Source organism: Siphateles boraxobius, unplaced genomic scaffold (genome assembly GCF_051911475.1).
Source record: "Siphateles boraxobius isolate OS27281-9 unplaced genomic scaffold, OSU_SipBor_1 12, whole genome shotgun sequence".
NCBI classification, from domain to species: Eukaryota; Metazoa; Chordata; class Actinopteri; order Cypriniformes; family Leuciscidae; genus Siphateles; species Siphateles boraxobius.
The window spans coordinates 26,073,367-26,320,738 of NW_027508722.1; the positions used below are offsets into that span (position 1 = coordinate 26,073,367).

Genomic DNA, 247,372 nt, shown 5'->3' on the forward strand with positions numbered 1-247,372 from the left:
AATGGCTTATAGTCCACAAAAAGGTGCACTTATATGTTAAATGTGGCACAAAGGCAGGATGAATGCATTTACAAAATAATCTTATGAAATTATTTTTAAAATAATATAATGAATATAGAAACATTTAATTAAAAAGTATATATGCTCCGTCATGACAATGACAAAGAACCTTTTTAAAAAAAAAAAAAAAATTTATGTGACATTGCGTCTTCACACAATTTGAAGCAGGCACAGAGCCACCTTAGAGCCTAGCCTGTGTAAAGATGCCTTAAAGCATGTGGGAATTGCTATTTTCAACTTTACTTCTGTAATGTGACATATTTCCAAGTGTAACTTGTGAGAATTTATTAGTCAGAGATGGTCCACTCATACATTTATGAAAGGTAGAACTCGCAAGGGGAAATGCCTGTTTATTTACTCTAGGACACGAGTTAGCTGGACCAGCTTAAAATATATTTTTTATTATTAAAATGAAATGCATGATTTTGGCTTAAGAGGTGCAGTTTTCTATTGTTCAGATTTTATGGATGTTGGTGGGATTTGGATGTGAGAAAAGTCGGTGTTATATATCAGAATGAAGCCAGACCGATTGAAGGTTTGCTAAAACAATGCCTAAATTGCTAATTGGTAAATATCATCCAATAGCTGATGTGGCCTTCATGACATCGGAAGACATTACCCTGGTTTCACAGACAAAGCTTAAAGGGATAGTTCACCCAAGACCATCGTTCATCTTCGGAACACGAATTAAGATATTTTTGATGAAATCTGAGAGCTGGATCACTCCTCCATACTAGTCCATAGGCTTCTTGAGGGATTGAAACTTGCCGGCCTCGAAAAGTTATTAAAGACATTGTTAAAATAGTCCAAGTGACTACAGTGGCTCAATATGAAGTTAATCAAGCGACGAGAATACTTTTTGTGCGCAAAAACAAACATAAATAACGACTTTATTTCAACTATTCATTTCCTTCTCTTTGGGCCTCTAGTCAGTTAAACTAGTGTAATTGCGTAGAGCCACGTCACACGTAGGCTCACTATTGGCCGACGCTGGTCATGTGGGTGATGCGTGTGACATACAACAACAGATCATACACTAGTGTTAAACTAGTAACCTGACTCGAGGCCCAGAGAGAAGGAAATGAATAGTTGAAATAAAGTCGTTATTTTGGGGTTTTTTTGCGTACAAAAAGTGTTATCGTCGTTTGATAAACTTAAGATTGAGCCACTGTAGTCACTTGGACTATTTTAACGATGTCTTTAACTTTTCTAGGCAGGCAAGTTCAATCCCTCAAGAAGCCTATGGACTAGTATGGAGGAATGATCCACCTCTCAGATTTCATCAAAAATATCGTGTTCCGAAGATGAACAAAGGTCTTACGGAGTTGGAACAACATGAGGGTGAGTAAATACTGACAAAATTTTCATTTTTGGGTGAACTATCCCTTTAAGCTACTATAGTCTTAGACTAAAATGCATGTTTGAGCTGTTTTAACTGAAGGCATCTTCCTCTGACATATCTTAAAATATTACAGCGCAATTGTTTTGTCTCATGATTCATATAGTGTTTTTTTTGGGGGGGGGGGGGGGGGGGGTTCAATAATTGAACTCAGGCCTAATCTTAGTTTAGTCTAAGCCCTGTCTGTGAAACTGGGCCATTATATTTTGACTTTTTTTGTTTGAAATTATATGTGCGATTCATCGTTCACATTAAGACCATAAATGTATTTTTAAGAAGGTAAACAGGGTCCATTTTGATTTCATATTGACTTTAACTTATGGAAATATGTAGGGGGGGGGGGGGGCTTATTGATATGTGATATGATAACTTTGCAGGAGAAATGACACCCCTACCTCATTAAGGTACTATAATTAAGCCTAATTAGTGCCAATTACCTATCAAGCAGTTCTAGGTTAATTTCCTTAAATGAAGTGTAGTAAATCGACAATTAAGTAAGCAGTAATTTACATAATGAATAAATACCCTTATCTCGACATCTTTCATCCTTACCATTTCCTTTGATTTCCTTTCCTTTCCTCACCTTCCCTTTTTTCCATGAAGAATAAGGAAAATCACGCCCCTTCTCACCCTCGAGTGGTCGTGCGTCCCTCGCTCACCCCTCCGTGAAGATTTGTGTCCGTACAGACTGCAAAAGAGTGCAAGTCGTCTTGACAGAGGAGCGGGAGAGGGGCAGAAAGAAAAGGGGGTGGGGAAGAATCAAACGTACGCATCAATTTGTACAGTCTTCAGCTGCACCCCGTTTTCTGCGCCGATTTCAGGGGGAGCGGCTGGGAAAACACTGCGTTATTTGCGAAGCCGCAACAATGTAAATCTTTCCGTGCATCGAGTTGCCTGTATGTTTGAACGCGTGTCGGTCAATGTACAGTACGAACGGCAGCAGGAGAGTGAAAGAAAGGGAGATACGCATCGCTGGATATTATAGGTAAGAAGGGGGAGAAAATGGATGCTTATATTTGACTCGTTCTCCTTTGGACATGTTCAGATGGTTCCCTTTTCCTCGCAATCCCGTCGTTGTGCTTTACGAATGTGCATATATTGGGCTAAAATCATATTGCATATCGGGGTGCGTAACCACTCAGGTCTCGAGTGCTCACATTCCACGAAGCTCGACAAGAATGCCATTCGCCATTCTGATCCCAAATCTTCCCCATATGAGAAGGAAAAGGCTGGAAGGGGGGGAGTTGCGACCCTCTCTCCTCGTTTTGTCAGGATCGAATGTGCAGTGTGCATTGTCTGAGAACTGTAATCCAGAGGTCGTCCAGTTAGTACAGTAGTGCACTGCCTCTGCATGCGTATCAATAACAAGCAGCAGAAGAATGGAAGAAAGGAACGTTGCGGTGCGTGGCCGAGAGATGATGCACGTTCTGGTGTCTAACTCACCCCACCTCTTGGCATTGTGCATTTGCGTGCTAAAGAATTCGAAATCAAAGCTAATTATATTTTTGCCAATGTGCATGTGAAGGGGACAGAGTGTATGATTTGGTGTGTGTGTGGCAAGCCATTATAACATTTATTCCTTAAAACTAACTAGTTGCCTATCTGTTTGTTTTTTATCACTAGTAGGCCTACTTTTTGTATTAAGTAATCCAATATTGTGATCCAATATTTTCAGTTTTGGTAGTACTACATGCAATATTAATTATCTATTACTTGTATTTATCTTAGCAGTGACAAGTAACTATTTCATTATTACTGCTAACACTTTTTTCCATGGTTTCTGTGGAGAACTGCAGTGATTCTGTGCTTATCTATTCTCTTGTATCTATGTATTCCATTTGTTGCTGGTACCCATTTCAGGTTTACTAGTAGCTATTGATTAGGTAGGCTACTAGTTAGTATGTATTTCAATAATTTCATTATTTTTCTAGTACTATACCTGAATAGATACTAGTAGCCTACCTATTTATTATATAGGCCTAGATTTGTTCTAAAAAAAATTTAATTGCACTGTAAAGGGACAATTCCTACTAGTCATTACTGACAAATAAAAACAATTGTAACTAGAACAAAAATTGGACTAGATTCTAATATCTTATAAACATGTACTAGAAAAACTGAAACAAAGTAAATATTCAAATCTATGTAGTACTAACAGACACAACTGGAATACATACTAGTAAGGACTCAGAAGTGAATAGTTGATATCTAAACTACTGTTCCGTATAAAATTCGGTGACCAAAAAAAATGTTTATTATCAGAGATGGCAGTAAAATTGGTTCAGTAACTTTATAATGGGGTTTGTGGCTAGTAGCAAAAGAAGAGTAATGAATATGTACTAGTGACTAATTTATTAGTCAATATTGTAATGAGTGCTAGTATCTAATGAATAGTTACTAAACTGAAAAGATACTATTCACTAATGATTATTACTAAGTACTAGTAACATAGAATAGGTACTATTTATGCCAACAGAATAATTGTTCAAACTGCTTGCCATATGGTGTGTGACTATGTATATTCTGTAAGTGATGGTATTGCTGATTCCTTAGATGCATGTGTTTGCAGTCGGAGAGTGGAAGGCTTTTGGTATGCATGGAGCCTGGCCAAGATTTGGGTAATGGACTCCTGATGAATGAAGTTTCACCTGTAGACAGAGTGCTGGTAGCCTTTATTGTTTGTCATTTGGATATATTACCTTGTGTACACCGTAATTGGATTACAAATATGCTGATTTTACATTTATGGGATATGCGCAAGGTGTAGTCTTTGCATGTTTGGCACTACTATTAATTTTTGTTTTACAAATGAGTATTTGTTAATTGTGGTCATTATAGCCTGATTATTCAATGTGTTGGTTGTCAGTAGCCTGTACATCTGTTTATTTATGTAATATTTATCAGCACTGTGGTTTTCTCGTGTTTAGGGGTTTAGGTGTAAATGTACATTTTGCAGTTTTGAAGGGGGCGCTAAATACACTCACTGTCTTCACTCAGCCTGTTAGTGTGCTATATATAGTCTCATTCACAATAAATGAAGTGTGTGTAAGAGAGAGAGAGAGAGAGAGAGAGAGAGAGAGAGAAAGAAAGAGTAGAGGCTGACTTGAAATACTGTGACTTAGTTATAACCACTTAACTACACCATGGCTGGTAAAGGAGTTGTCTTTTTTTAAACTAATTATTTCATCTTTCTCTCTCTCAAGCAAGTTATAGTGTGTCAGTTGGTCTTCGTCATGAAAAAAAATAGTTTCTCATGGTTTAGTTTTGAAAATGTTATAAAAAGGCCAACATATGCTTCATAATCAGAAAAAATTGATTCACTTCAACTGTGATGAGGTTAATTATCGATGTTATTGTATATCAGTGGATTAATGTATCACTGCTAAGCGATTGTGTTTGAATTATCCCAATATTCTCAGACTATAATTGAAACAGAAAAATAGGCCTCAACATTAAAAATACATTGCTGTCAGTGAGGCTAGAAACAAGAGAAGGAAATCATAAGCAGAAAAGAGATAAAAAGATGGCAAAAAAAATAACTAAATGTGTGCTGTAAAGAACCTTCCAGTCAAAATATCCTCTCTGACAGTGGTAAGAATTCTGCACAGAGAAAATTAAGATTATTTCTATGACATTAAAGGGGTGTTTGAATTAACGTTCAACACCTGAAATGTGAATGAAACTTTTTGTGTGACTATTTTTTACATATAAAATATTCATGACTGCTGATCTTGAAAGCAGTGGTTCTCCCTATGTTGGCTGCAGTAGATGATTCTTTGCAGAGCTCCATTCAACATTGATGACTAAAGCTCAGCTTCAGAGTACCACAAACCCTCTGAAGTACAATGCAGTCAACATAAAAATAAAAATATATTTTTTTATTCAGTACAGCAATACTGTTCCCAACTGCAAATAGTAGAATTGTTTGTTTATAAAACAATAAAATCATTATAATTACAGATCGTTTAATCACAGATCTTTTTATCATTAATTATGATAGATTTATCAGAGAACATTAGATTATAATTTTGCTCTTAGCCAGTTTAATGCAGAACAGTGGACCAATCTCATTACCCTTTCATATTACTCCAAAAGGGAATAAAATTAACAGTTTACTTTTTCCCGGCAAGATAAAGATATTAATAACTTTACTGTTTAAATATCTGATAACAAATACATGTATTAAATATATTAATGCTATAGTAAAGTTTATTTTGACTTTAGTGGTATTCACTCTGTTTCTCCCAGGTTTCAAAGATTCAGTGCTATGATAGGCAGCCTGTAGGCCAACCATCCCATTTGTGGTCACGCTCCCGCTTTCTGTAATGGCTGAGTGGAAGGAATGGACCACATAGAGAGCTAGTCATGAAGACCCGAACCCACAAAGAATCGGTGAGGGCATTACTTGAGATCAGCCTCAAATGTGGACTATATGTAGATTTAAGTCTTCACTGATTTTTGCCTTAGAATAAGTCAGTCAGAAGTTCAGAACCATTTAATTCAAGTGCACTTTTATGTGTTATTACAAAGTATTTGGATATACGTAGTAAATTTCCCCTTCTTTAAAATGGTATTTTACTACTCAAAATATGCTTTTAGTTCTTACTCCTTTTCTGTCTTTGTCTTGTGCTATCATTTTATCATATCATGCTGTCTTATCTTCTCTCTCTTTCTTCTTGTCTTTGCCCTCCCTCGGTCATGCCGGGCATTGCCACAGATGCCCGCTCGCAGTGGACGCAGGAGGGGGGGCAGCGAGGAAAGGAGGGGTAGACGTCCGCACCCCAGCCCCTCTCGAGCAGAGCGCAACGAAAGGCAAACAGTAAGAATTCTTGTATTTTCCCTCTTTATTTCTTATGTATTTATTTTTGTGATCTTCTCCATTGTCGTAGTTTTTTCATCTTTCATAATGTCATACTTGGTATACCTCATCTCGTTTTTACCATCTCTGTCAATGAATTCTTTTATGTCTCCTCTTTTAAGTTTAGATTATCTTATTCTGAATGTTCATGACCAGCCATTTTTCACTCTGTTGTATGATAAGAGGTTCGGTTGGCTATTTTTGCTTTCTCTTGTAGGGAAATGTTGTTCTTTTGTTATTTTTTTTATACTATATAGAAAAATGCAACTGCCTCACATCATGATTAAAATTATACTATTAAGCAGAGAACCGCTGGAGAGGAATTGGCTGCTGGACGTTTCAACCGACGATCTCAAGGTCATGATTCATCAGAAAGTGAAGGGGAGGAGCATGTGCTTCCGCCCAAAAGACAGAAAGTCCAGGTACTGGTAACATTTTAGAAACTATGAATACAATTGCATTAGATAAAAAAAAATATATATAAATTGATATTTGATTTTGCCATCAGGACTCCTCCTCTAATCCCCCAGCCCCACCCCTTTCAACTAACACTCCGACTTCTGCTCCACCTCCAACGTCAAGCAACAGTCAATCAAGAGAAAGTGACAATGAGGATGGCCAATCACAAGGCAGTCGGAGCTCAGTTGGAGGCAGCTTAGCCAATAGTAGCAGCAGCATAAGCAGTGGTCGGGACATTGACCAGGACAATCGATCCTCCTCTCCGAGTCTCTCTGCTTCCCCCTTGGCAAGTTTAGATTCTGAATCTGACTCTCCAGATTCTCCAAAGCAGGGTGATAAAAACAAAGATGGAGGGGTATCAAAATGTGTAGCAGAAGACCGGAGAGGCACAGGGAGGGGGGAGGATGGCAGACCAGAGGACCAGAGGGACAGTGAGGTAGGAATTGAGGGAGATTTGACTTCCTTGAAGTCCTCTTCATCCCTCTATACATCTCATTGTGGAAGGGTGGAGAATGCAAGTGATACAAGTAGCAACAGGAAGTCGTATTTCCCCGTAGATTCCAAACTTGCAAGCAAAATTGAGTATACAGGTCCTGGTGGTCCAGAGACACTACACACCTGCAGTCGCATCCCTTCAAAAGCAGGCCCTCAATGTGGGAAACCTGGGGTGGGAGGAACTGAGTATTCCCATGGGAATTCAAATGTGAGCCATGCACCGACTCTCCCACCTCCACCTGCCCTGAAACCTCTAGAGGTGGGGCAGAATACTCCAGGTGGGGAAAATAAAGTAGATAAACCAGAGAAAGGTGATAAGTCTGTTCCACCCTCATTGCTTCCACAAACTAGTACCGTTACTCAACAACCTCCTCCGCCCAACACTCACCATTACACCCCTACCAGCTGGTCAGGGGGACCTCCCTCTAGTTGTCCTGGCAATTGGGGATATGTACGTTACCAAGGTAACCACCATGCACATCCAAGCCAGCAGCCCCCAGTGCAGCAACAGCTGCCCTCTGTGTACAATACTCCTTCGTCTACCCGACACTCCTCCCACCCACCTTACCTATCTCACCCTCATCCCCACCCACACAAAGAGTATTTGCCTAGGTATGGCACTACGGCTGAGCGGGAGAGGGGTGGGAGAGAGTTTGGCAACAGAGACTTCCCTGCTAGTAATAGCAGTGGCAATGCAAACAGCAGCAGCGGTAGCATCTGTGGTAGCACTCCTGGTGGTGGTGGACCCAACTCTAATGTGGGCCGGGATTTTGGGAACTCTTTACCTGGACAAAGCAGAGAATATGGCTCAAACCGGGATGGACCTGCAGGACCACCAAGTGGTCGGGAATATGGACCAGGGTTTAGAGATCGTGAGCGTGGAACTGGGAGGGAGTTTCCTTTGCAGAACCAGCAGCTTCAAGCACAAGGCCGGGAGTTTGGACCTGAAAGTACTGGAGGGGGAGGATGTCATCCAAGAGACAAGGACAGTAGGTGGGGAGAATTAGCAGGCCAGGTTAGGGAGGCAGGGAGTAACAGTTATGCTGGTAATGCCAACCAACCGCCTGTAGGTGCCCCATCATCTGTTTTACCTTCAACGTCCCTGGTGACTCGTGACCCAGCCAGTTCACCACAAAACAGCACTGGTCATCCTCCTTTCTCCTCTGCCAATTCGATCCCCCCAAGTAGAGACTATCCCTCTCCTATGGATGCAAATGTACAGCAGACACTGCAAGGACATACTCCCCAAGCACCCTCCAATGCTGCAGACCTTCCTCCCCCTCCGCACTATTTAAGAGAGTACCCTCCTCCAGGGACAAAAGATCCCTATCCACCCCCTGGATCGACCGCTTCCTCTGTCACACTTTCTGGTGTACCAAGGGAGTTCCCGAGCCCACCTGGATTGGCCCCAAATATTAGTCGGGATTATCCTGGAGGACCTCCGCATCACTCTCACTATCCTGGCCAGACAGCGTTGCCTATGCAGCACAGAGAGAGGGAAAAGGACAACACTACATCTGCTCTTCATTCAAATCGCAGTCACCCTCCATCCCTTTCTCCTTCATCAAGTGGTTCTGGACATGGGCATCCCCCCTCTACTACTTATCCCCCTCCACCTCCTCCACCCTCCACTAGTTCACATGGTCAGCCCTCACCCATAACATCCCTTTCAAGCAGTCATGCTCGACAAGGCCCATATTCTTCATCCAACCAGACTCCATCAACCCCGCTCTCACCTCTTCTCAGTCCCTCAACCAATCCGATGGGAGGGTTTACTCCTTTTCCATCAACCACTGCTCCTTCTGTACCACTTCCTGCATCAGGTGTGTCCACCTCTTGTACATCAAGTTGCAGACCTACTCCTTACCATGGCACTTTAAGCAGTCATACTCCTTTCAGTAGCTCTTACCATGGCAACAGTAGCCATGGAAATGCCAGTGGCAATGCTACAAGCAACAGCAATAGCACTTCATCACTATTGCACTCCCCTCAAAACACTAAAATACAACCTCATCTCAGTAACCCCGGCCATAACAACACTGCTTCAACCCCCAGCACATCTGTTGGAGGAGATGGTCACTCTGACTCATCTTCTGGCCCAGTGCACCCCCCTGTCATCAAGGAGGAGCCAGTAGAGGAGAGGGAGGAGTTGGAAAGCCCACCTCCAGTTCTCCGAAGTCCTTCCCCAGAACCTAAACCTGTTGACATTCCAATCCATGCCAGCCAATCAGCTCGGTAAGACCAGCTCACTAAAATAAAATCTAATTAAACATCATAAAAATGTACATGCAAACACAAACAGATCAGAACTATCATGACATTGATATTAAAATCAGAGATGCACAATATAATAGTTTCATATATGTTATTCGCCGATATTAGAGATTTTTTTTTATCTGTTTAATTTTTTACATATATATTACCTTTGCCATTATTAACACATCTTGTTTTGCACAGGCTTACACTCAACAAATTTTTAGGTTAATGTACTATATGGGTTATAGTATGTAGTATAGTACTGCATGGGTTTATTAATCAATTAATTCATTCAATCATTACTATATGTCTTATCAATTGGTTACACATAACTGTGCGTAGTTTCAAGCTTACTTTGTTTCTCAATTAATGGAATTAAAGCTAATGTATAATGATTGTGTTTAGGCTGGCAAATTGAAGGCAAATCTTACAACACCACTTTTATGTCAAATGGCTATTGGTTGGGTGCAAAACGGGTTTTGACTTACCTATAACCCTGTCAGTAAAACACAAGGGATTAGGATATAACCTAATGTCCTACCTAAAATAAATTTTTAATTCAGATCAGCAATGTCTGCATAGGTTCTTGTATACCAGATTAATTGCGTTTATTAAAATACACAATTTGGTTCCACATGATAATATAAATATGTTGTGGAAAAGATAATGCATCTTTGTTTTCAGATTCCACAGGGTTCTTGATCGGGGCAGTGGGAACTCTTGTGCCCGTAGTGACGTTCTATTTGTTCCGCTTGATGGTTCTAAGCTTTGGAAGAAGAGAAATGAGGCAATAGAACGTGCTCGTAGAGAGGTCGAACAGCGAGCGAGAGACCTGCGAGAGAAAGAGCGGGAACGAGAGAGAGAAAAGGAGAGGGAGAGAGATCTGGAGAGACATCTGCAGGTAAAAAAGACAATAAAGTATGTTCGAAGCACTGCAAATAATAATTATTATTTATTTTTTTTATCTAGTTTTGTATCTAGTTTTAACATTAACATTATGCTATATTATTTACTTCATAAGCTAAATTACATATGATATTACGTGTTGTTTTCAAAGAAATCTAGCAATTTAGTGAGGTTTATGCAAAAATAATGATTTGCCAGTTGAGAAAGTTAAAAAACTTTATTCAGAGGGGGAAAGGTCCCCATCACAAAATATGGCAAAAAAAATTTATTGTCGTGGCAATAGAGTTTTCCGTGTGCTTTCCTTGTAGTTATTAGATACTTTACACATTACTTGTCAGGTGCTTTACAAATATTTTTCTCTTTTTTCTGCAGAAGGACAGTGGCGCAAGTGCAGGGTTAGGAGCTGCAGGCACACGCCAGGGATCTTCACTCTTCTTTCCTCCTTCATCCTCCATCCTTCTAGACCCTTCATCTTCTTCGTCGACTGTGAACCCTTCGCACCCAGCAGTCCATCCACAGCACCACCCTGCCCACCATGCCTCACACCCTCACTCCATTCACCCCTCTCATCATCTGCATCCATCCCTCTCTCACAGCATTCCTCATTCTCTTCTTCTCCCTTCCATGGGAGGAGGCTCTCAAGTTATCGGAGGCCATCAGGGTGCTCTTGGCATCGGGCTTGGGGGTCCATACTTGGGCCCTGATACCCCAGCCCTCAGAACCCTGAGTGAATATGCCCGTCCTCACGTCATGTCTCCGTTGGGCGCTGTCAGCCGGGCACAGGCACACCATCCCCACCTTCACCACCACCCTCACCCACATGCGCATACGCACTCTCATGCTCACGCTCATGCTCATCCCCATGTGCATCCTTCATTTTTCCTGTCCCAATTCCAAAACCCTGCCCTCACACACCCCCACCACCATCCAGCCGACGCTGCCACGGCTGCTGCCATTCTGGGCTTTTTGTATGGGGGCGGGCTGGAGGGAGGCCCTGCCCACCCAGTGCATGGTCCCGGGCCAGGGGGGTTGGCTGGGGCGGGGCTTGGAGGAATGGGATTCCCTCATGCTGTAGCAGCTCAAAGAGAGCGTGTGAAGCCAGGATTTGAGTTTAAGAGCGAGGAGCGTGTCTACACAGCTGGAGCCTTAGCCGACCCGGCAATAGCTTTGTCACATGCACATTCGCACGCACACTCACACTCCTTGCTGCTAGGGGGTGGAGCTGGAGGTGGGCCTCCTGGTAGTGAGGTTGCCCTTTATGGTACAACTCCACCTCCTGCACCACCCCCTCAAGCTTTAGCTGCAGCAGCTAGGAATCCAAATCCCGTCCCTCCACCTCTGTCAGTCCCACCCAACTCTATTCTCCCAGCCTCACTCCCCACCCACCAGGCTCCTGCCGTAGCCCCAGTGACAGCAGCAGCCCCCGCCCCTCCCCCTCAACCTCCTCCCCCACCCCCACCACCACCTCCTCCTCCTCCTCCAACAGCCTCATCTCTTAATCACCCCTCTCCACACTCTACCTTTCCAAATACACACCCTTCCTGTCAGCCCCCATCCCTCCCAACCCAAGCTCCGCCTTCGGAACGATATCCCACCCCCGTTCGCACTCCTCCCAGCACTGAACGTGCAAGGAGCGTGGAGAGAGAGAGAGCGATACCTGCCGCAGAGAGAGAGCGAGAGAGGGACAGGGAAAGGGCAGGGACAGGTGGAGGAGCAGCAGGAGGAGGCACGGCTGCTGCAGGAGGCACAGGAGGAGGAGATTCTCTCGGCCGGCTACAGATGCTGAACGTGACTCCTCATCATCACCAGCATTCACACATTCACTCTCACCTACATCTGCACCAGCAGGACACAGGTATTCACCATACAGACACTCACACTTTACACAATACTCTGTATTACAGCATAAACATTTCAGCAAATTCAAAATATTATTCTGTAACTATTAGGGATGGGTCAAGGTGGTTGACTAGAGTCCAGTGGTTCTCAAACCTGTCCTGGGGGGCAATGTATATTTTGTATGTCTCTCACCTAACACACCTGATTCAACTCATCAGCTCATTACAGACTCCAGTGCTGCATCTCAATTCGCCTACTTATACTTCACCCTAAAAGTATGTACTTCACCCTAAAAGTATGTACTCTTTTTGTGAAGAAAAAGTACATACTTTTGAGTGTGTAGCAAAAGAGTAGGCAAGCTTTGGGACATACTACTTCGTCATCTTTAACAGACAGCTCTGTCTCGTGCATCCTGTCTCTGTAAACTGCCCTGTCAATCATCTTGTCACAGTTAAAATCCTCCATTCAATCTAATTTAATTTCCTACCATTTCGGAGAGAAATGTTGTATCACGTGGGTCTTTCATGCGGAGACTCTCCTCATGTTTTTGCAATTTGAATATAATGATGCATTTAAAAGTTAATGGCTAAACATATATTTACAAAAGTTCACAATGCTGCTGCAGATGCAATATAATGTGGATAACATTGAATAAAACAAAAATTTGTCAGGTTAGATACTGATAATTAATCACTCAAACCCCTTTATCTACACCACTCTACATATCCGCCGGATTCGTGCATCCTCCATGTCTGTAGTTTTTTAACACTTTTCACTAGTGTTTGTAGTTCTAATCGAATCCACGTCCAACGCACAATGGTTTGTCGGCAATATTAGCCATTAGAGCAGGGGCGTAGCCATCATTTCAAAAGTGAGGGGGACAGAATGTCAAGTGTAATACCATTTTTTTTTTCAGGTTTTTGTTGACAGGTTAATTGGCTTAATATGCTATTTATTTTTAAAGCAAAAAAAACAGAAAGAAAGAAATGCAGATGTTCAGTACTATATATTTCCTGGCTTAAAACGAGGCGGAGGTGGTAAAATCCTGATCATGTATTTTAATTAGATAATAACATTTTAATTTTTCATAGACCATCATTTAGCCTACTGTGTTTCCCACAGTATTTTTGTAGTTGGATCTCGGTACTTGTAGGGGGGTCCGGGGAAGAAAATTTTGTACATTTTAAAGATAAATTCATTAATCTCGTGCACTTAGAGTCCCCCGAATCCACTGTTAAAAATAAATAATCCACCCGTCAACCGCCCAAACATATGATATTCTCTGATTTAGATATCTGATCATTACAATTATTCAAATTATAAGTGTTACTGAGAAGCATGATAATATGGTTAAATATCAAACTGAAGTAGGCTGATTTAAAAATAATAAATTTTAATTAAAATAAAAGTTCTTCTCTTGGCAAAATAACATTTCCTTAATAGCCTGAAGTTTGTCTTACTAAATTAAAACTTTCCAATTGAAAACCTTCAAACGTCAAGCTTTTAAAAATACTTCAAACTTTCTAGTTAGGCTTTTTCAAGAGAACTTAAAGTTTGTCTACAAACTTTTTTATCTAATTATAAAGTGTTACCGAATTATGGTAAACATCATAGTCTACACATGTTATTGCCTGATTCAAGCAGATCGTGGCTGTTAATGCATGAACATACAAATTCAGCATTAACAATCACCATGTTTACTCTAATTTGAAGGGCTTTGATAACATATCTGTGAAAATAAAAGACATTACAAATAAAAAAAGATTGAAAATAGTGCACGTTTGTGCGGGTATAGTGAATATTTTCAATTTACAACAAAACTTGTTAATTATTCAATAAGAGAAATAGGCAGAGGTATTCATCATTGTGCAACACAATTCGGATACCACATGACAACTTACTTACAGTGCTTGACTTTTTGTGAAAAAGGAGTGAAGAGTTTTTTTTGCCGTTTTGAACTCTATGAAACTGATGGATTCGGCGCGGGTGCGAGCATGGGCGTGTCGTAAGCTAATGCACGAGTGACTAATTACCATGGAAGCGTGAAAGTCACGTATGTAGCAGGGACGTGCAGTCAGGGTAGGCAGGGTAGGCAGTGCCTCACCATAGGAAATGTTGACATTACATTTATTAATTCCAAGAGCTTTATTAATTCACCACATTATTAATTGCATTTATTTTATTCCAAATATTAATTTTTGTAACACAATTTTTCAGGAATACACATATAATATACTCCTTTTGCCATTGTTTGCTCCTAAAAATCATTGTTTCATGCAGAAAATTCAAGGCCATGGCCATTGAGGCAGAGGTTAGCAGTGCCTCTTTGGTCCATAGAACGTAGTTTACGTAGATTTGCGCATGCGCAGTCAGTTCTCGTGCTGTCTTGAATTATCAACCCTGAGGCAGAGACAGATAGTTCTCGATGTAGGGCAGGCTATACACACCCGCGGAAACCTCAGCTTGTCATAGACACATTTGGCCTATGAAAAAGTGCGGGGGACGAATTTACATTTTATTAAAAGTGGGGGGGGGGGCACGTCCCCCACGTAATCTACGCCCATGCGTTAGAGTGTTCACGGATGTGCACTTCGGATTCTGACCGTAAAAAGTAGACCATCCGGGTATCTTTGGAACACTCATTTCAAAATACTGCGATTTGGGAATAAATAATTCTATTTTCGAATACTATTTAGGACGGATAGTATGCGAATTGGGACGCACCGCAAGACTTGAATTGGGTGTGTCTGATGAGAGAGACATACAAAAGGTGAAGCAGTGGGGGGTCCCCAGGACAGGTTTGAGAACCACTGGACTAGACCACCTGTTATTGTTTGCGTTCAAACAGTGTTAACTGTCGAAAGTGTTTGTTGAAATATTTTTGGATTGTCTACAAATAACAAAGACGAGCTAAATAATTTGCATCATGATAAGATAATTAACCAAATTAAAATTAAAACATACTGTTAACAAAATATGACGAAGAAAAAACAACACAATATATTAACAGTGCACAAATATTCACATCTTTTTGTTGATGCATGTTTTAATATATACAATATATTAAATATTTAGTTTAATTTTGCACATTATCATCAACTAAAATATTTTCATCGAAAATAACATACCATTTTTGTCACCTTATGAAAAATGTTACTACAACAAAGCAATTAAACTGCTTAAACAATTTCATATATGATGTTAAATGGCTACAATTACCCACTTGACAAGAGTGTTTATCTATTTTTGCTTAGTGTTAATAATGTATTTTACAGCAATTAAAGGGAATAAATTAAATTGATAGTTATTAAAAATTATCTTATTTACTCACCCTTGTCACTTTCTAGATCTACAGTATATCAAATTCTTTCTTCTGTGGTACACAAAAGAAGATTATTTTAAAAATGTCTCAAGTACTTTTTAGACCATACAATGAGGGCAGTAGGGTCCAGTGTGGTTTTGTACCCCATTAATTTTTGTGTGGACAAAACTGTTAAAAAAAGTGATCTAGATCTGGAACAACATGAAGGTGAGTAAAATAAGTTTTCATTTTTGAGTCTACTCTCCCTTTAAGATATGTAACATTTATGCTGTCAGTCAGCATCACAAAAGCAGCTCTTCTGTAACAAATTCAGCACCATCATCAACAATACAATTACTGTCGGCTGAAGGTTATAGAAATAAAATGGGTTACGAATGCCAAGAATAATGGCAGCACTGTTCTTGTACACAACAAGCATTTTTAAACTACAGTGCCATTGGGAAAATCTGCTACTCTTATTAAATTTCCCACTTTTGTTTTGTTACGTATTTGGGTGGCAGCCGCGGGAGGGGTACACCCCCTGATGGATCCGCTGGCATCAGGGTCTCCCCTGGCCCGTCTGCCGTACCCAGGGGCTGCTCTTGGGCCTCCCATTCTGGCACACTCCCTCACTGACAGCGAGGTGCTTCGACAGCAGCTCTTTGGTAAGAGGTGTAATGATGTTCTGTTGCAATGCATTTTATCTTTCTCTGTGTTACATGATTTCTGCATTTGCTTGAATGTTGTGTACAGGTGGTCCTTTCCGTGAGATGCCCCAGTCCTCGTCTCTGGGTGGGTCAATGTCTGCAGCACACCAGCTCCAGGCAATGCAGCAGGCTCAGAGTGCCGAGATTCAGTTCCAGAGGCTCGCCCTGGAACAGCAGTGGATCCACCACCACCATCATCACTCCCTTGCACAGGACGAGTACTACAGGTGAGCGCAAATATGTATACTGTACATAGATGTGAATGAACAACACTAGCAATAAGCGATACCAGTTTTTTCAACTGTATCACTAATGTTGATACCTGTGGAAATCGCATTCATTTTTTTTTTTTCATAGTGAAATTGATTTTTAACAATAATGTTTAACCCTTTAAAGACAGGCCTACAATGAGTTCTGAGATTAAACGATAGTACATGCTTCTGCCGAAGCCACAAGTCAGCGAGATTTCAGTATTTTTTTTAATATCCAAATTCCGGTGAAATAAATACTCCACCCATAATCCTAAAGAGAGATCCTTGCATTCACCTGGTAAAGATTTTTTTGTTACCATATAAAAGAGGACTGCACAAAAAATAGATCAGCAGTGAACAAATGCAATGATTTAATCGAGTCTCCCTACACTATAAAACAACTTATACATTTGCATTATTTACATATACAACTTATGCATTTGCATTAAAACTACATCATACTAAATATCAGTGACTAAGTCAACAATTTTATGTTGTACCATCATTGTTGTTTCATTAGCAATGCCTCATGGGCTGTGTAGTTAAATTTTCAGTTCATAAACTGGACAATGTAGTTCATAATATATAATAATAATAACAATAATGTCAAATACTCAAACTTGAACCTTTTGTCTTTTTTAAGTAATACTGTGTAATGTGATGTAAATGGAGCTGGATGGTTTGGTTCATGGTTTATAACTCATTATTGAGGAACTTTTTGAAATCCCTGTGGAGAAAATAAATGGGAAAAGTCAGCTGGAAAGAGTTTTATAGCAATGCCTCCATTAAAATTTTTATTTTAATACATTTATTAAATTGAGGGGAAATAATGGGTAATTATTGACATTTAACATTATATTTGAAAGCCATCATTTTTATGTATAAAATATTATTCCACATTAACACTTTAGTCCAATATTTTTGTCAGTTTTCAAATTTTAGTCAGTATCAAAATCATGAAAGCTCTAGGCCTGAGTCACCCATCCCCACGCAAAATTGCACATTTGAAAACTACATGGCAGTCTTTTCGTTCTTTCATCATTGACCTGATATAACATTTGCCTTCCTTTGCAGCCACCTAAAGAAAGAGAGTGACAAAACGCTGTGAGAAACACAGAGGACATGAAGACAAGAAAATGAAGAAGGGATGAAGTGCAAATAAAAAATAAAACAATCATTTCAAAATTTCAGCACTGAAAGACAACAAATATGGATTCAAGTTTGGATGTGACATCAGAACACATATCATTAAATCTGAACTAACCTAAATACAGCAGTAACAAACAATGTGTATATTCCAAAAAGGTGAGATGTATAACTCTGGCACACAGCCTAGATACTGTGGCACTGAATGGATATTACGAAACGTCCCGTGCGGAGGATTCCTCGCTGTGTTGTTTCATAACACCAGGCAGAGGCATTTAGGCTATGGTTCAGTCTATGTACACTACATTATGCCAGAGAGAATGTGTAAAAGTCAAGTTCACTTTTATGTCTTTGCATGTAGCTAGATACAAAAAGCCCAATGGGCTAAAATTCTTAATCTGTTTTTATTTGTTTGTTTGTTTTTGGAAAACTTTACCACTCTGAAAGAGTGTTTATGAAAGGGTGCATGAGATAAACAGCTTACCTTCATAATGTTTCTTTATCGTGTTCTTATTAAAATTATTAATGTTGTTTGTTTGTTTGTTAATAATTATATGATTATATAAACATTATTTTTTATTATTTTTTTACATTTTCATGGTACCGCTGTTTATTTTTACATTTTTTATGTTGAATTTACCTTGTGGGGGGAAAATGCAAGATAAAAAATAATGAAAAAGAAAAATCTGGAAATAAAATACCATTTCTTTATGTGTGCAGTTTGTTTCATTTTATTTGTGTCTGTGTGAGAGATTTATGTTTAACAGGGACTGTCAAAGCGACCCCAAAATTATTTAAACTTGACTTATAGGTTATTCATAATGAAAATAGGGTATTTTACCTTGTCCAAAATTAAAATTGTAACACCTGACATGAAAGTATCATTGAAAGTATAGCCTTCTCATTTAATATTGTTAAATTGTCATTTCCTTTCATTTGTCTTGACCAGTGCTGTTGTTTGGTGACGCACACCCAATGTATGGTTTCCTGTTCCTGTTTTGTACATTATGGGATGTTGTTGCAGTCTCAGCCACAGAGAGCCCCGAGACACTCTAGTAAAAGAACAGGCCTTTTCTAAACACTAAAAAATATATTGTATCCCTTAGAAAGCTGTTGTCTCTCTCTGTTCTGTTTCTCTCGCAGCATACACATAAGGAATTGCATAAGTGTGGCTAATAAGAGACACATGCAGCACAAGCGTGAGACAGACCCGTAACGCTGCGGTGAGTAGCAGTCAGTGAGTGGGAGGAATAGAACGCAAGACAGGCAGCAGAATTGGCTATAGAGAAGAAATGCTATACAGTTATTCAGCTTTAAGCCTTACTCTGACTAAAAGTGACTTCTCCCCAAAAAAGCACTGATACAAAAATGCACTGAACTCTGGACATCTTGAAAAAGTAGACCTTTGAAAGTCATTTCCAGTATTCATTTTTTCTGCAACACACATTATCCTCCTCGGATGTTCAGTTGCTCAAAATGTGTTTTTGTGTGGTTATTATAATTGTATGGAGGAAGACCAAAATAATGTTTGGGTTTTTTATTTGGAACGTTCTGAAATTCATGGGAACGTCAGCAAAATGTTCTTGGAACACATTTTTGTTATGCTGGATGAGGACTATCAAACACTTCAAAAACAAATAAAATCATCATTAATCTACTATTCAAATTAAAATTTAATTTAACCCACGGATGCATACAGTATAGGCCTGATGTAACAAATGGGATGTTCAGCTTCCAGTAAAATCGTAAAATGTTTCATTTTTTAAAATCTTCATCAATATTAAGATCATTTGAGCATACACGCATCATATATGACACTTATAAACCTCGAGATTTGTTCTGCCCTCTCTGTGAAGAGCAAACTGAAAAGTGGGTCAATCAGTTCTCAGTCACCTTGAATAAGTGTGTCAGAAAGCCATACATGTACATAGGTGTATCATTAGGAGTCTGCACCTTATTAGAAAAACAACCTTTTGTTCTGTGTTAGTGAAGAATTAACAGAAACCTCACTAAATTCACAAAGTCTTAAGAGCAAATCATGTAGACTATAGCATATCTTTGAAACCTCCATGCAATGAAATTTTTTCCCCAATACTTTCAATTGAGAGTGACTCAGTTGAGAGTGAAATTTACATGTGTACACCTACACAACTGACAGAACTGCTTGACCATGGTGAAAAACACACCCTTACAAACGTATACAACAATGACAATGTTGAGGTGATGTAGGCCTACCCCTGTACTGATCTGGATCATCCCGTGACGCTACCACTTATTGCACCACTAGATGGCATCACCATCCCATTATATAGAAGCAAAATCAACTGCACATAATTAAAGGGTTAATTCACCCAAAAATTAAAATTCTGTCATTCACCCTCATGTCGTTCCAAACCCGCAAGCCTTTTGTTCTTCTTCGGAACACAAATAATGTTTTATTAAGTTCGGGAGGAGCACGTTCAGATAATTAATACTCTGGGTTCGGGCCAAAATTCCGAGCCCGTAGTGTGAGGGTGATTCTCATTTTTGGGTTACTGACCCTTAAATATTGTTTTTAATAATAAGTCTTTATTATCATAAACTGTTCTTGGGATTATAGCTACTATTTGACATTATGAACAGACTTTGCCATTTCATAAAAGGTCAAATTATGACATTTTCAAGGCTACTTCCTATTTCTGCTTCCTGTCAATGCCACACTGATTTTGAAACTATTTTCAAGGAACTATTGTAGTGGAACATTTATATTTTCATTGATCTATAGTAGATATTGCAAAGGAATGCAACATGTTTTTCTCATTTGTAGTGTGAGGGGGAACCAGGAAGAAATATGTGAGTGGAAAATGGAAAATGGAAAATGGGGTGGGTGGGTGTCTGAAGGGCTAGCAATAAATCGATATTAGCAATGGGTCCTTTATCTATGTGGCAGAAAGGAGCCCTGCATCTAGGAAGACCTTGAAATCAGTATAAAAGGCTGCCCAGCTCTTCCTGGTGTTGTCCCACTCACAGCGTAACTTGTGTGGTAACTGGCCGGGCCTTCTTGCGAGAATAAATACCTTTTGAAATACAATTTGATTCGAGTGTCTCTTACACCGTGATGGTTTAATAATAAAAAAATTGCCACAACAATATTCAAGTAGATTTTGAAGTATCACTATTATTTCACTACCAACCTGACTCACTAGCCTAAATTTTGTGGACGATTTGTTGCAATTTGACAAAAATAAATTTAGGTTAATGAATAAAATAAACGATTGCCTTCTACAGAACGCATGTGTTACGGTTACGTGGTTGTTGGAAGGACGAGAATGAACATAAAACATGATTTATTCTAACAGAACTGGCAGAAACCACAACACACGATACGTATACTATATATACACATAGGCAAACAACGGGACATAATAAGGTAATTAACTGAACACAGGTGAATGGCATGATGACGATAAGAGAGAGGTGAAATAACTCAAGATTGGCGAGGTGCGGAAAACTGGGAACAGGACTGAACCAAATAGGGAGAAACACAGGAAAACAGACTTAGGGACAAAACATAACCTTGACAGCATGGACAATTGAACTTGAATTTAGATGTTTAATAATTCATTTCATTTTCAGGGTGTAATTGTAAACATAGCACTTAATTAAGACTTATCTGCTATTCATTATCTTTATTTAAACTATTATTTTAACCCTGCACTGTTATTCCAATTGGACTTCCTGTGGGATGTGGTCAGTATTTTTTCCGAATCCAGCTCGGTAAATAACACTGATATTTTTTATATATATATATATATTATTTATTTATTTTTTTTACAAAATAAGAGCAACTGATTAAGCAAATCATGCCAAACCAGTTGTACAGCTATTTTCTCCACTGTCTCCCAGTTGGATATCTCCATGATGAGACATGACTTAACTCAGTTGTACTACAATGACAAAGTTTAAAGGAATGTCAAATGAAGACATGGTGAGCTCAACAGTATCATCATGACTACGCTTGTAAACAAACACATACATCTGTTGCCCCTTGTAAAAAAGAATTATGCTTAACTGTATTAAATGTACACAATTAAGTTGTAAACTTTATATATTTGTAAAATGTACTTGCAGATAATATATTATTTCTGAAATTAAATTCCACTTAAAAGTAATGCACATCAAAAGTGTACGTTTTTAAAGCAGGACAAAAGATGAAAACATAATAATTTAAAATGTAGGCCTACTTTAAAGTACAACTTAAAAAAAAAAAAAAATTAAAGGCACAAAAGTGTAGCCTACTAAAGACCGTTAAGATATAGTCATGAAAGTGTACTCTCTTTAACCTTTTCTGTCCTGTTTGTATGATTTAGCCACTTGCTCTGAGTTGCAGCACACTAGTCATGTCAATTCCTGAAAGTGTTATGTGGTTAAATCCCACTTAACCTGCAGTTCAGCTATGACCATATCAGGCTCCTGGCAGCCCAGCATGTGACTGTAAATGTCGCTTTTAAAGGAAATGAATGCGTCTGAGGGAAGCCCTGTGATTATCCTGATGATTAGAGATCTGTAGCAGAGCGAGAGAAAAGTTTAAAATAACCAAAACCAATGTTATAGCATCGAGTCGACTGTCTGGCAATTAAGTGAGCTTTTTTTAAAATCTCCATGTAGTTTATTACACTTCAATGTAGGCTCTCGAATGACTGTCGACGCTAAACGCCATTTGTCTCTATCTTGCGCAATTCTCATTAGAACTTGTAGTTCAATGTTTTATCTCGCCAGCACTGATGACATCCACGTTGTTCTTGGATGTCCTCTTTTTGTAGTACCTTCTACTCTTCCGTGCAATGCCATGTTGGCAATCCTGTTTTTATCCATATGAAGTACATGACCAAGCCACTGGTGTTGTCTCTCATGTACTTTTTGCATGATGGTTTCTATCTGATTGAGGGCCTTTCTGATGTCATCGTTTCTAATCTTCTCAATGATGCGAACTCCAAGCAGTTTCTCTTCAGGACTCCTAAGTGTCCATGCTTCGCAACAGTTCAAGGCAATAGGGAGTATAAATGGGATCTGTAAAGTCACATTCTTGATGTTTTTGTTTTTCCAGTTATTGTTGCTCATCACTTTCAAATTCATGGCTGTTCTTGTTCTGTTGACGTCCGTAGAGCAGTCACAGTTTGCAGTTCCTTCCCTCTGAGCAAGAGTCCTTCTTTTTTTAAAATTTTTTATCACTGTTCGCTCAGATTTTGTACTTTTCTTATACAGATTCTCAATCAGATTGATCAGCTTGGGATGGATTCCATAGTGGTGTAGTACTTTCCAAAGGCCTTGATGCCACACTCGATCAAAGGCTTTCTAGAAATCAATAAAGATCAAGTAAAGTTTTTTTATCTTTCAGTGTGAGGTACTTCTATACTACCAATCTGAGTGAGAAAAACTGTTTGATAGTGTTGAATTAAAATATAATTCGTCTTAAATCGTATGGTACCAATTAGTACCGATCTTTGTGTTTGTCAGGGTTCTGCCCTGACAGTCTTGTCAGTCTTGTTTCTGTTCAATGTTTCTTTGTTTGTCTTGTGCATGAGCACATGGCTGTCTTTGTTTGTGTTGGCCATTTGCTCCTCTTGTCCCGCCTCCTTGTTTCCGTTACCACGCACCCTTGTTTAGTCCACCTCTAGTCCTCATTTCACTAATTGTGCTCACCTGATCCTCATGTTCTCTGGTCCAGGGCTCTCAAGTTTTATCAAAAGTTTTGAGTGAGATTTAGGGGAGGAGCCACCCAAATATTTGCAGCAGCGGTCCCTCGACCCAACCAAATTCGCTTCAATTTTTGCTAGCAGTTCAATTTTGCCTATTGTTCATAATTGACCAGCACAAATGGAAATTATAACAATTGTTAAATCTGATAAAAAGACAAATTCATCCAAATAAAATAAATAGTTATATTTAAAAAATACAAATTTATTGAAAAATAAAAATAAATTTGACCCGAAACAGGCCAACTGAACATCAGTGCTCAATGTACATAACATTGTGTCATAACAACTTATTGCCCTGAGCATGTATAACCGGTCACCTTTACAGGGGTCATCGAATGCCCATTTTCCACAAGTTGGTATGATTATTTTGGGTCTTCATGTAAAGTTTGTAACATACTTTGGTTAAAATTTCTCAATGGTTGTGTAAAACAACACCCTTTTTACCTCTTCAAAAACAGCTCTGTTCACAGTGACCCATTTCGGTGCATGTCTCTTTAAATGATAATGAAAAACAACTTTATGGCTTTTTGAGGATTAAAAAAAAGTGAATGGATTTTTTTAATTGCATGGTGATTGTGTCCACACACTGCAAAGACACATTTATTTGCAAATACCATATAAAAGTGTATTTTGCATCCCATGACCCCTTTAAAAGCAGTTGGAGAGTTTTTGAATGCATCAAATAATGTAGCACGAATTTGGCTATACTCCTCAACATCAGCTCTCACTGTCTTTGATCACAGGCAAGAGATATCGTGCAGGAATCGTAAAATCAAAATGCTAAAAAAATAAAAAAATAAATGAAGATGTCCGCAAACTGCGTGTTGTCTAGTAACGAACGTAGCCTACTTGCAGCGGGAAAACATAATTTACCCGGAAACAACTAATTCTAATTTCTGATTGGCTGGTAGCTAGCATTTAACTCTGTATCTCTCGAGACAGATGCTATGAACACGGCAGCGAACTTCCCTCCGTTTGCCTGCGTCTCGTCCATTAATTGTATTCACAACTTTCCTGCGAGTCTTATTGGGCGTCGCCATGACACACGATACTTCCTGTTGCCGGTATCTAAGTTCCGGTTTAGCCTTAGCAGGGAGACAGACGACAGCAATGAAGCTAGCAAACAAGGGACACTACTCGCGGCACAAACAAAAGGAGGAAAACTGATCACTTATAAATATTAAATGTGACAGACTACGCAATGGCTCCTTGTGGCTCAACGTGTGCCGTTGTCGGGTGCACAAACAACACGCGAAAACTGAAGGACTTTATGAACGGGATCTGTTTCCAACATAAACGGACCCGCTTGACCTGTTGCCCAGCACCCTACGCACTCCATTCAATGCCGAAGGCTACTGCATAAATTCAATATTTCGAACACAGACATTGTCCTGCACTTTACTTAGAATAAAAACTGCAGTTAAGCTGTTTTTGTAAGGGGTATTCTTTATTGTTTTCAATAATTTACAGATTTAATGTGTAGCAAGATCGCTCTAACAGCCTATACCTACCTTCCAAATGACAGCTGCTGCATGGCTACAAGATTTTCCTAGCCCTGCAATGCATGAACAGCCGACTGTTTCGATTATACCAATCGGCCTCGTCATTATCCAAGCAAGTTGTTTGGGCTTGTTGATGCTCTGACTGTGCTCGACCTCAGCCTTAAAGGAAGATGAACTCGTCGTATTTTGTACACAGTATTTTTCCAATTTTGTTGCTGTGTCGATAGTTGTAAGCCTCTGTGCTCTTATAATTTCGTAGTGTCTCACCATCAACACCCTCACTAAGCACGAAATAGTTAACGATATCCACATAGCTAACGTCTGGCCACAATTTCATATCGTCTACCCATTCCGTTAAGGTAGACGGATGGGGCACTTTAACTGTTCTATCGCCTTTCTCGTAAGATAGTCAGGTCCATGGGACCATCTGTGAGATGTGCTCATTTTGCCAGCGGCGTTGTTGTAAGAGTATAGCACTTCTACTCCTAAATACTAATAGCGTTTAGCTGATAGCAGCAGCTACAGGCTAATGTAAACAGGAAGTTTGATACCGGCTTGTTCTAAGCATTCTACGTTACCATAGCGATTCATGGAAAGGTCAAAGTTCGGGAAAGTTGTGGATAGCGGGACAAGTTCCCTTACTCCTCAGCGTGAGAAATACAAGGTGTGGCGTGTGAGCGTGTGAACGGGTTGAAATGCGTGTGAGCCCTGCTGGTCCCTTTATATTGTGCCTCTTTCCCTTATGTCTTTGCTGGTTCATTTTATGCGTTGTCTGCATTCATTGTGTGCATGCATTATTGCTTCTTGTCAGTCAATTCTAGCTTTAGTTCTAGCCTTCAGTCTTGTCTCGTGTTGGTTCCTGTCGCACATCCTGTTGCACCCTGGTCGTTGACTCTCCTGGTCTGGCAGCTAGCCTGGTGCTATGTACAGTCTCATCACCAACTGTCAAGCCTCTGATTCCCTGAGCCACTGTCTCCGTCTTTGGCCGTCAAGTCTTTGCTGTCTCATCTTCGATCTACCTGTTCTCCAGTTGTGACCTTGACCTACCTGTTCTCCAGTTGTGTGCCCTGCCCTTGGACTGTATTCTTACTTCACCTATCCTGTGCAGTTTCTTGTTGTCAATAAATAACACCCGTTGTTTATTCTGCATCTGGGTCCTCCTCAGAATTTCTGACAGCATTTTGCACATGCTCCAAAAGACATGTCACGCACAAAGTGTATTTAATCCTTCAAATATTTGTTTGTCAAGTATTCTCGGCAGACAAAAACTGTGACTAAGCAAGGATTCGCTATTCTAAAGTGGTCCCCTCATGTTAAGACCAGTGAGTCTAATGGGTAGTTTTCTGAGGTTTACAGATATAGTAGCTAATATAATAACCTAATTATGACCACAGAAAATGAAACCAAGCAAAAAGCTCATCAAAACACATTTAATTCTCAGGAGCTTCAGTTGAGCAAAATTAGACTGGATTCCTCCATCAGTAGTAGTATTACTATAGAACAGAGAAGTGTCATTAAGCCTTCACAATTTACAAAATGGTTTATTTTGCAGAAAAGATCAATAACAAGGGGACACGGACGGACAGAAAAGGGTGAGTTTATAAAATTATGAAAGCCGATACCATGAAGTGCAGAAGGTGGTTTGGTTAAAAAAAAATTAGAATGAAAAATTAGGATTAAAAAAGTTGGGCAAACAAAAATAGAATTAAACCCAGCAACAAACTGAAATTAAAGGGGTTATGCAATTGTTAGCATACATACATTTACACTATTCACTGACTATTGTATCACTATGTTTACTATTATTTGTAATGTAGAATGAGAACATGAATATCTGTACAATAAACAGGTTACAAATCGTCTTTTGTGGGTCCAAAATTGTTACAGAATGTCTCCTTTCCCCCAGGCACGCTATCTCACGACCAATTCGTACGAATTTGTACGAGTGATTAAAAAGTGGCTCATTCGTATGAATTCGTACGACCTCACTCGTACGAATTTGTACGATTTGTCTAAACCCACGTGATGGGTAGGTTTAGGGGCGGGGTCAAGGGTAGGTCATTCGTACAAATTCATACGAATTGAGCAACTCGTAAAATATGTACAATTTAGCAAAAATCGTACTAATTCGTACGAGGGAGGTCGTATGAATTCGTACGAATTAGCCACCTCGTAAAATTCGTACGAATTGCCGTGAGATCGGGCTGACACCTCAAATAACTTTCGTGCGCAGCAAGCACAAGTTGTGATGTTTGCTGTGCACATGCATATTAGTGTCCTCTTTGATCGTGGAGAATTTGAACAACGGACGCATCTCCGATCCGAAGATATTGGCAAACGTTTTTTTTTTCTAAGGCAAGACGTTCACTTCACCATGCACTCTCCACAATAAATAGCTTATTATCCTTATGTGACTGTTAAACGTAACTGGTATCATCACAAACGTTATTCTGTGCCTTAAAACTGGCATATGTCGTGGTATTGTGTCATGCAAGGTCATTGAAAAATCTTGAGAAATGTGCGAGGTGGCCAGCCGGGTGACAGCTGAGACACTGTATCAACTGTCACCGCGATAGAGTTCTATTGCGTCACACGCTGTTTAGTTGTTCAGTGTTATGATAACGTCGTAATTAGCCAACATAGGACGTAAATGAAAATACGATTTGATATTTGTGATATTTAATGTAGGCTACTGTTGCAATATCTGTTCGTTAAATATCTTGTTCCTGTTTTATACATTTTAACCAGTGCTAATTTAAATAAAATGAATTTAAATGGATGAATAAACAAACATGTTGCCCAATAGTTATTTTCTTTATTTGTCTTTATTCATTATATTTGCAATTAACGGTTAGTTACCTTTACATCATTAAAATGGGTCTCAACTGTACCACATATTGGTAGCCTAGTTGAGACAAAAAGCACCCTATTTGTATAGGCCTAATTGTGGAAAATATAAACTACTTCGGTATTATTGATTTATAATATCTTAGTCTACAAGCTAATGAAATGTCATATGGCATGTCATGTGGAAATTCACTTCTTTTCAGTATCTATTTTTGTGTGAAAAATCAACACGCAAAAAGTGTCTCAACTGTAGGCTACAGTCTACCTATAACAGTTCAATGCAACCAGGGAAACGTTTCTAAGGGAACCATTAGTTCTCGGGGGAACCACCCTGATGGCTACTTCCAAGAACTAGATCTAACCGGTTCGAAAGATGGGGAACGTTGTAAAACTGCGTTACATGTGCCCCTATTACAATTATGCTATTCTATTGCAGCCTATACTTATGCATTCTATTGAGAAACCATGAGAAAAGGGTGAATAAAGACTGAGAGTCAAAGATCACAAAATTCTAATGATTTTGAACGATGCTGTAGCTGTGTTTTGCGGTGTGTTTGTTAAATTAAATTTTTATTTTTTAATTATTGAAAAATGCCATTTGATATGCAAAAGTTAATTTTAATTTGAGTAGGCTAAATATTTTAGGGGCAAGTTGTCACATTTCACTTTCATTCTTTCGGGGTGAATCAAGAAAAAAAGTAGCCTATATAAACACCTTATTAATTAAACAAAACCACACAATCGTAGCCTACTTGACGTGTGAAGTTAATGCGGGGGGAAATAAATACTCTGATCCCTAAGTAGTAGCCTAGGTTTACAAAAACTAAGAAAGTCAAAAAACGTTAGGTTGTGGTTGTGCTCTGTAACAGTCAATTCTATATCATCCTCGCTCGATGACTCACGCTCGATGACTTGATGAGTCCACGTGATTTCCAGTTTGTGCCTGTGCACAGGAGAAGAGGTTTTATTTAGCCTATTGTGTGAATTATTTTGAAAAGGATGGATTTCACAATTTTAGTTTTGTATCACTGTCCTATCCTAATCATTTCACGCCACCCCTCGATTGGACATTTACAGGGGTCGCTTATTTTACTGGAGCGTTGTTTTCCCAGACTTTTTGGCAGGTCGATTCGACACGTCTTATGAGGCGGTTCAGTTTCTGAATTCCTTCATAGTGCTCATATACCTTGACCTACATCTTTTGTGTTCTGGATTTTTTGAGGAAGTGGTAGGCTATAGCTGTTTTCTCAGAAAAACAAGTCATAAACACTAATAGAAGCACACAGAGGATTGTGCTAAACCATTTTTAACAAAGAAACAAATGCTGTTTGGTATTTTATTTATTACTGATTAGATGCAGATAAATATTCTTATGGCATTAACATCAACCACCACCTTAACTTTGTATTTGATATACCTAATAGGCTATAAAACTTATCAAATGAAAAGTTGCAATAAGCATGCAGAGGACTCATCTTGAATGTCTCAAACTTTAATATATTTATAATGCTATAATAATATTTCTGTCAGCTACAAATTCAATAATTTTAGAAGTCTACTGTGTTGTTTAACTATTTAAATTTGATGCCAATCAAATTTAAATGTCATTAACAGTTCTGTTGTTACATCATTCAATATATCAGGGTGGGTTGTAATATTAGAAGATATATATTTACTTTTTTTATTTGCATGAAGTTAACTAAAAATATTTATTATGAAGAATTAAACAAAAAGTGCACACATCCACAATGTGCTTTTTGCCCATGAGCAAAAAGCTCAATGATGGTACTCAACAATAATAAAAATAATAAATAAATTAAAAAAAATTAACATGACAAGCTCCATAAATAGAATTTTTTTTTATTGCATTATAACAAGGTTTAATAAAAAAATTAAAAAAGCATAGCAAATGATAACCGACCCAAGACAGGAAATGAGAAACTTAAACTCAATGATAACAAACTCAATAATGACCAGCTTTGCTAATTAAATGAATATCCAAATGCTGTTTTATTTAGGCAACCAATCAGAGTCAGATGACTATGTTATGGCTGGAAAAATAGAACAAAGGAAACTGATATAAACTATTAAGTCCATGAAAGTGAAACTAACAGAACATAATTGGGACATTAATCAGTCATAAATCAACTTTTCCCCCTTTTTGTCAAAATAATCAATAGCCTATACTATCTCCCATCACGACATGTTCAATAGAAGCACAGGAAAGTGCTACATCTGCTCATATTTTAATGTAGATAAAAGGCTTCTGCTGGTGTTATATATTCAAGTAATTAAGAAAACATGCTGATTCAGATTATTCCATATAAATATAGCCTAGATAGATAGATAGATAGATAGATAGATAGATAGATAGCCTAGATAGATAGATAGATAGATGGATGGATGACAGGAATATATATAGGCCTACATACTGTCAGTTATACTAATAGTTATTTAATAGTTATAATAATAGTTAACAAGTGTGATAATATTTGTTAAAAATACTTTAATATAGGTTAATTATTATATAACAATATAGACTGAGTGGCATAAAGATATAATGGGATATAATATAATAGGCTATAATATAATATAAAACGGTTAGTTCCAGTCCTTGATTCTGATTGCTCAATCGCAGTGTACTACCACGGCTATGACCGCTTCACCCAACGGTTCTATGTACACAACATCCCTAGCAACTAGGCCTACTCTTAGCAACGCAAACATGTTCTTATATATTGTTCATTGACGCTTATAGAGTAGAGTAATTGTTGTGAGTGATTGAGTGAGCAAGTGTACCTGCATTTACAGTAGATAAAGCATTTTCCTTCAGGTCTGTCCTATATTCGCAATAAAATATCCGTTTGAATGTCCACTGCAATATCTTCTCCCGTGCCCTGACATGGTCATTTGTGACTAGCGCCTTGCTTCTCCGTGTGCACAACTTTCAGTCCTTTCTTTCCGCTTTGCGTCGTGCCTAACAAAGCTCTTCAGCCATGACTCATTCACAATACAGCACAGACTTTCGTTCCTTATTGCTTACATATAATATAATATAATATAATATAATATAATATAATATAATATAATAATCAATTAATATTATTATTATTATTATGAGCTTCCACAGCTTTTGCTATAAAAAAAAAAAACTCACTCCTACTTATGAGCAAGTGAGCAAGAATTTCATTTTTATTTTCCTTAAGTGTTATCATTAATACTTCTTGTTCTGGAGGCATCAGTGACCAAGACAGTTGGAGTTTCATTCTTTGGCAATGCTTTCCAAATGCACCTGAAAACATTCAAGATAGCAGAAATGAGGATATATAGCCTATATATATATATCTAAAAAAAATCTACATACACCTGTTAAAACAGTTTTTGTGATAACAAAGATAAATCAGATCTTTTAGAATGCAACCAAGAAGATCTTACAAGCACTGCTGAGATGGAATTAATTCAGGTAAAGATATCACACATGAGTTTGATGATTAGTTAATTCTGAACACCACCACATATCCAATTATAAAAGGATGTGCACACTTATGCTGTAGGTTTTTAAAAAAATTCTCTGAAATGTATCACTTTGGTTTTCATGGCATTGCATAGGGAATATTTTTACATTAAAGGTTCAAAAATTCTGATATGATGTATCTTTTATTTTGACATATTGTAACAGTCTATCTAAGATATTTGTAATTCTCTGCAGGGATATAAAAACACTTTTTACCTTAAAGTTTGGCACTTATTTATTTGGAGACAGATGATGATGATGATGATGATGATGATGATGACAATGGTATACATAATGCCATGATATCTGACTGTTACTTGAGTTGTGTCACTGGCTAGAAAAGATATAAATAGGGTTTAGACTAAACTTAAAACTTCCAGGTCTATGCATGCATAAGCAGGTTAAAAAAACAAAACAACACTTTATTTATAGCAAAAAGCAACAAAAAAAGTGTAAAATAAATTTTAGCTGGTGAGACTAAAATTCTTTAATAGTAAAACATATTTAATTAATATACTAAAATACTACAATTCTTTAATAGTGTGAAAAATTGGCCTAAACAATATGAGATTGGTATTGCTATTGACATTTTTAAATCTCTGCTTTCCCCTGTTAACTGTGGAAACATGCCTACTGTATACTGAAAGGTAAACAAAAGCACAAAATCTCAAAAACAATGCTTAAATTCAGACTTAGATAAGAATGTATTTCCTGAAACACTAATGTTAGAACACCAAAAAACCTTTCTCAAAAATTTTGTTCTATAAATAGCACATTCAATGTTGTAATGTAACAAGAGCCTCAAACTACTCATAAATCCATTACATGAAAAAAAAAAAATTATTTGATCTTACCTAGAGTAGTCCTTGGCACATCCAAAGCATAACAAGGATCTGGCATGCAAAACAGATTTTTATTGTTTACTCAGACAATTAATCTAATACATCAGTAAACATAAAAGCCTTAACCGCCAAGGCAAACTTCTTATCAGACCATAAATGGTAACAATCTGCATTCATTTAACAACATTCTTCAATGTTGCTGCTGGCATACTTTTTTTTTCTTCATTAATTTGTTTTTAAATATAATTATTCAGCAAAATAATTCCTGGATAGGGAGGGGCAGTTTTAGCCTGTTGGGAGATTACCAAACTTTCCCCTAAAGTAAGCAATGGTAGCATATTCAGTGCATTTCTTACAGCACCATAACAGAGCTAAAATAAATATTTTTTATAACATATATTTAATACATAAGTTAAAAAAACCAATGCATTTATAATTTAGTGCATATATTTAATAATATATGTACAATTATTGCAATATGCTCTTCTCAGGGTTTCTATAGCAAGATGACACATTGTCAAGCTGTTTTTTTGTCTAGGGTTGAAGCACTATTGGGAGAGGTGATACCTTGAATATTGTAATAAAATAGACATAATTTGAAAGCTTAGATTTTCCTTTATCAAAAATATAAAAGTGTGTGATGGTGTGTCACACATGTTTTAAAACATTGTTTGAATGTTGATTTGTTGAATGTGATCTTAAATCATGGAATAAAAAAAACATTATAACCTTTATATTAAGGCACTTGAGACCAACTTACCATGACATTCTGCAGTGTAAGCATGCTGTTGAATCAAAAGAAAGAGGAACACAGGAAATTTTGATTTAAATATGAATGTTGTTTAGTCTTCTCTCTATTTAGGCTAGGCCAGTAATGCTGATGTTTACCCCAGTGCGTGGACAGTCCTTTCGGTATGTGACCTGCTTGACCTTTTCACCAATGTTTCCTTTGAGAATCAACTTCTGGGGTTCAAGATATACTACCTTTGTCTCATCCACACTTCCATGTTCATCAACCACAACAAATTCCTAAAAAAAAAAACACACACAAGCAATGCTTAATTTTCTGTGCACTTTCAATGTTAAAATCAAATCTAGCTGAAAATTAGACCACAATTAGGCCCTACACATCCTCTGTGCTTTAATTTGGGAGCTTGCAAACTATTTTTAAACTTTAAAGAAATTTAGTTTTGTCAGCTTGCAAGGAAAATAGCTTAGTTTCATTTTCATTTTCTATTTTCTGAGGGGCTTACTTACTTTTAACAAAGGTCGTCTTTTAGACTTCTTGTTTGAGTGCACAGCCATTGTCGTGTCTATTTCAATATACAGACTATTACAAACCGAAAATGATAATTCTGTGATAATTAACTCACCGTCATGTCGTTCCGAACCCGTAAGACTCTCGGCTGGCCATCTACACAACTACCACTTTAATCCTTCTAAACATTCGAGATCGTAACAAAGAGATCGTAAAACTAATCCATATGAATTGAGCGGTTTATTCCAAATTTTCAGAAGATACTTGATTGCTTTATATGATCTTGAGCTTCTGTTTATGTTAACTGATCAACGTTTTGTATGTGAATAAAAGCCTAATATTAATCTGTTTATCATATAAAGCGATAAAGTCTCTTCAGAAAATATGGACTAAATCGTTCAATTCATATTAGTTTTACGATCTCTTTTGGTTTTTAAATGATAGTTGTGTAGCTGTTAACAGAGGGTCAGCAAGCTCAGATATGATCAAAAATATCTTCATATGGGTTTTGAAAATGAACAAAATTTATGGGTTTGGAACGATATGAGGGTGAGTAGCCTAGCCTAAATTAGGACCTTGGTTTTTTTTTTGGCAGTCTAACAGACCCTTTATTGCATGCCACAGTGCCTATAGCAAATGGTTTATTAGATTATGACTTTTTTTGTTTATTTTTTTAACTTAAGATATTGAGATACTGATCATTATTAGCCTACTCACCATTTCTGACCATGTTGGTATGCACAAGGCTCCAGGCGGCTCGCTAAGATTATAGGAAACCGAGTGGTTTCTCAAAATCTCAAAACAGCACTTCAAGCTTGAACCATATCCCTTTGAGCAATTAAAGAGAATGGAAATAAAGCCTGTTCGTGGAGAAAAGGAAAACTGATAATGTCCTTACTGACCCTCAATGTTACTAAAACATATAAAAAAATGAGTTTTATAACAGAATTATCAGAACATAAGATGGTTATTAAAATATGCATTAATGATTGCTATTATATTTATGTGATAAAACTCATAATTGGCTACCTTTAGATTTAGAGAAACATTTGACTGATTTTTTTTATGTGACAAATATATGATTAATATATATTTAAAATATTAATTTTAACTATTTGTAAGCATATATTAATATAAAGTAAACATTAAACTACTAACCTTTAGAAAAAAAATCAAAACTGTTTTTTATGTGAGAGATGTAGCCTATGCAACGATGTAAGCAAATATTCACAATTAGGAAAGGAAATGGGTTTTATTTCCAGGAATCACCAACACCAAGCTATAGAGCACTCTACAATCGCTTCTGCCAATGAGTTAAATGTTTTTATTTTTATGTTGTTCTATGTTTATATATTTTGATTTTAAAATATTGGCCTAGGCTACTAAATCTCAAACTGCAGAATATAAACAGTTTAATTATCTGCCCGGCCTTTTTATTAAGTGGCTTTAAGTAGCCTATTATGAGCGTAGCCTACTTACATTGAAAAATATGTAGGCTAGCTACAATATTGTGTTCATGTTGTATTTTAAAACACTTTTGCTGCTATTGAGGTGTAATACGGGTAATGTTAGGGGCTGGTGTGGTGGTATGTGTAGATTTAAGGGTGGGTTAAGGTGTAAGGGAAGGGGTAGGTAAAAGTTCTAATCCCCAAAAAAGCGCTGCTTATACCTGGCTCTCGTGCGGATAAACCAGCTTTGCTACGCGAGCACTCGTGCATGCACGAAGAGGGTAATGTAGCCTATCTACTACATAGTGATAGTGCAAAAAGGTTCTATTTATTATAGAGAGATTAATTGTAATAGATGTTAATAGTAATAGATTGAGTAATTTTATATTGTTATATATTAGGTCCAGATGCAAGCAGACCTCACCCTGCTCATAACCATAACAATAGGTTACTATCGTAACCCCGGTTCTCTGAAACATCGAGTGGAGAGATCCACCTATGGGAAGGGCATCCGTACCTGACCTCTGCAGAAGCATCCAATTGCACCAAGTCTGGCTAGACAGACAGAAGCGCGCAGCCAATGCCAGGTGAGGCCACACCCCCTCACCTAAGGGCATATAACATCTGGGCGCGCTGCTATTCCTCAGTAAGTATATTCGCTTCTCGTGCAGCAAGCGGGGCAAAGCTGGTGGATCTCTCCACTCGATGTTTCAGAGAACCGGGGTTACGATAGTAACCTATTGTTCTCTTTCATCATCTCGTGTTCGAGATCCACCTATGGGAGAGACATGGACAGCTCCCCGATTGCCCAATACACTCACAGTGAGGTTCTGAAAGCCAGAGAAAGACGGTCACCCCGGGGAGGCGGTGCCTGACACGTCCATTAATCATGAACCTGCAAAGGTGACGCCACACCGACTGCTGTGGACACGCAGGACATGAAGCATGCATGAGACACATACATGAAAGTACCCCCAACCCACCAAGGCACATAAACTAAACCCATAACGGGAAGTAAATGTTTGGTGGCAAGAATGAACATGACCAGCCGGGCCATTCACTCTTATTGGTTTCAACAGGGTACAGGGAAGAGCTAAGAAGACCCAACCCCTAAAACCGAATGTGCTACCGAGGTTCTGGTGACATCCAGCCGGTAGTAACGCACAAAGGTATGAGGAGAAGCCCAACTGGCAGCGGAGCAGATGTCCTGCAGTGACACTCCCCTAAACAAAGCCCAAGAGGCGGCTAAGCCCCTTGTGGAATGAGCTCTGATGCCCCTTGGGGGCTGCACTCCCTTTGCTTCATAAGCCATAGTTATAGCGCCCACAACCCAATGTGAGAGGCGTTGCTTCGATATGGGACTCCCTCTGTGCGGAGGGGCCCATGAAACAAAGAGCTGGTCGCTCTTCCGGAAAGCGCTGGTCCTGGTCATATAAGCCTGTAAAGCACGGACTGGACACAGAGCATTCAGCCTCTGATCCTCCAGAGAGGTAAAAGGTGGAGGGTGAAAAGCGGACAGCTCCAACACCTCCGAAGTGAACGCAGGGAAGCACTTCGGCATGAAGGCCGGGTTAGGCTTAAGGGAAACCTTATCTCCACTGAGGGAGAACTTAGTGCACGAGGGGTGAACCGAGAGTGCATGTAGCTCACTGACACGTTTGGCAGATGCCAAGGCCAAGAGCAAAGCTGTCTTGAAGGACAGCAGCTTAAGGGAAATACTCCCCAGGGGCTCAAAAGGATGTTGAGACAGTGCTTCCAGCACCATGGAGAGGTCCCATTCCGGAACAGTTCTCCTGATGACTGGCAACGAGCGGCGTGCACCCTTCATGAATCTGCGGATTAGAGGGTGCTGCCCGACAGTAGAGCCCTCAAAACCCACATGACAGGCTGAAATCGCAGCCAAATAGACCTTAATGGTGGAAAAAGACCTCCCTTTTTCCATGAGGTCCTGAAGGAAACACAAAATATCAGGAACTGAGCACTGATAAGATGTGAGACCGCGCCCATCGCACCACCCTTCGAACACGTGCCACTTACAGCCATATAAGGACCGTGTAGAGACGGCCCTGGCATTCTGAATAGTGGCGACCACACGCGGCGAAAGCCCAAGTGCGTTCAGGTTCGTCCTCTCACGGGCCAGGCCCAGAGAGCCACCCTGTCCGGGTGGGGGTGGTAAATCTCCCCGTTGGCTTGGGACAATAGATCCGTGCGAACGGGAAGGCGCCACGGCTCGGCGTATAACAGAGGAATTATCTCCGCCAGCCATGGTGCCTTGGGCCACCTGGGTGCTATCAGAATGAGAGACAGGCCCTGCTCTCTCACCCTGGCCAATGAGGGAATTATCAGGCACAGGGGAGGAAAAGCATACAGGAGCACTCTGGGCCATGGGTGGGCCAGTGCGTCTACCCCGAGGGGCGCGTCCATGTCCCTTAGAGAGAAGAACATAGGACAATGGTAGTTTTCGCGCGAGGCGAATAGATCTACGCTCGCCCGTCCGAATCTCATCCATAGCATTTCCACTATCTGAGGGTGAAGACGCCAATCTCCGTAGATTGGGTTTCCCCTTGATAGCAGATCCGCACCTCTGTTCAGAATGCCCGGAACGTGAGTTGCGCGTAACGACAGGAAAACCCGTCTGCTCCACACCAAAAGCTTGTAAGCTAGAGCGTGGAGTTTCGACGAGCGCATGCCGCCCTGACGGTTGATATAAGCCACAGCCGTGGTATTGTCGCACCGTACTAGAACGTGATGTCCCTGCAGGCGAGGCAGAAAATGATTCAGAGCTTTCCAAATGGTTAAAAGCTCTAAATAGTTTATGTGCGCTGAACGTAGTCTGTTTGGCCACAGACCGTTCACCGTTCTGCCCTCCTGGGTGGCACCCCAGCCTGTCAAGGACGCATCTGTCGTCACAACTTTCCGCATCGTAACCGCCCCCAGAGGGGTTCCCCGTGCGTAAAAGTTCTCGCTCTCCCAGTGGCGCAAGGTCGCCGAGCAGGCGCGTGTCACTGTTACCGAGCGGCAAAGGTCGCGAATCGGGCTGAAATGTAGTGACAAGACCCATTTCATGAACGCCCTCATCCTCAGAAGTCCCAATGGCACAACTTGGGTGGATGAAGCCATGAGACCCTGTAGCCTGAGACATGTGCGATATTGCACTTTCGCCCCTTCTCTGAACTGCGTCAGACAGTTCATCAGAGAGCGAACGCGCTCTTGAGAGAGGCGCGCTCGCATGGAGACCGAATTCAACTCCAAGCCCAAGAAAATGACATTCTGACTGGGCGTGAAATTGCTCTTGCTCACATTCACTTGAAACCCGAGCGATGTGATGTGCGCGAGCACACGGTCGGTGTCCTGCAACACCTTCTCCTTTGATTCGGCTATGATGAGCCAATCGTCTATATAAGTCAGGATTCTCAGACCTGATATTCTCAGAGGTGCTAAGCCCGCCTCCGCGCACAGACAGAAAGACCGGGGACTCAAACTGAGTCCAAACGGAAGAACTGTGAATTCGTAACATATGCCCTGGTAGGCGAAACGAAGAAACTTCCTGTGCGGAGGATAGATGCTTATGTGAAAGAAAGCATCTTTCAGATCGACTGATGTGAACCAGTCGTTCTGTTTTATGGCACGGGCGAGTGCGCCTTGTGTCAGCATTCTGAAATTGTATTTCCTCAAATGTTTGTTCAACACTCGAAGGTCCAAGATAGGGCGGAGAGAGCCGCCTTTTTTCGGGACCAGAAAATAACGGGAATAAAAACCCTGGTTCATCAGATTGGGAGGTACCACCTGAATCGCTCCCTTGTTTAAGAGAGATGAAATTTCCTCTTTCAGAATGTGAGAGGCGTTCTCTTCCGTGTGAGAAAAGAGAATGCCGTTGAAATGCGGGGGTTTTACTGCGAATTGCAATCTGTAACCCTGCATTACTGTACGCATCACCCACTCGGGAGCTGAAACGGTTCGCCAAGCCGCTTCGTGACTCGCGAGAGCTCCCGCTCGGGCCAGAGCGGAGCTGTGTGAGACCGACAGGTTTATTTGTGATGCAATGGCGCCATCTAGTGGGTACACTAGAGGCGACATGCAGGGGTTCGGAGGGATTTCCTCTCTCTGCAGTGAGATGAATTCTCTCTGCGGAGAGAGGTTTTCCCGCCGAAACGAATTCATTTGATTCGTATTTTTTTGTGTTTTGTGTGTTTTGTGTTGGGCAAACACTGGGGCCGAAGCCTTTATTGAGAGAGTGAGGGGAACAGAGTGTGGGCAGTGTGGTGTCACTGAGCTTAAACTTTCCCTTACAAAGGGCCCCCTGAACGTGGGGGGAAAACACACATCTCTCGAACACACGAGCTGGGCAGTCTCGTTTACACACGGAGAGCTGACCCATCCGCGGGACCCCCTGGGTTTTTTGGACGGGGGTCCTAGAAGAGGAGGGGAGTCCGAAGGGCTTGCGGCCCGTGAACATGGACTCGAAGCCCCCATCGGCTGAACATCAGGCAGGCCGCTTGCGTTTCGAGTCGGTGGGGTTGGAATTCGCAGGTCTCCCGGCCGCGGCCGCGGCGGGAGCGGGCTTACCCCAGTGCTTGTGTGTAGGTGCTGGGTTATGTTGCCGAGGGGGTGGTTTGTTGCGGGGCTTTTCTCTGCCCTGATGAAACTGTCGTCCCGTGGCCGGTGGGTTAGGCAAACGCACAGGGGGCGCCTGGCGTGGGACTGACTTCCTAGGAAGGCAAAGTTTGAAGGCCTCATCCTCCTTTTTCTTATCGTCACACCGTTGTTGCATCAGTGCGACGGCGGGGCCGAAGAGAGCCCGGCCGGGCTCCACCGGCGCGCCCGCGATGCGCCGTTTCTCACTGTCAGGGAGTCCCGACAGGTTCAGCCAGAGCGCGCGCTCTCCGACCACGGAAAGCGCCATGGAGCGCCCGCAAGCTTGGACGGCCTGCCGAGCGTTACGGAGGACGAGGTCGTTCACCGTTAGGATCTCCTTCCACAGGGTTTCAGAAGGATTTCCCTTTTCCAATTGTTGCCCTAACTCTTCAAGGATCTCCGCCTGGTAGGCGGAGAGGAGCGAAGAAACGTTAAGGGCCCTGACAGCCACGGCCGAGGACTTATAAGCTGCCTGGTGAACGGAGGCAGCAAAACGGTCCATCTTGTTGGGCAAGACCGGCTTGGGGGGAGCGAGCAGCCCGCCCTGAGCGGGGTTAAGGTGCCTGGCGATGGAAGGTTCGACGGTGGGAGGTTCGCCCATACCGTGCGCCGCCATGTCCTTAACCTCGAGTCCCGTGAGACCGTGTTTGAAGTCGAGCGGGTCGCTCCAATAATTTCTCATGTGCTTCGCGCACGCCGGGAGGATGGGGAAGAGTTGTTTCCTCGGGCCGGGAGGGGGTCCCAGCACTTTCCCATCATAAATATCCCTCTCCTGGTCGGTGGCGCTCTGCGGTGCCGGCCATTCGATGTTGAGACGAGCGGCCGCTCGCTCACACACTTCCAGGAGGATGGCTTGAGGCAGAACCGCGTGGGCCGTAGCCTGGGGAACACCAGAGGGCGGGATGGCCTCCTCGTCCTCTGAAACCCCAAGAATGGCCGCATCCTCCTCTTCGCCAGAACCGGGCAGGTCGTGGACGAGAGTGAGGTTGTCCCCGAAGATGTCCTCCTCGGGGAAGGCGGGATTGGGCTGGTCAGCCCAGACGAGAGACGTTGCGCCCCGGGAGGCCCCCGGTAGCGCGTCGTCATCACCGTGTCCCCCGTCCGAGTCAGAAGGGCTGAGCCCGGTGCACTGTGTCACTGCCACCTTAAGACGGCGTTTTAGCAGCTTCCTAGGCAGCAAGAGGCAGAAACTGCAATTCTCCGGGTTTTCAAGGGCTTCCCGAGCGTGCTTAAGACCCAAACAGACCACGCAAAGCTGATGAAGATCCTTAGCTGCGATGAGGGCACCACACGCGGCCGGGCAGGCCCGTGACATGCTATCCCCTGGAGAGGCTGCAGGCTTAGACAGTGACATACCAGCGAAGAAAACGGAGAAATCCGTGGCGGGCAGCCGTGAGGAGAAACGGTGAAAATAGCGAGAGCGTGGGCGGCTCCGAATGCAAAGCAGCAGTAGTTGAAAAATAAACAACTGTCACGTCCGGCGGAGGCTGATCTGGTCGATATGTCCTCCTGAAGACACGAGGTGAGCAGTGTAAAAATCCAACCGAGCTGTGAGATGCAGAGATCGCGAGAAGCGAATGTCAACTGAGGAATAGCAGCGCGCCCAGATGTTATATGCCCTTAGGTGAGGGGGTGTGGCCTCACCTGGCATTGGCTGCGCGCTTCTGTCTGTCTAGCCAGACTTGGTGCAATTGGATGCTTCTGCAGAGGTCAGGTACGGATGCCCTTCCCATAGGTGGATCTCGAACACGAGATGATGAAAGAGAACCTCGTGTTCCCATATCGAAACCATTTATTAGTGCACCATTTAAGTCACTTCGATTAAGATAAATCTAATTAGAAAGCAAATTCTTAGACAAAATGGCATTATATATAGCCTACAAAAATCACTTTCACTGATTGACAAGATCGTGTTTAATAGCCTACTGCAGTGCACGCAAATGCACGTAAAAGAATGATTAAGTTTAGCCTATTCTAATAGAATCTTAAGGTAGACTACTTACAGAGTGACGCTGACGCAAAATCCGTTGGCTTCATAGTTTGGGATTGACGTAAAGTAGACGTAAAGCAATCATAAAGATTTAATGATTTATAAGTTCCGAACACGGGTCAACTTCAGCGATTTGACAGGGATAACAAAAGTTGCTGCGAATGAGTGCGGAGACGAGATTGGTCTGTCTGCGGACTGCAAGAGAGGGACGTAACAGGAAGGGGGCGTAAATTGAATTTGTCAAAATCGGAACGAGTGACAACGGTAAGAATATTTTAGTAAATCGAAGTGTTGAAGTCATATTGCCGCTTTTTACATCTCAGCAGGGGCAGAGCAAAGCGTTTTGGAAATTTGAGCTTGTCTATCTGTCTCGCTGAGTGTCCAGATGCCAGCAACACAACACAGATTGCCCTGGAGTGGTCACTTCCCATTATTAAAATGTAAATGCATGGGCAAGATGTCACCTAATAGATGTAAATGCATAGATGTACTGCAACTGTCAGCCCATTACGTCTGTTTGCTTATAGTGGAGAGGAGAGAGAGCGATAGAGCCAATTCACTGGATGAGGATTATTAGGAGGCCATGATTGGCAAGGGCCAATGGGTGGAATGAGAAGTGCCATGGGATGTCTCATCCGAAGGACGGTGCTCTTTGACAGTATAGTGTCCCCGACATAGATATCATATAGACACAATGCTTTCCAAATGCACCTGAAAATAGATATGACGACACTGTACTGGGGCGTTAGGACCCACACAGACCACAGCGCACCCTGCTGGCCTCACTAACGCCTCTTCCAGCAGCAAGCTGGATTTCTCTTCTCAGGAGGTCTCCCATCCAGATACTAACCAGGCTCAGCCCTGCTTAGCTTCAGTGGGCAACCAGTCGTGGGCTAGAGGGTGATATGGCTGCTGGCAAATAATGGTCAAGTTACAGAAATATTTATACAGTAAAGTAATATAATCAATGGGAGTGAGCAGGTTTTGTCAAAATTCTGGTCTCTCAAAGTCATTACACTTTAAATGCTTAAGGTGCTTCTCTGGCTAACATTCTTCAAAATATCTTCTTTTGTGTTCAGCAGACGAAAGAAATTCATACAGGTTTTGAACAACTTGAGGATGAGTAAATTATGACAGCATTTTCATTGTTAAGTGAACTATTCTTTTAATGATCGTTTAAAAAAAAGTTTAAACAACATTTTTTTAAAGTGTGATGACAAAGATTGCTTCAAATAGAATATTTTAACAATATTATTGCAACATTTGTACAAATACATCACAAATATAATTTGATAATTTAGAACATTGTTTTATTTATAACAGATTTATATCCTTATAATTTTGACTAAATACCATTTGACTGACCTTTGAACGGACTTCACAATATGTACTTCCTGTTTGATCATTTTAATGGCTGCATTTATGACATTATTTCCAAAAAGTCATTTGATTTAATTTACTTGACACCCCTGCTTGTATTCAACACCAGTCATGTTCATTTTAATGTTGTTTAAGAAGAGTTAAATGCACTGAAGCTTAGGTGTCCCACATTAGACAGTGTCTCACATTACACTAATTCACCCTAGTCTGAGTGAAGCACTCTGAGGAGAGACTATGAAACACAGAGATAATTGTTGTAAACCTATCCCATTTTATGCTGCTAAACACCTTAAAAAAGGTTGCGGTGTGACCAGTGATCCGCTACATGAGAAAACTTAATCGGAGAAGGTGTTTGAAAAGTGTTATTTGCTGTTATGTTTAAAAATTATCATAATGAAATAACAAATATTCTGCTCAATGATCAGACACAAATTTTAAACGTCATTAAACTCTTTTAATGTACAATTCAGCCACAGAGTTAAAGCTTACACTTTAGTGAGTTGGGAAAAAAATATATAGCAATGACATCATTGGGTCCTATAATGGATGTGAGATAAATTAATAATCAAACTGTCTGGAAGAAAGAGAGAAAAAAGAGAAAGAAATTATTAAGTGAACTAAACTAAAGAAAATAAACTCTGCAAACAACACTAAGAGAAATGCACGGAAATCTAAAAGATAACATGTTAAATGCAGAAGCAAAGAAAGAACGGGCAGAAAGGAAGTAATGAAAAAGAAGAAAAAGAGGTGAAAAGAAAGAAGACAGGAGAAAATAAATCAGCTGTAAGAATATTAAATAAGCCTTATAAGCACAGAGAGAGTCGAAGTGAAGGAAGAGTTACATAATCAGATAATAAGATAGATCACAAAAATATGCATGAGTGAAAGCACGTGCACAACAACAATATCACCCCAGAGAAGGAATGAGAGATAGAAAAACAGTCAAATGGAAATAAGATGGCGTGACTCATGTGAGAATAAAAATGTAATATTAAAAGTGGGGACACTAACATTTAATAGTAAAAGAAAACAATCAAGCCAACCAGCCAAAGAAAGAAAGAAAGAAAGAAAGAAAGAAAGAAAGGTACAGAACAGTTCCCTAGAGAGAAAGAGAGAAAACATCTAGATAGTCTACATTCTGATTCAGCAATTTGATTTTTGAATCAGTAATTTGGAATTTAAAAATGATCTTAAGCAGACATTAATGCACTACTAAGCCTTTAAGAAAGCAGAAAGTCATTAAAAGCAGACAGTAAAGGGAAATAAAGCACAAAAGAGGATAAAATAAGCATTAAAAAAGAAGGTGAAAGTGGTAAAAGAGAAGAATAAAGACAGAATAAGAATACAAAAGTTACATGCTGAAGCAAAAACAGCATTTGACAGCAGAAAATTAACAGAGGAAAAAAATGAAGGTGAACAGACATGACGCAGCTGAACAGCATGACGTAACAGGAAATGACTGGAGAAAATCAGTAAGGAAAGCACCGCAGATTTTTTGTAAAAAGATAGATAGATAGATAGATAGATAGATAGATAGATAGATAGATAGATAGATAGATAGATAGATAGATAGATAGATAGATATAATAAAGAGATGTTTAGCTCAGAGGTAGATTACATTGTGAGAAAAATATCACCCACCCCAGTGTCATTGCTGTATCTCACAATAATGCTTGTGACAGCAGAAAAATTACACACACTCAAACACTCCAAAGAAACTCCAACAAACACACACACAGTCCTATACATACTAGACAAGTTCAGAGTTTTGTATTTCTCTCAGGGGGAAGTTCCACTAGGTATTTCTCTTTGTCTATTGTATAAAATCAGCATTCAGCAGTGCAACAGATCCAGAGGTTGTAATAAAATTACAGTGTTGGGCTGCTTGGTTAGGCCTGTCATCTACCTGTGAGGCTCTATGAGCACATGATGACTTGCATATCATGGCACTATTATGATAGTATCAGTATGTACTGTCGATAACCAAAACACAATAATAAGCTAGACACTGTGCAGTTTGATAAGTATGTATGTACTTTTCTTTTTTGATGGGATATTTTCTTAAATTAGGAATTAAATAAAAGTCCCTAATATAAATAATTATATTTTCAGGCTGGATTTGTCTTTTTTCCTCAATAAATATCAGCAGTATTTACAATCTTAAAGGTCAAATGGTTCCTCAGAAGAGAGTGGTTCATGAAGTCTCGTCATTTTCCAGCCAATATAAAAAGAGAGGGTGGGTCAGAGAGTAGTTTTCGTTCAGTACGGTGTAAAGCGGTTGTAGCCTCCACGGTACAAACTTGCCTGTAAACAAAACAGAATAAATCAGACATTCTGTCATATCAATCGGTCAAGAAAGCGTGTTTAATTACAACTGACCGTACTCGCCATGCACAGTTTTTCAGTTTGTAACTTACCATTGTTCCAACTCCATAAGTGGTGGTGGGTCCCACTGAGTGATGGTAGGGGTCTGTTGCTGTGGTATAGACTCTTCCGTATCTTAAATTTAAATAAATAAATAAGAAAAGATGGATGGATGTATGGATGGATGGATAGATAGATTGATGTTCTTACCCATCACTGTATGTGGCTGTTGCAGCTGCTGAGGCCGACTGGGCGACTCGATATGTAGCTGGATATCCTCCCTAAAGACAGGAAGTTTGAAGAATTGCATTATTCATTCAGAAAACTATTTAAACCCTGTTTGTTAGAGGGGCAGTCCTCATGGAGCACCCTGGTTTTATCAGTGAAACCTTCAATGCATCAGAAAATGCTTTGTGCTTGGATTTTAAAATTCAACATACAGTTTCCAGGTATGTTTAAATTTGTTTGTGTTAGGAGTCAGCCTTGAAAATCATATAAACTTCGATAAATCCTTTCAGTGGACATTTCACCTAGAAACTGCAGTTAATTGTAGTAGTCTATATTTAGGCTTTTGCAGGATCCTGGCAGTGCATGATGAGTCACATTCTCTACCAGCTCTTTCCCACACTCACAACCACTATTAACGCATCTTGTGACTTTCATTTTAAGTAATCACATTTCTATATAGGCCTAGATGTGTCTTTTCCTTCCTAAAGATCTTCAGCCTATGGTTGGTAAAGTACTTTATGGTTAAGACTAGATGTGACTACACCAAGTAACAGTAAACTCTCAGAAATGTGCCGGTACAAAGGTAAAAGTTGACTGGTAACGTACATAGACCTCGGCACCATACAATCCGTCCTGATACACCACTCTGCAGGAGATAGAAAGTAGGGACATTACATAACGCCAAAAATAAAATTAAATAATATAAATTACAATTAAATTCACATTTATTGTAAGTTTAATTTAATTTAATGTATATTACATAATAACATGAGTTCAATAATTCCAGTATAGTGTAAATACTAACTAAACATTTTGTAGTCATAACATGGCCACTGAGAGAGTTACTGACCCGGGATAGGCTGGTACTGCAGTTGGTGTGGCTGCGGCTGCAGCGGAGCGGATTGTATTGTAGACTGCCCGACCGCGTCCACGGAGGCCAGAGCCTCTGTAGGCCAAGGTCGGCGTGGGAACAGCATAAGGGAAGCTGGCGACTATTAAACCCAAAAAGATAATATCAGAGGGCAAAACAAAAAATCACATGTTCTAAAATCAATTTAGGACAGGAAAGTTCTGATAACTATTACGTTTTTTAATTCAAAAATGGAAAAAAGGTTAGGATTAAAAATACCCATACCTGTGTAAAGTTCGGGGGCGTACATGGCACCCATTACTTGATTGATTTTCCAGCCAGCAGCTACAGGAATAGACAAATAAGTGAGAGCTGAATTCTATCAACCCTTTAATTTTCATAGTAACAATGAGTTACAAGTTTTTTGGGGGCAGAACATTATGAAGGAAGCTCACCGTTCACTAATGGCGTCTGGGGCTTTTTTGTTACCACCCTCGCTGTGGCGTTGTTCACCTGAGGATCAGAGTCATTTAGTTGTTTAGTTGTCCCTTCTCCCTAACACAGTAACTTATCCTCATACCTCAATCTTCCTTCCCTCGACGATCGTTCCGTTGAGCTTCTCTCTCGCTCTATCTGCCTCCCCTGCACTCTCGAATGTCACAAATCCAAAACCCTAAAGAAAGGATTGAAATCAAATTGAATCAGAGTTGAAACTCAAATAAAGAAGTGACTAACTCAACACACCTGCTAGACCTACTGACCTTTGACCCTCTCTCATTAAAGATGATCTCAACATCTAGAATCTTGCCAAATTGCTGAGAGATAGAAGAAAAAAAATATATATATATATATATATTGACTAAACAGTTCCACATACTGTATGGAAATGGGTTTAGCTGAAGGGATACTTCACTCAAAAATGAGCATTCGGACATCATTTACTAACTCTCATGTTGTTCCAAACCTGTATTCATTTCTTTCTTCTGTAAAGTGCAAAAGAAGATACTTTGAAAAATATCGTAGTATTTTTTTTGTCCATACAATGAAAGTCAGGTGGTTTGAATGTTATTTTAAACCTCATTTGACTTAAATTATATATAAAAATGTTTAAACATTTCACAAAATATCTTTTTTATTGCTCTGCGGAAGAAAGTCATACAGATTTGGAATGACATGATTCTGAGTAAATGATAACTGAATGTTCATTGTTGGGCGATATTTAATTGCCAAAAAAAAAAATGAGTTATGCCTTACATTTAGGACAGACGCATATGCTCTTACCCCAAACATCTGCCTCAGGTCTGGGTCCCGAAACCTAAAGGGGATATTGGAAACATGGAGCCTTTTGGGTTGGGCCTTCCCCACTCCTTCCTCCTCACTTCCACTTCCTGTTCCACTTCCAGATGCCACAGTAAGAGACTGTGGGTCCGATGTTACAGGTGCCAAAGAATCATCCTATGAGGGTGACAGGAATGAAAGATAGGGAAGGGAGAAAATGTTGGAGCAGAAAGAGGGAACAGACGTAGAAAGAGTGAGGAGGGAGTTAAAGAGAATAATAGAAAAAAACATTAGTATGCATTTCATGACAACAAACCTTTAGTTCTTATGGTATAAGATCTCTTATAAAACTTACTGCAATCTAACATTTTATTGGGAGAAAACTGGTTTTATAAAGTGACCACAACAAAACGTAAAGGAGCATTCCTCATCCAGTGATTCCTCTCAAGCAAAAGTGAGGAAATGTGAACAAGTTTCCCATTTTAGTGAGCTGTCTAAGTACATGCCTGTTAGAAATAAAAAAACACAATTTGCATTGAAAATACAGCACAGTCCAATTTTAACTTCAGTGAAGTCAATACCAGCTTAAAGTCATTAAAGATTACTAGCATACTTAACAACGTGTAACTTTCTGAGTGCCGCAACTGAAATATTGTCATATGTAATGCATGGTTACACAGTATTTCCTATTGCACTGATTGTACATGACTGTGAATAAAATGCCCCCATGCAGATCAATACATAGGAGTGTTTTGTGCTTCAAACCCAACACATACATTATCCCACAATGCATCACGATGCCAGTCTGTATGTCTGCACAGCCTACCTCACCAAACGGCACAACTGTTACCATTAAAAAATGGATTAAGAAGTCAAAAGAAAGTGTATTAAAAATGTTCAAAAACAGAAAGAGCCAATAGCTAGAAGAAAAAGAGTAGGCGAGCATAGCGTGACAAAGTAGAGGAATGAAAGGGAAAATGGTGAAAAAGAGGAAGGGAAAATGGTGATAAAGGTCAAAAAGATTTTTAGGTAAAAAAAAGAAAATGTGTGGGCACTACGCATTTTCTGAAGTGAATCTCAAAGCAGTGGAAAAAATTGTTATGCAAATGATAGAGTCATTAGAACGAGAAAGAAGGACAGACAGATGGCCAATTCCATATCTATTTTATAACGATGGAAAAAGTTAAAGCAGAAAGGCTAAATGACCTCTGATTTAACTCATCCATTACAGAACTGCAATACTGAGATATAAAGGGTAAAGGGCAACAAAACAGCTCTAATCTGGGCAGAAAAAAGGGGGTGCATTCGGTTCATCATGTTCCCTTCCTTTGATTCTACATAAAAATGTTCTTTTTTATTTATTTATTTTAAATTTTTCAAACTATCTAACCATCATCCCTGAGGTCCCTCCTCTCAGAGGACTGATTCAGACTGTATACTTCTCAAAATCATTTTTTCTCAAATATCTTTGACCTACCATGTTGAGATGCTTCAATTTATTTAAACACTAAAACATGTTTAATTTTCTTTAAAAAAAAACTAAGTACAATGGACTTCGTGTGTGTGTGTATATAATATAATTTATATTATCTGCCATAATATCGATTGTTGCCCATAACATAAAAATATTTATTGTTTATCAGTCTCAACCAGAAATTTCAATATCAATGTTTCCCTATAGATTCAATTATGAGTAAGAAGAGTTTAATTCATCGGCCCATTCTCAGTGCATTTCACCAGAAGTTGCATAATTCCTAAATAATTCCATTTCTATAAATAAATTCCACTGTAATGACTAACCCTCCTTAGTGTTCCCTCAATTGTACAATCTCCAGAATCATCACAATAAAAAGAGCACAAAAATAGAAATGATGGGTGTTGGTGGGGCAAAAGGGGAAGGAAGGGTCTAGAACCGAGTGAACCCCAAAACGGAAAGTAAAAGACAGAAGCTCTAAACAGGGGAATTAAAGCAGCGTACGCATTTCAGCATATCATTTTACAGGTTGATTGCAAAACTGCAACATTGTGCCATTTTTGAACCAAGACAGAAGTATTAATAAGGAAAAAAGAGTAGAAGAGATTTACGCACAGACACACACACACACGCATCCACACACACAAACAGATCATGGTTATGGTTAACTCTGAGCTGGCCGGGCTGATTGCTAGCTGTAATGACTACGACAGCAGACAGTCACACAGAAAATACTGTTGAATCATCATCATCATTACATTCATCCAGAGACACAGGCCAGGGAGGGTTTTGGGAAAAGTGACAGATTGAGGGAAGGTGTGATGGGAAGGTATGTGATGATATCACGTCACGATGCAGAGTGCTTTTCTGAACTGGACCTGGTTAACATAGATGAGGGGGGAGGGGTCATCCCGTCTGACTCCCCCCCTTGACCCCTCCCTCCACGGCGGCGTCTCATAGTCCCAATATCTGGCGCTCCTTAGTGATATAAGCAATGTGGACAGAAGATGGTGTGACAGAGAAAGAGAACTCATTGCATGAACTTTTTCAGTGGAAAAAAAAAACTTTCATAGTGAAATTATTACTCTCAGTCCTTCCCACAATTCCTTTGTTAAACTTAAAATGGCCTTCTGAATTACTATACCCGATGAGGCATTAGTAATGGCCCAAAACGCATTCTAAAAAAACACATCAGTCATGTCCATGGTGAACTTAAAGAACTTTAAGAACTTAAAGTTATGGCATGGGTCCAAGAGACAATTTCAGCAATTACAGATTGTCCTTTAAAGACAATCTTTACATCTGGGCTCATGACTGGCATTTCAGTACTGGTGCCTTAAAAACATTAGTAAATGCATTTCATTGCACTGATCACACTGAAAAACTGGATGAAAAAAAAGTCACAGTCATAGTAATAATAATTTATTTGAGCTATTCAACTAAATTAATGTATCTCAGATTGATTCACTGGGGATATATTTTAGGGGTTTTCAAACTTTTTGATGCCATGAACTCAAAAATATGATTATCATCATGCTAAAATATAAACAGCTATATAATTTCATGTATTTAAAATATTAAGCGTCATTATATATTACAACATGCAGCATGTACAAAATTATATTGTCTTTGCTGAAGCCAAAGCATATTATTATTATATTATCTGGAGAATATTTACTTTGTGATAAGTTGGCTATATATATTTACTTTGTGATAAGTTGGCAATATATATATATATATATATATATATAATATATATATATATATATATATATATATATATATATATATATATATATATATATATATATTAGCATTTCGTATTGTTAGAAATTTTGACTAAAATCAAACAAATGAATACACTAAATTAACTAAATTACAATTTAATAATGTTAAAATAATCTTGTGAATTTCAACCAGGTTATTGAAAGCAAATGGAACAGTAATAATATTAAATTATACATATACATATAATAATATTAATAATTTGTTAAATTTTTATAGGTACTCAAAGCGCTTTTCATATGGAAGGGGGAATCAATAGTATTATCCATAGCGTACTAATATAGGCTATAAATGAATATATATCTTAGGTTAGCTTGTTACTTTTAAACCTAACCTAAAATACATTTTGGTTCCTGGACCCCCATTTTGAAAACCCCCATCAGTATATTAAGATATTGCTCAGAATCTAAATGAATGTAAGTCATGTTAAGAGTAAATACAGAGATTTTTCTTCCATAGTAAACTTAAATACTCTATATGGTGCCCTGAGCCAGCTGAATTGCCATACATGGACAAGGCAAAGGCAGGATGTGTAAAGGAGAGATATTTTTAGCTCAGACAGGAGATCCCAGAGGACCGAAGCATGAGATTATATATCAGCAGCCCATATATATTCCTGACATACCTTCTCTGACGCAAATACATCTGAATATACGCTGATTTTACTGTATGTATATACAGAATTCACAGCATTTGCAGTGTTGCCCACTGTAAAATAATAATTGTTTATACTCATATGGGCACTGCTTGACTGTTGCAGCATTAGATTATTTAAATAAATGTTTGTGCTTGATTTATATATTCACTTGTTTTTTTTTAAGTTACATTTTTGTTTATAATAACAAAAACATTTCCACTTTAAAGCTATTTCTATTTTTTAAGTTATTTCTCTACTTTAGATACTTCCCTGTGTTAACTGATGTTTAAGATCATATTCTTCTCTAAAACACTCTTTATCCAGTCATTTATTGATCAGGTAATCAATCTTACTGTGTTATTGGCAGGTATAGACTCCGTCCCGTCGTGCTGAGGGCCCTGGTAGACTCTCAATTGATGATGATCTGCATATTCAGGGTTTGGGTGGGCAGCAGCGAAATCGAGGGGTGGCAGTCGGGCAGCAGGTGTGGGTGGGGCTTGTCCAGGTGGAGGGTATGAAGGGGGTTGGGCATAGACCTGGGGAAGTGACGGGTCACCATTGCCTGGCCCCGCCTCTTGGGCGGCGGCACCCTATAATGAGATAGAGATGCTGTTTACTAACAGAAAAATAAGTTCTGTTCAAACTGATCATAAACTGTTCAAGAATTAGGTAAAATGAGAGAAAAGATCTGTCTGAAATTAAAGGGATAGTTCCCCCAAAAATGAAAATTGTGTCATCATTTACTCACCCTCATGTTGTTCCAAACCTGTATGAGTTCATTTCTTCTGCTGCCACAAAAGAAGATATTTTATAGAATGATGGTATAACTAGGCAATTGATGGATTCCATTGATTCCATAGTATGGGGGAATAATACAATGGAAGTCAATGGGATCCATCAATTGTCTACACTAACATTCTTTAAAATATATATTTTTTGTGTTCAGCAAAAGAAATAAACTCATGCAGGTTTGGACATGAGGTTGAGTAAAATAATGATGACTCAATTTTCATTTTTGGGGGAACTATCCCTTTAAATGCAGGATTTATTTTCATACTCTGATTTAGGCCTTCATATTTAATATAAATACTCTTATTCGTTTTTTCACAAAAATACTTTCTGGAAGACAGCGAAAATGTACTTATAAAAAATGCCAAATAAAACTGACCTGAATTTACCAACTAGAATAAAGAAGCCCGTTAAAGTCTGTTTGCAGACTGCACCTCACATATCATAAGTAGCCTACTAAACACAACTAAACCAGACATCACATACAAGTCTTAGCAAAGACACAATTTATAAAAAAAAACGTATAAATGTATTATAAATGATTTATATCTCACCCCTTCAGTGCATTCCACAGGCAGCCCAATACTCACCAACAACTGAAGCATGCTTTTAATGCAAAGCTTTCACCCGCCCACCTCACCATAAGTCCCTCGCACCCACCAATCACAGAGCACCAAACCTGTCTCAATGGGGGTCTTTACACCAGCTGTGTTCATTTGTTCATGTCAATCATCAACCCTACACTGTAGACACTCAACAGACACATGTCTGTTTGGATAAAAAAAGTTGATTCTTACAAACACCTCAGTGTTCCTGCTCTGTAAAACTCAGTTATCTTAATCATGTTCAATGCATGGAATACAATGACCTTGATCTATTTATACCAGACCAACCAGATTGTTTACTCTTTATCGCCAAGCAGATAAGGCAGAGTAAATTAAGACTTCACTGATAAACTGTGATACTAAAAGACACAGCTCTGATTAAATATCACAGCATGCACACTTAGATTCCTTCAACAGAAACAAAAATATTATGTTACATCAGTGTCTGTTTCTCATCAGAGCTGTTCAGCATTGTGGTATTATTACCATAATTACAATGTTTTCTGTAACCACTGTACAATATATACTTTCATTCTTTAACAAAAAAACCACAGGAGCAACTTGATACCCCTTAACAAGATTTACAAAATGTAACAGGTGTTGTGAGAAAACTGAAACACTACAGATTGCTGACTCAAAATGTCACTCGGTGTGCTGTTGTTGCTGGCTGTAAACCAAATCAAAGATCAAAATTAAGAAGTGCATGTCAGACTTCAAGTACCTTGATACTTTGGAAGCTTTATTCAACAAGTACTGCTTTTGTTCACAACAGAATAACTTAAATAAACAATACCAGACCATGTTCTGGCAGGGGTTATGGAGAACAATCATAAACATGATATAATTGTTCAAAAACACCATTAGTTATCTTCCGCAATCTGAACATAAACTGTTCAGTTTGTCATCCCAATTGTTACAGTAAGAGTATTTACATAATAACGGCTCTATTTAGCAGATAAAGGGTATTTCAGGCAGACTGACAGATACGAGATTTCTTCCCCCTCACACACAGTTTGGCCTCTTCAGCTGTCAGGTTCGGGGTTAAAGATCAGAGGCAGGATGCCAGGTGCCTCATCTGACAGCTGCAGGATCATTCAAACACACACACACACACACACACACACACACACACACACACACACACACACACACACACACACACACACACACACACACACACAGTCCTGATGACAAGAACTGTGTATGTAGTCTATACTCATGTATTACAAGGCTCTTTGGAATACTTGATTCTAGTTGGCCAATTGTGGGATTCTGGGGTCAGAAATATATTGACTGGTAAACAATATCAGTTTTATTATTATTAATATACTTTTACAGTATTATTTTTTAATTAGATTTTATTTGTACAAGTGTTTGCTTTTCTAATATAGTATATGTATAGCATTCCATATGAAATTATGTCATCATTTACTCACCCTCATGTTGTTCCAAACCTGTCTGAATTTCTTTCTTCTGCTGAACACAAAAGAAGATATTTAACACTTTATTTATTTATTTTCCATACTATGGAAGTCAATGGCTGCTTGGTTACCAACATTCTTTAAAATAGCCTATCTTCTTTTGTGTTCAGCAGCAGAAGAAAATCAGACAGGTTTGAAACGACTTGAGGGTGAGTAAGAATTTGCATTTTTGTTGAACTATTCCTTCAAGGTAGCAGAAGCAACTAAGGAAATGTCTGTTAATAAATGCTGCCTTCACGTGCTATCGGAAATGTCCTACTTCCCACTTCTGAAGTCGTGATTACGAGCTCATCGCATTCATTTTTTCGACGATAGCACGTGAAGGCAGCTTAAATCCTACGCTTTAGATATAATCTGTCACAGGCTATCATAGGCTGATTATGAGGCAATCTGAGACTCTACATATATTTCTATATCTCTAATCTGTGTGTTTGAGGGAATCGGCAGTGCGAGAACTATAAATACAGCGAGTGTGACAGAGATAAAGAGCAGACACACCGTTTATCAGCTGTCCTGAAATCTCTCTCTCTCTCTCTCTCTCTCTCTCTCTCTCTCTCTCTCTCTCTCTCTCACACACACACACACACACACACACACTGAACCTGTTTTCAGCTTGCCGCCTCTCAGGGACAAATATAACTAACAGAGGGACGCAGCGTCCTTCACTAACAGAGACAAAAACGCATTGCATGTCCTCACTGCAAATCCACTGGTGGACAACCGTTTACTAGTACAAAAGAAAGAAACTCTTGCTGCTCAGTGATTGGTTGATTTGTTCAACAGTTTATCAGACATGTGACAGAAACTGCACAAGGAAAGTCTCCTAAAATGCTTACAAATAAATAAACAAATAAATCAATAAATTAAAACTAAATTAAAATAAGTAGGCTAAGTAAATAAATTAATTAAAAAATATATTCTAGAGAAAGTGTGAAAGAGGAAGAGACAGAGAGAGAAAAGGACACGTTTACCTGTACAATGCTGGGGTAGCAGGAGGCTGTCTGGGGGTAAACAGGGAGTCCATAGGGCTGAAGGATCACAGTAGGGGAGGACAGCATGGTGCATAGCCAGAGAAAAGGACAGAAAAAAAGGAACTACAAGGGATGGGAGACTAGGAGGAGAGAGAGGGAAAGGAGAGCTTTCTGAATCAGGAAAGGACCAGACTGAGAAGTTTTAGAATCCAAACAGAAGAGGAAAAAGATCCAGGGGTGTGAAAAAGAAAAGGTGAAGAAGAATGGGTTTCACTGCACTAATAAAACAAATAAGCAATAAACAAAACAAGAATTAAAAAAGGCAAAAATAAGACCTTCTCCAAAAGTTAAGAGTGCCCAGTTAGTCTGTCTCACAAATGGCATCAGAGATCAGCACTGAAAGACCTCTGGGGGACACTGCGTGTGTGTGTGTGTGTGTGTGTGTGTGTGTGTGTGTGTGTGTGTGTGTGTGTGTGTGTGTGTGTGTGTGTGTGTGTGTGTGTGTGTGTGTGTGTGTGTGTGTGTGTGTGTGTGTGTGTGTGTGTGTGTGTTGATAGACAGAAACACATGCTCAGAGTTCTGTTACACTACTTATAAATAGCCCCCCCCCCTTCCTCCTTAGTTATGCTAGTATCACCAATAGAAATTAAACAACAAGCCATGCAGTAATACATAATTTAGTCCAAATTTAATAACACGCATGTTTCTCATCATGTCTTTCTGAAAAAGACACAACCAAATGCTACATAAAAAGGAAAAAATGTAAAGCCACATACATAAGTCACAGGCTATTCGGTTAGAATCATACTTGTCTGAAAAAAATTGTGCCTGGAAAAAAGGGAAACTATCTTTGAGTGTGATAAAAGTGCATTTTTACAAGCACTTAACACCAATGACAATTTAAGTATTTTACATTATTATCAGAACAAATTCTTTTTTTAAATTTTCTTTCAGCGCCATTTTTAATTGTTAAAACTTACTAACTTCTACAATTAATTATGCTCTAATGCTGGGGCCAGTCTGTTTTATCATAAAGTTTAAGAATAGGCCCACATATATCATCAATTATTTCACAAGAATACTGAACAAAGTGTCATATTCAAATCACTGGACTATTATTATCCAAACCCACTCAATATATGTTTACAATTTTATTTAAAAATAATAATAATAATTCAGGTAACACTTGAGAAATGTATTGTGTGATTGTAAAAAAAAGAATAAGCTTTGGCTACTAAATCAGTTAAATGCAAGAATTAGTCAAGAAATTTTTGTTGAAAGAATTAGTCAAGAAAAAAACTGAATTTGTCTCATTTGTTGCATGCTGCCTTTATGCTCATTGTATCTTATACTTTATTTTTATATTAGGCTACTTATTTATGGTATATAACAAAAAATATTTACAGAATGTAAATGTACAAACAGTGAAAGAAGAGTGACCAACTTTAGATTTGATGTCTAGAAGCCTTTTCGTTCATAGTGGCTAATTAATTACCAAGGTCACAACCGGCAACACTTGAATCAAGTTTCCCCATTTGTAAAATGACTTTGTTGAGTCATTCATGTACTTGGAAAACTGTTCCAATTCTACTTAAAGATCATATATTCTTCATGGGTGATTGTCTTCTCTTCGCCCAGTTCTGAATAAGGCGTTTTTAATTCCTTTGTGAATAATGGACATCAAATAATTTCTCTGTTTTTTATAGAATTGCGCATTTTGGCCACTAGGGGGAAGCAAATAATTCATAAATAGTGATTTAAACGGAAGACGCAAAGCGTTGTGGGTACTGTATTTTAAAAGCCGTATATAAATTTCCGGCAAGGCTAGGAACACGTTCTCTTTGCTCTGCGAGCCTGACACGGACAGGTAATGGCGGCCTGGTCCTCCCTATTTCTTTCATAATTTCTTACCGTTCGTGCTGTGAAGGTTTTTAATTTAACTTTAAGAAACTTGTGCATTGTAAGGAACTGATTTTCACGTCCAGTATTTTAGTTGGTTACATTATGCAGAGAAACGAGCTTTATCGCACTTTGTAGCGCAACGTGTTTCCCTAGTTCTGGCCTAGTCATGAAGTGATCTCTCATGCTCATAATGTGTTAGTTTAATTTCCGCCTAAACGGGTGACTACATCATGGGTCTTCAAGTAGAATTTGTAGCCTTGTATTGAATTTGAATTGTATACAATATTTTGATACTAAGGCTTATGCGGTCGCAGAGATAAGAGGAAACATTGTGCTGGTTAAGTGGTAAACCTTAAATGTGTTTTATTTTTAATTGATGTCAAATCAAATGTTTTTAATTCACAGGCGTCAGTAAGTCGCCATGCCGGTTGCCAGGAGTTGGGTTTGTAGTAAGACATACGTCACCCCCAGACGTCCCTTTGAGAAGTCACGTCTCGACCAGGAGTTGAAACTCATTGGTGAGAACAAAATGAAGGAAAAATTTCTTGTGATTTGTGTCCCTAATGTGGTGGTTGTATAAATAAATCCTCTTTTCCACAGGTGAGTATGGACTCAGAAACAAGAGAGAAGTCTGGCGTGTGAAGTTCACTCTAGCCAAAATCCGCAAAGCTGCCAGAGAGCTTCTCACTCTAGATGAGAAGGATGCTAGACGTCTATTCGAAGGTAGATGAAATGTGACTTGTATTTGAAACTGAGTGGCCAATGATTAAAATATTACAAGTCTGATTGTCAGTGCTGCCTAGAATTCCTCGTCAATGAGGCCATTTATTTGCTTTTAACTTTGATGTTTGGTATCTATGCCTTCTCACCATTTTATCTTATTCTACTAGGTAATGCTTTGCTTAGGCGTCTGGTCCGTATTGGAGTGCTGGATGAGGGCAAGATGAAGCTTGATTACATTCTGGGCTTGAAAGTGGAGGATTTCTTGGAGAGGAGGCTGCAGACCCAGGTCTTCAAGCTTGGCCTTGCCAAGAGCATCCACCATGCACGTGTGCTCATCCGTCAGAGGCACATCCGGTAAGATTCAGAAGTATGCTGGATGTGTAGAACCCTCTTAGTTTAGGACTTTTTTTAGATTGGAAACCATTTCCCTGAGCAATTGTGCATTGAGGTTTTCTTCCTCTTTCATTAGCTGACCATGTTTAAACTCCTCCCGTGGAGTTGGAATGAAATTCTGCAAGGTCAATTCGGTGTTTTAAACCGTATACCTTTGCTTGTAATAAAAGCCCAAAACCCAGAGCTTTCCATGACGTCTGGGGTGCATTATTGTACGAAACAGTCTACCAGGTAACGTATATGGGAACTTTAGCAGGTCTTGTACTGTAATGTTGCTACAATTCTCTTGGCCAGTGATTAAAAAAATATGTAACTTTCAGATTGTCAGTGGTGTCAAGAATTCCTCGTCAATGAGGCCTCGAGAGCAGCAACACCAGTTCTTGAAGTGAATAACCTTTAGTGCATGTGGCTACATTTTATTTTTCTGTCGTTTTGCAGGGTGCGCAAGCAGGTTGTGAACATCCCCTCCTTTGTGGTGAGGCTGGACAGCCAGAAGCACATCGACTTCTCTCTCCGCTCACCATATGGTGGTGGTCGCCCTGGCCGTGTGAAGAGAAAGAACGCCAAGAAGGCCCAGGGTGGCGGTGGAGGTGGTGATGATGAAGAGGAGGATTAAACTCTTCCCTTTCAGGGGGTTGGAGACACTCAGCAGTGCTTGCTTTTGTTTCTCCCTCAAATTTTCAATAAAAATGGTTTATTCCAAATTGTATTTACTTGTCCTTTTCAAGTGTAACATTTTAACTAATGAATTGCCCATAAATTACATTGAGCTTCATTTTCCTAATTCGGTTTACCTCAAAGGCTTCTAAATGGACCAAAGGGTTTTGTTGCAAGACTTGAAAGTTTTATTTTGTGACGAGTTAAATTAAGTGTATGACTGTGGAATATGGTCTAAGTTCTTACTGAATCCACCTAATTTTTCATCTGAATGTGAGATTTCTTGTTCATTAGCTGTTAGGTAAGTGATTAGAGTAACAAAGTGCAGTATGTGGTAAAGCTATTTGTCCTACATGTGTTTACCTAAAAATAAAACGCACTTAGCAATATAAAGCAATATGACACTTTTGTGTAACTAAAAACTGGATGTGACTGACATCTTGCACATAAGGTGTATAGCTTTGTATATTTGATGTAGAAAATAATAGGTTGGATAGAAAATACTGCTTTTTCCCCCAACCTGGGCCTGGCAGGTTGAATAATGCAGAATGTTCTAATCAGATTTATTGGGTCTCATTGCAGATCAAACAAATATTTGAAAATACACATTTAATCACAGTTGGGATAGAAAAATTGTTCAATTCCAGAAATTAAACCCACCTTCACTGGGGTACATTGGTTCTAGCTAAGCAGCCACTGAATCTACACTATGCCACTTCAAAGACATTCAAATGATGATATACATAATATGAAATCTTATATATTCATATATTTATGATTGCACTTGCAGCTAGTCATAACTTGCCTTAATACAAATTTTGAATTAAATTCAATTAATTGTGCTTTGCACTCTTTACTGGATGGTAAGCACCTATCTTGAAGTCTTGCAAATCTTTTTGGTGCTTAGTCCTGAAATAGCGACACATCCTTCATCTATAGTTCATCCTGGGGACTAGTTTGACCTCTCATTTCAGTGTATCCCACTCCGCTTGTCTGCTCGCTGTGAGTGAGGTAAAATATTAAGCTATACACAACTTGTGTGAGAATCTATAAGTTGCATTACACTTAACATCACAGGAAAATTATCAAATGTTTCATATATTTGTTCTTACCTTTCACCGTCCTTTTCCAGTGTTTTAGCAGTAAGAAAAAAAAATGAAAAGATGGTCATACTTTAGCAAAACCACAAAAATGATGATTAAATATATTATGTCACAGTTGTTATATTAGTGTATTAGTGTAGAATATTAGTGTTATTGGTATTTGCTGACCTTTGGTCGCTGCCCTGGTACACCACCTGCCTTCTTTGGTACTCCCAAGGTATCGAATGAATGGCTTCGCACTCTAATAGCTCTCTTAATATGGAAAGGGAGACATAAAATGATTCATTTGATGCTCATTATAATGTGAAACAGTAACAAGGAATATCCAGTAACAATATCAAGGCCTACTGTATATTGCTCTGAAATTATCTACCTTAAAGTTCTCAATGAATCCTCCACCACCCTCTGGAACACTCCTCCCCCCTTCAGTGAGGGGGACGCTGGGCAGTGACGGCTCTCCCAGCATGCATTGGGAACGGGAAGACAGTTCAGATCGCAGTGCTTCCAAGAGCGATGAACGTGTACGTGACTGAGATCACAAAAGGAGAGAAATAGAAGCACAAGGGTTATAAAATAAGGCTGTGATATAAGAGAATGGATAGTTCAGGTGTTTTATGTCTGGTTGGTTACCTCTAGTCGACTGAATTTCTCTGCCTTGTAACAAGAGATTTCAGCGTTTATAAGTTTGGTCAAAAGGAACTCTCTTAAAACTGAGCCCTGGAAGTAGAAATACAGAGCATTGTCAGGAACTAATTAAAAAAAGTTGTTTGTTTTTTTAACAAAATGAGGTTTGTTGATTTTATTTTTATAAACATTCAATATGGCAAAAGAAATGTAGTGGGTCTACCATGTTTTTTATTTGAGACCAAATAGTAAATAATTGTACAGATGTAAGAGAGTTGAAAGCTGCCTTGCTGAAACCTCTGAATTATTATAAGTCATGTTATCTCACCTCAGTAAAAATGGGCGGTGTAGGAAGGGGTGGGCCAAATGGAGGCACATCCTCCCTAGCAGTAATAGATACCTGTCAATCAAACAAGAGATTTTGAAGTACATGGTGATAAAGCGTTTTAACTCTGATGTTTCTGACAATAAGGTGCTAGATGATTCATTAAATTTAATTTTTATGATGGGTAAATACATTAACAAAGAAATAGATAATTTAGTGTCCTAAATGTAAACCTAACTATAACGTATTTTCTTCTGATTTACGTTTACTATCATCACTTCAAAAAACTCCACCAATAAAAATGCTAGAACTTATTTAATTATTTTTATTTGTAAATTATTATTATTTTTTTCACCTTATTCCCCACTTGTTCTTTTTGGTTCTCTAATGTTTGTATTTTTTTATTGAAATATAAATCTGCAAATAAAATAAAATAATTGAGAGTGTTGATAAAGCTATGTAGCTTTTTTTTTTAACCTGAAATGATCCTCCATCTCCACCTTCTCCCTCATTTTCTCTCTTTATTCTCCGCACTGCAATGAAACAATGCAAGAAGTGGGATCTGATCACATCCGAAATAAAGGGTGTGTGACCCTCTTGGTAAACCAGGGCAACAATATCATTCCCAATGTGTCTCTTTCTTTGCAACTGAGGAGGAAAAACAGAAAAGTGGAGTTGTAATTCAACAGAAAAGAAGACTGATTAAGTTTATTTTTACAAAGATATTCAAGCACGTGTCACTCCGCTTGTCTGTGATTGTTCCATTCTGTGTAGGCCTTAGTGGTAAGGATTTCAGGGGTTCTTTAAGCAATTTTGATACACCAGTAGGTAGCGAGAGTAGTGACTTTTTTAGTGAATCATTAATTCATGAACGAAACAGTGACTTGACAGATTCGTTCAACCATACAGATTTATTCGGGAACGAATCACCACCACTACTGTGTGTTAATGGGAGACGCAGATTGGAATTGGTTTGGGGGGAAATATTTTCATTGCCGATGCAAAAATACATTAAGCAACTATCAATGCTGCGTCTAAAATGTAAGTTACTCAATATTAACTTCAAAACAGAGTCGTGTAAAAGAGGTTCATTGATTATTTGCATTAAAACACACACACACACACACACACACACACACACACACACACACACACACACACACACACACACACACACACACACACACACACACACACACACACACACACACTCAATTTAACCTGTTGTGTATCTCCTTCTGTGAACGGCAGTTTGGTGACAACATGGAACATAATCTCGCGTCCATGGAAGGAAGTGAAAACTGCTTCATTTCCTGTCTGGCCATGAGATACATCCAGACCTCCCCTGAATCTAAGAGATGGAAAATGTTGATGTTCTTTTGGCAGGTGACAACACATTTCAAAGTAATGTTTTGTTATTGATATCGATTTACGTCCTGATTTTGCAGAGCTAGACGCGTTCCTGGGTCAACATATTTTATTGATCGAGGTCGAAAAACAATGCCCCTGTCCAAAAATGCAGCCCTAACCCCATCCCTACCCCTAAATCTAACCCTAACAATAAGTTATCCCTAACATCCGAGGGAAATAATAGGTGAATAACACTGATGTAGAAGCACCAAACCCTGAATGTAAGCCTAAACTTGACCTAAACTGTAAAAAATAAATTGAAATGTTGTTCCAGGATCATCAAAGATGTTGATCCAGAACATGCTGTACATAGTAAAATCAGGTTGTAAGATATGGCACATTGGTATCAATCAATATCAATAGGAGCGAGTCCTAACCCTCTTACCCAGTAAATCCTTGCAGTTTGACTGTCTGTCCGAGTATTGATAAAAACTCCAAAAACTCCTCACTTTCCTCATTGTTACTGAGAATATCTTCCTCTGTTAACTACATCACATACATTGAAAAAAAATAATGTTACTGTAATAAGAAATTCCAAATATCCATTTAGGCTATTTATTCGTCAAGCCCAGTCAAACTAAAAAAGCTGGCATTAGAAAACGGGTGAACATGTCAGGTGAACCAGTGAACAAGGCATCATATTTTTTGTATCTGCATACCTGTCCTTCTCTCTGGTATAAGACACCGAATTTAAAGTTTTGAGACACCCTGTGTTCATCAAACGCCATTATGACCTCTGGTGCCTTTCGATGCAGAAAGAAAAGAGATGATTTGCATTGATTGTGTCAGAAAAGTTTTTACTTTATGGAATTTATCAGTTTATAAAAGAAGAATTGCAAGTTAGCACTTCCACCAGATCATAGTGCAGACAGATTTGACAAGTGAAGATGTACCTTTAAGTAACTCACAGCCTCAAAAAATGACACGCTGACACTTGAGCACAGCATCTTAAATAAAAACAAATCAAAGCTAATTAAACTTCTATTCACTTTCATTCAAATGTGAATGAAGTAAACCCGGTTGTTTGGTTGTGAGATACCTTTGCCAGCTCCACTGCCGTGGGAAATTGTTGAAAGAGAGAAACAGAGAATGTGCCATTAATTGAGCACTCCTTCATTCTGATAAAATGGAAAAAAGAAGAAGATAAAAACTTATCAGGATGATCTGGTACAGTCGGTTATTACTGCAGTGCACACCATCATAATGAATGCCATGTAAGGTGGTTACAAAATACAAACCTCAGAATGACTCTCAGGCGATTTTCCTCTTCCTCAAGACAAACAGATAAAACTAGGGGCCCAAGAGAGGGGTCACAGGCAGTGAACGAATGATGATACTGCAGCAAAGATGAAAGAAAAGCATCAAAATAATAAAAACATTCAAACTATATTTAGAGTCGATGAAGTTTTCCAAATGAAAAAAAGGAAAGAAAAAATGATCACTGACTCTGTGGCGGAAGAATTCCTGATAGACTTTAGCTTCACTATCTCTCTCCATGATGTCATAGCTCTCCAGACCAAATCCCCCCTGTGAGAGAGTAGGGCTGGTCTCCACATGTCTATCCAGGGGAGGGTCGATCCAATAACCTCCAGATTTAGGGGGCAGGATGAGAGGTAAGCCATCTCCAATCTTTAACAGCCGTGTCTGAGTGATCGATAGTGATTATGGGAACTTGAAACTATATACACTATGGTTCAAAGGTTTGGGGTCAGTAAGATTTTTTTTTTGTTTTTTTAAGATCCCTACTAAATTAAAAAAAAAAAATTATTCCTATGGTTGCAAAGCTGAATTTTCAGCATCATTACTCCAGGTTTCAGTGTCATATGATCCTTCAGAAATCATTCTAATATGCTGATTGACTGCTCAAGAAACATTTCTTATTTTAGCAATGTTGAAAACAGTTGTGCTGCTTAATATTTTGTTGGAAACCGTAATAAATTTTTTCAGGATTTGATTAATAGAAAGTTTAAAAGAACAGCATTTATTTGAAATATAATTCTTTTGTGACATTATAAATGTCTTTATTGTCCTCTTTGATCCATTTAAAGTGTCCTTGCTGAATAAAAGTATTAATTTCTTTAAAAAAAAAAAATCTTACTGACATCAAACTTTTGAATGGTATGTTTGCATTTTATAAGTACAAGTATGGAACATGTACATGTATCAGGGTGTTTCTTCATCAACGGGCACTTCTAGCCTTAGACTATTAGAAAAAAAACTCTTTTAAATCATACTTTTTACTCTCTCACTAAAAAACTCTCATTAAAAAAAATTCCTCTAACAGTATACTGTATATGTGCATCACTAGAAGTTTCAGCTTTTTTAAACATAATTTCCACCACAGTGAAACTTCCACCACAAAGTATATACTGTGTTTAATATCATTCTGTGATGAAAATGACATTTCTAAAAATAAATATATGACATTTTAAATGTGACCTTCATTTATAAAAAAATAAAAATAAAACCCTGGTACATAAAAGTGGTTTGAAGTTGCAGAAACACCCCTTATGATTTGCTAAAATAATTATCTATAGACTGAAACTTTCACATAAACAAATAGTTTTGGGTAACCAGCACTCATTTATATTTTGTCTATGTAAAAGGATACCCCTACCTTCAGAGGTGGTGGGAACTCACAACGTTGTTCATCCAATCTGCTACCCTGCAGACAAAGACAACCACAGTGAAATCATCATCACCATTGCAACCATACTGTATTTACACTGCGTTGTTTACTCTGAATAAGAATGTGGAGAGAAAGATCATGACGTTACCTGTAGCTTTTCAATGATTGCAAACAACTCAGTGACCTGTAGAGAAATGACAAAGGAATGACAGAAACAGTGAATGTTTCAGATAATGCACCCTGCAAGGTATAATCAGAATATTATCAATATAAAATGTCATTTGTCCAGTTTCTCCTCAATGTTTCCATGATGCGTTTACTATCTCCATAGTTTAATTTTCAACATCTTCAGAATGTTTAAAACGGGAGATCTCTTACCTTCTGACTGGACGGTGCAGAAGTGAGTGGCTTAGCCTCACTGGAGGGGGAATCCAAAATATCCAGTATGCTGTGACCCACAGATTCTGCACAGCTGTAACACACAGAGGCAAGATTCATGGAAAAGTCTGTGTGCGATAACTGGGTTCAAACACCTGAGAACAGCAACAAACCCAAACTGTAAGCTGACCTGCTCTCATTTCCAGTGATGAACTTGTCAATCCTGTGCACAGAATAAAGACGGAACATGTAAAAAAAGCCTTAATTCAGACAACATTATGTTCAAATTACAGTAGTGACTGAATGCTGTTTGTCATATTCACTCACCCTCCGTAAGCTCCAAAAGTGAAACTTCTTTTTCTGGAGAACAACTTCTCGTTTCTCCCCTCCATGGTAAGTATTTATTACAGAGAGCCACAGAAATATGCTAACCAGGCATGCAGGCCATCACTCTTGATAGGGAATTAACGGCTTCTCTCTGTCTCTCTCTGTGTGTGTGTGTGTGTGTGTGTGTGTGTGTGTATGTATGTGCATCTCTCTCTCTCTCTCCCTTTTCTCTCTGCCCCCTGCCACTCTCTCATTTAATCTCTCCTTACATCCTTCCTTGTCTCCTGCTGCCTGTTGACAGACAGGAGTAACTCTTGCATGCCCATCTCCTGCCACTGACATCAGAGGTCGGTGAACTACTGCACATATACAGACCAACTAAAAGGCTTTGAATAGATACAATGGTGAATATTTGCTCGCTGAAATCGTCTTAAACTGTTTGTGTAGCGTTTATACAGCCTCTCAAAAAACCTGCCATGGGAGGAGGGAAAGATACATGAATGGGCAATGAACTGCTATAGACCTGTTACCCTTTCAGTAAGCAAGATTCATCAATTATTGAACAAACTCTCTTAGAGAGAGGAGGCAAGGCAGCAGGGGAGAGAGGGAGGGAGCAGGAAAAAGAGGAAGAGAGAGGGGGGGGGGGGGCTCAAGAGACTTTACCAACGAGAGAATAGAGAAATGAAAAAGTGATGTTGAGAGTGGGCAGACACTCAAATAAGGTATGTCTGAAAGGGATCTTTATTAGTTTGTGTTGTTAAATAGTAAAGGCATACCATTTTTTACATTAATTAATCTTACATTTTTTACATTAATCATTTATTTACATATTACTTCAAATGTACAAATTGCATTTGAAAATGCAAATGGAAATCTCATACAAAGTTATTACAATGCATTTTATATTTTGGAGCTGCAGGCGGTTCATAAGTTAATCATACAAATGTGACATTTAAAAAAATATTTTAAAATAAAATAAAATAAAATAAAACAAATGAAATATTATATTTCATTTTTGTGCCTGCAAATCATTTGATGTTAACCGACATCAGAACATACAGTCACTAACTATCATAGTCCACTGGAAGGAGTGAATGAAAACGGATGAGCGAATTCGGCTGCTGCTTTTTCGAAGGTGCTTGCTTATTAATAAAAGGTTTTTAGCCCTCTTGAACTGGGAAAATTATAACTCAATTTGTTTAGAAACATAAGTTTGGAATCCTGACCCTAAACGTCAGCAATAGTAATAATCAATTATTAGCAAAAATCTTACTTCAGAATGATATTGTCTACTTCTTCATATTCAAAACTATTAATCCTGGCCGGTATGTGAATTACTGACCAATGGGGAAATAAAACTATAACTGCTTTATATATATATATATATATAGTTCCTTATTCTAATAATATCTATTTTAGCAACATCATGCTTCGCAACATGTCACATTTCTACCCAACACGCTGTCCTTACAAGCGCATCTAATTTTGTAATTGCTTTCATGCTTTTCACAGCACTGAGACATAACTTCTAGAAGTTCTTCACTTATGTGGCTTTCTGGAATACCAGATGTAGAACAGCAAGGAAACAGGACAGAACCTCTTCTTCACAGAAAACACGCAATTCATTGATTTTCTGCTGTGTTGCTTCATTCATTCTCAGATAATTCCAGTAGAAATCTCTGGGTTCTCTACCATTCTTGTGGTAGTGTCTAAAGACCATGACGGCCCTGTCAGAGTTGTAGCCCTTTGTTTGTTTTGCTACCCTGTTTAAGATGTACATGTAGGCCTGAACTTGATAGCAGTACTCATGCGTTTCATTCAGGTCTGCAAAACGACCACCATTTTTTGGTTTAGTAAAGACTTTGCTTATCATATCTCCAGTGGTTCCTTTACACTCAATCACCATTTTTTCTCTTTTTTCCCCTTTTACTTCTGCTAAGAAGTCTAGTCTTCCAGCGATGAATCCGAACTCGACTTTGTTACCTTTGGTGTACCTCACTGTCCTGTTTGTTCGCAGCTCATGGTAGAACTTGAGGCATTCACGTTCATCTGCTGGGTTCTGGAAATATTTGCCGAAATTTTGAGGAGAGGAGGTCGTCCAGAGAGCTGATTCGTCACAATAGTCTCTGTTCTCAATGTCATGGATATTCACTTTCACACCCTCAGAAATGCTTGCAAGATTGTTTCCAACTTCTAACTGTCTCCAGCTCCTTGTCTGTGTTGTAGCGTATATAGCGGGTGTGGAGATGGCCATTGTCTTGTATTTGTCTCTGAACCTGAATCCACAGCTTGTGTTTGATTCATTCTTTCTCCACTGTGCTCTTAGATTTGCCTCAGAAACTTCTCTTTTTTCAAAGAAAATCATCACTGTGATTTCAAGAACTTTTCCATTGTCTTTCAGTGACAGTGAGTTCTTAAGTTCCCGGCAGCCAAGACGTGGAATGCTGTTAAATTGAAGCTTGAAGTTTTCCAGCTCTTTTACAATATCCTGGGCTTTCTGAATGATGGCTGCATTCTGTGATAGCCTGATGACTTTAGGATTTAAAACACCTTTGGGCAGGTTAATCCGGAGTGACTTTAGAAGTATTAGGTAGTCACTTACAGACATTCCACTGGGACTGGTGCTAGAGCTGGTCACCAATCTGGAACCAGGATGCACGTTTTCATTCAAAGAAACCCTAGACTGGAGCCCAAATCCTGGTTCCGAACTGTTCCCAACTCCGGCATCAGCCCCACTGGAAAAATGGGAACTGACATCCAGTCGTGGTCCTTTAGTGGGACTTTTTACACTAACATGTTCTTTTAGTAAGTCTTCATTCCTCCATTGTCCCTTTGCATCTTTGTTCATCTTTTCTTTAGAAGTTGTCTTTTCACTCCCAGATACCCAAACTCTTGAATGCTTAATTTGACTTTGTCCCTTTGTAGCATGTCCTGAAGCCTGATTTTGTGTCCGTCTTACATTCTTTCCACCTGTATTTTCAGTCAAGCCGACCTCCATCCTTATTTTCAATTCTAGCTCGTCAACATTACTCCATCCCTTCTGCCTATCCAACCAATTTTCCCTTTTCCATCTCCCATCTTTCCCTGCACCAGCCTCTGCTTCCGTACACCACATGCTGGATCTTGTAGGCTTCATGTTTTTTATCTTTAAAATTCTTTATATCTGGAAAAAATGAGGACTTATTGCTGATTGTTGATTGCACTTAAAAAAATAAGGCAGCAACTTGTTTACAGTGTATGAAAAAGCTGATAGAACACTGATAAAAAAGATTTCTTCAGAATAAACTATGTTTACACAACCAAAAATCCCAGTGATGCTGTGCTTTTGTGGAGATTTTTTTGTATTATATTGTCTGTTGATATGAAAGTGCACTGTATATCATAATAATAAATAGCATTTATGACAGCGTTTATAATTTGTTTTCTTTTTATATTAAACATTAAATATTACATATACGTAGGCTATGTAATGTAATGTGTATTTCCATCACAGGTTTAGTCTTAAATTTCATACAAGGTGAAAGCGTTGACATCCTGTTATAATGGAATATAAATGTCTATTTAAAAATCTGATTTAATCTTGTTATGCTAAACCAACATGGCATCTGGAAATTGCATGTGCCACAACCTGTCATGTGATCTCTATGCTTTATTAGTCTTAAAGTTTAAACTTCTTTTAAAATGTTAACACTTCACTTTTGTTAATGTTTTGTTCATGTTAAATTAATGTTAACCATTTGTGTGTTTTTGTAATTACTGGTAAATCTGAAGCATTTGTTTAGGTAGACATCTATTTTCTTACACAGTAAGTCTGACAGTATACTCATATTGCTTATATATAACATACATAATAAGTGTCTTCTCTAAAACAGTGGAGAAAATATATACTTACCATAGACTGTGGTTTAACATCTACAGAGACGCCAGAGTCAGCGGCAAACGTCAGAACGACAAGCCGAGGAAAGGCTGTTCGAGGCGGGGTACATGAGCGCCGAGCGCCCGGTGATCGACTGGATCTCAAAACCTTGATAAAATTTTCATAAATCTTTATAAATAAACCACAGATTTGAGCTTTAAACAACTACATTCTCGCCTGAAAAACTCTTTAAACTACATTTCATGATACAAAAACAGTAGTATTATTTCAATTGTATATTAAAAAATGGCGCTTGTCATTCTCCTTGGCGAAGCCTATGCTTGTTTAGCTGTCAATCAAGCTGTCAATCAAAGTTAACCACACCCTTTTTGTCATACATTTTATATCTAACGTTAAATACGATCTAACTAACGAGTTAGAAAAAAATTCACCCCCCTCACAGTTGTCAGGCACTGGGAACCTATCGAAAAATATAATAAAAGTCCACGGGACCAACCTGTAAAAACATGCTTTGAAAACGGACATTTTAACATGGGGTCTATGGACATTTGCTCCCTTTTGGGACCTAGCGGATTTTCAATGTATTGCAGTTTTTCGCACTTCCGGGTAGGCTTCATTTTTCAGATTAGAATGTTGCCGCTTGATACTTACAGAGGTTTTTATCTGGTTCAAGCAGTCAAATCATGTCAAGACTTCATACGCACATAGGCATGACTACCTGTGCTTATGTTTTCTGGTGATCTGTCAGCTGAAAAACAGGTCAGTCCAGATTGTAAATGAGCCCTTGACATGCAAACCTTTTTCAGGCACACTTTCATTTTCTAGTATGATTTCATCTGTGTTTAGATTGTGTTCTTCTTTTCGTAAATCATTAAGTACGGGTGAGTCATATAAAAATGGCTTGCATAAATCTCTTTAAATTTGGAATTTTTGTAATAAAAGTTAGAATAATTAGAAATAAATTAGAATAATTAAGAAAAAATCTTTTCAAATATAATAACATTTGAAATACATTGCCAAAGTCAATGAGGCACAACTGACTTACTGTAAATTTGACTTTTTAATTCATGACAAATGTGGTAAGAAAATTATAGTCTTGATATTCAAAAAGGCATTATATTTATAAAAAGTAATTTACCTTAAAATGTTTAAAAACATTTAAGAAATGAAAAGGAAAGGAAAAGGAAAATTCACCATTTGATATATATATATATATATATATATATATATATATATATATATATATATATATAATCAAACTGTTTGCTTTTAAATTTAAGAACTTGGCACTGGTAGTTTTCACTCATGGATTGTTATTATTATTTTAATATTTAACATGTAGCCTATTAGCCTATATATGTATTGCATGTATGTACAGCAGGCATATTTACCCATTCATTTGACAGATTAGATAGATGCATGCATGGATGGATGGATGGATATGTACAGATAGATAGAAAGATAGATGGATGGGCACACAGAAAGACAGACAAGACTTTTATTATGTAATAATAAGACACCGCTTCAGACTTCTATCTGGTACGTCATTTTTGGCGCCGGAAAAAGAATAGTAAACAGTACGGGGGGCGGGGAGGTGTTTCATCGCTTTTTTTGAGCCTCATCACAATCACCGTTGTTTGAAGAATTCCAACAATACTTAAAAAGCAAAAAAATAAACACCTACTGGAACTATATTACGTCGATTACAGGCACTGTGGACTCAACGTTTCCAGGTGGTTATTTCCATTACGAGAGGGGGAAGCAAAAACGCTGCCGATCGCAGATAGGTAAGATTATGTCTGTTTGGCACTTTAGGAGTCGCCAGTCCGCCAACATTTTTGCAGCTGCAGTTGAGATACTGGGAGTGGACATGGTGTTTATTTTCACCCTATGCATTGCTTCTGCTCATACACATATTAAAATAAATGATTGTGCATGGTGTTATTTTGTCTAGTAAGCTCTGCAACTTGCTGATACGTAAATATTGCATAGAAACCTCGATCACCCGCAGATGACAGATAACTAAAACATCTACTTATTCGTTTTTACTGTTATGCATGTTAAAACTTACTTAATTGATATCGGTGCATTATTTTAAAGATATTCTACTCATGATTTTAAAAGACTTAGGGGCTCTTACAAGTTAACAAGTGTCTGTGCGAAAGTGTTCAAACGACTTTTATTCGTTTCAATTAACATTTTATGAAGTGGATTAAGCATAAAATCCCGTTCTAAATTGTTTATTTGTGCATATTTTTCTCTGGTATTCTATTACAAAGTTTGATTGACTGGTCGTCCATCCAGTGAGCATGGAGGCAGGAGAAGACCAGACCAACTCCAGCTCAGCCAATAGCAGTGCAGCATCAGGGGGAAACTCCCGCCCCCCTCAGATAGCTCAAATGTCTCTCTATGAAAGGCAAGCTGTGCAGGTGGGTCACAAAGCAACAGCGAACTAGACTAACAGCCAAATTAATTTATTCACCTCAGTGCCTCGGCTTGACTTTGAATGTCTTGATTATTGGGAAATGTAGTTGTCTGTAGTACTCTTAAATATGTTTCCAGGCTCTGCAGGCACTACAGAGGCAGCCCAATGCAGCTCAGTACTTCCAGCAGCTGATGCTGCAGCAGCAGATCAATAACGCTCAACTGCACAACCTGGCTGCTGTGCAACAGGTATGGCTAATTCAGTCAATCATGTCATGCAAAATCCACAAAAAATCATTTTAGTTCACCAGGGAAGAAAAAATGTATTCGAGATATTTGCCCTGATGGATGGTGAAAAACAACCAAATTATGCAAATTATCTTTTAAAAAAATCCACCAGCTTGTAAAATTAGTCTGTAGGACTAAAGTCTCAGCCCTAGTGTTTCACTAGAGAATTCATCATCTTTACCTGGTTGGATAAATTAAGTTTGGTGTCAGTATTTTATTTATTTATTTATTTGAAAGAAATTAATATTTTTTTACAGCAAGGTTGCATTAAATTGATCAAAAGTAATAGTAAATAAATGTATAATGTTACAAAAGATTTCTATTAAAAAAATTGCTGTTCTTTTTAACTTTCTATTCATCAAAGAATACTGGATATATGCTGATAATAATTATTAAAAAATATATTTTTTTAACCTTTGAGTCTGGACCAATGGAGGAATATCATGGAGGAAATATGTGCAATGGAAAAAATGACCCATGACCTGAGACTGGAAGCACATAAATGTAAAATATGATGGTGGAAATGGACTTGTTATGTAACTCACTCAAATGTATGAATCAAATGGGCCTGTGTTTGTAGTACCCTACTAGTTTTTTATTTTTTTATTTTTTTATTGTGAAATTTAAGAAATGCAAAAAAAAAATTTTTTTTTTTTTTTTTGAGCACCACATCAGCATATTAGAATGATTTCTGAAGGATCATGTGACACTGAGGACTGGGGTAATGCCGCCACAGGAATAAATCACATTTCAAAATGTATTAAAAACAGAAAACTGTTAAATTGTAATAATATTTCACAATATTACGTTTTTTGCTTTTTTGAATGGAATAAATTCAACCTTGGTGACTTCTTTCAAAAGCATTAAAAAATCTTACCAACCCCAAACTTTTGAATGGTAGTATAGATAATCTTGTTTATATAAGCATTGTTTTAGCAACATATGTAATTATTTTACATGTAACATTGTAGTTGTATGATTTACCTAAATTATTGCAAAAAAACTAATAATCATTTTATTATTTATTTTCATTAATGTTATTTGATTTATGATTACCATTATTATTATTATTATTATTAACATTTCATTGAAAAAATATTCTTTCGTTTAGGTTCTTAAATGTGTTTGTAGATTGATGTAATTAATTTCAGATCTAAAAATGCACCACCCTTTAAAGATTTGATTCTACTTGTAGTGTCGTTCTGCAAATGTTGTTTAGAGGTTTCCTTTTGATATTTTCAGGCAACTCTTGCAGCCAGTCGTCAGTCCAGCTCTCCCAGTAACAGCGTCTCTCAAGCTACAAGCACAGCACAATGCACAGTGAGTCTCTGGTTTTAAATCTATTAAATAATTGTTGCAAATCAAGTCAAAACACTTTTATTTTTATAGCGCTTTATACAATATAGAAAGTTTCAAAGCAGCTTTACAGTGATCAACAAGAAAATGATTCAGTGATGCAAACGGAGTTCAATTAATCTGTAAAGCAGCTTTAAAAAGAAAATAAGTCTCATTGCTCTGCTGAAGTCAGTTTAGTGTTGATTTATTTCCGTATTGAAGATCATTAATTATTGCAAAAGACCAATAATTATTGCTCTGCAAAAATCAGTGATGTCATTATTCAGCTCAGTTCAGTTCTCATGCAATAGTGTTAGTACAGTCAGATCAATAATATTGTTGCATATTAAGTGTCCCCAACTAGGCAAGCCAGAGGTGACCGTGGCAAGGAACCCAAACTCCATGTCAACAGGTGACAAAATGGAGAAAAAACCCTTAGGAGAAACCAGGCTCAGTCAGGGTCCAAGGGCCTCATTTATAACCGTTGCGTACACACAAAACAGGCCCTGAAAGAGGCGTACGCCACAAGTTGTGATTTATAAAAACAAACTTGACGGGAAAATTTGCGCACCTGCACGCAAACTCTGACCCATGCGTACAAACGTTTTGGTAGATGGAGCAATTTGGCGACACCGATGGTGAGCTGGAGTTACATGTCTTTTTGGTCACTTTTAGACAGAAAATCTAAAAAAATTATACATATACAGAAAGATAATACAAATAAAATTTTACTCACCAAGCCTATCACATGAAGCAAACATCCATCCCTTCTTAAAAGCGCGTTGGGCCGTTTAGTGGAACTGACTCATATATAGCCTCTAACACATCTAAAACCGTAAATCTTAATTATAAGTCCTAATCATAAATACAGTTCATGTTCACAATAACAGTTTAAATAAATAATAAAATAATGAATTAAACTATGTTTTACTTCTGTTGTAAATATTTAGATTAAATATGCCATTCTGATTAATGTAGTTAAACACTTAAATTACATGAAATCATTACTGAAAAGTTACAACATTTTTATAGGCTATTCAATAAATAGAAATATTTGTTGTGGATGCAATGCTTTCGAACACTTTTCCTCTTGCATCCTGTGTTTTAATGTTTTAACTACAGAGATAATTGCTTATCATGATAATAGCAGATTGTCTGAGAAAATAGTTTCGTGCAAATAATGCACAACAAGGTCTATCTGTTTCCATTAAAAACATAAATCAATTAAAAATACTCTTTGGCCAGTGGAAGAGATTGAGAAAAACTTTCTCCGAAATGTATTTTACTCAAAAACAGGGCAAGGATAGGCTACTAAATGATCAACTAATGTGACATCACATCCGCATTTCATATTTTCCTAATTGTACTATTGTACAAGACTATTGTACCTAAACATGTTATCACGTGGATGAATAATCATATGCAAATGTTATGCAGATGAGGATATGCATAGTAAAACTAGGCGTTGTAAGCTCCATATATGGTTGTTTCGGGGAGGAGACGCATATGCGCACAATCTTCCGCTGACTGGGATTTATAAAGTGAATTCTGCCCAGGTTCCGTCGTACGCACGGTTTTATAAGTCTGAATATTTTTTTGCATTAGCCATTTTTGGCTTTCTGGCGCACGTACACTTTAAGTAAGGATCCTACGCACAGTTTTATAAATGAGGCCCCAGCTCTCCTCTGTCCAATGAATGAACATGATGTGGTTTAATCACAAGTCAGTAAGCAAATTGTGGATTGGTATCATAAATATGTATGTATGAGTATCATAACTAACTATGCTCAGTTTCTGATTCTCTGTTTGTGCTCTTAGCCCTTGTGCATCAATTAAAAAAAAGTTACACACAGGACAAAAATGTCCTGTCAAAAAACTGTCATAAAAATTTGAAGCTTGGGAGCACAGACTTAAGTTTGGCATTTTAAAGAAGACCCTTGTCAGATTATTGCTGAAGTAAAAAAATGAATAAGTAAATCCAGTTTCTGAAAAGTTAAGTTTCTGAAAATTATTTATGAACATTATTTTTTATATAAAAGATATATTTTATGTATCAAGTTGAACTCTAAAACAGCTAGAAAATCAAAGCCATAAAGCTCAATAAGTTGTGTTCCAAATTTGAGGTTGATATCTCCAAAAAATTAGCTTTGGTAAGATTTTGTTTGGGCGCAGTAACAGATTTTCTCCATTGGGTGCCAGCAAAACTCCACCGGTGCACACAGTGATTGGATTTATTATTTGCAGGTCAGTTTTTCTGTCTCAATATTACAAACACAAACATGCACACACACATATTTTTTTTATAACACACATACCAACCGCACTCAGACATCCATACCAACACACCCACACAATTATCGTTGCATAATTTACCCAATTTGCTCTATAATATGCAGAAGCCGAAAACAGGAATAAAGCAAGTTTTTGCTCTATAGGCCAAACTTGAAAAAATGGCACCAGCATCTGGTAAAAAATCGTAAAAATTAAAATTTTGAAGCCTTGCCAACAGAATGTAGGCAATGTTTATAGTTAAATGGCCCTGGGATTGAAAATTGCAGTTTTAATGGGTTTCAATGGGGACATTTTTGTCCAAAAGGCGCTGAGAGGAACTATTTTTTGTACCTAGTGCAAAATAGATTTTTTTAAAGGGAATGGGGCTGAAATAGTAAAATTCCAATAAAAATACACACCTGTGCCAACATTCATGCAGTTAGGATTAACAAAGGCAAAGTGATCCAAAAACAAAACTGAAAAGACAAAAATGTCCATAAGGATGCACAAGGGTTTATGCTTTTGTTGATCATTTTGGAATGTTTTATTAAATAAGTAAAAGCTGATCTGTGGTGTGCTTTTTTTTAGGTGAACTTAAGTACCACTTCTGGTGGAGGGACCATGTCAAACCCCCGTCCGATAGGACCTGCCACCTTGGCAACATCAACAGCCCTTAGCCAGTCAGTTTTGTTAGGTGGAAACTCTGGTGGACAGGGTCAGATGTACCTGAGAGTAAGTGCCTTGTCATAGTACTTAAATCCAGACATAACATATGTTTTTACAACTTGTCATAACTACAGTATGAAACTGTTCACCTGGTGAACTTTAATATAATACTTATCCAAGCTCGCTCTTTTCTTAAGGGTGTGATTTAACTGTTTTTTCCACCACACAGGTAAACCGCTCTCTCAAGACACCTCTCGCCCCTCAGCTCATTTTCATGCCTGGCGGTACAGCGACAGCTGCTGTAGCAACGGTTGCCCAACAGCAAACCCAGCAGCAGCAACAGGAAACGAGTCCTACATCCTCAAGTAACCAGTCAGACAATGATCAGGTGTGTATGACATTTGGCCTTCTGAGTGATTTTTGTCTCTACTCTTACACTGTCGTATAAATCCTATTTCCTAAACATCTTCACCATGCAACAAGACATTCTTTAGGTCGCTTGGTTTTTGTGTATTTCATTTGTAATCAATTTAAAACGCTATACTTTGTGTTATATTGCCTTGGCTACCTACAACGACTGAGGGAATAATGGCAAATTTGACATCTTTCTCTCTACTCACTGCTGTAGTCAATCTCTCTATATTTTCTCCCTCTTTGGAAATCACAGATTTTTTTCTTTTTCTTCAGGAGCAAAGGGAAATACAAAAATGGTATTTGCTCCTGTTAACGGCTATAGAAGTTTACCCAACTGTGGCAACATCCGCTTCTCAGAACCCCGGAAATGTGAAAAGCGTCCATTAAACCTCAAAGATATTCTTACTGGCTGTAATTCTGTTTTACAGAATTTCACTGTAAAATTTCACTGTTTTTAAAAAGACAAATTACTTGTCGGTGGAAACCTGTCATATCATGCGCGGTTGGACCTTAGTGTTGAGATCATTGTTCATTGTGATGTTGGTCCCTTTCACATTTTTCATTGTTTTGCCTCTTGCATTATTTCTTTTTTCTCTCCCATTTTTAGGTACAGAACTTGGCAATGCGCTGCGTGTCCACTCCAAGGGTGGCTACTGTGAAGACCGAGTTTGCAGACAGGAAGGAGACGAGTGGTGAGGAATAAAATTAAGATATTATAGGCCTCAACAGGTTGTTTCTGCTTGCCCAGTTGAGCCAGTAGTTCAGATTTTCGCTTGCCCTGCCCCAACGCAAAAAATATAAATGTATTCTAATTTCAAATGTTTAATCTTATCATGTATTATTTATTATTCACATATATCTATCCATGACATTTTTATTTATTCCATGACAGAATTTTTTTTTTTTTTACTGTTTTTACTGTAATTTTGATTACATAAATTCAGTCTTGATGAGCAAAACATTTCAGATTGGCTTGTAATTTTCAACCTATTCTTAATGATACTACCAAGGCTATTACAATACTTCATGTCAGCCAGCTAGATAATTTAGCTTATCTGACAGAATATTGCATAATATTTAAAGCTGCAGTCGCCAAGATTTTTTTGATCATATTCACTGAAACCGACACTATGCTCCGACAGAACAACATAAATCAGCCTGTTTTAGAAAAAAACCCGCACTTCTACCTCCACCTAGAGCCTGTTATTTGTTATGCAAAAATCCACTGCTCCCGGTTCTCCTGGTCCAATCAGCGCAGGGCTGTGTGAGATCTAACAATCACAGTTCGTGAGCATGATGGCGGAGAGAAAATCTATCAATTTCTATCTATGGGTAGATTAGCCAGGACAGCCTACCTCCAAGTACTCCATGGTGTTGATCGATGCTGAAGAGACGGGTGCGTTCACAGAAAATCTGGTGCACACGCACTGACGAGCACGAACTCTATGGGTGGGTGCTCGTGGTTGTGGGGGAGGGGCATGAGAGTTGTAAACAGTAAAAAAAATTGCTAAGTCCCCTCAATCTACCAGACTTGCCGACTGCAGCTTTAAATATGGACAATTATTGACTATTCATTTTCAAATATTGCTTATTGTTAAACATTTCCTTTTAAATTCCTAGATGTATGCGTCTGCTGTAGTCATTTCCAAATGCACTGACTATGAATTGAACTGTAGTTTCTCTATCTTTCTATGACTTTAAGGTTCATATCCACTTAACCAGCAGCCTCAGACTCAGCAGCAGTTTGGTCAGTTAGCACAGCAGATCCAAGCGCAGACTCAACCGCTCGCCAACACCAAACTGCAAAACTACTCCAACACCACCAATCCCAATATGTCTGGCCTCACTGTGAAGGGCTCTAACCAATCCGCTGTCACCCCACAGCAAGCAGGAGGTTCCTCCAACCCTCCGTCCTCCTCGTCTTCCCCCTCACTCCCTCTCTCCCAGCTCCTTCTTTCTCAATCTGGCTTGTGCCAAGCTCGTGGAGTACCAGCTGCTGCGGCCACCGTAACCCACATCCTGGTGCCCACATCCAATGTTCCCACATCTTCTCAAGGCTATCCGATGGGCACGGTGGCAACCAAATCCAACATGACTGCCCAGACGTTAGTGGTGCAGCCACTCCAGCAGACAGGGGTGAATCTGAGCTCGGAAAAACTGGGTCATGGAACAGGGCATGTGCCCATTCAACCCAAAACGGCTCAGGGGCATAGGCTGCCAGTGCAGATGCCCCCTCGTCACCCACCGCCCATTCTCCCAGCACCACCAAACAATGGCCAGGCAACGGGGGGTCATCACCCTCCCCACATCCCAGTTCAGCTGGTTGGCGCAAGGCAGAGCACACTAGGAAACTCCCAGGCATTAGCAGTGGCCCAGGCTCGGACTTGTTGCGCCCAGCAGGATGCCACAGCTGTTATACCCGTCAATAACTCCGGTAGCAATGTTGTTACTATGATGACTCCTGTGGAAACGGGTGGAGCCGGCATGTGCCTTAAAACAGCCCAAAGTGCCCTCCCAATGTCTCAGATGCAGACCAATCAGTGCGCAGCGTTGAGTCATGGCAATTCTGCATCTGTCACACACTCGATGGATGGACAGAATAACTCTGGAGACTCTGTGTTCGTTCAGTCTGGACCAGTTCAGGTTAGTAGATAATAATAGGTGAACTGTATTTCCTCATGATGTGTTTATACTGTGACACTTGTGTGATCTTCCTTCTCTCAAAGACAAAACCTGTGATTGGTCCATTAAAAAGGAAATCAGAATCTGATTTACCCAATGAGATGTCAACCGAGACCATCAATGCAAGTCTGTTAATGCAAGACTCCGCCCCTCCTCTTTCACCAGCTCCTTCACTAGATACAGGTAAGCCATAGGCAAGGGATGGTATGCCTGAGACACAGTGTTTCATACAAAATGCTGTTTTTGTAGTGCCCCAAAATGTTTTTTTTTAAAACACTTTAATTCGGGAAAAACAAATTAAATTGATTATAAGTAAAAGTAAAGCCTTTTTTTATCACAAAAGAAATTCTTCTTCAAATAAATGCTGTTATTTTGAACTTTCTATTCATCAACAAATTCTGAAAAAAATGTATCGCGTTTTCCACAAAAATAGAAGACCAGCACAACTGTTGTTGGTCACATTTTTATGGCTAAAGGATTAATTCATACTTTTATAAAATGTATTTTTAAATAGCATAAACAATTTTTTTTTTCATGTTATCAAATGCACAACCAGCCTGTCATGATTACAGATGCACATAATATCGGTTCCATATTGGTTATAATCCATTTTTTATTAATCTTAATGGACGACACTGGATATTTAATTGCTCATACTCAATCCCCCCTTGTTTTACCTTTGCCATCATTTAACAACACTCACTTAAAGTTAATCTTTGAAAATACTAATAGCTTATATATATATATATATATTACAATTTATTATCTGTATGAATAGCAGTATTTACTCTTCCCATCTGTCTTTTTATTAATATTTTTGCTTTTCTGAACTATCTGTTTCTCCCTGTCTATTTTCTGATTTAGCCCCAGAGATGGCATTCTCTTCTCCTCCTACTCTCTCTCTTTCTCTCCCTCTTCCTCGTGTTGGAGGACAGGGCGATCGAGCACCTGTCCCACAGGCTGTGGTCAAACCTCAGGTTCTCACTCACCTCATTGAGGGCTTTGTTATCCAGGAGGGAGCCGAACCTTTCCCTGTAAGTCTTTCTGCTTAATACGAATCTAGTGATTCATGCAAAGGCAAAATGTGTTTTGCCACTGTAGAAAGATAATCAAGTATTAAAACATTCATTAATTTATGGACCAATGGTCTGAGAGGAATAGAACATGCATGAAATTTTCCTGCTTATTGACAGGTGACTGGGCCAGTGAAAGAACTTCCTGTGGCTGTTCCACCCATACTACACCGAGAGAACATCCGTTCTGATAGTGAGTGGTCGTGTGTTTCAAACAAAGCTTTGTGGAAAAACGGTTTAAGTTGTTTAGACATATTATTTATATTTTCTCTCTCTGTCTCTTACACATTGTGTCTATATATTGTTTACAGAGTTAAAGTGTGAATACTGTCAAAGGTTTGCACCAGCCAACCAGTTCAGACGATCCAAGCGCTTCTGTTCCAAAACCTGTGCCAAGAGGTCAGACCAAAATCATCCCCATATCATTGATAGATTCTTAAAAAGTTTTTAATTCAACAAAATTATATAGAAAAAATGTAACTAACTATGAATAACCTGATTGAGTGTGTATTGTTTTATCACTGACTTCTGAACCTTTTGATTCAGGTACAATGTCAGCTGCAGTAACCACTACCGTGTTAGTAGGGGACTTGAGGGTGCTGAACGGCCACCAGGGAGCCCTGTAGTGCAGGATGTTATTGCTAGGCGCAGGGGTCCTCGCAGGAGCAGCTCTGAGATAGCCTGTGCTAAAATATCAGGCAGGCATCTTCCAGTAAAGGTGAGATGATAGACATTGCAGTTTCGGGTCTGTACGATGTTTTTTTTAAAGAATTTAATACTTTTATTCAGCAAGGATGCATTGAATTGACCAATAGTTACAGTAAAGACATTTAAAATGTTTCAAAAATAATAAATACTGTTCCTTTGAACTTTCTGTTCTTTAAAGAATCCTGAAAGAAAATTCAGTTTTGCTATCATGGGAATAAACTTCAATTTTAAATGTTATATATTAAAATAGAGAAGAAAAATGTAAATAATATGTCAAAATATTATTGTTTTACTGCATTTTTGATAAAGTAAATGCGTGAGAATAGAGCATGAGACTTGTTTCAATGTAAAATCCTACTGATCCCAAAGTTAACCTAAGGGCAACTGAAATTAAACATGTATGGTTTTACAGCTTCTAGGTTTTAAATAAGTTTATTTTTTGAAATTTCAAAACAAAGTAAATAAATATGCCTTTTTCTCTTTCGCAGTGTCGTTCAGAATCTAGTCGTTCTGAGGACATCTCCAGCTGTGAGGAAGAAGAAGACTTCTTCTCACTCTCTCCCAGCTCGTCCTTCTCGTGCCCGAGACCAACCCACTGTGGCCCTCAGTTGGATGACACGGCACCAAGTGGCCTCCCAGTGGACGAGAACCACTTCTTATCTGGCAACCCTGCTCGCTGGAGTGTGGATGAAGTGTGTCAGTTCATTTCTTCTCTTCAAGGTTAGTATTCTGATGCCAAACGTGAGGCCTGCTTTGTGTTTAACTGTATATTTACGAATTTTTTTAATGTACTCCTCCATTGTGACAACTCTTGTCAGGTTGTGAGGACTTGGCATCCCAGTTCCTGTCCCAGGAGATTGATGGGCAGGCGCTGTTGCTTCTCAAAGAAGAGCATCTCATGTCCACTATGAACATCAAACTCGGTCCTGCTCTCAAAATCTGCGCGTCTATCAACAGCCTGAGGGATTGAGCGAGGGTTGGAGAGAGAGATGAGTTGCAGGATTAGAGCTTTATACTTCCGTCACCAGCCTGAGAAACTGAAACTGATGGGGATGAAAAGACTTTTGATTTGACCTAAAGTTTAATCAAAACAACAGGGAAAAGAACGGGAGAGAATGTCATCTGAAGGGTAAAATAATAAGTGATGCCTTATTAAAGGGATCGTTTAACCACAAATGAAAATCTTGTCATCATTTACTCTCCCTCATGTTGTTCCAAACCTGTATGATTTTTTTGTTGTCTTTTTTAAGCACAAACCAAGATATTTTTAAAAATTGTGGGTAACCAGACAGTTACCAAGAGTTACCAGGTGGCCATTGACTTCCATAGTAATTTTTTGTTCGTACTTACTATGGAAGTTGATTACCAACTCTTTGATTACCAACATTCTTTAAAATATTTTGTGTTCAACAGAAGAAATAAACTCATACAGGTTTGGAACAACTTGAGGGTCAGTAAATGATGAAAGAATTTTCATTTTGGGGAGGCCTATCCCTTTAAAAGCAAATTATTTACCTTAGTATTTTTGTTTAGAAGTAAAAGCCTGCATTATTAATGGTATTGTTTTCAATGATGGCTAGATTGTACCTGACTAATTCTCACTTTAATTTGTCCTGTTTTCAAACACTTCGAGAAAGAATATTGGAAGTGATCCTAAAGGAAAAATAGCACAAATATGATCATGTGTAATCTTTAAATGACTAAATCGATTTGTTTGGAGATGATAAACAAAATCTCAGTCCTGGGTTTTTGGGTTTGTTTGAATGGGCATGGGAGTCTTGCGTCTGTTTTCTTGCTGTCACTGTAAATGTGTTGTCTTAAAGTCAGTATGTTTGTGTACTTTTGTGATTGTTAGTTTTTTTTATACATTTGTAATCAAAGTATGACTGATGATGACATTAGAGACAGTAATCAATGTTATTCCTATAGTGTTTTTGACTATCAGAGTCAAAGACGTGAATAAGTTGCCTTTCTAAAAATAACAGTATGTTGCCTCTTGACAGCTGCATCTTTTTCTGGGCCTCCCACCCGAGCATCATTTCACTATTTTTCTTTGGAAAATTGTTATTTTCGGTTGATCAGCACTTGACTAGGGGACTGTCGGTTGTCTTTGTGTGCTATTTTGGAAGTTAATACAAATATGATTGCTAAATAACTTGTCTATATGTGGCTCCTGCAGTCACTATGGCATCATAAATAGTCGTTTCAGCCATTAGTGATCTCATACAGCAGCTTTCTGTGTCCATGGGTCAGAGGCTGTGAGAGATGAAAAATCTGGAGCTATGTTCTTACACAGTATTACTGAATGGAAGTAGGTTTTATTTCTTTTTTTAAATAACAGACTGAAGGAGTGCTTGGATAACTGATCCTGGAACAACATATTGTTTATTTTCTCTTTTTTTTACTACAGTAGATGATTGTAGGAAATCTTTCATTTGTATTAAAAATTGCACCATTATTTTTGGTTACAGTTTACCAGCTTCATAGACAAGTATTAGTAGCTTTACCTGAGAGCCTTGCAGCACATGAGAGCAAGTGTGAGTGTGTATGAGAGAGAGAGAGAGAGAGCCTGAGAAAGCTGTGTGCTGGTGCTCTTAACATGGCTGAGTTTCTTTGAATGCATTAATATGAATAAAGAAGGTGCTGTGACATTCACATCTCAAGTCTTTATTTCCTGTTTGGCTGTTTCCCCTGTCTGTTCCAAATGTATTGACAGCTTTGTTCATGTATAATACACATTTTCTGTTTTGTTTTTAAAGTATTTTTCTAAAATTTTTAATCAATATTGTGTAAGAACAATACTTGGGTTCAATTTCTGAATTTGCTATAATTAAAGAAATATCTTTAAATGTATGTATAATGTCAATTTGTGTATATAGTGACTTTTCAATGGCTTATTTCTGCAGGTTACAATCGTTATGCCAGTAGGTGGAAACGAGTGACCAGAAGTGAGTCAAATATTGACCATTCACTCAACCGATTCGTTGAAATAACGGATTCATTCAATGCAGCAAGAACCGCCATGCGCGTCGATTCCGCATTGTCTTCGTTTGGAAGTATTTTCGTTGGCAGTATTATATCTAAAAAGTAAGTTACTCAATATTCAATTCTATTTATTGAACTGTTCTATTAAAGCAATATCACACTCTCGATGTTGGTTTGAATAAGCATGACTTATTTGGAACAATCTTGCTCGTGTGATGCTTTAAAAAATAGTCACTTTCCAGTGACTTCCAGAACTATTTATTTATTATGATACAGTAGTAAATGTGCAAATGAACTTGCCACGTGTCTTTAAACAAGGCTGCTTCATTAAACTGGCTCTGGACTGTCCTGGATCTCAATTTTGCTTGATGGATCAGACCCATAGCAGTTCTAGCTTTCCACATCATCAGCAGGTTCAAATATCTTACTGTACAATAAAATAGTCATTTGATAAATAAAATCAGAACATTTTAGCAACATTAAAGAAAGTAGGTTTTATATTTGAAAGCATTCGTTTAAATTAACATTTCATTCTTTACTTTTTTTAACGTCAGTATGGCTGGTCGACAGTCAATTCACTCTTTAGGAATCACTGGAGATGCATAGTGTTGGTTAACTTAGTGTACATCACAAACGAAATAGAGTTTCTATGCTATGTATTTGTATGTGGAGCCATCTGGAGTTTAGAAAACTGTGTAGTTGTTGGATTCTCCATATCCCGCGTCCTTCAGATACTGTTCAAGATTGATTGGCTCAGGCACACGGAGAATACTGCTGTCATTGGCACTCTTCTCTCCAGATTGGAGTTTATGCCTGACCTCAGCCAATGATGGGCGGTCCTGCTCCTTCCAATGACCGCAGGTTTTGATAATTGAGTAACTGGAGAAAAACAGTAGCAAATTTATATTTTGAATGTACACAACAAGCACTGTATGAACAGTAAATTAGAATACAATAGAAACAAATTATACAATAATTTTTATAAAACAAATGTTTCTAAAGTTGCATTTACAGTGAGTTGGAACAGTTATTTGGTTTCTTCAGTGTTTTGGCTCTCTGATGATACTGTAGAAGTTCCTTTGCAGGGATTTCAGCAAAAGGGACCTCACCTGAAAGTATGGAAAGAGTGTAAAAAATAGGATAAACAAAAATGTGAGAAAGAACTTAAAGGGAGATTTGATAATCATTCTATCAGTATATAGTTGACTTAAAGAGATAGTTCACCCAAAATAATAATTCTGGCATTAATTACTTACCCTCATGTCGTTCCAAATCCGTAAGACTTTCATTCATCTTCAGAACACAGATGAAGATATTTTTTTATGAAATTAGAGCTTTCTGTCCCTCCATTGACAGCTACGCAACTATCACTTTGACGCTTCGAAAAGTTCATGAAGAGATTGTAAAACTAATCCATATGAATTGAGTGGTTTAGTCTAAATTTTCTGAGAAGACATGATCGCTTTATATGATGAACAGATTGAATTTAGTCTTTTATTCACATATAAACATTTATCAACTCACTCATCAAGCATGTTCACTTGATGTGCGAGAACCAATGAGGTTAATTCTCGTTTGTTACGCAGCATGTTTGAGCTTCAGAAAGAACCAATGAAGTTTGTTCTCGTGCGTCAAACAGGTTCGGTTGTTAAGCTTCTGTTTATATTCGTTGATTGCTTTATGAACTTATTGAAGTGTAAAAGTCGTAGTTGCGTAGCTGCCAGTGGAGGTACAGAAAGCTCTCAGATTTTATTAAAATTATCTTCATTTGTCTTCTGAAGATGAACGAAAGTCTTACAGGTTTGAAACGACATGAGGGTGAGTAATTAATGAAAGAATAAACATTTTTGGGTGAATTTACCCTTTAAATCATCTAAAAAAAAACAGACTATAGACTCACCGAGAGTCACCATTTCATACAGCAGCAGCCCAAATGACCAACTGCGAAAAAGAAAAGAAAAAAGAAATACAGATATTTTAGTTGAAAACTTGAACGTTGCTTTTTCTCATGACATAAATTGTGCTTTTTACTTACACATCACTTTTTGGAGTGGCAGGTCTCTTGGCCAATAGCTCAGGAGCCTGCCACTTTTTTCTTCCAGGATCTTCACTGTGATTAGCACTTTCTAATGTCCTTGCATATAAATCATCCAAACCCCAGAGTTTTGCGGTACAAAGCCTGCTGACCAGTACACTACGAGCCTTTATGTTGCAGTGGAGAAGATCTTTGCTATGGAGAAAGTCCTACAGAGAAAGAAAAAAAGAGGTGAGAAGGTGTGTTGCCATGATGTCCAACCTTGAAACTGAGCAATAATATCAAATGACATAATGATTGGCCAAGATATTTTATTTGCTAGTGATTATATTGTTAATTCAAATGCCAAAATCCTTGAATCTTTCCCTGATAGTGGTGATAACAACTTTGTACTCACCAGTGCAGAGGACACATGTGAGGCCATGGTGAAGATCTTTCTCTCTGTCATCTGATGCATGCCGTCTGTTCCAACATTATCCTTTTTGAGACAGTGTTATTATTATTAAATAAAACTAAAACCATAATTACTTAAAAGAAAAGAAAATCTAAGAAACTTAAAAACTATAGTAATATATCAATGATACTGAAATTACTATGATTTGAGAAGATAGAAAATGACAATTATTTGTAACAAATTGTGTAGTCACTGATTAATGTACCAGTAGACCTGGTGAACACTATAACCAGTGGTTCTCAAATTGTTTTGCTTCAAATCCCCCATATATTGCCATCAAGCATAAACTACAGCCAAGACATGGAGTAAACAAGGTACCAAATGAATTTGCACCAAAAAAACATTAGGTTTATTTAGATGCACAATTTTTGAGGTCAACAACAGCATATTAAAATGTAAAAATAAATAACAATTTTAAAGCATTTTGAAACAAAAATCAATGAGCCAATTTATGGCACGCCACACATGACATGCAAAAAAAAGAAAGATATTGTGGCCATAATTGTCCCCATGACGTATCAATTTGTTCCCAAAATGTAATAAGTGAACAAGTTATTTTTACATGTTCATAATAACTTGGCCTTAAGATGTTATGCACCAGTTGAGAACCACTGCTATAAAGCCCAATTTATACTTCTGCGTCGAACTTACGCCGTAGCTACGTCATAGGCTGTGTGTAGCGCGCGTACCCTTCGGCGTACCCTGACGTGCACCTCTCCAAAAATGTAACGACGTGTCAATTCTACGCGGGCGCAAGCGCTGTGATTGGTCTGCTAGAACCCCTCCCTCGGGTTTCACATGCTCCCTCTGCATGTGTAATTGCGCGTCAACGCGGACAACGACGCAGAAGTATAAATGAAAACAAACGCGCTGTGTATAGTGTAGAGGCTCCGGCGTAGGTCCGACGCAGAAGTATAAATAAGCTTTAAAACATCCTGGTCCAACATCTCACCTGTCTACACCTCCACAGGAATCCGAGCAGATCTCTGTTCTCCATCTCTTCAATAACAGTAATGAGAGGAACCCGCAGGGATATTACTCCCAGAAGCTCCGGTAAGAAGGGATGAGGCCCTAACTGGGAAAGGAAGGCCGCAAAGCCCAAGAATGACTGACTTTCCTGGTTATTGGCTGAATCTGAATATGAGAATGAAAAAAAGAGAGAGTGAAACTGAAATTCAAGATCTCAGTCTGACTTTATGATCATGTCATAAAAAACCACTCGGGCACCTTTAAGTACACGCAGCACCACATTTCTGTTTTCCATACGAGCCCTATAGAGTGAGACGGAGCTGTCTGACTTCAGAGAGTATGATGCAGGGAGAGGAGACACCCCTTTGAAGTTCTCTGGCAGTCGCTGACGTGGAAGCTCCCTGGGCTTTGTGAAAGCTGAAGCTGCGGCCCCAAAAGAGCCTCCACCATCGATAAAGTCCACGTGTGCATTTAAGGAGGCAGGGTTATGCCTATAGGAGTCTCGAACTTGTGATGTAGGGTTGAACGTCATGTAAGATGTAGTGTCCAGTGCTATTGGCTCACCTTCCAAAGCATTCAGACCAATAGGAGCTACGCAAAAGGAGAAAGAAAGAGGGTGAGAGAGATTGTTTAGGTGGGGTGTGACGAATCTCAAGTATGAAAAAAGCAGACTAGGATTCTTATTAAAATATAAAGTCAAATGTCATGTATGTTTACTTAAATGAAAGCATTGAGTATCAAAACCATGCCACTTTGCAAACAATTCCACTGTGTAGAAAAGAGGTGTGCTGAAATGCACCATCAAATATTTTCCTACGCCCTTGCTACTACGCGTAAGCACAGTAGTTTGCATGCAGCAGTTACATTTAATCCCTGTATTATGTATATATACAAAAAACTTGCCATGTTGCTTCTTAAATATATAGTAGCAGTCACTCACCATCAATGCCTTGCAAATTTCTCTTAGTCCTGGTTGCTCGACTTGAGCGGGGTTGCAGTCGATCCACCTTCTCAGGACAGAACCTCAGTAGTAGCAGACACGCCAGCGTGACCAAGAAAGCCATCAAAAACAGCACCGGTACGATTATCACTTCCTGTTCATACACACGTATCTCTGAGGGAGCAGATCACATGTTCGCAAGGAATATCATCAGATGATAAAAAGCCAGAACGTTTGAAATTTCCGCTTACATCCTTGGTGAGACAGCTGTCTAATGTTGATGATGCCTGTGTTTTATCTGGCAGACATGATCTACTCACCACATAATGTATCTCCAGGTGTACATTCTGAATATGCAGAACTGGAAGAGGTCGCCATCCTGTGCAGAGACAGAATATGGATTTAAAAGGTTGGAGAGTTTTTTTTTTTTTTATTAGCTACCTACTTGTTCACCAAAATAGCACTGTGTTGCAGGTTGAGTTCCAAAATGCAGAGAAGATTGAAACAATATGCTGTGGGTTTTACAATTTAAAAAAATAAAGCCTCCTTAGGATCTCTTATAATGGCAGTATAAAACATTATGTTGAGTTCTGGGTCAGTGTAACATGATCAGTCTTTTTAATCATAAAAAGGCTTTTGGCAGTTGAGACGCATCGTTTCTCATCATCAGTGCTCTGAGAAGGGTTTTTCTAGAATAACCACAGAGAGAATGAGGAAAGAATAATAGAAAATACATTTCACATGTTAAATATTTACTGTTTACACAAGTGAAATATGTGTACATAATATGGTATCTTTAAGTATATTCTCAAACAGGCTACACTACACACTTGAGCTTTAAGTGGAATATGAGATGACCTCATTTGTGAATAAACAGTGAACACACCCAATGCATTTTTTTATGAAGTCAGTACAACAGTACATTTGCCATAGTTTGTGTGTGCTCATAGCTGTAATTGTCATCTTTGATGTGCTAAAAGGCGAATGTGTTCTTTCCTAGGCACATAAGTGTGACTAATTGTGTTTTAGGACTATGAAGTAAAAGGCAGCTGTTTTAGCTCTGTCTCTGACACATACACGGAACAGCTTTTTTATTTGGATTATGATGCTCAACCTGTTTGTCTGCATTTTTCATTCTCAAAGACTACACAACGACACCTCATATACATATAGAAAGTCACAAAAGCAAATTAGATATATTGTGCATGAATATCTTTACTGAGTAAGTGTATTTAAAAAGTGTATTTAAAAACTGTTCAATACTTTTATGCAGCAAGGATGCATTAAATTGATCTAAAATGACAATAAACACCTTTTTTTATTCATTAAAGAATCCTGAAACATTTATCACAGTTACCCCGAAAATATTTAGCAGCACGACTGTTTTCATCAATGATAATAATAAGAAATGTTCCTTGAGTACCAGCATATTAAAATGATTTCTGAAGGATCATGTGACACTGAAGACTGGAGAAATTATGCTAAAATTCAGCTGTGCCATCACATGATTAAATTACATGACACAATATAAATGTAAACATAAAAGTTATTTTAAATTGCAATATTTCACAATATTACTGTATTTTTTACTTAAAAAATGCAGCCTTGTTGAGACTTTTCAAAACCAGTTAAAAATTTGTACTGACGCCAAACTTTTAAACCGTAATGTTATACTCTCTATAGTGCCTTTTGTCCTTCTTTTACATAAATGATGTATGATTTGAATTCAATTGGCAATAAATACATTATCAAGTAATCTGACTGCTAATTCAACACATAACTTTGTAAACACAGGCACAAAGTCACGTCTTGCTAACCCATAAGCATCGTGGTCATTTTGTCTTCAGGTCTCCACTGCCCTACCTGCTGGTCACTGTGGTTGTAGCTGATCTTACTCCGTGATGTTCATTTTCAGATTCTCTCTATTCAGATAGTTTCCCATGATGAAAATAATATCCCATTGTTGAATACATCACCGCTGTATTCCCAATGTTATGCAGTGTAATCGGCCCCTCTTATTCGTCCCCTTCCTAGTTTCTAGCAAATTTCCTTATCGTGTACTGTAGTATCCTACTAAATCTGCTTGTGTTTGTCTATGTCACACCTTTGTTGGTTACTTAGCTCCACCCTCCTCACCTGTGCTACTTGCTGTTGTTGTTAACACCCTCCTTTACTGTGTGGGGTTACCAAAAACATTATTTACCCATCAAAGGGTAAATGCCCAGCCCTTTTCACATTTTACAGTGTATCATTTTCAGCTGTCAAACCCTGTGAATGATGAAATCCTCAGACCCTGCCTCTACTATTTTGTATTAACATAATCATCTATCAAGTTAAGCAAATGTGTCAGTTTCTTCTTCCTGCATTAAACCAATCTGAAACCTGATTTTCCAGCTCCTCGAGTTTCTCTAGGAGGGTTAGACATCAAGACACAACTTCTGACTGAGATAAAGAGGATCTACAGGTTTACCTTTCACTCAGTGTTTGTAATTTGGAACAAAAAAGGTTTGTTCAAGCATTGCATTCCATGTATGACAGCTGCTGGCTTCAAGTATGGTGGGTTTAGGCCCCATCACCTTCTTCCCTGGAAGAAGAAACAATGATTGGACAATGAACAATCTGTAATTTCAAAATCCAACTTAGAAATTCTTGGTTAAAAACATGTCACAGATGTTTTTTTTTTATGATTTATTGAGCTATGATGTAACGTAGTAGGAAAATACCGTTCGGTTCCATCATCAATCGGTTAATCAACAAGCCATAAATAATCGTGTGATCAAACAGACATGACAAAGGCAACAAATCTTTACTGACGGATAATTCAAAACGTTTTCCGTTTTTGCGATGGATAAATTTAATTTATTGGTTGTTGCGTTCAATCTTACCCAGATACATTAGTGCTATTTTCTGATTGGCTATTGTGTAGCTCAACGAACAACACCAGAGGAGACGCGCTTCGCTTGATACCTGCCGATTCTACAGTGAGAGCGGCGCGGCCAGAGTTTTGGGCGCTGCGGCATATTAAATATATTACAAATAGTTTTATAGCGTGAGAAATACAATGTGTGGCGGGAGAGCGTGACAGTCACTCATTTCGCTCAATGCGTGACACTTGACAACCCTGAATGTTATACGCTCCTCAAAGAAGGTCCCTTGTTGGAGGTAAAGCCTTTGTGTTCTCCCTGTTTTGCTGTGCTCAGGGTTTGTCCTACAATCCAAACATATGCAGGACAGTTGAAATTAAGATACTAAATTTCCCGTAGGTGTCAGTTTGTGTGTGAATGTGTGCAGGGTCCGCATTACACAGTGACCTTGTGGTTTTATCGTGTCTGGCTAGGACACGCTGTTCTCGTGATGGACTGGCCACCTGCCCGTGTGGTTTTCGTGCCTTAAGAACGAGACGCTAGGATTGGGCTCCTGGCTCCAGCATCCCCATGAGCCAACATAGGACAACTGGTGAGGAGAATGGACGGACAAAATGATCTTCAACATTAAGTAGCCTATTAATAAACACATCACCTGTTTTCTCCGAACTCGTCCTTGTCAGTCATCCACAAGTTAATCCATTTCCAGGTTATTAGCACTAAACACAGACTATGACTGGAAAGTATAGGCCTAAATTATTGCCAACTAACAAACAACTTAAGCATAACCTTCTGCACTTTACTTGTCTTGTGAGAGAACATTTTATACCCGTGCAGTGAGTGAAAGCGGGAAGCAAGGCCTGATGTGACACTTCATCTAGGCGATCAAAATTCACTCATCCATAAGGCCTACACGAAACACTTGGGCAGCTTATGTGTTTGTATTACTGGGGGGAAAACACATATAATGCTTACTGAAACCAATGTGAAATGCAGAATGAGACCCTGCTTCTAATGTTACTCGTGCAGAACGTTAGGCCCTACATTTATTATGTTACTCCAGAGTCTAAACGCTCACATAGGCTACATACAAACTCTTCACATACGTAGGGTAGAACAGGGGTAAAAGCGCACCGGTGTAAAAGGCGCTTTTGACTTTATTCTCTTTTAAACCATGAGATGGCACAAAAATTCTGCTTAGAACTTTTCTTAACAGCCGTTTTTGTTAATGCATGTAGAAATTCGGCTTATCCTTAAAGCGATCATGTGCAGCAACGCAAAGTTGAGTCTGCAAATTTGATCTAATATATAATGTTTTTTTAAATGTACAGATTTATGTAGCAAATGAGAATTTAAAAAAATTGTCTATATTATAATTGTAAATATCATCATAAAGTTTACTACTCTTTAGCAGATTCAAGAACCATGAGAGATATATTCACAAACTTAGAAATTGAAGGTAATAAATAAATAAGGCCTAATATTTTTTTTTTATTATAAAAATGAATTTTTGAAACCGCAAATTCTCCCTCGTAGCCTACTAACGGCTCTATCGGAATGAGTAGGCACAGCGATGATAACTTCAGAATGGCCTACACTTTGTACAAAACGAAAGAAAGGATGTTGCCATGACAAAATGGATGATTCACTCACTATTCACCTTATTCCTGAGTCCATAAGTATTCCTTATATTCCTATAAGTTAAAAATGAAAGAATCATTCATTAATGACCCATCACTAGATCATGTTAGGCAAATGTTCTACATTGTCCGCCCACGAAGAACTTGACCGGCCTTAAAACACTGTAGCTTTTTCGTGTGGTTAACATCATGTCGAGAAGATGCTGTGAAAGTATTTTATTTATTTATTTATTTTTATTTTCACTTCACATAATGTACCTCAAACTGAGTAGTGTATCACAGAGAAACATCCTGCTCAAGTCATCCTTGCGATGGAGGTACGGGTTGAAAAACTAGTTCTTCTTCTAATGTTTCAATCATCTGACTAAGACTAGTGGTAGAGAGAGAGACTAAATCATCGGACGAGTCGTTTGAGAATCAATGAAAAATGTTGTGATTTGCAATGTATATTATGAGCAGTGTTGGGGAAAGTTACTTTTAAAAGTAATGCATTACAATATTGCGTTACTCCCCAAAAAAGTAACTAAGTACGTTATTTGGTTACTTTTTATGGAACGTAATGCGTTACATTACTTTTGCGTTACTTTTTCTCACCTGCATGGGCTTGTTTGTTTGTTTTTTAATAACAGCTGAAACAATCTATTTGTGCCAATTGTTAAGGCCCTTTCACATCAAAAGTTAAATGAATAAGCCTAAGGCTGAAGGAAATGCATATTTACTACTGTACAGTAGAGGGCGCCGCTCAAACAAACCTTTCAGCTGCTGCTGTTCTTGATTAAATAACAATAGGATGCAGGAGAAGGAAGTTCAACACTCTTATTTCTAAACCTAATCTAAAGTCATTTTTGCTTATTAGTATGGTTGAATTAGATCATTGTAGGTCAGCATCAAAGACATTGGTTAATAAAGTGAGATTAAATACATAAAGTATATTTGTGTAATTTAACATAGTTAATTATAAAACTTTTGCACAAAATTCTGAGATTGCATTTGACTGTTTTTATTCATTTTGAGGAATACTGAATGTTTTTGTGCAAGTGAGATGAGTAAATGCATGTTCAATGCAAATGCACACAACACCTCACTATATGTCAGTCAATAAATGTGAAAAAGTAACTCAGATATTTTGTTGTAAATTGAAAAAGTAATGCGTTACTTTACTAGTTACTTGAAAAAGTAATCTGATTACGTAACTCAAGTTACTTGTAATAAGTTACCCCCAACACTGATTATGAGAAAATGAAATGTTTTTTGACCTTTGATACATTTAAGCCTGTTGTAGGAGATCTCCAAAACAAAATTAGGAACCTTTAAAATAGCATAATAGGGGCTGTGGGGCTTATTTTGTTTCAAAGACCCTGAACAACTTATTAGGATTCACGGTATCATAAACTCCAAGTACCAGCTGATTTTAAATCAACACCTGGCTGTCCCTGTCAGAAATCTTAAACTGTGCTGTGGTTGTATCTTCCAGCATGACATTCTGTTGTTTATCTCAAAATAAACCACATAATAGTTTACTGACCGACCACAGAATGAAGGTTTTGCCAAGCCCCTTGACCAAACCCCATAAAAAACCTGTGGGATGAGCTGAAGGAAAGAGTCCACAAGCATGGACCTCTGAATATGAAGGATCTGGAGAGATTCTGTATGGAGGAATAGTCTCAGATGTTCATCAACCAGAGCTTTTATCTTGGCAAAGGGAGGTTGCACAAAGTATTAAATGAAGGGGTGCCAATAATTGTGAAATACATATATTAAAAAAAATTCCTCCCACTATTTGACTTTTATTAAAGGTTAGATTTTTTGTGAATATTTTGTATGAAAGATTAAGATTCACAATCAAGTTTTGCTCATGTTTACTATGGGTGACGGTACAGTAAGTTAGTTGTGTAAATTAAACATTAGCCTAATTAATTTACACAACTACATTTTGCTTTATATTTTTAGACAAGCTACTCCAATTACATTATTAGGCTAGTCAAACAAATTGTTAAGATTGGGTAATCGGGTTTCCCTAGTCTACATATACTGATGCAATGAGCCATGAGCTCAAATCTGTTAGAGCCAAAGAAAAACTCAGTCTTTTCGGATTGCCAAAAAAGTCAAAAAGTAGAGCAGGGACTTGGTTCTATGCATCAGTTGTTGATTGGATGTTGAGATGTGTTTTGGCCTCAAGCAGACTAAATAATTGGAGTCCTGTATACATCATCAGAGAAGTCTGTTGTTTTCACTGGCAGGTCAAGTTATGACATTTTGATTAAACATTACAAAGTCACATTAAAAAAAATTATGCACTGATTAATTGTTCACAATAAGAACTCATATGCATAACATGCCGACTTTAAAGTATTGCTTACTTTGTGCATGTGGTCATGAGTGTCATCATTTAGGGCTTTGACTGGAATTAATTATGTGTTTGATTATTTTGTTACAAGAGTAACAGAGTTTGATAAATGGAATGAGTTTATTAAAGTGTCATGAAACACTAAACTACATTTTCTGATATGTTAACAGGAGGTGTTTGTGTTGCACATCACAATAAACAATGTTTGCATCCATTAATTTTAAGTAGAAGAAAACTGGTTGTGAGCTTTTTGCTTCCCCGCTTCGCATCCTGATCAATGATTCAGAAAATCCAGAGAAATCTCTGTACATTTAGGGCAAGGCAGGAAACCTGTTGAATGTGCATGACCTTTGAGCCCTCAGACGGCATTGCATTAGAAACCGTCATGCTCTATTAAATATAGCCACATGTTACGCAAGAAGAAATCTGTTCAATGCAGAGATAGCGCTGAGGTCTCTGGGCCCAAGCTAATCTCAGATGGTCTAAAAGACAGTGGAAATGTGTGCTGTGCTCAGATGAGCATATTTCAGCTTGTTTTTGGGAAAAAAAGACATTGAGTTCTCAGTCCCAAGGACGAAAGGGACCATCTAGACTTTCATTAGCAACAGGTGCAAAAGCAAACATTTGTCATGTTATGGGGGTGCATCAGTGCAAACGACATGGATGACTTGCGTGTGTGTAAAGGTACTACTGAGATGGAGAAGTATATTGGGATTGTATAGAGACATTAAATGACATCTGGGAAGCAAGACAATGCCAGGCTTCATTCTGCATGTGCTACATGCGAGTGGTTTCTCAGACATTCTACATCTACACCATGGATGTGCCTGACTGCCTGCAGTCCAAATCTCTCTCTTATTGAAAATATATGGCCCATCATGAAAAGGAGAATCAGACAACGACGACCATGGACTATTGAGCAACTGTCTTGTATAAGGTGAGATTGTGAAAAAAAATCCACTTGCAAAACTGCAACAATCAGTATCCTCACGTCCCAAAAGACAAAAAAAATCGAACTAAAAGGAAAGGTGATGTGACAGTGACTCTGTAACTTTTTTGGAGTGTGTTGCAGCCATTAAAATCTAAATTTGTAAGTGAAACCATTGGAAATCTTTTCTTTGCACTTTTGTCAATTTAATAGTTGAAAAAGAAATCACATTCTTGATTATTCATTTTACAAAATGCCACGACTTTTCTTGATTTGGGTTAGTAACTTACTTTACTATTTCTGTTTCTCTAGCTTATTTTTCCTTTTTTGCAGTGTGTGTGTTTGTGTGTGTGTGTTTGCTGTTGACATAAAAACAATGTGAATTTACACCACCAAATTTTTATTTAGAAGTTGTTAAATTATATAAGTATGGAGGAGTAGTGATTACATTGTGGCTGTGAGATTGGTAGGCTGAGGCCCCATTCACTTCTCCCCTGGGATAGAGGAGAGAGAGAGAGAAAACAAGAGAAAGAGAGAGCGAGAACAATGAACAGTCTATCACATAAGATTTGAATATCCTAAGGTTAGTTAGGAATTTGTTTAAAACATGACAGCACAATAAACATCCAAAAAATTGTATGGTAAATATAAAAATATAGTTTTTCTATGAATGCAGATTTTGGCAAATTCTTTGATTATCATTAATAGCATTAGCAACCGATTAGCATATTTAACTGGTTAAAATCCGACAAACACTTGTGTGTGATCAAACAAACTCAAAGGCCAATTATATGTCAACAAATCTAAAAAAAAAACTTCAAAAACACAGATGAATAATTCAAAATACTGTTCAACATTTGCAGTCAGTTTTCCCATGTCTAGGTCATTGTAGTGCTAAACAAAGCTGGAAAGTGACATGGGCATAAAATCACAGAATGAATAACATACATTGCTCATCTTGCAAGAGATAACAGCTTTTTAAATAATTGTATTGTTTGTTATTTTTTAATGACAGTATTTGGAGTAGCCTTTATAAAAATGAAAATTTAAATGTGTTATTAAAATGTGTATTTAAAAAATGGCATTAGTCAAACAAGTTGTTGGTTAATGGGTTAATCAGTTAACCATCCACATTATAGTTCTTATCCTTATAGTTACCGATGAAATAAGCCATGAGATCAAATCTGTCAGAACCAAAGAAGACCTCAGCCTTCCCATTCACATGACACACAATGAATGGAAGACCAAAGCACTGCAAAAATGGGGGAAAACTGTGTAAGGATGTTTTATCATATTTTTACCACAAAAAATATTTCGGTGTGAAAGACAAAGGGTGCAGAGATGCAAGTAAAAGCACTGACCTTAAACTCCAAGGGCCGGTTTCACAAAGATGGACTTTGACTATGGCTTAGATATAGTACGTAGTCAGACTTCAGATAGACATCTTAATCAGACCGTTGCACAAAGCACTTAAGACTCTGGCTATCTTAAGTAGGACTACACTGCAATGCATTCTGGGTAAAATTAGACACTTTTCAAAACAAAAAACATGGCGGATCGAGTAAGCGCATTCAACCGCTCGGTGCAGTTTACCCCAGCGGAAAATGTGTTTGTTGGAGGAGTATAAACAGTTACAAGGACATTTTACTTAGGAAATTTAGCGGAGAACGTAGTAACAAGAAGAAATTTTAATTTGAAAAAGATTGCTACGACAGTTAACAGCTGTGTCGAGCAGGGGGGACGTGAGAGAGCAGAGCCCGTTGTGCTCCTTTTATGCTTCCGCTCCTCCGTGAGAGATGCGAGCCCGTTGCGTCTCACAGGTGACGTTCATTATCACTCACGCCACCGGCCTCGCGCCGTTCTCTCACGTCCCTCGGCCTCGTACCTGCTCCACAACAGCGTTAATCCGACCGTTGAGCAGAGCGTTAAAGACGTACAGAAAATATACAAAAACATGATACAAGATGCCAAAAAAGAAATATTTAAGAGGATATATCCTAAAAACCCTTTCCCTTCTCATAGCTCTCTCCATAACGTCGTCAGCAATCCACAAATTATGAGCCATTTTCCCTTTTCTTTTGGCTGTTTGGTATGTAACTGTTTGTTACTGCTGGTTGCCAAGGTAACATAGAGTCTTAGTCCTAAGTTAGCCTGGGGGTAAGGTTTCTAATTTTATTGGTCGTCTAATTTTATTTGTTTTAATTAAGTCAGTCTTTATTTTTGTGAAACAGTCTAACTTGCATTAGACTAGTCTATGAGCAAATTTTAGACTTGTCTAACACTATAGACCGGTCTGAAATAGCTTTGTGAAACTGGCCCCAGTGCTTCCTTTGTGACACTCTTCAGCTTGTCTTTGATTGGTTGAGATTTGGCGAGGGTTAGAATTTCCTCCGCCTCATTGGTTGAGAGACCTGCCTTTAATCCCACCTGTGCAAAACAGAAAGACATTGGAGAACACTAAATTGACATTAATTTGCTTTATTGTCTTCGTGAGATAGAAATGACGTCTCCATCGTAGTGCTAACATATATTGTGAAATTTCCTCGCATGTATAATTGTATAGAGCAGTGGTTCTCAAACCTTTCCTGGAGTACCACCAGATTTTGTATGTCTCCCTCATCTATCACACCTGATTCAACTCACAAGCTCATTAGTAGAGACTGCACGACCTGAAATGGGTGTGTCAGATATAGGGAGACATACAAAATGTGCGGGGCTCTTGGTACTCCAGGACAGGTTTGAGAACCTTAATCTTGGGTAGGCTATATGATACCTCAATAAATGAGGCAGGCTGGGTAACATCCTGATGAGTGCACCACATTCTTTTCCACAGCTCTGATGAGTGCACCACATTCTTTTCCACAGCTCTCTAGACACCCTCTCCAACAGCACATCTCCCTTTTTTTCCTGCTCTGCTACAGCTGTCCAAGAGAAACAAACATCTGAAACAAAGAGTCTAAAATGTCAAGAGAAAAAAGGACAAAAAAGAGAGATGTGATTCACTTAGAAGCACAAGAATATCCTGTTTTATAGTGTAAAAACATTCTAATTGGGTTAGTTCACCAAAAAAATTACCCCATGATTTACTCACCCTCAAGCCATTCTAGGTGTATGTCATTCTTCTTTCAGACGAATACAATCTGAGTTATATTTATAAATGTCCTGGCTCTTGCAAGCTTTATAATGCCAGTGAATGATAGCCTAGATATCTAGACGCACCCTAGCGGCAGCAAAAATTATTTAGCAGCAAAGTGTGGTCTAGCAACTAAAGGTTCCCCCGCGTGATTTCATAGGTGATTTGAATTCCCTGCTACTTGAAAACAAAGAAGATGCTGCTGGCGAACAGCGGTCTTTCGAATCGGCTTTGGCCGCGACTCGGGTTGATTTGGAGTTAAGAGAACGTCACTTAAGTCATTCTTAAGACACTGGACTTAATGACTACAGACCTGTCGCTCTCACGTCTGTGGTCATGAAGTCGTTTGAAAGACTGGTGCTGGCCCACCTGAAGGACATCACTGGACCCCTGCTGGATCCCTTTCAGTTTGCTTACAGAGCAAACAGGTCTGTGGATGATGCAGTCAACATTGGACTGCATTATATCCTGCAACATCTCGACAGACCAGGGACTTATGCAAGGATCCTCTTTGTGGACTTCAGTTCGGCCTTCAATACCATCATGCCTGGTCTTCTCACAGCCAAACTGACCCAGCTCTCCATACCATCCTCGATCTGTCAGTGGATCACCAGCTTCCTGACGGACCGGCAGCAGCGAGTGAGACTGGGGAAACACACATCCAAGACACTCACAATCAGCACTGGTGCTCCCCAAGGGTGCGTTCTCTCCCCACTGCTCTTCTCCCTGTACACTAATGACTGCACTTCTAAAGACCCCACTGTCAAGCTCCTGAAATTTGCAGACGACACCACTGTCATCGGTCTCATCCGAAACGGTGACGAGTCTGCTTACAGACTGGAGGTTGAACAGCTGGCTGCCTGGTGCAGTTATAACAACCTTGAGCTGAACACGCTCAAAACAGTGGAGATGATCGTGGACTTCAGGAGGAACAGCTCAGCACTCCTCCCACTCACCATCATGAACAGCACTGTGGAAGCAGTGGAGTCATTCAGGTTCCTGGGCACTATCATCTCTCAGGACCTGAAGTGGGACAATCACATTGACTCCACTGTGAAAAAGGCCCAGCAGAGACTGTACTTCCTTCGCCAGCTGAGGAAGTTCAACCTGCCACAGGATCTGCTGATTCAGTTCTACTCAGCCGTCATTGAGTCTGTCTTGTGCGCTTCCATCACTGTCTGGTTTGGTTCAGCTACCAAATCAGACATCAGGAGACTACAACGGACAGTCCCGACTGCGGAGAGGATCATTGGTGCCCCCCTGCCAAACCTCCAGGACCTGTACTCTTCCAGAGTGAGGAAGAGAGCAGGTAAAATCATCACAGACTCCACTCACCCTGGACACCACCTGTTTGAACTGTTACCGTCAAGACGGAGACTCAGATCACTGGCCACAAGAACATCTCGGCACAGGAACAGTTTCTTCCCACAGGCCATTTCCCTCCTGAACAGTTAACACTCCTCCCAAGGCATATGCCTGTAAGTGCAATACTCCCACTGTTTAGTGCAATATCCCACAACTCAGGTGATACTTATATGTAGATTTATTTATTTATAATATTCAAAACACTGTAAATAGGTTCATAATCTGTAAATCTGAAAATGTCTATTCTGACTAAACCCAACTGTGATAGTTTTATTCTCATATATTTATATTTTTATTTTTTATTCTTATAATTTGTAGTATTATGTTTCATGTTGTATTTGTATATGTCCACTGGAAGCCTCAGTACCAAAACAAATTCCTTGTGTGTGCAAGCACACTTGGCAATAAAGCTCTTTCTGATTCTGATTCTGATTCTGATTAAATAAGGAAGATTTGTTCGGACTTCGGAGTTTTGACGACCGGATACGGCAAAATTTTAATATAGGCCTTTTAATATATAGCGCTCTCCTATTGCATGCAGAGGGAATTTGAAAGACTTTGAAAATTTTGAAAGACAACCGTTTATCCCGCCCCTCGGGATTGAGGAATGCCAACTATGCGGATTGTGAGTTCCCAGACCTAACATCTTGATGTAGGTCTGGCTTGCCAGGCTAAGTGAATGATTGTTTCTGTTTTGAAGTCCATTTAAGTGCATCCATCCATGATAAAAGTCCTCCACACAGCTCATGGGGGTTAATAAAGACCTTCTGAAGCGAAGCAATGCGTTCATGTAAGAAAAAAATCCATATTTAAAGCTTTATCGACTAAAATAACTAGCTTCCGGCAGACAACCGTACGCATACTGCGCAAGTCGACTTGCGCCACAAGAATAACTTATGACGCATATATGACGTATGATGTAGGAGTATCGTAAGTTTAGACGCCTCTCACGGTTCAGGGCAACAAACTCCAGCTCCTCCGATATTTCTCTTTAAAAATTGTCGTTTTAGACTTTTAATTCGTGACTGATTTAGTTAGTCCAAGTTATCCAAGTTAGTCATTACGTCATACGTCAGGTCAAGGGTCACTTCTCCAAGGTAAATCGATGCGTACGGCACAAATGCATTGCTTCAGAAGCCTTTTTTTAACCCCCGGAGCTGTGTGGAGTAAGTTTATGATGGATGCACTTTTTTTGGGATTCAAAATTTGTCCTTTAATTCACTGCCATTATAAAGCTTGGAAGAGCCAGGCCATTTAATATATCTCCGATTGTTTTCGTCTGAAAGAAGGATGGTTTGTGGGTGTGTAAATCAGGGACTAATTTTAATTTTTGGGGGAACGTTCCTGTGGAGGCTATCCTATAAGCCTCGTCGGTATGGACAGCATGCTGTTCTCAACGTGTAGCAGAAAGATCCTAAGTCCAGGCATTAGCTCTCTTTGGGTGAGGTTCCTATTTATTATAAAGGTATTTTACATAAAATGATACTTCACCCAGTGCTAATTAATAAAGTGCTGCTGTGCTGTCGGTGGAGTGGGTGCTCACGGCTACGGTAAAAATGTTCCCCGCCATCCACACCTTTCCCTAACTGATTGCCAAACCTGTAAATATAACTTACCTAACTCCCAAAGACGTGCCACACCCAGTGCAATACTCCCCTAAGTGGCTAAAATAAGTAATAGATAAATTAACCTATCTGAAAGGTGAATATAAATGGCTCCTACAGTACCCTTTAAGTTTAAATTCGCACAAAATATAGCATTAGCACTACTTGCACTAAAAATATTTTCCAGTAAAACAATAAAAAAAAATCCCTGGAAACAGCACAAAATTATTTTTTTTTTATGAGAGAAAGAAAACAAGTATGGCTTGCATGGCGCATTATAAATCTGGTCATGAGTGCCATCGTAGATAAACAGTGGATTGAATACCTTTCCCATAAAGGTTTGGAGGTTTAAATATAGGGACCCCAAAGTACTCAGACAGCAGCTTCAGATCTGAGGCCATGTACTGCATCTTATTAGGGATAAATCCAGGGGGCTGGTTACCTAGAAAAATAACAGAGTTATCAATCTATAAATAAAATACAAAGTGCACATATAGTTGACAAATATATGTTACAAGTTCTACTAAAGCGGTTAGATTATTGCTCCCAGTAGATTCACATTTATTATTATAATTTTTTAATAAAGTGATTAATTATAAAAGAGATACATTTACAGTCTGGAATATTTATTATGTAATTTCCTCATTACCTGAGCCGTGTATGACTCCTCCTAAATATGCTGGTTTCAATTTGATGTCGATGTTCCAAACATTTCTATAGCGAAACAGCACCTTAACACACAATCAACCCATCAAAACATCTTGAGCAGATTAGATTTCAATTAACTATTTTAATAAACGCATAATAAGAACATTACGCACCTCAAATGCCAGCCAGGAGTAAGGAGAGGCAACATCATAGTACAACTTGACAACTTTTCCAGAATTGAACATCTGTAATAAATAAGCCCCTTATAACAATCACAAACATTAATAGGTTAGCATGTGGATTTTTTTTATTTTCTATTTATTTAAATTTAATTTTCCCTGCAATGTAGGTGTTACGAACTGCTCTGAGACAAGGTTGAGGATCCAAATGCAATTTATTAGAGTAATCCAGAATCGTAATCAAACACAGACAAAGGGTAAAGCACAGGAAGGCAGTTCAAACAAACAAACAGGCAGGGGTCAGAGGCAAAAAGGAATCCACGAAACCATGAAAACAATGAAACCAGGGAGAATGCTCAGAAATGCAGCGCAACAACATACAAAACTTTGCAGTGAGTGAATGAGAAAACCAGGCTTATATGGGGTGAGCTAAACAAGATAATGAGACACAGGTGAATGTGATAATGGATGAAGAGTCCGGGCAGTTGTAGTTTGTGAGGGAATGACAATAGTCTGATGTGGAGTGCCCTCTGGTGGCTCTTAAGGGCACTCCAGCTGGTGACTGTTACATAGCACCCCCCCTCAAAGGAGCGGCTTCCAGATGCTACAATTCTCCAGGAGGGAGTTGGAGTGGAGGCAGACCCGGGATGGAGGGCCAAGCCCGTGGAGCGGAAGAGGGCCTGGAGACTGAGGCTGAGCAGGCTGAGTGGGGGACCAGGGTGAATCCGATGCTTCAGGGGGCCAGGGTGGATCCGACGCTTCAGGGGGCCAGGGCGGATCCAACGCTTCAGGGGGCCAGGGCGGATCAGACGCTTCAGGGGGCCAGGGCGGATCAGACGCTTCAGGGGGCCAGGGCGGATCCGACGCTTCGGTTTTATAATAATATATATATTATCCAAGTTTTATAATGGGAGTTATAGAGCCTAAGAAACATATCCATATTTATAACTTTATAACTATAATCACTGGTATTCTGGTGTCAGAGGTCGGTCTTCCACTACTACTCGACTCGTGTACTGCCGTTACCGGAAGCCAGTGATCATAGTTTATAAAGATATAAATACGGATATTTTTCCTAAAAAATATGCATCGTTCCGCTTCAGAAGGCCTTTATTAACCTAGAGCCGTATGAATTACTTTTATGATGGATGAATGCGCTTTTTGGAGCTTCAAAAACAATTTTTGCAATTTTGCAATTTTCCACTTTTTGCAAAAAAAAGAGAAAAAGTTCAGGCCTTTTATTTAGGGCCCGAGCACCGATGGTGTGAGGACCCTATTGGAATTGCTCTGTTTATTATTCTTGATTCTTTTCTCTTAGGACAATGACTTCTCTGCAGGCCATTTACAGTTCTCTTACGAGAGGTTCTCTCGTATTGCGTAAGTTGCTTACGCTACGGGTAAAGTCAATTTTTCTCAAGATATTGAAGCCAAAAATTATCCTTAATTTTGCATTTATTGTCAACGCAGTGCAGCAGCCAGCAGACCTAGAGCAGGCTATCTTGCGTGCTCATTGGCTGCCCTGCGGTAACTGCTGCAGCCTACCACTGCGCCCTCTACGTGTCACAGCTCGCCAGAATGGGGGTGGCTTAGCGTATAAAAGTTTACCACCTTCAGCCTTCCGTGCCTGCTACGCCATCCGGCGTTGAGTATCCTTTTGTGCTTTTGCCTTCTGTGAGTGTTCGCCGTCGCGACACTCACTCTCTCTTTGAAAGAGCACAAGCATTTTTATAAAAATGCCTCGCCTTTCCTGCGGCTCCTGCAGAGCCCCGCTCAGTGCCGGAGACCGCCTTGTGATTTGCGCTCTCTACCTGGGCCCAGACCACGCAGCCCTCGCCCTGGATTCGGGCGGCTGCGAGCATTGTGAAGCGCTTCCGCTGTCGACCATGCGGGCTCGACTCGAAGCCTTCACCTCGGACGCTGTCACTCCGCCCTCTGGACCGTGCAAGAAGAAGCGCCGTTCGGAGAGGATACCGGAGCCTTTGCATCCCGCCAGCCTCACTCTCTCCTACTCCGCCCCTCCCGGACGCGCAACTGCCGGCGCCTCAGGGAACGACGCTGAAGGAATGGACCCAGTTGACAGCTGCTCCATCCTGGCATCGGACAGCGAGGAGTGGTCGAGTTCTCATCACTCTGACTACTCCTCGATCCAGGAATCCAGCGGGACTCGGGCTGGCGTGGACGCTGAGCTCATGTGCCTCCTGTCGAAGGCTGTCAACCAACTCGGCCTGGATTGGTCACCGCCTAAGGGGCCCGCGCCCAATAGGCTTGTCCTCTGTGAGATGGCGCTCAAAGTCTGCCCTCCCGTCTAGAGCCTGCAGGACCACCTCAGCCCTTGTCAGCCGTGCGTTCTCTGCCGCTGGACAAGCTGCTTTCGCCCTGCACTCGAAGGCTGTGCTGCAGATCCTTCAAGCTGATCTCCTCCGCGAATGGGACGAGAAAAGCAAGGACCCAGCCGCCATCACGGATTTGAGGAGCGTGACGGATCTCTCCCTTTCATGCTATGAAATCAGCGGCTCGGGCGATTGGTAGATGCATGGCCTGGCTCACCGTCACAAAGAGGCACCTCTGGTTGACGCCTGCTGATATGAGGGAGTCCGAGCGCTCTGCGCTTCTCGACGCGCCGCTCTCCCCTACTGGTCTCTTCGGCCCAGCGGTGAACCGGGATCGTCGCCCACTTCTCCGAAGTGCAGAAGACCTTGCAGGCCATGAACCTTTTCCTGCCTCGACGCTCTAGCTCCTCTGCAAGCTGCCCACGCGAACCGCCTGCACAAAATGCTAGTCAGCGCCAGACTCCGCAACGACGACCCCCGGGGCCCCTGGCCCAGGATTGCGCTGAAGCCCGTAGCAGGCAAAGTCCTCCTAGCAGCAATAGAGAGGAAAAGACGGCTGGGTCTCGCCGCGTCCGGACCACCGTCAAAATATCTCGTCCTGTCAGTCCCCTCAGAGAAGGCTACTGCAGACGTACATTTAGCTGCCAACGAGTCGGCAACACAGCCCGCTCGCCTGCACACAACCGCTGTTTTTATGGTGACCCAGAGAAATCTCAGAAAGAGTATAAATTCTGGTTAACTCCGCTCTGTTACACGGCAACAGCGGCCAAGTTATGAATGTAAATCACGTGCCCGCTCACGAGCGCTCACGCTTACTGACAAACTCTTCACCCCAGGCTCCGCTCGCACAAAATATCGTCACAAAATGTTCCCCATTCCCAGTAATCGGGTCATCTCAAGTGATACAGACAGCCACCGCTGTCAGCGAGCCGCCGTTCCTGACATCCGAGGGCGCGCGCGCCTCGCACACACCTCCGGTTCAGTTTCCCGAGCCCACGAAATGCAGCGATCGGAACCCGGAGACCATTCTGCCCCTAGCTATACATGTAGAAGCATGGAAGGCTATTCCAGGAGTGTCAGAATGGGTGCTGAGCACAATAAGACAGGGCTATTCGCTTCAGTTCGCTCGCCATCCCCCTCGCTTTCGAGCACAGACCGAGACGAAAGTTAAAGCGGATGTAGCGCATCTACTCCGCGCAGAAATAGCCAAACTGCTGTACAAAGGGGCCATAGAACCAGTACCTCCTTCTCTGAGCGAGTCAGGCTTTTACAGCCGTTATTTTCTCATACCCAAGAAGGACGGAGCTCTAAGACCTATCTCAGATCTGAGATATTTGAACAAAGATAGTCAGAGATAGAACTGTTATCTCACAGAACAGTGCTTCTCAGTCATCTGGAAAGCCTGGGCTTCACGGTCAACTGGACCAAGAGTTCACTACTGCCCAGTCAGTCAGTTTCCTTTCTAGGAATAGAACTGGACTCTGTGGCTATGACGGCCCACCTATCGACACAGCGTGCGCGCCGTGTTCGACACCTGGCCGCGTCTTTCCAGGAGGGCAGCATCGCTTCTCTGAAAACATTCCAGAGGATGCTGGGCTGTTAGGCATCAGCTGCGGCTGTGCTTCAGCTGGGCCTGCTGCGCATGTGCTCGCTACAACGCTGGCTGAACGCCCAAGTGCCTCACCAGGCTTGGGTTTCAGGCTGCAGACGGATCAGAGTGACACAGAGCTGCGTTTTGGCTCTGCAGCCCTGGTTAGCGGCCGACTGGTACCAGAGAGGAGTTACAGTGGGGGCTGTCTCACACCGAAAGGTCATCTCGACGGACGCCTCCAACTTTGGATGGGGCGTCGTCTTCGAGGGCAGACCGGTCTTTGGCCTGTGGTCAGACCAAGAGACACGTTTCCACAAACTGTCTGGAAATGATAGCGGTCGAGAACGCGCTCAAGCGCTTCCTCCAGTTCATACAGGACCACCATGTGCTAGTCCGCTCGGACAACATGTCTGTGGTGTCCTACATAAACCATCAGGGCGGTGTCAGATCCAGAAGCCTCTGCCATCTGACAGAACGCCTTCTTGTATGGTCTCAGTACCTCCTGCGCTCTCTGAGAGCTGCGCATGAGCCAGGCCACTTGAACGACGGTCCAGACAAACTATCCAGGAACTTCGTTCCCCCAGGGGAATGGTCCCTGCACCCCCAGACAGTCCAGTTACTGTGGCACCTTTTCAGCAAAGCGAAAGTTGACCTGTTTGCGTCAAAAGACAACGCTCATTGCCCGAGGTTCTTTTCAAAGAATGACGATGCGCTGGCCTAAATCTGGCCCAGCCTCCCACTTTATGCTTTCCCTCCGGTCTCTCTGTTACCACAGGTAATCAAGAGGATCAGGGAAACGCGCCACTCGGTGCTCCTTACAGCCCCGCGCTGGGAGAATCAACTCTGGTTCCCGGAGCTGATGCGGCTGTCTCACACAGCCCCTTGGCCGATTCCGTTGAGGAGAGATCTCCTCTCTCAAGCCCGCGGCTCAATCTGGCATCCCCATCCAGAGCGCTGGTCTCTGCACGTATGGTTAATCAACGGATACCCGTTGTCCTGCCAGAAGGAGTGAGAAACACGATTACGCAATCCAGAGCTCCCTCTACTAGGCGGCTTTACGCGTCTAAATAGTCGTGATCTCCAAATGGTGTGCTGATAGAGATCTAATCCCACGAACGTATGGGGTTCCGTGGTTGCTTGGCTTCCTTCAAGAGCTGTTGGATAAGGACAGGTCCCCATCAATGCTTAAAGTATATGTGGCGGCCGTTGTAGCGTTCACTGAGTCGACGCGCGCTCAGTCAGTAAGAAACGAGCTTGTCATCCACTTCCTTAGAGGAGCCAGAAGGATGAATCCCCCGCGCCCCCTGTCGGTTCCCATATGGGATCTTTCATTGGTCCTAGAGGCCCTGAAAGCTTTCCCCTTTGAACCAATAGACTCCGTGGACCTAATGTACCTCTCGCTCAAAACCGTTTTTCTGACAGCTCTGTCGTCAGTCAAACGTGTGGGGGATTTCCACACGCTATCAGTTAGCGCTCCGTGTCTTGAGTTCAGGCCAAATTACTCTAAAGTCATCCTCAAGCCAAGACATGGTTATGTCCCTAAAGTGTTGGGCACCCCTTTCAGAGCGCAGGTCACTTCTCTTTCGGCTCTGCCAGCATCCGATAGTGAGGGTGATGTTAATCTCCTCTGCCCCGTCCGGGCGCTGAGGGCTTACATTACGCGCTCCGCCTCTTTCAGGCGTTCGGAACAGCTCTTTGTCTCGTTTGGTGGGCGCACCAAGGGTCTCGTCGCCTCGAAAACAGAGCCTGTCCAGATTAATAGTGGAAGCTATCGCATCTGCTTATAGGTCTAAAGATCTGCAATGCCCCTTGGGCATCAGGGCGCATTCCACCAGAGGCGTGGCCTCGTCATGGGCTTGGTCCAGCGGAATTTCCATTCAAGACATTTGTGAGGCGGCAGGCTGGGCCTCTCCGTCCACATTTGTTAGGTTTTATAACCTGGAAGTTCCCGCCTTGCAGGCTAGACTTCTGTCAGTCTGAGCGGTGTGTATGTCCTGCCCAGATTTAACATGCGCAGATGTAGGATTACAAATTTTATTTAAATGTTTAATTGAGCTTCCAATACAATAGTATAGAAACTGAGAACGTTTATTAGTGTGAATTTTGTATCTAAGGTAAATGATGTCACAAACCTGCCTGTTCCTGTCTGTCCAGCTCTCTATTGTAAGCAGAGCACTGAGACTATCACCTTTTGTCTTTATGCACTGCCTGGCCATTAAGATAATGTGAAGGTATCGGTGAAGAGTCTGGCTGATTGGATTAGGATACTTACATAACACTGTTATGCTGATTGGATTAGGATTGGTAACACTCTCAGTCTAGGGCACATTCCTTAACCGGTATGCCTCATTTACATGCTATTGTTTCAGAGTGCCTCCACCTTTAGGTAACTCCTCCCCCTGAAAGGGTATATGAACTAAATGTATACTGCCTTAGTTAGACGATGTTGAGATGACTACAGCGACGAAATAAAAGAACTTATACCTCAACTATCTCCTGGTCTGCAACTCTATCTTTTCTACACTTGAGAAGAAAAAGTTCACAACAGCAGACTACTCTCACGCGACTTTAGCTCTCCTGGTTGAGCTGCACTATATGGTGAATAGTTATATGGACCGGCGACGCCGCTCTGTATACCCTGTATGTGCTTATAACATGTGCTGGCCCGCATTGCTGGCCACCTGTTTCCCACTTATCTATGTTCCCCGGGAATCCCTGGGTCTCATGAGGTGGATGCTGGGCGCGCACGGCGTTGACAATGGGTTCCCGTAGCGTAAGCAACTTACGCAATACCAGAGAACCTCTCGTAAGAGAACGTACTCGGTTACATACGTAACCCCGGTTCTCTCTAGAAGAGGGAACGAGTATTGCGTAACCCGACCGTGCAGGCGCCATGAGCGATTTTCGCTTCAGCCGATGAAACCAGTGATGCAACTCCCGAGCCTGACTTTTATACGCTAACCCACCCCCATTCTGGCGGGCTGTGACGCGGAGAGGGCGCGACGTCACGCGCAAGGCTCAGTAGTAGGCTGCAGCAGTTGCCGCAGGGCAGCCAATGAGCACGCAAGATAGCCTGCTATAGGTCTGCTGGATGCTGCAATGCGTTGACAATAAATGTAAAATTAAGGATAATTTTTGGCTTCAATATCTCGAGAAAAGATGACTTTACCAGCAGCGTGAGCAACTTACGCAAAACTCATTCCCTCTTCTAGAGAGAACCAAGGTTACGTATCTAACCGAGTATGTTTTTTTCAATTGCTAAAAAGCAACAGTCAATACTGAAGACTTACAGGTATATAATACATCATACTAAATATAACATTATGCAATCTTGCAGGACAAGTATGTGGATTAACCTACAGGACTCCATCAGGAATTTACCAATAGGATTTTAATTTTGTCATGCAGAATTCCTTCATCCTCCATTTAAAGACAACTACTATCCTTCAAGATCCCTTCAAGACTTTTAAGAGAAGTATGGTCTCTGTGGGAATAAGTGATGTAGAGAAAAAGTGTGAAACTATTAAATATGTATATGTGGATTTATCTGCTTTGTGAGTCTGTATCCCCCTGTTGAAGAAAAAAAAACTATAGCTCCACTCAGCCAGATTTCATTTTATTGCCAATTAAATTATAATCAATCAACACAATTAACATCACTTACATATCAAAATTCATTTGAACAGAAATAAGAAAAATGCATCTTTTTGAGTGAACAACATTCTCTTTCTTCAACCTACAGAAATAACATTTATAGGCTATCAGTAAAAAATCTTGGGGAAAATGCTTTTACAAGGTACACCAGATGTAGCATTTCTCTGAAATGTATTTCTTACCTTGTTTGTTATAAAAAATAATTTTAAGCAATGCATATTTGATTCAATCGAAACTTGATTTAACGTACTGGGTCGGTATGTGTCTATAACTGATGCAAATTCCAGGTTGGTATGTTTCGACCCGTTCCCTTGGCTAAAATCCAAATCACATGCTAGCATGCTGCTTGTACTATTTCTGTCATGTATTTATATGCAAGAAATAGAGTACTATGCTAGTGTGTAGTTTTAAATTTAGTAAAACTGTGAAACGCAATTAAGCTTAGATGCGCTGATTCAAAGGAATATTGCAAAGAAAGAGAGCTGCTGCAGCAAAAAGCAGTTAAATACAGCTTTTTTGTTTGTGATAGTTTATTTTATTGATTTATTTTTGCAAATATATGTGGCATGATTGTCTCTACAGTTGACCTGAAAACATTGACCAATTGTAAGCATTAAGAATAAGATACTAAGCTTTAAAAAACTTGTTCACATATTAAATATTTTGCTGTGATTTCGATTGTTGCTTGATATGAAATTTGAAGTTGAGAACCATGGCTGATGTGCTGCGACTTTTTACTTTTTACCTCCTCGTCAATCGATGTTTTGCAGCTGTGGCATGATGAGTTCCCATTTGTGGCAGCAATAGCTTTCAACCTCTGTTGGCATAACTTGACAATTTGAACAAGTGCACCACCATTTGTCGTTCATCCTGAAATTTGTCGTTCAAATTTGTCGTGAAATTTGTCGTTCATCCTGGCTCTTGCTACAGCTGTGAGCCCAGCATCAACTTGGACAACTTCATCTCTGTCCTCTCGCTCTCTCTCTTCCGTTCTATCTCCATCTGTTGAAGTTCGGCATCGGTATAATCCGGTTCATAACGGTATCCCTTTGGCGTTGGGCTAAAATAACTTTCATCCTCATCTGTTCCGTCTGACATTGTGCTAAAATTGGTTTAATCATCAGAAGTTTCGCAGTCAGACATGTTGTCAGCGAGTCGCTCTATCAACAGCTGATCGGAACGTGCGCACTATTGACATTGACAGCAGCGCGGATTGATAGAATTGGAAAGAAAATAGTGCCGATTAAAACTGAGGTATGAATTTTGACCGGCGTGTTTTTTGTGTGTTAAATTAATCAAGATTTGAAACACAAATAATTTGTTCACATAAAAACGCAGTTTTGAGGCCCCGGAAACTAACCCGGAGTACTTTCTTGAAAAACTTGCAGCGGCCAGAACTCTGACCAGGGAGGTGACTACAGAGTGGGTCAGTGTGTATGCACTATAGTGCTGGTAAGGATTCCATACAACTTAAAGGGTTAGTTCACCCAAAAATGAAAATTAAGTCATTAATTACTCACCCCCATGCTGTACCAACCCCGTAAGACCTTCGTTCATCTTCGGAACACAAATGAAGATATTTTTGATTAAATCTGAGAGGTGGATCACTGCTACATAGGCTGCCAGAGGGAATGAAACTTGACGGCCCAGAAAGTCATTAAAGAAAATGTTTAAATATTCCATGTGCCTACAGTGGCTCAACTATAAGTTTATCAAGCGACGAGAATACTTTTTTCCCGAAAAAAAAAACATAATAACGACTTTATTCGACTATTCCTTTTCTTCCTTGTGGGCCTGAGACGAGAGTTCAAGAGATTTCCACGACGCATGCGCGAGAACTGAGAAGAGAACGTTCTTCTTCTAATACTTCTTGTTCAGTTCTCGCGCATGCGTCGTGGAAATCTCTTGAACTCTCGTCTCAGGCCCACAAGGAATGAAAAGGAATAGTCGAATAAAGTCGTTATTATGTTTTTTTTTTCGGGAAAAAAGTAGTCTCGTCGCTTGATAGACTTATAGTTGAGCCACTGTAGGCACATGGAATATTTAAACATGTTCTTTAATGACTTTCTGGGCCGTCAAGTTTCATTCCCTCTGGCAGCCTATGTAGCAGTGATCCACCTCTCATATTTAATCAAAAATATCTTCATTTGTGTTCCGAAGATGAACAAAGGTCTTACGGGGTTGGTACAGCATGGGGGTGAGTAATTAATGACTTAATTTTCATTTTTGGGTGAACTAACCCTTTAATGTCTTAAATGGGCGAACTAACCCTTTAACTGAAATACAGCTTTGCCATCACAGATATAAATTACATTTTAAAATATAAAACATTTATTTTAAATTGTAATAACATTTCACATTATAACTGTTTTTACTGTATTTTTGATCAAATAAATGCAGCCTTGATAAGCATATAGACATAAATCTTATTTCTGTCTCCATGGCTTTCCTTTATTCTTTTTTGTGTTTATGTTTGCTGTTGAATAAAAAAAAGTGAAATTAAATTTTTATTTAGAAGTTGTTGAAATATACAGAGAATGGAGGAGTAGTGATCACATTTTGGATGTGGGTTTCAGAGGCTGAGGCCCCATCCACTTCTCCCCTGGAACACAAAAAGAAAGAAAGTGATTGGACAATGAACAGTATATAACATAAGATTTTAATATCCCAAGACTACTTCAGAATTTATGGTTTAAAACTTGATAAAAGTGCAATAAACCAAGTAAACTGGGTATGATACATATAACCATTATCCTATCTAATAAAACAAGTAGAAATCCAAAGTTACCGATGCAATGAGCCATAAGCTCAAATCTGTCAGAGCCAAAGAAGACCTCAGCCTTTCCATTCACATGACACACAGTGCACGGAAAACCAAAGCACTACAAAAACGGAAGGGAAAATCACTGTAAGGAACAATTTAGTTAGAAAGACAAAGGGTGCAAAGACGCAAGTAAAAGGCACTGACTCTATACTCCAGTACTTCCTGTGTGGCACTCTTCAGCTTGTCTTTGATTGGCTGAGAATTGGCGAGGGTCAGAATTTCCTCCAGCTCATTGGCTGAGAGACCTGCCTTTAATCCCGCCTGTGCAAAACAGAAAGGCAAGACATTAGTGAACACACTCAAGTCAAAGTCAGTGATGAAGTAAAATGGATGATATCAAGAAATGTTTTCATGTATATAGTTTTATGAAGTAATAAAAGATTAACATGTCAATTTACTGACTGAAAACTGGCATTCAGATCTGCCTCCATTTAGTTATCAATGCCCTACTTCCTAAAATCCAATCAATTCCCAAAAGACAAAATCAAGTCCTGGCCTACATTCTGATATTCGTAACAATTGGTAAGAAAAGTCTATCGCAACTTTCGTTTCATGCTGACTTTAAAAAACGCAAATCTAGGGTATTTGATACCTCAATGAATGAGGCAGGCTGGGTAATGTCCTGATCAGTGCTCCAGATTCTTTTCCAGAGCTCTCTAGACACCCTCTCCACCAGCACGTCTCCCTCTTTCTCCTTTTCTGCTATAGCTGTCACAAAACGCATCGCATTCAAAGTGCCTACATGGAAAGATAAAAAGAGAAAATAAAAGAGACTGTGACAGAAAATGATTTACCTAAAAACACAAGATTATCCTTTTTAGATTGTAAAATAAATCCTTAAAGGAGTAGTTTACTTTTTAAAAAACTTTTGCTGATAATTTACTCACCCCCATGTCATCCAAGATGTCCATGTCTTTCTTTCTTCAGTCAAAAAAAAGAAATTAAAGTTTTGGATGAAAACATTCTAGGATTTTTCTCCATATAATGGACTTCATTGGGTACCAAACGGTCCATAGTCCAAATGACAGTTTAGGTGCAGCTTCAAATGGCTTTAAACGACACCAGACGATGCATAAGGGTCTTATCCAACGATCGGTCATTTCAAAAATAAATAAAAAGGTTTAAGTTTTATAAGCACAAATGCTCACCTTTCTCTGTTCTGTGATGCACGTTCGTGACTCTCCTGTTCGAACTCGTTCATCAAAATGAACAAATCTTTTTTCGAGTTATTTCGTTCAAACGAACGTTCGTTTAAAGCCATTTGAAGCTTCACTGAAACTGTCATTTGGACCTTGGACCGTTTGGTACCCAATGAAGTCCATTATTTGGAGAAAAATCCTAGATAGTTTTCATCCAAAACCTTAATTTCTTTTTTTTGACTGAAGAAAGAAAGACATGGACATCTTGGATGACATGGGGGTGAGTAAATTATCAGCAAAAGTTTTTTAAAAAGTGAACGCCTCCTTTGAGTAAGCAAAAAAACACTCTAGAAACAGTCCAACATCCTTTTTTCTAAGAGAGAAAGAAATCCACAAGTATGGCTTGCATTGTGCATGTGTTCATCAGTGCCATCGTAAAGAAACAGCAGTTTGATTACCTTTCTCAAACATCACCTCAACAGGATTTGAAGGTGGATTCAAAGGGACCACAAAGTACTCAGACAGCCGTTTCAGATCGATGTTCATGTAATAAAACTTATTAGGGATCATTCCAGGGGGGCGGTTACCTAGAAATAGAAGAAACTTGATAATGTATTATCTTATCATCTATAAAAGCACAATGTCACATACATCCATCAACATTCATTTAGAAAAATAGATATCATAATACGTTTTAAAGGGGACAAATCATGAGAATCTGACTTTTTCCATGTTCAAGTGCTATAATCAGGTCCCCAGTGCATCTACCAACCAAGAAAATGTGAAAAGTGACAACACAGTAACTTTGTTTTGGTAAGCCTTTCTTATGGAAGTAAAATAATATCAAAAGTTTTTGAAACATAAAGCCTGTTGAATTGTACTACTTGAAAAAAATATGCATTGCATTAACCCTGCTTGTATTTTAATGCATTGTATTTTAAGGGTTTGCATTTTTATGGGCTGAAATTTTCGGAGCATTTTATTTCGCTTTGCAAATTCACTTCCACAAATTCAGTAGTTCAAATTCGACAGTAAATTCAATGTTGACGTCCAGGAACTGCAGTAGATTACCGATCATAATCTCCATCTGCTGTTAGTCGACCTCACCAGCAGGGGGTGCAAGCGCGTGTTGTTGACGAAGCCAGAGCAACAGTTAGAGCCATTCATTCATTCATTAAAACTCATTTACAACAATGTAAGTGTATCTGTGATTATTATGTTTTATGTGAAATTCAGTGTCTTCACGATTACTTTTCTTTTGTAGCCCACATCTCTACCGTGAACGAGATTATAATGTTATTCCCCCGATGCGGATGTATAGGCCTACAGATCCAATGTTACATTTGAGTTTGACATATCTATTGGTTGTTTAGTTGCCTCAACCTTAAATTGCGGCGATTGTGCTGCATGCAGTAGGCTAGGGTTTCCCTCAATACGTCAGGATTCCCCTGCTGGACATATAAAACGCTTAACGGACTAATACAGTGATATAAAAGACCAAACTCGCAGGCAAGCAGAAGGACTCAGAATATGAAAGTTTAAAGCTGAGCGTTTCTCAGTGATACTGGCATTAGTGGCATAAGTTGGCTTGACATTGGACAGTCGCTTGATAAACTTATAGTTGAGCCACTGTAGGCACATGGAATATTTAAACATTTTCTTTAATGACTTTCTGGGTCGTCAAGTTTCATTCCCTTAGGCAGCCTATGTAGCAGTGATCCACCTCTCAGATTTAATCAAAAATATCTTCATTTGTGTTCCGAAGATGAACAAAGGTCTTATTGGGTTGGTACAGCATGGGGGTGAGTAATTAATGACTTAATTTTCATTTTAGGGTGAACTAACCCTTTAATGAATGGAACATAAAAACAGCTTTTGTGCCTTTATCATCTTTTCTGCATATATATCCTACTGACCCAGATAATCATCACAAAAAACTTAATGCATGCTCAATTGTTGTAAATGAGTTTTTATGAATGAATGGCTGGCTCTAACTGTTGCTCTGGTCTTCGTCAACAACAAGCGCTTGCACCCCCTGCTGGTGAGGTCGACTAACAGCAGATGGAGATTATGATCGGTAATCTACTGCTTTTCCTGTAGTTCCTGGATGTCAACTTTGAATTTACTGTCGAATTTGAACCACTGAATTTGTGGAAGCGAATTTGCAAAGCGAAATAAAATGGACTGAAAACCGCCTGTTGAATATTATAGGTTGTATTTTTAATCAGTTTGAATATTTTGGAAGTGAAATAAGAAGGGTGAATATGGATTATTGAAATTTTACTAATGAAAATGTATTTGGAATATTTTAAATTTAAATATTCACAGCTTAAATATTCAACCATGCTAAATTTCAGCCCATAAAAATTCAAGCCCTAAAAATACAATTCATTAAAATACAAGCAGGGTTGTCTTATGAAGATCTCAAGGAACTGTGTCAACTTTTGTAAAAAATAAACATGAATGTCTGCAAGTCGATGAGATGAATCAATGTAAATCCTCAACAACTACATAAATGTATCCACTAACCATTGAGAAACATCGAGGTGCAGTCTAAAAGTTTGCAACCTCTTCCTGGGTCTCTCGATAAGGCTGCACCCTGCTACTGGTTATTTCTGTGATTTTGGATGAGATTCAACTGTTTTTTTATTACCTGAGTATCTAAAGCTTGTGTAAAGGATCGGCGGTCTTCTGAACGGAGGCCAGGAGCAGCAGCTCATTTGTATTTAAAGGGACACACACAAAAACTGTGCTTTTTTGTTCACAACCAAAAATGGGGCAAATTTGACAAGCTATAATAAATGTTCTGGGGGGTTCTGGGGACACCATAGATTTATATTACATCGTGTGAAAAGGGACATAATGTGTCACCTTTAAAACTATATAAAAGTTTAAATGAATCTAGTTGTTTGTATTGGTTTTCAGGTTGTGAAAAATTTGCCCAAATGATCACAGGTAGGTGACGTAACGTTCTCATGACAGTATGAAGGTTAATGTGACGTGTTGTGGAAAAAGTCGTCTTCTCTTTGCAAAAAGTACCAAAGTCACGGAGTTCCAGATGCCAAAACTTTATTGGTTGAGACAACAAAGCTGAGATGCCTGCAGAACATCTGACAATCTCACTCGTAGCCCATCTTCCTTCACCTGCCCCAATTAATTTCCTATCATTCTGGCTTCTTTTTAATAGTGGCATGCCGCCAGCTGGTCTGTTTTTTTAAAAAGAAACATTAAACAAGAGAACACTGAAGGTCAAGCAAATCAAAAAAGCAGTTTATTTTCCAGGTGCAAGTTTGTAATCTGACCAGAGCCGGCGCCACAGCAGATCTACTGGAGGGGCATTGGGTCATCGGCGGGGGGGCACCGCCGTTTGAGAAATATTTTGACGCAGTGGCGACATCATAGTCCAACACAGCAGAAATGCTATAAAAACATTTAATCATAGGCGTAATTTGCGGGTGGGTCATGTCCCCACCACTTTTTGCCATGGGTCGATATTGTCCCAGCCTGGGGCTTAGCCAGAATTTTATTTTTTGGGGGATCCTGTATTTAAATGAGGGGGCTATATTTATATATTTATATATATATATATAGATATAGTCAGAATTTTATATATATGGCCCATTCTTGTGTTTGCGATGATGCGGTGGCGACTCGTGTTTGTAAGGGTGGCGCTGCCAATAAAGCACCTAAAAGCTGTCACAAAGAACCGGCAAAAGTAATGATTATGAATATGTAAAATATAGCAAGGAGATATTTTAATTGTTTATTAATAAACAAGTGTTTTCTTTGCCAGTGTCAGCTAAGATGAAGTTGACGATGCTGACTCGCGATCTTCAGTAGGCTAGTGAACGCGCCAGAGAGAAATGCACATTTCATACGGATTACAAAAGCAGAGAGCAGTCTGTAGTCTGTTTTCTTTCGTTTTGAATTATTCTGTTTAGAAGTAGACATGTCTGTAAGGCAAGTAGGCTAGGCTACCTTATACGCTGAGTTTCGGTTCATTTAGGCTATGAGACGAGCTCCAGTTCACGCGCCGGCGCCTCCGTTTCTTATCTATCGTCTGCTATATTTACTTCTTATTTATTAAATCCAGGCAATTGGTTGATGAAACATTGATTAAAATGAATACAATTAATACAAAACGAAATTAAGGTTAAAGAAAGGTTTTGTGCTTTCTGTTTGATGTCTCTGTGAAAGTTTTAAAGCATCTTTTAGTGCCGCTTTCAGAGCGCTCACGTCCGTAACATTGTTTTTTCCTCATAAATAAAATAAAATAAAATAAATATTTTATGTACTGTGGAGACTGAGAGCCAACCCTTCTTACTTTGGTTTGCGCAGTGTAATTCACATAATCACTAAAAAATATTTTGCCCCCTAAGTTATTATTATTTTATTTTTTAAGAAATCAGAAATTTGAGCTAGCCTACTTTTGAAACATCTCGCGCCACGGATGTAACAAATACTAATAAACAAATAATACAAATAAATAAAACATCTCCAGTTAACTAGCAGAGCATTCATTTCGTTCGTTTGTTAAATAAGAGGCGATCTAGCACGCTGAAATGTGTTGTTTTTGAAATCAAGTGATCAAAGTGCTCGTTGCGCTGCGATTGGTGTGGATACAGACAGTGTTCTCTTGTGGCTTGTGCGGACACTCTCTATTCGTTACGGTGATGTCACAAAGTAAAATGCACACAAACCCTGTTTGATATACAACCACTGATAAAAATAATCGGTTTTAATGAGGAAAAAAAACCATACGAGTGGATTAGAACCCAGAACCTCTGACAGGCTTGGCAAAAGTGCTACCACTGGACCGATCGATTGCTGTCCCAGCCACTTTTTAAAGCAGTTATGCCACTATTTAACATTAAAAAAATAACTAAAAGGGATATTTTATTAGGCCACGCAATGGCCTGTGGTAGGAGGGGCATCAATGACCGCTAGGGGGGGGGCACGGCCCTCGAATGCCCCACCATAGAGCAGGCCCTGAATCTGACCCACAGTTGTGGGACATAGTGACTGAGGCCAAAAGCCTCCTGGTTATACCCAGACTTTTCTACAAACATATCCTAATGTTTGATAAGATTACATGACACTATACATGTTTTATACTTTTTTATATTTGTTATTTTTAAATGCCATGTCTCATTATATTTATACATGTACTGTATATGTGTACTGAATGCTTCAATGCCAAGGTAAATTCATTGTATGTGGAAGCACACTTAGCAATAAAGCTCTTTCTGATTATGATTTTTGTGATTGTGGATATGTCATGTCTTTATTACCTGAGCCTTGCATGACTCCCCCTAAAAATGCTGGTTTAAATTTGAGGTCGATGTTCCAAACATTTCTATAGCGACACAGCACCTTAACACACACACAATCATGAAAACATATTAAGCAACATGGATTTTAAATTAACTATACTATGGGCCGAAACCATCATGTACCTCAAATGCCAGCCAGGAATACGGAGAAACGACATCATAAAACAACTCGACCACTTTTCTGGAACTGGACATCTGTAACAAATAACGTTAAGGATATTCGCTTCACCCAACATACACTAAAAAGTTTAATTTCGAACAATGTCATTTGCATGCATGGGTAGTACACATTACCCTAGGCGTCAGTCAGTTAGTCTCACTGCTGTAAGTTACGTAAGTTACTTGAAAAGAAACTGTCAAAGTTCAACACAATTAAATCGAGAAACAAATATACCCACTCTGTTTATGGCAGAATAGTGCTCATTTGCTACGACAGTCAGCACGATTGTTAAAATTCTATTAACTACAACAAATTGTATTTGTGTAAATTGTGAACGATGTTCAGCGGGTAGTGTTGGGCGATTTCGCATTTAACAGCGCGTCTGCTTCATGAAGCATCGATACATTTTTGAATCTTTTGTTTCGATTCAGTGGTTCGGAGCGTGTATCTTCTTCTTCTTCTTCTTCTTCTTACTTGCGCTTATTGGCGGCTCGCATTCTTAAAAAGAGCATTACCGCCATCTACTGTACATAATGGATCAGAGACATTATATCCCTATTTCCAGAATATTCAGGACTCATGTTTTCAATGTTGCTGCGTGTTCAGCTCCTCCATTTACAGCTCAAGTCCTTCACATTCCAGAGAAGGATAATGATACCTTTAATAATAATAAATCTATATTCTATAAATCAACTTTGTTTTATTTAAAAACTTTATTATTAAACTAGTCCCTTCTACTGAGTTTAAAAGTTTCATTATTTTCATTTGTTGGTCGACTTTCTTCTGAATTTCTTCAATTATCTTATTTCTATCCACTGAATATTTTTTACACTTAGTGAGTACATGTTCCACTGTTTCTCTGATTTCACACCAATCACACAATCCCATAGGATGTTTTCCTATTATATGCATTGTTGAATTAAGTCCTGTATGTCCCAGTCTTAGTCTTGAAATAATACAGTCTTCCTTCCTTCTCCCATTTGAATTCCTTCCTCTACCTACTAATGATTGTATTAAATGTAAATGTCTGCCCTTTTGCTCATTATCCCAATAAAATTGCCAGTTTTTGTATATTTCCCTTTTAATTATTGATTTTACTTCTAATTTGCTATACCTAATTGGCATATCTATAGTATCCTTTGCCATAGCCTGTTTTGCTAATTTGTCTGCTGCCTCATTCCCTGATACTCCAGTATGTGCCGGAACCCACAAAAACTGAACTATATTATTTGTCTGTTGCATCATGAATAATATCTCTAGGATCTCCAAAACTGTATCTTGTCTAGTTTCTGATTTTTGTTCTTCCAGACACATCAAGGCTGAACTTGAATCTGAACGTATTAAATTTTTACTAATTCCCATTTCATTTATTTTATTCAAAGCTACCATAATTGCTAGTAACTCTCATGTAAACACAGAGACATGGTCTGTTATTCTTTCCCCTCTTGTCACATTAATTCTTGGAATGATATATGCTATCCCCACCTGCCCATTATGTGGATCCTTAGATGCATCTGTGAAAACCTGTATATATTTGTCATACTTAGTCCCAATATATTCTCTTATCATCTCTCCTTCTAACACCCTCTGATCTTTATTTTGTCTTGATTCCAATAAGAATACGTCTATATTTTGTTGAGGTAAAATCCATAATGGTGTAATTGGTAATATTACTGTTGGAATAACACTAACCTCACTTAATTTCATATCCTGCACTAAATCATTAATTATCCAACCAAAACTGTTAACTTTCTTTTTCCCATGTTCCCAACATGCTTCTAGTAGCTATACCTTTTGTTGGATGGCTATCCTTCTGATCTTTAAGGTTTGCCCAATATGTCAGTATCAGTTGCTTCCTTCTCAAGTGAATTGGCGTCTCCCCCATCTCCACCTGTAACGCTGAAATTGGAGAGGAAGGATAAGCTCCACAACAAATTCTCAAAGCTTGTGATTGAATTCGTTCTATTTTTCCTAACTGTGACTTAGCTGCTGATCCATATGTTGTACAGCCATAATCTATTATTGCTCTTATCATTGTTGAATAAATCGTTCTTAATGCCATTCTATCAGCTCCGCATTCTCGTCCTGAAATACACCTCATTACATTTAAAATCTTCTTACACTTATCCTCCATCTTATTTATGTGTACATTCCATGTACCTTTTGTATCAAACCACATACCTAAAAATCGTATCACTTTAACTTGTTCTATCTCTTTATTATATAATTTCATCTTTAAATCAATACTTGACCTTTTATTTGTAAACAAAATCCACTTAGTTTTCTCGACTGAGAATTTAAAACCCCATTTGTAAGACCACCTCTCAACATTTTTTAAAACTAATTGCATTTTATTAACAATATACTCTACATTCCTACCTCTAAGCCATAGAGCTCCATCACCAGCAAACAACGATTTATTTATGCTCTCATCTATTGTTGTAAATACGTCATTAATCATAATAATAAACAACAAAGGACTTATGACACTACCCTGAGGAGTTCCATTCTCAATTATTCCTTTCCTTGATATATATTCCCCAATCTTTACTTTAATATTTCTTTCAATTAAAAACTCTTTAATCCAATTATATACTTTTCCATCTAATCCAATTTTAAATAATTTTATCAATAAACCCTCTTTCCATAACATATCATAAGCTTTCTCTATGTCAAAGAAAACTGCTACTATAATTTCTTTATTTATCAAAGCTTTCCTAATATCTGATTCTAAATTAATAATTGAATCCATCTAAACCCGTTTTGATATGGAGAGAAAAAATGTATTTTCTCCATAAGATTCATTAAACGCTCTGTAATCATTTTCTCCATTACTTTACCTAAATGTGATGTTAATGCTATCGGTCTATAGTTTAAAGGAATACTTGGATCTTTACCTGTTTTTGTAATTGGAATTATTACAGCTTCTTTCCAACTCTTAGGTAAAATCCCTTCTTCCCATACCCTGTTATAAAACTCTAAAATGATTTTAAGAGATTCATCACTTAACCTTTTAACCATTACATAACTAATTCCGTCCTGTCCTGGAGTTGACGCTTTTGTATTTTTTAATTTTGTATTCTTTAATTCTGAAATTGAAAAAGGCACATCAAGTAAAATATTTGTAACTCTCTTTTTCTCTAAAATAGATGGATGCTCTTTTAACAATTCCTCCCTCATTTCCTTACATTCCTCCATCAAATTATCCGAACTATTTATTTTTGAAAATTCTTTCCTAAACATTTCTGCTTTCTCCTCATCCCTTATTGCTATTTCTTCCCCAATACTTAACACAGGATATTCATAATCTCTGCGAATGCCACTCATCTTTTTAATCATACTCGACACTTCCCTAATTGGAGTATTTTTTCCAATTTCATCACAATATGTTCTCCAATACTCTTTCTTCACTTCCCTTATTGTTCTTCTTATTATCATGTTTTCCCAATAGTGAGTTTTCCTTAAAATTTTAAATGCTTTCCTTTTCCTTTTCACTGCTATTGTACACTTCTCATTCCACCATGGAACTACTTTCTCCACCCTCTTTCCTTTGCTTTTCGGAATGCATTCACTAGCAGCACTCTGCATCACTGATATTATTTCGGTATATATTCTTTAAATTATTATTACTTATTCATTTTGATCATTTTCAATCCTTCCTCACATATTCTTTCAAATTTTCCCCAATCTGCTTTCTCGTATTTGCACTTTCCTGTATTTCCTTGCTTTATCTTCCTTATCTCACTTTTTACAATTGAAAATGATTGAAAATCATTTTCATTGAAAATGAAAATGATCACTACCCACCATGCAATTTTTTAATACCTCCCAATTTACAATACCACCTAATACATTAGAAACAATTGTTAGATCTATTGCTGATTCCCTCCCTGAATTTACATCCATATATGTTTTGTTCCATCATTTATGCAAACCAAGTTTTCCTTTTCCATCAACTCAATGACCAAACCATTTGTATCTGTTAATAAACCACCCCATAAAGTACTATGTGCATTAAAATCCCCACACCATATTAATCTATCTCCACTTAATCCTTTAATTGCTAACAAAGTTTCTTGTGTTAATCTTTTGCACGGATTGTAAAAATTTATTATTACATAATTCTTGTTTCCAAACCATATTTCTACAACTATATACTCCATCGCTTCCCCTTTCTCCAAAACTCTATAAGACATTCCCTCTTTTAAAAAGTTAACACATCCTCCTCCTTTTCCTTCTTTCCGGTCTCTTCTCACACTAACGTATCCTTTTAAAACAAATTCTAATCTAGGATTCAACAATGATTCTTGAATACATTTTACATCCGGCTTAACTTTCATTTGGCTTATATATCCTTTAAATTCTTGACCATTGGCACAAAGGCTTCGAGCGTTCCATTGTAAAATAATAAACATAGCCATACTAGCCAGCCCCTAATTCCTGACTTGACTGAGATTCTGTAAGGTTTTTCATTATTTCTTCACATTTCAATCCCTTTATATCTAGAAATCTCTCTGCCGCCTTTACTATTATTTGTAACTTTTCTGTTCTCCTTTCTGTTTGTGCTGTACAATTGATTACCTCCACCATGAAGAGCACAACATTGATCTTACTTACTATCATTGCATCTTCTGGTACTCTACCTTCATCAATTCTTCCTGTACCTTCACTTCTTTTCCAATATCCATTCTTTCAGTCCCACTTTGCCAATTTCTCTCATTCACTACTTTCACAGCTTCGGCATAAGTTCGATTGTTTTTTGACTTTTCCTGTTGTACTTCCACTGCCTTTTTCCTAACCTCACAACCTCCATATGCCACATTGTGTCTACCTCCACAGTTGCAACACTTCAATCCTACTCCTTCTCCACACTTCCCAAATTCGTGCTCCCCTCCACAACGTGCACATCTCATCACACTGCTGCAGTATGACCATACCACTGGCAATTATAACACCTCAAAGGAGGAGATATATACTTCCTAATCGGATAGCTGATATAACCCATCTTAATCCGATCTGGCACTTCTTCTTCCAATTTTAGACGTACTAACAAGCTATCCATTCTTCTCCCTTCTCTGTTCATTTGCAAGCGGACTGCATCTATGACCTTTGCCCCCTCTATATTCTTTTTTAATTCCTCCATGTTAACTCCTAACGGAATTCCATTTACTACTCCATACGCACACGATTTCTGTCCTATGATCTTGCAGTTCATTACTAACTGTTTTCCAATTTTCTTTATTTTTAAGGCTTTATTTTTCTGCTCTTCATTCCTGCATGCTATCAATAAAGCTCTGTCTTGTAACACTTTTGCAAATGCTATCTCACCTACCTGCTTTTTCAGTTCGTATGTCAATGTCAATGGATTAACGCCTGAGACTCCTACCTCTCCTTTAAAGTTCACTAATATCCTTAGTCCACTTTTGATATTATTTTGTTCATCCCCATCTTCTTCATCGAACAACTTTCCGATCTTTCCTCCTCACCTTTTTGGATTTTTTGTATTTGCCGCCATTTACCGCCATAGATAGCATATAGAGACTAGATGCCCTATTGGCCGCTGTGGCGCAAGAAATGCGGCCGCCATCTTAAACCGGTCATACTCCTATTTGCGTTGCATAGCAGCAGTAGATGCCAGAGCACTGTGCAGCATATTCCTGCTCAAATCGGGGGACCATCACTCGGGGATTACTTTTCACGAGTAAGATTTTAACATTTAACATTACCGTACTATTGGTTGTATTTTGTGAACAAAATATTCAATGTGTCCTGTATCGTAGCTACGTGTATGACCTTTGCAGCAAAAAACCCGCGTGAAAATCAGTTCGGTATTCAGTGAGATATGATTAATTAAATGCGCTGGCGGCTCATTGCACCTGCCAAACAGATTACACTGAGCGGAGCGGGTGACCGGTTTAAGATTGCGGCTCCACGGCTCGTCCGCGCCAATCAAGGGGGTAATCCATCAGCCGGAAGCTGAAGCCTCGCGGGAGCCGCCATTGTAGCAGAACTTCACCTGCTGTTAGCATTCCATTGACTCCCATTCATTTTGGCGTCACTTTGACAGCGAATAACTTTACATCTGAGGCGTCCAAAGACTTCATTTGTCCATTATTTGTTTCTAAATAAACACGACAATGTATAAAAGGCTCCATTACTTTGTATCTTACGTTATGGCCCAGTAGAAGCCGTTTTTGTTAAAAACAGGCTAACGATTGCGTCATAACCGCGCGACTTTATGTCGCACAATAGAAACATTACCGTATAGACAGGAGGAGAAGCTCGCAGGCAATCGGGGGGACGTCCCGTCAAGGGAGAAGCCCATAGATAATGAGTCCATAAAAGCAACGGGACAAAATATTTCAACAATGTTTTTGGGGAATTGGAAATAATTCGGTATCTGGTAAGTGAATACATATGAAGTGATTAATGTTGGCAATTTCACGCACAGCTACTAGAAGATGTACGTCTGTCAGACAGGTTGCTCACGTCATCAAGCTTAGTTTGAGTCGGTTTGAGTCTGCGCGTCAGGAACGGAAGTGCTCAAAAATAGCTAAAAATGGGCTTCAACTGTCTCAACTGAGTTCCAATGAGATGGCTCTGTCCACTTCTTATACTGTCTATGGCGCCAATCCACCTTATTCTGCTCTAAACAATGGGCGCCGCCATGACGACGACTCCGGTTGCCTACTTCCGGTTCGTACTGTATTAGCAGTGAGAGAATGAGTTCAGGCTCTACATGTGCTGTTGTTGGTTGTTTTAACAATTCAAAAAAGATTTAAAAAAAACTTTTTAGAAACTGGGTGCTTTGAGCATAAGATAAAAAGGAGAGAATGCCTATGTCCGGTTCGTATCAGCTACATTCAATACCAGAGAGTAGACGTTTTTGGTTAGCTGCGCTAAAACTGAAGCATCCAACGAAAAAGGTGTAATACGTTACCAGTAGGGATGGGCATTTCAAGCAAACATAATATTCGAAGATCGCTGGGTATTATGCAATTAATATTCGAGAATCGCACCTCTCCATCACATCACGCACACATGCATGTATAGGCTACACACCAGAGCATGTGAGCAAAGCGGAGCAGTGTGACGTTTAAATATAAGTTAAACAAAAAAAAACTAAACATACTTTTTATATTTAAGTTTCACAATATAATGTTTTTTAAAAAAAAAATATTTCATCTATGTTGATTATTTGAAAAGGGAACCGCATAAGATGAGTCAGATATGATCATAAGATGCCCAATATATCGGAAAACATTTGGAATGGCTCAGACATGATTTTGACCACTTATCAAGTTTTGTTTTGTAGAAAGCCTTTCTTTAAAGTGAATTTCGCTTAGTATAAATTGTATCTTCATTTTTATCACTGTTTTATCAACAAATTGCCTGGAATAATAAATAAGAAGCACAAATAGTAGATATACAGGACACGGAGGCGCGGGCGCGTGAACTGGAGCGCGTCTTATTAATCAACGAAACTCAGCGTATAAGTTACTTGCCTCACATACATGATAAGTATATCTATAGAAAGCTTGAAATGTGTACTTTTAAACAAAATAATTAAGAACGAGCAGAAATGGGCTGCTCTCTGCTAATGTATAGGTTACTTCGTATGAAGTGTGCATTTCAGTTTATTAAATATTTATTTATTTATTAAAACACTAGTTATTAATAAACAATTCAAATGTTTAATGCATAATCATTACTTTTGCCGGGGGGTTTTTGTGGCAAGCTTATGCGTGCGTTGAGATGCAGAATAGGCAATATATTACGAAAACGCTCATTATGGTTTAGCATTCTCTCCCATATAGTATACATAACTTCCAACCCAACTTCAGTCGTGCACGGGCAGGCCCAGCCCTACTTATTTCACATATTTTCTAACCAGCACATCACTGCGGGCGTTCTGATCAAGCGGCGCTTAATCTTCATAAAGCTTCGAACCGGAAAAGGACAACCGGCTTCCGGTTCAAACCCGCTATGAATCATGGGTAAATTCGCTTTGCAGTAGCGGTCGATAGGGCGTCTATCTATATGATGTCTATGGGTGCTTCTCAATATCCCTCCTCGTCTCCTCGCTCCTCTGTCCTCCATCCTATGACCCGGAAACCAATCAAGCACAGCCATCTTGAAGGACATCTCAATTCTCTAATTGGACCGTGAGGAGTCGAGGATCGAGGAGTGAGGAGGCTTTTAGAGGAGTTATGAGCGAGGATACACAGGTGTATCCTATGCGGAAGTGTTTTATTGACTAAACGTCACGCACGTATACATTCTCCTCCCCCTTCACATCGGTGACAATAATTTGAACATGTACTTTACCCTCGCTGTTTATATAAACTACACATCTCACATATTTCAACAGGGTATCTTGCTTTATTATTATTCATTATGAATTTCTTAAATAAACAAACTTCAACAACATAAGGGCAGATCCTTTGAGCGCTGCTGATGACGCTATGAAGTGACGCTCAAGTGATCAAGTATACCAATGTATAAAAAAGCTTTCATTCGATTCCTCCGTCCTCACTTTCTTTCCTTGCGTCCTTCCCTCACAACCTACAGGGGGAGGAGCTGAGGCGCTAGGAAAGGAAACGAGGATGCACAAATAAGAAATGAGAAGCACCCTATGTTTACCGCCGCGTCGGCATTTGCCGCCTTCCGGTTCAGAGTTGGCTTCAGCTCACACTCTCACCCAGAGCGTGTATCAAACAAGGTCACGTGATTTCCATAATTTCAGGCTCTGTTTCGAAATTTAAATGATTTACCGCTGGGGGGCGATTTCTGTAAACTCATGAATCATGCGGATTCACTTAGATCGCCCCCAGGCGGCGAATCATTGAACAAGTGTCTATGGGGTTTACTCATTTTACCTGATCTCGGATCAGATTTGTTCGCGTTAAACATTAGTATAATTCAAAGCAATAATAGTACTAATTATTAGTCTCTTATTGACCTGTGATTAGCTGAGCAATCCGTGATGCAACAAACAAAACAGGACTTGAAAATTGATAAAAGAGCACATATTACATATGTAACGGGTTGTATATAGTTGTTAAATTCCTGCATAAATGGGGACAGCGCCATCTGCGGGCGTCACTTGGTATTGCGCCACTGTGCTAAAAATAGCGAATTCTGGGAAATCCACAGCAGAACTTTTGATAACTGCTGTGGTAAGTCGCATGTGAAGCGCTGCAGAGACAATTATAGCCTAAGTGCTTAAAATCTCACTACACAATGTTTTATTTCACTGTATTTTTGTTATGATGTAACTAAGAGATGAATGCTGTTTGTTTGACGTCGAGTGAGTCATTAGTTTTAGAGTTGAATGTTAAATGTAGCATATGTTGCATGGCTGCTGCTAATGCTATTCCTCCTTACCGTGTGTTGTGTAGGGCTGTTCTATTCTCTGTCTGCGATGTCATGCCATTCCTGATTCGTTTTGGTTTCCCCTTGTGCAGGTAATATATAGAATTTTTAGTTTATTTTTGTTGTGTGAAAAATGTATGTTATAAGAGCAATATTTCTGTTGAAAACAATTTGCTGTTTTATATACTGTGTTTTCATATAGCAGAAATGTTTTAGAAGCTGGAGATTTTATTTATTTTATTTTATTTTACATTTTACTGTGGAAAAGACAAAGAATTGTGAAACATGTATATTTGTACTTTTGTTTAAAAAAAGAAGAATCATTCCACTATACGATCACATTTGAACCAGTTTAATAAAAAAGAGCAGAACTTTTGATAACTGCTGTGGGCTGTTCTATTCTCTGTCTGCGATGTCATGCCATTCCTGATTCGTTTTGGTTTCCCCTTGTGCAGATGCTCCACATACACAACGAGACTGATACATAGAGGACCGTCACATTGGTGCCGTGACTGTGAGTGAGTGGACGTCTGCCTGCCATTGACGGACCGCTGTAGCTGTGGCTTCGTTCGGACATCGTGGACTGTAGTTTCCTGAAGAGGACATCTTTATGTTATCCTTTGCACATTAAAAGGACTCTAAATGCTCTGATTTTTTAAATAATTTTGGGTCAGTTTTCTCTTGTTAGTTGATCTGTTTTTTTGTTTTTTTTCCTGATCTTATTGTTTTGAAGTGTAGTCATAATGAGCGCAACAGGACTTGATTCGCCGGCTCGTACTCCAGCTTCTGTTGGTAGGGGGAGAGGTGTACTGCAGATACCTGCTTCCTTTCTTGGTAGTCCTGATGGCGGTAACGTTGCGTTAGGAGTGAATAGGGTTGACTTTTCAATTGATCCCCCTGACATTACTGATATGCGTAACCCACCTGGGGCAACCAGTCACTAGTTCAACACCACACTCTGAATATGTTGCCCCCGACTTGTTAGATCAAGTAGGCTCAATTGCTCTAATGATTGGGGAGCAGATAGCCGACAGTATTATATCTCGTCTTAATCCACCTAGCGTGGGGTCAGACACACACAGCAACCCACATACTGGCAGTACACCTCTGACTCGACCCTCCAACACTGTGGATATATCCCAGGCTCATTTGGTCACACACAGGAATGTCAAAGAGCCTCCTTCCTTCAGAGGGGACGGATCTGACTCAGTTGACATAGAGGAGTGGGAAGACCTGATGAGGGCCTTTGTTAAGAAGGGAAACATGAATACTGCTGAACATGTTGAGGAGATACTTGTTCACCTGCGGGGCAGAGCAAAAGACGTTGTCAAATTTTGGATTAGGAACAGCGAGTCTGACACCCAAACTAGCCCCAATGCTATTTACAGTCTGCTACAGAAGCATTTCAGTTGCAGTCAGTACTCACCAGTTCCCCTCTCTGACTTTTACACCACTTTGCCTAATGACAATGAGGAGCCTTACGATTACTGGTTGAGGCTAAACAAAGCAGCAGATGTAGCCTCTGAATGTCTAAAGGAGCAAGGCAAATCATTTGATAATCCAGGAACAGAGATTGCACACATGTTCATCCGCCATTGTCCCAGTAAAGATTTGGCTCTAACCTTTCGATCCAAGTCCATTGATAAGTGGTCAGCCCATGAAGTGCAAGCTGTGTTAAATGCCCATAAATCAGAGTCCAGCTTCAAACCTGCTAGTTCGACATGTTGTGTTAGGACTGATAAGGCAAATGTTTGCAAAGTTGATGTTAATGCAGCCTCTGTCGCTTGCCATGACTCTGGATTACAGCGGTGTGGATCTACAGACCAGGCTAATCTAGAGAGAGTGATTGACATGCTGGAGAAAGTTTTACTGCGCAATTCATGCGTACGACAGCCTAACTCAGGTCGACGCAATGCCAGACTCCCAAGAATTGATGCCTTAGATGCCTTACCTTGTGCTATCTGTAACGATGGAGCTCACTCTGCCCTAGCACACTGCCGTGAGCATCGCCTGTGTTTTCAGTGCCTGTCACCCGGCCATTCCCGACGCAACTGTCCTGTGTCACGGGCTACTCTACCTCCGTCTAATCAGGGAAACTAACAGATCTGCGCGAGGGGGAGGGCAGTGTAGATCTAATTAGTCAGCCTTCCATTTGTGATACTGAGGATTATGAGTCTGTATACGAGGTACAAAAAAGTATTGCCCCTTCTGACAAAACTGTTATTTTTCAATGCTTACAGCACGTTCCTATGACTGATAGTCTGTTCTATACCCCTGTGTCTGTCGAGAATGGTCCAACACTGAAAGCACTGATTGACAGCGGCTCTATGGCGTGCACCATAAGCGAAGCAGCAGAAGCTAACTTGTTGAAAGCCAATCCTAACCTGATAAAGACTCTAGCAGATAATGTCGTCGTTGTTGGATGTGGAGGTCATAGAGTTAACCCCACAGGGATATATGATGTCACAGTCTCCGTTTATGGATGTAAAATGATGATCTCTGTTCTGGTTGTGACAGGTCAGACAGAAGAACTGATTCTTGGCAGCAATGCTATCAAACCGCTGTTGACTTTACTGAGGACCACCGTCGGTTACTGGAAATTTATGACCATGCCAAGTGGAGATGGAATGGATGAATCCTTTCAGTTTTTGTCTTTACTTTCCAACACAGAGAGGTGGAAAGGAGATATTGTGCCAGACAAAGTGGGTACAGCCAAACTTAAAGGCAGTGTAACATTACAGCCACAGAGTGAATATCTAGTTTGGGGTAAACTCCCTAGCAAGGCCATGGTATCTGTGGGTAGTACTGTAGTCATAGAGCCCACCCAATCTAATTCCAGGCCTAAACAGATCTTGGTCGGCAGAGTTATCACACCACTATTTGGTGATGGCTTAGTCCCAGTTAAACTAGTTAACCCCACTAATCGCCCTGTTACACTGAGAAGGAATGCAAAAATCGCTGATGTATCCCCATGCATTGCCGTAGAGGATTTCACAGAGGTTGAAAGTGTCCAGTGTAACATCCAGTCAAGTGCCCAGTCCTCTCACATCTCCGAACAACCACTACTGTCGGAAGAGGAGTTGACCAACATTCTGAGGGACTTGGGATTGAACGATTTAGACCTAAGTGCATGTGAAGTCTCTCTCGAGTGGAAGAACAAACTCCTCAGCATCATCACAGCTCATGAGTCTATATTCTCAAGGAATAAGATGGATTGTGGTCTGGCAAAAGATTTTGTTCACAGGATCCGTCTGGTTGACGACAAACCGTTTCGTCTACCTTATAGCAGGATACCACCAAGTCACTATGAGAAGCTGCGGACAGCCCTGAATGACATGGAAGAGAGTGGCATAATAAGAAAGTCTAACAGTGAGTACGCATCACCTTTAGTACTTGTGTGGAAGAAAAATGGCGACCTCAGGATCTGTAATGATTTCAGATGGCTCAACGCCAGGACAGTAAAAGATGCTCATCCTCTCCCACACCAGTCAGATGCACTTGCTGCTCTAGGTGGAAATGCTTTCTTCTCCACTATGGACCTGACATCCGGTTTCTACAATGTGCCACTACATGAGGGAGACAAAAAGTATACAGCATTCTCATCTCCATTCGGACTCCACGAATACAATCGCATGCCCCAAGGCCTCACAAACAGCCCCGCTACATTTATGCGGATGATGATGTCGATTTTCGGTGACAAGAACTTCACCAGTCTGTTGTGTTACCTTGACGATCTTTTGGTCTTTGCTCCTACAGAGCAGCTTGCACTCGACCGGCTGGAGATGGTGTTTTCCAGGTTGAAGACTCAGAATTTGAAGCTCTCACCAAAGAAATGTAATTTTCTGAGAAGGTCTGTGAAATTCCTGGGCCACATTGTGGGTGAAGAGGGAGTCTGTACTGACCCTGAAAAAGTTCAGGCCATCACTGATGTACAGGTGTCTGATTTAATGGATTCCGATGGCGTCACTCCTTGCCCTAAGAAAATTAGATCATTTTTGGCTATGGTGTTGTATTATCAACATTTTATTGAGAGATGTTCAGCCAAAGCAAAGCCCCTCTTCAAGCTCATCTCCCAGCCGGACACGCAGTGCTTTAAAAATAAAGGGAGACATCCTAAAAAGAAAGTTGTAAATGTTAAACTCACACAATCAGACTGGACTGAAGAATGCAAATGTGCATTTGAGACTTTAAAGCATGACTTGCTTACAAGTGTAACATTAGCTCACCCTGATTTTGATGACCATTTCATATTAGCCGTGGATGCGTCTTTCGATGGGTTGGGAGCAGTACTCTCTCAGATCCCCAGAGGCAGTGACATGGCGAGGCCAGTGGCTTTTGCGAGCAAGACGCTTTCACGCTCTCAGATGAACTACCCCGCTCACAGGCTTGAGTTTTTAGCCTTAAAATGGGCAGTATGTGACAAATTCCATTACTGGTTGAAAGGTTGTCATTTTACAGCTTGGACTGACAACAACCCGCTCACATACATACTCACCAAACCAAGACTTGATGCATGTGAGCAGCGTTGGGTAGCGAAGCTGGCATCCTATAGTTTCGATCTGAAGTATGTGCCAGGAGCTAAGAACGTAGTGGCAGATGCACTCAGCAGAGAGCCTTTTGTCCAGTCGAGTGTCAGTCATCGCCTTGTGACAGAGCCATACCATGCTTTGTTAAATCAACTGAATGGTGTGATGGATGAAACAGTTCAAGATGCTTTCAGATACACAAACAACTGTCAACTTGTGAACACAGATGTTGAACCAAGCTCTGATTTCTCCCACCCACTTTCCCAGGGCAAGTTAACATCTCAGGAAATCTCCGCCCTCTTGAGTGCACACTGCTCTGGTGGGACAAGCCGTGTAATGGGGACGGCAGTCATCCCTCATTTGGAGAAGGAGGATTGTGCCACTGCTCTGCCTAAAAGCACTCTTCTGACTATGCAGGAGCAGGACAGCACCGTGAGTAGAGTGGTTTACTATGTCCGGAGACACAAGAGACCTGACAAACGTGAGCGTATAAAGGAGCCTCGTAGTGTAATCAAGCTGCTCAAGCACTGGAACAAACTCACACTGCAAGATGGAATGCTATTTAAAGTGAAAAGAGATCACAACATGAACAACAAGCTCTATCAGTTCATTGTACCAGATTGCTTAAAACAACAAGTTCTTCATGGCATACACAATGCCGCAGGTCACCAAGGACGCGCACGTACACTCTCCCTGGCCAGACACCGTTTTTTTTGGACAGGTATGGCGCATGATATTCTGCATTATGTCAGAAACTGCAAACGTTGCATTGTTGGTAAGACGCCGGAGCCTAATGCTCGTGCCCCTTTGGAGACCGTTCACACCACAGAGCCCATGGAATTGATTTGCATTGATTTCTGGTCAGCAGAGCAGGGAGATAACAAGTCTGTTGATGTTCTCGTAGCGACTGATCATTTCACCAAGATGGCTTTTGCTTTTCCTTGTAAGAACCAGTCAGCGAAACAAGTGGCTCGCCGTTTATGGGATGATATTTTTTGCATATATGGTTTCCCGAAGCGTGTGCATTCTGACCAGGGGGCTAATTTCGAGAGTAAGCTCATCAAGGAACTGTTGGATATGGATGAGATAAAGAAATCGCACACGACCCCTTACCACCCGATGGGTAACGGGATCACAGAGCGTTTCAACAGGACCTTGGGGAGCATGATCAGAGCCTTACCCCCCAAGTCCAAAGCAAAGTGGCCCCAGTCGTTAAGAGTGCTGACTTTCTGTTATAACTGCACTGTCCACGAAACAACCGGCTTTGCACCATTTTACCTCATGTTTGGGAGGATTCCCAGACTTCCAATTGATGTAATGTTTCAACATGTTCTAAGGAATGATCTTGTCATTACTCATTCAGAGTTCGTGTCCCATCTCAAAAGAGACCTGAGTGAGGCAGCACAGGTTGCTCAGAGGCACAGTTCAGCCGAACAGGCTCGTCATGCTAAGCTCTACGACCGCAAGGTAAAAGGCTCTCCATTGACTGTTGGTGACAGGGTTTTGTTGGCAAACAGAGGCGAGAGAGGAAAACGGAAAGTTGCAGACAAATGGGAGTCAATTCCTTACGAAGTGTTGTCAGTAAGATCGGCGATCAATGTCTACCGTGTGAAGGACACAGTCACTGGCAAAGAAAAAACAGTTCATCGGAACTTGCTCCTTCCTGTCAGTTTCCTGTTGAGAGACGATGAAGTTGACCTGTTGTCTGATTCCCTGTCAGTTGGAGCTGGAAGTGATCATGGTGATGCTTTGCCTCATGACCAACTTGACAGCGATGAAAAAACATTGCAGTGGATTTTGCAATCTGGAAATAATGCTGGACTAGATGAGGTTGTTGTCGAGTTACCCAGTTCATCTAACACAGTAGAGAATACTCATGTGGATGATGTTGTCGACGACAGTCATGGATGTACTGGCCGGGACAGGGATGTGAGCCAGTCCTCATTTCTAGACGATCAGTCTGCCCACAATCACCCCATACAGCCCCCCACAGACTCGCCAGCTGATGCACACTCACATATTCCCAGTAGTGTAGACTCAGAATCAGTTGAGCCAGTAATTAACCAGCCTAGGCGAGGCATGCCTATGACTAGGATTGGTAGGACCATTAAACCTCCAAAGAGATTAATTTGTGAGATGAATGACCAGGTTGTGGAAGATTCAAGATCTTCAGTTAGTTCTTTTGTTACTCTTATGAGACATGTTTTTGCAGTGTAGCCTGAGACGTTATAATGTGCCTTTTGAGTAATTCTGTTCCTGAGTGTAGACAGATACTCCATTTTCTCTGGAGTTTTTGAGCTATGTCAATTGGGAGAGGTGTAAACGGCATCTCTTGTGTCTATGTTAAGGTTTAGGTTTTGGTACCACCCTATCCTTGCATATCTCTGTAGGAGGAGTTTTGTAACTGACTATAAGGCAGTAACGCTCAATGTAATTAATTTTTTTTTCTCTTTCCCTTCTTTCTTCTGTTTTAGATGCGCTCCCCTGATTTAGCAGAAATTTAGGGGGGTGTATGTAACGGGTTGTATATAGTTGTTAAATTCCTGCATAAATGGGGACAGCGCCATCTGCGGGCGTCACTTGGTATTGCGCCACTGTGCTAAAAATAGCGAATTCTGGGTAATCCACAGCAGAACTTTTGATAACTGCTGTGGTAAGTCGCATGTTAAGCGCTGCAGAGACAATTATAGCCTAAGTGCTTAAAATCTCACTACACAATGTTTTATTTCACTGTATTTTTGTTATGATGTAACTAAGAGATGAATGCTGTTTGTTTGACGTCGAGTGAGTCATTAGTTTTAGAGTTGAATGTTAAATGTAGCATATGTTGCATGGCTGCTGCTAATGCTATTCCTCCTTACCGTGTGTTGTGTAGGGCTGTTCTATTCTCTGTCTGCGATGTCATGCCATTCCTGATTCGTTTTGGTTTCCCCTTGTGCAGGTAATATATAGAATTTTTAGTTTATTTTTGTTGTGTGAAAAATGTATGTTATAAGAGCAATATTTCTGTTGAAAACAATTTGCTGTTTTATATACTGTGTTTTCATATAGCAGAAATGTTTTAGAAGCTGGAGATTTTATTTATTTTATTTTATTTTACATTTTACTGTGGAAAAGACAAAGAATTGTGAAACATGTATATTTGTACTTTTGTTTAAAAAAAGAAGAAACATTCCACTATACGATCACATTTGAACCAGTTTAATAAAAAAGAGCAGAACTTTTGATAACTGCTGTGGGCTGTTCTATTCTCTGTCTGCGATGTCATGCCATTCCTGATTCGTTTTGGTTTCCCCTTGTGCAGATGCTCCACATACACAACGAGACTGATACATAGAGGACCGTCACACATAGACACTTGATATTTAATCTTATTAGATGATTAGTTAATTGCATTTGATAGATTTTATTTTCAATAAAACATCTGCAATGTGTTTGTAAAATGTATTTTATGCGTGTTTGGTCTGAGTTTTTGTTGCATTTCCACTGTTCTTTTTTACAGTCTATGCTTCTGACCTTCTGACCAGCAGGGTTCACATAACAGTGAATCATTTTGCGAAGCAATTGGTTCACTTGATTCAAAGCTTTAAAAAGATTCATTTCGGTTTCTCCCCCAACATCTTCCGAGATAGGCGTGAGAAGCACGTACAGTCAGAATTTATAGAACAATTTTTAGACCCGCTGAAGTAAAAAGTAAATGCAATAAAAAAATAACTGGCTTCTGACTAAAAACTAATTGCGGGCCAATTTTTTGCACGATAAACTTTCGTTTTAAAACAATTATTTTTTTATTTCTTTTTTTTAATACATTTTTATTACAATAACATGACAGTGCTGAGTTTAAACGAATGCAGTTACAATGTATGTATGTAAATGGAACAACGAATTCCAAATGTTTCCGTAGTGCCAGTGCATGAGCTCCTACACTGATGCTCCGCCCCCAGGCAGTCCTAGTGAAGGTTCCCGTCTGTTAAAGTGGTTGCCAGATTTATTTTCAGTTAGTACGTTATGTTATGTTGGATATATGGAAAAATGAATTACGTTTGGTATGGTAAACATCATAAATACCATAAGCTCAAATTAGCTCGAATGATTATAGTGGCAAACTGTGAACCTGCAGTTTTTCTGATATTCTAATATATTTTAAAATGTAGTCTCTTTTACAGTCAGAAATTTTTTAAGAATTGCAAACTACCACAATACATAAGGACTTGGATCAATTAAGACATTTTATTACAAAACATTTATAAAACTATTTTTATAAGACCCTGAATGTTCCTTACTTATTTTATTAATATGTATTAATTGACTCTTTTCACATTTCCGGGGTTCTCAGAAGCGGAATAGTTGTGTTGTTGAAATGTTACTGTTATGAACAGCACTTTTTTAAGTATAAAAAACACATACATAAAAAAATCAATATAATTAATTCATTATCCGCTGTGATGTTTTACGGTTTCTTAGACATTTATTTGCTTTTGCAGTTTTTGTGAATATCTGGCAACTCCAATGCGATACTTGCAGTGCACATATGCGGTAGTAGGAAGTGGTGAATGAGGAGAGAACAGGCTAGCGCTCGGGCGATTAAATGGGACTTTGGGAAATACAATATCCGTCAGAATAACTAGTCTTTGATAGCACACCTCCATACCTCACTGCTGTAAGTATTGCTGTGGTCATTTAAGAATTGTAGGTGGTATAAATATTATCCAGTCTCACTGTGCCAAGGCTATGCTTCTGTAAGGCCAGTCTATTAGATGCATCCCATATGATTCAAATCACTTTTCAAATGTCAGTTTTCTAAAAACTATTTTGATGTTGTTAAGAAGTGTTGAATGATTATAGTGTCAGGAAGTGACTGTATGATTTACAGACCTGCCTGCACCTGCCATGATAAGTTGGAAATGTTTGGTTCAATAAAATAATTAATTAAATCTAAGAAAATATTAAATATGCTCAGGGATGGGATAGTCAAAGACGGGATAGCTGGCTAAATGTTGGGAGTTTTCTAAACTGATTAACTCAAGCACTATTTTAATGTTGGATGGATAAGCTTGAATATGAATATAACATAATAAACAGTGACATAATTGTTATGCTTTGTTATTGGTGTAAACAGAAAGATGTCACCAGATGAATTAGTCTACCTAGGAATCCTTGGTGCATCAATACCTGTTGGATTCCTATTCCGCTACCTAAGTAAGTCTGACTATGTCTTACTTCACGTTAGAGCCCACATATTATAATGTGTTAATAATAGGGTGAATAAAGGTAAAGTGGTATAATTTGTCGTTGACATTGTTTTAAAAAACATTTAGAATGTGTGAGGGGCTGAGCCAATGTTGTTTTGTGACATAAAGTACAAAATATTAAATACTAAAACTTGAAGTCTCACTTCAAACTAGGGATGCTCCGATTGATCGGACGCCGATCATGATCGGCCGATATTGGCTAAAAATAGATTGATCGGCGAACCCCAAAAGCGCCGATCAAAGAAGCCGATCACGTGACGTAAATTACTCGCCCGACTTTTTCCCACCTGCATGCGTGGCGCACGGGCACACAACAGCAGAGTGGAGCTTGGCAGTGGCAACATGAGTTCTCCTTCACCGGAACGAATAGGGAGTCTCCCAACGGATTGAAGCGCGCGTCCGAGTGAAGACCGTGCACCGCGCGAGCCACAACAGAACACGGTATCTGCGCCACTGATCGCTGCGGCAACGAGCACTTTGATCACTTGATAAAAAAAAACATTTCAGCGCTAGATCGACTTATTTAACAAATGAACAAAATGAATGCTCTGAGTTAACTGGAGATGTTTTTATTTATTTGTATTGGTACATTCGTGCCGCGAGATGTTTCAAATGGTGGTGGTATTTTTTTTTTTTTGATCCGACGTAGTTGGTTCCTCAACTACATCAGATTCAGATTCAGATTATTTTATTTAATGCCATGTCAGCATTCAAAGCTATTTTCATGGCAAAAATTCAATTATTAAAATACAAATATCATATAAATACAATAAAACAAAACAAAACAAGAAGTCATTTTATACAACATATATTTTTAAATGAACATATGATAAAAAATCCAAAACCTTTTCAGGCATAATCTCATTAAATATCTCCTTTAATGAAGTAACTTCATAAAAGAGCATTCTGCTCAACTACATCAGACGTTTATAATAATAACAGAAAAAAACTTGCCATAGTTTTGTCCTTTTATCAGTAGCCAGTTTTTGGTGTAACAAGTTGTACATTTTGTTGCCAATTAGTAAATGTAGTGGGTGTATTAAGAGGCTACAATTTCCAAATATGCCTAAGTGTAACTTGATCCCCTCCCATTAGGCTGATCTGATGTGTGTTGATCTGCCTAACCCCTCTTTGTTTGGAATAATTTAATGTTACTCTGCCTTATTTGGGAAAGCTGGCCTACAGTAGCCTTAAGACATTTTCGAAATACAATTAAATAAACACATTTCTACAAATGGTGCAAACTCTGCTAGATTATAGATAAAAGATTCCCATTCCCCTGCCATTCTGTGATCGGCAGTAATCGGCAATCGGCAGATCATGATTTTGGTGATCGGTAATCGGTGATCGGCCCCAAAAATGCTGATCGGAGCATCTCTACTTCAAACACACGTAGATTCAATAAACATGTATAGACCCCACCTAAAACATCCCATAGATCAGTTTTTCAGGCATTACTCGCAAATTATTATTTATTATTATTATTATTGTGAATAACTCAAAATTGTAATTTTTATTTATTAATTGAATGAAATGAGAGGGGAGGGAGGGGGCCCTGGGGGTGTGTCAATACTTCTGTTTCATTATGATTTTAATAACTCTTGATCACTTTTGTGTGCATTATTTACCAGGCCCTCCAGTCAAGCAGGGGGCGGCATTGCTCTTAGGTTTAATCATCTCCATTGCTACCTGTGGGATCCACACTCTACACTCTTTCTTTACAGTGTTAGGAACATGGCTGATTATAAAGATCAGTTGGAGGTTAGTGTGAAATGTAGCTGTCTGGAATTTTACATGAGATTCGGTGGTATTTCCCTGAGCTCTTATCTTTTTGTTTATTCTTTTATTTAGAAGTGCCCCTGCTCTGTCTTTGGGCTGGACGTTTCTGTACCTCCTCTTTTTCCGTCTGGTCACCTGGTTTGGCCTCCCTCAGCCAACACCTTTTGCCAATGCCATTCAGCTTCTTTTGACATTAAAGGTAAAACGCAATTAAAATTAGACACATTTTCCATGTTTTAATCTCTTGATATAGATATTGAATGAGTTTTGTTTTGAATACACAGATGGTCAGTTTAGCTAATGAGGTTCAAAGTTATTACTTGGAGAAGAAAAAGGAAGTTAGCGCCTTCACCAAATCCCCAGTTGTGGGAGGACTTTCCCATGAGCCTTCACTCTATGAAATGATATCGTATAGCTACTGCTATGTGGGCATAATGACAGGTATTTTGGATATTGATTTGAATTTCCTGGAATGCTTTTGAGTCTGTTCAAATGTTCTGTGCTGTATGTTTTGCATGTATGCTAACTTGTCTTTCTCTGTTTCTCTCTGCTACTAGTTCAGTAATGTGTGAGTCCAATTTCTTTTTATAACTGATTGTGTTATTATTGCTCCTCTTTTACCATGATTTGTCCTCCCAAACCATACACCCATATGCTTCATTTTGTCATCCCCTGTGGTACATTGATATGGCTCATTATTGCATTTGATTCCATACCTATACTCCATTCTATCCCAATATCATGTGTCATCTTTGCCCATCTATGCCATGTCTTCATTGATAACTCTTACCATGCTCTCCTCACATTCCTTCATTTTCCATTCTTTGTCCCACCCACTCTTGCCGGTGTCCCCCAGGTCCCTTCTTTCGCTATCAGACGTATGCAGACTGGTTGCAGCAGTCCAGTCCCCTGTCGCTGCCGGGTAAAGAGCCCTGCCTGCAGAGGCTGAAGATGGTGCCCGTTTACGGAGTTCTCTTTATGGCTGTCAACTCTTTCTTTCCCTTGTCCTATGTCCGTACTGAAGAATTCCTGGAGCGCAACTATTTTTACAGGTTTGTTTTTCTGGATTAAAGGACCAATCCAGACTGAGTCTAAAAGCAAAGTCCAAAGGACATAATTATATTTGAATCACACTTTATCACAATTGTTTTTTGTTTGTTTTTTTAACCATATTGAGAATCATAGTGGTTATGTTTCAGATTTTTCTACATGGTGGCAATATTCTTTGTATTCCGGATGCGTTTCTACTCCGCATGGTGTGGGGCAGAGGCAGGTTGCATCAGCGCAGGTCTAGGCTGTTACCCTCAGGGGGCGCTGTCAAAACCTGGGGGAGGACCAATGGTGAAATATAGGTAGGGTGATTCACATTATTACCTTTTATTAGCTTTTTAATGTGCTTTTACAGTTTGACTGTAACTTGTAAATACGATGACTTGACTTGATGACTGAGGATTTTATCTAATCAGGAGGTATATCAGGGAAAACCTGGCATGTTCTATGAAAGGATATGATAGAATTTGAATTATCCAAGAATAGAAATTTACATGTTACAGTAATAGACTTGAAGCAGGATCAAGTAAAGAACAGCATCAGAGGTCAGCAGGGTTACAGTTAGGCAATATTAAACTGTACACATCAGGACAAACATGATACATTAGGATAGGATAATTTTCAGAAGCAATTAAACAATTTTTTTATCCATTACAAAAGCTTCAAATTAATCACAAATACAGTGGAGACTGCAGACATAATGTTGAAAATAACAACTGTGGCTGGAAACAGCTGATTTTTAAAGAAAGATCTACTGTTACTCAAAGGCCCATTATCAGCAACCATCAGTCCTTTTTTAATCTCATGTTATGTTTGCTAATCCAAGTTAATTTTAAAAGGCTAATTGATCATTAGAAATCCCTTTTGCACAGCTGACAACTGTTGCACTGACTAAGGAAGCAATAAAAGTGGCCTTCTTAAATTAGTTGAGTCTCTGGTGCATCATGGGTTTGATTACAGGCTCAAAATGACCAGAAACAAAGAACGTTCTTTGGAAATGCGTCAGTCTATTGTTGTGCTGAGAAATCAAGGCTATTTAATGCGAGAAATTGAACTACTTCCTCCATAGTACAGCGCAGACTGCTTCTAACCAGAATAGAAGGAGGAGTGGAAGGGCCTGGTGCACAATGTGCAAGAGGACAAATACCTTAGAGTGTCTAGTTAAAAAACAAGGCTGTTTCTAGTTTAGAAACAGACTCCTCACAGGTCCTCAAATGACAGCTTCACTAAACAGTACCTTCTAAACACCAGTGTCATCAACAGTGTAGAGGCAACTCTGGGGATTCTGGTCTTCTACGCAGAGTAGCAAACAAAAAGCTATATCTCGGGCTGACCAATAAAAAGAAAAGAATAAGATGGGCAAAAGAGCACAGACACTGGACAGAGGAAGACTGGAGAAATATGTTATGAAATATGACCGATGAGTCCAAGTTTGAGGTTTTTGGGTCAAACAGAAGAAGATTTGTGAGATGCAGAACAATGGAAAAAAAGCAAGAGGATCTGTCAAGCATGGTGGAGGCAGTGTGATGGTCTGAGGGTGCTTTGGTGGTGGTACAATGGGACATTTGTACAGTAAAGATACCATTCAGTACAGTATGATAAAACAGACCTTGAATAAGGAAGGCTATCACTATATTTTGCAACACCATGCATGCCATACCCTGTGGACAGCACTTGATTGGGGCCAATTGCGTCCTACAACAGGATAATGACTAAAAACACACCTCCAAACTATGCCAGAATTATTTAGGGAAGAAGCAGTCAGCAGGAATTCTGTCTGTAATGGAGTGGGCAGCACAGTCTCCGCCGGATCTGAACCCTATCCAGCTGTTGTAGGAAGTGTCCATCAAGCCAATCCATCTTGTGGGAGATGCTTCTGGAAGCATGGGGTTTAATCTTGTCGGATTACCTTAAAAAAATGGACAGCTAGAATGCCAAAGATCTATAAGGCTGTAAATGCTGCAAAAGGTGGCGTTTTTGATGAAAGCAGAGATCAGTAAAAAAAAAAAATCAGTAAATTACGGCATTCCCTATTCTTTTGCTATATTTCCTATTCAAACTAATTTCATGTGTTTTCATGGAAAACAAGGAAATTTCGAAGTGATCTCAAATTTTTGAACGGCAGTTGAAGCAGCACAACTGTTTTCAACTGTAAAAATATTTATTTACTTATTCCAAGTTTAAATATATTTAATATTTAAAATTGATGTTACAAATTCTGAGAATGTATAGTCATTTTCAGAATTGCTAAAGATTATATTTAACAGTGTTAATAAATTATTTGCGTTTTTAAAGATTAGCTTTAAGTGAAAATTTAATAAAGTAAATTTAATAATCTGTTAATATCAGACAGTCACTGTTAACGATATATTGTAAATCACCAGTGTAAACAGTACTCACAATAAAAAACGTCCATGTTTCTTCAGCCTGTACCTATAAAAAGCATTAAGTGAGATAATCTACAGGAAATTACAAGCTCATTTGAGGTTTAATCATGTGGTTGATAATGTTGTATGTTTCAGTCCTGATCCAGACACAGCTGTGGAGTATGACTTCAAAACTATCCAGAACATTGACTGTTATAATACAGATTTCTGCGTCAAGGTTCGGCATGGCATGCGATACTGGAACATGACGGTGCAGTGGTGGCTTCACCACTATATCTACCCCAATGCCCCTTTCAAAGCGTACGCTCTCAGGTACGAGCATGTGGATTTGACCTTTCAACTGCATCGTGGTTAAAATGCTCTGTTATTGACCATCATAATCTTCAACTTTGTTTTGTCTCTTTTCTCACATTGTGGCAGGGCTGGATGGACAATGTTAATCAGCGCTTACTGGCATGGCCTCCATGCTGGCTACTACCTCTCTTTTCTCACCATCCCACTGTGTATCGCAGCAGAATCGGCAATGGAAGCTTCCGTCAGAGCCCGCCTGGGGCCGAAGGGCCAGAACATCTTCGACTGGATCCACTGGTTCCTCAAGATGAGGGCTTACGACTGCATGTGCATGGGATTTGTTCTCCTGAAGGCCAGCGACACCATCAACTACTGGAGTTCCATATACTTCATAATTCATATCATTGCAATAGTTTGTATAGGAGTAGGACAAATCATGAAAGGAGGGAAAAAGAGAGAGAGGAGGGAAGGAACTGAAGGAGAGAAACAGGATGTGGTAAGAGAGAAGGCTGAGTGAAACAAATGTGTGATGTGATGATAACTGGAGAGTTGGTATGTTTACACACACACACACACACACATAAAAAAAACATTTCTCAACGTGCACTGTAATAGCCATCAACTGCCATTTAACAGATTTTGTTTTTTTTAAAACAACACAGAGAGAAGAGTAATAAGTGATGAACCCAAGGATATCAATCTTTATTTTATTAACAGTGAAAATAGCTTTCAATTAATTTCCATACTTTTAATGTTATCATTAATTTTTTTATTACATATATTGAAAAATGTTTATTTTTGTTGACCGAAAAACAGTGCAACCTTATAGATTCATCCTGACCAGGTCAGTATTGTATTTATATTAAGTAAATATTGGAATTGGAGTTTTTCTCCTAATCAGTGGCAAAGGAACTGGAATTCAGCTCCCACTCAGAGGACTTATAACTGAATCCATCCATCCATACACACACACACACACACACACACATACACAAAACTGATGAATGTTAGACCCCGGCCCTATCACTACAAAAGTGCAAGTGCAAGGAGATTTACACTCTGTAATAGTGTCAATGAGGTCACACAACCTTTGTGATAAAGTTGTATATATGGGATATTAAAAGTTAGTCTGCCTTGTTTTTCACCCATTCTGAGTATCCATTGATGGTTATGGAACATTATTTTTATGCTACAAAGAATGTGAAAGTATTTGGAAACTTTCTTTTTCTCACATTTTCAGAAAGTAGGAGTGAATATTTTTGCTATTTTGTTCATTTGCTCTTTAGTTTGAAGCCATATGATGAAAAGTGCAACCTAATGTTAAGTGTTGCTAAACATGTATCAACAAAGTAATATGTTAATACTAAGAGGAATTAAAGTCTGGTTGAGTCTGAATAAGTATGAAAGATGTAAGAAAATGTAATTATTATATAAAAACAATACTATTCCAGAACATTCTGAATTTTTTGTTCTCGTGCTGGTGTTTAGTTTATATATCATTTCAGATTGTATCCTTGTTCCTGTAATGTCTACCTGCTATATTTTACCTCTAATGTTTACCTTCTGGACAATATTTAACACAGGATGTACCACTCATATCCTTCCAGATTTGTTTGAAAAATCAGTGTTTTCAATAAAATAAGTGATTTTTATCCCTGCCAAACTTCTTCTCCTGATGTAATTTCTGTGTTTGGTTACAAAATACAGGATCTCACAAAAGTGAGTACAACCCACACATTTCAGCAAACATTTTAGTATATCGCCTCAAGGGACAATACTGAAAGTTGGATGTACTTTAGAGTTGTCAATGTGCTGCTTGTAGCAGTATATATTTACTGTCCTCTGAAAATAACTTGACATACAGCCATTATTGTCAAAATAGCTGGCAACAAAAGTGAGTACATCCTAAGTGATAATAGCTGTATATCGTTTAACCATGCAAAGCCATGTCCTATTCATCATGTTCATGTTTTTGTCAGCTTGACAGGACTATACAAATTTTTGTTTCTTGTATTAGAGCAGTTGAAATTTGTGCTCTCAAAATTGTGAGTACAATTCTCTCAGACTGACCACTGGATGTTCAACATGGCACATCATGGCAAAGAACTCTCTAAGGATTTGAGAATTCGAATTTTTGCTTTCCACAAAGATGGCCTAGGCTATAATAAGATTTGTAACACCCTGAAACTGAGTTACAGTGCAGGCCAGGGTCATACAGAGGTTTTTCCACTCTGAACAGGCATCGCAAGGGTCAATCAAAGAAGGTGAGTCTACACTTTGAAGCTGGCTCCAAAAAACAGACGCATGAGTGCTGCCAACATTGCTTTAGAGGTTGGAGGTTCAGATGGTGTCCAGCATGTGTGGTGACGCCTGGTGAGGAGTACCAAGAAAATTGTGTCTTGCCTACAGTCAAGCATGGTGGTGGTAGCATCATGATCTGGGGCTGCATGAGTGCTGCTGGTACTGGGGAGCTGCGCTTCATTGAGGGAAACATGGATTCCAACATGTACTGCGACATTCTGAAGCAGAATATGATGCCCTCCCTTCAGAAACTGGGCTGAACGGCATTATAACGACCCCAAACACACCGCCAAGATGACAACTGCCTTACTGAGGAAGCTGAAGGTGATGGAGTGGCCAAGTATGTCTCCAGACCTGAACCCTATTGAGCACCTGTGGGGCATCCTCAAGCGGAAGATGGAGAGGCGCCATGTGTCTAACATCCAGCAGCTCTGTGATGTCATTATGGAGCAGTGGAAGAGGATCCCAGCAACAACCTATGGAGGATTAAGGCATTGCTTACAAAGGTGTTCACACAAAATGTTGCCACTTTGGACAGTTTTGACATATTCACTTAGGGTTTAATCACTTTTGTTGCCAGCTGACAATAATGGCTGTATGTTAAGTTATTTTCAGAGGACAATAAATATATACTGCTATACAAGCAGCACATTGACAACTCTAAAATGTATCCAAGTTTAATTTCTATAGTATTGTCCCTTGAGAAGATATACTAAAATGTTTGCTGAAATGTGAGGGGTGTACTCACTTTTGTGAGAATTAAAAAGTATGATCTGATTTTTCATTATTGTCTCAAACATTTTTGTTATTCCTATTTTTTTTCTTTCGCTGTAATTGCTCACATTCTGCCTTGACTTGCACTACTTTTCAAAGGTGGGCTTGATTTTTTTAAAGTCTCTTATTATGCTCACCAAATAATTTATTTGATAAAAAAACTGTAATATTTAACTATTTAAAAATATTTTCTAATATAGGCTAATATATTTTTAAATGTGATTTATTCCTGTGATACAAAGATGAGTTTTTTTTTTAATTGTTTGTTAACATGGACAAACGGTGCATAATCTAATTAGGCCTACGTATGTGCTAATTTGCATAAATACCCAAACCGATCTAAACAGTAGGTGCCAGGTGAAAATGTCTTGTTGGGAAATTACAGTTAAAGACTTATGTTAAGGTCTGAATGTGCAACATAGAGGCAAGAAGAAGTCCACTAGCCTACTTTAGAAACCAGCCTTTATTAATTATTTTTGCAGAGATGGGGTTTGGGGCTGGGTCCGTGGGACTGTTTCTAGGGGAAGAGTCTGAGGGAAGAACAGGAGACAATTGAGTAAGGATAATGCAGAAGATAAAAGGTAGGTGAAATAAAAAGTGGCAGGATCAAAAAATCTAATTAAGTACACAATGCACCGAATGCCCAAACCACATCTCTTTTTAAAGTTTATCGCTTTTTTTCTTCCGCAGGATTTTTACTAGGCGTTGCAGGAAGAGAGCTCCGCGATTTTACCTTTTACAGAAACCTCCATAGTCGTGCTGGCCTCAACTTTCTTTTCAATAGCCTACTAGGCGACAGATCTTTCCCTTTGGGGTCTAGTTTTAGTTTGGCAGGTTTAAACAGTTTTTGTGAAGACATCGACATTAAATCAGTTGGAGTTACTCACTTCAAGCTAACTTTTGGGAACATCTATAACGAGCTTCATAAAACACGACTGCTCAACCCGGCATCATCTTCGTGCGCCTCTCCATCAGAAATCATTTTTGTGGAAACCGTGAAAATGAAATAGGCCTATTTATTTTTAGGATTCTTTGATGAAAATTCAAAAGAACAGCATTTATTTAAATTAGAAATGTTTTATAGCACTATACATGTCTATACTGTCTATTTTGATCAATTTAATGTGCCCTTTCTGGATAAAAGTATTAATTTCTTTAAAAAATGTACTGACATTAAACCTTTAAAATTTGTATAGTAGACTATACCAAATTTCGGAATTATTTTGCCCATTTTAGTGAATGTTTCATAAGCATTGAAATTTTGTATTATTTCGTTCTCGTGTTTACTGTGTAGGTTTTAGTGATACGATTCGATTAGTCTGTTACTGGCTTATGCGACAAAAAGGATATGCCCCTCGTCTCCATGACAACATTATTAACAAGCAAGAGGAATGTACGTACCAAGGGTCATAACAAGCAAGACGCATTTTTCAACAGATTTAAAACTTTAAGTCATTTAAAATAAGTCATTTAAAATTAAAAAAAATCTAAAAATTTAGTAAATCTACTATCAGTCCAAAGAGAAAGGTTTTTTTTTCCTATTGAAGACTTAGTTGTCTTTACTCATGGTAACGGGATCTGTCAAGGTTGCCTTTTGTCACAGTCTTATAGCGTGTGAATCCGGTGTTCAGCTGGCAAGTAGGCTACAAGGAAGTGTTTCCAAAGTGTATTTTCATGAGATACAAAGTCCAGACACACCTGTGTTCTTTTCCGTCAGTGGGAATTTGCCAAACTATAGCTATTAACATCTGACTAACGTTACTGCCTTTTTTGGATTGTGTTGGTTGTCTTCGTGTTTGTTTTATGTGGAATCTATGTTGATAATACCTGATTTCTGATGGAGTTGAGAGAATTCAACAATCAAGTCCACCCAACTCCAGGTAAGAGAGTAGCCTATAACTGAGAGTTAATGTGATACATAAGGATAGAGTTTATTTACGCTCCGGTTAGCTACGAGTTAACGTAGTTACCCGAGTACAAGAAAGACTTTAGTGTAAAAATAGCAGCCTATACCTAAAGTAAACACAATTTATTCCTATGTACTTTATTATAACTATGTATTAGTGGCACACTATTAATTGGTATACTTAAAGTCTGTTAAATTGGAACAACTAATTGTAAACTAAATGCATTTTAGTCCAAAAGCAGTGGAAATATTCTAAGTATACTTGAGTAGGCTACACTTTAAATATACTCTTGCATTTAATTTTTCATAATCAGAATTCACTAAGCATAAACTTAAAATATATTTAGGTAAAATTGCAATTGAATTAGCCTAAACTGTAAGAGTGCTGAACATACTTAAGTAATATAAATAATGGCACAGCTTAAGAATTTTACTGACACCATATATACACCGTATACCAGTAACTCACAAATCCGGAGAGCATCAGTGAGACAATGGGAAAAGATATATTGAATGTAGGAAACACTACGGACTGGATTTGAACCCAGGTCGCTGCCACACAAGCACACTCAGTTTACTAGTTGAGCCACCATCATTTTAATAAATTGTTTAATAATTCATAATATTTTGACAGTCCAAAGGGCTGCAGTCCATATTTCAAAGTGCAACGGGGGATTAAAGTGCCATTAATGGGAAGAGTGTATTACAGTAGGTTCATTGGAGTGTATTAAGTACACAAAAGTAGCCTAATAAAGTCTGATCAGGTACATGAATTTCTTTCACCATTTCAAACTGACTAAATGTTGTTTTCTTTAGATCTATTTGTCATAATTACATATATTTACTTTTTTAACTACTTTCTATATGTATGTAAAGCTGCTTTGCAACAATGCAAAATTGTGAAACGTGTTGTAGATACATTTGAATTGAATTAAGCAATAGCCTACCTGATATTCAAAGTGTAGGCAAATTATTGAAAATGTCATGGTCATAATAATAAAACTTACTTCCTGATTATTTTTTTGCAACTCAAAACACATTTCCTGCAAACTTTTATCTAGGCTATACTATTTTTATACTCAACAAGTAGAAATCAAATACAGTTCATTTTTTATTGTACATTTAATCATAACAGGTCAACAGAGGATTCACCAAAAATAAATTGCTGAAGTAGTACTTAAATATTTAACAAATTAGATCATGTTATTTCCAAATTGCTCATTGTTACATTTGCACTGTAGGAAAAAGTTGTGTATGGAAATTCTGCCCTTATAGCACCTGTTAGCAGAAACAAACTAGATGTTCCAGTTCGTACCTCACATTTTCTTTGGTTTGCACAAAAAGAAAGTCTCATCTAAAAAAATGACCATAGAATCATTTAAAGATAGTTTCGTCATTCTCAGATTTGAAATACATGGTGAGACTTGTGTCTTCAGCTGCAATGAATTTCTAGACTCTAAAGGTCTCCTTCTGACAAATGTGCCAAATCTGCATCACAGATTGCCAATAGTGTGCACTCTAGGCGAGTTCGGTTGTTCATTCAAAGTACAGCAAAACCGATTGTTGATGAGTTTGATGGCATTGACTCTATGGCGTGTTCCAAACAGATCAAGCATGGTCTGAAATGTCAACTTCTGGTTCAACCAATGGGAGTCAAGGTTTAGCTTCGGCAGTTACTGTGTTTTCAAGTCATGTCAGAAATGTACTATTGAGATAAAATGCAAATAAACATCAGAACAACTAGTAATTATGAGTTTTAGTAACTTTGGATTTTCTTATGAGTTTCCGAGTTTGGTGTGTGATGGTGAGAAAACATGTCAGAGGCAATGGATGCAGAGTCTGCCCTAGTGAAAAAAACCTGTGCCAAAATGTATTTAAAATAGTCCTATGCATTTATTTCATCCTAACTATACTACAAACACATTAATATATTTACTGACAAATTGCCTGAGACTTACTGACATAAATATTATAATTAAACTTTATTTTAATTTTAACTTTTATTTAAAGTTTAACTTTATTGCACAATGCATATTTTTTAATATTAAGCCTATGTGTTTAATATCACTATGAGTAACGATAGTATGATCACTGTATAATTTAAATGTTTCTGTTTCTGTTTGTTTTATTTATATAGCACTGTTAAAACACAACCCAGGTTGAACCAAAGTGCTTTACATACAGATTCCAATAAAGGATAAAAATAACGACATACCTCAACCCATTAATACATCACATATTAAATATCACATCTACTCATTATAAGCTAACGACATCAGATGTGATTTACACAAATGCTTAAAAATCGGTAGCGATTTTGCAGACCTTATAGGCAACGGCAGCTCATTCCATTGTCTCGGCCCTGTTACCGCAAATGCCCGATCCCCCTTATGAAGACGTTTTGTTCTCGGTACTATCAGTAAATCCTGATTCTCTGAGCGTAGTTTTCTGGAGGGGGTATACATAGTATACAAAATGCAAGATATTTAAAGTGTAACTTATGTATACTTGCAAAAGTTTAACTTAAGCACAATCAAGTATAATTAATGTATCTTTAGTTGGACCTCAGCACTATTTCCGGATAACTAAAGTGCATTAAGCACAAGATTACTTGTTCCAATTTAGTATACCAAAAGTACAATCGCAGGGTATTTATAATAAGTACATAAATATGTAAATTTATTGGTAGTATACTTAGCATAAAATAAATGTATTTTAAATACATATTTATTTTTCACTAGGGGAGCTATACATGTTTTCATTTACAGCTGAATAACTGGAAAATCTGATGCTATTATAAGGCATCATTTTGGATGCTGTATATATTTGACAGTTCCATTAAATTATGTAATTTCTTTACCAACTTGTTTGAGCTATTAAAATATGTCTCTTACTGTAAAATTTTCTGATAATAACAGCTACAATGTACATAAAAATAACCAAACATTTTGAGTAAAATGTAAACCAATGTAATTTGGGGAATTCCGAGAATGCCATTTCAAAATATTATTTGTGTGTGTGTGTGTGTGTGTGTGTGTGTGTGTGTGTGTGTGTGTGTGTGTGTGTGTGTGTGTGTGTGTGTGTGTCTGTGTGTGTGTGTGTGTAAATAATCATACTATTTACTAACTACTTTTTTTCAATTACTGTTTTTGGTGAGGTAACTAATCAGTTAATTAGCTTTTTACTGTTGCTTTTTTATGTTCTTTATTTATTACAATGACTTATGGTGTATGTCCTTAGTTTTAACCATTTTCAGTGTGAAGTATATGATGTAAAGTCTGTTATTTTACAAGTGTTAGGAGAACTGGCAGGGATATATGGGTCATGGCTATGTATAGAAATGTGGTGCATAGAATATTTTCAGAGCTTATGGGAAAATGCTGCTCCAGTTTGTTCTCAGTCCTATTTTTTAACACAACCATTACTGTGCCTTATACTGTAATGTCTCACAGTTCAGTAAACGTCAGTATTATAGTTGCCTTGCCATACATCATTTTAATATACCAACTTTTGTAATTGTTATTTGCACTGAAATACATCTGTTTTCTCTGAACACCAAAAGACTACCCGAGTCCTTATGGTTCCCAGCATTCATTGAGGTTACGGACAGTTCCAGCCCAAGAGACCAGTGCGGTTCAGTTTGATTGGGCCTCCCCCCCTGAAGATGCTGAAGACTCTAATGAGCCTCGAAATCTCCGCGAGCTGCCGCTGCACATGGGCCTGAAGAGAGCAGTACGGTATAAATGCATTATCTCATTACAAAAATGTACCACCAGTGTCAACTTTTACATTTTTACACTACCGAAATGCAGCTCTTAACAATCTTAACACTAGCTCCCAAAAGTTTCAGACAGAATTATCCATCGAAACTTTTAGTTTCAGAAAGTTGAATCGTAATAGGGCTTGTTTCTCTCTCACTTTATTCCAGGCAGGTGCAACAGATGAGAATTCCAGTTGTTTCTAACTCTTGGAACATCAAACAGCGACAGACATTTCGCTGTTTCTTTGAGGTTGCCAAATATGTTCTTAGCTATTTTGTTCTGTGGAAAAGGGGAATCCAAAGGATAGGAGGTGAAATAAATTTTTTTAAAAAAAAATATAAAATAGACATTCTGCTCTCATCAGCACATACAAATGTTTTTACCCTAAAAAATGATAAGTAAATCAACTGGTCATCTAAGAAGAGACACTAAGAACAAGATCATATAAAAGCCCAGTGGAAATGAAAGAAACCCCCCCCCCCCCCCCCTTTCCTTTATCCACTTGTTTTCTTGTAGGTCACTTTGGTGGAGGAGTCCAATCCTACTTCCTGTTCTTGAGATTTCTTGTGATTCTCAACTTCCTGTCCTCCTTGTTAATCGCAGCATTTGTCCTCCTTCCCAGCATTGTGTTTCGCTCTATGAACTTGAACTCCACCATCCCTACAGTCAATCTAACCGGTAGGTTTCAAATTTCCTTGCTTCAGAATGAGAACCTTCTAGCTGGTTACTGGATAACACAATCCTCTTTCTCTGGACTGAGACCCAAATATCTGGTAAAGCTGCAAGACCCTGACAACATGTTTAGCATATTAAATAAAATAATAATAAAACGGCGCTGATGTCATGTCATGTTCATAAGCAGAGGTCTTCAACTCTGCTCCTGGAGATCCACTGTTCTTCAAAGTTTATTTTCAACCTGCTTCAGCAAACCTGCCTGTGATTATCAGGCGATCCTGAAGAGCTTGATAAGCTGGTTTATCTGTGTTTAATTATAGTGCTTGAGCTAAACTCTGCAGGACAGTGGGTCCCCAGGAGTGGGGTTGAAGACATCTGTTCAAATGCATTCGTTGATTTGGTTAATAATTCATTGTAATAACTAACTCTTTAAAAGAAAAACTTAAATCACTTTAGAAACAGTTTAACTATCTTAATAGGAAAGGTTGTTTCCTGTAGTTATTAATAGTTTGCTGTCATTTTACTAACCCTCTATTCCCAATATTATTGGATTCAGGGTACACAACACTATCAGGAAATGACCTTCTTTACTGGTTTTAAATCAGTTCACTTTAAAAAAAAAATTCTGCAGTCAAATATTCATTTTATTCTGTTTGAAATAGGTTTGGATATATGTTTGCAGTATGATCCTAAACCTGATACCCTGATGGTGTTTATCACATACTTTCTGGACCTGATCTCAGGAACGGTATGGACGCACTTAATTAAAGGGTTAGTTCACCCAAAAATGAAAATTATGTCATTAATGACTCACCCTCATGTTGTTCCAAGCCCGTAAGACCTCCGTTCATCTACGGAACACAGTTTAAGATATTTTTTTGTTATTTGCCGTTTTTGTTATTTTTGGAACAAAATGTATTTTCGATACTTCAAAAAATTCTAAGTAACCCACTGAGGTCACATGGACTACTTTGATGATGTCTTTATTGCCTTTCTGGACAAGGAGAGTATACCGTACATAGATTTTCAATGGAGGGACAAAAAGCTCTCGGACTGAATCTAAAATATCTTAAACTGTGTTCCGAAGATGAACGGAGGTCTTACGGGCTTGGAACGACATGAGGGTGAGTCATTAATGACATAATTTTCATTTTTGGGTGAACTAACCCTTTAATACATTTCTAAATACATGTACCCCCGGTTTCACAGAAAAAGCTTAAAGGGGTGGTTGATTATGATTTCACTTTTCTAACTTTAGTTAGTGTGTAATGTTACTGTTTGACCATAAACAACATCTGCAAAGTTGCAATGCTCAAAGTTCAAAGTAAAGGGAGATATTTTCTTTTAAAGAAATTGCTTTTTAAGGACTACAACAAATGGCTGGTAGGGACTACACGACATTGCTCCCGGGTTAGTGACATCACAAACCCTAAAATTTACATAAACCCCACCCCCGGAACACAATTTATAGATTATCATGGCAGAATATGCTAATCAATGACTTCAAGATAACTACACATAAGCTGCATAAATTCACCAACTAACCATTCAGAAATGTTGTCTACATGTTGTCACTTCATCTTGAGTCTCTCCATCTTTCTGACCCGGTTTGAACATAAAAGGCTAAACGTTTTTGAAATTTTCAGTGCATGTAAGGACACACCTTGTTGTGGCTCCGCCCTCTGTGCCGGGAGCAGCAGCTCATTTGCATTTAAAGGGACAGACACAAAAACGGTTCGTTTTTGCTCACCCTCAAAAAGTGACAATTTTAACATGCTTATAAAAATATATATGGGGTATTTTGAGCTAAAACTTCACATACACGCTCTGGGGACATCAAAGACTTATTTTACATATTCTGAGAAGGGCATGATACCACCCCTTTAAGCTAGTCACAGACTAAAATGCACGTTTGATGACTGTTTTAACTGAAAGCAACTTGCACTGATATATCTTAAAATATGTCAGTGCCATTGTTTTGTCTTAAGATGCACATCAGTAATGTTTTTTCTAAGGCACATTTATGAAAGCTACTTATTGATCTAATCCTGGCTTAATCTAAGCCTTGACTGTGAAACCGGGCCCTAAAGTATATATTTTCTATTGTAATACATTTTAAAATAAAATTTAATTTTGTGATCGCAAAGCTGAATTTTCTACAACATTACTGCAGTCTTTAGTGTCACATGATTCTGATTTTTTTCTAATATGCTGATTTTCTGCTCAAGAAACATTACTTATTACTATCACAGTTGAAAATGGTTGAGCTGTTTTATATTTTTGTGGTAGCCGTGATACATTGTTTTTCTTTGGATTCTTTAATAAATTAAAAAAAGTTTTTTATAACAATGTAAAATTATTTTCTACCACTTTAGTTTTTCATAATGCATCCTTGCTAAATAAAAGTATTAAACTGACCCCAAACTTTTGAATAGTAAAGTATATTAATTAAATATCATATTTAACATTGTAAAAATAATTTTTAAGCAGCAGCCTTTAAATTTAAATACCCGAACAACAATGAAAAATGTAATGAATGTGTGTGTGTGTGTGTGTGTGTGCGTGCGTGTGTGCGTGCGTGTGTGTGTGTGTGTGTGTGTGTGTGTGTGGAATTATTTTGTTTGTTTTTGAGCCTGTTCTTAAATAATGTGAAACTTACTTAGAAGTCACTCTGAGTAAAAAACAAAAAGAAAATAATCCGTTATTAGTCTGTCACATCTTATTTTTTATTGTGAATATTTTCTAAATGATCTTCACTCATCACAGTCATGCCTTTTTTCAGGGATTTATGGAGTATTCATACCTGTTTTATGGCTACTATAACAATTCAATGGTTGAGAGTAATGGCTTCTCTTACAACATCCCTCTGGCGTATCTGTTGACGGCAGCCTTCTACTTCCTCTTCTGCTTCATTTGTTTGATTATTAGGTGAGTCTTGTCAGCTTTGTCAGAATTTTCTACCAGCATATTAAAAGAACATCGCTGAAGTATTAAGCCAACATCCCTGATTGACCAACAGAATGGGTGGCACAGCACGAGTTGCCGTTGTGACGGGTGGAGGAGCAACAGGGGGTTACAGTACGCTGGTGTTTACGGAATGGGATCACGGTCTCCAAGGAGACCGTACAACAAAACTTAAACAGAGCAATTTTCGCTACCAGTTACAGGTCTGTTTGGAAAACAAGTTTTAAATTAAATACCTTCAGGCATTGTGTATGAGCACGTTCCTTTTGGAGAAGAAACTGCTAGTGCAGAATTATGTTCATCATTATCTTGACAACATATATATTTTTTATCTTTCTCACCGTGTCTCTTTCCCTCAGGTGGATCTAGAAGAGGAAAGACTAAAAAAAAAGGCTGCCTCCCTGACTTTGGGCCAAACAGTCTCTCTCTACACGCTCCGTGTTTTCCTCAACACAGTTGTCTTAATTCTCATTGGTGCAACTTTCTATGGCATTGCTGAGGCAACAAAGTTCAGCCAGGTTAGCTGAAGTTAAAAAAGATCAAAAACAGTAACTAAAACTAAACAGTCACATTAAAACTTACCGGTATGTGGAGATGAATTTGTCTAGTGCTTCGTCTGAAATCAAATACTTCCCTACTGTAGAATATGCGAAAAACTGTATGCCAACAGACATAGTATGTCTGATTAAATAGTATTCGAAAAACAGTACTTGAATGAATGACCTACTACTTCCGCAGAGGTTCTGAAATGCGCATTCGACGGACACTTTACTGTCCCATGAGGCCATAGGAGAGGAGTAATGGCGGTAAAGCGGTGCAACTAACACCGTAGGTCACATGCATTGCTGGGTATAACTGATTATATATAATCCTGGATTACGTAATCAGATTCTTAAAATGAAATACTTGTAGTTGGATTATATTACATAATAACTAGGCAGCTACTGTATAATTACATGGAAAATTGAGAGGCCACACAGCATAAACAAGAAAAATATTTTTCTGTCAATTTACCATTTTTAGATTAAATTAATTATTAGCTTTTTTATCAGATTCCGAACCCCATGCAATTCCTACTCAAACGCTAGTTTGAGACAGCCTGCATATGTTTAATGCACTTCACGCTGTTGATAACAAAGAGTGGAATACCTAATCTTTCTCTTTGCTTTTTCAAATCAATATGCTACTAGATTATTCTATTCAAATTGATAAATGAGTTAGGTCAAAAGTAATCAAAAAGTAATCAGATTATATTAATAAAATGTGAAATGTACAGTAATAGATTACATTACTAAATAAAAAGTTTTCATCATGTAATTTGTATTCAGTAATGGATTACAGTTTGTAAGTAATCTATCCAGCACTGATGACATGACAGTGACAACATGGCGGATGTAGTACGTCCGAGTTTCATTCATACTACACACATTAATACTGTATAGAATGCACTTTTTTAACAGTCACAAAGTAAGTTTCAAACCAAGTGTAGGACCTACTATATGATTTCGGGCGCAGTGTAGGTCTGTTTTTTTCCTTAGAGGATGTTTAAAGATGATTTACAAGTAAGATTATAAAAATCAATGTGTTTATTATTTGGTTGAGTTTCTGATTACCTTTTTGGGTATTCAATTTTTTTGACAATGAATTTAATAAATCTCTCTTTCTTTCAGCTTAGGAAAACAACAGGCTTTAAGGGGCTGCTGTTGCAATACTTACCCTCCATGGTCATTACAGCAAGCAATTTTGTGGTGCCTTTACTGTGTGACAAGATTGCATTACTAGAAAAGTATTCTCCCAGTACCACGGTCATCCTGGCCTTGCTGCGGTTAGATCAATTCTCGCACCCACACCAAATAAAGAAATCAAAGAGAACAAAGAGCAGAAAGATGAAGAGCAGTAGCCTACTTGTTTAGCCTTGGTTATAACCTCATTGAGAGCTATTAGCCTGCAGTTTCTTTTGTTCATTTAATTGCTTTCAAAATGAATCATTTCAAATGAAGCCCCATCATTTTCGCTAAATACTCACACATTGTTTGTTCATCCACTGCTCTTTTTGATTTGATCTTTGTCATTGTTCTTTTAGAAACTTATTCTGCTTGCTCAATTTTACTCATTCTCTCCATTTGTCATTGTAGGGCAGTCTTCCTGCGTTTGGTGAGTTTGGGTGTTTTGCTGTACACTCTGTGGGAACAGATTACCTGTAAGGGAGATATCAACGAAAACAACTGTATACCCTGCCATTATTATTACAACGAATATAAGGTAAACAACTTAGGATATGCACTCATTCATAATTTGTCAGATACATTAACATTCAAAGATTTGGGGTCGGTAAGATTTTTAAATGTTTTTGAAAGAAAAAAAATAATGTAATTTATTCCTGTGATGACTAAGCTGAATTTTCAGCATCAGTCTTCAGTGTCATTTGATAATTCAAATTTTCTTATTTTGCTCAAGAAACATTTCTTATTATTATCAATGTTATAATAAACAGTTGTGCTGCCTAATATTTTTGTTTAAACGGTGATGTATCTTTCTTCAGGATTTTTGATGAATAGAAAGTTCAAAAGAACAGGATTTATTTGAAATAGAAATATTTTGTAAAAATGTAAGTCTTAAATTGCTATATAAAATTAATTGTTTAACAATCTTATTGAGACCAAACATTTCAACAGAATAGTACAAGTTCTAATCAATGTCTTACTGTTTAATCCCCAAAGAGTATACAGTAAATGCTGCTTATTTCCTTTTCTTTTTTTACTTCAAATCCCTCTTTCACAACCACTTAGTGCTGGGAGACACGAGTTGGACAAGAAATGTATAAACTGACTCTTTTTGACTTCCTGATTACCATTGCTACACTGATCCTGGTAGAATTCCCACGCAGGTCTGTTTGTGTGTGTAAGGTCATATATTTCTATATTAAAAATGTATGTCTTTAACTTATTTTTGGCATGTTCAGGATTGTGGTGGATCACTGCTCATGTAAACTAACTCAGTGGGTGGGACGGCAAGAGTTTCTGGTTGCACCAAATGTGCTTGCTCTAGTTTACAGTCAAACGGTGGTTTGGACTGGAGCTCTTTTCTGTCCATTGCTGCCATTCATCAACACCATCAAATTCATCCTCTTTTATTTCTGCAAAAAGGTACCATGGCATGACCACAATCTTCTCAGACATGTACACGCAATTGATTGAAATTGCTAATTTTGTCCATGTTTGCTTGTATCAGATAACTCTCTTCCATAACTGTCAACCAGCTACAAGAAACTTCCGGTCCACCACCTCCAACTTCTTCTTCCTGTTGGTTCTGCTCTTTGGATGGATGTTGGCCACCATGGTTCTCCTTTACAGTGTGACTAAGTGAGTGAGGCCTACCACTCTCCATGTATTGTTTTAAATGACAGAGAGAGAATATTCTTTTTCTTTTTTGGTAGGATCCATCCATCTTATGGCTGTGGGCCTTTCCGCTTTTACCCAACAATGTGGGAGGTTGTACCACTAGCTGCCGAAATGCTAAACAGCACCAGTGCAGAATTCCTGTTTTATATCGGCTCCCAGAAATTCTCTATCCCACTCTTCATCTTCTCCTGGTCAGTATAAACAGCCATGGGTCAATTCAGAATTTCTTATGGTTTCATGTAAAACTTTACTCAACATGCATTCTATCAGTTTACTAAATCATTGATTTAGATTGATAAATAATGCTATAAAGATAGGACTGCTTGTGATGTAATTGTTGATGAAAATGTGATAAAAACTTACATTTATGCATTACATGTATTTGATATTTAATACACAGTGTGCTCCTGTGCTACGTAAGCGCTTTAACATCTGTCCATGGGAAAAGTGTAGCACTCCTGAAATCTCAGTGTAAGCTGGTAAGTGCTTGGTTATTAAACCTAATCCGCAGACTAGAATGGTTATGTATATTTAAATTGTGCCATTTGTGTAATTGTATGATACAATAATATTTATTTACAATAAATTCAATTGGTATACCTTTAACCAAAAAGTGTTTGATATTTGATGATGGATATAATATAAATAACACTGAAAGCCACGATAAAATAATATAACATTTCAAAATAAGGGGTGTGATTACCTACCTAAATTAAGACTTTCTTCTTTCCAGTTTAACCTCTGACTGGAACAATTATTAATCCCTCCTTTAATCTGTATGTATCTGGGTGTAACAGGAACAGCGTGACAAGCAATTCCTGGTCCGACAAATTGAGGAGCTGAATGCCACAATTCAGAAGGAACAACGTGAACCACAGCAGCCCCAGAGAGAGACTGACACAGCAACACGGTGGAATCAACATAACAATTATGCATTTGACCGCGATGAAGATCCAAGACCATATTAAGACTTTGTTGATAAAGTGCAGTGTAGGCTGGAATTCTGACAATCGTGCACTCCATTATTTCACACAAATACATCCAGTGATACTTTTACTACCGTTAAAAAGTTTGGGGTCGGTAAGATATTTTGAAAAGAAATTAATACTTTTATTCAGCAAGAGGATGCATTAAATTGGATAAAAGTGACAGACATTAATAATGTTACAAAAGATTTATGTTCTAAATTAATGCTGTTCTTTTCAACTTTCTATTCATCAAAGAATATTAACAAAAGTATCATGGTTTCTATAAAAATATTAAGAAGCACAACCGTTTTCAATAATAATAAGAAATGATTCTTATGTACCAAATCAGCATATTAGAATGATTTCTGAAGGATCATGTGACACTGAAGACTGGAGTCAGATATGGTGTCATCACAGGAATAAATTAAATTTTAAAATATAGTAGAACAGAACGATATTTTAACTTTAACTGTAAAAGAAATAAAGTGTTTTTTTTATGAGTAATATTTCCCAATATTACTGTTTTACTATGATCAAGTTTCAAAAACATTTTATAATATTTACAACCCCATACATTTGAACAGTAGAGTATAAATGTTTATGTATACAATATATGTATGTTTATTATGAGGCAATGTAAAAAAAATTTACTTTGTGTGAAATGCCTTGAGTGTTTTGCCATTCAAAACTTTTGTGATGGATAATGTACTCTAGTGTCCTGGGCTTTGTTATGCTGTACCTCCTTAAGCATAAAATCCTAATTATTTTTTTACTCAAGTCTTTGTTAATTTGGATGAGTATTCCATTCTTTTTAAACCATGAAAACATCACACAGAAAACTGAGGACCTCTACACAAACTGCTTCTATTTTGAAACATTTTTAAAAATGTAAATACACTATCGGTAGCGTAAGCGTTACGGTGACTACAAAGATATTCCTCACATAAGAAAGTATTTTATGGACTGAGCTATGAGAATTGCATCTCTGGTAAACAAAAGGCTTTATTTGAGGTTTTTTTTAGGTGCGCCCTCGTGTGGTTCTCTATACGTACTACACTGCGTCACAAATATTTTACGTCTGACGTAGTTCATAATACGACAACTTCCGGTGTTTACTAAGCTCTTTCCATACCATTCAGTAGGTGTATTTTTCGACAGCTGTTTAAATGTGTTTTGTTGTGAATAGGCAGTATGAAAGAAACGATTCTGACATTTACCGACGAGATACACCGAAGAGTTTGAATTTCGTTGCGTTGTTAGTCGACGAGGCTGTTTATTTCGCGCCATAAACTGAGCTGTTAACGCAGTTGTTGGGTCTTGTATGTGGCCTGAAACAATCGCTACGAACCCGCAATTATATTTGTCCGTTTGACTGTTCTCTTAAGTATTTCACAATGAACATATTGCCTAAAAAGAGCTGGCATGTACGTAATAAGGACAACATTGCGCGCGTGCGCCGCGACGAGAGTCGTGCGGCAGAGGAACAACGTGAGATTCAAAGGAGAGTGGAACGTGCAGAGCAAGAGGTAACCATAGCAACCCAGCATCCCTCCACTGTTTCTAGGTTAATTTACTACATTCTCAGCCCCTCGTGAAAAAAAACAATAATATGTTTAAAAATAAAACGTGCATTTTGTCAGTCTTTGTTGGTTTTGCATGTATCATAATTATAATGCATGCTTAAAAATGCAGTTTGTATTCCATCTATGTTGCTATCTATATTTTATGGCTTGCATTTTGAGCTGAATGTCTGTCCCATAATCCCTCAGGCCAGAACCGAGTATTTGAGAAAGAAAGCTCAAGCAGGCCTGCAGCAGACAGGGGAATGGACAGAGGATGGAGAGACGGCAGAGACAAGCCGGGGAGCCAGAGAAATAGAACACCTAAATCTCTTTCCTCTAGAGGACTCGTCTGAAAAGAAAGGAAATGCAGAATACCTCAAAGAGAAGAAAGACGAGAAGGTGTGACTAAAAGATTAAAAACATCCTTTCTACATTTTTTTTATTGACAATTATTAATTTTTTATTTCTTAATTAATATTTCTGTATTTATTATAAATTATTTATCTGGGCATTTTATATTTTTAAAATTCAAATGTCCTTGTAATCTTGTATCAGAATAACTTCCCCTCCCCCTTGCAACGTCATCTTTTCTCTGATGACGTGTTTACTGGAGCGAGGGCGGGATGACCTGTCACTCACATGAGATCACAGCGATTCGTTTCATGCTGACTTTAAGATTTAGCTATATACTTTCCATACTGCCATTGTGACAGTCTACTTAAAATTGTAATTTTAAAGCTGTTTTTGTTATATTTTATTCTAGGAGAAGCAGGAACGTGCTATTGGTATTTTAGTGTCTCTAGGCCCCGCTCCTGGAACAGAAGCCACTCCCTGGTACCTGAAAGATGGAAAAGACAAAGAGGAAGATGGAAAAGACAAAGAGGAAGAGAGAGACAAAAAAGAAAAAGGCAAAAACAAGCAAAGAAGCATGACTGAAGAGGAAAGAGAAAAGAAAGACAGGAAGCTGAAAGACAGTTTGGATCCTCTTAAAGAAATGAAAAAAGCACTGGCAGTGAAAGACAGAAAGCTGAAAAAGCATAAGAAGGAGAAGAAAGACAGAGGAGAGAAGAGGAGTGGAGAGAGGTGCGAATCATTTTTCTATTTCTGTCAATACCAGTAAAGCATCTTGCCTGACTACACAACAATTTAGTCATACTTCACAAGTCAAAATGATTACTGAGCCATTGCTTGAAAGTGAAAATGTGACCATAATTCAACAATTCTTATTATTATCAATGTTGACAACAGTTGTGCTGCTTAATATTTTTGCAGGATCCTTAAATTAATGCATCAAATGAACAGCATTTATTTTAAATAGAAATCTTTTGTAACATTATAAATGTTTTCACTGTTTTGATCAATTTAACATGTCCATGCTGATTAAAAGTTTAACCTTTTCCAAAACATTTGAACAGTAGTGTATATGCATTTATAATTTGCTTTCAAATATTTTCCTGATGTCATGGATATAGAAAAAGAGATGAGGAAGTATTACATAAGTTACACTCAGTAGATGCCCACTGCAGTAGTAACATCTTGTTTTTTATCCTGACATTTATTTTACTCTCATGACAGTTCTATTGAGAGGTTACGGGCTGAACGACTGCAGAGAGAAGCAGAGGAGAGAAAAAGGACAAAGGCTTTACTGGAACAGAGGAGTGGAGGCGGGAAAGAAAAAGAGCACGAGATGGGCGATAGAGACAGACCATACAACAGCGCCTACTTTCCTGAATTGGCACGGAAAAGGCAAAGGAGAGATCGAGATCAATTTGGGTTTTATTAGCTAACAAAGGCATTAATTCACTAAGTCTAGAATATGAGGAACCGTTTTGTGATCGGACAAGAAATTAGCAGGTGCAAAGTGTGAAGACCATTTAAAATGACTGATTGCTACCTAAAAGCCATTGATCTGGCCTCTGCATCACTTTTATTGGCATCAGATGACTTGGGAAAAATGGGCAAACAGGAAAACCTCTTGTTTGCCTGTATTTGTGCTGACAGCACAAGAAGCAAATAAGCTGTTGTAAAAATGTCATCTTTTGATTTTTAAGATCTGCATCAGTTGTTTTCCTGTACAAATATGAGACATCGGCATTAAAACATGGACAAGTCATTAATGTGAGACTAAGAACATTTCTTTTCTGCTGATACTGGAGTCCATTAAATATTTTGTTCCTGTCATGTAAATACTTCATTACAACCTAGTATTGCATAACTGGACTAAACAGCAAAAGGCCTGGTCCATATTTCCGCTTATTCTGGCCACCTGCTGCCCTCTTACTGTTTGACCCTAATGTAAAGCGATTGATTTTTTGTTTTTACGTGACAGATAGGGGCAGGTATATCGGAGATTGATTAATATAATACCCCATAATAACATATTGTTATGAAAAAATGGGTAGCAGTCTATGATCAATTGTACATACAATACATGTAAATATAGTGGAAAATGTACAGTACAGAAAATAACTATGGATTATTTCACAGACGTACCTAAGTAAAAAAAGTAGAATATACAGTTGTGTGCAATATGCATCACTCAATCACATACTGAGGGAACGGCATCTGAAGCTGACACTATAGCTATAGGATTGCATACAAAAAGAAATGCTTAAATTATTTGTCTCAGTTATTTATCCTTTGCCGTTAATGATATCAAGTGCAACTAATTCATATGCACTGTTTTCACTGAGCAAATTATTTTTTTTGTGGGACACAACTCATAAAGAATATAAATGCTATAAAGTATGCTAGGAGGATGAGATTAATTCCATTTGCATTAATTGGTATGTAAAGGCATCTTTGTGCTGAAAATATTTGGGAATTTCCAGACACAGACAGAGATTTGCATGTTATTAACTTGAAGGCTATAGAGAATTTTAATGGCTCGCTCTGTGCACCTGTCTTCCCAAACGGATCATGTCACCGCTCCGTGGAGGTGGTCCGATTTAGGGGGATTTTGATGCAATGATACCCAAGGCCACGACACGGGGGCGTTGACGTTCTCTCCAGTCTCATAAACAAACGCTTTTGTTGGCCAGCAGCAGGTACCTGAGTGAAGGGCATCGCGTAATCGTTCTATTGCGAGGCAACGTCTACCAATGAAAATCGCCGCGAGGCGCGCGCAGCTCCACAGAGATTTTAATAGCGCAAACTCGGTTGCGTCTGACGTAGAGGGGCTTCTTGGAGGAAAACATAGCTGGACCAATTACATTATACTGATAAACGGTATATAGGATAGGATATAAAACCAATAGAATGACTTCACTGGTATTTTCTGCCCGTTTTCGACCTTTGGGACACGATGAGGACGGAATAGTAACAGCGCGCTGCTGAGGATGCGGATAGCGGGATTAGGCTGACACAAAAGAGCGTTCACGCCGTGTTTAATTGCGGATTAAAACAGAGCATCAGCCTTGCACAACAAGGATACGTTTCTTTATTAGCGTGGATCCAGACGCGCGGCGGGCAACGTTGACAGTATCGCTCGGATGGTGGTTCCGTGGACCGCGCGACCATGTCACTACAGTGCTGGGTGATTGTTCTGGTCGGGCTGATGTCGTACTTCAACCCGGAGAGAGCACTGGGAGCCCCGCAGAAGGAAGGTGAGCGTGTCGTTTAGATGGCTTGTTATTGATGCGCTCGAGGGGGGAGGAGGCGATGAGACACTATGAAAATAAGGGGAATTTGACAGTCTGAGGAGAGTATTTTACATTTCTGGTTGGGGGTGAGGCTCATTAAATATTATTTCATAATTCCATCATATCTGTCTCTATATATCTAAGACGTATATGTTAGAAGTTACATATTGGCACCATATGCGTCTATTTATTGAGCCCTCATCATGCAATGGTGATAATAAAGGTGTCTGGCTGTTATTCTGGTACGCATTTATGATTTTTCATTGTGGGCCTGCAAAACCGCTCTTCTCTATGTAATGTTAGCAATGGGCCTAAGGTAAATCCTATATTTTACAGAGCGCGATTTTTCTCCTGCATCATCGTCTGTCCTTGTTTTAACTAATGATCGCATAATTGCATATTTGCTAGGTGTTAGTGTTTTATTTCGCGCATTATTTTAGTAGCCTACAATGAACACAAATTTGCCAACAGCCCCGCGTGTTTGTTTGTGTGCTCTCGTATGCAGTATGTGTAACCATATGGTCTAAGAAGGGAATTGCACACACGTTCCTGTCTGTCAGCGTCTGGCCACTTTTTTTCGAACAATAAAAGGTTACCAGATGAATAATAACACCCTTCATGTATTCATACACCTACCTGCATATTAGCCTTTATATTTTCGTAGTTCAAGTGGACGAACACCGCGGGGTGACTCTAGAATACAGAACGTGTGCCTATTGTTAATTGCAAGCGTTGCATTTGTGGTATTTTTAATATGCATTTATGGGATGTTTATTTATTTTTAATTTTATATTTTAATTATTAACAACATAAGGTTCTGACACCAATTGGCTCCATAAAACATATCTGGCATTATTAAGTTATTGATTGAATACTGTAACATTACATGATTATTCTGACAAATTAATATTTATTTGTGAATAATAATAATAATAATAATAATCACAATAATTATATATTATATACTATCATACAATAATAATTCTGTTTTATCATTGAGAAAAGATGATGAAAACTAAGATTTAATGACATTTAGGTTTCTGTTCTTTTCCTGGAAAATGGCATCTATGTATAAGTGTCTAAAATGAGCACGACCTCAAATGACCTGCAGTTTTCAGACAACAGACCCTAATGACTGCTTAGTACTCGGACTCTTTTTAAACAGCTTTAAACATCCTCAGTCGAGACCTTGCTGTCAGTTCTGATGTGCCCAAAAATGTCTTTGTGGTGCCAATGCTATTTTAGGAAAACCATGGCCCACCACTTTTAAAAGTTACATTACTGTTTTCGAATGATTAAGAAATGAGAGCATTATTATCCTCACTATTTTAGGAATATTTTCAATTCAAACATATTTTATTATATGAGATAAATTATTTTGTGATTTGCTTAATTATGAGGTAAAAGGGAGATGTACAGTAAATTCTCCAGAAATGGTATGTGTGCTGACATTGATGAATAAATAATGAGGTTTCAAGTCAGTTGAATACATTATACAGAATACAGTTATTTTAGTTTAGTGGATATTAATTCTTAGCATCTGGTTAATCACAATACCAAAGGTATTTAACCTCCTTGCCCTCCTCCCCACCTTCTCTTCTCCACAGATGGCTCTCCTAAAACAAACGGCCAAATTGAGGTACAAAATCAAGTATGGCACCTTTCCTTCTGACCCAGCAACCCTCCAGATACAAGAATCTTTTTCAATGATCCAGTCCCTTTCCTAAAAAAAAAGGCCCTTCCCCCCAAACAAAACTCCAAATACCTTCCCTTCTTCTTCAATAGTGACGAGTACAAGGAATGTCTTGTATGATGACTCTCTGGTTTCTCTCCTTTGCTTCCCTTAAACCTTAACTCTCAAACCCCTCCCTAAACCCAATATGAAGGTGATCTATTCTGAGTTCCTCTGCTTTTCTCTGTACTTTCACCCTTTGTGCAATGAAAACTCTTCATTGGATTCCTGTGCTATGTTCTGAATGTAACGCTGCCCTTTTCAATTTTTCCCTGTTAGGAAAATATACAAGTTCTCTTCACTTCTATCTATCTATCTATCTATCTATCTATCTATCTATCTATCTATCTATCTATCTATCTATCTATCTATCTATCTATCTATCTATCTATCTATCTATCTATCTATCTATCTATCTATCTATCTATGGATCAGTCTCTTAGTATTTGTCAGGATGGATATTTAAAACTCTACCCCCTTTTTTTCCTCAGTCTCTGTGTCCCGGGATGACTTTCTCTCTCCACCCCCTTATGTGATTATTCTCATCTCCTGCTCTGGGCTGGTCTCTTTTGTTCTGTTGCTTCTCACCTGCCTTTGCTGCAAAAGAGGAGGCGTGGGTTTCAATGTAAGTCTCTTTAGTGTGGGGTTTATACATGTGGGTTTTACGTGAATTTTGCATAATGTGGGTGTTACTGAACCAGCATGAAACATACATTTACTTGTTCTTTTTATGTTGGTTGCCTTTCTTTTTTCTTTTTATATATATATATATATATATATATTCCCACCTCCACTTTTCTCTTTCAGGAGTTTGATAATGCAGAAGGGGAAGAATGCTCTGGGGCATCCAGCCCCGTTCCTGAGGACAGTTTGTCCTCCTGTCCATCACTACCGGAGGTCTACACTCTCCCAATGCGGGATAAGAACTGCACCATCTTACTGAATGGCACAGGTAAACCCACTAACTACAGGCAATATGTACATCTTGCTCCATAACCTGTTCCTAAGTGAAAAGGTTATGAACTCTTGTGGACACACTCCTGTTGTATCCCACAGACAACTCTCAACGTTTCCGAAGGCACACTCTCAACTACCTGCAGGAGATTGGAAATGGCTGGTTCGGGAAGGTAGACACGTTTAAATTATAATATTTTAAATGTCAGGAACAGTTTGAAATGTAACTAATAATAATGGGAAACCCATGGTGGATGTTTAACGTATCTAAGAAAACTGAAAAGTAAATTATTATGATTTTATTTGCGTAGCCCTTTCAGGTAAACATAAAACTGGAAGGAAGTAATTATTTAGTTTTTCTTATTAATTCAAGTATGGATATGCACTTGAATTAATGTTGAGGCTTCTGAATCAATGTGTAATATTCCAAATATATGTGAAGGATCAGTCTACACAAGTAATTATTATATCTCTGATTTTAAATACTTAAAATATGACATTTCAGGCCATGGTCTTATTTTCCGCTGCTCTCTTACTTGATGACCATCTATAATTACACTGACCTGAATTTGTAGTCTGTTTGACATGTAGGTCGTCCTGGTCTGTATATTCTCACTGCACACATATTTACATAACATAGGCTTTTTTTAGTCTCTTTCGCTTCTTTTCCTCTCTTTCATTTGATAATAATGTGCAGGTTTGAAGCAAATAGATTTGTTGTTGTTGTAACTGTTTGATCTGTCTCTGTTAGGTAATACTGGCTGAGGTGCTGTGTGACTGCAGCTCCTATCAGGCTGTGGTGAAGGAGCTGAGGGTCAGTGCTAGTCCTCTGGAACAGCGAAAGTTTTTGGCAGAGTCCGAGCCTTACAGGTCAGACAAACTGGGTTGCTCTGGCTGCTATTACCGTATTGTTCTGAATTTAAGACAGTGTTTCTTTCTTGGAAATACATCTGAAAAAACGGGGTTGTCTTATATTCGGGGTCTAAACTTTTACTTGTCAATAATACACCTGGAACAATAGTGAGCGCCAAATATGGGTAAAACGAATGTTCTGCCCAGGACTGATAAACGCAGCGGAGTCATCGAACAACTCTCATTAAGCTGCCAAGAAAAACAGTGTCAGAGTCTAATGTTAGAAGATGGCGAGCCGAAAAGACTGTCTTAAAGGGGTGGTAAAACACGATTTCACTTTTCTAACTTTAGTTAGTGTGTAATGTTGCTGTTTGAGCATAAACATCTGCAAAGTTACAGCACTCAAAGTTCAAAGCAAAGGAAGATATTTGCTTTTAAAGAAATCAATTTCTAAGGAAACATCACTAACTCCTAAACCCCTCCTCCGAGAATACTAAATAAGGGGGGCGAGGCCATTTTATATTGCGTTGGAGAAGAGTTGTTGTGGTGTAGTAGGCTGGCCACAATGCCGTCGAAACGCTGTTATTTTCATCCGGAATGCAGGTCCGCTTTGTTCAGCCTTCCTAGGGTCGCGGGAGTTAGGGATCAGTGGTTAATTATTACCCAAATCTCGATCTCTGTGCTGCACATTTTACGGAGGAAAGCTTCCACAATCTTCGCGAGCTCAATGCAGGATTCGCACAACGGCTTGTCCGATGGAGCAGTTCCAACATTAAGAGCAGAAGCTGTTGTTTACGGGCCACAACCTGTAAGTATGATTTATTTTTCATCAATGTGTTTTCCTGTAATAGTTCGTATTGTTCATTGTACGTTGTAGCAAGGAAGTAAACAAATGACAACTCTGTTTGGGTCTGCAAACCAGTTTGTTAAATGTTCATTCATACTTAACGTTATCCGACAAACACCTAACGTTACAAACTTTTTTTAATCTCAACAGCGAACTTGGAATTAGTGTAAATTATTGTTTGATTAGAGCTTTTATGTATTGTTTATTTGCTTGTTTATCTACAGGCATTCTAAACCTGGTTCTGTGTTTGATTTGGCTACTATAGTAAAGCCAATGTTTAGTGTTCATTTTGGGTTAATAGTTCTGGCGACAGATATTTGGCTACAATCGTTCTAAAAATACAAAAGTAGCGGTGCCATATAGTCAGTAACGATCACTATAGATCAGCAGTCTTTACTCAAAAAAAATCCCTTTGAGGACTGTAGTATAATTTGTTAGACCGATTATATGAAATTCTTGTTTATGAACCTTATTTTTTGTAATACTATAATAATTAGTACAATTAAATAACAGCGTATCTAAAAAGTAATGAGACAACAAAAAACAAACCTTTCTGAAACATCGTTTAACAGCCGTTCTTGAACAGGTTTTGCTCGATCATCTTCACTAACATTCTCTGGGTTTGATTCGGGCTCAAATTGGTATGGTTTTATTGACGCCATCGTTTATAATACACCAAAACACAAACTACCGGTAAAGGTACGGGGCGTGACGTTTCCGGAAAACGTGCACTAGGCGGTTAGCGAATCACAACACACTGGGCCAGCTAACCAATCTGAGCCCATTGCGTATTTTTGAGGGACTGGCTTCATAGAACCCGGAAACCATCAGACCGTTTTTACAAGGAGGGACAGAGCAGTGTAGAATAAAGGTAAAATATATGAAAAATAATGCAATTTTTTAAAAACGAAGCATGAACACATGTTACAGTGCACCCCACAAACACAATCAAGCCTTTGAAAAAATTTGTTTTAGCACCCCTTTAACAATGCTAACAGTCAAAGAAAAGCTCATCACGGTAAAAGGGCCACTTCGAAGAAACTGACAGGCAAGTGTGTCAGTACATAGGCGAAAAAATATATGAAAGGCTGCCCATAACCAGAGCCGTCATCCAGCTGAAGGCACTGGGTATCGCCAAAAAGCTGATCTTACCCACCATTGTGGCCCATCATCTCTTATTTCGGCTACTTACTGACACGCTTGCCTGTCAATATCCTCTAAGCGGCCGCTTTGATGCGGTGTAAGAATGATGCTGCGTAATGGATTAGCGCTTGCCGTCCGACTTCAGGGAGAAACTGCTGTCTTTTCAGCGCTATGTGATCGGCCTAAGGAAAAAACATTCATATCCCCCCTGGATTAAATTGGTAATGCTGATCAAAGACCTGTGTTTTTTTGACATGCCAACATCTGTCAATGTGCATAAAAAGGTGAGAAATAAGTCATAGTGAAATCTACTGGAAATGAGAACTTCAGGTTATTTTTATGGTATCTATGTCATAAAGTGTTTATTTCTGAATGTAATGAATGTTGGTACATTTTACCAGTTTTTACTTTAAATAAAGAATGCAAACTATAAATATGAAAAATATGCAATATAAAAATTAAATTAATTAATTAAAAATTATTTTCAAATAAAGTATTTTCTTTCAAAGACAAGATTTGGTCTTCAAAAGGCCTTGAGGGGGGGGGGGGGGGTCGTCTTATATTCAGGTTCGTCTTTAATACAGAACAATGCGGTATATTTTGGTGATTGTTCTTTTTCCTAGTTAGTCTGCTTTTTTCAATGCTATTAGTGGCAATTTTTGCTGCTTTGTATTGAGTCTATTTCCCCCCCCTTATCTAACACTTAAATTGCTCCTGTTAGCAGTGAATTACCTATTTTTGTGCCAGTATATTTGCATTATAATAGCTTATAACATAACCTTACACAATACCTCCTCTCAATATATATATAAGAAAAAAGGGGGGTAGAGTTTTAAATATCCATTCCTGACAAATACTAAGAGACTGATCCATAGATAGATAGATAGATAGATAGATAGATAGATAGATAGATAGATAGATAGATAGATAGATAGATAGATAGATAGATAGATAGATGCCGCGGAATGCTACAAAACATAACAGATCTATTTATTAGACCAAAGTTTTAGTTTAATTACATTTAAATACATTTGCGATCTCTCTTTCTCTCACCATTTACACCTTATGTTTACAAGAATATTGACAACACAAACTAACATTTATTGATTTGTTTTACACACCTTACAGAAGTCTTCAGCATCCGAGTATCCTCCAGTGTTTGGGCCAGTGCAGTGAGAGCATTCCGTATCTTCTGGTTATGGAGTTCTGTCAACTGGTGAGAAAACCCAAATCTCGGACATTGAAACCAATTTTAAAGAAAAATTAAATAACCGCCTTGGACAATTTGTTTGTCTCTTATCGGTAGTTCATGAAACACTGGTGCATTGAGTTTAACAGAACAATTTACATAAGAATGGATTTATGATGGATTGGATTAGATAGTTCATGAATTTTATTTAATTAATTCTGCACGTGTCATAAACTGTGCATTCAAAAGACTAAAATAAATTGAAATATACCAATGCGTTATGTAATCATAAATTGTCTTAGCACTTTTAATAAGACATTTTAGAGGACAAAGAATTTGATCCTATTTTCTGTATTGAAAATTTTTTATCAAATAATGATGTTCATTTTTTTTGTGTCTGTATCTACAGGGTGACCTGAAGAGGTATTTAAGAGCTCAGAGGAAGTCTGATGGGATGACACCTGACCTGTTAAACAGAGACCTCTTGAACTTACAACGAATGGCATATGAGATCACCTCAGGTCTCTTGCATCTCCATGAAAACAATTACATTCACAGGTTAGATTGATTAAATCTCTAACCCTAAAAGTGTTCAGGAACATGTGACTGACATTGACACCGCATTTGTGAAATTGGAGAAAGGTAAAACATTTTTTGACACATTTGTCTATTTGTCTGTTTTTCTCCAGTGATTTGGCACTGAGGAACTGCCTCCTCACTTCAGATCTTACTGTTCGAATAGGAGACTATGGCCTCTCACACAATCAATATAAGGTATTTAAACAATTACTAAACTGCATTGCACTTCAAAGAGACTTTATAGATCAGGCCCTCAATCAATTAATGTCTTAGGTTTTTTTTCTGTTCACAATAGAAGATGATTTGTCAGTATTCAGAAAAGTATTTTATAGTGCTTCATTTCAGCATTTAGCTGCATAATGGTTTTAGGGCAACTTAGCCTCTTTTTTGAAACTTAGGTAATGTTGCTATCCATATTTAACACAAATAGGAGGATTACTATCTAACCCCAGAAAAACTGTGGATACCTCTCCGCTGGATTGCCCCTGAACTTCTGGAGGAGTTTCGTGGGAATCTGATTGTCACCGATCAAACCAAAACCAGCAATGTGTGGTATGAAAAATTATGGACAAATGTATTTCTAATGGTATTTAAATGAAGGAATCAAATAATTGCACAAAAGAAGAAAAAATTAAATAATGGAATTACATATTTTTAATTATAAAAAAAACACAATTTTAGGGATTTTGATTATACATACAATACTATTCATGTTGACATTCTTCATTCAAATGAAAACTGACAGGTCTCTGGGTGTTGTGATATGGGAGCTGTTTGAATTTGGGGCTCAGCCACACAGACACCTGAGCGATGAAGAGGTTCTTACCTTTGTGATAAGGGAACGACAGATCACTCTGGCTCAACCTCGCCTCAAACTCGCACATGCAGACTATTGGTCAGTATTTTTAATGGCTTTAATTAGATGGAATTATATCTGCACTTAGATTTGGAATTCACCTACAAAATGTTTAATAATGTTTCATTCATGCAAAAATGACTCTTTTCCATTAAAAATGTTCAAAAGTCCTTAAAACTAATGTATCTTGAGTGTATTTTGTCTTATAGTGTTGCTGATAGTGTTGCTTCTCAAGTCAATATATCTTGTTTATCTTATTTAAGAGTCTTGTTCTTGTGACTTTCTTGTTCTTTGTCTTCTATCTTGTTCTTTTATTTTAACAATAAAATGAGACAAAAATGCTTGTTTAAAACAGGATTTGTAATCTAAAGAAAGTCGAATGTGTATTATACAATATTTGACATACTAATATATAAACTATATTTTTGCATGTTTCATTAGGTACGAGGTCATGCAGTCATGCTGGTTACCTTCATCCCAGCGGCCAACAGTCAGCGAAGTATTTCTCCTCCTCTCCTCACTCCTCGCTGCAGAACAGGGAAGCCAGAAGAGTTCTATAAGGGATGAGGACGAGGAGGATTATGAGGAAGACAGTGGACAAAGAAGGAGAGGAGAGAGTGACGAATCATTTGAAAGACGATGGGATGCGCTCCGACCCCCAGCTTTCCAGTCAGCCGCACACAAACTTCTGAGGGAGCGGGAGTACGGGAGGGAGGATGGTTGCCACAGAGGAAACGGAAACTCCTTCCCTCTTTTGGACCCTGTGGACAATATGATCACTCCTACATCTGAGCTTGACGACATCCTTACTGTAACAGAGACCAGCAAAGGCTTAAACTTTGAATACTTCTGGGAAAAGGCCCATGGCAGGAGAGGCTACAAACCCCTTCCTCCACCTCAACCAATACCAACACCCAATTCTGGCCACAGGCAAACCTTGGACACACCCACTGTCGTCCCTGTGATCAGCGCCCGCAGCCCTTCCCTGGCCAGCGAGTATTACATTCGTCTGGAAGAGCATACTCCCCAGGATAAATCCCCTAGTCTAGGAAATGGGTGCTCGTCAAGAACAAATTCAGTGTGTCCTGGAGATCTGGAGCTAGTAGAGCTTCAAACAGGGAATACTGGAAAAGACAGACCATCTTTCAGGCAGCAAGATGGCTTTACAAGAGGAACCTCTCAGACTGTCCGATCTAGTGAGGTAAAGGTTTTGGTTCCAAACACTGGCTTGGTTGAGTTTAGTAAGGAGAGCTGTAACCGAGTGACAGATTATGCTGTTATAGACATTGGAGAAACAACCCAAAAGTTCTTTGGTCCTCAAGCTCCCATTCTTCCAACTAAACCTCGTTCACTGTCCATGTCCTCTGGCAGCCATCTACACTCACGTCCCCTGCCTGCTCCTCCACTAGGATACGTGAGAACATATGGGTTAGATGTCTACCCTGGATCCTCGTACCCAACAGGCAAAATTGAGACCTCTGATTCTTTACTAATGAGTTCACTGTCGAAAGCCAACTTTGACCATTTGGGCTTAAATCGCACTCACCAGACACTGCCCCCATCTCCATCACACTCTCCTTCCATTCCACCATCTTCTGGTTGTCAGTCCCTGTTCCTCCAACCTCAAACCTGTCCTCCACCTCTTCCTCCCCACCATAGACTCCAAAAAGGTCAAAATTACTCATTGGAAATGCATTCCAGATACAATGCAATGCACTTACAAAGAGACCAACTAAGCTGTGACCATACTGACGAAAAAGAGTATGCTGACAGAGGCATGACACGATCTCAGTCTTTGTATAATTCAAGAGATGGTCCATATAAGTACATTACAGACAATGATCCCTACTCCAGAATGACTCGATCCCAATCCACAATTCCAAAAATTGAAAGAATATCATCCTGTAGTCCAGAGTCCTCAAAGGATGACGATGATGAAGACGACAATGATGAGGATGATGATGATGATTCAGCTTTCATGTCACCACACAGACCCTCCAGTGGCACAACCATTCAGCACACCAACGTGGCTGATAAACCAGACCCAGCTACAACCGAGCTTTTCTCAAGGGGGATGAAGCGAACCCAATCCCGTCTCGCCACCATCCTCCCTGCCTTATGGAGGGAAGATGCAGTCATGCAACGAGAGCGAGTTGCAGCCGCTAGGAAATCTCCCATACATTTGTTTCTGACCGAGATCTCCAATGACTCTGTGGACATGAAGGATGGAGAAAGCTCATGGGCACGAGAAAGCGATGGAAAGAAAGACAAAGGAATGCGGCGATCCCAGTCTCTTGTCACAGAACTTGACTCATCCTCGCAAGCTTGGGCCTCAGACAAAGACTTCCTGCCTGGATATAAAGGCAGCGCCAAAAACAGAGATTTATTCCTTACAGAGATTGAGACATCTGTGTCGGATTGTGAGGATGCATATGATGGTGAAGGTGGCACCCCTGTTTCAAGATTTGGAACTACACCTCATCCTTTTGCACATCACTCAAATTTGCCAACATATGCAGAAGCTGAGGATGCTTTCCCATCAGGGATGAATAAGTCTCATTCCCTGCTCTCTGAAATATCCAATGAGAGCGTTGAACCTGAGCCGAAGACAGGGGAAATGACAAGAGAGGAATTTTTAAAGGAGATTCAGTCTGCTGAAACATTTCTAACTGAAATCATTACAAGGCAACGTAAAAAGGAGGAGAGTGTATCACCTGCTCCGTTATCTCCTGAGTATGAGTCAATATGCATCGACCCAGAATCTTCTCAGACAATACAGTTTGAGTCAGAAAGAGCAAGAGCAGGAAAACCACCAGGTGGCACAAAAGAAGCAATTTATGCTCAAGTCACCAAGCGGGCAAAAAGGAGTGAAATAAAAGTTGCCATGCGCCCAGAAATTCCAGTACTTCAAATTGCATCTGAGTTACAAAATCTTGAATCATGTCAGAAATTAACTCCAGCTAGTTGCTTTACACCTGAAATACAGATAGAGAAGAGTTTCCTTATTGATTTTCCTTCCTCAGAAGTAATGCCTAAAAATGGGCCTCTATTGGAGCAGATATCTTCTGTAATAAAAGAGAAACAAGATTCAAAAGAGTCTCAGAATCAGCATGACCATTTAAGTCAAGGTCCAGTAGAAACCAGGAATATACACAATGTTAATGGTTCGCAAAGTTGTGACAAAAATCAAATCACTGATGATATGCAGATTAGAAGTGTAGATCAAAATGATTTAAAGGGCATGATTGTTCAGACAAAAGAGCAAATTCAGAAAAATGATTACAGTGTTTCACCAGGCATCGATGTCATGGCATCAAATGTAACATTTGAAGAAGATGCACAAAATGAGGAACTGTCAGAACATCCAAACCAGATGCAAAAAGAATCAAACTCTCATGATCTTTCACAAAACAAAAATTCAACAGGAGGCACAAGCTCTACAAAGGCAAGGGAATACAGTTCAGGTGTGAGTCAACACTCCCCCACTGACAACAGACAGAACTTAGAAATTGAGACATCCTCTAAATCCCTTGAACAAATGATTTTAACTGACAAGAAACCCAATTCAAGGACCATGCACCATGACAAAGACACAGAAATAGCAAATGAGAAAATACTTCCAAGTGACAATTCACTCTGTTTGAATGAATCAACCACAGATGCTTTTCACTCGCCTATGGTGCATGAACCCAACTCTGATCAGTCATTGTCCACCATGACCCCTTCAGATTCTGTCTTGTCACCTTCGACCTCTAGTTCACTGGACTGCCTCACACCTGGAGACTCCTGCTTGGGTGGAGGAAGCAATGGATGGAGGGCCCTTGGAACTGAAACACCACATCGGGATTCGGCCTACTTCTCAGACAGCGACTTGGATGGTGGAGAGGGTTTAGGCAGAAGAGGCACAGATTTACTTGGCCCTTCTCGTTCTGGTGGCGTTAGAGCTGGAGAGCGAGGAATATTGATGGGAATTGAGGAAAAGATTGAGGATGAAAGACTACTGGAGCATTTTGAAAAGGAAGTGAAGATAAAGCAGGACATACAAGAATTGTGGGTTTCAAATGATTCATCTGATATAGAGAAGGGTCTCATACAAGGTGTTGTCATCTCAGTAGATTCACAGAGCGAATACAATGCTGAGTCTATTGCCAAGTTGTTCTCCAATGGAGAGGATGAGCCAAATAAAGGAGTCCCATTTAGCAACAGCTCCCTTAACTTCCAAAACTCATCTCTAGTTAAAAATAGTGAGCTGGTCATTTCTCACACATTTTCAAAAGAAATAATGCTCCATGATTCAGGTGCTATTGATCTCACACTGCTTGCCCATATAGTCTCAGAGCCTCAAAAACCCATTTCTGGACCAGTTTGTCAAGAAGAACTCATTGAAGATTGTTCATATTTGCAAACAGCTAAGTGTAAAGAGGCACGTTGTAAGTCACCTGATTTCCCAATTGGTGAACAGTCATCAGACAATAGTAAATCTAGGTTATCACGGTTTTACAGCTTACATTCTGATTATTCTAAAGGCATCAGCAGCCCTGAGATAAACATAAAGCTCAGCAATGATGAAACCAAATGCGACCTGACCCAGTTCATCTGGTCTGAGACAAACCCTGAAGGACATACAGGAGGGGAAAGGAGTGAGCTTGATATCCAAGACACAGATGCGAATGAACTAGGCTTGAGAAACCTCTCGTATTCAGAGGAGAGTGAGGATGAGCAGGCAAAGGAGAGGTCTGAAAGTCAGCTAGCTGTAGGGGAACTCTGTTTTACTATCAAGGAATCCTCTCAAAATGCTGCAGATGAAGAAGTCAGTAATATGGAGCTCTCAAAAAATAAATGTTCTGATAAATTCAGCAGAGGTGCATCAATGGGTCTTGAACTAAAGGAGAAGGAGTTGTGGAGCGCCCTTGAGGAAGATTATGGTACGGTGGAGACAGTGAGAGGGGAATTCAACTGCCAGACATTTCAGCAGGGAGAACTTCACCTTTGGCCTGTCGAAAATGACCAGTGGGCTGCAGCCGAAGCTCAGACACCAGAAGTAGAGCTCGGATCAGAGCTCTTCCCGAGTTTTGGGGACAAGGGGTGGGCAGAGGAGGAACACTTAATGATTAGTCATGAATTCTGGGAATCTGAAGCAAATGATGAGCTTGCAGATAGTGAGTCTCATCCCTCTGCTCAGAGAATATGTGAAGATGCATTTAATGATGAGAAGGTAGGACAGGCTGATTATCCACCACCTGAGAGGCTGATCCTTTCTGGACAAGCAAAAGGAACTATTTCACCTCAGCAAATACCTTTAGAAAGGCTGGACTTTCAGCAAGAGGAGAACTTAGAAAATCCAGACATGGAAAATGGATCACCAGAACACTACACTAGAAATATAAAGATGGAAGTTGAGAATCTGGAGAACCCAGAGCTGGAGGCCCCTGTACCACACAAACCTATTGAAATGGTGATTGATACTCAGAATTCTGAGAAGTGTTTACAAAATTATGTGGGAGGAGAATTGTTTAGTGATGAAGAAAATAAAGAGTTTGACAGTCATGAAAACATGGTAGGTGTAAGAGGTTGTACGACTCAGTGTCCCTCATTTTCTATTACAAATGCTCCAACCAATGAGTTGGAACTTCTGCAGTACCACAAAGAATCTCTTTCTAGTAACAAGAACAATGTACCAAGAGACCAAACCGAAGCTTCATGGGCGCCCGAGACTGAAGCAAGCAAAATGTTGATTGCAGCCCTTGAAGATCATCAGACCTGCACAATGGAGTTGGCTGATAATTCTCACATTATTTCAGTGTATCCAGAGTGTCACAGTATAGAAACCAGTAGACATGATGTTGACAGTAATCACTGTTCTGCCACGATCAGTGATGTATCTTTTGAAAAAGAAAGATCAGATTCTCCATCTTTCCCAAGTCTCACCATTAGCACTGATCCAGAGCCGTGTAAGATCCACAGTAGCAACGTTCAGTGTTCAGCCCCTGCACTGATTTCAATGGAGCTTTCTGAATGTGCTGCTTCTCCATATGCAGGAGTTGGTAAGTGTCAAGGTCCAAGTAGTTTCCCAAATACAGTACACCACATAGAAATCAAGACAAGTTCAAGTCTGTTCTGTTCCACAAATCAAATATCTACCAAAGGACATGAGGAGCCATTGGGATGTTCTGAGGATGCTAACTGTTTAGTTCAGTCTCTTGAAGAACTTGCAACTAGTACAACCACTCAAAGCAAAGGTATCACTGCCAACCTGGGACAAAAACTGCACATGTCGCTCATGAAAGAAAACCACATTCACCCAGAATCAAATGCTTTACAGGAGGACGACAGAAATGGCATGTCCCAGAAAGCGGCCCATCCACCTATCTCCCAGTGTTCTCTGAACTCCATCCCAGAGTTGTTGATCTCTGAGTGGAAGGACTTGGATGAGGAGCCTCTGGAGGATTTTGAAAAACTAGAGCAGCTGTGCTGCATTTCTGGGGATGAAGAAACCCTTGGAGATCTGTTTTTAGGAAACTTAGATCTGCTTGAATCTTTAAAGAGAAATCCAGAGCAAAGAACAAGTGATGCTGGATGTATAATAAACCAGGATGACTCAGCAGATTCAGAGGGGAAGACAAGAGTAGAGCTAAAAGAGGAAGTTGATGGGATATCGAAAAGTACCATGGCTGTCTTGCAACACACAGAGCAATATGAAAACATTTCTCCAAATTTCCCAGGAGAAACTCTGCAATCAGTGGAGAAGGGAACAGGGCAGCATATGCCAACGCCTCTCTCTATCCATTCTACAGATGGTTCCAAAGGGCAGAGGTCACTCTCAAAAATGCAGACAAAAAATGGACTGATGATGCAGGTGAGTAAAAATGACACTAAAATTAACTGTACTCTATTTATGCTCTGCTATTTCTGAAACCTTTTGTCTTTGTCCAATCATTTTTTTTAGGTTTGTGAGGAGAGACTTCAGTACTCTCTTAGTGAAAATGTTCAAACCAATGTCTTGTGGGGTTCTACGGTTAGTGACAGCGTAATACTACACCCTTGGGGAGCCTCTACCACTTCGTCCTCTGAAGAAAGTGTTTCAAGGGAAGATTTCCAGGACAATGAGAGGTGTGGTTATTGATACAGAAACACTAATAAAAAATAAATGAGGGATGAATTGAGCAGAGAACACTATTTTAATGCAATTTTCACTGTCTGGAAATAACATTTATAAAAATTCTGTATTTAATCAATGTAAAATTTAGAGAATTTGACCTTAGTTTTAATCTCCTCATGGCATAAGTCTCATCGTGGCTTTTAATGTAACCACAGTCTTTGCTTTAGAATTATTATTAACTGAATGCTTTTGAATGCTTTCTTGGTTAAACGAGGTAAATTAAATTCATCGTAAATTATCTATCTTAGCAGCAAAGAGGAGACCCCACCCTCCTCTCCCTCAGTGTCTGTAAGTGAATCTGCTGAAACACAGACAGAAGAACAGAAGACTGTGCTTGAACAGCCTGAGGTTACTTCCTCTCTACCTGCTGCAAATCAAGCAATGAAAGGTACTATGAACTGGAAGCACTCAAAAATATGTTAATTTCGTTTTTTGCATTTTATGCTGTTTACAATTTTAAATAAACATAATTTTTTAATGTTAAATGAACCAAAACTGAAAACCAAACAATTCAAGAAAAAGCAATGTATTAAAGTTGATTTCGGAATGTAAACGATTGGATGATTTGGGTGAATATACACATATATATATATATATATATATATAGATAGATAGATAGATAGATAGATAGATAGATACTACCATCTTTGATATTTATCTTTCATCTTTCCCTCTCCACTGTACCATCAACCCCTGTTCCAGCTAAGCTGGCCCGTCTCTCCTTATCCCTCCCTCCACTTTCTCTCTCTCTTCCTCTCTCACCGAATACCAAAGGAGGATTCTGGGAAGGGGGGGAGCATAGAGGGGGCAGGAGAAGGACTGCATCAGCAGGTAGCGATCCAGATGAAGATGAAGAAGAGGAACAGGAAGATGAGTCTCCAAGGCGTGTCATTGTTGTCACAGAAACAGATGTTGACAAGAGAGTGGGTTTACGTAGTTTGCTGAAATCGCCAAAGGAACCCGTGGATAAAGAGAACCGTGACCGTGGGAGGAATGTGTCATTTTTTGATGATGTAACAGTCTATCTTTTCGATCAGGTATGTCAAGGGTATTTATACAGAAAAGCATCAAGTACCTTCAATGACAAGGTTTCACATTGTTAAACATTGTGTGTTTTGTTACTATTCTGTATCTTAAAACTCTTCATGCCAGGAAACTCCAACCAATGAACTTAGCTCTGGATCTACTAGTTCATCTCCCCACGGAAAGCCCCCCAGCACTGATGGTTTTGGTAAGTGTAAAGAGTAGACCATTTGGGAGTTTGCAAACAGCAATGATGTGTTTTATGGGCGGTGGAAAAAATGACAGTTCTGTAGCAGGAGTCTATGAAAGCCATGGAATAAAAGAGTAGAACAAACTTTTTCACAATTCTGACATTTTTTCTCACTATTCCAAGTTAATATCTCACAATTCTGAGAAGTAAAATCAGAATTGTGAGATATAAACTTAATAATCTGCCTTTTCCTCAGAATTGTGTTTATATCACTCAATTCTGACTTTTTTTGTCAGAGTTGTGATATAAATTTGCAATTGCAAGTTATAAAGTCCAAATTGTGAGATGTAAACTCGCAATTGCAAGAAAAATGTTAAGGTATATAAATGTAATCTCTTTAAAATGTTATAGGTTTAAATATTATTTTATGCTGTAACTGTAGGGCTAATACAATCATGCCCCCCATGAACTGCATATGCGAATATTATGTAGATCTAGTGTTAACATCATATTCATGCTTTAAATAATACTGTAAATAATAGCGCAGGTTCCATCAGTCTGGTCTGTCCGTTTAATGAAGACCATCTTTTTTTGTATTCCGATTCTGACATCCAAAGGCACAACAAGACATTTTTCTCTTATTCTGTGGATTTCGCCCGTTTTCCTTCCTTTGTTACCACTGTTTTTCTGCCACCACAATTCGTGCACAGCTGCAGTGACGTAATTGTGACATCTGCCCCCAAATGGTCTATTCAGCATAAGATATGATAATTTGGGCCTGATTTGCGTAAAGCAAATGTAAAACTTCTGATTGTGTGAAAAGAGTAAAATTCATGGATCATTTGATAATATCAGTATCACAAACATGGATTTTTATATAAAAAAATTAAACCAGCAATGCTTTTTGCTCATTCCAGACTCTGTTTGCATCTCTACCGTTTAACTATAGAATCAATTCTTAATGCGCATGTGAACGCCATCAGCGTCTATCACAGGTTCACATTTAAAGTCTGTTTAGAGAGAACGGTGTCGTCTTAGCGGCCCCTAATTTAATAACAAATGATCATTTAGACGGAAGTGAATCAATCAAAACTAACTTTAGCTGGAAAAATTTTTTTTCAAGAGCCACTATAAAACCAAACCAATCTCTGTTACCTTAAATTATATGTTTATCTCTGTAAAGCTGCTTTGAAACAATCTACATTGTTAAAAGCGCTATATAAATGAGGATGACTTGACTTGACTTAAAGTTGAGATGAACTACCTACTGCGAGGCTCTAGCACAATTCATATTAGCTGCAGTTAATATTCCTAATAAACATATCTATCTTTTATAAAAATCTTCTGAGTACACCTATTACACTTCTCAGATCACATTTTTTCAGATTGTTTTCTTTCTTTCTTTCTTTTTTTCCAGGATCCGGCAGCCACAAGGCATCGAAAAGTAAAGACCATGTAGTAAAGTCAAGATCTCCAACTGGAGTCACTTCTGGCTCATCATCAAGGTTTACAGTAAGCCCTGCCGATGACCCACATTTAGTGTGACAGATGACTGTTCCCTAAACACCTGGACAAAATGAACCCCCCCTGGAGTGAATGAGTGGCCTCGTTGTCATCGGTAACTATGACGACTCCTGGAGGTTATTTTTTTAACTGCGAGAAAAAGAAGGGCTCCCGTTTCAAAAGGCTGGAGGCAGTCCAGGTTTTACTCACTGCAGCAGCTGGAGTGGTAAATCCACAAATTGAAAGTACCTTCCAAAACAGCCAAAAACCTTGGAGCTCTGTAAAATCTGACATGAACTTTTCGGCTATGCAATGGGAGTCTTATTATGTACCAGCTTAACTGTTCTATTTTCATGGCTTCTTGAAGTACGTTTGTATTTTATTCCCCTTAAATGAAGGGGGCGCACTTTCTCTGACCAGTACCTGTCTATTTGTGTGCTTAGAAATATTGACATTGTAAATTTGTTCTCATTGCAGTCAGGCATTCTTGTAGTTTGTGGTTGAGGGGGGTATTGTCTCTCCAAAGCACAGCAGTGCAGTTCTCATTTAGCATTTGTACAAATTAAAAATTAAATTGCAACAGAATACAAACTCATTTTAAAAACATTTATTTTGAATGTATTCTTAGAATGCACGAAAAAATAAAACTGCACCTAACTGTTGTTTTATACTGTATTTTTTATTGCAGATGTTATTTATTTCTGCATCTAATTTGTTTACTTGTTTGTTTATTTATTCTGCATTTGTTTTTTATTTAAATATATGTTTGTCTGTTAGCCTAATTCACTTTATAAGTTTAAGTAAACTGGATATTTACTTTGTATCAAATTATTTTGGATTTATGGCATTTAATAACCGCCTCAACAAACATATATCTTTGCATAGGTATAAACACTGAAATGTTTTCTCTAATTTAGCTATTTCTAGATGTCAGTCTGTATCTAGTTGTCCTATGATGTGTCTCTCTGCAGGTGTTATTTTCTAATAATGTATTTGACATTAGCTTTTCCTTTATTCATTTTTGAAGCAGTAATTATTGCTTGGCATGAAAAAAGAGAAATCAGCATTTACATGACTATTAATTTACTTATTTATTCACTCATTTTTAGTTTTCAGTCTTATCATTTATTCATATGTCTGAGGTAATCCAGATCATAACATCACGTTCAGCATCTGTTTCATTTAGAGGTTTCATATTATTCTGTATGAAGCTGAGGGAGTGAAAATAACATGGAAACTGTGAAACATTTATTGAACTGTTTGATGACAATAAATTGTTCTGTCTTATAATATCTGTGTAAAATATTGCTTTACTAACTTTTAATATAATATTAGAATTATGCATTTTCTATAATAGAACTAAAACTGGCATTAAAATAACGATTAGTATCATGAAATGTCAACTCATTGGCACATTTCACAATACTGTATGCTATCCCATGATGCAAAAATCCTGTGTCTTGTTGTGTGGCCTATTAGATATGTTTATACACTATTATCTAGCATAAAATTAGTAGGAAAAGTAGTTCAATTATTTTGTAACTATCATGCACATGAAATATTGTATAGATCTCTCACACATTTTGCATGCAACTGTTACCCTATGATTTTATCCCATTACAAAAAAAGGAGAAAAACATTACTAAAAAAAGTATGCCACTCTAGAAAAATCCTCTTGACAATTTCTACTACAGAATGTCACAGACAAGAAAATGATCTCATTCTATTTTCTCAGTTTCTTAGTTTACAGAAACTGAATTCCATGTACAAACATTTAATACAAGTTTTTTTAATTATTATTTTGTTTACGTTTTGTTTATTTGTTGTTTATTTCTAGAAAATTGATTAGATTCAAGAAAAAAATATTAGGGTTTTAAAGTTTATTTATGTTAGATATCCCAGATGTTGCTGTCAGGGTTACAATATTTGTGTAAAAAATGTATATTATATTTATTCCTTTCATTTTTAAAAATTGCTACATTTTCAAAGATTTTCAGGCTCTATTTGATACCTTAATCGTGAAAAATGCTATAAGCGTTCCTTAACACATTTCCCAGAAGCCTTTGCTGTAAAACATGTGACGCATTTAGCCTGCGACTTCAGTGCGTTGTTTGGTGTTGTGCGTTAGTAAGTCGTTGCATGTTAGCTCATAATCTTGTTTATTAAAGTGAGAAGAGGAGACGCTCTGAAAATGTAAGTTTGAGCTCATTTTACCCTGAAAACTATTATAAAGACCTCGTTGAGCAAAAGCAAGTATTTGTTATCTTAATTGGCGTTTCTTTCTCGCTCTATTCGTAGATGTCTTTGGCAGACGAGCTGCTTGCCGACTTGGAGGAGGCAAGAGAAGAAGAGGACGGGCAATACCCCGGTGAAGAAGAGGGTGAGAGTGATGGGGAACCCAACGAGAGACAAACTGGAGGTCTGGAGGACATACCCGAGGAGATGGAGGTGGATTACAGTGGGACGGAGAGTGTCACATCCATAGCAAAACTAAGACACAGCAAACCAGTGAGTTTTTGCCTTTAATCATATTTAGCTATAACTGGATTCTCCCTTAAGCGTCACACTAACTTATTGCAAACTTCTTGACTTTCCTCAGTTCGCTGAAATCATGGATAAAGTCGGCCAATATGTTGGAAATCAAAAAAAGAATTCGGAAGGTAGGCTAAGCAACATCCTTCTACTTTACGAAACGTGCCAAATGCTGATAAATATTGATTCTACATATTTAACGTCTTTCCACTCTCTTCAGTATCTGGACCTGTCGAAGCAGACCCAGAGTATAGACTCATTGTCTCCGCCAACAATCTGACAGTGGAAATAGACAATGAACTTAGTGAGTTAACTATGTTTAATCGGCAATATCTTCCTTTAATGTTAAATTACAAGATTTATAACAATTTTCAAGCATGATAACATCGCTTCCTCTTTATTTCCTCCCCAGATATCATTCACAAGTTTGTTCGTGACAAGTACTCCAAAAGGTTTCCTGAGCTGGAGTCCCTGGTGCCAAATGCACTAGATTATATCAGAACTGTTAAGGTAGAAACCTGTTTTTATGAGTGGCCTGTTCATGCCAAAAAAATAATGTCATCATAGTAGTTATGTTCTCTGATCTTTGTTTTGCCTTTAAATCTAAGTTCACGTGTGTGTTATAAGTTCGTGTGTATGTTATAAGTTCATGTGTTTGTGTGTGTTCAGGAGCTGGGCAACAATCTAGAGAAGTGCAAAAACAACGAGACCCTCCAGCAGATCTTGACCAATGCTACTATCATGGTGGTCAGTGTCACCGCCTCAACCACACAAGGGTGAGTGAGTGAGTGGGTAGATAGATAGATAGATAGATAGATAGATAGATAGATTCATTATGATTATAGGAAGAGAATCCACAATTGTTTTATTGTAGATATTTTCTAACGTTTAAAAGTTGGGGTAAGAAATTAAATCCAGTTTACATTGAATTGATTAAAAGTGACAGTAGTGTAATTTGTTTTTATTTCAAATAAATGTTGTTCTTTTGAACTTTCGACTTAAAAAAATGTAAGCAGCAAAAATGTTTTCAACATTGATAATAAGAATTTTTTTCTTGAGTCTTGAGCACCAATCAGCATAGTAGAATGGTTTCTGAAGGATCTTGTGACACTGAAGACTGCTGAAAATTCAGCTTTGCCATCACAGGAATAAATTACATTTTAAAATACAAATTCAAATAGAAAAGTGACTTTACAATTATTTCATAATATTACTGTTTTTACTGTATTTTTATCAAATAATTGAAGCCATAAGCATTGCCATATTTATTTACATTGCAATATTTTTCTTTACAAATAAGCAAATGAAATTTGAAAGGGGAAGTATCATGACCTTGTATGAGGTTTGTGGTAGAACGAAATAAATTGATTAAAAACATTTGCATTTTAATTTATTTTAAAATGAAAGTACAAAAAAAAGTTTTTTTTTTTTAGATTGTATATTCATTCTTTAAATATGACTGTAAAAGGTTTTTGACAAATTCACAAGTTTTATTTCAAATTTTGCATTGTTATTTTTCTTGACACTTCTTGTGCAATAAGCGATTTCCGAGAGGAACTGTTGACATTTGAAATCAACCTAAACAAACAAACCCCTCCCTCCATTGCTCCGCTACCAAGCATGCAATGCAAAAGTTGATGTCTCTTTATCATAGCTGAAGTGAAGCAAAATTGTGCTTGGCGAAGATGCCAAGTATATAATTGCAGCCATAAGCATCAGAGACTTCTTTCAAGGACATTTTAAAATAATTATCAACCCCAAACTTTTGATAGGTAGAGTAATTTTGCTGATTTTCTGATTACATTTTTGGATGTTATTGGATGCAGAACAATGCTTGGTGATGATGAGCTCCAGCGATTGGAGGAAGCATGTGACATGGCCCTTGAGCTCAACCAATCAAAACACAGGATCTATGAATATGTGGAATCCAGGATGTCATTTATTGCTCCAAATCTTTCCATTATTGTTGGAGCTTCAACTGCTGCCAAAATCATGGGTGAGAACAAGAGGTTTGGAGGCTGCTGAATAACCTGCATAGTTCACCCAAAAATAAATCACATGTTGTTCCAAACCTACTTGACTTTCTTCTGTGGGACAAAGAAGGTTAATTGTAAAGAATGTTATTTTAGTTTTTTTGGGGGGTGTCATTTCATTCACTTAAGATGCTTATGCTTGATCGCAATCAATATACCGCTTTTCATCCCTTCTATTTCTGATCTGTTTCTGGCCACATGCATACCTTCCTCCCTCATTACAGGTGTTGCTGGTGGACTGACTAACCTGTCCAAGATGCCTGCATGTAATCTGATGTTGCTGGGAGCCCAGCGGAGGACACTGTCTGGATTCAGCAGCACGTCCCTGTTGCCCCACACAGGCTACATCTACCACTGTGATGTAGTGCAGTCTCTGCCTCCAGTGAGCATCAACTGTTTGCTTTCACTTAATTATTTTTCATTTCTTTTATTTGATCATTTTTATTCAGAACAACATTCAATTTTTCTATGTTTCCAGGATCTGAGGAGAAAAGCAGCTCGTCTGGTTGCGGCAAAATGCACTCTGGCTTCTCGTGTGGACAGTTTTCACGAGAGCACTGTTGGCAAGGTCAGCGATCGCATCAGTAGCCACGTTTTACATGGAAATCGTTCCGATTGTTGAATCCGAACATAGTGTTTACATGAATGCTAAATAAAGTGATCGGGTTGATGTGCACAGAGATTCGTGCTGTTATCGCATACTAACCATCCTCCTTTTCTTTGTTTTAAAAAGCAGACCTCCCTTTCCCAAAACAAGGTGTCTGCAGATGAATGCACCCTTAAGCCATTTTTACATTGCACATGCGCATAAATTTCCAGTTTCGTTTTTCAATCCGATCAAGTGTTTATGTATTATCGAACGGATTAGAACGGGTTTATTCCACCCCTTTCAAACTGATTGGAATTTCAATCAGTTTGGGTATTTTTATTCTGATTTAGGTTTTTACATGGAGCATTTTCATTTGGATTGGACTTTTAAGCTGATTGTAGTCAGAATTAGGGCTGTTCCGAATACCATTTTTTGAGCTTCGAAGCTTCGGTAGTAATGAACATCGAATATTCAAAGCTTCGATATCTCTATAGCCTATGTCTGTCTGTCCGTTGCATTTTGATTATTTCGAGAACCGTTCATCCAAACGACTTCACAAGGGAGTGCAGTGTCGTATTTGGTGCAATATAGATAGACAGGCGAGACGCAATACGGTCAGAATTAATAAACTTTTAATAAACTACAGAACAGCGCGAGCCGGATGCGCGCGCGCCGCACGCGAGCAGAGCTTATATGGTCCGAGAATGGACACTGCACTAGTGATATAAAACACACACAGGTCTGTTAACTTAAGCAATATTTTTAATAAGGTAGTCTAATATTTTTCTCACTAATAAATTACTGACAAAGTAGTGTAGATTTAAATAAAGAAGCGATGCGCCTCACGCATGCAGGGCATATATGCTCCAAAACGGACACTGCGCTAGTGATATAAAACACACACACGTCTTTTAACTTAAGCAATATTTTTAATAAGGTAGTCTTATAATATTTTTCTCACTGACAAAGTAGGGTAGATTTAAATAAATAAAAACAAAATTTAAATAAATAAAAACGAAATTTAAATAAATAAAAACGAAATTTAAATATAGAAAAACGAAATTTAAACAAAGAAAAACGAAATTTAAACGTGACGTCCCAGTAAAATCTCAAAGTCTCCTATATTTAGCTGTAGATTAATTTAGATTGATAAGGGTAAAAAGAATAATACATTTTGTTTCTATTATTCTATGTTCCACAATGTCAAAGCAACGCAGCTTAACCCAAAATACAAGCTCATGCATGCACTTCTCCATACAAACTCCGCTGTTCTGCGCTCTAGTCAGAGAATACTCCCGTTGCATGAACACATTTAGTAGTCCAAGAAGAACCAAATATATTTATTAAGTAGATATAACGAAGTTATATTAAGTATTATATTTCACCAGATTTTATATTGTAAAACATATTCAAGCGCGAATGAGAACCGTTTCGAGGGGGATGCCAGGTGTGCAAAAAAAGAAAAAGAATATTCAAATGTCACATTTTCAAATCGAATACCACCGAACGAATATTCGAATATCCGGGTCCAGCCCTAATCAGAATGCAGTGCTTCATGTAAAAACACCTATTGTCTGCATCACTGTACAGTTAACTCATGTCAGATGTTAAAGTTAGACCATCTTTGCTGTAAGAAAATTTTTAGAAGTACTATATTATTTTCTCTTGATTAACTTGTGTGTGTGTCTGTGTTTTGTTTGTGTGCAGGTTGGCTATGATCTGAAGGAAGAGATCGAGCGAAAGTTTGATAAATGGCAGGAGCCCCCTCCAGTCAAGCAGGTGAAGCCTCTTCCAGCTCCCCTGGATGGACAGAGGAAGAAGAGAGGAGGAAGAAGGTGAGGGTCATTAAGGATGGGAATGATGGGTCCCTGTGGTGCCAAGAAAATGTCATTTCATAATATTTCTTTCCTCAGAGGAACATTGAGATTTTGCATGGCAATATTTTTTGAGACAAGCAAAAGAAATTTTAATGGGGAAAAAACATTTATGTATTACTTTCTTGATAAGCAAAAATATATTAAAGGGAAAGTACAAAAACAAGAATCATTGTTTAGATTTACAGTATTCATTCCTAAATATGACGTAAGACTTTTGACTATTTCATAATTTTGCATTGACATTTTTGTTGACAATTAAAGGTGCAGTAAGCGGTTTCTGAGAAACACTGTTGATATTTGAAATCTACCTAAACGAAAACACCTCTCACTTTATCGCTCCATCCCAAACACGCAATGCAAGAGTGGATGTCGCTTTATCAGAGCTCAAGTGAAGCAAAATTATGCTTCACAAAAAATATAGCTGACAAACGAATGACAAGGAAGAACAAAAAATGAACATACAGTACACAAGACTATTTAAAGTAAGAGTTGCTTGTTAGTCACCAGCACATCAGCTCCAGACAAACAATGACACTCAAAACAGTCCTGTTACTATAGCTAAAATTACAACAACAGCAATGTTACCCACGTAGGGAACAGAAAACGAAACGACCCCTCCGTCTGTTTTCAGGCCTTAGGTAGTCTCGAGCACTGAAAAGCTTTTCTAATATTAAGGCCCGTTCACACCAAGAACAATAACTATAAAGATAACTATATTAGCATCCACACCAGTGGACGATATAGTTCTTTTTATTTTATTTATGTTTAAGCACGTGCTTTGGTCACTTTAAATGCTCAAGCTTGTTACAGCAGGATGCATTCTGATTGGCTGAAACACACTGTGCCATGAGCTCTGTGATTCTATAGAGAACAATTTTTAGAACTATATCTTTATCTTCATAGTTATCGTCCTTGGTGTGAACAGGCCTTTAATGTGGGTCCTAAAGCTCTTTTTCCAGTGTTATTCCTCTGACCTTTTCTCTTTTGTAATATTTCTCAGCTACCTCTTTCAACAGTCTTTCTTCAAATCTCCCTCTTGCTCACTCTCTCTCCTCCCGCATCATGAGTGTATACGCCCCCTACTACTGATTGGTTACAAATTATGTTGTTGTGCTCAGTCCGATCCAACAGTATTTCTCAGAAATCGCTTACTGCACCTTTAACCATGAGAAAGGTGAAATATTATGTTATACACTAATTTGTTCTTAATTATGACTGTACATGAAGTTTTTCAGAGTTGTTTTGTTCTTTTTTAATTTTATTTTTACGTTCTCTCAGGTATCGTAAAATGAAAGAAAGGCTGGGTCTGACAGAAATCAGGAAACATGCCAACAGAATGACATTTGCAGAGGTTAGTTGACTTCAGTCAATATTGCTCAATTTAGTATGCATAACTGTTAATTAATCCATGAAATTTCAAAACTGTCTATTACAAACTTTCTGTCTCTCTGCCTGTAAGATCGAGGATGATGCTTATCAGGAGGATCTGGGCTTCAGTCTCGGTCAGCTGGGAAAGTCTGGCAGTGGCAGGGTCAGGCAAGCTCAGGTCAATGACTCCACCAAGGCCAGAATATCCAAATCCTTACAGGTATGTCTGCTTACTGTTACATAAATCACAAAATTGTAAGAAAAGAAATCAATTTCTTTTTCAGTAATTTTTTTTTAATGTAAGTTCTTCAAGTCTTAAATGTATTTCTATACACTACCGTTCAAAAATGTGGGGCCAGTAAGATTTATTTTATTTAAAGACTTTTTTGCTCGCACTGCATTTATTTGATCAAAAATAAAGTAAAAACAACTAAAAATAAGTATGAAATATTATTTAGAAGACTTATTTTCTATTTTAATATGTTTTAAAATGTAATTGAAGACTTGAGTAATGATGCTGAAAATTCAATTTTACTGTCACATGTTCCTTCAGAAATCATTCTGATATGCTGATTTGGTGCTCAAACTTTTATTATTATCAATGTTGAAAACTGTTGTGCTGCATGAATTTTTTTTGTGGAAACTGTAAAAAAAATTATTGTTTGAATAGAAAGCATTTATTTGAAATAAAGCTCTTTTGTAACAATGGTTTTACTCTCTCTTTCCATCAATTTAATGTGTCCTTGCTAAAGAAAAATATTGATGTCTTTAAAAACTGACCCCAAAATTTTTAACGTTAGTGTAGATTTGTTTAATACAATTATTATTTCCCAGTTGTTTGATGCGTTCCATGCATTTACTTGTAAATGTGTTTTTTCTGCAGCGGACACTGCAAAAGCAGAGCATGACGTACGGTGGGAAGTCCACTGTCAGAGACCGATCATCTGGAACCAGCTCAAGTGTGGCCTTCACTCCTTTACAGGTACACAAACTCATTTTTGTGCTTTCTTTTGGTGCGTCTAGAGGGCGCTCAGCGGAAATCCCGCCCTGCAGCTAATTTCATTGGTTAAGGTTACAGTGATGGGTAGGCTTAGGAATCAGTGTTTGGTGTAGGCAATCAGTACAGTGATCAAACGTCTAGAAGTGGTTACATCCTTCGCATTAAAATTGTTGTCGCACAGAGCTACAGTTTCCTTGTTGTTCACTTGCGGAAACACTGACTGACAGCTTTGGTTTGGTTGATTGATCTGTTCACTGTCTGCTGTCTCTCAGGGGCTCGAGATTGTGAATCCACAAGCTGCAGAAAAGAAGGTGGGTGAAGCCAATCAGAAATATTTCTCCAACATGGCTGAGTTCCTTAAAATCAAGCGTGAGAAGGAGGACAAGGTGTGAGGCTGCGCGTTAGACAGAGGAAACCACATATATCGACATCCGTGGACGGATTCACACTTCAACCGCTAATTTATACTCCGACACCACACCCACTCAGACGGAGCACAGACATCTGACTGGAGATCTTCCTTCTGTGCAGAGGAAATGAGGGAGAGCAACATGTTCTGGTGTACATTTTGATTTTTGTTCATTTTTTTTTTTAATGTGTACAAAGGAATTGTGAGCTGTATATAAATCACAAAGAACATGGTAAATGCATGTTGTTTTAAGCATTTTTCTTTTCTTCCATTTTCCTCTTTGGCCAAAATTTTGATTAAATAACGTTGCTCATCTAGTTGTACCAACATTTTCTCTAGTCCTTTTTCATTTTAGTTCAGAGCCAGCTGTTTTTTTTGTTTTTGTTTTCTGTGTGTAATGCATTTTCTTTCCCTGAGGAAAGTTGTATTACGTTTAAAATGGTTTGAAGCTCTAAATTAATCTCTTGAAGCGTTTCAATCTCTTTCCTATTAGAGGAGACCCGTCCTTCCCATGTACATAACATAATGGTTTGGTATGTCAAGAATTAAATATCTGAATACCTCATTTTCAAAATAAAGGTTGAATGTCAAAAGGCTCTGTCAATTTTTTTTATAATGCAAGTAAATGCTGTATGTACAAGTAGTTTTAACTAACAAAATGGTATATTGAAAGAAATTTATTTTAAGCTACCTGTCAATCCTCTTATGCATCCTCTATATGTTTATGAAATAAATTTTTAATTAGTTAAATTTTACATAATGGTAGACCACTGGAACACTGTCATTTGAAAAATGTCTTGTTTTTATGTGAGAAGTGCATTTGAGATGAGTTGACGAAGTGGTGCTCTATTTTTTGAATATTAAATTAAAATAATGTTTATGCTTTATTACACACCTCTTATTAGCCAAATGCAGACTAGTCTATTAATATATTTCAGTATGCCACTAAAACTAGGTTTTTGACTTGTACGCTGTTGTTTTCTCACATAAAACTAAATGCAATAATATTTCATGGCCATTTAAGTATTTATTTGGTAAGGAGCCATGTAATAGTGGATAAGAAACAATAGTTGTTTTTTTGCTTAAACCCTGATACAGTGATAAGGACCTGATGTGCAACTGCTGGATGTATTGTGTCATTTACATGAAGACGGTGTATGAGGTCCAGCCACCTGTTAATGGAGACAAGACACTGACACTGCATCACAAAAGTATTTTATTGAAATTTTACAACTCTGTTTTTTTGTTTTGTTTCCTCTCAACCTACGAAGCGACATCACAATCGCATGCTGTCCTGTCCATGTCAAAAAGGCAAGGATGATGGTGTTTGTTTTCTTATAAGAGAGAAATAGACAAATGCAATCAGCTGCCCTGTGCATCAAAAATACTTTTCCATCTCATCACATATCAGTTTGTGTGTTGGTCAAGTCCGTTGTTCTCCCCAAACAAGAGGAAACTGAAATGAATGGAAAGTCGCACAAGATCGTGTCACAATGTGGGGTGTTTCAAAAAGCTTTGCCTAATAAATGGAGTAACAGAACAATGATTTTTGGATTTTTAATAAGGGAAACTGTCCAGCAGAGTATGTGAGAATAAATTCAAGATGTGACTTCAAAAATAACAGGATATTTGGGGAAGGTTTTTGTTTTACTTTACATGCACACTTCCACACAACAAAAATATTCAGCCATGGACAACCTAAAGGACACTGAAAGAAAAATAAGGTTTTTAACTTGTACATATTTAATCTTTGTCTTTTTATTAGATATTTCTGAAGTGAGATCACTCATGCCATGTTTAACAGACAAATAATCACACGCCACTTTGAAGGCTGACAACGTCAGCCCACCTTGCTTGTGAACATATGTAAGATAGATGCTACAGAACATTACCCTATCAACACCAACTTTTTTGTGGTCACGCAAAACCACATTTAGGTAATGATAAAGGTAGGGAGGTCGAGAGGAATTCAATTGCATAGCAATTTAATGGTCGACACGTTATCTCGCAAGGCAAAGTCACAGTGCCTAAACACTCCCAGAGGGGCTCAATGAACTAAAAACAACCAATCAATGCATTAAACTCGGGTTCTCACATAGTGCCGATACACCATAGTCAGTATGTCATCTAAAAGGATAAGACTTGCTAATGCAGCACTCCACCAAACACAAACTACGAGCAAAATGTTTTGTCTGTGGCATCCTAAACCAAATCATTTCCTTTAATTTCTGTCACTTGGCTAGGTGGGGGGATTCAGTTAGAACAGAAATGACGGGGATAAAGACTCAGTTAAAGGAGGTTCAAATGTTTGCATGTAAACAGGCACTCGACCCCCTACTCACTCTCTCTCTTTTAAAGAAAAAGGCCAACTTCACGTCCAACTTTAACCACGACATGGAGTTCATCTCGGAATGTCAACAGCAGCGTTTTCTCTGTCGTAGCAATCGCTCTCTCTCTCTCTCTCCGTCTTGTCCTCCTTCAGTCACTGCAGGTCTCTGTCTTCCAGGTATCTGTACTCAAACGTAAATCCTTCCTTTTTTCTCTGGCCCCACTTTTCATAGTCAAAGTAAATGTACGTGCCCTACAGACAGAAAACGAATATTCATTAAAACAGCAAGTTCAAGGTCTCCAAACGAAGTAAAAGCATATTATTAATGCAATACATCACAGGAACTAGGGATACAATAAAGCAAATATTACTGTAAAGATTATATAAGATTTTTAAAGAAATTATTTTTATTTTTATTATTAACTTAATCTCTACCATAAGACATTTATAATGTTACAACAGATTTGTATGAAATAAATGCTGTTCTTTTATAATTTTTATTCAAAGAATTGCCACCACAGAAAAAAAAAAATTCAAATAGAATAAGTAATCTTTCACAATATTACTGTTTTTAATGTATTTTTGATCAAATAAATGCAGCCTTAGTGAGTGTAAGACTTTTTTCAAAAACATTTTTACTCTTGATCAATAGTGTGCATTCATTTTAAATATAATATCTACTTAAAAGTATGGCTTGTAGCCTTAATGCGAGTAATATATACATATTTCTGACAGATTTATTGTTTTTTCATTGTTCACTTTCACTGGTATTGGAATCAACTACTGAAACTGGTATTGTGGCAAATCTACATGGAGCATAAGAAATTTAAACTCAGTTTGCCATGTTTATCCTCAGTGATGAGCATGAGAACAGTGTTGGGTTGTTACCTGTTCAAATTCATCAGTGATGGTCTTGGGTTCCTCGTGCCGTTGGAACCACATCATGTATTTGGTGTGGAACCTCCACGATTGCTTTTTCAGTGCTTTGGCCGACAGGTACTGTGCCTTTGTGCCCTGAGAGAAAAGTACAACCAAAAGAAAGAGTTGGAAGACTGCAACATCCAACAGACATGCTTATAAAAAGTAATAAATGCAAACCTCCAGGTAGTAGAATATGAAGAAGAGTGTTTCAGTGGACAATCTCTGGTAGAACTCAATAGAGTCCGAATGATGTGGGGGCACCTGGTGGTGGAATGGTGGTGTAGGACAGGGGTTTCTCATCAGGTACTGCCTACAGACGGGAAAAGAAAAAAGAGATTTGTGTCATGTTAAGCCTACATCTTCAGCTTGAGTAGCTGCTTTGTTTTTGAATGGCTTGATATTGATAGAAAATACTTTGTCACACCTTTTAAAGATGAACTGTTAGACCTTTTTACATTTTTAACTTTTTTCAGTGTTGCTGTTTGAGAATGAAAAATGACTGCACAAAGAACAAATACACTTCATATGGAGTTATTCTCTATATCAGTAAGCATTGTTTTGGAACTCCCTAAAACGCCTCAATTGTAATCTTGAGTTTTCTTCCAGGAAAGTACACATCACAATATTCCTCATTTAAATAATTCCCACTCAAGGGATACACAAGAAAGGGTGAGGCCTGACAGAGTTGCGTTAGTAATGTGTTGTTTCCGTATGAAACTCGCGGTTATGGTAAGGGACGCCCCAAACATGCTCGATGCAGTTAACCAATCACAACAAACTTGTCCAGCCAACAAATCAGAGCACATTGTGCTTTTCGGGGGGAAGAGCTTCAAAGTGACAGGAAATAAACAGGGATGCGTTTCCCAAAAGCATTGTTAGCCAACTATGGTAGCAAATTCTGTCGCTATCAGCATAGTTCAACGAGTTGGTGTTTCCCAAAACCATAGTTCTAACAAACATTCGAAAAGAGCATCGCAAAGTTGCATGGATGGAACTACAGCTCTCAGCCTGTGGTTAGCAGGAGAGTTTCTTGTTTCCATGACATGTGGACTTTATAAATCCTTATCTTGAGCAAAGAAAGTAAGCTGGCAATCAGTACAATCTGTATCTTTTATTTTAAATGTATATCTAAAAAATTATTTTACATCTTTTAGTTTGTCAAGAGATCTAAAGCACCGTTTTTGAAGAGTGCGCATGTGCGTATGTACTCTAGAATGTACGAAGGAGCCTATGATTGAATCTGGAAATAAACTGTAACTAAGAAAAATGAGAAATAGTCCTCAGATGCCATGTCTACAATTTATAGCAAAAATTCTGACATTAATTGGAACTCAAACGGTTGATTTTAAAAGAAGTAATAACTCCACTGCCTGCGTGACATCATTAACCGACGTGGTTGAACAACCAATTTGCGACACTGCGGTTAAGAGAAATCAGAGAAAACAGTGTATCAGAGCATCAAAATAACGCATTAAAAAATGAGCTTCCTCCCTCGACTCCTCTACCTCTTCCAATCACTCCCTATTGAGATTCCAGAGAATCAATTTAGAACGTGGGATAAAGTTATCTCTAGGTTTATATGGAATGGTCAAAGGCCAAGAATCAAATATGAAACTTTACAGCTTGGAAAACATGAAGGAGGTATGGCGCTCCCAAATCTTAAGGAATATTTTCATGCAGCACAACTTAGACCTTTAGTCTGCTGGTGTGCTAAGGATTATGAGGCTAAATGGAAAAACCTAGAGCAGTATGTACAAGGGAGGGAAATTCAAAGTCTTATTGGGGATGAAGGGGAAGCTAAGGATTTATTTAAACAGATAGATGCTATCACCCAGTTTTCATTAAAATTGTGGTTCAGCATAATACGAAAATATAAATTAGAGGCAGATCTCCCTCTACTTAGATGGATAGCTTATGACAGGCACTTCACCCCGAATACTCTTGACCAGAGATTCCAACAATGGAGACTGAATGGAATAACAGCACTGTGTACAGTAATGAAGGACGGGAATTTTATGAGTTTTGAAGAGATGAAACAAAACTTTACATTATACAATCAGGATCATTTCAGATACTTACAATTAAGGGATTTTTATATGAAGGAAGTAAAACCAAAAGTAAATCTGGGGGAAAACGGTATAATTAGAACTATAATAGGAATATACAACTCAAGGAAATACAGAATAATATCTACATTATACCAGCAACTGATGGAGAGGAAGGGAAATACAACGTCATATGTCAAGCAGAAGTGGGAAAAAGAGCTAGGTATGAATATATCTGAAGAAGACTGGTTACATATATGGAATACACAACAATCTACCACATCGTCTCGTATATGGAGGGAATTCTGCTGGAAAAATGTAATACGATTTTTCATTACACCTAAAATTAAGAGCAAATTTTTGTCAGTACCACAACCATGTTGGAGACAGTGTGGAGCGGTAAATGTAAACCATTCACATGTCTTTTGGCTCTGTCCTGTTATTACACAGTTTTGGGAGGATGTCCACTTGGTTATTGTTGAAATCTTGGGTTATGATATACCCAAGTCATGTTCAGTGCTGTATTTTGGTAATATGAAAAGAAACATTGTGTCAAGAGAAGACCGATACCTGTTTAAAATTTTGTTAGCAGCATGTAAAAAGGCCATTACGAAAAGATGGTACAAGCCGGACCCCCCAACACGAGATGAATGGCTGAAACTAGTGTCTGAAATAAGTGTAATGGAATGGTTGACTCATAAGATAAGAGTTCAAGAGGATCAATGCACAAATAATTGGGGAAAATGGACTGTATTTACATCCCAACGACAAGAAGAGGTCTGAAGTTGATGTATCTCATTCACTGAATTGTAAGTTTAGGTGATCCAGATTGTACTTTTTTTTTTTTTTCTCTCGTTGGTTTGTGTTTGTTTGTTTTACTAATTATAATTTTTGTATATATGTGATGAAACTATAAAAATAAAGTATAAAAAAAAAAAAAAAAAAAAAAAAAAAATAACGCATTAAGCAGCGAGTTACGTCATTGTATAAACACACCCCAGAACGACACTGACAGACTGGGAAAACAGGTGCTGCAACTAGGGATGCACCAATATGAACATTTTGTCTGATTCCAATGACCGATAATTCTTTATATTATAACGCCCATGACCGATATATAGGCTGATAAATCTAAATCTTTATATCATTTTTGAGAGCCTGATTACAAAAACAAAAGTCTCACCAATAGCTGGGTTTCAGTCACGTGATTATAATGACGATTATGATGACGCGGGAAGGCGGGGCGATTTCAGATGGAGGGCAGGAAGTAAACATGGAGAATATGTCTATGGAGGAAACCGTTGCGGAGAGTCCGTATTGAGTCTAATTTACCTTGATCATTTAATGTCCCATTCCCATTGATCCCCTGAACGACAACCTAATGCTATAACACAGACACAAAAAAACACGTTGGCTAGCTAACATACCGTCGCTGCAGACATGGCATTAACAGAATCTGCTCCTCCCAAACCGCAGACATAACGTTACGTTAAAAATCCACTTTTTACGGCGTTGTTCTGTGAGCTTTTTACATTTCTTACCTCTATGAATGAAAATTTTTGGTACTCTATAAAAACCCTTTCCCTTTTCTCGATCAGAACGATTGGAGCAGCCGTAAACTACACAAAACATTGATGACAGATCCTCAGCTATTTCACTTCCTGCCCTCCATCTGAATTTTCGCGCTCTCGCGATGCAGCAGCGTGACGTCACGTGAAACCAACCTATTAAAAGCCATGTCCAAAGCATTTCAACATACAATCACACATATTCAGTATAGTAGCCTATGGTGAACCAGTGTAAGATTCCTTAAAATTAAAATTAATTTTACACTCCTGTGGCATGGATAAACAAATGAAATAGCCTCAGCATGGATAATAATGAAAAGATTTGAAATGATGCGGTTTTATTACAATAGTGTTCTCATTATAATATTATGTAATATGACAGTCCCAATCATAGTTATTATGACACTGCTGTTTGAGCTGAGTTCGCTAAAGCTAAAGATGATCAACGGTAAACTGAAGCGATTTACTACTGCGTCAATTAACTTAACCAACTGTGTATATATAGGGCTTGACATACATTTTTTTGCTCACCAGCCACTGGGGCTAGTGGTTTTCCAAAGTTACTAGCCAGGAAAAACTGCCATATAGATATTTTTAATAGTATCTCATGATTCCGATAACTCCATAATTTGCCAGCCAGTAGGCTATATTAGGGGTGCTGTAACTTTAAGACCTGACGCACAGACACATTATTCTGTGCGTGCACTTTGGATGCAAGTACAAAATATGCGGGAATAAGTCAAATTAAGCGAAATACGCGCAATCACACACCGAAATTCAAGCCCTGTAACAGTAACAATATTTATCCGGAGCAAATGAAACGAGTGAGCAAAGGGATGGTTTGTGTCAACTTGCTGTCGGAGAGATGAGAGAGCGAGTAAGCGCAGGTATTGTGTATGTGTTCTGTGGAAAATGAGTATTAGAAGTGTTTCAAATATCGAAAAAGCCATATTTATGACAACACTATTGTACTTGGTTTATTATTTCAGATGCCTTTTTAAAAGACCACAAAAGAAAAGTGTATAGGCTGGTATTCAACCAGCCAAAGTTGCTAGTAGGAGTAACTGCGTTACACGGCACGGCTGAAATGTATGGAGCCCCTAAAGGGAGGTGGTGGTGTAAAAACTTTGGGATGGGAGAATTTTCCCCCAAAATTCTTTTGTGTTACCCCGAGAAACATTGCATTCCCTCGCAAAACTTTTGCATTCCCTCGCAAAGTTATTTGCATTCCCACAAAAAAACCTGTTGTGAGCTCAGACAGACACCTCCTGTTTAATGTCCCGCTGGCAGTGTTTTAGAGCTCTGCACGTTAATGGAGCGTTTTATAGTGTTTGAACTTGGACTCAAATGTAAAGAAATGCGGTCAGTGCTTAACTCAAGGAGTTATATATGGCCATCACTGATTCGAACTTCCCGGGTCAATAACTCGTGAGCTAAACGTTGTTAAAACACAAATTTCACTTATTTACAATCACACCAAATTTCCCTCAAAACGAGCTTTATTATATAAATTAATCTCTGAGCAGGCTGCTGAGTAACAAGTCCAAAGGGACCGTCTGCAAAGTGCAATTTAACCTAAAAAACGTGACTACAAAAATAGTCATTAACTTCAATGTTACACACTGTACTGTCACCCAATTCAGATTACACATCAATGGTGTCCCACTGGTCATACTACACTGCTTTTGCACATTTTATATTATGAAAAATATTCAATAGCTTCACTGTAACACACCAAATGCAGTTTATCAAACTAAGTATTGTAGTATAACCAGCAGGAGAGCAGTGGTGTGTGAACTGAATTTGATGACAGTACAGTGTTACAGTGAAGCTATTGAATATGTTTAATATAAAATGTGCAAAAGGGTTTTGGGTTTTGCACTTTGCAGACGGTCCCTTATTCAGACCTCTCTCTCAATCGCCTGGATAGAGACAACTTTAAATTATAAAGCCCATTTAGAGGACAATTGAGTTGTCTAGGTTACTGTGATTGTAAATAGGTGTAGTTTTGTCTTTTAACAACGTTTAGCTCACAAATATTGATCTGGGAAGTTCGAATATATGAATATATTGCCAACTTCCCTGAACTCCTTGAAACACTGATCGCACTTCTTTATATTTGAGTCCAAGTTCAAACACTTTGAAACGCTCCATTAACAAATATATTTGCGAAGGAACGCAAACGATAAAAAAATAAAAATAAAAATAAATCTCCCATCCCAAATTTTTTCCACCAGCACGTCCCTTCAGGGGCTCCGTAGAAATGCACCCGCATTTGGCAGGTAGGCGGGTGTTAATGTCAAGCCCTGTATATGTGTGTGTGTGTATATATATAAATATATATATATATATATACTCATTTGCATATTCATAGTAAACAATGCATATCTGAAGTGTCTCAACTAAAGGAAATAATGCTTTATTTATCAGCTTTAATATATCGGCCAAGTTTTCTTATCGGCCGATAACGATATGGTGGCAGATATATTGTGCGTCCCTAGCAGCAACAATGTAAAAATAATGGGTTTTTTTAACATCCAAACATGAAAGCCTATTCAAGTAGATCCCAAAAACAAAATCAAGACTTTGTAAAAAGGCATAATGTGGGATCTTCAATCTACGTTTAGACCAGCAAGCAGCATGTGTACCTGATTCTCTCTGAATCGGATGGGTGAGGCATGTGTGTCCATGCTGACTCCTGCATTGCCTGCTGGTAAAGCTGCTCTTTAGTGAGGGGGGTGGGGCCTAGCGGACACGCCCCTAAAGATGGCGGCAGGTTGACCTCTGAAACAGCTGGCTGAGGGGCCGTTGTGGGTCCAGGTGGAGCTGAGGATGTTGAGAACAGCTCTAAAGGAAAGACATTTTTTAGTATTTGTGATTAAACCAGCTCTGTACCTTACGTAACGTCTAATCTTGCACACTAACTGCAATTGAGCAGTTAGACAGAATGTTCTGTGTGTTGAGTCATTTTTATCATAAGCTTGGTATAATAAAGGATGCTGAGGCGTAATAGTTGGTTCCACAACGTACAACAATGCATCTCACAGCGTGTAAGGTACCTAAGGGTGCGATTTCTACATCCAGTGCCAATCCTAGTGCAGCTCGCTCTGCCATAGCTTTTAGAGAGCTTGGTGGTTCAGGAGTCTGTGAAAGACAACATGGAATTACATTTTAAGTTAAAAAGCACATTTTCAATCTATGGGAAGCTGATTTCACTGTATTTGATGGGGGTAGCTTTTGAGAAACTTTAAGATAAGGTGTGTAAGTTCTGCACCACTGACTGACTGAATGTAGTCTTAGCCAGGATGAAAAAACACACCTTGATGGCTTCTGTGTTTGGTGTGTAGGAGTGTGGGCCGTTTAGCAGACTCCCACCACCAGGTGTGCTGTCAGTGAAAGCAGGTGATGGGGAGGAGGGGGGTAGAGTGATAGAACTCAATAAACTGGGGCCATTATCCAGACTATAATACAGAGGAAGTAGGAGAGAGAAGACAGTGACAATCAATCAATCAGTTTTACTGTTATTAGTTACAATTCAAAGATATGTGGATGTATACTTACGTTTGATTGGTTGATGAGCTTGAGGACGTGGAATGGCTGTTTTGTGATTGGCTAGCACTGCTGAGTGAGGAGTCTGGTGTGTTATCTGCAACCACAGCACTGTAACCTGTATGGAGAAAAATAAAATACATTAAAAAAAAATTTTTTTAAAGATAAATAATAATAATGAATACATTACATTTAAAAAAGTATAAATTATAAATTAAAAATAAACCAATAAATAAATAAAAATAATGAACACAATAAAAGGTAAAAACCGATTACTAATTATAAACTTAAAAAATAACAATGATAAACAATTAAGAGATTCATAATAAAATATATTTTAAAATAATAAAAACAAAAAAAACTAACAAATAATAGTTATTATTAATTACAAATTCAAAATAATTAAAAGAAAAGAACAACAATAATTTTATTATTATTATCATCATCATCATTAATGAACAAGTTTAAAAAAACAACTTTGGGCTATATAAAGAGACATTTGTTGCCAGATTCAAAAGCACTCACTGGTTGCTCCGTTTTGTTTGAGGCCACTGGGAGGTCTTGCAGGCGCTACGTTTGTCCCTACTCCTCCACTCGACACAGAACTGCTTCCATTCCCACCCAATAGGCTCTCTCCAGTACCTCCTCCAGGTGTTGTGCCCACAGGGCTTACGGGTACCTGCGCAGACCCGTGGAGAGCAGTCTGCCCCGGTACAAGGTTCAGAATCCCTGCGGTTAGGGTTCCATGACCCGGACTTGACCCTAGCAAGCCCATACTTGCCCCTGTACCCGTACCGTTACTGGTCGCACCTGTGCTTGCACCCCCTGCACCTCCGCTCGGTACAGATATGCCAGAACTACCACTGCCGCTCCCCACTGGACCACTGGAAGCACTACCTACTGTTCCGCCTGCAGCTGCCTGGGCATAGGGGGCAGGGGTAGAGCCTGAGAGAAGCCCTGTCATAGTGCTGAGAGAACCAGATATCCCTGCCATGCCCAGACCTGGCATCTGAGCCACACTACTGCTGCTGGTTACCGTCACACACCCTTTCCCCAGGCCCAAACCCAGTCTAGAGCTCTCGACCCCAGGAATTGTTGAAGCCTGGGACTGGGAATTGGAAGTAACTGAGCCAGTTGTGCTGGAACTGAGCAGAGAGGAAGTAGTGGAGGCAGGTAGCGTGGGGTGGCTAGGTGGGCTAGGTGTGTTGTTTGAGGGTGCAGATGTTGAGGAGAGTTTGACCTGTGCTTGCTGTTGAGACTGAGAAGAATGCTGCTGCACTGCACTGCTAAAGCTTCCCAGCAGGTTGCTGCCCCCGGGGGCCGCTGTGCAGGCCCCGACAACAGTAGCCATGGAAACCAGCGAAGAGGAGGAGGAGGAGGAGCCAGAGGAGGCAGATGAAGAAAAGGACGAGAGAGATGGGTTTCCATTCTTCACAGGAGACTGAGCGGAGCAAGAAAGCCATGAGGTTAGAAACACAAATATCTTTTTTTTATTAAGCATGCGTGCAATTTAAAGGGATAGTTCACCCAAAATGACATTTCTGTCATTTCCTCATGTTGTTCCAAATCTGTATGATTCTGAAACACAAAACAAGAACATTCTGAAAACATTCTGGTCACTCTGTTCTATGCATATGTAATGGACATTTTAAGCTTCAAAAAGGAAGAAAATAACCATAAAAGTGTTCTATACAACTTGTGTGTTATATACATTTTATATTAAGTGCCCATACAATTACTTTAATAGTAAAAGTTTCAGTCCCCATTAACTGTAATAAAGTCATACAGGTTTAAAACAACATGTGAGTGTAAACCTTTAACAGATACTGAAGTCTTACCTGACTGACATCACTGTCTGTTGATCGACCTCTCTTATCCTCTGAAATCTCCTGAGCAAAACATTCACATACAATATAGTAAGACAATAAATTCTTTGACTAAGAGAGCATGATGATTGGAGTGATTAAGTTTACCATTGTGCCTGTAGCAGGAGATGGAGGGATGGGGGAAGAGGAAGTGGTGGAGGTCGGTGTGCTGCTGGACTGAAGGAACATTTCATCTTCCATCTGGCCCTGAGGAGATGTCGCCATCAAGGCTGCCGCTAGAGAGAAAGAGATATTTGTAAATCTTGACAGTTGTTCAGTAGGTCAACAACTAACCATTTCATTTAAAATAACGCAATTGTCCACACACCCTTACTAAAAACAAACAGACTTACGTATATCTTCCAAGTCCAGATCATCATAGAGGAACTCATTCTCTTCAAAATCTGGGTCTTGTGAAGAGTCAATGTAGTATTCCACATCATCTTTAATCTTATGGATAGCTTCAACCTGAATTGAATCATTATCCAGCATCCTCAAGATGGTCTCTAACATACGAATGTGGTACCTATGTCTCTCGATTAACCTCTTTAGCTCCTCAATTCGATCCTGTTTCTGAAGGCAAACACAAACAACAGAAAAGAACAATACGAGAACATGTTGAGTGTTTGCAAAATAGTGAAAGCATAAAAAGGCTAAAAAATGAATCAAGCTATAATAAATAAGGAAAGTGGTCAAAAGAAAGGAAGGGGAAATAAAAAATGAAATGTTGACCTCTTTGTCTCCTTTCTTCTTTCGTGTTTGAACAGAGAGGGACTCAACTTCACTCTCAAACTGGTCCACCTGCATGTTCAAAGTGTCTATTGTGTTCTGCGAGAGAGAGAAATCATGTTATAATTGCACTGCTTATATCCTGTTAAAGTTTTTCAACCCCCCGCTGTTATTTGAGAGCCCTCTGGTACCGTGAGCCACTGTTCCGTTTCCTCCTTCTCTTTCTGTGCTGGGTCTACTTTCTGAGCCAAGCCCAGCCCCTCTTTAGAGTAGGCCTTTGTCTTGGTTTCTCTTTCAACCACCTTAAAGCGCTCCATTTGCTGAGGAGAAAGAGACCGAGTCAGGTAAAGGGCTTCAAGCTTGCCGGATCAGACTTGGGAAAAATATTTTCTAAAAATTCATTTAAACGGCTTAACAATGCATTCATATTTTTATCAAAAGAATAAAAGAAATTTTGGGAACTGTGACAAGAGTGTAAAAATAAAAGAGCCATGAGGAATCCGACAATGTGCTTTTACCGTTTCAATAAGCTTGCGGTTCTCCACTAGCTGCCGTTTGTCTTTGATCTCATTGGATGCCACCCATGTCTTAATCTGATCTCTTAGCCGCTAAAAAGAAAAACAGGTGAGAACAATTATACTGATTGAGAACACATATTTTCCCTTGGTTCTAAAGCAAGTGTACAATGATTAATTTTATTCAACGGTTTCTTCCGCTTCTCTAAATTGTTTGGCCAAGCAGTGTTCCAAGAGTGCTAATATCTAGTCCAACAGCAATGAATGCATCTCTATTATTCCGCCTGTGCATTTTCACACCATTTCAGAAAGCCTTAAAATAAACGAAATGTCAGATGAGCACATTCTTACCTGAAGCTTTTTAATCTCTTTTTTGAGATCAGCCTCATATTTTTCCTTCTGGTTGGCATTGGCTGCATTGTGAAGCTGAGTATAAAATTGAATTAATTAATAAGATGTAAAATATGACAACAGGTGTGCGATTCCTTGCGCTTATTCATTTATTTGGATTAAGCATTAGTTGTTGAGACGTTGACGTTTCACCTTTTTCCAAATGTCTTCAAACTGTTCGACACCTTCAGCAACTTTTTTCAAACATCGATCTATTTCACCTGGTTGTGTAAAGCATATGGTTATGCATAAATCAAGAGATTATATGATGATTTAGAAAAATCTCTGAACAGAAAATGTTGTGTACAAGCAGTTGTGGCAGGGTAAAGTAGAGAGAAAATTACAGTATATTTTTCCATATCATGTCTTACCTTGAAGTTTTCTCTTATCAGCCATGGCTTCGCTATGATACTGTCTTCATGCCTTCTGTTACTGCAAGCACATTAGAGATACTGTTAAATTGCTTAGCATTCAGTGTGAAGCTGATGGAAAGCGTTTCAACAGCTCCTGACAGATAAATCACATCTCAATAGAAAATGATATCAACACATCATGCTCGATTGACGTTACACTATTTGTCTGAGTCCCGAAAACGATTAATAACTTCCAAGTTATGCTTTACTCAAGTGCTTTCCAGGTCAACAAATACACGCAATTTTATTTGCGTAAATTTCTAATCCTCCAGAATAAGAGAAAGTATCAAGAATTTTAATTGATTCTTCCCATGTTTTAGATCAAGTATACCGTTACGCCAACACAACCAGTGTTTACGCAGCCTCTGATCACTAAGCACTAGCCAAGCTGATGCTAACCTGTTAGATCAGCAGCATTTCATCGCCATATCTCATCTGCACTGACAAATTGTCACCCTGTCAGTATATATAGACCGTATACTGCTTATTTATGCAGTTAACATGGATTAAGCTGCTGTTGTTGTGATGTCGAGCAGCGCTGACGGCTAACGCTCTGCTAGCACACACATATAGTTTATCCAACAGAAATTGTGGGGGATTTCAACTCTTAAATTGAATGCACATACGTCGTATACCTTTTTCAAATGCGTCAGTATCTCTATGTGACAGCCACGACCAAAATATCCGCCAATTACTTATTTCAAATTTGGTAATGTTTTCAGCTCGACAGTCCCTTCTGTCCAGTACATTAAAGATGGACGGCAGACTCCGCCCACTGGTCGCTGCTAAAGTTCCCGCCTCTCGTCTTTTCCCGTTCTCATGATTCGTTAAAAATGTCTGTCAATAATTTCTCAAGTTGTGACCATTTCCGCTGGACCGCTGATCCAATTGGATGAAATATTGGGTCAAAGGTTATATTTACGGAAAAAGGCCGTTATCTTCACAAAAATCATAACTTAACCTTACAGTTTATGTATGGTCTTAACAGAATTTTTCTTTCCAATAATATTTTTTTTTTCATTTGTAACAATTGGACCAGTTTGAATAGGAAAATTTAATAACTGGAAAAATCAATTTTTTTTATAACTGTTAAAGGAATCTGTTCCTGCAAGTCTGTTGAGGGAGTAATAATGATGGAATTTTATTTGATTACTCAGATTTTATGTCAATATACAAAATAGCATTGATAAAAATGTATATAGTTATGTGCCCTAGTCCTATGGAATTTGTTTTATATACTACTACTACTAATACATTATAATTTTATCCACCAGTTGTTTGTTAGAAATAATTGTAATTATAAAATTAGAATATGTTATTTCTACCCCCTCCACCATTTCTCATTGGATCTATTTAATAACATAATTTGGAAGATGAGTTAAAATAGATCTCGTTATTATTAATTCATTCGTTTTACCCATGCAGATACTTGCATAATGTTATCTTTGTGAAACCTTGAACCAATACCTCGCTTATTTTGTTTTTAACAATTTACTTAAAATCTTTATGGGATAATTTTATTAATATATTATTTTATATTATTAATATTAATTATATTATTTTTGTAACTATATAAATGACTATTCAATGATTTTATTACTAATTTAATTTAGTTACCTTATAAAAAAATTAAACTATAAAATTAATTCTGTTACCATCTGTTAACAAATGTGATCTAATATGTTCCGTTTTTAGTCTTATTCTATATATATACACATATATAGGAAGTGGTGAAGTGGTCAATACAAAATATATATAAGTGTGTGTGTGTGTGTGTGTGTGTGTGTGTGTGTGTGTGTGTGTGTGTGTGTGTGTGTGTGTGTGTGTGTGTGTGTGTGTGTGTGTGTGTGTGTGTGTGTGTGTGTGTGTGTGTGTGTGTGTGAATGTAACGGAAATATTAACTGTACGTTTCTGTATATAAAACTAATGCAAAGTATCTCTCTCAAAATAGAAACAATGCATGTAGCAAAAACGCTTTTCAGCACTGAATATACAGTAGTACTGGGGAGTATCGAGCAAAAGAGTTTTTTATCGCCTAGATATGGGCTGGCCAGACGGATTGTATTTCATGATTGTACGTTTATCACGTCAATCATCCGCTTTTCTCCTCCCACCGCGTCGATAGACTTCCTGAAAACGCGAGGACGCTCGTGCCACCCCTACAGCTCAGGAAAGCTGGAAAACTCGCCATGTAGGGGGCACAGAAAAAACAGGTAAGTCCGGTATTACTTTCTCTTTGTCGTTTATTACTATTATTAACGTCATTATACCCCGTAAGACACATAAAAAGTTTCTAGGACGCCTCATTTGATGAAGAATTTAAACAGAAACAGATCCGTTTTCAGGTTGATGTCCCTGAGCTAACGTTACGCGTTGGCTTGGCTATTTAAAAGGACTATAACAACATGTTTTCTGAGTACATTATTCTCATCGATAAAACAGTGTTTTATCTTTACCAGCTTTAAGGTTATAACTGCTTCCGTTAAGCACAAAAAAGTCCACTCATACCCATATCATGATAGTTCCCTGTGTTGGCCTGTCATCAGCTAACTGTGTTGACTTGAGATGCGAGTTTGGCTCTGAGTTGCTAAGAAACTGCAGTTGTACTTATTAATTTACTTGCCATTAGTTTCTTTGATCTTTTGAACTCACGTTTTGCTTGCAATTCATTTAATAGTCCTTTAAGATGGCATATAGCCTAAGCTTGATTTTTCATCCACTTATGATCATCCATCATAATTCCCAAATCTCATATGAGCAGACTTTTGTTTGTAAATCTCTAATTTAATAGTTCACTCAGATGTTGAAATCCCCCTTGCAACACTTTTAAATGAATGTGTGACTGTGACAGCTGACTGGCCACCTGTCTCATTCAAGAGACACTTTGTTTTCAGGTTTCTATTATAATTGTAATGTGACAAACAGAGCTTTGTATTTGTTTTTTACCTTTGCTCAGTTGGATTTCTAAGCATTTAAAAAAATATATATATATATATTGGTAGGCCTGTGAATTTATCGATTTCACAACTGGTTGCCTAAAGAATTAACTACACTGTGTAAAGGTCATCAGTTTCTTTTTTAAATTATCATTATTTTATGATCTGTGAGTTCGGAGCTGACTAATTATAAGACCAAGGATTCGAAATTGCTTTGGTGTATCTGAATGAATAATATTATCATATCATTGATGCAGTAAAAAGTCTTGATGATAAAAGGCACAAAGTGTGCAATCGTGTGTGAAGCCCAGGCAGTCAACAGTGCTCTTTTGGCTCTAGAAAGGTGAATCTTTAGACTGGAATGTGCATTTGGTTCTCTATGGGTCTTGCTTTCTTGACAGTGTCTCGGCCCAACTTTGCAAGGACACAAGGCGGCGAAGTGGACATCACAGGGTTTTTGTCCTTTTTTTCTTTTTTCTTCTTTTTTTTTACAGTTATGGAAATCTGCCAGGCATTGATTTCACATGAGTCTTCACAAGCAGGACCGGAAGAAAATTAAAGTGCGTGATTGCTGTGATAAGAGTCACATATTTCTGCATTGAGCATTACTTGCTGACTTCCAAAACAAAGTCTGCAGATGTTGAACTACAGCTATAACATCCTACACAGCGGTCCATCTCATCCCAGATGTTTATAGACTGTGTCGATATATTGGGCCTCTCAACTGCAGCCGTTTCCTGTCCACCATAAACTTGTACTGTGAGGTCTTAATCTTTTGAATGTGTCGTCAGTTCGCATTTCAGACATTCCTGTTCTCCATTGAGTTGAAATTGCGATTGGATTTCAACTCATCCACCCTCCTGGTGTTGCGTTTCAGGCACAATCGCAGAATTTACATATGTGGTGTCATCCAAGATTGATGCTGGACAGGTGTGTAATTCCACCCCAGACTGTTTTTTTCTCCCTCTCTCTCTGTTTGGGTCAAAATGACACAGCTCTGTGTATTTGTGTTACCTAACAGTGGCAAACCACAGGCACCTGGACTTTTTGAATTATGAACTTTGTATTTAGACTGTAAATCCATCTGTTCACATTTCTCCCTACTAACGGTTGCCACACTTTTTCTGTTGAGAAACATAATTGTATTGTTCAGCATGTTCCTTTTTGCTGATATCAGACCTTTGAAGATATTGCAGTATGAGTTATCTGATTACTTAAGTCTGGTAAGTTTAGGTGCAGGTCAAGGGTCAATTTAACAACACATTCCATTAGAAGGGCTGTAAAGATAATCTTGAGTTCTAATACATGAGATATTAGATTTCCACAAAAATATTAAGTAGGTCAAATGGTTTCAACTGTGATAATAATACGAGGTTTTCTGAGCACCAGCTCAACATATTAGAATGATTTCTGGTGGATCATGTGGAGTAATGGCTGCTGAGAACTCAGCTTTGCCTTCCCAGAAACAATACATTTTAAAATATATTAGAATAGAAAACAGTTATTGTAAAATTGTAACAATATAATCAAAAATATTATATCTGACCAAGTCCAAACATTTGAACTTTTTGGGTAGTATCTTGTATAACAGAAGGTCCTAAACTTCTATTCAGAATAATATATTACCTGAGCTATATTGCTTTGTAAGATGTAGAATATTAAATCTTTGAAAGGTAATCTCTCTTTTTTTCTTTTTTTTTCTCCAGACCTTCTCTATGAAGCAGGGCACCTATAACAGTGGATAAAAGAGGATAACTTTGACTTCAGACCCTGTTCCAGCACTCCACCTCTTTCTGTATTCTGGGTTTTATTTATTTCCCTCTTTGAGGACTATCCTGCGAGGATTGAATTCAGCTTTCATGGATATCAAATCCTGGATTTTCTGGCATTTTTTTATTGGGTGAGCTAGAATGCATGATTTCCATGCACTACTACAATCTCTGATGCTGTTTTGGACCAAAACCAGTAGTTCATCTGTATCACCTCCTCAGCCTTGTTGTTTTTGGATAGGAACTGTATTTTTAGTTGTCCATCTAGATTAGGTTCCATTTGGTTCTTCTCAAACACTATCCTCGGCCGGGCCATTACCTCTGCTCTTTGTTTGTCACTGAACATTTTCGTAGCATTTATAGGGTTGTTATAACCTCAGTGTGTGCTTATTTTTAGTCATCTGTAAGTTCTCTGACCTTAAAACAATGCATTGTTAATTGAAATTGTGCTTCAAATTTTATTTAAACAACTTGTAAGAAAGTATCTTGTTAGTAACTTAAGACATGTCGTTTAATGATTATTTATGTAGACAAACACACAAATCTGTTTAATCTTGACAAAAGATTTATGCATTTTCTCATATTTTGCCAGTGAAGTCAGACACATTTGAGAAAGCAAATAATCTTGCTTATTTGTGCATCTTTGTTTTTTGTTGAGATACTAAACTGGAAATCTCGTTTGTTTTTTGGTCAGATGATAGTTAGAGAACTTAGCATTGTTTCCAGCCAAAATGCACTGATTTTGGGAAAGATTTAACACTATCAGGGATAGAAAAGCCTGCTGAAGTTTCTTTTTGTTTTGAATAGACACTTGTTGAAGCACTTTCATCATTCATAACTTAAGTTTAACATTAAGTTTATGCAAAAGCCCATTGATTGGGCTTTAAAAAGCCGAGACATTTGAAAATATCTCAAAACGTCTAGTCCATACGTCCAGAAAGTCATCTCACTACAACACAGAAGGAATTCTGCATGAGGCACCCAAGCTGTATAGTCCAAAGATACTTTTGAGGCCAAACATTGAACATGCGCTCCCCAGGCCCCGAAAGCCCGTCCATGACCGAGGAGGCCCTGTTGCATGGACAGTTCAGCGGTTGGAGTAGCGGAGGGGGAAGTGGAAGTAACAGCAACAGCAGCCCCAACAGTCCTGGAGGCATATCTTTACCTTCCAGCCCCGCCTCCACCAACTATGCCCTGACCCTCACACCAACTCACGTCCACATCCAGCGGTTGTCTTCACGTGCGGGGAAGCAGTCCAGGCTGCTCCTGCCACTGACAGAGCTGACCGGATGCAGCTGCCCACGATCGCCGGCCCCTCCTTTGCTGGTGCTTTACTGGTACCCTCCGGGTAAACGTCGGAAGGGCGTCTCTAGACACAGACAGGTGAGGGCGTACTTGGCAGAGAGCAAAGCTGAGGCGGAAAAATGGAACGCTGCTATACAGAGCCTGCTAAGGGGGATGGACGTCAGCTCCACTACAGGTGGGTGTCAGGGTTTGATCATTCACAGATGCTTTGTCTTTAGGTAGTTACGTGTGTCTGTACTTATGTTTGTGGTAAAGCATTCGCTAAAGCCTATCAGATGGAAAAATGCATTCAGATGCTGCTAAAAATATATATATATATATTACAATTCATTTTCCCTTGCCATCTAGCTGAAATAAATTTTAGTTGTAGTTCTATAACTAAAAAGTAAATTGAAGATAAATAGAAATATTTGAAGGACAAAATTACTACAACTTAAAATTAAATTGAAAACAGAAGATATAAATAATAGTAAAATAATGGATGCTGCTAATTCTTCATGACATCTGAGTCAGTGCTGTTGCATTAATGTTGTTAATTAGTATGACTTGTAATTAGGATGCCACTTTGATTTCTTGTATATTGAGCTAAATTTATGTGAGAATGAATCATGTCTGTCTGCATTAATTTGTGTAATAGTTTAACTGTTCCTTTCCTCTTTCCTTTGTTTTTTCACTCATAATGTGTACCTCATGCTGTCATTGACGGCCAGAGAATGGGTGGGTCTGTGGCAGCCTTAGTTCAGTAGTGCAGATCATTTGGTAGCAATGCACCAGGCTTTATTGACTTAAACAGATGCTGCATGTTGTCGCTCTGTCCCTGTTTTTAACTGCTGTGCTGTAGTTAGTTGGCAGTGCTAGTCGTTGCAGTTCAGTAAATCATTAAAATCCCTTTATTTGATAAAAAAAATGTTTGGCTTGTAATTTGTGTTAAATTCAGATTAGCAGGTCTAGTGGTGTGAAAATGTAATTGCACTCCATTAAAGGGATAGTTGACCTAAAATTTTTAATTCTGTCATTTACTCACCGTTTTTCTAAACATGTATGAATTTCTTTCTTCTGCTGAACACAAAAGAAGATATTTTGAAGATTGGCCGTAACCAGACAGTTGACGGTAGCCATTGACTTCCATAGTATATTTTTCCTACTATGGAAGTTAATGGCTACCGTCAACTGTCTGGTTACCAACAATCTTCAAAATATCTTTTGTGTTCAGCAGAAGAAAGAAATTCATAAAGGTTTGGAAAATCTTAAGGGGGAGTAAATCATGACAAAACATTTTTTGTGAACCATCCCTTTAAAACTGTATTTTGTTCATTTTGTTTTGAATATAAGGACGTTTAATCATCATTTCAGTTATACTGATTTGTTAAACTATAATTAAAGCAAAACTGAAACATAATATTTAACAATCAGCTGTTTAAATCAAGAGAAACATATTTTACATTTATTGGAAAAGTTAGCATCAAGGAATTGATTGGAAAGTTTTACCTCAGTTTAATTAAAAAATACATTATTCAGTCATCTGAAAAAAAGAAAACAGCATCAGCTTTGCCCCACATGATGGGACGTTGTCAAGGAAGAAGCCTTCGATCGTAAAAAACAAACAGATAAACATCTAGATTAAGATCAGGACTATAGATGCACTATGCTCTGGATAGATGAGACCTATCTCAAATTCTTAAATCCCAGAACATAATGAAATGTTCTCAGATACCACACAGTTGAAACGTTAATGTAAGAACTAAGTGATTCTGTTTTTGGAAAATTTTCAAAAATACTGTAAAAAATTGATTTGAAATGAATCCATTTACAATTGGATGGTTTAAATTCTCTTTTTATCAGTATTTTTTAAATTAAGGTCAGATATGTGTTCTTGAGGTTTACTTATTTTTCACATCCACTAAAACATCATGGTGTCTACTTTCAGATGGTTTAGGACTGGCTTAGTGTCATTATTAAGCCTTAGAATGAAGGTCTTATCCTCACTTGCTTGTTTGTTGTTGTTTTTTTGTGAAGAATTTTGCAAAAGCATGTTGCCCCGTCCCCGTCGACTGTTGCTGCTGGTGAACCCATTCAGTGGCCGGGGTCAGGCAATGCAATGGTGTCAAACGCACATACTTCCAATGATAAGAGAAGCCAACATCAGCTACAACCTCATACAGACTGGTAAGAACAACACACACATGCTGTTGACTACAAATGGTTCAGAATAAAAGCGCTCACACCAACAGTTGTCAGAATCTGAATGATTGCATTGAACTGTTGTGATGCATGTATTTTTGTTGTTGTGCAGAGCGTCAGAATCATGCACGTGAGCTAATCAGAGAGATCTCACTACAAGAATGGGACGGAATAATCATTGTATCTGGAGATGGACTGTTGCACGAGGTGAATATCATGTGGCTCTGTTCACATTGTATGACATTGTACAAATCCCAGATGGAATCTACTGACTTTTTGCTGGTAATTTGTTTGGGAATTTTGCTACAAAGTCTGTGGAATCCTGTGTAATGGATTAAAACATGGTAAAAGACATTAAATGGTTGAGAACAATACTCTATCGGTAGCTAAAAACATGATAACATTTACCAAAATATTAAATAAATGAAGGGGCCGGGGATGTGTAGAACATTCTAAATGACACAAGTTTGATTTCTTTAGTAGCCTGATCTACTACAGGCTTTGTATGTAAAAATAAGATTATTTGCGTATTAATCTGTTTCCCCTTTTCTACAGGTGATAAATGGCCTTATGGAGAGGCCAGATTGGGAACAAGCAATAAAAACTCCAGTAGGAATTCTGCCTTGTGGCTCTGGAAATGCACTTTCTGGTTCCATAAACCACTACGCAGGGTACGAAATGTACTTGAGCTCACCTGAGACACATTGTGTGAAAATCTCTCGTTCTTCAGAGAGCCTCCCTTATTTTTTAAGAAACTGTTTGACCAAAAAAAATTAAATTCTGTCATCTACTCGCCCACATTCCAAACACATATGTTTTTATTTTTCTTATGAGCCCTCGTTGTATGCAAAAAAACGGTGTGTAATGACAGGTTTTATTTTTTAGAAAATCCTTTTAAATCCTGTTTTTCAGGCATGTTTGCAAGCCTTCAAAATGCTTTAAGGGTCTTTGCTTACTTTTAAAGCTTGCTACTACTTAAAAGGTAAACAATCTTTGTGTCAGTTAAAAAAACTCCTTTCCTTTTACTAAGATGAGTTTCATACATTTTCTCAGTAGTTGTTCGCTCTATGTGTAGGTGTATTGGGAGCAATGTACCTACTTTTACACTCTCAGAAAAAATCTCACCCTGCAAAAATGCTGATTCACTTCCATATTTGAATAATTTTTTAGCCATGTTTTAAGTAAGAAAATGTAGTTTTATTTTTGGTGTTCTGAATGTGATTGAATCTACATCTTGTCTTGTTTGTCTCTCAGATATGACATGTGCCTTCGGGAGCCTCTCCTCCTCAACTGCTGTTTTCTGCTGTGCCGGGGTGGGGTTAAACCGATGGACTTGGTCTCTGTTACAACCAGCCCATGTGCTTCGTCATCCACATCCAATCAGAATGGGCACCCACCTGCTCCCAAGAGGCTTTTCTCTTTCCTTTCTGTGGCCTGGGGTTTTGTGTCTGACGTGGACATAGAGAGTGAGCGCTACAGAGGGCTGGGCTCAGCACGGTTTACACTGGGAACACTGGTGAGATTGGCTTCTCTGCGGTCCTATAAGGGTCGTCTTTCCTATTTGCCACCCAGTATGGTCAACCCGTCCCCCGATGCCATGCCTCAGCTGCCCCGAAGGCCGCTTTCACGCAGCATTACCGAAGGATTGGAGGGATTTTGTCGCACGCCCATCCACCGCACCTGCTCTGATATGGGCCTGAGTGAACAAAGAAGTCTCCGTAAAGGAGATGGAGAAAGAGAAAGGGAACGAGAACTGGAGAGGCAGGAGAGAGAGAGGGAGAGGGAGAGGAGGAGAGAGAGGGCAAGAGGGGTTGGGGTAGTGAGAGCAAGCAGTCTCGCAGAAGACAGAGAAAGAGAGGTGGAAGCAGAAGAAAAGATGGAAGAGACATCAGAGACCAGCTCTGAATCAACCGAAAGGGAAGAGTGTGACAACATAGCCAGAAATAATGGGAATGGAAAAGAAGCTAATAAATCAGGTGGGGATGATTTAGATGGACAAGGAGTGATGAAAGCAAGAGATTTGAGTGACAGAGATGAGGTAAATGAGTGCGACCAGAGTTATAAGATGAAGCCACCTGACATCCAACACGCATTACGTAAAAACTCGCTTCCCTCTAGTCAGGTTATTAATGCCTTCTTCAGCCAACCAATTGGTGCTGACACTGACCAAGACTTGGAGGTGGCAGCTTATGGGAAGGAAGACGAAGACATAAATGGCACCTACTTTCAGAGAGAGGCCTTTCCTCTGGACAAGTCTCGCGAGCGAGCCCTCACCATCTCCTCCTCTCCATTCCGCCAGTCTCCTTTTAAAGCTTTCAAAGCTAAAACTATGGACCAGAACCAGAACCCCTCACGACCACGGCCCCTTTCCCTTCTCCACCAATCACATTCAAACTCTCTCCCTCCAAAATTTCCATCCCTTTCTCTGTCCCTTTCGCCGACCCCTCCTTCGTCTCCATCTTGCGCCTCTCCCCACTCTTCATATCTCTCACCGCGTCCCAACACTCCCAGCTCGTCTTCCCCATCGCCTTCTTTTCATTCACCGACCCCTTCCTTCAACTTTGACCTTGCAGACACTGCGGGACCCTTGAAGAACCGTCATCACTTGACATCCATCAACTTGCCAGAGGATGATCTGCTACCACCTCTGGACCAGCCTCTTCCTACACGTGACTGGGTCACAATTGAGGGCGATTTTGTCTTAGTGCTTGCCATCTACCAGTCCCACTTGGGAGCAGATCTTCTCGCTGCGCCTCAGGCTCGATTTGATGATGGGTTGATTCATCTGACGTTTGTGCGGGCTGGTATCTCCCGGGCAACGCTGCTTAGACTGTTTCTAGCAATGGAGAGAGGAGCTCATATGTCTCTAAGCTCTCCCTACGTTAGTCATGTTTCTGCTCGGGCATTCCGCCTTCAGCCGCTTTCACCACGAGGAACCCTCACTGTAGATGGAGAGCTTGTGCCCTATGGGCCACTGCAGGCACAGGTAAGTGACCGTGTAGGGATGCACAATATATCAGTACCACATTGTTTATCAGATGATATTAAAGATAGTTGATGTTGATATTTCATTGATTAACAATGTTAAAGACTGATAATTTAATAAAAATAGCAAATCTCATAATCAATATATTATAAAGATTTAACAATGTTGTGATGCCTAAATTCTCTTTAAGCATTTAAAATGATGGATTTTTTTTCTTTCTTTTTTCTTTTGTTCACTTTTCTGATTGCACATTCTTTTGTCCCAGGTGCATCCCTCCATAGCCCGTTTGATTGTTGGAGACTCTGGAATAAAGATTACAAGATTCTGACCTGTTTGGAACTGAACGTGCATGGATTTGCGTGACGCTCTGGATTATATAACATTTTGCCATCCACATATTGAGGGAGAGAGAAACAGAAAGCCAGCAGTTGCAATCACTGCTTTTACTGGGATTAACAAAGGGATTGCTTATTTAAGCTGCATATGCAAGGAGTGATTTTGAATGTAACGAAGGGATGAAAACTTGCGGCCTATAGCGTGAGTCTAGGATTACACTTGGATTACCCTCACTGTGGTCAGAGAGAGAATGCATCAATGTCTACATAAAAGAGGAAATGGCAAAACTGAATGTGTCCAAATGGTGTATACATTTTAGTATGCATTTGTGCATAGATTCTCAATAGTGCTCTTGCCTTATTTCAGAGAGTGAAAAAAAATACACAGACAAACACTAAAAACAAAAGCTGTCTTTTAGGTTGCCACACCCACATTCAAATATGGCTCCACCCATTTTGCATAATAGGTACCCCTGGAATGCCTTATCCATCTCTGAACTTTAAGTGCAACCCTCCTTAATTTACATAATTGTTTAGTGTCACACTTAATCTGAAACCTCATTTAGCAATTCAGTTCAGTCTACATCGAACTAAGTCTCCGTCCAGCTCTGAAAACCGTTGTTTAATGAAACTGATCAGAAATGTTATCAGTACTTGCATCAATTTTTGCGGGTATTTTTAGGACACAAACTGTGTGGATTGAACGCAACCTTTAAACATGGACTGTTATGATATATATTGCATTGCTAGACTGTGTAAAAAAAGCATGCAACAATCATGGTGATGACGTTAATTGATATCTAGCTATATAGCGAACACAGAATGAAAGCTTGGAAAAATTTCAGTTCCACGTTATTATCGAAGCATATGCTATCATGTCTTCTATGAGTTAAGACAAATTTGCATAGTGTTTGCTTACTTTTATTCAGAGAAATAAAGCAAGAACTGGAAGTTAGGGATCCACTGCCACTGCATCTTTAAATCCTTTTCCTGAAAGATCCTTAGTGATCAGTAACTTGATAACATTTTAGTCTATTTCTCTCAAAACAATTTTTAACACTGTGTCACTAGAGCAAGAGGAACTGTTGAAAGTCCAGCTGTGGAGCTGATTACGATCGCAAAGGAGCCTTTCCAGTGCTTTTGAATTTTACCTAAATATTTATTGGAGAAATGCCCTATTTGCATTTCTTTTATCCTTTTTATTTTACAAAGGACCACAATTTGACAATTGCAACCTCTTTTTGCTCTCATTTCTGAATTTGCCATGATTAGTAAATAATTTTTAACTCCAATGACTCGACTGGTATTTTCGAGCGGCTGTTTAATTCTTTCTAGTGCAATAAATTCAGCTTCTGTTGATCACGGCTGTCCTCAGCTATTAAGCATTGGCTGATGTGTAAATCTAGTTGTTTTGTTTGTGAGTCTGGGCACTCAAAATGATTTTCAGCTTCAATCAGATGGCCAGTTATTTGTTTTTGTTATTCATTTCCTATATTTCCTTCCTTTTGTTGTACCATGCTTTAGAGTGATCTAATAAATTTGGTATCAAGCTGCTGTCCACCTCGAAAATGGCAGTTTAAGATGTCTCTTCATTCTGCAATGCTTGTATTAAGATTTTAATAATTATTAAAAGAATATTATATTAAGCACGTGTACATATTATTTACAGTACCTAGTTCTGTATGGTTTAAAAGTTTAGTTTCAGATAAAATGTAACTGAAACCCTGCATGTTTGTCCTCCTGTCTTTTGCTCTTGCTTTCTATAGAGGTATCTCTATGAACCCTGAGGATAAATGTTTTCTTCCGGTTTATTTCAACAAGTTTCGTTAAGGAATGTTTTTTGCTCTTCGATAAGCACATTCTCAAGGGTAGATGAGAACAAAAAGGAGCTTGAACTGAAAAAAATGTGACAATTTTGCACAATCACTGCACTCCGAGGTGGAAAACAATGCAAGTTCCTCTCAGACAAGATGAGTAAGGCACCAGTGGGCTGATAGCGCAGTGTTTCACTTCTCTGCTGGTTATCAGGATTGCACGAGTTGGTAAACAAGGAAGCCGTCGTCTCTGACTCTTTTCCTCTCTTTCTTTCAGCTCTTAATTTTTCTCTTCAGTCTACTAATCTCCACATACCACTACACAGTACAGCCACAATCTTGTTTTGTTGTAGTGTCTCCGCCTTCCTATCAGCTCATTGAGCGGTTTATTTTCCCCATGTTTAGTACTACATTGCCCTTTTGCTCCTGTAGATTACAGCTGGTCAGCATTGCCCTCTCCCTCTCTCCCTCCACTCGCCTCCTCTCCTTTTCCCCTAGAAGCGATGCATTGTTTTGGTGCTATTTTGTCCTCATCATGAGTGGCTCAACTGTGGCCTACACCATGCCTTAACTGCTCATGTCTAGTTGGAGGCTGCCTATTGGTTAATTTAGCCACTTCCCTTATGCTTACTCCCCACTGTGACCACGTTTAAAGGTCCCATATTGTCAAAACTGAAATTTCCTGGCTTTTTTCATGATAACAGAGGTCTAGGGGCTATGAAACTACCCTATAAGTTTCAAAATAGCCAATCCACAGACAAATGCACACAGCCTGCATAAAGTAGCTGTCCCTTTTCACAAGTATAAATGTGATGTCAGGACTACTCAGTCACCGCCTTCAGGCACAACCCCGAGCACTGCCCACCGTCAAGAAACTATATCATTGCACAGGCTTCCGAACTGCATTAATATAAGACAACAGTGGCTAATGTTTATTTATTCAGAAACGCCACACCAATCTGTTCCGCATATTTCACAAGTGACTGCTTCATCAATCAGGCACAGTTCAATGCCGGTTTTTCAAAGAAGCTACTCCTCAAAGATGCTGCAGTCCCTATTGTTCATAGTTCTACAAGTTTAACGTTACCTTGTGCGTCAATTGCAGCATATGTTCTCGTGTTCTGTGGGCATCTTTGCACATTTACCACAAGTACACCTTTTACAAAAAAAGTAACATTGTATTGTAACACGTCAACTTAACAGCCTACTGTATCAGTATGAAAGCAACATAGCTTACTGCATTCTGTGTCTGTCTGCTCTGCTAACGTTACATTATAAAACAGTTAAGTGCTATTAAGTGCTATAACTATTAACGTACATATTTTGGAGATTTAAATCAAATTTAACAAAAAAAGTTTGTTAAACCTCTATTGCATGATATATGAAATAATAGAGAAAAAAAATATTTCCACACATTTTATTACCAGTCATAGAGCACATTGAACAATTGAACACATAATTTACAAAAATTATAATAATAGGGGGTAGATCTAGGTACGTTACTTTGGCGCAACAACATGCAATAATGGGAATAAAAACAAAAAGTGCAGTCTATTTAATATATGTCTCTTTATTTCATAACAAAACACATTTTATGAAAGATCTTCAACATCAACTTCATTTAAAAAAAAACCCATTTGTGCTGAAAAAGTAATACAGTTAAATCCAGTACCATCTTAGTGGGGTTTGTTACCTAGAAGTAACAATGCGCAACAAAGGAGTATTATTTTAATGCATTCATTCTCATTGACGCCTGACTCATCTTTCTGCCATAGAATGTTGTTATGTTCATTGTCACTGAAAAAGATAATTACACAATTATTATATGTATCTGGAAATATTAGAGGCAGATTGAACATTTGGTGCACACACACACACGCACACACACATCTGAGCCTACAAAGCTACAAATTCTAGGCTATGCCTATGCATACTTATAGCTAAACTGTCATCATAAATATTGTTATTGTTATTGTTATTAAGAATTAAAAAAAAAAAAACAAGGCACATACTGACAAATACTTTAGTAAGTCTTGGTATCCTTCCATCTGTGTGAAAATGTTATATTGCTCATAATATTGTATTGCTAACTAGCATGAAAACAGGGAATTCTCATTCCACTGTTGCATATTGTTGCTTTGAGGCAACATAGCTATTTTACACATTTACAAAATAAATATTCAATGAAAACATAATCAACAGAGTGAAATTAAATCAGAACTTACCCAAAATTGTGAAAATATTTTTTATTTCATGGAAATCCTAAGGAAAATGTCACTTTTTCAAAGTTTTGTGGAGCTGAAAAAACATGGCTGCCGCATGTGAGTGCAGGTGAGGAAAAGACATTGAAAAGGGGGTTGGACAAGTCAATTGATCAAATATAAGCATTCTATTGGCTTTTCATACTTCCTACAGATTAAAATAAGCTTTTTTTTGGTGTATGATTTTGTAAGCCTGAGAATATGAGGGAAAATGGGTATGCAACACTATGCAATAGAGGGTTAACAGACAGTTTAAATTAGTGTTAACGTTAAATCTGCGTGCAGCATTGATGTTAATTATAATACTTTAACAATAACGCCGAAAGTAAGGAGGTGGTTGTTTGTCTCCTGTCGTCGCCGATTTGAGCCGGCTCGAACGTATAAGTCCGGATAACATTTTCCTCAGCAATGTCCATCATTACCATTTAGGTAAGAATTTAGGTAACCCATCAGCCGGAAACGGAAGCCTCCCTGGGGGCCGCCATTGTAGCAGACCATCACCTGCTGTTAACATTCCATTGACTCCTATTCATTTTGGCCTCACTTTGACAGCGAATAACTTTACATCTGAGGCGTCCAAAGACTGCATTTGTCCATTATTTATTTCTAAAGAAACACGACAATGTATAAAAGGCTCCATTGCTTTGTATCTTACGTTATGGCCCCGTAGAAGCCGTTTTTGTAAAAATAGGCCAATGATTGCGTCATAACCATACGACTCTCTGTCGCACAGTGGAGAAATTACCGTATAGACAGGAGGAGAAGCTCGCAGGCAATCTTTTACTGTCTATAAGGCAATCGGGGGGACATGGAGAAATAAAGTCAAGGGAGAAGCCCATAGATAGAGAGTCCATAAAAGCAACGGGACAAAATATTTCAACAATGTTTTTGAGGAATTGGAAATAATTCGGTATGTGGCACAGCTACTAGAAGATTTACAGCCGTCAGACAGGTTGCTCACGTCATATCTACATCATCAAGTTCATTTTGAGCCTGTGCAGTACGCTCAGCCATCAGGAAGTGAGTGCTTCTAATGGCCTGGCCGTGCGTCACTCAGAATACAAAAGGCCAATCAGAAGAGAGGCTCATGAATATTAATTTGAAAGGCCAAAATCGACTTGTACTTAGCAGAGCTCATGAGAAAAGAGCTGTAAAAATATATTGGGATGGTTTTTGGTACTTATACCGCAAATATATATTCTTAAGGACATCAAAACCTAAAATAAAACTTTCAAAAGGTGTACAATATGGGACAATTAAAGTTGTACAATTAAAGATCCCCTGTGATGAAAATTAAGATTTTGATGTTGTTTATTTGTCTATGTGGTGTTTTTAAATATGCTTTAAGACAAACCATGTGCAAATTCATAAGTCAAAACCAATGGTTTTAAACCATTGCTGAGTATTTTCTCCTTAAAACTGCAGTGAACCAAAAACGCGATTTCTACCTTGAAACCAATCATGTCAATGTGCGGCGGGCGTTAGTAGCCCATATGCTGCGAAGGGGAGTTTCAAGAGAAGCCTGTTATCCCGTTATATGTTTCTGTTGATATGAAAAATCGTGTAGCAGCAATATAGTGGGTGAAATATACGATGTATATTACAATTAGAGCTTGACATTAACTTTTTTGCTCACTAGCCAATGTGGCTAGTGGTTTTCCAAAGTTACTAGCCACACAGCATTTTTACTAGCCACATTTTTGTTGTTGTGAAATTACCTGATTAAAGTTGGCTATGGCGTGCTAAAATTTACTTGAACTAGATTTACAACCTTTTTAAATGTAAAACCACTGTAAACCCAAATCAAGACTACATAAGTGTATAACAATACAGGTCATTAACATTAGCTCTGCAAGGTTGTGTGTAAAGCTCCTTTTTTTAAATAAAATCATGTATTAAGATAAAAAAGTAGCTTCTTATTGCATAATAAAAGTGGTGCATGGATGTAGAAGATTAATAAAAAAAGATAAAATACTAAACTGAACAAAACTTTAGCATTAGAAACACTGTCTGTTTAAATATCAGAATCAGACTCAGAATTACTTTATTGAGCCCCGATGGGAAATTCTTTGTTACAAGTTGCAAGTTGGAAAGTAGGTCAGTCTTGAAACCTCACTAAATATGCATGCCATGGTTCGGACAATTGCTTTTATTTTCATTCAAATTTGAGGGGAACGTTCCTCTCATCATAAAAAACACATTTCAGTTTGTGTAATTTTTGTGCTCAGCCCCTAATAAGTACTGGTAAGGTTGACAAGAAATGGATAGATATATAGCCTACAATGTAAATGTAAACACTCCTTGTCATCAGCAACAGCAGTAAATAAGAGTAGAAAAAACATCTCTGCATTAGAAAATCAATGTAGAAAGAAGAACAAATTAAAAATACATTATTTGGTTGTGGCGAGCAGGACGAGGCCGAGAGAGTGAGGGAACAGTACGAGGCCGGTGGCGTGATTAATGATGAACGACACCTGCGCGTGCGCGACGCACCGGTCTCGTATCTCTCACGGAGGAGCGGAAGCATAAAAGGAGGAGCGACGACTGTGAAGAGAGAGAGGACAGGCCTGAATTTGATGTGATGTTTTGATTTATTGTGTGTGGCGGCAGTCGACCGTGAGGGACTGTCGTCTTTACTTTCTTTTTTGTATTTGTTTTATTTTGTCATTAAAATGTATTTAATTGTTCGCTGGTTCCCGCCTCCTTCTTCCCATAACATCTGAACTGCGTTACACTGGTGCCGAAACCCGGTGGGAAGAAGGAGATGCCTTTTGAAAAGACTACAATTTAACGTTACCCGCCACGAGCAAAATCCACCCGGGCGCTGATTACAATAACAGGTGGAGATTTTATCAACTTGAGCAAATAGAGCAGGCTCACATATTTGATGTCATCTATGATCAGTGTTGGGCAAGCTACTTAGAAAATGTAGTGAGCTAAGCTAGCAGTTACTCTACATTAAATGTAGCTTCACTACACTGAAGCTACCACCCTGGGAAATGTAGCAAGCTAAGCTACAGCAATATGGCAAAAGTAGTTTACTACATCTAAAGCTACTTTTTCAAATTTAATTTCTATATTGAACCAACTTAATTCCACGTCAGTGCTATCTCAGTGATCAATAAAAATGTCAATCAAACATATAGGCACGCATAATTTGTCAGTTCAATTGTTTATTCAACAACTGTTCCAAACCAATTTGGCCAAAAAACAACAACAACATAACTATATAAAACCATATAACTATATAAAACTGTAACAAAACCAGGTGTCAAGAGTGTGTGCATCTTTTTCCATTTCTCACGTGTCAGCCCAAGGATTGATACTGGTACGTGATGTCACACCATACGGAGCAGAAGGTGGTGGTAATGCACCAAAAAGCTGGTTTGTAGGGCCCTATGAAATCCGTTTTATTTTTTCCCACATTCCAAATTCAGTTTTATTTTGTTTTCATTTTTCTGGACTCCCATTTTAATGGTTAAATAACATTTTAGTAATCAAAAACGTGTAATTAATTCTGTGTACTGTCTGCACGCGCACAGAGCCATATAGAGTGATCTCTCTATATGGCTCTCCACACGCAGCAAGGTCTCTCGCTCACTTATACGTCTCTGCTGTGCACGCGCGCGGTTTGAAGCACATTATCTGTCTCGCATGCACGCTCGCTCTAGATAGACTACGGGATATTTTAACCAATTTGCAGTATAACTAGTCGATCACGAGTGGCTCAACAGGTAGATATATAGATAAACTCATCTTTCAGGCATTTGACCGACCGGTTTGACACTTCAGCGTGAGAAATCGGGGGTGTGGCGTGAGAATAGGGTCAATTGCGTGAGTCTCACTCTCAATGCGTGAGAGTTGGCAGCCCTGGGCTACAAGCAAGGGTGTGCATTTAAGCTTTTAAGGCATGCATTTTTTTTTCACAGGAAAAACGTTTAAGTATGTCATATTGGTGATCAAAGATGAGTTTTAAGGGATACAATTGTTGACTACGGGGACTTTAAAATACGTCAGTGCCATGTTTTGTTTCAAGATGCATACCAGTAATGTTTGTTTCTCCCTAAAGAACATTTATGAACACTGGCCTACTTAAATGTCCTAATTTAACTGTCTAAAACCTAATCCTGGCTTAATCTAAGGGATCTGTCTGTGAAACCAGGCCCATTATCTCTAAATTGTGACTTCATATCTTGAAATTGCTATGTGGTAATTACCTGCTGGCTGTTCATTTTCCTACTTATTACAATTACTTCAATACAGAAACCACCCCCGTTCCTAGATCAATGATAATAGTCTTCTGCAAATACAGGCAGCGATAATTTTCAATAATTAGGATATGGAAGTATCCGAGTGCTTTCACCACAAGGTGGCGTGAACAAGCCACTTTCACTTCAAGATAATTACTGTGACCTTTGAAAGTAAGATGAATGGTGTTAATAATGATATTGATGCACTACTTAAAATTTCTCTTGTTTTGTCTTGGTTTTTGTAGGTCGTTGTTTAGTATACATTTTTCAATTTGCATGAATTTTTATTAATTTTCATTTTTATTAATATATTAATAATATATTATTTGTTAAAAATAATTATATTTATCATTGAGTTATATTTTTAATTCATTTGTCTTAACGATTTCTTTTGAACACTCTATTAGCAGTTCCCCACCCTTTAACTTATAAGCCTATTTCCCCCCTGAGACAAAAACAAGTGAGCATCGCCACTTATGTTATAGTTAAAGTTATGTTAAGATGCTCTGAAGAATTTATATCTAGGTACAGTATAAGGATTCAAATAAATTTGGATAAGTGTTATTTTGTTAAAAATTTAAAATTATTTACACACAAAAAAAACTTAAAAACAGACAAATACATATAATCAACTAAACTACTAAAACTTTAACTAAAATTAAATTGAAAAATAAAAACTAATTTAAAAGATTAACAAAAACTGTTATAGCGCTCTACTATTACAGGTTTTGATAATCTTTTAAAATAGTTTTCAATTTAATTTTAAAGTTTTACTAGTTTGGTTGATTGTATGTAGTTTTAATGTGTATATATCAGAATCAGAATCAGAAAGAGCTTTATTGCCAAGTGTGCTTGCACACACAAGGAATTTTCCTTGGTACTGAGGCTTCCAGTGCACATATACAAATACAGATACAACAAGTAATAGTAATACAAATAGTAATACAAATTCTACAAATAAAATTATAAAAAAATATGAAAATACTATAAAAATATATTGTCACAGTTGGGTTTTGTCAGAATAAACATTTACAGATAATGAACATATTTACAGTATTTTGTATAGTATGAATAAATATAAGTATAAATATCACCTGAATTTTTAAGATATTGCACTAAACAGTGGGAGTATTGCACTTACAGGCATATGCCTTTGGAGATATGTTAACTGTTCAGAAGGATATATACGATATATATATATACGATATATATATATACGATATATATACGATATATATATATATACGATATATGTATATACGATATATATATATACAATATTGTGAAGTTAAACTACATGAAAATGAGAATATTTTTCCTGTTGTATTTTAGGCTAATTACCGTTTGTTTTATTTCAGGTGACAATTATAGGCCTATATATATATACCCCTTTGAATTATTGTTCTTTCCTGTACATGTGTGTATTAAGAAAGAACCTCCCTTTTGTTGAATTGTTGCGAGGTTTGTCGGCATTTTTTATGTTTCACTTAATTTACAGGATAGATACCTGCTTTTTTAACAGAAGTTGAGGTGGGGGAGGGACTTGAGAAACATGTGGGAGGTCTGCATGTTTTTTTCAAAGTTACGCATGAAGGAAGCTGTATGTGTATTATAAACAAAGATGTATGAGAGTACACCTGTCATTCGCTCGGCTGAACTCCTACAGCAGTGATGGCTCGTTTGGATTTGACGATCCTCTTACTCATGTTGTCTGTACAGTTGGAGGTCACAGACGCCTCTCTGACACAATTCCATGGGGCAATAGCCCCTGGAGACATCATCATTGGAGGTCTTTTCCCCATCCATGAGGCAGTGACAGCAGTGAAATTCACAAGCTCAAACAGCTTCACTTCTCCTCAGCGTCCCACCTGCACCGGGTGAGTGTTCATTCTGGAGAATCCATTTATGAATGTCAGAAAAAAGGGGACTGTTTTTTTCTCTGTTTGTTAAAAGGTATTTGTGGCCATCACAGTAAAAAATGTGTAGATGTAGAAAAAAATATGTATTTTTGAAAAACTTATGTCTTTTTCCACCAAGGCTTCATTTATTTGATCAAAATACGGTAATATTGTGAAATATTATTACAATTTAAATGATCTGTTTTCTATTTTTATATATTTTAAACTCTAATGTATTCCTGTGATAGCAAAGCTGAATTTTCAGCAACAATTACTTCAGTCTTCAGTGTCACATGATCCTTCAAAAACCAGTCTAATATGCTGATTTGGTGCTTTCCCCCTAAAATATATTGGATGATGCATAATCATCATGTACACACTAAAATCTTCTCTAGAGTATCTCATGCTTTAATGTGAAGAATCTTATCACAATCATCTCTACGTGGTTTTGTTTTCTCTCTAGATTCTATACAAAAGGTCTAAATCAGGCTCTAGCTATGATTCATGCTGTGGAAATGGCAAACAGATCCCCCATGTTGAGTAGTTTGAACATTACTCTTGGATACCGCATTTATGACACATGTTCTGATGTCACAACTTCACTTTGGGCCATCCATGATCTCACACGGCCTCTCTCAGACTGTGATTCACCAACAAACTCTTCTCAACCTGTCCGGCCTATAACGGCGTTAATTGGGACCACTTCTTCGGAGATCTCCATCGCAATTGCCAGAGAACTCAACCTTCTGCTGATTCCACAGGTAAGCTCTTGCACGTTCTCCACTCATAGAGCTCAAAATTAGGATGGGGTAATATATTGTTGTCTGTTTATCTGTTCTGCAGATTAGTTACGGATCTACAGCTACGATTCTAAGTGACAAAAGTCGTTTCCAAGCTTTCATGAGGACCGTCCCCACTGATAAGTACCAAACCCATGCCATGGTAAAACTTCTGAAGGACAATAAATGGACCTGGGTTGGTATTATCATTACAGATGGAGACTATGGGCGTTCTGCCATGGAAAGTTTTGTTTACCACACTGAAACCGAGGGAATTTGTGTGGCCTTTAAGGCGATCCTACCAGACTCCTTAGCAAACCAACAAAAATTAAACGCCTACATCAACAAGACCGTGGACATAATTGAAAAAAATACAAAGGTTAATGTGGTGGTCTCATTTGCTAAATCATCTCAAATGAAGTTGCTTTTTAAGGGTCTACGGAGCAAGAATGTTGCAAGTAATAAGGTATGGGTGGCCAGTGATAACTGGTCAACTGCTAAAGATATTCTGAAAGATGTAAAACTCTCAGATATAGGAACAGTACTGGGCTTCACCTTCAAGAGTGGAAATGTTACACACTTTCATCAGTACCTTAAGGATCTACAGTTTGAAAGTGAAGATGACATGAACAATTCATTCCTGAAGGAATGTTTAAAACAACCTCATATAGGAAATGCTACAAACGCAGTACAGGAACTGATCATGTATTCGGACTTGGTCTTCAACATTCAGATGGCAGTCAGTGCTATTGCTAATGCTGTGGCTGAGCTCTGCATGATAAGACAATGCAAAACCCCAACAGCTATCCAGCCCTGGGAGGTATTTTACCACACTAAAAACACTTGCTTTCAAATCAAAAGTGCTTTTTTTTTTAGCTTGTCACAATCAACATCCTAAAAAATCATTGCATGTTTGTGTTTCAGCTCCGTAGACAGTTGTTTAATGTCACTTTTGAGAAAGAAGGAGTAATGTACAATTTCAATGAGAACGGCGACATTAATTTGGGCTATGATGTCCTCCTATGGGATGAAAAGGAATCTGAAGGACATGCCAAAATAGCAGAATACAATCCATCCAACAGCAATTTCACTTCTACAACCAAGAATCTAAGTGATTTTAAGGTAATTTGTACTCTTTAATGACCATTTTTATAGAAACAGATTTTATACTAAAGGTAAGCTGTTCTGTTTTCTATACCAGCTAAAGTATCATGACGCGTAGTATCACAGTATTATTGGGAAGTGTTGTTGGGGAGGATTTTTGTATAATTCTTTACAGTTTACACAAATGTATTACTGTTATTATTAACTTTTTTATCTTTATTGACGTTAACGGACGTTTTTGGCAATTGTCACGTCTCAATTTTCCAGTGCCTCGCAGCATGTTTTTACATCAGTGTCTCTTGCATTAGGTGCATTCACGGTATGTCGTAATCACCTTAAATCTGAACTGGAACATGCTTGTTGAACTTGTAATTACAGTGTGTAAACTCGTAATTTCCTGAGAGCTACGACTTTCACCATGTGGCCGCTGTACCACCTGACCACTGCAGATTTAAGGTGTGTTCGACTTAAAGCGCCGCTGCGCAGACCGATCGGTGTATGACATCAAAGTACTGCGAGAAGGATTCAAAAGCATACAGAGCTTAATTATTTATATGACGTGCCGTGAATGCAGCAAGTGTCTTACCAGAGATGGGCTTATAATTGGGAGTTATGAGGGTCTGTGGCTCTACCATTGGAGAAAGTTTAATGGCAATATTGGATCATGTGCTTTATATCCTCACAATAGGTTTATAGTCTGTATTTAGTGGAGCGCCATGACAGGTATGAAAGCGAGGTTGTGAGGGATAGACTTAACGTGTTTTCATTGGCATCTGCTGTTAAACAAAAAAAAAAATCTTGATAAAGTTTCCTGATTCCTGCAGTTTTTCATCAGCAGAACATTCCAAAACACTCTAAATAACAGTATAACCCACTGAAGAGATGTCTATCCCTAACCGCCCTTATTACTGTTAAAAATCAAAGATGGCGCTGATTTGAATAAGGTTTATTCAGCGTAGTGAAGCCTCTCCTTCTTTTGACATACAATAAAAATATAAGGTTGCAGGCTTGCCTTCAAGTGGCTTTGGACTTACTACGCTGCATTACGATACGGTATGGAGACCCTAAAGAGACATGGTGATGGAAGAAAAATATGAAATTGGAAGAAAAAATTTATTTCGATGCTTGTGTGCTTTCTCGCAAATTATTTGCGTTTATGCAGGGAAACTTTGAGTTCGCTTGCAAAACTTTTGAGTAATTTGCGAGTGAGCGCAAAGTTTCTTGAGGAGTCCAAAAGTTTTGCAAGGACACGCAAAGATTCTTGGAAAATAACCAAAGTCTTTCAGGCGAATGCTGATTTTCCCAGGGGAACGTAAAACTATGAGAATGCAAAAGCATTGAAATATAGATTTTTTCATATCTAATTTTTCCCCCCATCACCATGCCCTATTTAGGGGGTCCGTAGTACCGGAATACTATGGAAGGACCTTAATACTATTAAGAACGTGTTCTGCTTTTTTTTTTTACTTTTCACACATTGTCCTCCAATGGAAAGTGATATCCCTGGAGACTTTTTAAACTGTTTTTTTTAAACCGGTTTTGTGTTAAATGGCCAGAACGGTATTTTCTAAAAAGCATTCTCTAAAGCAGTCTTTCACTTGTTTTTTCTCAGAACATGGTATCTAAGTGTTCAGAGAGCTGCCGGCCAGGGGAGTACAAAAAAACAGCAGAGGGTCAGCACACTTGCTGTTATGAGTGTCTCGCCTGCGCGGAAAACCAATATTCCAACCAAACAGGTAATATTCCTTGGTACCAAGTTTCTTACTCTAAAGGTTTCTTACTCCCGTTCACCTTTGCTGGGCGAAATTTCACTGGAAAATTCAGACATTACAATCAGAATGAATGTGAGGGCAAACAATTTCACCACACAGATTTCACTCATGTTCAAGTTGGTCATGCAAACTTGATTTGAAAATTACTTCTGTGTGAGCAATGCTTCACACATCTCTACGCATTTACAATGAACAATGGACCTTGTTTGCATGAAAAATGTAGCTAATTCGACAGCACCTTTAGGATGAAAATTTCTGATCTTTATTTTCAGTTTAATCTTGTCTTTCAGATGCAGATGCATGTTCCCAGTGTGACCCCAAGAGTATGTCAAACAATAATAGTTCACAATGTCATCTCAAGACTTATGAGTACTTAGAGTGGAATAGTGGGTTCGCTATCGTTCTGTTAACATTGGCTGCCTTCGGCGTCCTCCTCCTCTTCTTGATGTCTGCACTGTTTCTCTGGAAAAGGCACTCTCCGGTTGTAAAGGCTGCAGGCGGACCCCTTTGTCATCTGATCCTTTTTTCGCTGCTGGGAAGTTTTGTCAGTGTCATTTTCTTTGTGGGTGAACCGAGGAATGAGACGTGTAGGGTGAGGCAGGTCATCTTTGGTCTGAGCTTCACGCTGTGTGTCTCATGCATCCTGGTCAAGTCCTTGAAGATTCTTCTGGCATTCCAGATTAATCTAGAGGTGAAGGAGCTACTGGACAGACTTTATAAGCCGTATGTGATCATCTGCATCTGCATGGGGCTGCAGATCATCATTTGCGCTGTTTGGCTGACCTTGTACACGCCTTTTAAAGGCAACGTAGTCCAGCCCAAAGTCATTCTGCTGGAATGCCAAGAAGGTTCAAATGTGATGTTCGCGTTAATGCTGGGATACATAGCTTTATTGGCACTTATATGTTTCACGTTTGCTTTTAAAGGCAGAAAACTTCCGCAGAAGTATAATGAGGCCAAGTTCATCACATTCGGCATGCTCATCTACCTCATGGCCTGGGTCATCTTCATCCCTGTGTATGTCACCACCAAGGGCAAATATTTACCTGCTGTGGAGGTGGTTGTTATTCTTATTTCAAACTATGGAATCCTGAGCTGCCACTTTTTGCAGAAATGTTACATAATTATTTACAAAAAGGAGCACAATACCAAAGACGCATTCATGAAGAATGTATATGAATATGCTAGAAAGAGTTCTGAGAACATCAGGGGCTTGAGTGGAACTGAGCCACAGTGTAAAAGGGAGAATTCAGCCTACATCATACCCAATCTGTCACTTGTGCCTGAGGAAGAACAAGTTTCTGAACCAAAATTAGATACCACACCTTAATAGTATTAAGAATAATTGGATGCAAGAATTCAAGATCATGAGTCAAAGCAACCATTTTGATGACATGTTGTCTTCATTTAACTTAAATAGACTGATTTAAAAGAAAGACCTAACATTATGATGCTTAATCTGAATGAGGATTAATACTTAAATTGAATACTGGAAAACTAATAAGATGTATGTGTGTATTTGTAAAATATGTATTGTGTATAGGCTACTGTTTAAATTGTTGTTTAATTTTCAAAAATGTAACTAATAAATTAAACTTTCATTGCTCATGGTTAATGCTCATAATTGCTCATGTAAAATGTAACTATTGTAAAATGTCACCCGTTTAATTTTGTATGTCTGGAAAAAAAATGTATTTGTAAAATGTACATATATTTGTTAAATGTAGCTATATATTTATGTTTATATACTGGTAATTGTAGCAAAATTTTAAGTTCCATTTCTTAATATTAGTCAGTGCATGACAAACTATCAATAAATCGTCATTTTACAACATTAACTATACATTTAATTAATAAACTTAAATGAATAGTTTATTACTTTTACTACAACTTTATAAATGTAGTAAAGTTAAAATTTCTAATGAGTTTCATTACATTAAATAATGTAAGTTTATTTATACAAGGCTATTATAACAAATATTTACGGTATTAATGTCAAATGAATGCATTATAAAAATAAAAAAGGGAAAAACAGTTGAAAATTGTTTATTTATTCAAATTAATTTTCGGTAAGCTGACACTTTTCCTATATGTATTTACAGACAACATCATCCATATCCTTTTCAGAATGAAACTGTCTTTTCTGTTTGCTCTTCTTTACGTGTATTGCACGTGACAGAGTCCCTTGGCTAGAGTCAACACATCACTGATACTAAGAGAGAGATAGTGAGAGAGCCAGAGGCTTGATAACAGCCCCAATCTCGTCTCCCACCGGGAAATTGCTCGAGTTTCTTATGTCATGCTGAAGTGAAATTTTTTTCCTCTATCACCTATGCTTAGATGGCTTTTGTTTGAATTGCTCTAAGTCCAGCTCAGGCATTCAGTTACATAAGACAGCGGTTAAATGTGACAAAATGAGGAATCAATTCTTTATTGTTGCTTTACTGAAACGTCACCTGTACAATCGTAAGCTCAGACAGTGTAATTGTTGCCAGTGGCATGCAGTCTTCAGGTGTTGTTTTGCGGTATTCCCCTCTCTAAACAAGCATGTCCTGTTTTGTCACAACAGACATTTTTCCGCTTCTACACACAAACATTAATTCAGATTTCTAGATAACGTCAAACTGAAATTCATGCTAAAGATGCTATGACGAAGATAAAGCTGCGCCTATGTTAAATATTTGTCGAGATGATTATGATGATCTAAATACACAATCTTCAAGAATGACCCAGGTTTGTAGGCTACCTATGTAGACAAGTAAATGAAGTTGTAAAAAAGACAGTGGCAGTGCATAAAGTGAGCTTCTCAACACTCTCTTTAATATATAAAATATCCTTTTCATAAATTAGGGGTTTTCGGTGTCAGATTCAGTAAGGAGTAAATGTATTGTGCCCCTCTCTGATAATTGTAATAACAATAATAATAATTATCATTATTATAAATAGTATAATAAATAACAATACAGTTATACACTATTGCCACTTACAATAATAATACAAAAATATATTATATAATTTATTTCTTTTATTTGCGGAAGCATTTGGCGGAGATGAAGTGGTAGGCGGAGTTTCCTTTGCAGCGCTATGTGTTGCAGCAGTTCGCCGCGAGTCTTCAAACTACACGAGCAGCAGGTAAAGTTAAGCTAATATAGAAAAGTTACATTTATCCTATGCTACTGTAAAAGTTGCGGCAGCATGCGAGTTATGCTTAACTAAAATAAAAGTATAACTCGATTTCAGCCGCATTCTGAATCTGACAATGTCATTCGTTTTATCCAAGGCAAGTGTTATTAGCTTGGGGAAATACATTTAGTGAAATGAAATCTTAAGTCCATGTCCAACTCTAAATTGTAAGGAATGCATATCTTTGATTTCATAGTATCACTTTCCAATAAGGTTCATTTGTTTATTGAATGTATTAACTAACATGAACTAACCATGAGCAACACATTTGTTACTGTATTTGTTAATCTTAGTTAATAATAATACCTACACCTGTTAATTGTTTGTTCATGTTATGTCACAGTCAGTGCTTTAACTAATGTTAACCAGAGGTGGGCACAAATACATCAAAAACTATTTTGTTACAAAATACAAATACTGGCTCATAAAATGTAACAAAATAAAATACAAAATACTGATGTGAAAAATGTATTTAAATAAAATACAAGTAATTAGTATTTTGAAAATACAAAAATACTCCCACAATAATCTTAAGTCTTTTTTTTTATTACTGAAAGGTCAATAACACAAATAGTAGCAATAACACAAATATGAGACATGTGTAAATTAAAAATGGCGAAGAAGCAAAATTAAAAAGTATGGGCATTTCACTAAATCTCTACAGGGCCTGAAATAGCTCCCTCTGACGTAAATGGCATGTATAGCTAAGTTCACATCAATGGTTTGGTAGGCTGCCCTTAATAGCAAAACGTGTTTGATGTAGGCTACATAGCCATATTATCACCATTACTCTACTCGTGCCTTAAAGGACAAGTTCGGTATTTTACACTTAAAGCCCTGTTTTAAGATCGTTTCTGATGAAATAGAATGGTTAAGATTGAAATTTGGACAAATGCTGCTGTCCCGAGAATTATCGGTTTCTGTGTTAGCACCCCAACCCCTACCCCCCCCCCCCCCCCCCCCCCCCCCCCCCCCATCACCACCACAATGGTTTCATATGGGCACTGGAACAATCATTCATAAAAATGCATTAAACTTTAGTTTACAAAGACGTGAAACTCACTGAGTGGTCTGGGGTGTTCACTGATATGCTCTCACAAAGATCGCTGTGTGGTGACCCACAAATAAGAGACATTCACTAAGGAACTATACCTTTAAGGGAAGCTGAAGAGCAGTTCCGGTTAACGTGTTGTTGTTGTGTCGATCTCACTGCTGTACAGTTCTGATATATTCAAGTGGAGAGTAAAGCTGACTCGACGCATCTCCGTCTCTTGTCTCCTCATTTATTGCACTCCACATTGATGACCCGACGCGAGTTGGATAAGATTGGATTATGTCACACAACGACGCTGGCGAAAATGCTGCTGCTGCGGCACTTGACGCTGTTAGCGGCGCGGCTAATATCGGCGCTATCTACGCGGCCACCATTAAGTTACCGGACTTTTGGCAGCACAATCCGCGGCCGTGGTTTCAACACATCGAGGCACAGTTCCAGCTGAGGGGAATAACACAGGACGTTACGAAATATTTCCACGTAGTAGCGGCCTTGGATGCCTCGACAACGGCCAGGGCTATGGCGCTGTTAGAGGCTCCTCCGGCTGACGGCAAATACGACGCGCTCAAAACATTTCTGTTGAACCTCTTTGAACTGTCGGAGCTGGAGAAGTTAGATCGCCTGCTGTCCCTGAACGGCCTTGGCGACAGTAAGCCGTCCGAGTTAATGGAGAGGATGCTAGCGGTGCTGGGTGCCGTATATTCCTACGGCAGCTTCCAGCGCCCGTGCGCACCGCATTGGCCAGTTCCCCCCTTCCTTCCTCCAGAGACTACCGAGCGCTGGCCGTGGAGGCAGACAGGATTTCCCTGGCCAATCGGCAACAGTTTGTCAACGCACTGCTTCCCCCCCTGAGCACGGCTGCCACGTTTCCACCCGCGGCGGACGACCCGGACACCGCAGCTGCTGTGACGGCCCGCCGACAGCGTGAGGACGGCTGGTGTTATTATCATTCAAGGTTTGGGGCCAAGGCCAAACAGTGTCGCCAGCCTTGCAGTTTTGGAGCCCAGGGAAAAGCCAGGGCCGGCGCTCATTAGCAGCTATGGGTGCTGGCCTTGACTGCAAGCTGTTATTCATCACTGACACCTTGTCCGGCCGGCGGCTGTTGGTCGATTCAGGGGCTCAGCGCAGCATCCTGCCGGCGAAGCTGGTGGACACCATGGCTGGCGGGCATGGCCCCCCGATGGATGCCGCCAACGGCATACCCATTCGTACCTATGGTACACGGTATGTGGAAGTGTGTTTCGGAGGACGGCGGTTCGGCTGGGATTTCGTCATGGCCGCCGTGTCTACGTCGCTCCTAGGGGCGGATTTTCTCTGCGCTTACAGACTGTTGGTGGACGTTACGAACAGCCGCCTGATCGACGCCCTCTCTTTTGCTTCATACCCCTGTACGCTGGGGGGGTTGGGGGCGCTTTGTCTGTCGAACACTCTTGCCTCCGGGGACCTATATCAATGCCTACTCGCTGAGTTCCCTGACATCACCACGCCCACGTTCTCATCGGCGGTGGCTAAGCATGGCGTGGAGCACTACATCACCACGGTGGGCCCCCCAGTCTATGCACGGGCTCGGCGCCTCGACTCTGCCAAGCTCGCGATCGCCAGGGAGGAGTTCGCCACCATGGAGCACCTCGGCATCGTGCGCCGCTCCAACAGCCCGTGGGCTTCCCCCCTGCACATGGTGACAAAGGCTGATGGCAGTTGGCGTCCCTGTGGTGATTTCCGTCGCCTGAACAACGCCACCACCCCCGACCGGTACCCTGTGCCGCACATACAGGACTTCACCGCCCACCTAGCCGGCGCCACCATATTCTCGAAGGTGGACCTGGTGCGCGGTTACCACCAGGTGCCTGTCCACCCACAGGATGTCCCCAAGACAGCGGTCACACCCTTTGGCCTTTTCGAATTTCTACGGATGCCCTTTGGCCTCAAGGGGGCAGCGCAAACGTTTCAGCGCCTTATGGACTCTGTGCTGAGAGACATGCCATTTCTGTTTGTGTACTTGGACGACATTCTAGTGGCCAGTGCGTCCGCAGACGACCACCTGACGCATCTCCGGCAGCTGTTCGGCAGGCTCAGTGAGCATGGTCTCATCATCAACCCAGCCAAGTGCGAGTTTGGCCGGTCATCCATCACATTCCTCGGCCACCACGTCACACCACAGGGGGCCGTCCCCCTCCCAGCCAAGGTGGACGCCGTCGCCAAGTTCCCACGCCCACGCACTGTAAAGTCCCTGCAGGAGTTCCTGGGCATGGTGAACTTCTACAACCGTTTCCTCCCCCATGCAGCCCAGCTCATGCGACCATTGTACGACGCCTTGCGGGGTGGGCGGCCGGCGGACGTGTTGGATTGGTCCCCAGAGATGACGGGTGCCTTTGATGCTGCCAAAACTGCGCTGGCCAAAGCTGCTCTGCTAGCGCACCCGTCTCCGACCGCGCCAGTGGCTCTGACTACGGACGCCTCGGACTACGCCGTGGGGGCTGTGTGTGAACAGTGGGTGAGCGGAGCCTGGCAGCCGCTGGCCTTTTTCAGCAGAAAGCTCCGGGATAACGAGAGGAAGTATAGCGCCTTCGACAGGGAGCTCCTGGGTCTTTTCCTCGCCACTCGTCATTTCCGTTTCCTGTTGGAAGGCCGGCGGTTCACGGCTTTCGTTGACCACAAGCCGCTGACGTTTGCCATGGCCAAGTCTTCGGAGCCATGGTCTGGTGGCCAGCAGCGTCAGCTCTCTTCCATATCTGAGTATGCCACTGACATTCAGCACGTGGCCGGCAAGGACAACTTCGTCGCCGACTGCCTCTCCCGGGTGGTCACTGGTTCCGTCCACCTGAGCCTTGACTATGCAGCTATGGCTGAGGATCAGACCGCGGACTCTGAGGTGCAAGCCTACAGGACGGTTCCCACGGCGCTGCTCATGGAGGATGTGGTGTTTGACACGGCCAACGCTACACTCCTCTGCGACGTCTCCACTGGCCAGCCGCGCCCCATGGTACCTGGTGGCTGGAGGCGTAAGGTGTTTGACGCTATACACGGCCTTTCCCACCCGGGGGTGAAGGCCTCGACCAAGCTAGTGGGGGCGAAGTTCGTCTGGCCGGGCCTGCGGAGGGATGTCAGGGCCTGGTCTGCTGCCTGTGTGGCGTGCCAGCGCGCGAAGGTGACTCGTCATACCAAGGCCCCTTTGGCACCCTTCAAAGTGCCAGAGAGGCGTTTTGATCATGTGAATGTGGACCTAGTGGGCCCACTTCCCCCCTCCCGTGGTTACACCCACCTCCTCACCATGGTGGATAGGACCACCAGGTGGCCAGAAGTGGTGCCCCTGGCCTCCACGACATCAGCTGAGGTGGCCCGGGCGTTCATTATGGCTTGGGGGGCCTGTTTCGGTACACCGTCCGACCTTTCCTCGGACCGGGGTCCGCAGTTTACATCGGAGCTTTGGACTGCGGTCTCCGAGGCCCTGGGGGTGAAGGTCCACCGTACCACAGCCTATAACCCACAGAGCAAAGGACTTTGCGAGCGGTTTCATCGGGACATGAAGGCTGCGCTCCGGGCCAGCCTCACGGGCAGCGACTGGGCTGACCGCCTCCCATGGGTTATGCTTGGCCTTCGCTCCGCTCCCAAGGAGGATCTTCAAGCCTCATCGGCCGAGCTGGTGTACGGCCAGACTCTGCGCGTCCCGGGGGAGTTTCTTCCAGATGCTACGGCCCCTTGGTCGGTTGTCTTCCATCGTGCTGTGTCTAGGGACATTGCCGACGCTTTCGTTCCCATTCCAACGTCGCACCATGGCTTTCCTCGGTCCTACGTGCCCAAGGATTTACCGTCAGCCAAGTATGTCTTCATCCCCCACGATGGCCATCGTACTCCGCTGCGGCCCCCCTACGATGGGCCCTTCCGTGTCCTGACGGGAGGGTCTAAGAACTTTGTGGTGGATATGGGAGGTAGGCCTGAGCGGGTGGCGATAGACCGACTCAAGCCTGCTCATGTGGATATTGGTGAACCGCTGCAGTTGGCCCTGCCCCCACGTCGAGGGCGCCCCCCTGCAGCAGCCTTGCACCATGCGCCTGCCCCGCCCCTTGCCCTTTGCCCCTCTCCTGTTAAGTGCAGCCTGTATGGCCGCCCGGTCCGCCCCCCTATACGTTGACTTTTCATAAGGACTGTTAGGAGCTGGGCTGTTCTGTTTGGCACTATTGGGTGGTGTTCTATGTTTTGTTGGGGGTACCTGTTCGGTCTGGACTTGTTTATGGGTGAATTCTGGGGGGGCCTGTGTGGTGACCCACAAATAAGAGACATTCACTAAGGAACTATACCTTTAAGGGAAGCTGAAGAGCAGTTCCGGTTAACGTGTTGTTGTTGTGTCGATCTCACTGCTGTACAGTTCTGATATATTCAAGTGGAGAGTAAAGCTGACTCGACGCATCTCCGTCTCTTGTCTCCTCATTTATTGCACTCCACAGCTGCAAAATATCCTTTCCAACAGGTGTTTTACCATTCGTTGTAAAACTGTGGACCTATTTTTCCAAACGCCTCAAAACCGGACATTCTTCCGTTGAGAGCTTGAATAATAGACACTCCAGCCCAGTTGGTGGCGATAATGCACCTTTGCCAATGTTTGGATAGCGTAGCCTACTATACCGCGACTGCATAACTACAGAAATAATACATACAACCCCATTTCCATTTCCATTTTCTACATTTTCTATAGTAGAATCGCGCTGCGTGCGCAATTACTGAAAAACAATAGGATTGATGATTATTTTATACAAAATAAATATCAATATTTCTCATGTAATACGTTTAAAAACGTGGAAAAACTGCAGATGGTGAACGTTATATTGTGAACGCTTTACTTGCTTAGCATGGAGATTTCAGTGGAGTTACGACAGACACGCTGTTTCATAATAGGTAGGGCCTATATGATGTCCTTTTATGAATGACAACACAGTGCATTGGTCTCATAAGGCACAATTATTTTCTCTATAATGCTGTTCAGTGTGCAATATGTGTGTGTGTAGACTGTATATTTTTCACAAAACACTTTACCTTAAAGGGTTAGTTCACCCAAAAATGAAAATTATGTCATTAATGACTCACCCTCATGTCGTTCCAAGCCCGTAAGACCTCCGTTCATCTTCAGAACACAGTTTAAGATATTTTAGATTCAGTCCGAGAGCTTTTTGTCCCCCCATTGAAAATCTACGTGCGGTATACTGTCCTCCTCCAGAAAGGCAATAAAGACATCATCAAAGTAGTCCACGTGACCTCAGGGGGTTAGTTAGAATTTTTTGAAGCATCGAAAATACATTTTGTTCCAAAAAAAAACGATAACTGTATTCAGCATTGTATTCTCTTTCGGTTCTGTTGTCAATCCGCGTTCACGAGTCCGCGTTCACAACGGCTGCAACCACAGTGCGGTCCCCCCATGACAACTGTCTGGATTGAGCTGAGTAGGGGATATCTCTAGGGTCTTCAAGTGGGCACCTTCCGTCCTCAGTGTTTCGTCGACTAGCCCACAACACCTCAAGAGGGCTCGACAGTGACTCTGGCGTCCCAGAGTCACCCCCCTCCGTCCCCCACTCAACTCAGCCCAGCTTACTGACCTCTACATCCCTCCTGCTGCTGAGACCTAACCACAATCTCACAATCTCTCCGCAACCCAACCATACGCGCCAACCCGTTTGACTAAGGCTGTCGAGGCCCACTGGTGTGTTAATATGCAGTTTCAGTGGCAACTGTTCCGTATGGCATACCACCTACCGCAAAACACAATATCTGCCCAACCACCCGTCATTCACGCAATATACACAGGAATGTAATGATTGTAAATACTATACAACCTATACAAATAAACCAACAGACTCTTCAAGTTTTCAAGAATTCTACGAAACCGTAGCATAGCGGCCTGTGCACAGCCAGCTAGAATCTTTCCGTCTCAACCACAGCCAGTTGCTGCTCCTTTCTGCTGCTTCAGATAAGTTCTTTACTGTGCAACGCAACTCTTGGCCACTGAATCCGACGTCTCTGAGGAACCGGGTTGTAGAGTGTGCCACAAAACCTCGACAACCCACTTCCACTGAATAAACCTGGACTCTCCATCCTCGCTGTTCTGCTTCAGTGGCCAGATGAGCATACCGCAGTTTCTTCCTTTCATATGCCTTATCTACCGCATCCTCCCATGGCATTGTTAACTCTATCAGTTGAACAATGCGTGCTGATCCAGACCACAAAACAATATCTGGTCGTAGGTTAGTGGTGGCAATCTCAGGTAGGCAATCTCAAATAAGCTGTTGATCAAGATCAGCCAGCATCTTCCAGTCCCTAGCAGCTTCCAGTTGTCCTGGGCGAGAATTGGTGTTAGCACCTTTTCTTGGTGGTTGCTCGCCTGGGCGGAGGAATATTGTCTTCTGCATGTAATGTTTTGCTAGAACAGGCGGCAACTTATTGGTCATACTACGCTTGCCTTCCAATGCTTAAGCCAAACATCGCAATACTTGGTCATGGCACCAAGTAAACCGACCTTGGCTAAGAGCCACCTTACATCCTGTCAAAATGTGCCTTAATGTGGCAGGTGATGAACACAAAGGTCAAGAGGGATCCTCTCCTACCCAGAGGTTTAGGTTCTGCAGTGATGGGAGAACATCATATGTTGACCTAATAAGGAAACTGATCCTACTCTCTTCCATTGACCAAAGGTCTTGCCAGCCCATTTTGCGTTGTTCCACACTCTCCCATCTCATCCACTCTCCCTGCTTGGCCTGGGAAATTGCCTTTATACATCTCATCCTCTCCTCCTGCTTTCGCACCTCGTTGACTACCAGCTTCCTCCTTTGAGCTGGGCCTGCCTTGTGCCATTTAGGAGGAGCTAAACTGAGCCCAAACCCCCCTCTTCCATGCTGTACCTGTCCCACGATATATCCAATTTGAAGGTCAGCCTTTGCCTCTACTACAGATTTCAATGCTGACCACTTTCTACCAGTTTTTACCACAGGGGCTGCCTGCCTTACACATTTGTCGCGTGACTGCTAAAGTCATTTCCAGTCTGACCTTGGCACACTTAAACTCCTCGGTTAAAGCAGAGACTGGCAGCTGCAATACTCCTTTACTATAAAGTCCCACTCTGCTGAGGCAGCGTGGAACTCCCAACCATTTCCTGATGTATGAACTTATTAACGCTTCCAGCTTATCCACTGTTGTCAAAGAAACCTCGTACACAGTCAGTGGCCACAGCAACCTTGGCAGTAGACCAAACCGAAAGCACCAGAGTTTAAGTTTGCCTGGTAGAGCACAGCTGTTTATGCTCTTCAACCCTTCCACTGCTTGTCGTCTAACTTGTCCCACTCGAACTGTGTCCTTTAGATCCCCATCGTACCATCTACCAAGACTCTTCACTGGCTTCTCGGAAACTGTTGGTATTGCCTCACCATTAATGAAGAATGTTTTATCTACTACCTTTCCTTTAACTATTGAGATGCTCCTTGATTTAGAGGGCTTAAATTGAATTCGTGCCCATTCGATAATATCTGTTAACTTCACCAATAACCGATTAGTGCAGGCTACTGTTGTAGTCATGGTTGTCATGTCATCCATGAATGCTCTGATTGGTGGTAGTCGCATCCCAGAAGCCAAGCGCTCTCCTCCTACTACCCATCTTGATGCCCTAATGATTACTTCCATTGCCATGGTAAAAGCCAGTGGAGAAATGGTGCATCCTGCCATTATTCCAACCTCTATTCATGCGGTCCTGAATTTTGGAGTTGAGAAACTAAATTGCAAATCTCCAAAATAGGCTTTCACTATATTTGTTATTGACATTGGTACTCTAAAAAAATCAAATGCTGCCCAAAGAACCTCATGTGGGACTGAACCATACGCATTAGCCAAATCCAGGAATGTCACATGGAGCTCCTTCCTCTCCTTTTTAGCTGATTGAATTCGTTGCCAGATAACATTGATGTGTTCTAAGCATCCTGAGAACCCTGGAATGCCAGCTTTTTGAACTGAAGTTTCAATGAAGCCATTCTTTAATAGGTAGGTTGACAATCTCTGCGCAATAATGCTGAAGAAAATCTTACCTTCGACGTTTAATAGTGAAATAGGACGAAATGACTGATGCTTGTAGCATCTTTTTCTTTAGGTATAAAGAGTCCACCTGCTCGGCGCCATGCTCTAGGTACAACCTGCTTTTCCAATCCCACTTTTATCAATTTCCACAGAATTCGTAGAACTCCTGAAGCACTCTTGTACACTCTGTACGGAACTCCATTAGGCCCTGGAGATGATGAAGCCCTTGCCTTTCTCACAACCTGCTCAATCTCTTTCCACTTAGGTGCACAGACCTCCATTTGGTATTCTGGTGGATTG

The 247,372-nt window shown here is 39.0% G+C and overlaps 18 protein-coding genes and 1 long non-coding RNA gene across 31 annotated transcripts; 11 read left to right on the forward strand and 8 right to left on the reverse strand.

Moving 5' to 3' along the window:
• The first annotated feature begins 2,087 nt into the window (after window positions 1–2,087).
• atn1 (atrophin 1) lies at window positions 2,088–18,388 on the forward strand. Of its 3 annotated transcripts, none has more exons than XM_077216318.1 (10): window positions 2,198–2,444; window positions 5,708–5,851; window positions 6,177–6,278; window positions 6,623–6,739; window positions 6,826–9,506; window positions 10,212–10,428; window positions 10,806–12,288; window positions 16,095–16,238; window positions 16,327–16,507; window positions 17,606–18,388. In XM_077216318.1, the coding sequence occupies exons 2-10, from the start codon at window positions 5,825–5,827 to the stop codon at window positions 17,637–17,639; spliced, it is 4,986 nt and encodes a 1,661-aa protein (XP_077072433.1). In that variant the 5' UTR covers window positions 2,198–2,444; window positions 5,708–5,824; the 3' UTR covers window positions 17,640–18,388. The 3 variants fall into 3 exon arrangements, with proteins under 3 accessions (XP_077072441.1, XP_077072433.1, XP_077072428.1); XM_077216313.1 differs by having other exon boundaries at window positions 2,279–2,444; window positions 6,620–6,739; XM_077216326.1 differs by lacking the exon at window positions 5,708–5,851 and having other exon boundaries at window positions 2,088–2,444; window positions 6,620–6,739.
• Window positions 18,389–30,909: 12,521 nt separating this feature from the next.
• Window positions 30,910–34,266, reverse strand: LOC143714125 (uncharacterized). Its single transcript, XM_077205141.1, has 6 exons — window positions 34,096–34,266; window positions 33,009–33,149; window positions 32,881–32,905; window positions 32,133–32,171; window positions 31,495–31,612; window positions 30,910–31,056 (listed from the first exon to the last, which is right to left on the reverse strand). The coding sequence occupies exons 1-6, from the start codon at window positions 34,096–34,098 to the stop codon at window positions 30,966–30,968; spliced, it is 417 nt and encodes a 138-aa protein (XP_077061256.1). The 5' UTR covers window positions 34,099–34,266; the 3' UTR covers window positions 30,910–30,965.
• A 1,653-nt stretch (window positions 34,267–35,919) lies between these two features.
• Window positions 35,920–37,887, reverse strand: LOC143728511 (uncharacterized). Its single transcript, XM_077219361.1, has one exon. It carries the CDS (start codon window positions 37,885–37,887, stop codon window positions 35,920–35,922), a length of 1,968 nt encoding a protein of 655 aa, XP_077075476.1.
• A 5,376-nt stretch (window positions 37,888–43,263) lies between these two features.
• rbfox1l (RNA binding fox-1 homolog 1, like) lies at window positions 43,264–55,820 on the reverse strand. 4 transcript variants are annotated; one of them, XM_077216348.1, is made up of 13 exons: window positions 55,629–55,820; window positions 55,294–55,485; window positions 51,801–52,037; window positions 47,555–47,728; window positions 47,035–47,088; window positions 46,854–46,946; window positions 46,729–46,786; window positions 46,559–46,618; window positions 46,274–46,415; window positions 46,030–46,069; window positions 45,406–45,476; window positions 45,249–45,330; window positions 43,264–45,135 (listed from the first exon to the last, which is right to left on the reverse strand). In XM_077216348.1, exons 2-13 carry the CDS (start codon window positions 55,378–55,380, stop codon window positions 45,091–45,093), a joined length of 1,143 nt encoding a protein of 380 aa, XP_077072463.1. In that variant the 5' UTR covers window positions 55,381–55,485; window positions 55,629–55,820; the 3' UTR covers window positions 43,264–45,090. The 4 variants fall into 4 exon arrangements, with proteins under 4 accessions (XP_077072463.1, XP_077072453.1, XP_077072469.1 ...); XM_077216338.1 differs by having other exon boundaries at window positions 55,294–55,816; XM_077216354.1 differs by lacking the exons at window positions 55,294–55,485; window positions 55,629–55,820 and adding an exon at window positions 52,791–52,903.
• A 1,312-nt stretch (window positions 55,821–57,132) lies between these two features.
• Window positions 57,133–59,015, forward strand: rps9 (ribosomal protein S9). Its single transcript, XM_077216388.1, has 5 exons — window positions 57,133–57,160; window positions 57,601–57,713; window positions 57,796–57,918; window positions 58,086–58,272; window positions 58,750–59,015. Exons 2-5 carry the CDS (start codon window positions 57,617–57,619, stop codon window positions 58,925–58,927), a joined length of 585 nt encoding a protein of 194 aa, XP_077072503.1. The 5' UTR covers window positions 57,133–57,160; window positions 57,601–57,616; the 3' UTR covers window positions 58,928–59,015.
• A 547-nt stretch (window positions 59,016–59,562) lies between these two features.
• Window positions 59,563–70,474, reverse strand: rap1gapl (RAP1 GTPase activating protein-like). The gene is made up of 20 exons (XM_077216378.1): window positions 70,293–70,474; window positions 65,765–68,927; window positions 65,628–65,660; window positions 65,438–65,531; window positions 65,208–65,243; window positions 65,048–65,095; window positions 63,877–64,074; window positions 63,669–63,766; window positions 63,470–63,548; window positions 63,324–63,377; window positions 63,090–63,173; window positions 62,816–62,916; window positions 62,242–62,371; window positions 61,498–61,668; window positions 61,024–61,095; window positions 60,702–60,788; window positions 60,445–60,600; window positions 60,240–60,323; window positions 60,081–60,091; window positions 59,563–59,968 (listed from the first exon to the last, which is right to left on the reverse strand). Exons 2-20 carry the CDS (start codon window positions 65,827–65,829, stop codon window positions 59,902–59,904), a joined length of 1,668 nt encoding a protein of 555 aa, XP_077072493.1. The 5' UTR covers window positions 65,830–68,927; window positions 70,293–70,474; the 3' UTR covers window positions 59,563–59,901.
• Window positions 70,475–71,198: 724 nt separating this feature from the next.
• Window positions 71,199–84,157, forward strand: phc1 (polyhomeotic homolog 1). Its single transcript, XM_077216401.1, has 15 exons — window positions 71,199–71,428; window positions 71,921–72,070; window positions 72,204–72,314; window positions 73,596–73,673; window positions 76,548–76,691; window positions 76,855–77,013; window positions 77,647–77,731; window positions 78,742–79,682; window positions 79,766–79,904; window positions 80,586–80,755; window positions 80,915–80,987; window positions 81,106–81,193; window positions 81,341–81,512; window positions 81,991–82,222; window positions 82,321–84,157. Exons 2-15 carry the CDS (start codon window positions 71,951–71,953, stop codon window positions 82,470–82,472), a joined length of 2,664 nt encoding a protein of 887 aa, XP_077072516.1. The 5' UTR covers window positions 71,199–71,428; window positions 71,921–71,950; the 3' UTR covers window positions 82,473–84,157.
• Window positions 84,149–91,283, reverse strand: styk1b (serine/threonine/tyrosine kinase 1b). The gene is made up of 10 exons (XM_077216413.1): window positions 90,749–91,283; window positions 89,206–89,264; window positions 88,886–89,059; window positions 88,204–88,536; window positions 87,929–88,110; window positions 86,920–87,000; window positions 86,523–86,731; window positions 86,388–86,428; window positions 85,500–85,596; window positions 84,149–85,366 (listed from the first exon to the last, which is right to left on the reverse strand). Exons 2-10 carry the CDS (start codon window positions 89,261–89,263, stop codon window positions 85,171–85,173), a joined length of 1,371 nt encoding a protein of 456 aa, XP_077072528.1. The 5' UTR covers window position 89,264; window positions 90,749–91,283; the 3' UTR covers window positions 84,149–85,170.
• On the forward strand, window positions 88,883–92,360 carry LOC143723700 (uncharacterized). Of its 2 annotated transcripts, none has more exons than XR_013197165.1 (3): window positions 88,883–89,023; window positions 89,191–89,294; window positions 92,223–92,360. It is a non-coding gene; the product is annotated as an uncharacterized LOC143723700 (long non-coding RNA). The 2 variants fall into 2 exon arrangements; XR_013197166.1 differs by having other exon boundaries at window positions 92,177–92,298.
• Window positions 92,361–97,662: 5,302 nt separating this feature from the next.
• On the reverse strand, window positions 97,663–103,712 carry LOC143723706 (glutathione S-transferase kappa 1-like). Its single transcript, XM_077216436.1, has 8 exons — window positions 103,588–103,712; window positions 103,416–103,497; window positions 103,078–103,208; window positions 100,421–100,442; window positions 99,534–99,606; window positions 99,438–99,501; window positions 98,978–99,091; window positions 97,663–97,916 (listed from the first exon to the last, which is right to left on the reverse strand). Exons 1-8 carry the CDS (start codon window positions 103,657–103,659, stop codon window positions 97,785–97,787), a joined length of 690 nt encoding a protein of 229 aa, XP_077072551.1. The 5' UTR covers window positions 103,660–103,712; the 3' UTR covers window positions 97,663–97,784.
• Window positions 103,713–113,659: 9,947 nt separating this feature from the next.
• On the reverse strand, window positions 113,660–121,109 carry LOC143723715 (glutathione S-transferase kappa 1-like). 2 transcript variants are annotated; one of them, XM_077216447.1, is made up of 8 exons: window positions 120,863–121,109; window positions 120,588–120,659; window positions 120,423–120,504; window positions 115,590–115,718; window positions 114,585–114,730; window positions 114,137–114,253; window positions 113,957–114,050; window positions 113,660–113,770 (listed from the first exon to the last, which is right to left on the reverse strand). In XM_077216447.1, exons 1-8 carry the CDS (start codon window positions 120,992–120,994, stop codon window positions 113,721–113,723), a joined length of 822 nt encoding a protein of 273 aa, XP_077072562.1. In that variant the 5' UTR covers window positions 120,995–121,109; the 3' UTR covers window positions 113,660–113,720. The 2 variants fall into 2 exon arrangements, with proteins under 2 accessions (XP_077072562.1, XP_077072571.1); XM_077216456.1 differs by having other exon boundaries at window positions 120,759–121,099.
• Window positions 121,110–139,038: 17,929 nt separating this feature from the next.
• Window positions 139,039–146,947, forward strand: mboat7 (membrane bound O-acyltransferase domain containing 7). The gene is made up of 9 exons (XM_077216467.1): window positions 139,039–139,185; window positions 139,645–139,724; window positions 141,409–141,538; window positions 141,629–141,755; window positions 141,841–141,997; window positions 142,413–142,608; window positions 142,756–142,908; window positions 145,129–145,305; window positions 145,414–146,947. The coding sequence occupies exons 2-9, from the start codon at window positions 139,649–139,651 to the stop codon at window positions 145,799–145,801; spliced, it is 1,404 nt and encodes a 467-aa protein (XP_077072582.1). The 5' UTR covers window positions 139,039–139,185; window positions 139,645–139,648; the 3' UTR covers window positions 145,802–146,947.
• A 2,821-nt stretch (window positions 146,948–149,768) lies between these two features.
• tmc4 (transmembrane channel-like 4) lies at window positions 149,769–162,806 on the forward strand. The gene is made up of 16 exons (XM_077216555.1): window positions 149,769–150,239; window positions 153,828–154,002; window positions 154,194–154,336; window positions 154,543–154,704; window positions 155,364–155,449; window positions 157,484–157,629; window positions 157,721–157,868; window positions 158,025–158,183; window positions 159,336–159,490; window positions 159,801–159,927; window positions 160,455–160,552; window positions 160,628–160,811; window positions 160,897–161,027; window positions 161,102–161,257; window positions 161,467–161,545; window positions 161,864–162,806. Exons 1-16 carry the CDS (start codon window positions 150,197–150,199, stop codon window positions 162,032–162,034), a joined length of 2,163 nt encoding a protein of 720 aa, XP_077072670.1. The 5' UTR covers window positions 149,769–150,196; the 3' UTR covers window positions 162,035–162,806.
• A 302-nt stretch (window positions 162,807–163,108) lies between these two features.
• leng1 (leukocyte receptor cluster (LRC) member 1) lies at window positions 163,109–165,709 on the forward strand. Its single transcript, XM_077216482.1, has 4 exons — window positions 163,109–163,560; window positions 163,804–163,995; window positions 164,360–164,679; window positions 165,172–165,709. Exons 1-4 carry the CDS (start codon window positions 163,429–163,431, stop codon window positions 165,377–165,379), a joined length of 852 nt encoding a protein of 283 aa, XP_077072597.1. The 5' UTR covers window positions 163,109–163,428; the 3' UTR covers window positions 165,380–165,709.
• Window positions 165,710–166,594: 885 nt separating this feature from the next.
• On the forward strand, window positions 166,595–186,554 carry lmtk3 (lemur tyrosine kinase 3). 2 transcript variants are annotated; one of them, XM_077216495.1, is made up of 16 exons: window positions 166,595–167,201; window positions 169,461–169,594; window positions 169,777–169,921; window positions 170,026–170,096; window positions 170,675–170,793; window positions 173,894–173,981; window positions 174,364–174,512; window positions 174,644–174,728; window positions 174,964–175,085; window positions 175,279–175,428; window positions 175,831–182,245; window positions 182,336–182,499; window positions 182,797–182,936; window positions 183,251–183,585; window positions 183,701–183,779; window positions 185,179–186,554. In XM_077216495.1, the coding sequence occupies exons 1-16, from the start codon at window positions 167,114–167,116 to the stop codon at window positions 185,304–185,306; spliced, it is 8,412 nt and encodes a 2,803-aa protein (XP_077072610.1). In that variant the 5' UTR covers window positions 166,595–167,113; the 3' UTR covers window positions 185,307–186,554. The 2 variants fall into 2 exon arrangements, with proteins under 2 accessions (XP_077072610.1, XP_077072619.1); XM_077216504.1 differs by having other exon boundaries at window positions 166,971–167,201; window positions 170,675–170,786; window positions 173,887–173,981.
• A 778-nt stretch (window positions 186,555–187,332) lies between these two features.
• Window positions 187,333–195,665, forward strand: prpf31 (PRP31 pre-mRNA processing factor 31 homolog (yeast)). Its single transcript, XM_077216567.1, has 14 exons — window positions 187,333–187,457; window positions 187,563–187,772; window positions 187,864–187,924; window positions 188,017–188,100; window positions 188,209–188,306; window positions 188,466–188,572; window positions 189,623–189,792; window positions 190,054–190,211; window positions 190,308–190,397; window positions 192,126–192,253; window positions 193,574–193,646; window positions 193,755–193,883; window positions 194,547–194,645; window positions 194,936–195,665. Exons 2-14 carry the CDS (start codon window positions 187,563–187,565, stop codon window positions 195,053–195,055), a joined length of 1,527 nt encoding a protein of 508 aa, XP_077072682.1. The 5' UTR covers window positions 187,333–187,457; the 3' UTR covers window positions 195,056–195,665.
• Window positions 195,666–196,271: 606 nt separating this feature from the next.
• Window positions 196,272–210,173, reverse strand: cnot3a (CCR4-NOT transcription complex, subunit 3a). 4 transcript variants are annotated; one of them, XM_077216526.1, is made up of 19 exons: window positions 210,032–210,173; window positions 209,355–209,415; window positions 209,137–209,204; window positions 208,945–209,019; window positions 208,597–208,686; window positions 208,270–208,398; window positions 208,082–208,177; window positions 207,703–207,916; window positions 207,458–207,585; window positions 207,323–207,373; window positions 207,012–207,062; window positions 206,010–206,925; window positions 205,497–205,602; window positions 205,255–205,396; window positions 204,995–205,079; window positions 204,584–204,782; window positions 198,500–198,632; window positions 198,290–198,415; window positions 196,272–197,653 (listed from the first exon to the last, which is right to left on the reverse strand). In XM_077216526.1, the coding sequence occupies exons 2-19, from the start codon at window positions 209,377–209,379 to the stop codon at window positions 197,555–197,557; spliced, it is 2,733 nt and encodes a 910-aa protein (XP_077072641.1). In that variant the 5' UTR covers window positions 209,380–209,415; window positions 210,032–210,173; the 3' UTR covers window positions 196,272–197,554. The 4 variants fall into 4 exon arrangements, with proteins under 4 accessions (XP_077072641.1, XP_077072632.1, XP_077072658.1 ...); XM_077216517.1 differs by having other exon boundaries at window positions 207,703–207,922; XM_077216543.1 differs by lacking the exon at window positions 207,012–207,062.
• Window positions 210,174–211,511: 1,338 nt separating this feature from the next.
• sphk2 (sphingosine kinase 2) lies at window positions 211,512–222,477 on the forward strand. 2 transcript variants are annotated; one of them, XM_077216587.1, is made up of 8 exons: window positions 211,553–211,609; window positions 213,210–213,262; window positions 214,039–215,581; window positions 217,423–217,572; window positions 217,700–217,794; window positions 218,143–218,258; window positions 218,842–220,573; window positions 220,839–222,477. In XM_077216587.1, exons 3-8 carry the CDS (start codon window positions 215,128–215,130, stop codon window positions 220,899–220,901), a joined length of 2,610 nt encoding a protein of 869 aa, XP_077072702.1. In that variant the 5' UTR covers window positions 211,553–211,609; window positions 213,210–213,262; window positions 214,039–215,127; the 3' UTR covers window positions 220,902–222,477. The 2 variants fall into 2 exon arrangements, with proteins under 2 accessions (XP_077072693.1, XP_077072702.1); XM_077216578.1 differs by lacking the exon at window positions 213,210–213,262 and having other exon boundaries at window positions 211,512–211,609.
• Window positions 222,478–230,846: 8,369 nt separating this feature from the next.
• On the forward strand, window positions 230,847–236,822 carry gprc6a (G protein-coupled receptor, class C, group 6, member A). Its single transcript, XM_077205155.1, has 6 exons — window positions 230,847–231,110; window positions 231,595–231,892; window positions 231,975–232,730; window positions 232,835–233,032; window positions 234,627–234,750; window positions 235,077–236,822. The coding sequence occupies exons 1-6, from the start codon at window positions 230,905–230,907 to the stop codon at window positions 236,114–236,116; spliced, it is 2,622 nt and encodes an 873-aa protein (XP_077061270.1). The 5' UTR covers window positions 230,847–230,904; the 3' UTR covers window positions 236,117–236,822.
• The last annotated feature ends 10,550 nt before the right edge of the window (window positions 236,823–247,372 follow it).

What these genes read in the sequence shown, in the direction of transcription:
- LOC143728511 (XM_077219361.1), bottom strand. Translation starts at nt 37,887, where the DNA reads ATGGGTCTTGTCACTACATTTCAGCCCGATTCGCGACCTTTGCCGCTC.
- lmtk3 (XM_077216495.1), top strand. Translation starts at nt 167,114, where the DNA reads ATGTCACTACAGTGCTGGGTGATTGTTCTGGTCGGGCTGATGTCGTAC. An exon ending in CATCTTACTGAATGGCACAG is followed by an intron (nt 169,922 to 170,025) that starts GTAAACCCACTA and finishes TGTATCCCACAG; the next exon opens with ACAACTCTCAACGTTTCCGA. An exon ending in CTCGCACATGCAGACTATTG is followed by an intron (nt 175,429 to 175,830) that starts GTCAGTATTTTT and finishes ATGTTTCATTAG; the next exon opens with GTACGAGGTCATGCAGTCAT.
- atn1 (XM_077216313.1), top strand. Translation starts at nt 5,825, where the DNA reads ATGAAGACCCGAACCCACAAAGAATCG. An exon ending in ATCTGGAGAGACATCTGCAG is followed by an intron (nt 10,429 to 10,805) that starts GTAAAAAAGACA and finishes TTTTTTCTGCAG; the next exon opens with AAGGACAGTGGCGCAAGTGC. An exon ending in GCTTCGACAGCAGCTCTTTG is followed by an intron (nt 16,239 to 16,326) that starts GTAAGAGGTGTA and finishes TGTTGTGTACAG; the next exon opens with GTGGTCCTTTCCGTGAGATG.
- phc1 (XM_077216401.1), top strand. Translation starts at nt 71,951, where the DNA reads ATGGAGGCAGGAGAAGACCAGACCAACTCCAGCTCAGCCAATAGCAGT. An exon ending in AGGGTCAGATGTACCTGAGA is followed by an intron (nt 76,692 to 76,854) that starts GTAAGTGCCTTG and finishes TCCACCACACAG; the next exon opens with GTAAACCGCTCTCTCAAGAC. An exon ending in AGCTCCTTCACTAGATACAG is followed by an intron (nt 79,905 to 80,585) that starts GTAAGCCATAGG and finishes TTTCTGATTTAG; the next exon opens with CCCCAGAGATGGCATTCTCT.
- rbfox1l (XM_077216348.1), bottom strand. Translation starts at nt 55,380, where the DNA reads ATGCTGTCCTCCCCTACTGTGATCCTTCAGCCCTATGGACTCCCTGTT. An exon ending in GCTACCCCAGCATTGTACAG is followed by an intron (nt 52,038 to 55,293) that starts GTAAACGTGTCC and finishes ATCTCATTATAG; the next exon opens with GGTGCCGCCGCCCAAGAGGC. An exon ending in CGCCCCCGAACTTTACACAG is followed by an intron (nt 46,416 to 46,558) that starts GTATGGGTATTT and finishes TGGGTTTAATAG; the next exon opens with TCGCCAGCTTCCCTTATGCT.
- tmc4 (XM_077216555.1), top strand. Translation starts at nt 150,197, where the DNA reads ATGGAGTTGAGAGAATTCAACAATCAAGTCCACCCAACTCCAG. An exon ending in AGGCAACAAAGTTCAGCCAG is followed by an intron (nt 158,184 to 159,335) that starts GTTAGCTGAAGT and finishes TCTTTCTTTCAG; the next exon opens with CTTAGGAAAACAACAGGCTT. An exon ending in CTCCTTTACAGTGTGACTAA is followed by an intron (nt 161,028 to 161,101) that starts GTGAGTGAGGCC and finishes CTTTTTTGGTAG; the next exon opens with GATCCATCCATCTTATGGCT.
- gprc6a (XM_077205155.1), top strand. Translation starts at nt 230,905, where the DNA reads ATGGCTCGTTTGGATTTGACGATCCTCTTACTCATGTTGTCTGTACAG. An exon ending in ACCTTCTGCTGATTCCACAG is followed by an intron (nt 231,893 to 231,974) that starts GTAAGCTCTTGC and finishes TCTGTTCTGCAG; the next exon opens with ATTAGTTACGGATCTACAGC. An exon ending in AGAATCTAAGTGATTTTAAG is followed by an intron (nt 233,033 to 234,626) that starts GTAATTTGTACT and finishes GTTTTTTCTCAG; the next exon opens with AACATGGTATCTAAGTGTTC.
- rps9 (XM_077216388.1), top strand. Translation starts at nt 57,617, where the DNA reads ATGCCGGTTGCCAGGAGTTGGGTTTGTAGTAAGACATACGTCACCCCC. An exon ending in TGCTAGACGTCTATTCGAAG is followed by an intron (nt 57,919 to 58,085) that starts GTAGATGAAATG and finishes TTATTCTACTAG; the next exon opens with GTAATGCTTTGCTTAGGCGT. An exon ending in ATCCGTCAGAGGCACATCCG is followed by an intron (nt 58,273 to 58,749) that starts GTAAGATTCAGA and finishes GTCGTTTTGCAG; the next exon opens with GGTGCGCAAGCAGGTTGTGA.
- LOC143714125 (XM_077205141.1), bottom strand. An exon ending in AGGACTGTCCACGCACTGGG is followed by an intron (nt 32,906 to 33,008) that starts GTAAACATCAGC and finishes TTGATTCAACAG; the next exon opens with CATGCTTACACTGCAGAATG. An exon ending in AATAAGTGCCAAACTTTAAG is followed by an intron (nt 31,057 to 31,494) that starts GTAAAAAGTGTT and finishes GAATGTTTTCAG; the next exon opens with GTGCATTTGGAAAGCATTGC.
- LOC143723706 (XM_077216436.1), bottom strand. Translation starts at nt 103,659, where the DNA reads ATGTTCAATTCTGGAAAAGTTGTCAAGTTGTACTATGATGTTGCCTCT. An exon ending in ACTCCTGGCTGGCATTTGAG is followed by an intron (nt 103,498 to 103,587) that starts GTGCGTAATGTT and finishes TTGTGTGTTAAG; the next exon opens with GTGCTGTTTCGCTATAGAAA. An exon ending in GGAAAGGTATTCAATCCACT is followed by an intron (nt 100,443 to 103,077) that starts GTTTATCTACGA and finishes GTGTTTCCCCAG; the next exon opens with TCTCACTCGCTGCTGCCGGT.
- LOC143723715 (XM_077216447.1), bottom strand. Translation starts at nt 120,994, where the DNA reads ATGCGAAATCGCCCAACACTACCCGCTGAACATCGTTCACAATTTACA. An exon ending in GGGAGTCATGCAAGGCTCAG is followed by an intron (nt 115,719 to 120,422) that starts GTAATAAAGACA and finishes TTCTATTTCTAG; the next exon opens with GTAACCGCCCCCCTGGAATG. An exon ending in AGCCTGCCTCATTCATTGAG is followed by an intron (nt 114,254 to 114,584) that starts GTATCAAATACC and finishes TGTTTTGCACAG; the next exon opens with GCGGGATTAAAGGCAGGTCT.
- styk1b (XM_077216413.1), bottom strand. Translation starts at nt 89,263, where the DNA reads ATGGCGACCTCTTCCAGTTCTGCATATTCAGAATGTACACCTGGAGAT. An exon ending in GGTGCTGCGTGTACTTAAAG is followed by an intron (nt 88,111 to 88,203) that starts GTGCCCGAGTGG and finishes TCTCATATTCAG; the next exon opens with ATTCAGCCAATAACCAGGAA. An exon ending in GTATGAAATGGTGACTCTCG is followed by an intron (nt 85,597 to 86,387) that starts GTGAGTCTATAG and finishes CCATACTTTCAG; the next exon opens with GTGAGGTCCCTTTTGCTGAA.
- rap1gapl (XM_077216378.1), bottom strand. Translation starts at nt 65,829, where the DNA reads ATGGAGGGGAGAAACGAGAAGTTGTTCTCCAGAAAAAGAAGTTTCACT. An exon ending in CGCCTGAGAGTCATTCTGAG is followed by an intron (nt 63,549 to 63,668) that starts GTTTGTATTTTG and finishes CCATTTTATCAG; the next exon opens with AATGAAGGAGTGCTCAATTA. An exon ending in AAACTGCAAGGATTTACTGG is followed by an intron (nt 62,372 to 62,815) that starts GTAAGAGGGTTA and finishes TCCATCTCTTAG; the next exon opens with ATTCAGGGGAGGTCTGGATG.
- sphk2 (XM_077216578.1), top strand. Translation starts at nt 215,128, where the DNA reads ATGCGCTCCCCAGGCCCCGAAAGCCCGTCCATGACCGAGGAGGCCCTG. An exon ending in GAGATGGACTGTTGCACGAG is followed by an intron (nt 217,795 to 218,142) that starts GTGAATATCATG and finishes CCTTTTCTACAG; the next exon opens with GTGATAAATGGCCTTATGGA. An exon ending in TCCATAAACCACTACGCAGG is followed by an intron (nt 218,259 to 218,841) that starts GTACGAAATGTA and finishes TTTGTCTCTCAG; the next exon opens with ATATGACATGTGCCTTCGGG.
- mboat7 (XM_077216467.1), top strand. Translation starts at nt 139,649, where the DNA reads ATGTCACCAGATGAATTAGTCTACCTAGGAATCCTTGGTGCATCAATA. An exon ending in AGCTTCTTTTGACATTAAAG is followed by an intron (nt 141,756 to 141,840) that starts GTAAAACGCAAT and finishes TTGAATACACAG; the next exon opens with ATGGTCAGTTTAGCTAATGA. An exon ending in CTATGTGGGCATAATGACAG is followed by an intron (nt 141,998 to 142,412) that starts GTATTTTGGATA and finishes GGTGTCCCCCAG; the next exon opens with GTCCCTTCTTTCGCTATCAG.
- cnot3a (XM_077216517.1), bottom strand. Translation starts at nt 209,379, where the DNA reads ATGGCTGATAAGAGAAAACTTCAAG. An exon ending in TCTGGACTTGGAAGATATAC is followed by an intron (nt 207,586 to 207,702) that starts GTAAGTCTGTTT and finishes CTTTCTCTCTAG; the next exon opens with CGGCAGCCTTGATGGCGACA. An exon ending in TCCGATTCAGAGAGAATCAG is followed by an intron (nt 198,633 to 204,583) that starts GTACACATGCTG and finishes TCCCGTCTGTAG; the next exon opens with GCAGTACCTGATGAGAAACC.
- prpf31 (XM_077216567.1), top strand. Translation starts at nt 187,563, where the DNA reads ATGTCTTTGGCAGACGAGCTGCTTGCCGACTTGGAGGAGGCAAGAGAA. An exon ending in TCAAAAAAAGAATTCGGAAG is followed by an intron (nt 187,925 to 188,016) that starts GTAGGCTAAGCA and finishes CACTCTCTTCAG; the next exon opens with TATCTGGACCTGTCGAAGCA. An exon ending in AACTGCTGCCAAAATCATGG is followed by an intron (nt 189,793 to 190,053) that starts GTGAGAACAAGA and finishes CCCTCATTACAG; the next exon opens with GTGTTGCTGGTGGACTGACT.
- leng1 (XM_077216482.1), top strand. Translation starts at nt 163,429, where the DNA reads ATGAACATATTGCCTAAAAAGAGCTGGCATGTACGTAATAAGGACAAC. An exon ending in TGGAACGTGCAGAGCAAGAG is followed by an intron (nt 163,561 to 163,803) that starts GTAACCATAGCA and finishes ATAATCCCTCAG; the next exon opens with GCCAGAACCGAGTATTTGAG. An exon ending in AAGAGAAGAAAGACGAGAAG is followed by an intron (nt 163,996 to 164,359) that starts GTGTGACTAAAA and finishes ATTTTATTCTAG; the next exon opens with GAGAAGCAGGAACGTGCTAT.